Source organism: Chrysemys picta, chromosome 10 (assembly GCF_011386835.1).
Source record: "Chrysemys picta bellii isolate R12L10 chromosome 10, ASM1138683v2, whole genome shotgun sequence".
NCBI lineage: Eukaryota > Metazoa > Chordata > Testudines > Emydidae > Chrysemys > Chrysemys picta.
The window spans coordinates 4,179,860-4,416,071 of NC_088800.1; the positions used below are offsets into that span (position 1 = coordinate 4,179,860).

The following is a 236,212-nucleotide window of genomic DNA, read 5'->3' on the forward strand; positions in this document are numbered from 1 at the left end:
TGAAGGATGTTTGCTCCAAGTGGTTTAATTAAATAAATATTAAAACTCTTGTCTTTTTTAAACAGTCTCAAAATCACTTCCCCTTTCTCTGATGTCAAATCTACTAACTCTCCAGACTTCCACAGGCAGATAAGACCTGCCGCCTTTGCAAGGTTTAACAAAACAAAACCAAGCACATCTTTCAATCCTCCTTTATACACCATAAAAGCAGACAAGACTAATTCTAGTCACCTTTTGAAAAACTGGCCAGTCGGGATATAAACATTAACATCTTTTACAGAGCAAAACCTGTTGCAATTTGCTCATAGAGCGCACAATTCAAAAATTAACTTCCTCGCTTGCCCAGCAGCAAAACCCTATCAAGAGTGAATTATTATAAATAAATACCCCCTTCTGTCCCTTCTAAACAACCTCCTTAGATATTAGTGATTCTGTGGGCTTGTCTCTAAGTGTTGGTATTTAAGCACAGCATGAGGTCCATTGCAATCTATTGGGGATTACCAAGCCTTTTATACTCAACCTGGAGTTGTTTCATTATTGAGTCTGACCTAAGGCTGAAGGCGACCTCCAATTAGACAGAGGAAGAGTCTGCCCCCGGTTTCCTGCTCCTTTATAAACCCTTCTTGTGCGACCGCTCCTTCGAGAATTCTGAAATGGTAAGCTTGTTGCAGGAGAAATCTTTTTATTAGAACTCGTGTGTGTGCCTATCTGATTAACAGCTGTTGCTGGTAGTTGGAATCCAACCCACAGCATGGATCAGGTCTTGTATCCATGGCAGCAGGGTATTTATTGCAGTTCCTACCGCTCTCCACCCAGGATTGGCGGACTTTAGCCCTTCATTAAATAGAAAAGTAGGAGAACACAGGGACTGACTCTCTGACCACCAGATATAAAACAAAGGGGGGCAGATTCCTTAGCAAATGGTGAGTGACAAATGTTTTTGATCTATTTGAAACGGGCCTTATTGTGCTACATTCAGAAATTGAACATTTTTTTCCCTCCCCTCCTTCCTTTTTCCGCTACAGGCAAAATTTCTGTCCCAGGATCAAATTAATGGTATGTACAGTTGCTTTTTAATTAGCAGGATCAGTTTAACAAGTTTACCGCTAACGGCGTTTCTCATTAAAGGGTCTCATTCGGGGGAGTTTACTTCGTTGTTTAACATTCTCGTAATTCTTGAGGTGAACTGTCTCTGCTAGCTAATGTTTCTTAAAAGAGAGCATTAGATGCAGTCAGCCGGAGACGTCCTCTCTGCAGTCGGCTGCTGAGATGGGGTGTGGTTTGGGCTAGCAAAGGAAAGGGAGCAAGAAACTAGAATATCGTACAAAACATTTGTATGTATTGTTCTTAAAACCTAAGAACGCTGGATTTCATGGGGAAAGAGGTTTAACTCCCCGCCCCCAACCGTTTAACATTACATCTCTGGACAAATAAGGGAGAGAGGATATTTAAAGCAATCATTTGAGATACTGACGCAGTACTTAAAGCTTTGGCCCTCAAGCAAACCCCTAGAAAGGCAGGGGAAGGCTGGTTTTGTGAGCAAAGCCCAGGATGGAGTCAGGAGAGCCGAGTTCTAATTCCCACTTCTTCCTGCGTGACCCTTGGCAAGTCACTTACCACCACCTCTCTGTGTTTCCCTCTCTCAGAATGGCCACAGCAGCGATCTGCCTTATTAACCGCTTGGAAAGAGCAGCGGGATTCTTGAATGGGAGGCAAAATAGAACCATTGGTTTGATATTAACCCAGAGGGGAAGCCGGCCCAGGGAATGGAGGGTGCTGGTTTGGAGAGGTGGGCAGACAGCTAAGACAGGGGGCGAATGGCATGCAGCAAACAGCTGCCGCTGGCCCTGCACAATGCTGGCAAGCGAGGGGGATCGAAAGGGACCCATAAGGGTGGGAGAAAGTCAGGTTATGCAGGAGCTGCAGAGCCAGCTCTGAGAAGTGCTGGAAATCTTTCATCTCTGAGCAAGTCCCCCTGCGCCACTTAATTCTTCATCCCGACACACCCGGAAAGCCCTGGGGGCGGGGCGGGGCATGCCAAACTTTGGCCTTTGAGCCGAGTCAGTTGATCCAGACCTGTTTACCGGAAGCGTCTTGTGAAAGGAGAATCAGCTACAACTAGGACAGGCTTCCTTAAACCCCGGGTACAGTCTCCTGCCCTTTGGAGCGTGTCTCTTAGCTGGAGCTGGAAGGAACATGTCTCAGGGAAGGTACCGCCGTGCCATTGTCTGCTCAGCCCCTCACAAAACTCTGCCCTTTAACTCCAGGAAAGAGCTCGTGACAATACAACCCCCAGCACCAGCAGTCGCGGGATAGAAAGAGGTTGGGTTCCACATAGCTCCTTGGGCCCCCAGGGCACTGTACAAATTAATAAGTCTAATGCTGGTGTGAGTCAGGACCGAGTAGCACGGCAAACAGGACAGCCCACAAGCTCCCATTGCCCAGGGTCTGCTGCTAAGGTTATTTTTATTAAAACATCTGGAGTTCAGAATGCAATTCACAAAACACAGCAGAACGAACGTGCACACGCGACAGCAGGTCGGTCAGAGGTGCCCTCTAGGGCCGGCGGCAGCCACTAGTTCTGTCTGCAGACTGGCCTAAGTCCGTAGAGCGCCGGTTCTTATCGCTTAGTCTCAGGGCAAGGCCTCCAAATGCTTGTGAGTGCAGGAAGAAGCACTAAAGAGGACGCGTTTCCACCAGGTCCCCATTGTGTGACGCACCTTGCATTTCTCAGAACAATGGCCCAGCACCAAGCGCATTGGGGTAAAATCCTAGCCCCATGAAGTCAAGGGCAGGTTAGCCATTCGCTCGAAGAGGATTTCACCTCTAGAGACCAGGCGGGGTCTGGGCTCACCTTTGGCCTGGGATTGGGTGGGCTAACCCCCCCACGTGGGATTGGCTAGACCATTGCTGGGGCTTGACTAGCATAGCCCAAGTGTAAAACCTACCTCCGCTCTTCCTTCTCCTGGGGAAAAACGGCATCCGCGCCAATGTTCGAATTCAGAAGGCACATTGGAAAGAGCAGCATGGCCCATCGGCCACAGCAAAGCGCACACACAGCGAGCAAGTTTCACAGTCCCCACGAAGCACGAGAGTCCTCATCTCATCCAAAGGACGGGGGTTGAACACGGCGCATATCCTCCCCGTCCCCACAGGACGGCCCGGCCACATGGGCGCGAGCTCTGTTCCTGGTGAGAGACTCGAACTAAGGACACTCCAACCCAGAGGCTAGAGTGCTACCAATCGAGCCCCACAGACACTAGTTATTGCTGCTGTGAAATTCAGCAGGGGAGATTTTTGACAGGGAGTCTCACACACGCACCCCGTCAGCCCATATTTAAAAGCCCGGTTGCACATACTAAAACTATTCCCCCAAAGCAGCACTTGGGTCCAGGGGGCCCACCCCCCTCAGGTTGCTCTCTCTGACTGCAGCTTCAGCAGAGACGGCTCCCTTCACTTGACCCTAAACAAACCATTCAGTGGGTGCCGAGGAGGTCTATACGCGGTAGGCAAAGGCAATGGGTCCAGTGGTTGGGCGGAGGTCAGGGATTTGAAAGCTGGCTTCTATCCCCAATCTCTGCAATGGACTTGCTGAGGAACAGCTGTTAAGGGAGCCGGATCTCTGTGTGTTTCCATTCCCCTCCGCCTCCCACACCCTGGTGAAGGGGGACAATACCCTCCATTGTGAAGTGCGAGAAGTGTTCTAGCCGCATCTCATGCATTGTACACACTGCACCATGACTGAGCCGTTCACTGCTGGCTCTAGTCCCTTAGCGTCCCCCGCAACACTGCTTTTGTGGGATTAACTCTTAATGGTGGGTGCAACAGACCCACTGGTACCAAGACAGTTAATTTACTTTTGCTCAGTCTTTGCACTTGGCTCAAAATCTGTCCTGCTGCACTCTATAGCCCCAATTCACATGATCCTAATTAACAGCAGAGAGTAACCGGCCTGCAAAAACCCACATACGGGCTCACCTAATTGTGCAACAGAAAGCACCGAGATCGGGCTGCTGGAAAACAATAAGGAAGCTCGCTTATTGCTAAAGCACTGGCCTGCTCCATCAGCCCAACTAGTTAAAATCCAGACTTACTTTATTAGATAAAGGAGTCGACCTTTAGGAATTCAGGATCCATCTTCACCGACAAATTGACTGTTCTTTAGCCTAATCTGCGGAGACAGGTCCATACTGTGTCAGTCATCTCAATGAAATCTGCTACTAGCCAGATCCTCACAGAGCTGTGGCAAGGTTTTAACCATCTTCTCAAACCATCCATCTGTTTCCTACGATTCCGTGGCTGTGAAGTTTCCACCTTTACTCCAGCCTCTGCCACGGAATCTAAACTCTTATTTCTAGCCCTTAAAGCTGTCAGGGTAACCTTCGAATGCAAGCCGATGCAGTGAATGTCTGCCAGTCTCCATACAGCAGAACTGCTCCCATTCATCTCAGGGCAGCGTTAATCTTGAATTCCGTTTCCATCATGAGAAGATTGGGAAGAGGGCGGGGAAAAGGTTAGCGAGACTAGCGCATATATTTGTTTTGCCATAGCCCTGGGTCATGGGCCAGAATCTCATTATGGTAGATGCTCTATGAACAAAAAACACGGACGTTACCACAGAGATCACCCCTACCCCACAGAATTGTATTTTGGCTTGGGAGTAGGTCGCAGCGTCACGACTGATTTCTTTCAGTACAGTTTAAAATGACGACATCACAGCCCTGTGTGTCTAGTTCCCTATTTTCCCTTTGTTCATTTCCTTAGGCTTGTCATCCAGCCATGGGTCCTTTGGGAATCCGAGGGAAAAGGAGTCAGGGAAGTGAGCCGTTTGTCTCTGTAGGTTTCTCTTAGTTGTTCAGAGAATGTCGGTCAATTGTTTCAACACCACAGTCCTCTTTTCATTAGTATTCCACCCAGTAGATCTAGACAGTTAAGTGTTTAAAAAGCTATTTCCCAAGCAGAGATCCTTTGCCGCTCTGATGAATGTTTAGGCGCTCAAGAACTCCATAGCTCATTAGTCTGAATATATTAAAGGAGGCTTGAGTTGCTAGGGCTCATGGAATTCACTGTTCTGTACTCCTACTCCAAACGGGTTTGTTCCCAGCGCCATCTAGAGACTCCCTAACATCTCAGCACTGGTTACAGGATCATAGAATCATAGGACTGGAAGGGACCTCAAGAGGTCATCTAGTCCAATCTGCTGCACTCATGGCAGGACTACGTATTATAGACCATCTGTGACAGGTGTTTATTTAACCTGCTCTTAAAAATCTCCAATGGTGGAGATTCCACAACCTCCCTAGGCAATTTATTCCAGTGCTTAACCACCCTGACAGTTAGGAAGTTTTTCCTAATGTCCAACCTAAACCTCCTTCGCTGCAATTTAAGCCCATTGCTTCTTGTTCTTAACCTCTGAGGATAGGACAATTCTTTTCCCTCCTCCTTGTAACAATCTTTTATGTACTTGAAAACAGTTATGTCCCCACTCAGTCTTCTCTTTTCCAGACTAAACAAACCCAATTTTTTTCCAATCTTCCCTCATAGGTCATGTTTTCTAGACCTTTAATCATCTTGTTGCTCTCCTCTGGACTTTCTTCGATTTGTCCACATCCTTCCTGAAATGTGGCGCCCAGAACTGGACACAATACTCCAGTTGAGGCCTAATCAGCGTGGAGTAGAGCGGAACAATTACTTCTCATGTCTTGCTTACAAGTACTTTGCATTTGTCCTTCTTGAGTTTCATCCTATTTACTTCAGACCATTTCTCCAGTTTGTGCAGATCATTTTGAATTTTAATCCTATCCTCCAAAGCACTTGTAATCCCTCCCAGCTTGGTATTGTACATAAACTTTATAAGTATACTCTCTATGCCATTATCTAAATCATTGATGAAGATATTGAACAGAACCCAGAACCGATCCCTGCGGGACCCCACTCATTATGCCCTTCCAGCATGACTGAGAACCACTGACTGGTCTGTAATTCCCCAGGGTATCCTTATTTCCCTTTTTATAGATGGGCACTATATTTACCCTTTTCCAGTCTTCTGGAATCTCTCCCGTCTTCCATGACTTCTCAAAGATAATCGCTAATGGCTCAGATATCTTCTCAGTCTGCTCCTTGAGTATTCTAGGATGCATTTCATCAGGCCTTGGTGACTTGAAGACATCTAATTTGTCCAAGTAATTTTTAACTTGTTCTTTTCCTATTTTAGCCTCTGATCCTACCTCATTTTCACTGGCATTCACTATGTTAGATGTCCAATCACCACCAACCTTCTTGGTGAAAACCAAAACAAAGAAGTCTTTGCGCATCTCTGCCATTTCCACATTTTCTGTTATTATTTTTTCCCCCTCATTGAGTAACGGGCCTACCCTGTCCTTGGTCTTCCTCTTGCTTCTAATGTATTGTAGAATGTTTTCTTGTTACCCTTTGTGTCTCGAGCTAGTTTCATTTTGTTTTGTGCCTCAGCCTTTCTAATTTTGTCCCTACATACTTGTGTTACCATGCTGTAAGATGGTCCCTGTTGCAAGGGAGAAGCAGCTCCATGGGTGACTTGGCACATTGGTAATTTAGGACAGTCACTTCCCTACACAGCCAACCTTGGGATGGATTGGCACCCCCTACTCTGCTCAAGAATCAACTCACATCATACCCCGGCACTTCTATCATCTCCATTCCCTGGCTGACGTGCTGCTCTGTCCTCCATCTGTTCTCTCCTCCGCCATCTTATTTTCTTGCATTCTCTCCTATTCTTTATTCCTTCTGCTCTATTCCTTTTTTGCCCCCTCCCCCATAGCGATCCTCTTCCCATTCCCCGGAAGGCAACAATGCTACATAGGGGCACATGGCACCCAGGGGCCACTCCACAAACTACTCTCTCCTCTGAGTCAGGTGCCCTGGGAGCAGAGCGGAGAAGATTGGCCAACAGGCTGATATCTGACGCTCTGCATGACGAGCTGGAGAACTGGTCTGAAGACAAGATGAAATTTGGTGATGCCAAGTACACAGTATTTCAAAGGAAAAATCAAATGCACAACTACGCAATGGGGAGTAACTAGCTAGGTAGTAATACTACTGACCTAGGGGTTACAGTGGATCACAAATTGAATATGAGTCAACACTGTGGTGCAGTTTCGAAAAAGGCTAATAGCAGTCTGGGGTGTATTAACAGGAACGTCACATGGAAGACACGGGAGATAACTGTCCCGTTCTACTAGCACTGGTGAGGCCTCGGCTAGAGTACTGTGCGTCCTGGGTGCCACACTGTAGGAAAGCTGTGGACAAACGGGAGAGTCCCAAGGAGAGCAACAAAAATGATACAAGGTTTAGAAAACCTGACCTATGAGGAAAGGTTAAAAAACTGGGTCATGTTTAGTCGTGAGAAAAGAAGACTGAGGGGGGACCTGAGAACAGTCTTCCAATATGGTAAGGGCTGTTATAAAAAAAGAACAGTGATCAATTGTTCTCCCATGTCTACTGAAGGTGGGGCAAGAAGTAACAGACTTAGTCCTCAGCCAGGGAGATTTAGGTTCAACATTAGGCAAATCTTTCTAACTCTCAGGGTACTTAAGCTCTGGACTAGGCTTCCCATGGAAGTTGTGGGATCCTCCTCACTGGAGGTTGGACAAATGCCTGTCAGGGATGGTCTAGGGTTACTTGGTCCTGGCTCAGCGCAAAAGACTGGACTTGATGACTTCTCGAGGTCCCTTCCAGCCCCACATTTCTACTAGAAGGAAAAGGCCATCCACCACTTTGACCACACGTTCAGGAGTTGTATTTAAGGACAAGCCCCAACTGCTCCTTTTCTCTATTCTTCTCCCCTTTGGAGAGGTCTAGTATGTATGTGTACACACGCGCACACACGCACACGCACCCCAACACAGAGTTCAGGTAGTCATTTGATGCTTTAGCTACAAGAGTTGATGAAATGCTGGAAGAGCTTAAAACTTGGACCAAGTCAATCAGTCATTTTGCAGGTTTAAATAGTCTAGCTGCTTTTTCCTCCTGACTAGTAGACTGCGGGGAAATTTCACTTTCAAACGAAGACAATATTGGATGGCAACACACATCGGTTTTTGTTTTTAAACTAGAATTCAAGGAATGCTTTTCTCTATACGATAAGAAACAAAAAGGCAAGATAAATGCCAGCGACCTGATCACAGTGATGCGGTGCCTGGGAACCAGCCCAACTCTGGGAGAGGTAGAGAGACATCTTCAAGTGCATAAAATTGGTAAGTAAACTAGATCCGGACCACAAGGATTATTAAAAGAAGACAGATGACATGTAGAGCTCTCAATCTGACAATAACCAAGTGGAAAGTAGGTCTAAAATGTTCAACAAGGAGGACCCCACGCAAACTAGCAGAAGAGGAAGAAGTTGGACGGGATGGTATTTGTTAAGATTCAACTTTTCTGATGTCAAGACACTATAGTAATAAAAATGAGCAAGGCAGGAATCTAGGTAGATTTGGGTCTAAGATGAGACAGCCCAGACACTACAGGATAACCAGAAATGAGTCATAAGAGAGGTCAGATATGCCGGATGATGGAAAGGAAGGGCACATTTAGAAGACTTCACAGACAAGTCCAGCACAGGTATCAAAATGGTGCCATAAGGACATCAAGAGGAGTGGGGAAAGGAGACATACACTTAAGAAAATTGTGCGGTCACAGTTGTGTTGAGCTGCAGCCCTCCTGAGATCAGAGTCTCCTATCAAACCAGGCTAGGAAGGGAACAAAAAAAGGTCATTTGCAGCTCCAGATGTCTCTAAAAAACACAGAATGGGGGTCAAAGAAGAGTCATGAACTGAGGTGGTCTGCACCAAACCATTGTGGGATAGGGGCTTTGAGTGTCTGACAAGGCTACAGAATTGTTATAGCTAAAGGCTGGGCTCCTCCAACGACCGGGAGAAGCATCCATACACGGATGAGCTGAAATTTGGTTCAGACCCTAGTCCTGGGACAAAGGTTACTCCCCAGAAGTGCCCTACGAGATGGCAGTTGGCAGTGTACTCAGGGGGAGTATTGTACTCAGCATTGCCACCAGTTTTAATTATTCTTTCAATTCATACTGTGCACAAGGGGGGGCGCCCGCCCCGAATTCTGGGTGCCCTTAACACTCGTTTTAAACACCCAACAGTAGATGACCAAACAGCAAGTGTGAAAAATTGGGACAAGGGGTGGGGCGGTAATAGGAGCCTATATAAGAAAAAGACCCACAAATCAGAAGTGTCCCTATAAAATCAGGACATCTGGTCACCCTACCCAACAGACCTGTGAAGAACCAGACTCTCAATTAACCCTACACAGCCCTGATCCTTATCACCACATGGTGGGACCCAAAGGCGTTGCCATTCGCTAGGACGCTGAGAAGTCTCCTAGCTCGGTAGAATGCAGGCAAGCCCTGGCTAACAGCCTGAAGGTAGGCATCTCACCTCACTGGCCTGGCAAAGGCCAATTAACCCTACACAGCCCTGATCCTTATCACCACATGGTGGGACCCAAAGGCGTTGCCATTCGCTAGGACGCTGAGAAGTCTCCTAGCTCGGTAGAATGCAGGCAAGCCCTGGCTAACAGCCTGAAGGTAGGCATCTCACCTCACTGGCCTGGCAAAGGCCTAGCACAGCGTGAGGATCTCACAAGGGAAGCAAGGCAATACCTATTTAGTAAGATGAGGCTTGCCAAGGGGTGAGAGCGCATCAGTCTGTGGAACAGCCCTGCAAGGCAGGGCCTCAGTGAGAGACAAACTGCCTGGATCTGGTGCATACAAACAAGGAGAGACAGCTAATCTAGCTCAGGGAAGTAGGCCGAGCTCTCAGAGGAAAGGGGAAGAGTGAAGGCTGGAGGAGGCTGGGCTGATGGGAAACAGATATGCCAGTAGCTAAACAAGAACATGTGTTGTTTTGTGTCATGTTTCCAGACAGAAAGGCAGAACTGGATTTTTCCACTTTCCTGACCATAATGTACAGGCAAATGCAGCAGGAAGACCCTGAGAAGGAAATCCTGACAGCCCTGGCAATGACGGACAAGCAGAAGAAGGGTTTCATCACCGCTTCCGAGCTGAGAACCAAACTCACCAGGCTGGGAGAAAAGCTCTCGGAGGATGAAGGTACAGTGTCAAATGGCAGCATAAGTTCAACACCTTTCTAACCCCCTTCCTCTCCCTCCACCCAACCCCCACTGGAGTCAGATAGGAGATCACAAACACCTGTGGGTGGGTACCATGTCACCTGCCTCCGCCAGTGATCTTCAATCTAGAAGGGCTGGGGCACACAGTTCATGGTAGAGCAAAGTCACAGGGGGTCACAATCCAATCATAGCGCAGTGTGCTGACATTGCGTCATGAGGCTTGCATTATGACGTGTTGTCACAACTCTAGGTCATCAAACTACTGCCACACATTGTTGCAACATTAGGGTATCACTGAGTTGCTCTTTGGAGCTTCACACAGTATTCTTTGGCTTCTCTTCTTACTGCCTTCTGATCCAGCTAGTCATCCGTACCTTTCCTATGTGAGGCAGAAGAGGAGAGCCAACCCAAATCACAAGGGCCACATATCGCTTCATAGCCCCAAGCTAAGGCTTTGATCTAAATCATAAACAAGATGCTGCCTTATTCTCCATAAATATTTTATTCATCTCAAGTTAAAGTTGGCTGGAGGCAAGGAAGAAGTAGAGAAGAGTTACCTGGCAGCAGATAGTCAGAACAGATCTACACTCTTGGGATACACCTGCAGAAAAGATAAACCCTTTAATTAGGCACATTAATGCTCTTTGAGAAAAAGGAAGGATATTTTATGCCATCATCTGGGCTTTAAATTAACACTAGTGCAAATCGGAAGTAATTCTAGGTGAGTTATTCTCCATTCAAACCAGCGTAACTGGGGGCCCAAATGGGCAGAGGTTGGCACTTTGTAGCAGTAATCAGAAGGTGTGGGTTCAGAGTCACGCTGAAGAAAGAAGAGATCATTTATCATTCTTTTCCTTCAGAGGTGCCCATCGTCTCCTGAAAGTAACGACTATTCTTTGTAAGAAACTGTCCTTGTCCCCACAGGGGTCCGGGGAAAGCTTCATCCAGAGATCCTCCAAGGGTGTCTGGATGCTCTCAGGGAATTCTGTTTGCTCTGAGGAAGGGTCAGACCAGCTTAGAAAGAGGCAAAGAGAGGGCTCATTTTGACTTATTGCTCTCAAGGCTGGAAGGCTGCTCGAGGGTACTCCTATTGGGTGCTGGGAAGCGGGCGGGCATAAGCCCCAGAATGTTAAAGGCCCTCTTCCCTACTAGCTGAGACTGGGTTACCTCAGGTCAATGAAGAACACCTGATTCCAACTAAGGCCTGCCTGAGGCCTTTAAAACCCCTCCTCTGGTGAGAGAAAAGGGGGAAGAGAGAGACAAGCTGCTGCCAGGTTAGTGGCAGTAGGAAAATAACCTTCTCCAGGGTGGGAGGCTGGGCTCCCTCCCATAGGGGAAGTTGCCAAACCTGAGGCCTGCTGGGGGAAGGACTGACACCCCAGGGCAACAACCTGGGTGACACCCTGCACCAGGGCAGAGGCAGCGAAAGGTACGCTTTGTTTATGAGATGGTTTCCTTTTTGTTTGGTGGAGGATCAACCCTTAGGCCAACCTCCAGGCCTACCCTTAAAGCTCAAGCAAGGGAGCACAGAAGGGGGAAGGCAAACCCTGCCGTGAGTGGGGCTGATTATCCCAGGCCTGCCATCGCCAGAGGGGGAAGCACTAAATCTGGCCAGACGAAGGAGGTGCCTTGCCACAGTCCTTAGTCAAAAATCTGCCTCCGGCAATTACAAGAGCTCTCAGGGGGCATCAAAAATGATCTGAAGAATTTTGCCTCAACCTTTTACAATCCTCTGAAAAGCTTTTTCTGCTTCAAATGTCATATGCATTGTCTGTGGACAGAAGCTTTTGGGGGAGGGAGGTCTAAGTTTGAGAGAAATCAGACAAGCCGAAATTTGCCAAATGCCATCACCACCAGATAGTTCAAATGTTCATCACTCAAAAATGGATCCGCTGCACACTTCACATCTGGCTGCTGTTCTCTCAAAACTCCAGCGCATTTTGCCATATTCCCGGAAAGAGGCTCTCTAGCTTTGAAGTTATTCAATCCCTCTCTGTAGTGGTCCCTCACTCTCCAGTGGGGAGGGAGGCCACTCTGCCTCGTTGTCGGGGCAGTAGTCTTCGGGCTCGGGCCGCACCGGCGGGGCTGAGGCCTACGCAGTCTGTGGTTCTGGGCCCATCTAGCAGAGGCAAGCACACCACAGTAGTCTGGGGCTCCTGTCCCTGCCCATGGGCGGGACAGCGCCCGACATCGTCTCTAGCGATACCAATTAACCGTCTGGCCCAGGGCCCTCGGGGCGGGGCCAGGCTGATAGCAGGCTGTGGCCTAAGCCTCCGGCAGGCAGCAAACACAATCAATAGCTCTAGCCCTTTGGGACGGGGCAGAGCAGAGAGCTTGGGGCTCAGGCAGCCAGCAAACGCACATCGCCTCGGGGTCAGGTAAGGATGAGCGCCCACACAGTCTAGGGGGCTCCAAAAAGGGTTGAGCACCCAGCAGGCAGTCTAGGGTGCTGGCAGGGGTGTTGACGGAGCACAGGCCTCCTGGCCTAAGATGGGGAGTTGGCCACCCCGGGGTTGGGGTGCCAGGGGGATGCAGGTCCACCCTACTCCACCGCGTCCCCACCCAGGGCCCTAACACTGGCAGAGGGGTCTGGCATGGGTCGGCGGGGATCCAGCTGCAACACACCAACCCAGATGCAGACAGCCTTGTAGCCAGCCAGTCGGCGGCTGCCCCTGAACAAAAATAGTGAAAAAAATTCTGGAGGCATTAGCCAGAATTAAAAACATCCTAGGTAGTGCTGTGGTTATCTATAGTGAGGGCACTTCACATTCATTTGAGTAAAGAGACAGTTTGCCAGCTACATTACAATGCACTATAGATTTGAATGAAGCAAGCAGCGGAATAAGAAATCCACTCAAGACCTTCTCTTGACACAATGAACTCCAGCTTGTTAAGCTGCAATAAATATTTCATGCTGCAACAGGCTCGATTTCCAAAGCATCCGCTATGTTCAGTAACTACTGGCATGTGGCTTCATTTGTGGGGTTGCTTAAAGTGGGCTTTTAAAGCCTTCGTCTCTCCAGTAAAATATTGTTTTCCATTTTCCAGACAGGAACGAACAAAAGTTACCCTGGTGCAGTATTTAAAATGCTGAGCTGCTTAGACTGGGGTGGGTTTGAAGTTTATCTCTTTTTAAAGGTGTATAGTTACCAGGAGGATAGTCTCTTGTTGGAAAGTAGAAGTATTAGATCTCTTGATCACACAAAGAACACTTACTTACCTTACAGTAACTATGGTTCTGCAAGATGTGTTGTCCAGATGGATTCCACTCTTGCAGTGCTAGGAGATAAGAAGGAGCAGAGGGACAGTTGGACCCACTCTGCTCCTGGGTTGGAGGGTGCAGGTGTGGCCCCAGCACACACTGCTGGACCGAAGAATCTGATCCTAGGCACATGGGGCACATGCACACCAACAGTATGTCTGCCCAGCAACTAGACACCCGCGGCTGGCCCGTGCTAGCTGACTCGGGCTCTTAGGGCTGTTTCACTGCCGGATCCCAGGTTCTAGGACCCTGTGGGGTGGGAGGGTCCCAGGGCTCAGGCTCCAGTCTGAGCCTGGACGTCTACACTGCAGTGAAATAGCCCCAAAGCCAGAGGGTTTTTCTTTGCTGTGTAGACGTCCCCCACGAGTGGAATCCAGGTGGACAATCCCTCCATAATAATAATAATATATGGAGATAGACCTATCTCATAGAGCTGGAAGGGACCTTGAAAGGTCATTGAGTCCAGTCCCCTGCCTTCACTAGCAGGACCAAGTATTGATTTTGCCCCAGATCCCTAAGTGGCCCCCTCAAGGATTGAACTCACAAACCACTGAGCTATCCCTCCCCCTCCATCACACGGCACGGCTCCTCTCCTGCCTTCTTCCCCCAGAAACGACATGGACTCCAGTGGTGGTGCCTTCTCCATACCCTTGTTGTTATTTCCACAACAATCCCTGTGCAGTCTATTTATAGCACCAACACTGCTTTCCGGCCCTCTCCCCAGGACCTGAGGGGAACAGAGGTCTCCCTGCCTCGAGGCCTCTATGTAACTGGGCTCGCCTCCCTCTCCTTGGCACTTCCTTCCATCAGCATTGTCCCTTTCCCCTTAGACATTGGCTTGGCAATTTATCCCTAGCACCCAGTTCATTATTGCATTGCTAGAGCTATATTATAACCAGAATGCTAAAGCCATAATGAAATTCCTCTTGGTTTCAAACACTGAGGGCCTGTCCATAGGACAAAACAGCACTGGCATTTCTAGTGTGAATTTAAACCAATTTTGTTAAACCAGTGCAATCCTCGGCATGGACACTTATTTTGGTTTAAGTCTGGTTTAGTTTAAGTCAATAGGGAATAAGTTTAATTTAAACCCAAATAAGCCACTCATGCTGAAATGGTGAGTCTTGCCCACATGCTCAGGGTTTAGCTGACTGCCATATTTGGGGTCGGGAAGGAATTTTCCTCAAGGGCAGATTGGCAGAAGCCCTGGGTTTTTTTTGCCTTCCTCTGCAGCGTGGGGCACAGGTCACTTGCTGGAAGATTCTCTGCACCTTGAAGTCTTTAAACCATGATTTGAGGACTTCAATGGCTCAGACACAGGTTCGATACAGGAGTGGGTGGGTGAGTTCTGTGGTCTGCATTGTGTAGGAGGTCACGCTAGATGATCATAATGGTCCCTTCTGACCTTAAAGTCTGTGATTCTATATGAGTGTGTCCACACAGGGATTGCACCAATTTAAAAATTGGTTGAAGTTAAACTGGTGGAAGTTTCCTATGTAGGTCAGGCCTGCGGGTCAGATCCTGACTTGGGGCAAGTTGGCTGAACCCCTGGGCTTTAATAGAACTACAATTTAGGTCAGCTGAGGAATGACCCTCTGTGCTTGTGTTTCCCAGTTAGCGTCCACCTGTCTATTCCAAACTCTGAACTCAGTATAGATCAGCCACTAGTACTTGAAGTTAAATCAAAATTTGAATTAGTTACAACAAAAGCCAGATTTTTAACAGTCATATTTAAATAAAGGAAATTGAAGGAAGATGACAATACCTAAAATTAAAATAAGTTGAACTGAGATTGTTACATTTTGTTATTTACAGTGGATGACCTTCTAAGAGAAGCTAAAATCGCACCAAATGGGGTGGTGAAATATGAAGAATTCATCCACACCCTCACCCTTCCTGTTGCAGACTACTGAATTTCAGAATGACAAGACTGCCTCGGGTAGGGAAACAGGCAAGCTTTTCCAGCTGACGTTTTCCTGGGTCACTTTTGGGCTCACTGGAATCAGCACTGCTTGCCTTTAAGGATCAATATTTTGCTTTCTTAGAGTGAAATATTTGTTTGAACAGGTTTTTCCCGTTGCAAGGCCTGGCCACACCTTCCTTGTCAGTTGGAATGGCGTGTTCATGTCAAACACTGGATGTATTATTTTAAATGAATTGAATTCCATGTTACATTGCATAAAGCTTATCGTGCTTACAAACCCACTCATTAGTCATTAGCATTTTTAAAACACGTTATACTTTAAAGGGGACAGTTTTTGCAGAGCAAAATCAGCTACCTACCTTAATGTCACAGGGAGATGGTTCTTCTTGAGAGTAAAAGAAAGAACGAACAGCTATTTGGTCTGACTCTGTGAGCCAGTGGTATCCAACTATTCCCTGTGTATAAGGTATCCTAGGGTGCTTGACTATGCTATCCATAAACTTTGACAAGTTTGGAATGACCATGGAATATCGCTCACACCAGTGCCTGGATACACACAACCCACTGATCAATCTTGCTGTTATGGAGAAGCCAAGCCAACACGCCAGTGGGAAGGGGAGCTCAGAACCCTGTTGACTATCTGGATGAGGACAGTGGTCAGGCAGATTGCTGTGATTCTGTTTGGAAGAACTCACATCTACGGTAGTTACCGGGCTTACAGTGAACTGCGAGAAACATGAGCCCTCCTATTACTCTTCAAGCATGATAAGGGGTTCCCTATGCAGCATAACTTTACTCATCCAGATTCTTGGGGAGTGGAGGACAAAGAGAAGCAAGATCTCCATACTACCATGCATATGACCTTTTATTAATCAGGAAGCTACTTCAACATGCAACGCCGTAGGAGATCTCCATGAAGTTGGTCCAATAAACAATATGTCACCCATGTTGTCTCTCCGTGAAGTTAGATACCCACAGCGACTCCTGAGGCAGGAGAGTATGGGCTTTGCATAAGAAATCTCAATCCTATGCAGAAAAGAGAACCATAGTCCTTGGCTGAGACGCTGTGGGATAGCTGCCCAGAACATACTCCTAAAAACACTTCAGCAGTGTGGACACAACAATACAGTTGTGATGGCAGAAACGTGCAGCCTGGTCAGGGTTGTAAACTAGGGTGATCAAACTTTCAGTGGAGTGGGCTGAATTTCAGCCTTAAGTATGGTCCCTTGACCCGGGTATAAATTTAGGACTACATAAACGCCTTGGTGCCCAGCAGATCTGCTGTCAATGGGAGGTTGGCACAGGCTATGGTCTTTATCTAGTAACTGAACTTGTAATTGTTATCTCTTCAGTACATTAGCAAGATAATATACTCCCTGCTAGGATCACTGCTATTTCTGTCCATTGGTGCTCTTCCTCCCCACTCCTCCTTTCTTCTCTGCAGCAACTCTGCAATTCCCATCCTCCTCTCATTCCCTGTCAGATGATCAGCAGCGAAGTAGTTAATGTAGCCATCCGCGTTAGGCTTTAGAGTTAATTCCCTAATGTATCTAAGATGGGATGGGGGAGATGTCATTGTTTCAGACTGCCTGCAGACTCAGGAAAACTCAGTATATTGATTTATACTGTTTACATTTGAGAAGTTCTTTCTTCAGCTATTAAAGCCAGAAACTTTCATTTTTAAAAAGATTCTGCAGAACGTGAATATTCCATGCAGGCCATCTAAACACATCAAATGGGCTGGATCCATGTTTGACTTGGTTGGAACATTTCAGTTCATGAAAAATTAAAGAGCGCCCACAATGTTTAGGTCTTCTACATACAACTTTTACCCCGGGTTTTGTTAATCAGTCACAGAAACCTTGTTTGTGAATCCCCACCTGCCGTGCGAACCACATTTGTATCAATGCGTTCTAGTAGCTCTCTCAAAGATTCCCCATGACACAGAATGTCCAGAGGACATGGACAATAGCATCAGGGGCCATGCACACTGGGTTATATTACTGCAGAGCTGGGATGAAGGAGGATTACCAATTACGTGAACATCATTATTGGGTCCTGCTCATGTTGCAAAACAGTATGTTGAAGTGGTTATTGGGTGACAACTATGGGTAGGTCTACACTTACCGCCGGTCTGGCGGTAAGCAATCGATCTTCTGGGATCGATTTATCGCGACTTGTCTAGACGCGATAAATCGATCCCGGAAGTGCTCGCTGTCGACGCCAGTACTCCAGCTCGGCGAGAGGAGTACACGGCATCGATGGGGGAGCCTGCCTGCCGCGTCTGGACCCGCAGTAAGTTTGAACTAAGGTACTTAGAATTCAGCTACGTTATTAACGTAGCTGAATTTGCGTACCTTAGTTTGAAATGGGGGGGTAGTGTGGACCAGGCCTATGTGAGAGTCGAGGCCTCAAGCAGGGGCAAGACACAGAGCCAACCAACCATGGTTACTAATCATGACCACAAGGTGACAACTGATGCCAAGCAGGCACATCCTTAAGTCTGCACATAGCCCCATTAAAGGTAGTAGGGATCCACTCACACAGCCAGCTGTGGATTCAGGACTCTAGTTTTGGTCATATTTCATGTGTGGCCACAGTGTTTAGAGCCAACCCTGTCAGTAACTGACCACAAAAACTTGGTTAAAATTTTACTGTGGACAGGCCTGTTGGGTCTTTCAAACAGTAAGTTGGGCCCCAACACTCTTGGAGGTAGGCATTTTCCCCCTATTTTAGATATGGGAAAATGAGACACAAAAGGGTTAAGTGACTTGCCCAAAGTCTTGCAAGAGATGGGAGTGGATCCAAAGATCTGTCATTCACCCCACTGCCATTCCCTGTCCATTTCCTGCTTTCACTTACTCATGAAGACTTGAGTTGCAGATTTTGCCATTCCCAGGCCATAATCAGCCATCATGAGGTAACCATGATGAACTCAAATCCTTGCCTACAAAATACTTGAGAGGTGGTTTTATTTTTTTAAGTCTTTTAAACAGCAAAGGACTGTGTGTTGAGGGGACACTATCCCTTGCCAGGCATAAAACTGATCTACCTACCCTGTCACATATCTGTCTACAATGTCCACTCAATTTATCATCTTTGAGCTTTCCACCATCCAACAAAAATACTCCATGGACTTCTAAAAATTAGACAAAAATCTTACCAGCAGCTTAACATTTAAGCACTCCTCCAATAACGAAGAGGGAGGTCCTGAAGATAGAGGGCGGAGAACTCCAGTAAGGAAATAGTTCTTGCCTTTAAATGTCCAAATTATGCCTTTTCTCCCCTACCATTAAGTTCTACAAATATCTTGACGTTACAAGTGAGGACAGTCTACTTATTACGTTCACTGGTCCCTTTTGAGGAGTGTGCCTGTAGCTTGTTCAGAGCAGTGAAATAGGTTTTCTCATTTGTATTAGCTGCCAACTACCAGTGGCCCAAGATAGCCATTTGACAATCTCTCTCATTGTTCAGCGCATTTGACTACTGGAAACAAATGCTTTTGGACAGAATTGATATAAAAGGCGTTGATGAAGCATGGACATTGCTCAGATCAAACACTTTGTATTAATCTAGAATGTGTTGTAACAGCCTGTTTCTACCAGCCAGGTATAAACACTTCCCAAGTGAAATCTAGACAAGAATGGGGACAGTGCATTTTATACACTTTCACACAAACATGGTGCCACTGATAGAACAGGAGGAGACTGGTGCGCTGAATGCTCTACTTAAATTCAGATACAAAATGACACATCCCATGCTACGAAACATCATTTATCAATGAAGCATGCCTGTGCAAATTACATTCCTGTGAGTTGCCCACTCCACAGGGAGCATCCAGCATTACTTAATTTAGAGAAGACAAGATAACTGATTTTTTTTTTATTACATCTAAAGATTTCTACATAAACAGGTAACATTCAATAGGTAAACAATTTTTTCCAATGCATGTAATAAATATTTTCACTTGGTACTTTTATACAAACTGACATTGGTCTACTATACATTTTTAAAAGCCATTTTACTGGTTTGGCATGCCGTATGGAAACTAAGAGAAATTTTAAGGCAATGAATCACAGATTTAAATTCATGGAATTAATGGTACCTTGTTAATATTCTGCTTATATACATTTCCCCTTTGTTAATTAAAACAATTAACAGCAGCACTTTCTGGGACCACCAGCTATTCTCCCTTGTTAGAAATCTAAGCTCTGTTTAAAAAGAAAAATGAACACTTACATTGATAAAACAAAATCCTTTCTGAATACAGGTTAAAATGTGCTTTAAAACCCTGAAATGACAATGCAATGAAGGATTCTCTAGGATATGCTCTCCCCACAGTTCTTAGCTTTAAATTAGAAGGCAGCTCCAAGCCATTTCAATAAAAATCTACAAGCCACCCCACCCCTGAGAGGCTTTCTGAATCCTTGCTGTGAAGGGGAACGAACAGGCATAGAATTGCTACAATGCCTATATTAATGAAAGCACTACGAAGTATTTTAAACGCTCAGTCTGTTAGATTTTAGCATAGTTCCGATTTTGTTTTGCGTTGTTTTGTTTTTTAAAAGAATGCATTCAATAATGCCCACAAGTGATTGAAAACCACTTCAGCCCTGCTATTGAAATAACAGCTATTTACTCAGATCTGTGTGTACAGACACACACACACATGCAGTAATGTACATAACAGACAGACACGCACTCTAGTGGAGGAATTTGAGGACAAAGGAAAAAATTGGTACCCCACAGCCTAAGGGTTACACAGATTCAGTAATCTACAGTCAGGTTAGCAGTACTGCAAACCAGCCAAAAGCAGGAGTTACTTTACTGCATCGTTAATAAATATGCAAAGAGTGATTTTTTTTTTTTAACTAAATAGTAAGGAATTCCTGGAGAATTCAGACAGACTTCTGCTAAATAATGTTAACTGTAGGCAGATACAAAGTTCCAGCAAGTTATCAATCTTACGAAAGCTCAGAGAATGAAACAAATAGCCACAAAACATACAGAATAAATACCACATAGGAGAATCAAAGGTTTGCTGACCTATGTGGAACAATGGGATTAAAACATGAAGCTGAACTGAAAAGCCTTTTGCTCTGATTTAGCTGGTTTGGGGGATCACCGGCTGACCGTGGCTTTTTGAAGATAAGCTAAGGATGAAAGATTCCCAACTCTTTTACAATATATTTGCCACTTTCAGTTCTCCAGGGTTGCCGAGGTTTAATTAAATGTTTAATTTTGTTTTTAAAAGCAGATTTTCAGCTCACCTTTAACACAGCAGAATCCGTATGAACACTGCCACCACTCAGATGTAAAATAGCCATGAACTCCCCAGAATTTCATTCTTCAATTTTCATTTTCTTACCAGTTTTAGAAGGCGGGGCCACATTTGCTCTCAGTTACACTGGTGCGAGTCTGGAGGAATCAGTCACTTCAGATTTATACTAGGTATTACAGTGAAGCATCTGCTCTCTAATTACCAATTTAATAACCCAATGGATTTGCTAGACTAAAATTTATAAACTAGTTAAATTCCTAATGAAGGTTTAAATACCTCAATCTCAGACTGAATTTAAAAATGAAATATTTCCTGTTTTCTCCTTTTATTTCTTTTTTAAACTGACATTTAATAAATTATAAAACGGGTGTATGGTGAAATATATAGCTACATCAGCCAGATATGTATGGAATACACATGCATGGGAAAAACTATTTAACTCACTTTTGACTCACACACTGATCTATAAATACATATATACACACACATTTACATATAAACACAAACATTTTGTTTTCAAAATTCAAGTCAACTATTCAGTGGCGGAGGGATGCTGTAAAAACTCTAAAAACAATTTTGATGCCACATATTCATGTGAACCTGTCAATTTACCATTCAACTGATCTTATAGCAATGCCTAATTCTACTTGGATTAAAGGGTTTTTTTTTTTTTTTTAAATCAATGCAAAGTTTAAAGAGACAACTTTATAAGTGAAAGGTGGCCCTTGTCAATGCTCAAACTAGCCGATATCAACTGTTTGGGACATAACAATTTGGACAGGAATCTGCTAATTGTGGTATTTCTTCCTAGCCTTCCTGATAAGCTTGTTACCTGCACTTTCAACTAGCTAAAAAAATATTTTTCACACCAGAGGACATATTCACTCTCTCTGGTGAGGACTTTGGGACACAATAGAATCACCTCCCTCTCCCACCCACCCCCAACTCTTATTTTAAAGAATCTTCTGAAAAACTGCTTTCTATCTATTTACACGTTTCTCTATTTAATAAGAAAGGATCAGTCCAAATGATCCATCAGTTCTAAAAAAGACTTTCCTATGTCATGCATGTCTTAAAAAAAAAAAAAAAAAAAAGTAACAGGAATTGGAGAGCAGATATGGCTCTCAGAGTTCAATATAAGCATACTTAAAATAACTCTCAGGGAATCACTCAAAATAACTAGGAGGCCAAAAAGAGAAAAATCCAATTTGGGACCACTAATAGATTTCTACAGACAGACGTTCCGGCCCAGTTACGTGAGTGGGCTATGGTTTGGGTGGTGTTTTTGTTTGGTTTGTTTTTTAAGCTTAATGTCTAACATTCAATATTAACTAAATTTTGATGCATGAGAAGTCAGAAGATGATGGATCACTACCACTGACAGCAGCACAAACCATGCAATAGTGCATTTAAACCCTATTTCCTTCTCTTTGTCTGACAGGTTTGTTTTTTAGCAGAAATTTAATCTATTGTGGCCAAAAGTAGGTATTCACTGACAGAGCCATTTGGCCCCAATTCAGTAAGCTACGTAAGCACACTGCTAACTTTAAAGCAAATGAGTAGTTCCACACCTTAAAGTACCATGTTGATTGGGACCGTAATTATTTCAAGGATTAATACTGGAGGTTAGAAATAAAAATCTAAAGTGAAGGTGTGTCAGAGCTTTTATATGGGGCTAGATTCTATAAAACTGTCCTGTCTCAAAACAATACTTCAGCTTGAGATTGTATCGAGTCTAACCCATAAGAGTAACTGACACACTAATGAGCCTGCAACACGTTTGATGAAAGAGCTGGTACTCCACATGCCAACTGAATATACGGCCATATAGAATCAGAAATGACATTTAAAACACACTCCCATATCCTGCACTACAGAGGGAATGCGGTGGAACAGTACACGTAGGGTATATATCACTTTAAGCATAATAAATCTGTGCTGAAAAGGGGTTAAGAGGAATTCAGTTCTGCCATCAATTGTAAATGGTGTTTCCAAAAGAAAAAACTTCCTGCAACGTAAAACTTCAGAAATTCCTTTTCTTTTTCATTAACATTACTGTGAAGAAAATAATGCCATTTGTGTCCAAACTAAAATAAGTAACTCACAGGACAAATGCATAAGTGTAAAATCTTCAGCGTCCAGAAAAATGAACTGAAGTTTCTTTCTTTTTTTTTTTTTCTTCCTTTTTGTACTTTTTTTCTTTTTGTTTTGTTTTGTTTTACCAGTCAGGCCATCTTAGGTTTATATACAAAAGTAAAACTGAAAATATAGTTTTGTTCTCTGTACATGTCTTAAGTTTTTTTTTTTTTTTCCTAAAAAAGGAAAAAACACCTTGTCTACGTTTCTAAATAGAGTAAGATAAAACCAAGCACAAAGATCTCTTTTTCTGACCAGTTCATTTAGTCCAAGAATTAGTCCAATGAAATAATGTCAGGTATGCCAAAGATAGATGCTGTGTCTGTCCCGCTTCGATTTGCAACTGGATGGCCATGATTCTCTCGCAAGCTGTTGGAGGACACAAGACTGCTGTTACTGCCACTATTGCTACCGTTAGTGGCTGGGAGAGTACTGCTGCCTCCTGCATTCAACTGATCAAGAAACATCTGGGATGAAGCGTATGGGAAAAAACGAGGGTGCAAGAGTTCTGAATCATCTGACGCAGAAACTGCCGCCGCTGCAGCGGCGAGAAGGGAAGTGTTGTAATGCTGTGGGAAAAAGACAACATTGTAAAGTTACACTTCTGATTCCACAGGTTTTCTTCACAGAGGCACAAAGGAAGTAGAAAGTATCTGTGTCTTCTAAGCTTCCTGAATTCTAGAAACTGACAACCATTTGTCTACTCTGTGTTGTCCAAGTGTTACTTTGTAAGACAATTTGTACAAGCAAGTGGACTGAAGACCTTGGTTTCTAAAGCCAGAAGAAAATTGGAAACAAAATGAGTGCGGTTTGCTCCTACTGGATATAAGCAATCTCTCACAATTCCAAACTAGAATGAGGTACTATTGGGATGGTGAGAAGCAGTGTAATTTCCCTTTCTTACCCCTCCCCCACAAAAAACCCCCATCTATTGGAAAGAAACTACTCCTACTTCAATGGAATCTTTGGGCCAAAATTAAGAGAGACAACCACCCACTACCATTAAAGTCAGATACTTATTTTTACAGTAGGAAGACCTCTCGTACTGCACTCAAGAAACAGATATAGGAATAGTGTGCTTAAAATCAGTAGGTGGCTATCACGGTTCCCAGCAGTACTGTTCTTTTTTTTTTTTTTTTAAATGTACAGGCAAGCCCCGAAAGCAGTGAGCTTTCAGCTTTAAAATGACATTAATGAGAAATACTAGTTGCCAATGATCCTTTTTAAATAATTTAAAGGTAATTTGCATTTTGCTCTTTCTGCCAGTGGTTTCCATTTTGCATTTCTCCTCACAATGAAAGCAGACTGCTCAGGTTCACTTCCTGCTACACATATACTAATGCAATGATGCAATATTTGCCATGCAAACTACAGGGCAATGATTATTTCAGCAGAATTTCCATTCCTGTTTATTTTATTATTCCAGAAACATTTCTCTTAGCATTCAAGTTTTGTAAAGCCTTCTTTACAAAAATCTACACACTGGCTCAATTTCTGACTCTCTGGAATCCCTTTAGAAGGGATTTACTTAAAATTAACTTATGCTGCATTACTCATTTTTCTACCACTTACCTGATTGTCTCCTGATAGAAAAGGGAAGAAATCTAATCCTGTGGAAAATGAAAATAAAAAGGTTTTCAGTTTCTCAAGAGAACCTTGCCCTCTTCCTTTCCCGTCCTCCCCCCAAAATCAAATAATTGAACCTAAGTGCGATGTGGATGATCATGAAATTTAACTCTTAATTATACCTTGACAGTGAAGTACAGTTCGTAGGAGAGATTTAGTGTTTTTATTCCTTCAAATAAGAGTTAACCTGAGTTATGCATACAATTATCTTCTATGATCCCCCAAATAATATTGTATATGACTGGACCACTAATCAATTGTATGTTTACACTCCTTCACAACAGCGTGAACTTTTTATGTGCAATTCAAAGCAGTGAGAAGCCGAACCTTGTAAATCATAAGGCATAGGTGTCATGTGGAATGGATGCCTGTAGTCCTGAATAAGTGATGTATTCATGTAACTTGTGTCAACAGCAGGAAGGCTTGGAGTTCTTGAAACGGGAGATGCTTGATGGGGTAGGTTTAAAATGCTGCAAAGGAAAGAATGTTTTTCACACTTTGTAAACATGTTTGGTTTAAATGTTAGAACAGTTTGAAGGCTGCAGATTTCTGCTTGCGGAAAAAAACCAAAACCCAAAATACCAACACATGCATCATACAGACCTTTAAAAACCAAAGTTAGTCTTGAAGACATAATTTAAAATGTGGCATGCATTACAGTAAAAGCACATGTCACTCAGGCAAAAGACATATCCCTGACACCAGAGGGGACAGCCCCCGCCAAACTTCAAAGTCTTGTTCCAAAGCGTAACGGTCTAGAACTATGAAAACAGGTCTTATAATAGAAAGTGTTAAGCAACTTTAACTTTAGTCAGAGGTAGCACTGCCTATCTTAATAAATGTATGAATAGCCATCACGAGTCAGGACAAAAAGACTGAGGATTTAAGAGTTGACTATATATATATATATATATATATATATATATAGATATAGATATAGATATAGATATAGATATAGATATAGATATAGATATAGATATAGATATAGATAGATAGAGAGAGAGAGAGAGAGAGAGAGAGAGAGAGAGAGAGAGAGAGAGAGTTAAAAGTTCACAAATATCCCTACAAATATTTCTATATGCCACACGAGGCATTTCCTATGGAGCAACAGCCAAGGAGATCTTGACAAGACTCACATGATCACTGAGTGGCTTTTATTACTGGGATAATAATCGGTACAATGGCACAATCCCTTTGTATAGGCCCAATGTTTTCATCCATGCATGTTTCGCCAGGGCTGCTCTATTAACAGCATCCCTCTTTATTTATATCTGGTTATTCTGCTATTCTATATAGCTACTTTGTTGGTGGTAGTCTGGCAAAAACAGACAACACACCCACACCACACTATGTAAGTTTCTCATACCGCTGCTGTTCTCAGTTGTGAACTTTGTTTCCACAATTCTCTACTAGCACAGATTAATTTCCAAGCCTCAAAATATTTGTTTCTTAAACTACACACTAGCTCAAGGCCTTTTTCAATGTTTTCCTTTTTTACCACAGGTCAGTTAAAAAAAATGGTTCATCATTGTACTATGTTTTGTAGTAAAACCCTTTGTAGTTCAGCCTGTGAAGTTGCAGCAAGACAAATATTCACTTCTGCTAGCATACCACCATGTTTTTAACTCCCAGTCTTTCTGTGAGTTATGAGCTACTGAGATCAAACCAGAGTTTGTGATATCAAGTTCTGTTGGAATAAACTCAGGACATACTTTGAATAGTGAACTTCCCGGTGCAATTAAATTTCACTTGAAATTTGTTTTCACCATTGCTTGTCGTGAACATATTTTCATCTTAACTAAAAATAGTGTCCACTTTATTCTTACCCCTTATTATTTAGTGGTGATGCAGGAGAAATGGAAGGACAGCTCCTCTTGGCAGACGGTTCCTCCTCCTCTTCATCTGAGGAGCTGTCTATGGTTAGATCAATCACTTCTACTTTCTTATTTTTATTTGATTGATGGTGAGAAGACACCTGATGATCCAAAGAACTACTTATGCATCCTACAAAGATTTAAGAAATAAGGTAGTTATTCAAGTCAGAATTTATATTGTATATGCATTACAAGGAAGACAAGCGTCACTTGGTTAAATTAAAATTATACACGCTTGCCAAAAATAAAGCTTAGAAGCCAAAACAAAAGTGAAAAGAAAACGATTTTAAAAAAGCACTAACAAAGCTTCAGAAATACAGACAGGCTCACGTGGATGTTCCTGTTACTCAAACATCTTACTTCAGATTAATCAATAAAAAGCTACCGCTACACAGAGAGAACTTTCATGTTCCGTTGCTCATAGAATCATAGTACTCTTTTAGAAACAAACCCACATTTTAATATTTTAAACAACGTGGGTTAACAATAAGGAATTTAGTTTGTACCTTCAAAAATTTAAGACTTACCATCAACTCCATTATAAGACGCAGTTACTTCTTGAACTTCCTTTTTTGATCTCATGGGAGCCCATGACCCATCCTCCTTAAACTGAATTTCATCGCAGTCTGTGCAGTACTTCAAGATTTCCATAAACAACCTGTGAAACAAAAACCTTAATATCCATCTTCAAAAAATAAAACGGAACTGGAGAAGCACTTTAAATTAGATTAAATTAAAGTAAATTAGAAAGGATTAGTCCTATCTGAGAATTTTGGGCATTTTTCTCTCCTTAGTATAAGTTCTCAACAAGGAAACTGAAATTTTAAAATATTACTTAAAATAATAACCTGCAGATTCACTTAACGATACAGTAGAATCTCGATTGTTCAAACCTCAATATGTTGAACTCCTTGTTGGCCAAAACAGGTTCGTGCCCCGCTATGCATATTATGACGAAAATTCCCCTATTTATCCAGATTTAGTCAATGACTTCCCTGACATTTAGACAATCAAGGGTATAATGTATTTTCTAGGAATCCAAACATTTGGGTAACTCAAATGGACTCTAGTACTTTGCATCAAGAAATGATGCACAAATTGATAAGTAAGCACATTTATTTCAAGGCAAAACAGTGAGGAACAATCACTGCTCATAACTGCACACCTCAATTTGTCTGGGTAACCATCAGTTGTTGCTTGTTTCCCTGAAGATCCCTTCCACTATGGATGCAGTAATGTTAACAAATAAATTAAACACAAAGCTTCCTTAAACTGGCTGTGAACATAGCTGGCCTAAAAGCTGTCTGAGGCGCAGCCATTTCTGAAGCAGGCTCTCAGAAATTATTTCATGTGTAAAGTGGACAGGGCCACTGCGTAAAATACAAAATCCCTCAAAAGAGGTGGCCAGACAATACTACTTTAAGGAATGAATTTTCTATTGACTGGACAATTAGCTCTTATTTCTGTAAAATAATATTCTATGTTGATCCCTACTGCTGAGGGAGAAAATCTAGAGGAAGGATTAGGAGAGAGGATAGTTAAAATAGCATAATCACCTTGATATATCTTCTTTACCAACAGAGCTATGGATGTTAGCTGTTTGGTGACTCAAGTGTAGCAATCCATAGAGATTTACCATTGGGAAATACGTTTCAACTTGGGAAAGAGTGATCCTTCCCAGTAAAATTAAGCTTTTTCTCCTGAACAGAACCACATGATAATTTCTCCATTCCCCCCAGGACACACACACTGCTTTTGGAGAAGCAAATTCCTGCCCAGGTGGACTGGGATCTGCAGAACGAACGCTGAGCACTGAATCCAAATGTTGCATGTGTGCATAGAACCTGGTGCTTGCTTTCAGTGGGTTTTTTTTTTAATAAGTAGCATCAGGGAAATAAATACATATAACAACTCCAAATGTGGAATGTGCATAAAATTTAAGATAGGAATGTCTGCTTATAAACTATTCCCAGACACGGTACACTGCAATTACAAAGCATGCACTGTATTTTGCTCCAAATGTTACTTACCCATCAATAATGAGATGTTCATAGGGAGCCTTCTTGTCACAAACAGGACAAACCCAAGTAGGTTTCTTCTCATTCATTTGAATGTACAGAGTGGCATCAAAACACTGCAGATGTGAACAAGTCAGGGCCCTACATGGGATAGTTAGCCGCATTTTCCCAAGCTTTAGAAGGAGAAAAAAAAAATAAACTGTTGCCTCTTTTGAAAAACAACTGTTCACCTGTTTTAATCAGGAAGATGCAACTGTTCTAAGCATTAAGTATTTCGAGAAATACAAGTTCTGATTACTATATTCAAGTCGCACACCTTTGCTCTGGCTTTTCTGCATACCTGATAGTATCAATAACAAATCCTACTACAAATAGATTTTTGTTAAACTAAGTTCAGACATGGGAAATGGAAGACCACTTCATTTTTACACTGCTGGCCCAAAATGCAAAGTCAATTTACCTTTTATCACTTACCATAGTGTTTAGATTAATAAATATGAAAAATAATTATTCTCCCTCATTGGTGTACTGGAAGCTACGGCTAATTTGCCATCCACTACCACACCGAGTCTCTTTCAGCACTGCCGAGTATCTACAGACATACTGTGGAAGACTATATAAGAGATGACGACGTTCACTCCCAGCCTTTGAGGCAGGAAGTGTCTTTTTGTTCTGTGTTTGTTCAGCACCTACCACAATGTGGCTCTGCTCCATCACTGGGGATCCTGGCCAACACCACCCTCCAAAAATCAACAACTGCCCACCTGAAGTATGGCCAAAATGGAAACATCTACTCCAAAAGAACAATGTAGATGATCACACTCACACGGCAAACTACAGATAGAGAGAGGGCTCAGCCTAAGATTTAGACAAGAAAAATCTTGATGAAGAAAATACAGTCCAAAACCAATTCAGAGCCTAAAAATATTACAGCTTTCTCCTTTAAGTACAATACCGAATGGAACTGTTTGCAGGATGTTTCAGAAGCTACATGGTCATGTACACTCCTAACAGGCAATACAGGACTAGTGCCACAGGGTGGCACTCGCTCTCAAATCATCAAAGAAGCTAAAAACACCAACAAAAGAGAACAAAGGCTCTGCTGGCAGTGAACTACTTCCTTCCCAAAGCTTCTCTGCAGCAACCTTTAATAGGGTGACCAGAGAGCAAATGTGAAAAATCGGGACAGGGGGTGGAATGGTGGGGATAATAGGAGCCTATATAAGAAAAAAAAAAAATCAGGACTGTCCCTATAAAATCAGGACATCTGGTCACCCTAACCTTTAAGCAGCCTGAAATACCTGCTTCCATTCTCAGCAACATTCATCCATACAGTAGTTTCTAACCCTTATCTTTAGTTAGTTTATTCTTCTTCCCTCTGGCTTTCAATCACTAACACAAGTCAGCTACAGATGGGAGGGGAGTCTCACATCTCCCAGAGGAATATGCAGTGATGGTGCTATGCATGCCATGTGTGTGGCAACCCTTCCCCCAATACCCATGACCAAGCATACGATTTCTTTCACACAGTACTAGTCCCCCTGATCCATGTCTGTTCTAAATTCATATCTCCCAGATGGTAGGTCAATGGCTCATTTGACTTTTGGGCACAATACAAGTTCACCAACTACAATCAGTATCATGATTAAGCCTGTCGGAAACAGAAGAGCTTTTGTTTTCCAGAACTTGGATGCTTAAATATGATGCAAAATAAAAACCAATAGCAGCAGCAGAGCAGTGACACAAAACTCCCCAGGAAAAAACAGGTTAATGAGAATTGTAACAAGATTTGCGGTATAAGACGTTGAACTCAACACCAAATAATGCAATGCCACACCCATCAAGAAATAGAAGTTTGCTTCTCATAATACCATTACCACATTGCACTGAGTACTAGTTAAGACTTAATAGGATACCTAAATACAGTGTGTGCAATGTGGACAAGTAATGATGGTCTCATTTCCCAGCTTTGGCATGAAAACTTATTGGGTTAGATCCTTCAGTTTGGCCAAGCTGTGTTCATGTTACTAAGGTAAAAGATGCTGAGGGGATGGAAAACTTACAGATCCCTCTTTACACACTACATAAAGGAACAATAAAAGGTTCAAATCCAATATTTTTGGCTGCAGTCTCACATCATTTAGCCTAATACATTTAATTAATTAAATTAATGGAGATATCCTACCTCCTAGAACTGGAAAGGACCTTGAAAGGTCATTGAGTCCAGCCCCCTGCCTTCACTAGCAGGACCAAGTACTGATTTTGCCCCAGATCCCTAAATGGCTCCCTCAAGGATTGAACTCACAACCCTGGGTTTAGCGGGCCAATGCTCAAACCACTGAGCTATCCCTCCCCCAATACATTGTCAATGTATATAATAGAGTTATCGTCACAATAAAAAGAGAAAAACTAAAAAAAGGAAGTTAAGAATGTGCAGAAAATTGCAGAACCAAAATAGTTGCCAGATTGGGGGGGGTGGGAGGAATTCATGTCAATTATTCACTCCTGTCCTCAAGGCTGAGGTTATTTTTGGAAACACACACACATGGTCTTTCAAACTTCCTCATGCAGCCCCTTTGCTTGCTGAATCCTGGGTCAGCCTTCCAGGTGCCGGCTTGAATTTCACAAAGTTAGGGTAGGGCTTATTTGCAAAAGCAGCTTACAAGGCAATTCAGAACATATTCAGAGGTGATTTTTCAGCCTCTTAGAACCTTTATATTTTTCTCCTCTCAAATTTAGGGCCCAGTCTTGCAACTACTTTTATAAGCAAGAATTACTCCTGCAAGTAAGGGCTGCAGGATGGGGCTTTTAGCAGCCATTTTTCCTCATGTAGGGCTGAATACATGCCATGCTTTACATTCTTTGGTTCTGGTACTTGAATTACTGGAGATTAAGAACACTTAAGAAAAAAAGATGAGACTTTACTCTCAAAAAGCGGAAGAGATTTTCTTCAAACTTTCCCAAGGAAAATTTACCTTGCGTCTGAGACCAAGCATTGACAGTTTCTGAAAGTTATGTATTAGCAAATGAAAACAAGAGTTGTGTCATAGAATTGTGTTCACAACCATGAATAGTATGTGATTAGTCACCATCCTAGTTTGTTTATATTGCAAAAGCCACTTTACAGGACACGCAGGAAGAGAGGATATCTGTCCTTAAAAACTTCTGCAATGACAGAATAGTGAAAGAGGAACAGTGAAGCACTTTTAAACTAGACTGCACTAAACAATGGGCACACTGAAGGATGACTCCCAAAGTGTGGGCATGTTACATACACATCACCAGGATGATACAGAAAAACATGCCTAAAATATTCTGTTCTAAACCGTTCCGTTTATTGGAAGAGACTAGGCTTAAAGAGAAAGAGGAAGCATAGACTGCAATAAACACTATTCCACAAGAGCTACTTCTCAACAATGCTAGCTTGGGTATTTCATTTATATTTCACATCACTAAAGACTTAATTTTTCATTTCTGCATTAACTTTAATTCAGCTATCTTTAAGCTTGCAGCTATGGAGACTGCCTTGCAGAAGTCCTTCCTGCTCCAATATTAATTCATCTGAACCAAAAAGCAAACACTTAAAAAGCTCTAGCTAAAAGGACAGATTATGAGACCCCAAGTTGCATTAAAAAACTCTTCCTATTTCTATACAAAAAAGAAAATACCTGTAAGCTTGTTTATTCCTAGATCAATTTCTAGGTCTGTTTAAGGCCTGGTCCCCACTAAGTCCCCACTTCGGACTAAGGTACGCAAATTCAGCTACGTTAATAACGTAGCTGAATTTGAAGTACCTTAGTCCGAACTTACCGCGGGTCCAGACGCGGCACGGAGGCTCCCCCGTCGATGCCACGTACTCCTCTCGCCGAGCTGGAGTACCGGCGTCGACGGCGAGCACTTCCGGGATTGATTTATCGCGTCTTAACCAGACGCGATAAATCGATCCCAGAACATCGATTGCCTGCCGCCGGACCCTCCGATAAGTGAAGACGTACCCTAAGAGTAAAACGGATGGACTGTTCTTTCCCTCTATAAACAGGGGTGAGTAGGACAACAAACAGATGTATTGTTTAAGAAAACTGGTGAGCAGGAAACCAAAACCAAAAGGTCGCAAAAACTCTTAATTGCCAAAAGTACCAATGAAAGGCAATCAGCTGCTACTGAAGTAAACATCTGTGACTCCAAAAGATGCACAAGGATTTAAGTGACTGAGCTCCTATATTAGCACTGTTAACGCCTAAAAATTAGACAGTTCCTGGATTTAGTAAATGAATTCCTATTATTGCTTTTCATTGGAACCTAAATAGTCTTTAACTTTAGGAAATAAGAGCATTGTACTTAAAGAATTAAACCATGACAGCACAGTACTACTACTTCCTAAGGTAATGAGGTTCCAACAGTACATAACAAAAATTTAACTATGCAAAGATTCAACAAAATCAAGTTAATAATATTATGTATACAAGAGTGTTCTTGACCTTTAAATTAATGCATTATTTGTATTACATCGCTCAAACCTCTGAAGAGCAGGATTTCACTTTTTATAAAACCAATACTCCTGCACTTAATAAAAAGGGTACTTTTATCAGGTGACATAAGTGTTAAATACTATTCTAGCTAATATGTGCCATACCAAAAAGCCTTATGAATGAGGATTAAATATTAAAATATCCAGCACGGCTATAAACATATAATAATCTGCCTAACAAATATTTTTATGAAAAGAGTCAGCAAAGTGAACTGTGCTCTTTGCAAGGTGGAGCTTTTGTATCCAAAAATATCTTTCCATTGTCAGAATCTAAGAGGCCATTTAATAACCTTACAAATAAGCCCCAATTTTGCTAGGCAACAGAGTAAGTAGCTAAGTCAGCTTTATTCTTGAGAGTCGCATTTCAAAACTGAAAACTTTCAGCGTCAGGCTTGAGTGGATCTAGACAAATCAGGAAACAGATGCATCCTTATTCTTGACACAGTTTACGTTTTAGCTGCAATTAAGATACTCTGTTGACCAATGACAAAGCACACCGTAATGAAGAAGCATGTTACATTTCATGGGAAAACTAAGGGTATACAGGATGCAAAATAAAGTTTATAACAATTATTCACATTGTGTAATTCAGCTGGTGATAAGAACTGTAATATGTACAAACTATTGTTTAATTCCTCTTATTTTCCAGCTCCTTTTACCTCAGTTAACAGTTCCATAAATCTGTTTTGATTAATGTATCTGATCTCATTTCCAAATTCCATGGGACTAATAATTAAAGTCATTTGTGAGTTGCACAGATTGGTATGGGAAGCAAACCATCCTGTCTATTTCAAATTTTTCAGCAACCTTTATTTGCTGAAATGTCCTTTGGACTATTGACTCTTTTTTTAAATTGAAAACAATAAAAGCCTATCATTGAAGTGTACGTATATACCTATCAACTTCAGTTACAGAATTTAACTCTGGCTCCAGGAGCCAGTTGTTGGTGTGCATGTAAACACGGATACATTCATCCTATTGCTAATAATGGTCGTACCATGGCCAAGCACCCAGGAGTTAAGCTATGTTCAATATCTAGATAAACTATCCCCTTTTAGGACCTAACCCGTCAACACTTAAAGGTGATTAACTTAAAGCATTTGCATAGCCCCAGTGAAGTGAATGGAACTATTCACATGCTCAAAGTTACTCACGTGCTTTTGTGCTTTGCTGGATATGGGGCGTAGGCACTGGATCCCAAACTCACAGAGTTAACATATAAGTGAATACAGCTTTTAACTTGCATTAAAAATTGTCCCGTAACAGCCAGTTTAGTTTCATCAGAACCAACTTTGAGGAATTACTTTTACACTTACTGGACAGAGAAGAGATACTCTTAAACTGGTTGTAGCTATTTCACTGTCTGGGTCTGCAGTCAGTTTTTCTTTTACTGCCATTTGAAAGAAGAAAAACAGAGAAAGGTTTGTTATACACCCTTCACCAGGATTATATAGTAATACACATACCTAAAAAACAATCTGCTTTAAACCTGCAGTTTGCTATGTCTATTGGGAACGAGCAACATTGATTATATTGTCCCAAACTCCTGCAGTCTGTAAACCTGAAGTAAAATATTCATGTGTGCACGTGTAGAGTGTAGTTCCTATGCAGTTTCTACTCTCCTAAAACTTCAGTGGAGCACCATGAAAGGAGAAACTTCTTAAACACAATATTTCATTTCTAAAAAAAGAGTTTCTGCATAAAAATACTAGATTTTTTTACGGGTAAGCATTTTAAAGTGATAAGCTCTCTAATAAAGCAATATCAAGTTCTTTGGTCAACTGCTGGATTTAGGCACATTAAAATTTTTTTTTTTTTTGTTAAATCCTGCATGTAGGCTAGCAATGCCCTGCCTCTTTGAAATAGGTAGTCGGGGACTCTAATGATTCAAGGGAAATGCAACAAGGGTTGCAGAATTGATAGGCAAAAGGAGGAGCATGATCAGGCAGGCACTCTTATATAGCATTGTAAGGATTGCAGTCAAATATAGGCCCTGGTTCCTCCCTTGCACCCTCCATTTTTGTCTATAAAAAGAGTTATAAAAAGTAACATAGTTGAGATTTAAATGCACAGAAATCAGGCAATTCCACAGTTGCTACATGACCCTTAGCTGCCCCTTCTTAGTGGGTATTTCATTAATGTGTATCCTTGTAAGTGCGGTGTGGCCAAGCACAAAGTCCTTGAGAGGAGGAGATAAATGGCTCAGGAAACTTTGTTGGATTGCGTGATTTTTGTGCCCTTAAATCTCAAATCATAATGTTACACTGACATAGTTTCATACACATGACTGTTCAATATTATTTTTGTACTTGGCATTTAGTGGTATTCTATTCTATGTAGGTTCTGATACTGTGTTCATCACTGTAGTACCTGGGTACCTTCCAGAAGTAAATGAAGCAACATGACTAAGATCTGTCACATGTTTGCTCCCTCATCCTCTCCCTGGGAAAAAATGTGCACAGCAGCATGTTCTGTTTTTTTGTTCCTTTTATTCAAGTTACCGGTAATTACACACACATTGCTGTATCTTTGTATTTAGAGAAGGCAAGATCAAAGAAACACACCTTGCACTTAGACAAGAAGGTGATGAGGTTTTGGACGGTCCTGTGGAGGAGGTCAGTCCACAGTCTTGGGCCAGCCCCCCCGCCAATCACTGTCTCCTGCACAACTGAGCTTTACCCGTATTGTAGAAACTGCCAGAGGAGCTAAGTTGTCAACCACGGTCAACATATCAGTATGCTGGTATCAGGGAACAACGTCAGGCACTGAGTTCACATTAGGAACTGGGAGCAAAATGCCTGGTGAAATTAGTTTACTGTTTTTTAACAAATTAAAACCGGATTAGTTGAGTGGCCAAAAATTCTCTTGCATTTTTACTCCACTGTGGCAATGGTCTTACTGGGCTGGCTCATAATGCAGGCAAAGGCCTTTGATTATTCAGATTTAGACCAAACTTCAGTGGTAGCCATCAATGGAATGAATGGATTCTAGGATTCTCTCTTCTTATAAAATTTGTGAGTTCACTATATTTTTTTCCTGCGAAGGGTGAGTTAAGCAATGATAAGTCTTTGCGGGGAAAATAAAAGGCTAGAGTTGCAAAGTTACACCATGGGTTGCGTGGAAGCCTGAAAGAGCAGTAACTATCACAGTAGTGCAGTGATACAGAATAAACAACTCTGCTAGTGAAGATTTAATTTCTAAAGGGATCAGGAGGTTTTTCCTTTCCTTCCTTATTCCCATGATTCAAAAATTTAGATTTACAAAAAGTAGCCTTGCGTACAGTAGCAGAGGCCAGTGCTAAAAATCTTTTTACAAAAGCTGTTTCTTTATATTTAGATCAAGAAATTGAACGTATCAGACATACTCAGTGCTTTAGAATGATCAGGATTCCTTATTCCTTTTGCTCGCAACCTCTGTAGTAAAACTGTAGAAGACAGCTGTTTTACAAGATAAACTGCCATAGAGTAATTCTGGAAAACAAACATATAATGAAACAACTCAGCTGATATAATCAAAAACAACAATCAATCTGCACACAGGACCCTCTGTTGCTTAATCAATCTGCACATACACCATATACATTTTATAATATCAGCGATTAGGTGGACCTAGGCTTCAACCATCGCTACAAAATGATGGCATAACATTTTCAGACTAAAGAAAATCCATTGTGTCTATGTTCTTAGTAGGTACTAGGAAGTTCTCAGGATCAGGATTTTAGTCTTTAGTAGAGAAGCAGCAAGACGGATCACAAGTTCCACTGAGATTAGAGCCAGTTGCAAGGGAAGTTATACATTCAGCTATTCTAACAACACAGTTATAACTTTTCTGAAAATTTCAAATCTGCAACTTGGGGCATTTTGTCGACAAGCAATTTATAAAGGATAATTTCATATAAATAGCATTAAGGCAAAGTGCAGTACTGCACACACATTTAAGAGAAACAGTAATGTCAAATTTGGTCTAAAGTTCAAGTTTTGAAAAATAAGCTTTTATAAAACTTAAGACCAGTAGACATGCTTCCATGAACATATTTCATTTATCTGCATTTGAAGCAAATGGTCTTTAAAAAAAACAAAAACAATCCAACCTTTGTATTCTCTGCAGTGTTTACAACCCAATCTCTACAGGCATTGCCCTGACACATGAGAATCTGAGAGGGAAGTTGATTACAGAACTCCACAACTCGTTTTATTGTTGGAGCCGAGAGAACAAACTAAAACTGTACAGTTGTGAAGATTTTTGATTTTTAAAGTTATTTTGGAGTTTTCATATTAACAATATCATATCATAAGAAAGTGCATTGTCTTTTTTAAAATAGGCTATGAAACCACACAGTACAAGCAGAAACCTCAAGGGCAAAAAAAATTGTGTCCTCATGTTGCATGGTAGGACCACATTCAAAACCATTTGGTATGAAATTTACTCTCTCTCTAAACTTGAGCACGATTAACAACTATTTTCTTAAAATAGAGAATAATCAGGTTATTTTAAATAGTTTATCACAGAAAACACATGCTAAGAATATTCTTGTTGAGATGAGTTCCTGTCTGCATCCTGTAAAACTTGCCCATACCGGTATTGCCCTGGCCTCTTCTTTTGTCATTCAGTGTTGCACGCATTCTAAAACAATATGCATTTCCTCACCTTTTGGGGGCGAAGCCAGACTTTGAGACACCTGCTCCCCTACTTGGTGTAAACTTTGCTTGGGCTAATCAGAAACGAACACAAACAGGTTTTGGGCCCCGTCCCCTATGACACTTCTATGATGTCATAGTTGGTACTTTATGGGCTGCCTGCCATGTGCAGGCAGGGAGAGGAGAAAGAAAAACGAATCCTGTGTATCCTGTGTACACCCGTAACCGAGCCTGATCACCTCGAAGCCTCTCTCTCAGCTCACGTGTTTCAAACAGAGTGTCTACGTTTGCCGGTCATTATGCGTTGGTTTGTATTTGTAAGTATCAGTTATTACTAATTGCTGCATCTTTGTTTATAAATATTGTTAGTAGATATTTTAGTCGTGTGTTTTAAGTTTCATTAACTCTATTAGCTAATCAAACGCTGCCCCCTTACCCCTTGTAATTATCCCCAATAAAACTTTAAATTGATTAATTTTAGTTGTATGTGTGTGTGTGTGTGTGTGTGTCTGCAGTTTGCATCGTGACCCATACTCTCCTTGCATCCCTTACCAATATAGTCTATTGCCACGTGCAGCCTGGTAAATAACAGGCCTGCATTTTCTTTTGCCCCTGCGTGCCCGTGGCAATCCACAATTCTTTGAGGGCAATCCCCCACTTCTGGATCCATAAGCCATTCACATTATTTGTTTAGGATAATGATAAATATGAGAAAGGGCTTCAACAATAATTGGCAGGTGGAGAGGGCTAGAGGGGACCCAGTCCCCCAAAAATGTGTTTTCTGAGCCACCCCATGTCTGCACACACATCCAGCTCAGCAGGAAAAACCTCACATCTGACTGAGCCAGGGCCAGAAACAGGCTGGGGAATGGTGTAGGGATGGCCCTGCCTGAGTGCTGGATTCCTGGCAGGTGGAATTAGATGCCCCAGTTGAGAGCGCTGGCTCCCAAATGGCACTTCCCAGGAAGTTTCACTAGGATGGGGTGAGCATCCCTGGGGGATGATCTTGAGGTAACTGGACCCAGCCCCACAGCACAGAAGCAGCCACCTGCATGGTGAGCATGGGATGGCCTAAGTGCCCCCCTAAAAGGATATTTTTACCAGCCACCTATGATTTCAATAATAATATATACCATAAAATTTCACCATTTAAATATCAGAAACACCACATTATTTTAAATATTTTACTCTTGCTAGAGATGCTTCCATCATTAAAAACCTCTACTGCTTTAACGTGTTTGTTTAATGCCTCAATTAGGATAGAAGTTAGGGAAATGCTAATTAACATTGTGAAATTATTTACTGACAGCTTGAATCTACAAAGCTAGGTACTTGCCCAAGGCAACGTTCACAGAAATCTTTGGAAAGCAGATTGTGTAGAAACCACAATTAGGACTTCACTAAAGGTATTCTCTACCAGCTGAGACGTGTAACCCAACATTTAAAAAGAACAAATGCCCAATTTTTATCTACCAGGCACATCCATAAAATAAAACTAATTTCTACTGATTTATTGGCAGGATCTCAAATAATAGAATTAGGAAGATTTATTTCTTGTAGGGAAAAGATCTGACTAATCATTTTTGTTAGATATACTGGAGTTTATTTGCCATTACTCTTCTAGTTTTGATGACTATAAATTCAAAAGCTTTTCCAAGATACAGCTATGCAATTTAAGTTATAGCAAATGTCCATTTACACCCAGAAAGCTTTGTGAAAACAGCTACTTCACTATAAAAAGCAGCATGGTGTTGGATTTTTCAATGGATCTCCAATAGACAGAAATAATTTGCAGTAAACTAAAGCAGGTGCATTTTTTTGGAAACTTGTTTGACATTTTGAGGCTTCATTTGGGTTTTTTTGTTTTTTGTTTTTTCTTCCCTAAAAAGCCAGTAGTTTTAAAAACAGCATTCAGCAAGCACCTGTTCCATAATTTAACTGGAGATCTTGTCGTGCTTCAACTTAAATCCATTTTGATAGGGGGGAAATACAAGAGTGATATTGTATACCTGACTCTTGTGAACAGATAGGCAATAACTATTTTTGTACGCTGTTTCAATGAATCATGAGTTTTAGTCCACACTTGGAATAGATGATACTACATCTCAGGCTAATTCTCAATCTCTAGAGAAATAGAATGGCTGCTGGTAGCAAAGCCACATCTGATCAGCATTTCTCAAGTCCTCATTGATTTTGTTAAGCGTATCTGGCTTTCATCGTGAACATACACACACAAATTCTCAATGCACTGATCACTGATAAAGGATTGAGTCTCATGGACTGACTGACTGACTAACTAACTAAAAAATACTTTCCACAGGCTATTCCAGATGGATAGAATTTCAATGGAACATCAATCATTTAAAAACAGTAATTATACGTCCCCCCCAAAGATGCTACAAGACAAAACAGTACAGTTAATAAAGTATGTGAATAAAATACAGCTGTGAGAATTGAAGCGTTAAATGGCAAGTTTAAATCCCCACATGCACTACTGAGTTTTCATACTTTAAAAGATTTACCTCTGCATTTTCAGAGTTAAGAAACACTCCCCCATGCAACGTGTTATGCACTGGTAGGCTGGCATTACAAATCTCTTTGATCTAAGGTAACATGCTATAGCACACAGGCATAAAGCGGTAGGGTGGGGGAAGAGGAAACAAAAAATCCTTCGTTACCCATTACTATATTCCATAAGTGTTTTTCTCACCAATTAAGCTTTCTTGTTAGCTTTCTAACATATGCTGAAGTACAGATGACTAAAACTTTTCTCTAATACATAGACCTGACCAAATAGTAACTCACTCTTCCAATTTCTGCAGTCCATGAAACGACGATGGTGTTTGGTACCGTTGTAGACAATCTGACAAGTGAGGTAATATTGATTGGTCGGCTAGGTCGCTTTGGTTCAACACCATTTTTGGTTGGTGGAAGATAGCCCTAAAATGAAACAATTATTTTTTCATTTTTCGCTTTACAAGACATATTTTAATCTCATTTTTCCTAACAAAAACGCCACGCACTGTTTGTGAAGGCCTTTTGTCCCCCTACGTATTTAAAAACGCAATCCATAGCCAATATCTAAATCCTGGAATTGCTAACACCATTCCAATTGGAAAACTACATAAAAATCAATCTCATCTTCCCAATGCAAATTTTTAGGTTTAGGGAATTTTATGCTAGCCATTCTACATCAGTTAGTGTTGAAGGGTTGCCATGGTAAATCTCGGAAAACTGTGCAACAGTCATAGTAAAAACTCCTAGAAATCATGATAAAAGTTACAGTCACAGACAGGTATTTAGGGACCAACTCAACACTGCAGAACTAGGCTTATAAATTTAGTTTAAAATATTTATCTTTATGGGGACACTAAGGGTATGTCTACACAGCAATTAAAAACCCACGGCAGGCCCGGGTCAACTGACTCAGGCTCACAGCGGTTGGGCTGCAGGGCTGTAAAATGGAGCCCGAGCTCTGGGACCCAACAAGTGGGAGAATTCCAGAGCCTGAATATCTATACCATAATTTTACAACCCCTGTGAACCTGAGTCAGCTGACATGGGCCCGCCTGTTTAATTGCTGTGTAGACATACCCTTCGACAACTGGGGTTCTTAGGTCTGAGCCCTTTCCCTTACACAGTAGGGTTACACTTTTCAATAACAGTTAGCCTAACTCTTTATTCAGTTCATTCACCCAACCATCAGACTCCCCTCCCACCCCCCGCCATGTCAAAACAAACATTAAAAAACATGAAAGTCACTATTCTTATGATATTTCAGGCAAACATATATCCTTAGCTGAACTACTCACATGATACAAATCAAAAGAATCTCTATTACTTACTGGAAGGCTACATGGTTTCCCATTTACTTTCACACAGAGATTGGGTGGGAAGTGATCTTCTTGTGGACAACTGGTTTCTGATAAACAAAACCTAAATGCAAAGAATTTTGATCACCTTTTATATTTAAAATATCTTAAAGAAGTTTTTAAAGGACTTCATGTTACTAGAAATGTATTTTTGCTATTGAATTATGTGTGTGTGTTTAAAACGATTCAGATGAGGGTCTGAGCAGCATGTAGAATTAGATCTTTAGCTCTGATAGAGAAGTCTGGAATTATTGGGTTGTTCTGTATTGCCATGTGACCAACAGCAGAAAAGCCCCAAGCACGAGCACTTGGCTGGATGAAGAGGGCTCTAGGTTCCTCCAGGTGTGTCTTGCTTCTATGACTCGCTCATTATGAGACAAAGCATGTTCCTGTTACCAAAATCCTTCAGTGTCTGCCCAGTTTCTCTTCCCTGGATCTCTGCCTGATCTCAACTTACTAAAAGCCAAGGTTTTTGCAAAGGAGAGAATACATGCTACCTCGCCAACTATTCCTCCTTTATCGAAGATAAGCAGGCCACGCTGCAGCAGCTAAGGCTTCCAGTGTTAGTCTGATGCTCAAGGTCAGATCTTCTACCTCAGTTCAGACAGTTTCTGATAATGCTAATCTCAGTATTATGAAGGCATGTTTGCTGCTGGAAGACAGACCCTCTTTTGTCCTCTGAGGTGACTGTAGATCCCCAAGACCTCATACTTGCCAGCCTTACTGATCTGCCAGATTTAAAAGTAACCTTTTAGCTCCTCTAGATGTCTGCTAGGGGGACTCTCTCTATCCATTCAGAAATACCACTAAAATAAAGAGGTTAATAGGCCCAAACCAAATTATGCTAAGTCTGTCAGTAAACCCAAAACAGACTGATTATCATTTCCCCACCTCCTGTCTCCCTGGTTGAAGACAGGGCATGGAGCGGCTATGCTTGGCAGTGGCACCAGTTGAACAAAGTGGATAGCACCCCACAGAAATCATGCTGGAAAACCCTCTCTGCTTCCTCTCTAGATCTAGCTGAGGGAGGCCCAGGCACCCATATCCAACAGATCTGAAGTGGGGGCAGGGAGCACAAGCACAACCTACAACAGCAAACAGAGGGAAGTTGTGGTCACAGCTGAGTGCCTCTAGGGCTGCTGACCGACTGGATAGAGAGTCAGGAGGAGCTTCTGGAAAGCTGCACAGAGCAAGGGCAAAGAGCTGTAGTCTGCTCTTTTTGCAGTAGCCCGCTCCCTCCTATGCTTCCTTCTCCCACTGTTAGAATACAGCAGGATTAGACTCATGTCTTCCCTCATAGCCCCTGAAAGAGCAATGACGATTTACTAGGGAGCGTACACATTAGAAAGAGATGTCATAATAAGGTTTATATTCCCAAGTATTTAAAAATCCCCCGGCCCCAGGAGTATACTGTATGAATACTGTACCTTAGCTGGACCTGTACTGTGAAGTCACATTTGGTCCCAGAAATGTCCCTAGCAAAGATAGGACAAATACAAATTAAAAACATGGCACGTATTAAAAACAAAACCTGAAAAGCAAAGCTCTGATGAGCGAGTACACTACCCCAATCTGAGATACTTCATCTCTTGTTTAGGCACGCTCCTCCAAAACTAAGATTTATCAGATCGCTCATCAAATGCTCACCGACTATAAAGGACATTGGATTAAGCCTCTTGCCAGTCGTTGTGGCCCATTATTTCACCACTATCTCTACACTTTGCATCTTCGCCATTATTCATGGACCACCTTCCTTTTCTGGTCTGTCAAACTATCACGCTCTGAACTATTCATCTCTATTATGTGGACCATAATAACTGAATCAATATTCTCAATCTCTGGATCTTCCTTGGTTTTACATATCGGAAGAAAAATGTCCACAAGCATGTTCACATGCTTAAAAGGAGAAATCACAATCATGCTCATCCCCTCCCCCTCCACCCTTTGTCACTCTCGTCACATCACTAAAATTCAGGTTATGAGCTCTTTCGGGCAGGGCCTGTGTCTTTTGTATGTATTCTGTGAAGCGCCTAGTATTATTAAAACAGATTTGGGTTTGTTTTGTTTTGGTCTGGTCTTTTTTGAAGATACTGTAAACTGGTTCAGTTTCAGAGTTCAGAAATACTACCCTGAAGGATTTATAGAAATGCACTTACATTGAACTGCTGATTTGCTGCACTTGTTGCGGTGTCAATGCAAATGCAAAACAGGTTTCTCGAAATCGCTGGCTATTATCTGATGCTAGGGAAAAAAAAAAAAAGACAAGACAGCGTCACTATAAAATACAGCAATATAGAAAGTATATGTAGCATGGTACCTTGCTTTGGAATAAAACTAAAATATCTTAATATATATTTTAACACTATATCATTTGTGATATAAAGTATCTGCTAGTAGTTTGTTTTAGTAACTTATTTCAAAGGCAGCTAGATATACACCTTTATTAAAGCTTTTATAAAAGCTAAAGAAAATAACTGAACATTTTCATGAAAATAATATTAAGGCATTGACAAATCAACTGAAGTCTCAGAGAAATAAAAAAAGGTTAATATGGTCAAGACTATTATTTGGCTTTAAGTACAAAATGAGTGAAAATGCTTTTCAAAGAAGCCTTTATGATCACATTTTTTCTCTTGACTCATTTTCATTATACGTTCCTGAATTAGTCTGTAAAAGTACAGTAATTATATACATGAGAAAAATACAGAATTTACAGTTGAATGAGATGAGCAGCTCCCATCAAAACCACAAAATACATTTAACAATATATGTTATACACTCACGCTTCGTGAGATGTACAACTCAGACATAACAGTTGTGCTTAATTTATTAAAATATAAATCTTTCAACATCGGATCCATCAAAAAACAAACATTATGCATGTATCAACACACCTGTTGGGGAAGAAGGAGTAAACGAAATTCTAAGCTACCCAGGCTCGTGCCTGCAACATCTCCCTTGCATGAGGATACTACAAGGATCACTGTGTTGTCACAGACCGTACAATCCGTGGATAAAGTACTTTCAACTGCAAAGCTATTAAAAATGGTACCTTTCCTGAGCACTAAAAGTTGCTTGCTTAAAAAAAAAAAAAAAAATCCATCTAGGAAATTTTAACATGCTTATCACCATGGTATCAGAGGACAATTTATAACAAAAAAAGAACATTCCGTTTAATTACTTCTAACCATTTGTATCACATGATGATGACTAATTCCTGCTTTGTGTTTTAAACACCTACCAGTTCGATCATTTTCTACTTTGCTACCATGCACTTCCAACTCATTCCTGAGGTACCATGGATGTTTAACAGGAGACCAGAAGGATCAACCCATAGTAAGACAACAATATATCCGCAGCTTGGATCCAATTATCAAATGGATACTATGCAGGTATTTGATGGATTCTAAACATCACAGTGATATACACCTTTAAACTACATTCAGATCTTTATTTTGTATCAATATCACAGCTGTTGGGTATTGTCATAAGTGTGCACCGACAACATGCAGAATAGCTCATGTATAAGATATATTTATTGAGCCGTCACTTTGGTCAATACATACCATGAACGGTACTTATAAGGGATAACAACTGTTGTGCTATTAACATTTGTGTGCAGGAAACCAATAAAGCCATGTGGATATAAGCAGACAACATGCCAGTAACAGCTTTTTTTTTTTTTTTTTTGTGCGGGGAGGGGAAAGAGGAGGACTATTTAAATAGAAAAAACTGTGTGTTTAAAACTGTGTTTATCTACCTTCCTGTCATTTATACTAAATCAATTTCATTAATAGATATCACCCAGGATATATCCTGGCTGGTTAAAGAGATGGAACTTATGTAGGACAATGTTTATTAATAAACATTTATATTATGGTAGTGCCCACAGATCAATCAGGATTAGGGTTCTAGCACATAACATCAAGCTAACATAACTATCCCTGCTAACCATTCCTACCAACCCCAAACTCATGCTGTTTATTCTTTTTAAAAATCAGAATACTATTTCTTCCTCTGACAAACTAGAGACAGCACACTCTGGTTCAAAGACCAAGGTCCAAATCAATCACAACTATGACAATTTATGACTTTTGGAGAAGTATAAATACAATGCACACAATGTACAATATAAACAAAACATTTGTATACTCCATGTATATTACACAAACACCCCACAGCCAGATATAAAAGAACAGTTTAATAATAAGTGATCTATTGTGTTCAACCCAAGATAAACTAGCCAATCATTCTAATATGCTGCCCTGCAAAAGATGCTTTAAAAAAAAAAAAAAAAAAAGCGGGGAAGGGAGTGAGGAATTTGTTCTCTTCTTTGTTTTTGTTTTTGAAGATACGAAAGGTGGCCTGATTGTTTTGATTTTTAAATTTCTTGCTTGTTTTTTACCTTAGAAATTTCAAGTCTGGTTTTGCTAGAGAAGCTCTGGAAGGTCTCAGGGATGTTTGTTGTAAGCTGCAACACCTTAATTGAAGGACAAAGGTGTTGAATGTTTAACAAAGGCTTCCTTTATCCAACATTTAATTATTCAGTGAAGTTAAATAGGTGTTAGCAAAAACAAAGTTCTAGAACAGTCTGGCTAGAAATCTCTTCCTCTCAGTTGCTCAGCTTTCAACTTGATTGGCTCTTGCAGCACCACCAGTCTATGGGAAACCTAGATGTAGAATATGGGTGAAAGAAACTAACAGAAAAAAGCATTTTTAAAAACTCTCTGTCTCTCTCTCTCTCTCTCACACACTCTTTCTGCCCCCCCCCCCCCGTTCTACATAATAAAACAACAACAAAAGACCATAAAGTCAATTTTCCACCCCCTTCTTTGCAAGTCTCTTTTAATCCAACAGCTTGTTTCGTTTTTTACTAAGCAAAAATACACAGGCCCGTGACCTTGAAAAGTAACTTCAAATCCTCTGTGTACAATTTCATGGTGCTTCCCAGTTCCGCCAAATTGTTACCATCTTAAAATGTAGAAGTACATTCTTCTGTGCGGACATGGGAGATTCCATAAGTCGAACTTCTCCATATGCTACAGCCATGGCGCATTTATAAAAGAATGGATGCCTTTTGCTTGAATTGATTTAGTTCCAAAATATGTTATTTTATGGAAACGATCATCCCTCAAATTCATATAACCTTTAAAATATCTGATTAAATCATAAAAAGCTTAAATGATCCTTTTTAAATGTAGGATTAGTTTATTTAATCAAAGAACATTGCCTAGATTTAAACATACACTGAAAGGGATAAGAAAAAAAAATTAGGCTTGTTTTTGCTCTTTTAAACCATCATTGTTAGTTTATATTCCAAGATAACGGCAATGAAAACATGGAATGAGTTTTTTCTACAATTGATAACCAAGAGAATACCCACTCCATCCCAATATCTGAGCAGAAAGCAGCATTGGATAAACCAGTAGTACTCAAAATGCGGGCTTCAGACTCTCAGTGATCTATTCTACAAAGATGTGCTTGATCACAAGCTGCAGGCTTTTCTCCCCATTCCCAGGTGCAAAACAACATTGTCCAAATATTGCTTTTCCCTGTAAGCAATTGCTGTAGTCATCACAGGAATGTTACCCAACTGCAAATGGAAAGGAAGAGTCCTTATGAATTGAAGGAAAGTTGGTCCAGAAGCCATTTCAAATAAGTCTATCCTCCTTAAAAAAAAGATTTCAGAATCCTAGTCAGACAAAGCAGTAAGCAAATGATCATCACTGTCACACCATCTGCAGGAAACTGTGTAGCTCAGTATGTTGGTGAAAGCCAATATTAGTTTGGATGTGACCTACCAAAACTGTGCCTGATACTATTAGTAAGGAGGTTGTCCATCTGAAAAACAGTATTTAAGTGTGAATATGTCAAAGTGTACAATTCAGTGTGCACTCTATTAATTGAATTTAACCTTGTAAAATTAATATATTCTAATAGGTAACAAAGACCACAATTGTATATTTGTTTTTATATTACTTTGCCATATCAAGGTCATAGTCACTTTTTAAATGACATGCGATTGTCTTGAACTCTTAACAACCTAGGAAGTGTATAAGTTCAAATACATGTACACTTAGAATGTCCAACTGGGTGTTTCGTGTATGTATGCATGAGAGAGCGCTTTAAACAAGATGCGACACTCTATACCTCAGGGGGAGCGCCCTATAACCCCCATATTCATCATCTATATATAACTGTGATCTTGCATATAAAGCATGCCATGTGAGGTATCAGGGGAAAGGTAATGATCTGCTGAAAGTCACTGTTCTATCTAAATATGTATATCATTAGTGCACGTGAAGTTATGAGATTGTGTGTACAGCTGTCAGTAACACATGCTGTAAGTTGGGGAATCAGCCAGACATTAGCTCCCCAGAGACACAAGCAAGGGAAATAACCAACGCCCAGGCAGGCATCAAACAATCATCAACAACCATTGTCCAGCAAGGGAGTTACAACTCAATTACTCGCCTGGCATAAGTCCGCACCAAGGGAATTGCTCAACCTTGCCTGGGGACTCAGCAATGCCCACCAGACATGCCTGGACTTGTGTTCTCCAAGCACATGGACTAAGGGTATAAAACAGAACACAGGGGCCCCATGCTGGGCCTCTTCTGTCCCCCCCCCCCCCAACCATGCTGCAAGCAACAAGGACACTGAGAAGACTGAAGACTCCAACAGAGGAGACTGGCCCAGTTTTCAAGGGGTGAAACCCGTGTACTAGGAACTGCAGTATTCAGCGGGGGTGAGAAAAACTGCTTAATCTAGATGTTGCCCAGTCTAATAGGGTTGAGAGTTTAGACTGCGTGCTTATATTTTATTTTGGTAACCACTCTGACTTTCTGCCTATCACTTATAATCAGTTAAAATCTATCTTTTGTAGTCAATAAACTTGTTTTACTGTTTATCTTTACCAGTGGGTTTGCCTGAAATGTTTGGTAAATCTGCTCAGGTTTTGCAAAGGTTGTTGTATATCCACTTTCCATTGATAAAGTGGTGAACCAATTAATAAAGTTGCACTGCTCGTCTTGAGCAGTGGAAGACGGTATATTCCTGAGGTACGAGGCTGGGAGCTGGGGGGATTCGGTTGGTGCCTTTCTCCGTGTGATTCATGAGTGGTTCTGGGAGCATTCATGCAATCTAGCTAGGTGTAGGGCTCCACATGCACTTGTGCTGAGTGATAACAGCGCCTGGAGGGGTTTGCTGCTTCTCACTAGCAAGGCATTGTGAGAGACGGCCCAGGCTGGAGAGTTAAGAGGGCACAGCTGTCCCACCATCCCAGGCTGCACCCTAGAGATCCCGTCACACAAAATATTCATTTAAACCATTTAGATTTACCACATTCACATTTTTCTGAGGAAGGGGAAGTGCAAGATCTGAAGCAGGTCAATCCTGCCTCAAAATATCACTGTGGTTGGCGACTTGAGACTTTGTGCCACCATCTGCACCTGTGTACCCAGGCATTAAGCTCAGCATTAATGTCTGTAGCTGGTTCTTTTCAAACTCTCTTCCTTACATATGAAGAAAAAAACCCCAGGAATTAATTTTATTTTAAATTAATTTTAACTTCTTCCTTCTGAACTATTTCACTGTATCTCAGCTCTTCACATTTCAGACTGCAAAACCTTTGTATAAACTCAAAATGTGGTTATGTGCCATGCCGTGCCTCTGAGTTTCATCAGTAACTGGATCTCCTCATTCTACTTATGCATTTGGTAAGTCTTCATAATATTCTTTTTCTTACTAATTTGTCTTAACTGGTTCTGCTTTTGACATAACATATTTTAAAAAGTGAACCAAGAATAAAAAAAGACCACGTGGAATCAGCGTATAATAGACAAAATATATTAAATACATTGTACAAAAAACACCATGAATAAACAGAGTGATGATATATTAAGGCATCACTTTACAAAAGTAAGAAAGTCAACAGATGATCTAACAAAACTTTTCACTTCTCAGTCAGCTTCCGAACTGGACAACTAGCTGCATGTGGTTATACTCTATTAGTGAAATAACATCCGCCAAATTCTGAAGGAATCCAGTGACAAACATTTTAAATACTCTGTAAATAAACAGTGTATATTTAGTAGTCGCCAACACACTGTGGTTAACTTGTCAGCTTGTACTGTAAGTAATCCATTCTCTAAGGTTCACAACTGTGTTTGACTCAAAGGTGCAGAAGGAAAAGTAAGGTGAAAATTGTGTTTTCTGTTCAGTCTGGTTGCAAGATACTGTCCATAAAATTACTTAACACATTAGGAGATGGGTGGGTACTTAACATTGCATGACAGTGTTTGTTTCGGGGTTACAAAATGTTACAAGGGTTTGAGTAGGTCCTGAAACTCACCCAAAAAAATGTGTTAAGTAATTTTATGGACAGCCCCCATTTTAAGGCGCAAGATTACTGAGACTTTGCCTTTCCTAGTTAGTGAGCTTGGGAAGAATACAAAATAATAACTACTAAGGGACCAAATAGATATCAACTGTGAGACTGATTTGGAGATGCTCTGTAATAACTTATGAATATTATGTTCTGTTTGTCTGACAGACAGTTATAAGGGGAGGATGTAACAGATGACTACAAGGGGTTAATTCAAGAAGGGGTTTGCTGCACTTGGGCAGGAAAGAGGCCAATAGCTTCAGATAACTACCCATTTACCCAGATCTTAGGGATAATCCAGTCCCATTCACTTTGCTGTCCAACCTCTAAACCCCTATCAAGCCCAGTTTATGAACTAGGATCCCCTTACTAGAGAGGGGAGAACCAAAAGCCCTGGAAGCAAAAAAAAAACTGGGGGGAGAAGTGAGATTCTCCAGGGAGGGGAATAGAGGTAGTTGGGAACAGCTGATCAGAAGTGATTCTCACAGACCCCAGAGGCTAGAGGTCTGGAGTAAATAGGGACCTGCCTAGGCACTCTGCCAGGGCATAGCAAGCTTCTAGGTAAAACAGACATGCATGTAGACCTTTTAATGTTTTAAAGTTTTTTCTTTTATGCTTTGTTGTGTTCCTGTTAAGATTCAACAATAGTTTGGTTTAAGAAAGCTGCCTGGTCACTGTATTAACCACCGGTCACAGTTCCTGAAAGTCTGGTCACAGGATTCTCATCACTGTGCGTCTTGATTACTGCAACATCTTTTCCCCAGGCATTGAGAAATGTATTCTTGTGCTGCTCATAGAGATTCAGAATGGTGCAGCAAAGATAATTTTCCTAGCCCAGCGCTTCTACCACGTTACCCCTCTCTGAATCCTAATGCAGTGGTTCTCAACATATTTATCATTGTTGGCTCTCTGTGTTATGTGGGCCACATCCACACAATATATATACACACTACCTGTATGGCCCTGAGGATGTCACATGGGCCACAGCTGTGTGCTGAACGGGCTGCAAGCAGCCCCAGGTTGAGAACCACTGCTATAATGGCTGCCATTTTCCCACTGCATCAAACGTAAGTGGCCTGGCTGCACTTTCAGGCCCATCATGCCTCTCATCTCTCGCATTCAGTACTGGAGACCACTCCTGCCTCCAACTGGCCCATAAGGCCAGCCTCCAACACCCACTTGTTAAGTTTTCAAACAAGAACCTTCCTGCTTTCTCCCACCTCACATCTGAGGGGTCCTCACTGTAAACATCTGCAAAATTACCTCCTTATCCTTCTTTAAATCCCTCCTTAAAACTCCTTTGCCGTGATGCCTACAAAAAACCTAACAACAGTTAGGTCATTGGTGTGCAGAGAGATCAGGCTGACCAATAACGTCTCACTGTTTCCCTGCACTCTCCCATTTGTCTGTATCCATGTGTGGTGCCTCTGCTACTTGGATTACAAACTCTTTGGGGACAGGCTTTTTGGTTTGCGTTTGTACAGTGCCTAGAACAGTGGGGTCCTGGTCCTTGACTGGGGCCCCTAGGTACTATGGCAATATAAAGTATTTTTATTAATAAAGGTTCCAAACTGAGTTGGGCCTGCTGAGGGGTGATATGGCTGAGCTCTATAAAATCATGACTGGTGTGGAGAAAGTAAAGAAGGAAGTGTTATTTACTCCTTCTCATAACACAAGAACTAGGGGTCACCAAATGAAATTAACAGGCAGCAGGTTTTAAACAAACAAAAGGAAATATATCTTCACACAACGCACAGTCAACCTGTGGAACTCTTTGCCAAGGGATGTTGTGAAGGCCAAGACTATAACAGGGTTCAAAAAAGAACTAGATAAATTCATGGAGAATAGGTCCATCAATGGCTATTAGCCAGAAGCTGGGAATGAGCAACAGGCAACGGATCACTTGATGATTACCTGTTCGTTCTCTCTGGGACACCAGACACTGGCCATTGACGGAAGACAGGACACTGGGCTCGACGGACCTTTAGTCTGACCCACTATGTCCATTCTTATGAGTAATCACTGTGTTAGTGCACAAGGTACTCTAGGCTAGGGCCAAGTCTAAGAATGGCAGGATTCCACTGACAGGTAAAAGCAAGAGGCCTAAACAGCTGAGAGGGAGCACTCAATAAGTCCAGAAGACGGGACAGAGCAGAGCTAGCCCTGTACCTGTGTGTCTTATGTCACGTCTCTGGTTGCTTCCAAATCACTGGAAGGTCCTCAGTCCCTTGGTTAGAATGCTCCCATTAGTATAAGTTCATAGTCCAGAGGTTTGAGCAGGAAAGAGGCAAAATGCAGATGTTTGCAGGGCCTTTTATAGCTTCTGCCAAGTGAAGGGAAACCGATTGTTCTCACTGTGGAAAATTACAGGGAACAAGAGGGTGTTTGGTGTCACATGGGCAAGTCACATATCATGTCCATGAATGCTTCGCTTAGTCATAGTAGAAGCCATCATCCATACCCTAGTTAGAACGTTCAAAGGATGTCCATTCAGTGTAGATAGGTGTCTCCCATGGTCCATTGTGAGTTAAAGCGTTCCTTGATAGGCTATTTAACTTGAGTAATCCCTTTAAGATGTGCAGGCTAAATACCCTGTGGATGTTACCACTTGAGCAAACATTTGAAATACAAGTACACAGTTAATATTCATAACTTCAGATACAAAAATGATACATGTATACAAATAGCATAATCATATTCAGCAAATCATAAATTTTCTATTGACACCTTACTTGACATACTTTGTATGAGATTTGTTGCAATTATATAACCGTGGTAGCAACAATGACTTGCATGGTCATATTTTAATCAGATAATGTCACACTGAGACAATCAGTACCACCAGAAATGGAAAATTAGAAGTATTAATGCTTATATAAGTCTAAAGGAAAAAATAAGTCCCCAAATACTTTCAGCTATTAACTGAGACTAATATAAAGACCCTAGCTAATACTGCTAGCTCTAGCTCAGGGATTGAGCTTTCAAAGTCATTTATACTATAAGAGTATCAGTATTACAGAGAATGTTCATTCCTTAGTGAGAAATTATTGGATTTAAGGAAATTAGAAATGGATAAAAAGCTTACCACCTTCGTGAACTGAACCTTTTACGCAATTCCTATACTTCTGCTGGATATGAACAAGTCTTGATACAACTGAAATCATAATCCACCTTTACAGTCCAAGACTACTCTGCTGGGGCATACAGACCCCACACAGGGCCCAAAGGGGTTAAAAGACAATAATGGGCCCAGGTTACCGCACCCCTACAGGCCAGCTGAGCATACTCCAGCAGGAAGAGCAGATGAAAAGGAGCTCAGGAGCCCAGGCAAGGCATGATGGACAGGCTGCAGGAGAGCAGAATCCTTCCCCAAGGAAGCCAGACAGAAGGTTGGTCTTAAGAGGGGACTACACATAGCAGGTAATGCCACCAGTAACCATCACCCACTTCAAGCAGCAGCAGGTCTTGCAAAGCCCTGCTCACTTGGGACTTTGTGAAGTTATTGACTGTTCAGACTATAGGTGCTATGCCCCAAAATGAAGGGGCACATAGGCAAGAAATAGCTCAGGGTGGCAAATTTAGGCTCTCTAAGAGGAGGATCCTGCCACTGTTACTTCCCACAGGGCCCTGGGCTGGGACCTGGTGGAGTGGGAGGGCCCAGGTCCTCCTACCACACCATGCTTAAGGACAAAGACCCCAGACACAGTGGGGAGGCCCAAATACTGCCAGCCTAGAGGCAGGGACCAGGCACTGCTACTGCCCCCCGACAGTAAGACAAGCGGCTGGAGAACAGGTGCACTAACCACCAGGCTACCCAGCCCTCCAAGACTCCCACCACAAAGACCATTCGCTATTATTACATAAAAATATATTTCACATTTGAAGTGAAGTGTGGCAGCTATTCCATGCAAGCAGCGCTATTGTCTAACAAAGGGAAAGCAAAAAAAAAATAAAAAAAATGGTGTTTTAAATTGATACTAAAAGGGAGAATTCAAGTCAGGACACAAGTGAAAGTTGTCACTGTGACGTTGTGCAGTCTATATGGTTTTATAAAAACTAATAAGTCAATATAATGTAACTGAGATAGTTTTAGAGAAAATACGGTAATAAGTGAATGTAACGTAACTGGGATATGCCTCATGCAAAAGGTCTCTTGTAAGGTATCATTACAAAGCTTATAATCTACTGAGTATGATCATCTGATTTGTATAAATGTACCACTCTTGTATCTAAAACTAGAAATATAAAATGTAACTCTGAGGGCCTATTGTAATTGTGTAAAGTGTGGACCATTAATGATGGTTTGGAATCTTGATGACTCCCATTGTCTGCAGATGGCTGTATTTACCTGTGAGTCTTCCTGTATATGTGTGTGTGCTGGCAAGTGAGTAATGAAGTCTTGCAGTGACATGTGATCATGTCACCTGAACTGGAATCCATCTTTAACCTGGTGCTTTTCCAGTGAGGGGGGGTGGAAACCCAGAGAGACAAAGAGTTCCCGCCTTATGCAAAAGATATATAAAGGGGGGGAAGAGAACAGAGAGGGAGAAGAAGCCATCATGAAGAATCCCCTAGCTACCACCTGAGCTGCAACAAGAGCTGTACCAGGGGAAAGAATTGTGCCCAGGCCTGGAAGGTGTCCAGTCTGAGAAAAACTTACTGAAACATCTCTGAGGGTGAGATTATCTGTATTTAGTTTGATTAGGCATAGATTTGCGCATTTTATTTTATTTTGCTTGGTGACTTACTTTGTTCTGTCTGTTACTACTTTGAACCACTTAAATCCTACTGTCTGTATTTAATAAAATCACTTTCTATTTAGTAATTCACTCAGAGTATGTATTAATACCTGGGGGAGCAAACAACTGTGCATATCTCTCTATCAGTGTTATAGAGGGCGAACAATTTATGAGTTTGCCCTGCATAAACTTTATGCAGGGTAAAACGGATTTATCTGGGTTTAGACCCCATTGGGAGTTGGGCATCTGAGTGCTAAAGACAAGCACACTACTGCGAGCTGTTTTCAGGTAAACTTGCAGCTTTGGGACAGGAGATTCAGACCCTGGATCTGTGTCTGGAGCCAGACGGGAGTGTCTGGCTCAGCAAGACAGGGTGCTGGAGTCCTGAGCTGGCAGGGAACACAGAAGCAGGGGTAGTCTTTGCACATCGGGTGGCAGCTCCCAAGGGGGTTTCTGTGATCCAACCCGTCACAGTCACATGGTCTTTGCTTGACTCTGAGCAGGGGCGGCGCCAGGCACCAGCACAGCAAACGTGTGCCTGGGGCGGCAAGCCGCAGGGGGCGGCCTGCCGGTCGCTGTGAAGGCAGCAGTCAGGCTGTCTTCGGTGGAGTGCCTGTGGGAGGTCTGCCGGTCCTGCGGCTTCAGCGGCAATTCGGCGGCGGGTAGGCCGAAGGCGCGGGACCGGCAGACCTCCCGCAGGCATGCTGCCGAAGGCTGCTTCACTGCCGTGCTTGGGGCAGCAAAATACATAGAGCCGCCCCTGATTCTGAGTGATTAAGACCTTTGTTTTTACATCTCACCATTAGCACAGTGTACTATGCTGGGGCATTGGCTCAATGGTGTACAGCTTGATTATTTTAAAAGTGCCTGTAGAGGGGGGAAATGATTTAAAATGTCAGAAGCTAAATAAAAAAAAAAATGTATATAAAGCATGTGTGTAAGTATAATGCATATACACCCACACAGCCAGCTCTGAAGCACAGCTAGGTCAGAAGGAGGGGTGAGAGGAGTTGACGCTCTTAACTTACATAGCTAAGCCAGCAACCACCCCCAGGTACACCAGCAAAAGAAGAGTCCATTTGCCAGTGTAAGCTTCGTCTCTGCAAGGGGTTTTGCTGGTACAACTATACCAGCAATGCCTTTGTAGTGCAAACTAGTCCTTAGAAATATCAGGAACCGCAAGTCTCATCTTCCCCATGTTGCTGAATGACTTACTGGATGATTTAGATATGGATTAGGAACTCTCCTTGCCCTTATCAGAAAGGGCAGAGGTTTGAATCTTTAACAGAGAGCTTTTTTTCCTCCTATGGTCTTAAATAAATAGGTGTCAACAACAAAAATTGCAGAGAGTCTGCATAAAAATATATTTCTCATTGCAAATCGGTTTTTCTTGCAGGGTTTCTCTATTGCAGGGATTCTCAAACTTCATTGCCCCGTGATGCCCTTCTGATAAAGTTACTACATGACCCCAGGAGGAGCGGAGTCCGAGTGCCAGCACCCTGGGTGTGGGGAAGAGGGGACTACAGCCTGAGCCCACCGCCCCGGGTGTGGTGGAGAGGGGTCCACAGCCCGAGCCCTGCCATCTCAGGTGGGGCTGGACCTAGGGCTTCAGCTTCAGCCCTGGGTCCCAACAACTTTAATGCTGGCCCTGGCCACCCCATTAAAATTGGGTCACGACCCACAGTTTGAGAACCGCTGCTCTATTGTCATAAACCTGCTACTTTGGTCATCCACTGCATCTGGTCTGGGTTAAGTATGCAAGACACAAATTTCTATTCTGTGTATGATACATACATACATACATACACACACACACGCACAAATGACATATTGTTAAGTATATAGATCAAGAAAAATTGGCAGAAAATGTTATCCCTCTGCAGGTTGCTCTAATTTTTCTACAGTACTCTGAAAAATATAAAATGCGAAGTATTATTAGTAGTCTTCTTTGGGGTTCAGGAATGTATCCCATAAAATCTTTAATGAACTCTATACTATCACATCCATAGAAAGGGTATATTCATTAAGATTGTGTGATACTTCCTGATGTAACCAGTTGGACATCAGATTGTCAATTAATTTATTTAGTCAAAAAATGCTTTCCATCTTACTAAATAATTAAGAGCTAACATTTATACACTACTGTATTTTGACTAAATTATTAGTCTTACAAGTGTTATACTAGAACAACCGCAGAAATTTAGAATGTAAGAAAAGTCATTACTGAACTGGCTCATAAACCGTTATTAGAAGTCACTGGTATTTTCTGAATACAGAAATATAGTATTACATAAAACAACCATATCAAGAGAGCACAACATTTTAGCAAAGTTTTGCCAAGGTCAATGAATGACCTTTGATTGTTCACTCTTTCAGCCATAGTGATGAGCAATTCTGATCAACTATAGACGATTATTCAAAATATTATCTAGAAAATCCAAATGGTGGAAGTTCACAGGGCAAGTGGTGAATTGTTTCTGCTTAGCTAGTTCCTCCCAAAAATTAAAATATCTAGTTTGCTACCAAGCAATTTTGTAAGGATTGGGGGGGGGGGGGGGGGAGAGAGAGAGAGAATACATTCACACTATAAAGCCTTTTTATAGGCAGATGCAAAGAGTACTATTGAAAAAAAATGACACACTGGCTCCAAATTAACGCATGCATCATTGGATCCAGAAGCAAGCACAAAAAAAGCTCATTTATAAGAAATTAACATTCTTTAGAAAGTATTTGGTACAGGATTAAAGATGCAACATAAATCAACAGAAATTCACAGTGAAGGCTAATATGAGTTGCTTCTCTCTTAATTTGATTTCACCAAATTCTCTTGTACCAGTCCAGTGTACCAGAGAAAGGCTGTCACATGCAATCATTCTAGGGGAGGGGTAGGAAAAGAATGAATCCTAACCAGGACCAACAAACAACAAGATATCCCTAACCAGCTTCACTACCGCAATCCTCGACATCCTGCATACAATATACACTTCCCTCTTGCTAACCCACCACTATCACCAAACCCCTCTCTTAGCACTAAACTTCTTCCTTCCTCTCTAATCAGAGAAACAAGTATTAGAGGCAGCACCTTTTGAATGTTCTATCCTTTGCTCCACTTAATTCTCCATAACCATTTAAATGCATACATATAATACAGAACATAGGAGAGAGTCAATTGGAATCTGACCACTGCCATAGAAGAGTTTCAGCGGGGTAGCCTGTTTCAGCAAAAACAACAAGGAGTCTTGTGGCATCTTAAAGACTAACAAATTTATTAGAGCATAAGCTTTCGTGGGCTATGACCCACTTCTTCAGATGTATGGAGCCTGCCTACTGTAATTTTCACTCCATACATCTAAAGAAGTGGGTCATAGCGCACGAAAGCTTATGCTCTAATAAATTTGTTAGTCTTTAAGGTGCCACAAGACTCCTCGTTGTTTTTGCCATAGAAGAATGCAACCACTTATAGGGAAAGGATGCCACTAATCGCTATGGTGTCTATCACAAGGGTCCACAGAGCAAACTGGACACCTGAACAGATGAATACTTGGCTTCTAGGAACAGAAACAATGGAGCATTCTATGCAGCCATATACATTGCACAGACATAAAAAAGGCAAGAACACATGATAGCTTGGCTCTAAGAATTGGAACAGAACAGTCTAGCACTTAATAAGCAACTGGCAATCAAAACTCACATTCCTTTCTTTGTTCTGCCACAGACTCGCTGTAACACCATGGCCAAATCATTTAATCTGAGTGCCTCATTTTACCCAGAGTCCTGTTTGTCTGGGCTGCTATGAAACGGAACTAGATAATCTTTCGTGGGCTATAACCCACTTCAGATGCATGGAGTGGAAAATACAGTACCTGCCTATTGTATTTTCCACTCCGTGCATCTGATGAAGTGGGTTTTAGCCCACGAAAGCTTATGACCAAATAAATTTGATAGTCTCTAAGGTGCCACAAGGACTCCTCATTGTTATGGTGATACAGACTAACACGGCTACCGCTCTGAGAACTGTGTTATTGTCCGCCATTGTCATTGTGCAGTTACAAAGCATTTACCTAACTATAACTGCAAGACATACATTGTCACTGAAGTTCAATATTTCAAGATTTGGTCAGTTTGTTGCAATCTCAAATTCATTTATATATACACTGAGCTTTTAGCAATCAATTTTTAAAAGTTTAAAGTAAAAAACCCTAACATTAACAACAGAGAAAACAACTTTTTGAACAAATGCCTAAATGTATATGATACTGACAGACAGGAAAGACTAAGGGCTACAATTAACTTGTGTAAACATTATACATTTGACAACTTTCCATAACTTATTTTATATAAAGTAACAGAGGGTCCTGTGGCACCTTTAAGACTAACAGAAGTATTGGGAGCATAAGCTTTCGTGGGTAAGAACCTCACTTCTTCAGATGCAGATGAAAGCTATGGAAATTCCATGCAACTGGATAAACAGTTATTTACACTATCTTTTTAAAGCATGAATTACAGTATTTCTGAGTAATGAATACAACCTCTGCAAACTTCCCCAAGGTCAAGAATGAACATCACCATTGATACTTGTTACCTCATCCTCCTCTCCTCACTCCCCAACACTCCATTTGTTTCTTCCACCAGCTAGATCTGGTCTTTTACACGGTACGCTCGTAGCACAATGCTAGTGCAATGGAGCCTCAACTTGACTGATGCCCCTTGGCATTACCGCTAAATAATTGTGAAACGCAGGCTCTTCACTGAACACCCTTTCTAAGAGGCCAACTAAAGCAGGGATCCCTTAAACTCTGTCCAAAGTTTTCAAACCTGGGTGCCTAAAGTTAGATTCCAAAACCTATATTTAGGCACCTAAACATGAGTAGCTTGGTTTTTCCAGAAGTGATGAGCATTCACAAATCCCACCGAAATTAGTGGGATCTGCAGATGTTCAGCATCTGGGGGGGGGGGGGGGGGGAGTGAGGGGGAATTGAGCCACTTGATTTATTTAGGACTTAAATCTGGATTGAAATTTTTGGTCTCTATCCCCTACAGCACTGATACCCTTAAGGATTACTTAGCTGCTATTAAGGGCTTGGCTACACTTACATTTTATAGCGCTCTGACTTGCTGGCTCAGGGGGTGAAAGATCACCCCCCTGAGCGGAGCAAGTCAGAGCGCTTTAAAGCGCTAGCGTAAACAGGCTCTGAGCGCTGGGAGCCACGCTCCCAGTGCTCGGAGCTAATCCCCTCGTGGATTACCAAGAGCGACCACACTTGCACTTCACACACACGATGACACTTGCACGCGCATGACCGCACTTGCAGTGCAAAGCACTGCCACAGCGCTTTGAAGTTTCCAGTGTAGCCATGCCCTAAATGACTACTTTTATCAAGGCACCCTTTCCAGGAATATCACAATGCTGGTTAAAGGAGCCTCCTGAAGGGAAGTATATTTCCAGCCTATAAGGACATGAAAGTGGCTGAAATTCTATAACAAGCATGAGAGTTTGGGGCATCCAAAAGGCTCCACCATTTCGCTTGGGAATCTGCCTCTTAAGACATGCAAACAAAGCCTCAGGGCTAGGTCATTCAGGGTAATACCAAGCCCTATAATGTGTTTAGATGTGTACACAACCTAAACCGAATACACACACACACACACACTTTAGCAAAGCACTTCTGCATATGCTTTACTTTGACAATGGGACGGGACTAACTCATATGCTTTGAGTTAACCATGTGCTTAAGTGCTTGTTAAACTGGGGCCATAGCTCCTTCTGGCACAAGCTTTCACTCTTAAATATAAAAATCCCACCCTGATCTTGGACAGGCAACATCTAACAATCAGCCACTGCTGGACCCATTCAGAGGGAGCAGCAGAGATGCCTTTGAAGACATGCATACTCCATACTGAAGTGCCTTGTAAGAGGTGAGATTTCAGTTCTGAAGATTGCTCAATCTCTCTGCCTTGCTATCTGCTATACTGTAAACTGAAAAACTAAATCCCATCTCCTGCAGCTGAAAAACTAACCGGTTGGTTAGAAACTACACTAGACTTGAAAATATGGAGACCCAGACTACAGAATGCTTGATTTTTTGTATTTAAGGGATACCAAGTGCAAATTAAAGTTGAAACCAAAAAATACAAGAAATTAATGTATTGTGTTTCTAGTTTAGTCAAACCACAAGAAAGAAAAATTAGCAGTTCACTCTTGCATTACTAAAAGAGTTGCAAAACCGGAAATCAGAAAGCTCACAGCAGAGCTGAAAGAACTTGGTGTTTTGTTGAACTTCCTCCCACAAAGCACATCAACATATGTGCCTTTTCTTTCTCTCACTTGTTAAAAGAGATGGTAAAAGTTTAACTTCCCTAATAAGCCTCACCCTGGTTATGCATAGCAATGTGTCTGCCTACCAATATATGAAAGGCAGCAATCGCTACTAAGTCAAGTATTTGCAGCTTCAAAATTAGATTTCTAAGTGTACAAATTTGTCTAGTGAAGAGTCTTGACTGCAGCCAGTCTTACCAAAAAAACTTCACTAGGACTGTAGTTCAGTGGTATGATCTACTCTCAAACGCACTGAATGCCCATGGTCAGCTGAATTCTTAACAGTGATTAACCACACCCTTTAATGGCTACTTTATAGGTAAATGTAAACAAAAGATGTGCCACTCTCCCAACTGCTTCCAGAAAGCAGACATAAGGGAGGCAGGATTTCACCCAGGGAAATTCAACCAAAGAAAAGAACTGGGTCTGACTGAGAGCCAGGGCATCCAGCAGAAGTCCCTTCCACTTGCTGGAGACAGGAATCGTTGGAGCCAGGCAGCCAAGAAACACCATGTGTAGGGTTGCCAACTCGGACAGAAGCTATTCTGGGAGATTCTCCCCCTTCCCCCTCCCCAACATGACAATGTCATTTTCTTAAAATATCCTATTAAAATCTCCTGTATTGCTTTCAATAGTCACCGGGAGATTGATGCCGATTCTGGGAGACTCCAGGCCAAACCTGGAGGATTGGCAACCCTAGTTACATAGGTACAGGGACATCACTAAAAGCTCTGTTCTTCGGTCTTCCCCCGTTGTAAGGCTAGGACAGGTAGACAAAATCATAACCTTCCAGCAGAGGAAGACAGAAGAACAGAGCATTTGATGATGTCCCTGTACCTATGTAAAGGATTTCAAAATCAAAATGTACATGGCTTATATCTAGAGTATCTTTTACATCAGGATACAGTAAGTGCCAGTTTATAGCAGAACATAATTATTAGCTATATGATAGGTAACCCACTTTATTTAGCAAGGTTCTAGAAGAGTAAAACCTCCCACAGTACTTGTTACCTTTTAACGTAAAAAGCAAGTTCAAAATTCACAGTTACAAACACACAGATACCATCTTCTTCTTGTAAGAAATGGACGTGGGTATTTCTAATGCGGCCTTCATCATGGTATCTGAGCACCAACAAAGTTATGGAAGATCAATCATCTCCCACTGCTAAACACCAGAAAGAGCTAGTTTGTAAGCCTTAGCATAGGGAATAAATTCTAAAATGTAACATGAAACCAGGCAACTAGAATCCCAGAAACTGCCTTTCAAATAGGATAGACACACACAATCACTCTAGAGAGAAATATCTAGGTCGCTCATAGTTCAAATACTTTAAATACTCAAACATAATTGCTAACGTAATTGCAAAAAGGCTAACTATTGTTTCCATTATAACTTGTTGCTGAGTGAATTCAAATTTGGTTATCCTGATTTGAGGGCACTCAGTACTTGAATGATCATGCTAAAAGTATGTTCACTGAAACATACGCTCTTTAACCTTGGGGTAAAAACAAAAAGTATATACAGTATTTACCCATTTGATAGCTTATTGGGTAGTTATACTGGGGAAAATCCTGCTTCTACTCAAGTCAATAATTCCTACTAACTTCAATAGGGTCAAGATTTTACCCCCATAGTTTAATCAATGGCATCACACACACACACACACACACACACACACACACTTTTTAAACTTTTCAAAATACAGGCGTACACTCCTGAGCACCAGAGCTATTGTAACACCGACAGATCCGCGTAGTCAGCAGGGCGGATGGAACCTGGGATCTCTGGAGCTTAGTGCATGAGCCTCTACTGCACGAGCTAAAAGCCATATGGCTGTTAGCTAAGGCTGTAGAACAGACTCATTAATATGTCTCTCTCTCTAAGTGGTCTCAGTGCCACTAGATGGGACAGAACACCCCCCCCCCCCCAGGAGGTGTGTGAGTTACACTATGCTGACCTAACCCCTAGTATAGATACAGTTGGGTCCATGAAAGAATGCTTCCATTGGCCTAGCTACTGAGTGTCGTTTCTACAGCGATGGAAAAATCCCTCCCATCGCAGTAATCTGCATCTACACTACAGGGTTACAGCAGCACAGATACAGTGCGACAGCTATGCCTCACTAGCACAGATCTGGCTGCATTTGCTGACTTAACAACAACATTCTAGTTCGATACAATTTTGTTTTAGTCTTCAGTTGTTCTTGCATTTTATTCTCCACTTCTAATCCTGATCTTGAATGATGTGGATTTTATTAAACAAGCACAGTTTGAGGTTTTGAACTCTCAAAACTACTAAACTTGAAAAGTGAATATATTTTAAAGATTGGTGAGGATTATGTCAATCCTAGTGTACCAGAAATCAGCTTATATTTAAATTTAAGATCTAATTAGAAAAACCCTGAAAAATCACTTTTAATGCAACCATCACATTCTACATTAAGTCCTGTGATCATCAGTTCAAATTAAAATAAATTTCTTTAATTCAGGACTAATTAAATAACGTTTGGTCAACCACATAGCCCTGCTATATGCAGGGAGATCTCCAGCAGGCAAATTTGAGCCACTACTACTAATATACGGCTTCAGCATTAGTCCTTTCATGTTACAGTTAGATTTTGACAGCTTATTATATACTAAAATCACTACCCCAAAAACCTAGGTTTTTTTTTTAATTGAGTAAATGGCTTAAAGTTTAGCTTTTACATCACAAACTACAGCTGTTTTGCACACTAACAGCATATAGCTAATGGACTAGTCGCCTAATGTGTTTGATAAGAGTTTGACATTTGTAACTGACATCACATCAACTTCTCCATTTTCTCAGTTTCATGTGTGTCAGTTTTAAGCCGCTAAGCAAAGATTAGTTTGTCATATGCATGTTCTCTTATTTTCAGATCTACCAAATCAATTGTGAAAATGGGATGACCACCAATTACCTGCCTATCTGCATAAAAAGAGTTTTATTCCGAAGTGTTTCTTCGGTATTCATTGTAGTAACAAACTAAAATTTTGCAAGATTTGTGCACACACACATCTGACTAGTCTGACGGACATCCACTTTTCCGTGTTATAAAGTTACGAAGATCAGTTCCTCATAACCTTTCCTAACTGCTTCTTTCACATGACCCGATACGATTCCTTTTGAAGCTAAAAAGCCTTTGATACAGTTTTCAAATATATTCAGGTATTTTAGAGTTATTCTGACAGACCAAAAACAGGCTAGCAGCCTAACAATTCCCACATAGTTAGGTGTGCCAATATAACACAAACACTGTGCACTCTTTAAACGTTTCAGAGTAGCAGACATGTTAGTCTGTATCCGCAAAAAGAGCTGGAGTACTTGTGGCACATTAGAGACTAACACATTTATTAGAGCATAAGCTTTCGTGGGCTACAGCCCACTTCTTCGGATGCATATAGAATGGAACATGTATTGAGGAGATTATATATATACACACACACACACACACACACACACAGCATGAACAGGTGGGAGTTGTCTTACCAACTCTGAGAGGCCAATTAAGTAAGAGAAAAAAGTTTTTTTCCTCTTACTTAATTGGCCTCTCAGAGTTGGTAAGACAACTCCCACCTGTTCATGCTCTCTGTATGTGTATGTGTGTGTGTATATATATATATATGTTCCATTCTATGCATCCGAAGAAGTGGGCTGTAGCCCACGAAAGCTTATACTCAAATAAATGTATTAGTCTCTAAGGTGCCACAAGTACTCCGGTTCTTTTTGCGGATACAGACTATCACGGCTGCTACTCTGAAACTTCTAATAATGTTTGTACAAGTTATGCCTTGCAAGGTATTATTCAAAAACTCAACTTGCTGATCAATAATACCATGGCAAAATACACTTAGCAATATTATATGCAAAGTTATGAATACAAGCTGAAAGGCGGACTCAAGCATGCTTCTCAGGCCTTGGCTACACTCGGGACTTCACAGCGCTGCCGTAGTCGCGCCGCCAGCGCGTTTTCACACCCCTGAGCGCAGCAAGTTGCAGCGCTGTACAGCGCCAGGGTATCCAAGGCCTCAGAGAAGTCTAGGGAGTGGCTAAACCAGTTCCTCAGAGACAAAGGGCAAGCAACAAAGCTGATGGACCATTACCTGCTAAGTGGCCATTCTTTGGCAAGGAAGGGGCAGGGACAAAAATCTACATCCGAGCAAAGAAACAGCATAAAGTTCTTTCTTCACCAGGCTGCCTGTGACCTTGCTCCCAGCTGTAAATGCTTCTCAAAGGGGGGACAGGACTATAAAAAGAAGGGGCAGACACCCCAAAACACTCCCCGCCCATCGCATTCTCTGCACCAGAGAGAACAAAAGGAAACAGCCACTGGGCTTTGGGGGAGGGGTCCTGACCTGAAGAGTTTTGTCAGTAATCTTGTTGGAAGTATGTGGTGAGAATTGCTTGAATCTAATATAATTTAAGTTAGACACTAGTAAGGACTTTATATTTTTCTTGTATGCCGCATTACTTGTACTCACTTAAAATCTCTCTTTGTTACAGTTAGAAACTTGTTCAATTGTTTTCACTAATCCAGTGCACAACCTGAAGTGTTCAAGTAACTCCATTTGGGGTAATAAGGAGTGTGTATATTATTCCCTTAAAGGAATAACAGATTTAATATATTTGTACTGTCCAGGAGAGGGCTGGGCAGAACAGGACATACATTTCTAGGGGGAAATCTGGGACTGGGAGTGGTGAGGTCAACCTGTGCTAATCTTTCTGGCTGGTAAGAGGAGAGACGTGGCTGGCTGGCCGCAGCACACACACAGTCATAGCTGGGAGCAACTTACATGCTGGAGGCTGTCAGCCGTCCAGGTTGGTGGCTACAGCAGCAAGGCATTGTAAAGGGCACCCCATGTTACAGGACAGGGGTGACATGGCCCCCATTAGTCTAGATTGTGCCACGGTATGTCACAAGGACATAAGAATTGGGATTTATTACAGAACAATGCTTTTGAGGGTTTGGTGTAAAGCCTTATCACTAGGCTTGACAGAATTAAGTTTGTATTTTTTTTAAATAATTTCAACAGGTAATATTGATTATTTTTAAGCTTTTTTAAAAAATTATTGATTTAAATGTTCAGTTATGAGAAATTATTAATAGGAGGTCAGACAATTATTTAATGTCAGGAGACATTGAGATTCAAAGTCAACGCTTTACATACAAATTGCCCTCATCACATGTCAAAATACAGAAAGTAAATTGTGACGTTGTGCAGTCTATATGGTTTTATAAAAACTTGATAATAAGTCAATATAATGTAACTAAGATAGTTTTAGAGAAAATACGGTAATAAGTGAATGTAAGTAACTGGGATATGCCTCATGCAAAAGGTCTCTTGTAAGGTATCATTACAAAGCTTATAATCTACTGAGTGTGATCATCTGATTTGTATAAATGTACCACTCTTGTATCTAAAACTAGAAATATAAAATGTAACTCTGAGGGCCTATTGTAATTGTGTAAAGTGTGGACCATTAATGATGGTTTGGAATCTTGATGACTCCCATTGTCTGCAGATGGCTGTATTTACCTGTGAGTCTTCCTGTATATGTGTGTGCTGGCAAGTGAGTAATGAAGTCTTGCAGTGACATGTGATCATGTCACCTGAACTGGAATCCATCTTTAACCTGGTGCTTTTCCAGTGAGGGGGGGTGGAAACCCAGAGAGACAAAGAGTTCCCGCCTTATGCAAAAGATATATAAAGGGGGGAAGAGAACAGAGAGAGAGAGAAGCCATCATGAAGAATCCCCTAGCTACCACCTGAGCTGCAACAAGAGCTGTACCAGGGGAAAGAATTGTGCCCAGGCCTGGAAGGTGTCCAGTCTGAGAAAGACTTACTGAAACATCTCTGAGGGGGAGATTATCTGTATTTAGTTTGATTAGGCATAGATTTGCGCATTTTATTTTATTTTGCTTGGTGACTTACTTTGTTCTGTCTGTTACTACTTGGAACCACTTAAATCCTACTGTCTGTATTTAATAAAATCACTTTTTATTTAGTAATTTACTCAGAGTATGTATTAATACCTGGGGGAGCAAACAACTGTGCATATCTCTCTATCAGTGTTATAGAGGGCGAACAATTTATGAGTTTGCCCTGCATAAGCTTTATACAGGGTAAAACGGATTTATCTGGGTTTAGACCCCATTGGGAGTTGGGCATCTGAGTGCTAAAGACAAGCACGCTACTGCGAGCTGTTTTCAGGTAAACTTGCAGCTTTGGGACAAGTGATTCAGACCCTGGGTCTGTGTCTGGAGCCAGACGGGAGTGTCTGGCTCAGCAAGACAGGGTGCTGGAGTCCTGAGCTGGCAGGGAAAGCAGAAGCAGGGGTAGTCTTTGCACATCGGGTGGCAGCTCCCAAGGGGGTTTCTGTGATCCAACCCGTCACATAAATATCCTTAAATCATCAAATCATCCCCGTTTTTGCTATTCATTCACTAGTCCATTTGTAACGAGCCTAATTCAAACATTTTTAAATGACTGGATTTTGACTCAAGTTATCAAGCAGCATTTTTCTTTCTTTGCCTAGCTGTAACTTTGATTATCATTAATAGAAATATATTTTTGTTGGTTTGTGTATGTGCAGTGAAACTGATGCTTACTGACATTCACCAAAAATCGAATCCTTCTAAGCCTACTCACGACCAATATGCATTGCTAGAAAACATTTAATTATAGATTATACTAATCGGCTTACATCAGGTGCATCGTCCAATACAGATGCTTTCCTGACTTTACAACACCTAACATCGTTAAAAATCAACTGTGTTCCATATACTGCTGAGCTGGGACCAGACATCTCCTCTTCTCATTTAAAAACAAAAAAAAAACCCTCCACAAGCCTATAGGCAGCCCTCTTGGGGCCAGAAGGGATGTTGTAAATCCCTTCAAGTCTCAATGCAACAGACAATATAACCATAATCTTTTTTTATTAACTGCAGGGCTGTGGAAAAGCTAAACAAGAGTTGTGCACTGGAAATGCTCTGAAGGGAAAATGAGAGAATCTGCAATTGAATAGAGCAATGGCAGGAAATGATAATTCCACTACTCTGTGCTGTGGAGTCTGCTATTTTGAGTTCTCAAAAAGAGCACAGCTAGTGTAAAACACTAGCCATGTAGATTGAGGTTTACAAGTCCAATGTTGCTTTGTGAATATACTGTCCCAGCTCACTACTGCAAGCTATATGGTATATTACAAGCCCAGAGAAGGTAAACAGTGATTGAACAGCTTCTGTATAGCCCTCTATCCTTGGCTGTCTGTCACAGAGAACATAGCACCAGGAGTTGCTGCAGCTACTCTAAATGGAAGGTCTTCAATTGTGGGGGAAGTAATTATCATTCCCGTTTCTAATCAATGCTGCCCATTTTACAGGCATAAAAACTTGTATTAAAGCTAATGTTTAAAATCAAGTCTACACAAGTTAAGAAGGAAGGTACTGTATGTACATCTGGGGTCAGGCTTGAGTGATGAGAGATTACAAGTATCGCTTACAAGGTTCACAAGATACATACATAGTAGATAACCAGCATAGATCCAGATTGGGGTGTGGGAGTTTTCAAAGCGTCAATGAATAAGTGATCTCAGGTATGCCACCCATAGAATGAATTTAGCGTCCAAGTCAGTATTGGTGTAGCGAATAGGTGCATGGGTGGGTTTATCAGGAAAGGGAGTGGGTTATTTCCCTGACCCGCGGTCTCGTTTACTCTACATTAGAAGATATTTTAACAGTCTGGAGCTACATTCTGAGGAAACAAGTGACAAGAGACTTACATCCATTGCCTTCTTTTGTTCTTGACAATAGAAAAAATGGCTGGTAAATTCCATTTGCCTACCTGGTAATCACATTGGCTACCTACAATATTTGAGTACAAAGAGTATAATATTATTTTGGGAACGATAAACGAAAGATCTGAGCCTTTTCTAGAATGTATGTAACCAAGTAACTACTCTGAAAAGGATTAAGTGAAACCTAAATAAATTAGGGTGCACAGAACTCAAGAAAAGTCTTTGACCAGTACTAGAGACTGACAACAGGTTCCATTTGTGAGAAGCAGGGAGCTAGTCATTCTGAATCCCAATTAAAGTCTCCAGGCTGGTCTCATCATGGGAAAAGGCGGATGAAATAAAAAAATTCCCTTTCACCTATAAAAGGTTCAAGGAATAAAAGAAACCAAAAGACAACAGTGCAGGCTGTATTTCAAACAGGAGAAATCACTACGGCCTGGAATGTGCATCAGCCATTTGGAGACAAAGCAAGTGGTAGACGACTGACACACTTTGAGGGGGACGGAGGACTTCCTTGCAACAATGAAGGGGATAGCTGAATCATTTGGGGCAAACATCCATTAAATAACCTAAGACATTAACGAAAACAACCATGTACCCAATAGCATAAAACAAATATTTTACTTTAATAAAGTAGAGAAATTAATACACAGCCTTTTTCTATACCGTAGTTAGTGGCACAGTGATTGTTAAGGAAGGCAGGTCCTCAATTGTATTTACATTTAGAACAGGGGTCGGCAACCTTTCAGAAGTGGTGTGCAGAATCTTCATTTATTCACTCTAATTTAAGGTTTCGTCTACCAGTAATACATTTTAACATTTTTAGAAGGTCTCTTTCTGTAAGTCTACAGTATATAACTAAACTATTGTTGTATGTAAGGTAAATAAGGTTTTTAAAATGTTTAAGAAGCTTCATTTAAAATTAAATTAAAATGCAGAGCCCCCCGGACCGGTGCCCAGGACCCGGGCAGTGTGATTGCCACTGAAAATTAGCACGTGTGCCATAGGTTGCCTACCCCTGATTTAGAACTACCTATTTGTAACCCAGTTACTTAAAGTCTTTTCAAATTTTTAACGTGTTTTTTTTTTTAAGCTGAATCAAGTGTTTACATCTACCAATTGCTAAACCAGTGGGTTTTTCCTCACTGACATAAAAAAGCATTAGTATGCATTCCTCTTGTATTTGTGGCTTTTTTTCAAAATGCCCCCATACCGCCTGTAGTCAGTTCTGCTAAAGACTAGACAATTACTATTTACCCTGCACTATAAGAAGAAACCAAAAGGACTGGTTCTCACATGCATGCCAGGAGTCCTACTGAAATTAATGGGACCACGTAAGCACATAAAGTTAAGAAAGTGCTTTGTTGAACCAGGGACCAGAACAGGAACACAAATTGCTATGTGCTGCTCTGTAAGACTCCAAATTATCCTAGTCGGCTACTCAAATGTTATAGATTATAACCACAAGACAGTTTAAATACAAAAGTTTGCAGATCTTTCATAGGTTAGTAAATTTAAGTCCAGAAGGGACCATTATGATTATTTAATCTGATTTCCTCCATAACACAGACCATAGAATTTTTTTTGTTTTTGCTGGGCCCAAGTTTTTGTGCAACTTTCTGGTTTAACCACCTGCTCTTACTTGTTCAGACTTCCTTATTTTTAAGTTCCATTTTCTAAAGCTTAGAGCCACCGTGCTGGTTTTTTTGCCCATTCCTTCCAATGAGGATGTTGAATTTATTTATCCTGGAGGCAGCAGTACTTAGTGTCTTAACTATAGTTACTATTTGAACCAACTTATGGGTGTTACTTAAGATGATGTGTCTGTTCTTGTGAACTACAGAACAAGCTGTCCCAAGAGGCAATCATTTCTTGTATCTAGAAATATTGGTTCTCTAAATCCTGCCTTGATTTAACAATTAAGCCAGTTTATATGCTAGAAGCTGAAGCCTCCCCCCACCCCCATATTATTATTGAAGAGATATGCTAAATATAGAATTAACATTATAGCCTTACCTAGACTAGTTGGTTTTATCAGTTCATCCAGTAAGTCGTAAAAAGGTAATTTCTGAAGCTTTATGTCTGGATGGACAGGGTGGAGCGCGGATGTTAGGTGGGGAAGTTCCAGTTCATGTTTAGGTCCCAGAAGAGAAACAGGAAGCAATGGTGACGTTGCAGGGTGGCCATCGTAAGTGAGCTGTGGAATGGTAGATGGAGACAAAGTTGCTGGCATGGAAGTTGAGTGTACGCTGGGGAGAGACAAGTCTGCAGGTGTCATGATTTTCTGAGGGAACCTCCGCCTATAGAGTTCTTTAATTTTCATTTGGACAGCAGGGCTGCAGCCGGCTTTTAACAAATGCAGTGCTTTTGTGAGAAGTTCGTGTTTGCGTCCGTGCTTGTTCCTCCCCGCGTATCCCAGAAGTACTTGCAGCTCAGAAACTCTAAGGCTCATAACCATTTGCTTGAAGACAAACAAAATTCATAAATATTAGTATTACAGTTACCAGCTCAGCAGCGTTAATACTTTTCTGTTAATCTTTTTCATCATAGCTTATTTAGAAGCTGACATTTCTATCCCATCCTTGACTATCTAAAACACAACTTCAAATGTGCTCGTGTTTATTGAGTACTAGCAGCAATCTAGATCTAGAAAGTCTGCAACAGCCTTTTTACTTTAAAGGTACTGAACTTTCATTTGCTAAGTATGATCCAAGACCATCCTGGCAGGAGTGAAAATTTTAGGAAAAAGCAGACCAGCTTCAGAAAAAGACCCGGGGGGTGCGAGGGAGAGAAGGGGGAAGATTTGTAATGCGAGATACCGGTATATTATTCAGAAGTTTAATATTTTTCTTTCAATTGTACATTTCAGTAAATGCAGTTATGGTCTAATAATTTTGGTTCCACTAATGTGACCAAAATGTTAGGGAGTGCTTGGAATGCAGGACACAAGTTTTAAAACACCATTTTGAATTAGCTTGTGCTACATGGAAAATTAGAGTAGTGTTTACAACAAAAAGAAACCGCAGAGCATAAATCCGTTAATTAAAAAAAGAGAGAGAGAGAGAGAGAAACCATCTCTAAAATTCAGAGCCCGTTAACTGACAAGTACCAACTATCACAATGGACTATACTAATAAAAGAACTTCAGCATAAAGCGTGCACTGTATTCAAGACAGGTATTTGGAAGGATATTTTGTTATCCACAATCTTACTTGATTCCCAGTCTTAGGGCTGTACACTGCTGCCTATCACCATAATACTTGAGCATAGTCAAAATATGTTAAAGTTAGAAGAAGAAATTACTAAAGTAGTCAGTGCATTGCTTTTAACCATGAGTTTCTTTTGTCGTCACTGTTTTTCACCCCTCTTTCTCCACTTCTGCTAGTCAATTTTCAACCGCCATGTCAGTCATACCTCTCCCCCACATCCCTACTAAAAAGACAGAGAACTTAAGTGAAGGCAAAATAAGTTGCAGCTATCTTAGCCACCATAGCTAGCAGCTATCAAGGACTAGTATACACCAAACTTGAAAAAATTCTTACATTTCATCGAGGTAACTTCAAATACTATGTTTTTTAAAATGCATTCTGTTTACGCTGTTTACCTTAAGTGGCTCCTCTAAACAGGAATGAATAATAAAATGTATATTATTTTTTAAAGTTAACAAGAACATGTGTTTATGGTCTAGGCCGTTTAAGTGTTCTGAAGGACATATCACCTTGGTTTGCCTCAAGATCCATTTTCTCTTAGCCACTTACATCAAAAGCATTACCTGGTGCTGGACTTCGTTTTTTGGGGTGGGAGTTTTTACATGTAAAGAAAACCTCCCGCAAGGTGGATAAAGAGAGAGCCCTGAGAGCCAAATCATTTGACCGTGTTTAAGTTTGGTGATACTGTCATTTTAAAAAGGCGTGACAGAACTTACATCAAACGGCAAAGAGGAACTAGAGTGTGCATTTGGGGCAGGGGGGGGAGGGAAAAAAGCTGCGGGTTTCAAAAATACTTAGAGGAGGTTTTATTTCATTTGGCATCGATAGGATCCTACCAAATTCACAGCTGTGAAAAACAAGTCATGGACCATGAAATCTGATCTCCCCTGTGAAATCTGGCTATTGTAGGGGAGGGGGAGGGCTCAAGGGGCCCCAGCCGGGAGCTCAGACCATGGGCCGGGCTCCAGCTGCTAGTCCCAGCCCAGGGTGAGGAGGGACAGGACCTCCTTTTCCCCTGCAGGGGCCGCTCTCAATCCTGGGTCAGACTCACCTCCAGAAACCTCCCCAACCTACAGGAAGCTCCAAGGCCCCAACTGTCAGCCCCCGACCTGGGCAGAGGCTGCAGGGAAAACCCCAGATATATAGTAACCCATCCCCCCATACCCGCACTTCTGCTCTGTTGCTAGCACTGGCATTGACTTTAGAGCTTGGCACCTGGCCAGCAGACACTGCTCTGAAGGTGGCACCCCTGCCAGCAGCAGCGCAGAAGTAAGGATGGCAATCCCACAAGCCCTCTACAATAGCCTTACAACCTCCCACCCCACAACTCCCTTTTGGGTGAGGTTACAACCCAAGTTCCCTCTAAGCTGCACAGCTGCCTATTAAACCCCAGGCACGGGCCCAGGGCTGCAGCCGGGGGAGAGGCACCCCTCCCCGCCGGCCGCAGTGTGGAGCTGCCAGGCAAAGGAGCCCCTCCCTCGGCCCAGCCCAGCCCCACCGGAGCTGCCGCGGCCGGGAAGAGGTGTCTCTCCCCAGCCCCGAGCTGCTGCAGCAAGAGGGCTGGGGAGAGTCCTCTCTCCTGACCACAACACCGGGGCAGCCTGCACCCCAAACCCCCAGCCACACCCCAGGGCCCACCCGCTCCGCACCCCACCCCTCTGCCCCAGCCCTGAACCCCCTCCCACACTCCGAACCCCTCGGCCCCACCCCCTCTATATGAATTTTGTTATGTGCACCAATATGAAGGTGATGTGTGTCACGTCACCTCCATATTGGTGCACATAACAAAATACATTCCATACATGGGCGTAAAAAATTAGAGGGAACACTAGTTACAACACCATGAAATTTCATATGTAAAACATTTGAAACTGTGAAATTGACTATTTTTAAAATCCTATGACCATGAAATTGACCAAAATGAACCATGAATTTGGTAGGGCCATAGGCATTGACCATCACTGTTAGCTGAATTACTATGAATTTTTCAGATGCCATTTCCAATCTAAAACTAGCAATTCACGTCTATTTTCCTTTTCAAACACTCAAAACATTATATATAGGCTTCTCCTTTCCATTTATGATTGTATCCTCTGGTCTCTTTACTCTTGCATAGTCTCTCCTTCTATTTCCCAAGATGGCCTGCTGAATGAAACCAATGACAAGTCTAGATTGCTTCATTTCTCTTAGGGAACCGAGAGGACTTGTGTGTACTACATGAAACTGAGAATCCTCTGTGCATACAGTACTTCCCTACAACCCCAATAGAAACAAAGTCCTAAACAAGGCTCTGGTCAGTTTCTCTTTGGAATCTCTGCCAATGGGGAAGAGTTCTGTTCAGAATAGCAACAGACCAATGTGACCCCACTCTGAAGGATTTTCCTGCAGGGGAATTTTGGAAATGCAAGGGGTCATGGGAAATTAAAAGCCCATGGTCATTTTGGGACTACCTGTTTTTTTCTTGTATGGGATTTTCTAAAACCCTACCTTTATTATTCAGTATTTCTGATGTCAATTTACAATGATAAATTTCAAGATAATATTCATTGGGTTTGAGAAGTAATTAGTATAAGTTGAGGCCTAAAATAACTGCTATATTTTGTAGGCAGGTAGCATCAGGCTTCTGAGTTTCCACAAACATGGAAAGTGCTGCGGAGTCCACTCCTTACCACCGTTTGCTGCCTTAGTATAATGAAAAATCTAAGGTTCCATTAAAAAAAAAAAAAAGATGTTGCCACCTGTGGCTATGAAGATAACTTGAGATGCAAAAGGAGTATAAGATGATGCTTTGCTGTATTCCCAAACTCTTCAAACCACCAAAACAATAGTTCTGATATGTATACTGCCTCACTCACTTAATGAATTAACTTTGAAACCTACAATATGACCATATTATAGAGAGCGCTCACTAGTTGTTGTTTTAGCATAAACCTGCTTATCCCACAAACCCAACCAATCTTCCCCAACTCCCTAGAGGTCAAAAGTCTGAAATGTTCTCTACCCAGCTCCTAAAACCTCCAGCTTTCTGCATGAAATCTTCTACAGTGTGGGTAGGTATTGTCAATATAAGAGTCTGTGGTGGACTAAAAACCGAAGGAACACAATATAAAAAAAATTAGCCACTGTATTGATTATATAATTCATTTTAATATTTAAATACCTTCATTTTAATTTAAATAAAGTTGTCACAGAATTTCTGTATTTCTGTTAACATAAGAATGGCCAGACTGGGTCAGACTAAACATCTATCTAGCCCAGTATCCCGGCTGACAGTGGCCGGAGCCAAATGCTTCAGCCGGAATGAACAGAACCCGGCAATTATCAAGTGATCCATCCCCTGTCGTCCAGTCCCAGCTTCTGGCAGTCAGAGGTTTAGGGATGCCCAGACCATGGGGTTGCAACAGACAAATACGAACCAAGGACCATGCTGCAGAAATTAGGGCCAGCTCGGTGCAGAGTACACATGGTTTAGGCTCAGCTGAGAGATCTATTAGCATCTTTTACACGTGCAGCTACTCTATACTCCTCTTCTAGCTACAGGGTATTTCTTTATATGGATTTACTTAAGTAGAGCAGATGAGCTAGTTCATAAAAAGAGAGGGTGTCTTAGAACATTTCAGTCACTCACAATATAGTGTTGACAAGTGAGAGAGAAAGTGACATTTAAATACATCTGAGACACTGAAATACAACATGTAAATCTTCCTTGTGTTTAAAGAGATCCATTTGTTAAGCTGAAGGGTTTAAACAACTACTATAACCATTTCCTCAGTGGCTAGAATCCCTCATAATTCTGCAGTTTTCTTGCTTTGGTAAGAACATACAGATTCAGTTCTTGGAAACATTGGGGAAACCCAGACTGGATAAGGAAGTTTTCCAACTAGAGACACACCCCATGAATAGGCATTTTCCCCTTAAAGGTTAAGCACCCAAAATCTGTAGTAAGTACTGATATGATGAAAGCATGATCCATAGCATAAATAAACTTCATTAACCAAAATAAACAACATTCTTCACTGGATTATACTTGCAACATTAAGAAGCTAAAAGTGCCATGGTGTTCCCTTAAACAGGTGTACTCAATCAACTTGAAACTATTTTAAAGTTGATTTTTGAAACAAACTAGATTTCAGGTATTTTCTTATTGATTTTTGTAGTTTTATGATGTTTTCCCATTTTATTGATTTTATCCCTCCTTCCCTGTTGTAGCATAAGAGCTACAGGAAAAATATGGGAACTCACTAAGGCCACATCTACACTAGCATTCCGCCAAGCTAGCTGAAGAGGTTTGAGCCCTGACTGACACAACTGTGCTGGCAGAATCTCCTAGTATAGATGGAGTTACACCTCCAAAACCGTGCTTTTACTAGAACAGGTTGTTTTGCTTGGGAGGTGAGGGGGTGGAATAAGCTATGCAAGAAAACCCCAGCTTTGCCAGTATAAGCTGCATCCACACTAGGAGTCCTTTGCCAGAAAAGCATTCCTACTGTAGATCTAGTCAAACTATAGTGAGGAAACACTGACTATACACCAAGTGCTGTCAAGCAAAGTAAACAATCAGAAAAAATAATTCTCTGATTTTTTCCAGCCTCATCTACACTTCAATGGTTTGCTGATATGGCTATACAGGCAAAACTCCTTTAGCACAGACACATTTTAATATAGTGCATGTCATAAAGCAGCGAAGTCAAAAAACACAAAGGGCCTAGGACCGCTTAAGGGCCGTTCAAAGTGAATATCAGGGTAAGATGATAAACAAGCATTGTAAGGAAAGTATCTGTAGTTTGACTCATTAGTCATGACCTTGTAACTCTAGAGGCTAGATCTAACCTGAAAATATAAATCTGATATTTCTTGTTTGGCTACATAACACACAAATATATGCTCCTGTGTAATAGTGTGGAGCATTAGTCATGAAGGAGAATTATCTTACGTGTAAAAATCTCACCCTGATCTTCCGGTGCTGTATCTCATGGTTCATTTTTCACTTTAAGACACAGATGCACTGATGGCCTTGAGAGAGTCATTTAATTTCTGTATCTCAGTGAGAGTGATGTGCAGACTAAAACACTTCGAAAAGAGCACTCTATAAGTATTATTCAAAATTTGCCCTCTTGGCTTTATGACTCTCATGGACTTGTTCCACCCCAACTCCAACATGGTTGCACATATCTATTTCCCTCCTAACAGGAAAGGATGTTCTTCCATTTGTGCTGCCTCCAGGTCTCTGTCTTCCCCAATTCTTTCCAAACAAATGACTACTTTTAAATTAAGCCAGAGTTTTAGCAAACACTGAAAGTAAAGATTGTACAAGCACCAAAGGCAAAAAGATAACATCTAGGTGCATTTAAGGGCAGAAACAAGGAAGGAGATTTTTGCCTAAAGCTGCCACGTTGGCCAACACTCTCGCATGTCAGTATGTGAAAGACACAACCCAGCAAATGAGTATTTCTACATCACAGTAGTTGGTCAAGTGGCATACTTAGAGAAGTCAGGAAGGACAAATTAGTCCAGGATGCTGACTAAAAAGTTGTGACCCTTCTCTGGAATGTTACTGCATTGGCAGACACTTTTAAATATGTATTTGGATGGGCACCAAACCACACTTTTTGCCTAAAGCCACACAAAGACCTTTATGACACTCCACCCATTATTCTAAAAGGTCTTACTCAGTACCAAGGAAGCTGAATACCTTATTCATCTTTTAAAGACAGTAAATATATATTTTTAAATAAAACAGAAAGGAGGGGGAAGGTAGATAAAGACAAAGGGTAGAGTGGAAGTGGGGGAAAACTATAACCTTAAAGATTAGCTGGAAGTGACAGGGAAGTAGCAGAAAAAACAATAGAATGGAAAAAAATGGAAGAGGGAAAAGGTACCACCACTAGGAGAACTTGCCCACCTAAAATCAAAGATTAAAATCCCAAAGAATTTGTTTTAAGTTGCCAGGAATGTAACAAGTGGCAATAGTTATAAAATGTCACCAAAACAAGGACAGGTGGGGAGGGGGAGAAAGAGAACACAAGTTTGTTTCCTGAGGTGGTTCTTCCTTCCCGTTCAGAGTTAATTTTTTTTAAATGTTAACTTATTCTCTCTCTCTCACACACACACCCCCAACAAAAGCCTCTCCAAAACCATAGTCGCTGCAGAATTTCTATTGAGTTTCCAACAGGAAATACACAGTTAATTATCAGAGCTAACAGCCCTGGTGCTGATTCCAAGGAAATGCAAAGTTTTCTTTTAGATATATAACTGATGGAAGTCAAACAAAGTCCCAATGGCATATAAATGGATTTTAGAAGGCTCAGAATAGCTTTTAGTTCTTATTAGTGGCATGAGAAACAAGACATCAAAAATGTGGGGTATCTGTATAGATACAAAGATAATACAATAAAAGTCTTCATTACCTGATCCTGCAAACACTTATGCACATATATAATTTTACTCACTTGGGTAGCTCCACTGACTTACCTGGGACTACTTACATGCTTAAATGTTGGAGGACCTGAGCCTGATTTATACAAGTCCAAGTTATGCTAGCTGTAAGCAGGAACCTCTGACATTATCTGTATATTCATTTAAATAATGATTTACAAAAACAAAAATTAAAAAGGAAAGCTGTCTTTGCTCTACTCTGCGCAGAGTGGAAGGCAAGGGCCAGTCTACACTAAGATTTTGTAAGGGCTTCTGTCACAGAGGTACTGAGGGTAAGTCTACACTACAATCCTTACAGCTGCAGTGCTGCATGCAACTACTGTTGCTGTAGAATAAGCACTTGCTTCAGCAATGGAAGGGGCTTTTCTGTGTAGAGTAAATCAACCTCCTTGAGAGGCAGTAGACAGATTATAGGAAGAATTCTTCCATCGCCCTACCGATACCAACACCGGAGCTCAGGTCGGCTTAACTATGTCTCACAGCAGTGTACATTTTTCACACTCCAGTAGCTAGATCGATCTAAGTTTTAGATGTAGACTAGACCTGAATAGATCAGGAGAACTGGCAGCAGTTGTAGTTTAGATTAGCCTTAAGAATTCAGACACATTTAGTGTTAGCAGAGTTCTACAACCGTTTCCCAGACAAATACAGACAGACATTTTTTCTTCTTCTGTGATTCAAGCTATAAACTACTACTCTAAGAAGTTTATAGCATGGTTCTAAAATATGGTTCTAACTGAGGTCCTCAAAAATTAATCCTTGTTCACAATGAAAACCATATTAAAGGATTAAGTCATAGTACAGAAAGGGTCTCCATTAATCTCACTATACCTACAGCATCCAGCAGTATTAACACATTGTTTCACTGCCAGATAGCTCTTTGACACTAGAAACAAGTCTCTCTCTCTGGATGTTCTGGTAAAATCTACAATTCCTGGTGATGAGGCTTTGTGAAGTTCCCCTCTGGTGTTATCTGGACTGGTGATCTGCTAGGTCACTACAATCCTTGACTCTGGGAGCCAGCCTTACCCCCCTCTGCTGTGAGAACCCCCACTCGTGGGCTGTTCACGCACAGCCTCTGGCATGTAAGCTGCTCCCAGCTACTTGCAACCAAAGGACTTATCCCAAGGGGAGCCTCTGACACACTTCAAACCAAACGCACTGCTTCAGGTAGAATAAACAAACAAATTTATTAACTATAAATATAGATTTTAAGTGATTATAAGTCAAAGCACAGCAAGTCAGATTTGGTCAAATGAAATAAAAGCAAAATGCATTCTAAGCTGATCTTAACACTTTCAATGCCCTTACAAACTTAGATGCTTCTCACCACAGGCTGGCTGGTTGCCCTTCAGCCAGGCTCTCCCCTTTGATCAGCGCTTCAGTCGCTTAGTGCGGTGTCTGAAGATGTAGGTGGGAGAGAGAGAAAGAGCATGGCAAACGTCTCTCCCTTTTATCATGGCCTTTCCTTGCCCCCACCCCTTCAGAGTAAGTTGAGCATTAAGGAGTCTCTTCAAGCAAGGTTGAGCAATTCCTCTGGTGTGGCCTCATGCAGGTGAGTCATTGCATTGTAGCTCCCTTGCTGGACAATGGTTGTTGATGGATTGTTTGACACCACGCCCAAGCGTTGGTTACTTTCCTTGCTGTTGCCTCTGGGGAGCTAATATCTGGCTGATTCCCCCAACTTACAGCATGTTTTAGTGACAACCATACTACATAATTCTCATAACTTTATATGCATTAATGATATACAGTATGGACAGAGAAATGACTTTCAGCAGATCACAACCTTTCCCGATACCTTACAAGGCATGCTTTATACGCAAGATCAAGATTATATGAAAATGAGGGTTACAGCATGCTCCCCCAAGGTATAGAACTACTCTAAGAAGTTTATAGCATGGTTCTAAAATATGGTTCTAACTGAGGTCCTCAAAAATTAATCCTTGTTCACAATGAAAACCATACTAAAGGATTAAATCATAGTAGAGAAAGAGTCTCCATTAATCTCACTATACCTACAGCATCCAGCAGTATTAACACATTGTTTCACTGCCAGATAGCTCTTTGACACTAGGAACAAGAGTCTCTCTGGGTGTTCTGGTAAAAATCTTACTATTGCAGGTGATGAGGTTTTACATCACGTATGGCTAAGATTTGTTCATCCCTTCAGGGATTTTACAAACTAAACAACTGGAATTCCAGGATCACAGTAAGATTTATGAAAATATTAGCAAGGATGTCAGGAAAAACAACATATTCCTTCTCTGTATGAAGCCACATTCCCTAATCTTAAATCCCATTTGTAAGACTAGCATGCTGTTAAGATAGAACTATAAAAATTGTAATCAGCCAATTGAAAAATTGCAAGAGAGAGTAAGACCAAAAAAATTCATGGAAACCTCAAGCCCCTCCATGACAGGTTGTAACTTCCTGCATCTGTCTAATGCATACAGAACACTAAAAGGCTGAAGTTACAGTAATTCAATATGGAAGGGAGGCAAAAGCAGAAAAGTACAGTAATAAATATACAACACACTATAACTTTATGCAGGATATTGCTATTCATAATGAAAAACTCAGCTCCTTTCTGGTGTTACCCAAGCAATGTTTTCCCAAAGTGATGTAAAAAAAATGTACAAAATAATTAGGGCTGTTGATTAATCCCAGTTAACTCAGGTGACTAACTCAAAAAAATTAATCACGATTAATCGCACTGTTAAACAATAGAATACCAATTGAAATTTATTAAATATTTTGGATGTTTTTCTACATTTTCAAATATATCGATTTCAATTACAACACAGAATAGAAAGTATACAGTGCTCACTTTATATTATTTTTATTACAAATACATGCACTGTAAAAATTATAAAAGAAATTGTATTTTTCAATTCACCTCATATTAATTAATTAATGGAGATATCCCATCTCCTAGAACTGGAAGGGACCTTGAAAGGTCATTGAGTCCAGCCCCCTGCCTTCACTAGCAGGACCAAGTACTGATTTTGCCCCAGATCCCCCAAGTGGCCCCCTCAAGGATTGAACTCACAACCCTGGGTTTAGCAGGCCAATGCTCAAACCACTGAGCTATCCCTCCCCCCCTCATACAAGTACCGTAATGCAATCTCTTTATCATCAAAGTGCAACTTACAAATGTCGTTTATTTGTTACATAACTGCACTCAAAAACAAAACAATGTAAAACTTTAGAGCCTACAAGTCCACTCAGTCCCACTTCTTGTTCAGCCAAGAGAAAACAAGTTTGTTTACATTTGCAGGAGATAATGCTGCCCACGTCTTGAGAACAGGCATTCACATGGCACTGGGGTCACAAGATATTTACGTGCCAGATGCGCTAAAGATTCATGCACCTCTTCATGCTTCGGCCATCATTCCAGAGGACATACGCATGTCCATGCTGATGACGCTTGTTAAAAAAAATAATGCGTTAATTAAATTTGTGACTGAACTCCTTGGTGGAGAATTATATGTCTCCTGCTCTGTTTTACCCGCATTCTGCTATAATTTCGTGTTATAGCAGTCTTGGATGATGACCCAGCACATGTTGTTCGTTTTAAGAACACTTTCACTGCAAATTTGACAAAATGCAAAGAAGATACCAACGTGAAATTTCTAAAGATAGCTACAGCACTCAACCCAAGGTTTAAGAATTTGAAGTGCCTTCCAAGATCTGAGAGGGACGAGATGCGGAGCATGCTTTCAGAAGTCTTAAAAGAGCAACACTCTGATGTGGAAACTACAGAACCCCAACCACCAAAAAAGAAAATCAACCTTCTGCTGGTGGCATCTGACTCATGATGAAAATGAACATGCATCAGTCCGCACTGCTTTGGATTGTTATCGAGCAGAACTCATCACCAGCATGGATGCATGTCCTCTGGAATGGCGTTGAAGCATCATGGGACATATGAATCTTTATCACATCTGGCACGTAAATATTCTATTATTGTTTACCAGCACGATTAATCGCATGATTAATTGTGATTACATTTTTTAATCGATTGACAGCCCTAAAATTAATAAGTAGGTGCCAATTAAATGTTCCTGTAATACACAGGTGATGATGTAGCATCCTTACCTGAGGAAAACCTTATTTTATGTATTTATGCCCTGAGAAGAACAGTTCATAATCATTCGTTTTGAACAAACCCATTCATTCACTGGTCCAATTTGCAAATAAAAAGTTTCAAGTAACTTTATTTTATTGTTAAAAATAATTTGCTATCTAAGTGATTTCAACATACTGCAACTGCAAGGAAAAAATTAAACTAGGATTGATTCAGTGTGCTAGTTCCCTCTCTTCTGAATCAGTCACCTTAAGCAGCTCACATGTACCACCACCTAGTTCATGGATCTGATTTGCTAATACTGTACTAAGCTTCTCACTGCAGTGGCAAATGTATGACATACAGCTTCAAAAGTCCAATACCATTTACTGTATAATGTTCTCACACACCTGTCAGTTTTCTTGCTAATAATACCACTGAAAACCTTTTAATATATCAGTTCAAAAAACAGTTTTAGCACTTCAGCGTTATTAAAAATTCTGTTTGGACATCTAAGAATAGAAAAAACATCTTTCTTGCACAGTGGCTTACTGATTTATTATAGATTAACTCCCATCATTTTGTTTCAAGGTCTCAGAAATGAGCTGTATTTGATGTCTAGAACCTGTGGTCTTGTTTATAAAGGACCCAGCAGCTAATGAAAATTCCAAGATGTCATGGGAGTACATCATTGTCAATATATTACTGGAGTGTGGATAGTAACGGAATAGTCTCTAAATCTCTTTTTTTTTTTTTTTTTTTTTGGCGCAGTTTGGCCAACAAACTTAACAAAATAAATCAAAATAAACAAATGAAAGTACCCAACTTTTTGTGTAGGTGGTGGTTTAAGGCCAAGATTTTTCAAGTGTCACTAGCAATTTCGACAAAAAACAACAAGGAGTCCGGTGGCACCTTAAAGACTAACAGATTTATTTGGGCATAAGCTTATGTTAGTCTTTAAGGTGCCACGGGACTCCTTGTTGTTTTTGTGGATACAGACTAACATGGCTACCCCCTGATACTTGATAGCAATTTCTAGTTATCCAAATGCCCAATTTAAGAAACCTGAGACAGGGGCACTCACTCCTGAGTCCTGCTAGTGGCTGGGTGTGGTACTGCAATCGTTTTCCTGCTCCTGGCACCCTCTGCAAGGCGGGTCTTCAGTAGCTCAGCCCTCCAGTTAAAAATCACACAGTGAGCAATGGACCACTTCCGGCGTAGCAAATAGTTCAACACAGTATCAACCCTCACCAGAGTCTTTAGCCTCACCGCTGGGTCCTTAACATCCAGCTAACCTGCTATGGCCCTGCAGTTCCTTTTATCTAAGCCTGCTGGGCTCTAGTTAGCCGCTTCCTCGAGGCCTCTCTCCTCCACTGCTCTTTTCTGGGACAGGGTTTAGTAGCACCACAGGGCCTCCAGCAGGGGGCCACAAAGGCCTGGTACACCCCGTCACACCACCATAAAAGGGCTTGATTTCCAGAAAGCACCAAGCATCTATATTTTGAAAACCAGGCCCCTTTAGAGTGCCTCAAGTAGGTCACACACAAATCACTAGTCACTTTTGAAAATCTTGGCCTCAACGCTGTTTGGACTAAGGTAGGACACACTCACCTGTACCTAAATGATCTTCAGTATAGGGGCAAATAGGCATCTAGATGGATATATGGGAATGACTGTTTCTATTTCCATCTGAACTGTGCTGTAAGTAAAAGGTGCTCTGACATTCTGTCTGGACTCTCTTCTCACTGATAGATATGCTCGATGTTATTCAAAGATCATCTCTGTGCGGTCAGTTGTTTGAAGCCAGAACATTTTTAAAAGCTTCCTTTATTGAAGAAAACAATTTCTAAGATGTTATGATCCTTGAATCAACCTACCCAAAAGTGAGGAAATAAGTTGATGACTGGTTTCTAACCATACTTAACAGGCGGCCTTGGACACTGAAAGGGAACTTCTAAGCAGCAGCATTTTACTTCAAAAGTGAGTTCGCACAGGAGGCCCTAAAACTTGCCATTAATACTATCATGCTTCTGTATCTAATTCATTTGATGCCTTCACAGAATACACCATAACCAGGAAGTAGCAAGTTCCATCAGCTCTCAATTGACATCTGTGGAACAACTAGCGCCAACATACAAGGATATAAATATGCTCTGCTTGGAAACAGGCAAAAGTCTATATATTGCATTGGATTCAGAGAAAAATAATTCAGATCAAGCTTAGAGTAATCAGTACTCACACGTAGTAGTAGTACTAGTCTCAGCCTAAAGCAATTCCAGTTTTTCCAAGTTCACAGAAGGGAGAATTTTGAAGAGACTAGCAGCACTTAGGATCACACAGGGCTGTTTTCCTGGGCCCAGGAGACCATATCTAATCTTATATCAATAACTTGACTTGCAGATCTTTAGGTACATCTACCACCTGCTGGAGACAAAACTAGTGGCAAGCCCTGGCCAGAAAAGACCACTCTGAGAACAAATATCAACATTCACTTGATAGCAGGGAAGACATATGATGATGTGATAAAATACATTTTCTTTCCAGTGAATGACTATCTGCCATTGCTATCTGCCAAAAGTTTAGGACTCTGAAGGCCACCCTCCCAACAGCTTTAAAGGTGTTCCATGATTTTCAGAGATATCTGTGGAATTTGCTATGCCATACAACCACAAAATCGCCACTTAGCCATATTTAAGCTGCACTTCAGTTAATACAAGTCACGTTTGATTTTAATCCACTCCAGAAGCTTTATCTTCAAGAGGTTTTATTCACTAGGTGTACTAAGTTATTACTACCGGCATTAAAGGTTGTACCATATGGTGGTAACCTTTATTTTATTTGTAGGAAACTCAAATTTTCTTCCCAGGGCATTTGAGCTTAATTTTCCCCAGTGTATTTAGTCTTGCAGATGGGACTTGTTTTACAGTGGTATTCATTAATATAATGTTAAAGACAAGTAATTACAAAAAACTAATTTAACAGTTTTTTTATATGCAATGGTGTGTCTGTGACAAGAATAAAATAGCTTTTACGGGTAAAGACAAATGAGGCAGGTAATAAATAAGACACGCTTTCAAGGATTTGGGATAGGGTTATTGTCAGACAAATTTGTTTTTTATTAAAAATGCTCTTACTTTTGACTAAGTCCTCCAGCTGGTTGATGGGACGGTTTTAATTCATGTGTAACAAGCCTCACTAGAATCCACCTAGGGCTACAAACACAACTGGTTGGACCTTGACCGAATTACTGTATATCGAAGGATAACATGGGGAAACTATTCCATGGCATCTGTGAAATCAAGCCGCCTAGTAGTCCGGTCATCTATGGAGCATTCAAAATTCAAACTTTTGTCTATCCCATTTTCCCTTCTAGTATAACCAGCAAAAAGTATCAAAAAGTGTTATCTTTTACAAATCACAATGCAGCAAAAAAGACAAGCATCCATTTTTCCACCTTTTGATGTCCAGATTTAAGCTTCTGCACACTTGAAAAATTAATACCCAAATACACGGCTATATTGTGATTTGCAGAACAAGAAATCCCATATATGAAACAAGAGGTGCCACTTTAGCCAGAACTCTTGACTACAGCATTGACTAGAGATGGAAGCAGTGTTTTTATTTTGTAAGTATCATCTAGTGCAGAAGATATATACCCAAGTAGCTCTTAGAAGTCAATTTTTAAAAGAAAAGATGGACTAAGATTTCTTATACTGAAATAGAATGCAAGTGGAATTCAATTAATGTACTCATACTGTGTTGGGGGAAGAGGGGGAAGGAAAGAGAGGACCGCCGGAAGTTGTTTGTGGAATATGTTAAGTGCAAGAATTAAAGCAATTCAAGGTAAAGACGATTTTTGCACTCAGTTTTGTTGCTACTTGATTTTGGTAGCAGTCATTTAAACCTCTTCAAACTCCAATAGACATGTCCCTCTCTTCAGCCTTGTCGGCCAAATTAAGTGTTTGTTTTGAGTAAAGAAGTTTGTTTCTGTAGCACAGATGTTTATGCCCCTTCGTGTTAAAGAAAAATTCAACATCTTTTTTAATATTTTCTTTTACTTTAGAGAGTTGCAAAGCCATCAGTTCTTCATCCCCTGAAGAGTATACACTTTTCTATCCTTTACAAATCAGAGCAGGATATTGAATTTTTTACTGCTTACTGTTTAACATGAAATGGAATGAAACAGTAATTTTAATAAAAGTGTAAATTGTGCAAACAGCTAGAAAGAGGGTAAGACACACCAAAAGGCACCTAAAGTTTGCAACAGTAGACTTTGCACTCCATGGTCACAAATTCCCAGGAAACGCCATAGGAGATAGTGCAGTCTGCTGCTATCATTCATTACTTGAGATATCTATACAAGTTTCTGCTTCCAGCTCAGTATCTAAAGTTCATGTCAATGCTAGATACTGAACTGCGTTCTGAAGCCACACCCCCACAATGTAACCATGCCTATATCCTGGTGGCTGACAGACACGAGCAAACAGATGTTCATTTCCTTCGCTGCTATCAGCCCAAGAAGAAAATAAGTGACAAAATTGTTTTCTGGCATTGTGGCATCCCTGTTCACAAGATCTCCTCCCTCTGAAATATGAATTCCCTCCCCCTGTGATTTCACCAATAGGGAGAGTTTCTAATTTGTCAAAGGCTTGTCTACACATGGAGTTCTCTGATTAACTATTCCAGAATAAGAGTGCCCACATATGGAATTAATTGGGATAGCACCAAGTATGGACATACCCAAGTGCTTTGTTAAGGCAGAACCAAGTACTATGGGATACAAATACACAATTGATCTTACAAGAACGTTCACCCACCCTGCCAGATGTAGGAGATTGTCTGACACAGTGCTCATAGCACTGACAAAGCCAACTTAGAAAGTACCATTACTACAGTAGCCACACAGTATTAGAGTCAATTAAGCTTTTTGCGGGGGGAGGGGGAAGTGCATTGCCCATGCATGTATATCTTGTATGAGACAGAGAAGCATTTTTCTTTAATATTACAGCCCCATAGTACAGTACTGCTTATACCATTCTCAGTGTTTCCATTGCATGAATGTGGAGCCTCCAGTAGGCAAAATACTCCCTAGGGACAACCTCACCCTTAGCTTAAAAATAAATAACTTTTGTCACAAGGAAGATTACTATAATTAGTCATTTGACAGCACTGTCTAGTGTTAGTTTCTGTTGCATCTGTATAGTCAATTTCCCTTGTGTTTTTCACACAACGGAGGAGAGGGGGGAAAAAAATCAATTTAAGAATTTTTTTTAAATGTATAAAAATTGGCAAGGAGACTCGGGGGCAGAACAAGTGTAGTACCAGTAACCACTTTTAAACGTATTAAAATGGACTATATTTTAAGCTGTCAGTATTCCTTTAAATCAAAGATTATCCAAAGAGTCATTTCAAAAAAGATAAATGCAAGACCTATTGGAAGTCTTAAATATCTATTGGTTTTATTCATCAATAGGACCTGTTCTTGCAAAGCAGAAAACTACACAAATAAAAACAGTGATTTCTAAATATTTTAAATGACAAGAAGCCAGTTCCACCATACAAAGATGTAATACACACAAAAACAGCCACACTAGTAAAGGCATAGCTATGCAAATGAGATAATCCGAGGGGGAGGGGGGGTGAAGAGGGGAGGGACCAAGTCACCACTAATTCTGATCTCCAAGAAGCATGATAAATTACCTCTAATTAAGCCATTTAATCAGCTATCCCTTTTCAAACATGTAACATTTTTTAAAATACCCATCTTTATAAGGTGGAACAGATTTTTCTAATGTATCTTTTTTAAAAAAAAAGATGTGAGCAGTGTTTTAGTTTGGGTTCAATATACAGCATGATGAAAATATTTTTTGACATTCACTTCCTTGCGATGACTCAAAATTACATTTGTGGTTCCACGACTGAGGCCAAGGTAGGGAACAAGAGAGATTTCAGACAAGGAGCTGGGGCAACGGAGGGCACGGATTTGGGACTGGCTGGGCAAGGAGACTGGGACAGTGAGTGGGAAGAGGAGGCGGGACTGTGATGAGAAGCCTGAGGAGTGGAGACTGGGACTGGCTAGGTAAGGAAGAGCAAGGACTGGGACAGGTTGAAGGAGACAGGGCAGAGTGGGAACATAGAAGAATCTGTGCGCACTAGAGCATAGTCCCTAAAGAGCCTAGAACAGAACTCAAGAATTCTGAGTCTCACTGTCTCTCTGCTATTAGCATATATCTGTGAAACCCATTGTCAAAGTTTTCCATATCCCGCTAGTGCTGGTCCACATAGCAGTAACATGCTATCCTCCTCCATTAGCTCACGTGGCAGAAGTTTGCATTGTGGATCTAAAGGTTCCAACCAAGCTGATGAATCATATTAGTGTCAATAGGATGCCACACAATGGAATTTCTGTTTTTTTCAGTTTTTTTTTAAAACAAAGAAAAAAAACACCCAGGATGTTAGGCACCCAAGACAAACCCTCCATTAAAAAGACATTACAATTGCAAAATCAAGCACTCAAAAGTTAAGAAAGGACAGAATTAAGGTTGTAGGTTCCCACCCCCCTCTTGCATTATGATACAGTCTTTAATTACAGGAGCACATACTTTTTTTTTTTTTTTTTTTTTTAAACAGAACCCATCCTGGACAGTGCTTACTTAGTGAGTAGGTAAGCAATATTTTGTTTTTCAACATGTGGACCCATGCCTTATTTACTGCTATGAAGATCCAATTAATTTTCTCATACAGTTTTCAGTACAGTATCAATGCTTCATAGTTTTCATACCAGCCCTGAGAGATGCAGAAGTATTGTTACCCCCACTTTACAGAGAGGTTCAGAGAAGGGAGACAAGAACTATTAGATTGGCAGATTATCCCATATCTGCCTACTGCAGGGTTTCTTGCTGACTACCATCAGAGAGAGGATACTGGAGCAGATGGATTATGGGTCTGATCCAGTTTAGCTATTCCCTTGCTCCTAAATACAACAATTAGACTTACTGTTGGAAAGAGAACCGGTGGGGGGGGGGGGGGGCGGGAGAGGGGGAGGAAACCCTAATGAACTATGTACTATTACCAATGTTTTAAATAAAATATGGAATTTTATAATTGATCCTTTGAAAACATAACTTTCAGGAAACAAACCTAAAACAAAAACCTTTTTACTGACTTTGTAATGACGGTTACCAGGATGTACATGGATCCAGACACGCATAGGCAGGAGTCTCATTCAGAGGTATTCTTATTTGGAAAGATCACAGTTCTAAAAAGAGCGAAAGTGCCAGTATATAAGCACATAATAAGACTAACCCCAGGGATGTTGATAAATGTCAATTTCCACTGTTTGTCTCAAAGCTGATTTCAGGTTTTAGCCCAGAGATGATTGGGGACAGCGGGAGGACAGGACACCAGCATGGTCCTGATTCAGTAACATACTGTTGGGGTTTCTACCCTCTCTCAACACCACTCCCTCCCTAACTGCTAGAAAAAAAAGTGTCCAGGCACCAAGACCAAGTTGTTTCCCAGTCATCTATTACACTTTCAGAGTGAAAGTAACAGCGATTCACACCTCCTTGTCGTTCCATGTCCTCCAACCTCGCTGCCATCATCACCCAGCCCTTTCAATGTTGTTTAACATTATTCATATCTACACACTTCCATGTTGTTAGCATAATACACTGTATCTTACCAATATCCATAATATTAAGGTCCCAAATATCATAGCCATGCCATCCAGTTTTCCAAATGCTCATGTTTTTACTATATCAACATGTAACACAATTTTCAAAAATAAAAAAAATCACAACTTCTCATGGCTGATTTTGAGCCAAACAACAAAATGTATTTAAATATTCCAGTATTAAACATTAGCATAAAATAGATTTGATTAGTGGATGCAAGCCCCTTTTGCTTCTAGGTCACTTGTTCAAATCTAGTTCAAAATGATAGGCACTGGGCACTATCAGCCATTTCAGTGTTTATAAGATCTGTTGGTAATCAGTACAATTCCCAGTGGGCTTTAGGTGGGGGGGGGGAGGGGAGGAGCACCACCTACCTGTGACATTATCTGATTAAAATATATGACCATATAGATCATTGTTGCAACCACTTTTATAGATTTGCAACAAAACTTGTACAAACTGTGGCATGTAAGATGTCTATGATTGGCTGGTTATGATTATGCTGTCTGTATGCATATATCATTTTTGGTATTTGAAGTTATGAATATTGAAATCTATACCTGGATTTCAAATGTTTGCTCCTGGGGTAACGCCCACAAGGTAGTTAGCCAGCACATCTTGGAGGGACTATTCAAATTAAACAACAAGGAAGTAAAATGGCTCATTAAGAAACACTTAACGGACAATGGACCATGGGAGACGCCCATCTACACTGAATGGACTGTCCTGCAAACGTGCTGTGTGAAGTATAGGTAATGGCTTCTACTGTGTCCACACCTTCATGCCTGATATGTGACTTGCCCATGGGACTCTAATCACTATCTTATCACCTATAATTTTCCACTAACTGTGCTGAGGGCTTTGTTTGAAATAATGGGTTCCCTCCACATGGCAGAAGATCTAAAAGGCCCTGGAAACCCTCCATTTTGCCTCTTTTCTGCTCCAGCCTCTGGACTATGAACTTATATTCCTGGAAGCATTCTAACCAAGGAATTGAGGACCTTCCAATGATTTGGAAGCAGCCAGAGACTTGACTTAAGCCAGCAATTTATTCCATCACTGCTACAAGCCTGAACCAAGAACTTTGCAATTATTGTGTGTATTTAATTACTTTAACCAATTTTAATTCTCAACTTTCTTTCTTTATATGAATAAACCTTTAGATTTTAGATACTAAAGGACTGGCATCAGCGTGATTTTTGGGGAAGATCTAAGTTATATAGAAGAACAGGAGGACTTGTGGCACCTTAGAGACTAACAAGTTAGTCTCTAAGGTGCCACAAGTCCTCCTGTTCTTCTTTTTGCGGATACAGACTAACACGGCTGCTACTCTGAAACCTAAGTTATATATTGACTTGGATCCAGTTCTTTGGGATCAGAAGAACCTTTTATTTGAAAAGATTGGTTTTAAAGAACCACTCATCTCTAAGTCTAGTGTTTTCGGTGATAATACAAGGACTGGAATGCCTAAGGAAACTGCTTTTAGGACTTCTTTTTAGCTAGTGTGGTGAAGCAGAAGTTTACACTTTTGTTGCTGGTTTGGTATATCCTATGGGGGATTAGCCAGGAGTCTTAGGGTGTATCTGCCCTATTTCTCAACAGTTTGTCCTGAATTTGGCATCCTCAGTTGTGGCCCAGTTACACTACCCACAACTGTTGGGAGGAAAACATGTTCTTGGTGAAAGAGAGAAAAAGGACTAAGCCATCAATTTATGCAGAGTTTATGCTCTTCCTTCAATGACAATTTTAAGCCAAAATTTTAAAAAGTGATTTTGAATGACCAACTTGATATACCTTAAAAGGCCTTGATTTTCACAAAGTACTAAGCACCAATCCTCTAAAATTCAGGCACTCAAAAATCACTAGTCATAAGTCTTGGCTTCACCCTTAGTTGCAAAAAAACCTTCAAACCGAAAGTAAATCAAGACAGTGAAATGAAAGTCTGCAGACAACTCCAGTGCTTTGGGCACTGTGCACAGATTTCCCATTTACTAAAATTAGCAAGTCACTGGTCACTTCTATGATTGCTATTAAACTATTTAAGGCAGCAGTGAAACTGTCCAGAATCATGCCCATTTCATTCTGTTGATACTTGAAAACAGGATGGGCAGCAATAAAGCAATTAGATCTGTATACCAGGCAAGAGAGAGGTTAACAAATGAAACCGAGGGGTAGGAAGCGTAGTGGTGACCCAACACTTTCACAGTAGCCAGCAAAGTATTAGCTTCTCCCCCCTTCCTTTCTCCAAAAAGAGAGGAGACTTTGGGTTGAAGGGAGTATAAGGGGTGAGGAGCCTAGAGATCCTTCTCCTTTCCAGTATCCAAAGGTAGGGGGAGGAAGGAAGGAAGGAAGGAAGGAAGGAAGGAAGGAAGGAAGGAAAGCAGGCTTCAAATTGATCAGAAACTAATCAGCCATTGAATGGAACAGAAGCTGTATTCCCTTCCCGGAGTAAGGTCCAAAGGATCTCAGCTCGGGGTGAGGGGCTTCTGACCGAAGAGCATTTCCCCCTCCCTGGACCGTGTGGATGCCTTTGACATCTTATGTCTCAGCCTCTCTGAGTAGCAAGTGTCTAGTATATTTTTCAAGTACTTACTGCCTAAAAGGACTTGAAAAATATACCAGACATTTATTTCATGTTTTCACATTGTCTCTGGTCTCATTCGCTGGCTGCCTCAGTAGGCGCAAGGACTGAATCATCCTCTCATCGTTAGGCCTTGTCTATACTAGGAAAGTGCAGTATATTAACCCATAAATAGAAAAATCTTAACTAATGTAACAGCTTTAAACATGATTTTGCCTTAGAGTGGACAAAGACAGTCGTGTTGTATTAAAAATCACATGTAATGTTGTTTACGTGTTCATGCATTCATTCCCTACCCCACCCCCACTACAGACAATGCCCATAAAGATGGTTGTTCTAAGTTAGGGTTAACTGTTCTGCAGGAAGAGGGAGTATTTCACTTCTCAGCACCATTAATCTGGCACTCCCTCATTCCCTCCTTCAAACACTACATTTATTTCATAATAAAAAGAAAAGATTACCTTAATTTAACTTATTTTCTACCCAATGGAAATAAACTCTGCATTCTAGCTAAAAAATTATATGCCAAATTTAAAATACACAAGTTAAAAATCACTAAAAACAGACTACAGAATAGATCAGGGATGGGCAAACTTTTTGGCTTGAGGGCCACAACTGGGAATAGAAATTGTATGGCGGGCCATGAATGCTCACAAAATTGGGGTGGGGTTGAGGGCTCTGGTTGGGGGTGCGGGCTCTGGGGTGGGGCCAGAAATGAGGAGTTATGGCTGCGGGAGGGGGCTCTGGGGAGGGTGAGGACTGCAGCTGGGGGTGCAGGCTCTTGGGTGGGGATGAAGGGTTTGGGGTACAGGAGGGTGCTCTGGGCTGGGACCAGGGGTTTGGAAGGCAGGAGGAAGATCAGGGCTGGGGCAGGGAGTTGGGGTGTGGAAAAGGGTGCAGGCTCCGGGCAGCGCTTGAGTTACAAGGCGTATCTGCCTTCTCTCAATGGGTCAATTGTATAGCTGATGGTCCTTAATGGGCCATCAAGCAGGCTAGGCAGAGATAACACCAACTTGTCTGGAAGGTCTCCCAGAAGCATAGCATAAGTTTAAAATACAGACAGTATAGAGCCAATATTCATAACTTCAACTACAAAATTGATACACACACATAGACCGCATAATCATAACCATCAAACCATAACCTTGTCTTAGACACCTCATTTGACCCCCTTTATACAAGATGTGGTGCCACCATAGGACTTTGGTTGCAACCATGTTCTATATGGTCCCAGTTCAAATCAATAACGTGACATCCCCAATGCAAAATTGATGCAGGAAGGAATGAGACAAACATCACTGACTGCATCCCAAGAGCTCCCCATCCTTGGGTCTGTTTCACTACAGCTAGTATTGGGTTAGAAGCCATACCAGTGTATAACAGAAATGGTTTATCAAAGTCATGTTCAACAAAATGATTGAATCTCTTTACAAACTTAAGGTAAAACTTGGTTAGAACAACAGTGGATTGGATCTGCTCTTGCAGCACGGTTCCTGTAGGTCTCATGTGATCTTGCCAAGAGCTAAAGAAAACAGCTACTTTATCCATACAAGCTCTGACAAATGTTTGGAACCCAATTGTGAGATTCTTATCCACGAAAGCTTATGCTCCCTATACTTCTGTTAGTCTTAAAGGTGCCACAGGACCCTCTGTTGCTTTTTACAGATTCAGACTAAACACGGCTACCCCTCTGATACTAGATATTAATGTTGTTCATAGTACAGGAATCTTGGCATTTAGCCATGAAAGCAACATGGTAGTGTGCCTCGGTTTCCCATTTCATACAACACATTAGGTCTGGAATGTCTTTTCCCCTGTGAAAAGTTTCAATGTTCCTTCTCTGGCTCCTACACATAGGGGCAGCCAAGGGACTCCACTCTGCACACTGCCCCGCCCACAGGAACCACCCCTGCAGCTCCCGTTGGCTGCAGGATTCCCAGCCAATGGTAGCTGCAGGGGCAGCGCTTGGGGCAGGGGCAGCGTGCAGAGCGGAGGCCCTTGGCTGCCCCTACGCGTAGGAGCCAGGGGGTGGGGAGGAGGTGACCTTCTGTACCTCATGGGAACACCCTACACCCCCATGTTCATCCTTATAATATGATTGTGTGCTATCTAATGCAAAGTTTGTCATGTCAGGTGTCTTCGGCGGGCTCATGATGTACTGAGCATTGTTATAGTAATGTTAGTTAGGTTAGTTATAGTAATGTTAGTTATGTGTCCTCATGGCTTAAAGCAAGCCCAGGCAAAAACTCTGCAAGAGCAGAAGGGCAGTTCACACCTCATCAGGGCATGTATTGAACAAACCCCGCCCAGCCTCACAGGAACAAAGGACACTGGCCTAGGCAACAAAGGATCTGTTGGACTCTCCAGTGAGTCACCCCCCTTCCTTTGGTCAGTTTGGGACTGCGATGAGGTAATGCTCACCTGACATTGAAGGGGGGTGGGGGGGGGGGGCATGGCAAAGCCAAGAGGGAAGAAAGAACATGATAAAAGGGAGAGACGTTTGCCATGCTCTTCCTCTCTCTTCCACCTCCATCTACAGACATTACCACCAAGTGTCTGAAGTGCTGATCAAAGGGGAACAGCCTGGCTGAAGAGCAACCAGTCAGCCTGTGGTGAGAAGCATCTAAGTTTGTACGGGAACTGAAAGTGATAAGTTCAGCTTAGAATGTGTTTTGCTTTTATTTCATTTGACCAAATCCGACTTATTGTGCTTTGACTTATAATCACTTAAAATCTATCTTTGTAATTAATAAATGTGTTTGTTTATTCTACCTGAAGCAGTGCATTTGGTTTGAAGTGGGTCAGAGACTCGCTTTGTTAAATTTATTTGTTAAATTGATGAACTCATATAAGCTCGCAGCGTCCAGGGGGCATAACTGGACACTGCAAGACGGAGGTTCCTAGGGTTGTGTCTGGGATCGGAGATTTTGGCTAGTGTCATTCGGTTGCACAATCCAAGGAGCAGCTCACATGCCAGAGGCTGTGCGTGAACAGCCCAGGAGTAGGGGTTCTCACAGCAGAGCAGGGTAAGGCTGGCTCCCAGAGTCGAGGATTGGAGTGACCTAGCAGATCACCAGTCCAGATAACACCAGAGGGGAACATCACAGGAGGCCGTGGTGTGGCCCCCAACCCAGCTTCCTGGAGCTACATGGAGTGGCTCCCAACCCTGCTCCCCGGCTGGAGCACCGGAGTGGGGCCATATGGCCGCTTCTGGGAGCTGCGTGGAGCGCCCTCCAACCCTGCTCCCTGGCTGGAGTGCCAGAGCGGGGCCATGTGGCTGCTTCTGGGAGCTGCGTGGAGCACCCTCCAACCCTGCTCCCTGGCTGGAGCACCGGAGCAGGGCAAGCCCCAGGCCCCGCTGCCCAGCGCGAGCTCAAGGGCCGGATTAAAATGGCTGGTGGGCTGGATCCTGCTCACAGGCCATAGTTTTCCCACCCCTGGAACAGATATTGCATTTAGCTCAGCTGTAGCCACACTAATGACTGCTACAAAAATAGCAGTCTAGGAAGGTCATAGTTCAACATCAAAGCTATTTGGTCAAGCTTTCCATAGAAAAGAGAAAGTACAAAAACTACATTACAAAAATGGGAAGGGTGCAAAGTAAGGCACTCGGGAAATTAGAAAGTTATGATGGCTAGTGCAACTTTAACTCGGCCCCTTGTAAGTAAGCCTTTTTCTACTATCACATGCTATTTTTAACATCCCAGATCCCTGCCTCATTCAGAGCACAAGATGGATGGTGCTCAGTGAATGAAACAGCTGTGCAGTATTTCTTCTCATATTTATTGTTAAGCGTATGGCCCCTACTTCATTTGTCGTACACATCCAAATCCTGCACTGAATAAGGATTTCTCATTTAATAAATCTTTCCAGAGTGATCATCAACGTATTAGCTGAGTGACTCAGACACATTAATTAATTTATCCCCACAACATCCCTATTACACATATGCAGAACTGAGGCACAGAGAAATGAAGTGACTAGCGCAAGATCACACAGGGAGACTGTGGCAGAGAGAGGAACAGAACTCAAACCTCCTGGGTTTCTGTTGCCACAAGCCCATTCATCCTCTTATAGTAAGCTCCTGTCACATTCACCTTTCACTGTGATTAAGACAATGACGCTCTGGACTTAAACCAATTCACCACACAACACTACTCAGGTGCAAACAGAAAGTGACAGTCCTGAAGGAGATAAAAAACATATCATCATAGGCACAAGGGGACAAATAAAGATAGCACAAGCAATCTTCACTTTGTCACTTTCTGCTCAAATCCTTCACTTTGTGACTTGAGCATTTTTATAATGCATTTCTGTACTAAATAAATACTATGAACTTTTTAATATTCAATTAGTTCCTTTTGAGTCCTGCCTCTTTCCCAAACACCTTCACTAACCAGTAAGACACAGTACTGCCTATTAAACTTTCCGAAGCTACACATGTAGGTGCAAAAATAGAAAGTTCGCATGCCACTAAAAGATTACAAAAGCCAGTGTGCATGCATGAAGTATATATGCTTATAGTTTTGATAAATCACTGGCTTTAACCAGAGCACCAGAAGTCCCCAAATCATATATGCCTAACTCTGCCAAATTTCAAGTTGCTACCATCTATTACCAATGTGCTTGAGCTGTTTAAAATAAAAAGTATTTTTTCTTTCACCATTTCTCCAAAACTGCTGAACAATTGACTCAAGTGTTCATAAAAATTTTACTCTAAACTGAGAAAAGTATCTCAAATTTCAGCCACAAAACGATTTAAAAAAAAAAAAAAAGACTGAAGTTACAAGCAATTGAAAATAACCTTTTAGAATGAAAAAAAACTTATTCAATCTCAACTATAGGGGTCCCTATTCGAAATGCCTGCAACAAAACTGAAATTGTAGCATCTTCTGATAGCTTTTTGTGAACTATCAGCAAGATGCTTCAGCAGATTAATTGAAGAGATGCTGCCAGGTCAACCTAGGTTCCAAGGTTTCACAAAATCTAGGATAAAGAGTGTTTTGTTTTTCTTACAATGAAAAGTTCTAGAATTAAACTTTCCTCGGCAGTACTTGCAAAAAAAATGACAATCATGGAGTGCTAGCAACGCACAGTTAGAGGGCGAGCAGAGATTCCGGTTCAGCCAATTTTTCAAAATGCTCAAGAATCTACGTGCATACTCAAGTAGTCCTGCAAACTGCTATTTCTCATCAGAGGCTGGGATAGAGCTGCTGGTACAAATTTGAGATCATTTCATCAAGGGATTCCTGAGATACAGCACATAGGGAGGGCCGGCCAGTACATTTTTCCCATCCATATAACATTTTTGCACATTTCTGTGGCACAGACTATGGCACTGATCTGGACAAAATTGAGATTACCCAATTGAATTTGGCCTCGGTACATCGTGTGACAGAGTGGGATGTGTGTGAAAGGAACAGGTCTCCATCAAACTGGGAACTCCATTTTGTTTTGTGATTTCCACTTTTGTACGATCTCTCATTTTGTGTGCTAACTGCCATTTGGCATTCAGTGTTGAAAAGTCAAGGTCAGCCTATTCCAGACACTGCCCTCCCACAGAAGAGTGTGGGACACCCCAGTGAGGATCACCAATGAGAGTATCCTCAAGGGCCATCAACTAATTCTCCACTGGCCCACTTCGGGGAACAATGTATTTCTTGACATGGGGACTCTCTTGGCTGGGATTGGAAATACCCAGTGTAGGTACATGACCAAAGGGGGTAAGAGACTGTTTTTAAGGAAGGGTATGCTTTTTGAGAAGAGGGCCCATCCACCACCTCAGAAGATGGGGCTGGAGGAAAAGAGAGCAGGAAGGGACCCGCAATGCTGACCAGACCTTGGACTCTCAGGGTGAGAGATCAGATTAAGGGGTGGGGTGAAGACAGACATGTCTCAGGACTACGGTGCTCTGTCCCACTCTAATGGTGGCTGGGCCTGCTGCGGCCTTGGCTAACAAACTTGGGTCTTTACCTCCGGCAGCAGAGTCACATGGTTTTAGATCCAGAGGTTCTAGCTTTGCTCCCCACTGCTGACAATTCACCCAGGGCATCCCATCACAAACGTACTGTGAGACTGGGGCATCTTGAACCAGGTGCAGTGCACTGTGTCAACCATGTAAAGGAGCTCAATTCATAACACAGGTATGTGGGCCAGGTCTAGATTAGGTAAATACACCCCCGTCTTCAATGGGATAGCTAACACATTAACACCCTAGCAGTGACAGAACAGACTGCAGTTTTACCTCAATAATACTGGTTGAGTTGAAGTACCACCTCGATTAGCTACAGTGAGGTAAAACTACAACTTGCCCAACCTACACTAGGATTTTAATGTGTTGGCTAGCTCACTGTAAAAAAAAAAAAAACCTACCCGCCAGGAAGCAAACAGTAGCCCTTGTACCTGAGCACTACCCAAAGGGTATGTCTACACTTACTTCCGGGTCTGGCAGCAGGCAATCTATGTTCTGGGATCGATTTATCGCGTCTGGTTTAGACGCGATAAATCGATCCCAGAAGTGCTCGCCGTCGACGCCGGTACTCCAGCTCGGCGAGAGGAGTACGCGGCATCGACGGGGGAGCCTCCCTGCCGCATCTGGACCCACGGTAAGTTCGGACTAAGGTACTTCGAATTCAGTTACGTTAATAACTTACCTTTGCGTACCTGAGTCCGAAGTGGGGGGTTAGTGTGGACCAGGCCAAAGACTGAATACAAATCCTGCCCTCAGCTGATTTCTGAGAATGTCTGGTATGCACAGTACTACTCAGACTGAAGAGAAGTTCTTCAGGAATATTGCCCGAAGTGCAGGCTATGTTATGGAGCAGCACTTGTAAATCCCCAAATTAAGACTGAAAAACTGTCTCAAACAAAAAGGTTTGCTCAAAGTGCTCTATAATCTACATGTGTAAGACGACTGTTTTGAAAACTGGCATGCCACAACAAGGATAGATTCTGTGTTATAAAATTTGGAGTCACGTGGTCAAGAAATTCCTGACATACAAGTATCAGAGGGGTAGCCCTGTTAGTCTGTATCCACAAAAACGAGGAGTCCAGTGGCACCTTAAAGACTAAGATTTATTTGGGCATAAACTTTCATGGGTAAAAACTTCACACCATCAATTTGGGCCTGAATAGGGACTGGGAGTGGCTGGCTCACTACAAAAGCAATTTTCCCTCTCTTGGTATTGACACCTCCTCATCAGTTATTGGGAGTGGACCACATCCACCCTGACTGAATTGGCCTTGTTAACACTGATTCTCCACTTGTAAGGTAACTCCCTCCTCTTCATTTGCCAGTATATTTATGCCTGTATCTGTAATTTTCACTCCATGCATCTGAAAAAGTGGCAGAGTCCTGTGGCACCTTTAAGACTAACAGATGTATTGGAGCATAAGCTTTCATGGGTGAATACCCACCTCGTCAGACGCATGACCCTGAGTTCAGCGCTTCAATGGTACCAGTTTTGAAATATTTCTATATTGCACTACAAAACTCTTACTATCCCTGCTTACCATGTTTGCCCCTCTACGAGCTACTGTTTCTTCAAGAACTCTTTATGCATGATGCACAGTGTTTTAGGTGAAAACAGGTACAGCCCCTTGAACTGAAGGTCCTTTGAGTTCAAATCCTCATCAGGAGAGTTGCACGTTTTGCACATTAGTGCTCTCCACCCACCTTTTTTCGGTGTCTGGGGCCACAACTGGACTCCGTTTGCAAGCCTGAGTAGTGTGTGCAACTCAGAGGCAGTTCAGCATCCCACAACTGTATGCCCAATGCATCTGCCCAAGTCTCACCCTTGGAGTTTGGTGGCTAGTATGGCATGTGACATGGTGGTGTGGGGCAGCATCCTGAGTATGACTAGCTACCACATTGAAAATGACACCAGAGAAGCCAACACAGAGGACCCAGCAAGGACAAATCAGTTCTGTGACAGGAGAGGCTCACTGAACTCCTGCTATGCATGGATCAATTCTCCTGCTAGGCATGAGGGATCAGGTCTGTGTTGGGAGCTGGGAACAGGCATTCAGTGATGAGATCAGGGGAGGAAGGAGAACCCCTACTGAGATGAATGAAATACTTCATACCTCTGTGAGCCTCCCGTTCTGCAGAAAGATGTACTGCAGCCCTTCCCACACCCCAGCCAAAAATGGAGTGAGGACTAGGAGTAGGCTCAGAAAGATTAGATTTTTAATCTGTAAAAGTGCTGATAAACATCAATTTCAACACACACACACACACCCCAAAAGGATATTTCCATCAATAACTGAAATTCACAGCTAGGGAAAGTAAGAAAGATATCGCCTGATAACTAAACGCTTGAGTCAAGGATATTTACTTTGTATATTTTAGCATGATGTTGATACTTTGTGTGTTAAGTTTTAAAGCTAACTTTTTGAATCTAAACATCAACAGTCATTAAATAATTGTCTGCCCCCCCCCAATTCCCTGCAACTGTGAAAATTTAAAGATAAAAATAGAAAAATTATTAAAAATAAAATTGATATTATCCAGCAAAATTATTTTAAAAAAATATAAAAATCAAGTTCTGCCATGCCTAGCTATGAGTCATCTCCCCTCTCCCTCGCTGTCTCCTCCTGGCAGATAAACTCCTCACAGCCCATCGGTATCACCTTCCTTCCCATTAGTGGCCCCTGCAGCCTTAGTTAGGGGCATGGTGGGGCCAGGAGGAAGGCATACCTGACAGATAAGTGATGTGTCCAGAAATTCCCCTTGTGTCCCTCAGTCATGCTCCCGTCAGTACCGCTACTGCCTCAGAAAAAGAGGGAAATTCACCGCAAAAAAAAAAATCTTCATTAATGCAGAGTTAAGGTTGTCTAGCCTTGCCTCATATGTGTTAAGAACATGGAAGGTGGCTAAACTTAAACCTCTGAAAACCAGGAAGGAAAATTAAGGTAATATCTCCCACACCACACCCGCACACAATCTTTACACTGCCCCAACTCATCTGTCAGAGAAAACAAAACTGTGTCCTTTCAGAGCACGTAGATAAAAATCACATTTAGGATGGGCCAAGTGAACACAAGCTAGCTACGCCCAACCTCCACTCGATCACTTCACTTACTCCAAACAAATCCCCAAAGACTTGCCAGATGTTAATGCCTGTTCATCCTTGGCCTAAGGGTTCCCTGAGGCATCACCTTTGGTTCCCTGAGCCCTGTGGTACCCTCTGATGTGTGCAAGCAGACTGATAGAACCTCCCCCCGATAAACAATTACTCCTGAGGGCATTCTACGCAAAAATATTAAAAATTCTACACCAAAAACTTAAAAAGTTCTGCACACAGTCCCATCCTCTCCTGCCACCAGCCCAGCCAGGACTAGCAGCTGATCCCGGCTCAGGGTAGGAGCCAGTGTCTAGGGTGTCCCCAGCCCTGAGGTGATTTACCTCTCCACTGGCTGCTCCAAGTGCCTGAAACGATGTACCTGCGCTGCTAGCGAATGGTGCGTGACTGCTCTTACAGCTTCCCTTTGATTCCCTGTCAGAAAGGCATTTTTCTGCAGGGAAGCAAAGAAATCTGCAGGGGACATGAATTCTGCGTACGTGCAGTAGTGCAAAATTCCTGCAGGAGTAAACAATGCAGAACAGAGGATGCACAGCAGTACATGAATGGCTCTGTTGATTGTTTCCTTTATTTCCTCGTACAGGTATCATAGTTTTGAGAATGCTTGAAGATCTTGTAGGTGTTGGTCTCTGTCTGAGGGGTTGGAGCAAATGTGGTCCCTGCACGGGGAAATAAGGAAACAAATCAACAGAGCCAGACATGTACCCAGAAGCCTCCTGCTGCAAGACAAGCCCAAGAAAGAAACCAACAGAACTCTACTGGCCATCACCTACAGTCCTCAGCTAAAACCTCTCCAACGCATCATCAGTGATCTACAACCCATCCTGGACAACGATCCCTCTCTTTCACAGGCCTTGGGAGGCAGGCCAGTCCTCGCCCACAGACAACCCGCCAACCTTAAGCATATTCTCACCAGCAACCACACACACCGCACCATAGTAACTCTAACTCAGGAACCAATCCATGCAACAAACCTCGATGCCAACTGCCACATATTTACACCAGCGACACCATCACAGGACCTAACCAGATCAGCCACATCATCACCGGTTCATTCACCTGCACGTCCACCAATGTTATATATGCCATCATGTGCCAGCAATGCCCCTCTGCTATGTACATCGGCCAAACTGGACACTCCCTACATAAAAGGATAAACGGACACAGGTCAGATATTAGGAATGGCAATATACAAAAACCTGTAGGAGAACACTTCAACCTCCCTGGACATACAATAGCAGATGTAAAGGTAGCCATCCTGCAGCAAAAAAACTTCAGCAGTTTCTCTTTGGAGTTTGGTCCTGAACTTCAGTTCATTTGCAAATTTGACATCAGCAGCTCAGGATTAAACAAAGACTGAATGGCTAGCCAACTACAAAAGCAGTTTCTCCTCCCTTGGTGTTCACACCTCAACTGCTAGAAGAGGGCCTCATCCTCCCTGATTGAACTAACCTCATTATCTCTAGACTGATTCTTGCCTGCATATTTATACCTGCCTCTAGAAATTTCCACCACATGCGTCTGACAAAGTGGGTATTCACCCACGAAAGCTTATGCTCCAATACGTCTGTTTTGGTGCCACAGGACTCCTTGTCGCTTTTTACAGATCCAGACTAACACGGCTACCCCTTTGAGAGTGAAAGTTGTGTGGAGATATGCCATGGGAGACATTGCTTTAAACTGTATTTTTTTTGTTTTCAAAGGTTTAAGTTTAGCATCCTGTGTGTTCTGAGACAGCATTAGACAACCTCAACTCTGCATTAATCAAGTTTTTTGGCAGTCATTATATTTAAGCATGAGAGCCAAAAAAGACTAATTTATGTCGACTGATGAAGACGACTGAAATTCCAAAAGTAGACAACTGTTGAGAGTTGTAACGGTTGAGAGTCAGAGGCAAATTCTGAGTTTTATCAAGAGGATTCTTTAGGGTTCCACTGTGCAAGTACGTGTCAAAGTAGCCAGCCAAACCATGCACTTTCCCAAAAGGAAAGCTTCTCTTTGGTTAAAATTCAGATGTGTTTACAAAAATCGGAATCCAGGTTCCTACTCGCAATGAACAGCAGTAGGTCAAAAGAAGAACAGGAGTACTTGTGGCACCTTAGAGACTAACAAATTTATTAGAGCATAAGCTTTCGTGGACTACAGCCCACTTCTTCGGATGCATATAGTGTGCACATACTATATGCACAGCAGTAGGTCAGGCATTTGAAGTGCGAAAGGTATAGCAGGTACTCAGTGGCACCCTTATGAGACAAAACCACATTTACACTCTACGTCAGCCTTGTAGTTCTCATAAGGCCTTGATCCCCTTCTATACACCCAGATACAGAGGAGCCTTCAAATCAGAACGGCACCTCCAGGTCTTGCATTGGAGCCACAGCACCCAAAGCGCAGCAGTAACATCCAGAAGAGAGAGACAGGCATTTCTGATACAAGTTTAAGTGCAGAAAAAAATTCTGCCTCTAAACAGAGCCAAAGGGCTGAATACCAGTATTCTGAGGTGAAAGGAAAGTAGAGCGCTGAACCCGCTTCGGTCACAAACGCTCTGGGATCTTGGGTGATCTCAACTTCCAGAGTGCTTTCGCCTCCCCCACAAAATAACCCTTTTGAAGTCCTTGGTTCACAGCATGAAAAGTAGTTTCTGCTATGGACTCATAAGTATTATTGCAATCAACAGGGATTACAAGAGATACTTAAGGAAATGGAGAGGCCAACAACTCAGAGGGAATGGAAGGGATGAGGGTATTTCAAAATAATTACACAAAATACTTAAACCTCAATTGTTGAAAAGTTTGGGGGTTTGGTGCTAAGGAAAATATTAATCAAAATGTTGGGCTCTATAAGAACAGGTTACAGGGACTAAAACAACCGTGCTAAACACAGTTGTGACAAGTTTGCACTTATCTTCACGCTTCACATAAAGGCAGGTCAGAGTTCATGTCACACAAATCAAATTAAAAGACTAACAAATGCCTGTTTTTTGCTAAGAATGAAGAAGCATAGTATCTATCTGTTGTGCATACATCCTGCTTTATGGGATACCCTTTAAAAAGATTCCCTGACATGTCTGTCCCACAACCTTTTTCACAAAAGGCCAAATAAGCTGGAACCTCTCTCTGTCCTCTAAAAATGTCAGGGAAGAGGGAAATCAACCTAGAGCAGGGGTAGTCAATAGGCAGACCATGGGCCAGACCCGGACCTCCAGACACTTTTGAACAGACTGCGACATCTTTTTATTTATTTATTATTGTTAGTTGTTTTGTATGGACCTTGACAATACCTTGACCAAGAAATTTGGACCTTGACAAAAAATAACTGCAAAAAGAACAGGAGTGCTTGTGGCACCTTAGAGACTAACAAATTTATTAGAGCATAAGCTTTCGTGGACTACAGCCCACTTCTTCGGATGCATATAGTGTGCACATACTATATGCACAGCAGTAGGTCAGGCATTTGAAGTGCGAAAGGTATAGCAGGTACTCAGTGGCACCCTTATGAGACAAAACCACATTTACACTCTACGTCAGCCTTGTAGTTCTCATAAGGCCTTGATCCCCTTCTATACACCCAGATACAGAGGAGCCTTCAAATCAGAACGGCACCTCCAGGTCTTGCATTGGAGCCACAGCACCCAAAGCGCAGCAGTAACATCCAGAAGAGAGAGACAGGCATTTCTGATACAAGTTTAAGTGCAGAAAAAAATTCTGCCTCTAAACAGAGCCAAAGGGCTGAATACCAGTATTCTGAGGTGAAAGGAAAGTAGAGCGCTGAACCCGCTTCGGTCACAAACGCTCTGGGATCTTGGGTGATCTCAACTTCCAGAGTGCTTTCGCCTCCCCCACAAAATAACCCTTTTGAAGTCCTTGGTTCACAGCATGAAAAGTAGTTTCTGCTATGGACTCATAAGTATTATTGCAATCAACAGGGATTACAAGAGATACTTAAGGAAATGGAGAGGCCAACAACTCAGAGGGAATGGAAGGGATGAGGGTATTTCAAAATAATTACACAAAATACTTAAACCTCAATTGTTGAAAAGTTTGGGGGTTTGGTGCTAAGGAAAATATTAATCAAAATGTTGGGCTCTATAAGAACAGGTTACAGGGACTAAAACAACCGTGCTAAACACAGTTGTGACAAGTTTGCACTTATCTTCACGCTTCACATAAAGGCAGGTCAGAGTTCATGTCACACAAATCAAATTAAAAGACTAACAAATGCCTGTTTTTTGCTAAGAATGAAGAAGCATAGTATCTATCTGTTGTGCATACATCCTGCTTTATGGGATACCCTTTAAAAAGATTCCCTGACATGTCTGTCCCACAACCTTTTTCACAAAAGGCCAAATAAGCTGGAACCTCTCTCTGTCCTCTAAAAATGTCAGGGAAGAGGGAAATCAACCTAGAGCAGGGGTAGTCAATAGGCAGACCATGGGCCAGACCCGGACCTCCAGACACTTTTGAACAGACTGCGACATCTTTTTATTTATTTATTATTGTTAGTTGTTTTGTATGGACCTTGACAATACCTTGACCAAGAAATTTGGACCTTGACAAAAAATAACTGCAAAAAGAACAGGAGTGCTTGTGGCACCTTAGAGACTAACAAATTTATTAGAGCATAAGCTTTCGTGGGCTACAGCCCACTTCTTCGGATGAGATCTCTTTTATCTGTACTCTAAAAAAAAAAAAAAACACAAACACCTTTTAATCTTTTAATAATCATATGCTTTGTATTACCATAGCACCTGATATCTTGATTGTACAATCAAAAGAGAAATAAACTAGAAGTTTCATGCAAAAAAATAACTCATCAGCATTTATTAAACTACTATAAATAATTACTGGCTCCTACACCTTTCTCCTCCTTCCCCCAAAAGTCCATGAATAAAAATTCTGTTTCTAACCCCTTGAACAATTTACGAAGGGTTGTGGTGGATTCTCCATCACAGGGAATTTTTTTTTTTTTAAAGGAATGCATTAAGAATTAGTTTGGGCAGCTTCTTTGGCCTCTTTTATACAGGAGGTGAGGCTATATGATCACAACAGTCCCTTCTGCCCTTGGAATCTAATAATATACCTCTCTGCAAATACTTTAGGATGGCCTCTACTGAAGTATGAGCCCTTCACAAGTATGTGCACACTATATGTATGCAATATAATGAAATGCTGTGGGTGAACTTTTACAGTGGAACAACAATGCACAGCCGCCCATTGTATTCATTCAATCTTTGCAGTTCCAGCGTGAGTAAAACCTTTAAGAAAGATACCCAGTTCAAAATACATTACTGACGCTGGCAAAATTAAGTACAGTATGAAAATAATGTGATCTATTGATTCACAAGTGAGAAAGACAAACAAAAGCACAGAAGCGTGCAAGCCAAAATATAAAAGGATAAAGTAAAGATGCTGGTCATAAAAACATTCTGTACATAAAATTCTAATCTAACATTGAAATAGGTAGCTTATGTTTATTAGCACTGACAATGCAATTTAACTTAACTTCCAGACAGTACTTCCACTACTAGGAAACCCGTATATCATTATTATTACTACCTGAAAGCTATGCTACTAATGTGTCCCCATTATAACATTCCCTACATGTAGCAAAAGAGTATTTCCTATTTGGATTTTTTTAAATCAGTTTGTACCCACTCAATTTTTTGTGTTAATGCTATTATGTATTTTATTCTAACTCTCGGTTCACTTTTTTTAAAAACAGAAATCGTATCCAACAAGAAACACACCAGGGATCTGTTCAATACCCAAAGGCACTTTTTAAAAATGAGAGAGAACAAAGGAGGAAACCTCCCAGCATGCGCTTTCCAAACCAGCTTCTTAGGACAACATCAAGACAGACAATACTAAAGTACAAGCTTTTCTTTTTTATTCTTTGATCCCTGTATAACAATTGATTATCCAAAACTGTGTAATGGTTACCAAAAGACTCGAGTACCAGGCAAAGATCAGAACAATCTAATAACCAATCTAAAGAGATGGAAGAAATACTGAAAGAAAGGTTTAATCACCTAAGTATACATCCTCCAATTAGAAAGAGCTTTAAATAGCGTACCTTGAGATAAATTAGAGTCTGCATGCAGTTGTATGGGAGATGGGGGGGGGGGGGGGGTAATTAAGAATAGGAAAATTCACACACATCTCTTCTTAGAGTTAGGGAAGAGAAACAGACTAGAATAGACTTTCAAAAGCTACCATGTTTCATAGAGAAGGGATTAAAACAAAATACTGGTTCAATTTATTCAGAACTTTTAATACACCAAGAAATATGGTAATCCTATGCCTAAAATCTGCAAAAGACATTTGATGTTATATGAATGTTTTTCCTAACACCACACAAATGGTCAAGTCATGTAGAATATTTCAGTCCTTTACATCTTAGTTAGGAAATAGGACATCAATGTATGCTTTACACTTTTGTCTAAAAATTGTACCTATTACAAGTAAAAGTGACTGAGAAAAATAATTCTAATTTTTTTCCAATTATACTTTATAGATATAGTGCTGCCAAATATTTAATCGAGGTCACTGTTTTCTCTGTATAATTCTGTAGATCCTTCACACAAACAAGACAGGAAAATGTTATCTCAAGACAAAAATTGGTACGAGACACTCAGAGGCAGGTACCTTGCAACTACTTAAGTTGGTGTTTTGTTTAAGTTTACTAGATTTCAAGTTGACGGTAGTCCTTTAATTGGTCTGTGGATGAAAGAAAAGGATAAAAATTTTGCCTGAGGAAAAAAAAATGCTAAAGGAACTCATTGTTCACTTCACAAACAGAAATTTTAATTTGTGTCTAAAATTCTGGTTGAGAGTTTTCACTTAAGTAAATCCCCTTTTAACTTCAAATATAGAATGAGGAAAACTGTTTTCTTGGGGTATATTCTTACTTAATACATTTATTTCACCTAACTTCAAACATAATATATGACACCTTACTGTTAACACACTTCCTGTAAAGATTTGCTCCATCTATTATTTTAAATAATAAGATTTCTCAGGAGGGTTACAACCCAAGGTGTAATCTACCCATAACTCAGTAAACAGATCTGATATCACCTGATGTTTCTTGTTTCACAACATTCAAAGAAAAAGATGAACAGGGGAGAATAGAGCCTGAAAAAAATGTATTTGACTTGGCAGGTGGAAAGCTTTCCATGGCAAATAGGGAGCCCCTAGTCCTTCAATTTGTAAAGACTATAAGATGGTGTTGTTTATAAATTACAACATTAACCCTTATGGCTACAAATATAATCTTGCAAATGTACACCAATGCAGTGTTGCCCTCTCAGGTCTGGCCTTCCTAAGCAGCAGCAGAGTGAAATTAACAAGCCACTAGTCAGTTTCATAGTTATCATTCAGAACCCTTAAGGCAGCAGTGAAACTGAAAAGAATCTTCTCAATTTCTTTCTGCTGCTGGTTGGGAAAGCAATGAACTGCAGCAGAAGAGGCTGGCATGGGAAAAGGCCAACAAACAGGAGAGAGAGAGGAAGGCAAAAATAGACACAGAAGACAGGAGATGGGAAAGAATAATGGATACAAATACAGCCCTATGCTGACAGCAACTGGGAAGCTAGGAAAGAAAGAGTAGGAAAGTCCTCCTACCCTTTCTTTCAGCAGCTAAAACAACACCCCTTTCATCTCTCCAAAAACACAGTCTCAGGAGGCTCCGAGATGGCAAAGGATGGGAGTGTCAAATGTATCAGACCTTTGAGGTATCCTAGTCCTCCTCCCCCCTTCCCTGCCACCTCTCACCCATTCAAAAAAAATCATGGGTATCAGTTTCTGGCTGGCTAGCAAATTTTTCAGTCCATCCAAATCAACCAACCTAAAAAACATTCACATTCCCTACTAAACATATCAGCCAAGCCCACTTTTGTTAGAGTCAGTCAGCAACATGCACTCCTGTATTTTCTACACTAAGATGAATTAAGTAGTTAAGCAGGGAAAACAAACTTCAACCTTTTGTCTTTAATAAAGTAGATGGCATAATTTGTAGAAGGTTGGGGGGGAGGGCTTCCTAAGGTCTCATGCAATATCACCAGCAAGATCCCCCTGAAAACAAGAAGCAGTGGAGGATATTAACAGGATTCATTCATCTTCAACAGGCACAGAGAATCGCCATCACTGCATACACAGATCCCAAAGGAGCTAATCGCCTTCCTAAACAGGCACGGAACATTAAAAAAACAAAAACTCTTGACAACCTGACAATGCATACAATTACTATATACATATAGTATATGTATTTGGGTCAGACACCCAAAAACAAGTGACATAAACCTTAGATGTACACTAAGAGGGAAAAGACAGACATTTTAAGGAAAGGGAATTCCCTCGGACACATAATAAGTATTACATGTTATATACTCTAAAACCTCCTACTGCGGACCTCATGATGCTTCATGCTGATCAGAAATACATAGGGGTTGGAGGAAAGAAAAGGGGAAAACAAATACATATACATTCCACAACACATAAGATTTCCATTTCAATCCTCAAAGTTATTCGCACTTTACTTTTATTTTAAAGAGTCAGAGTGAACAGCAGCTTTTGAGAGAACTTGATAGAATACGAAAAAATGGACTAAGTTTGTGAGCAAGGTGTTTGGTTTCTCTCTTTTGTTACTACTACAAATATCAGGTTGGATGTGTTGTACAAATAAAGTTATACTGTCTCCTCAAACCTATGATGATCTCTGACTGACCACAGCACTGGGGTTGAGAGAGGATCCATCCATACCAACAGAGAGTCCTGTGGCACCTTTAAGACTAACAGATGTATTGGAGCATAAGCTTTTGTGGGTGAATGCCCACTTCATCAGACACATGATGTCTGTTAGTCTTAAAGGTGCCATAGGACGCTCTGTTGCTTTTTACAGATCCAGACTAACACGGCTACCCCTCTGATACTTGAACCCATACCAAGTACCTCATTTTAGGATTCATTTTGAAGCGGATTTTTCAGAAATCTCTCAAAGGATTGGTTGCAAATATGCATTCTAATGAGACTTTAAAACTCTCATTTAAATAATCTCTCTAATTCAAGTTATCAAACTCAGAGACAGGCACATCTAAGTGAGGGGAGAGAGGAAAGGTTCTCTCATAAGAACGGCCACACTGGATCAGACCAATGGTCCATCTAGTCAAATGTTCCGACACTGGCCAATGCCAGGTGCTCCAGAGAGAATGAACAGAACAGGTAATCATCAAGTGATCCATCCCCTGTCGCCCATTCCCAGCTTCTGGCAAACAAAGGCTAGGGACACTTCAGAGCATGGTTTTGCATCCCTGTCCATCCTGGCTAATAGCCATGGATGGACATATCCCTCCATGAATTTACCTAGTTCTTTTTTAAACCCTGTTATGGGCTTGGCCTTCACAACATTCTCTGGCAAAGAATTCCACAGGTTGACTGTGCTTTGTGTGAAGAAAAACTTCCTTTTATTCATTTGAAACCTGCTGCCTATTAATTTCATTTGGTGACCCCTATTCTTGGGTTATGAGAAGGAGTAAACAACACCTTATTTACTTTCTCCAAGTTCTTTCCTCTCGTGAAGAGAGGGAACACCCACTACCTTGGTTTCCTTCTATCCCCCCTTTTCTGAGAGCAATTGGTGACTTTAATTCTAAAGCAAGAGAGGCTGCCAATTCAGGGATATTAAAGGACAGTTCCTTTTCCAGCCTCATCATAACATACGTAGCAATCCAATCCCCCAGATTCCCTCCCCCTCTTGTACTAACTAAAGCATCTCTCCATAGGGGTCCATTTAAAAACTTTTCTAAGTGCTCAGCGATGGGGGAAGGGTGAGCATGGAGAGGAGGATCTGTGGCACTGGCAAGCCTCCTCCCTCCCCAGTGAGACGCTGAAAGAGTATTTCTGCCTGTATCTGTAATTTGCACTCCATGCATCGGAAGAAGTGGGATTTTACCCACCCGAGCTTATGCCCAAATAAATCTGTTAGTCTTTAAGGTGCCACCCGACTCCTCATCGTTTTTGTGGCTACAGACTAACGGGGCTACCCCTCTGATACTTGAAAGAGCGAGAGGCACCCTGCTGTAATCACCACTAAATCACTCACTTGGTTCTCTTTAGCCTTTTTATTTGCATTCTAGCTGAGCAAAGCCTCCAGGAAAATACAACCAACGTTACTACACGCCGCCACCACCACTTGTGTTTACTTCCTGAGGCAGAGCCCCTCTACCCCATGTCTAGAGCCCTTCAAACAGCACTAAAGGGTCTCCCTCTCCTCCCCATTGGGAGCTGGATATTTGGGGTGCAGGGATAAGCTACCTCCTTCAGACACTGCATCTATTTGGGGGAGGAGGAAAGTCGCAGCAGGGGCATGGAACCAATGTGATTACAACACCACAATCCGCCCCCGGCCCCCCACGATGGGAGTGGGGACCCTGGGGGCTGTGGCTGAGGGGACGGACACACTAATCCTTGGGGAGGGGAGCCCCAGCTTCCTCCTCATCCCAGCCCTTCGAGACCCCCCCCCCCAGGGAAGGCTTAGGGGTCAGAACTGGCTGTGCAGCAGCGCAGGGGGCACGGTCTCTGGGGCTCGGGTCTGCCCCCACCCCGGCCGCTGAGAGGGAGGGCAGTAGCTGAGAGGGCTGGGGGTCAAAGACAGCCCCCCCCCCCATCTGGCCTAGCCCCCTCGGCCCCTGCTGCTATGCTGAGGGGAGGATCAGGGCAGCTTCCCGCCACCCCTCCCGGCCGATGAGAAGAGGGGGGCCTGGGGAGGCTGAGGGCAGCTGGGGGGGGAGGCTCTGACCGGGCCAGGGGCAAAGGACAGATTTACCCCCCCCCCGGGCAGCTCCCCACCCTGAGAGGAGCGGGCTGTGGGGACAGGCGGGGGAGGCCGAAGGCAGCTACTGAGGGGGGGGGGGGGGGAAGGGAAGGGCAGCCCCCTCCCCCGATGCTGGGAGGGGAGCAGCTCTAGCCAGGCGGGGGCGAAGGACCGGTCCCCCCAGCAGACTTGGCCCCTCAAGTCCCTGCTGCTGGGGGGGGGGGGGTGCGGTGGTGGCAGCTTCCCCAGGAGCAGGCAGGGCCCGGGGGCCGCTCGCCCCCCGCCGAGCCCGGCGCTGCAGAGGGGCCCGGCCCCGGCGGCGCGGGCGACCCGAGCGGGGCGGGGAGGGGGGATCGCGCAGGGAATTGAAGCTGCGCTGTACCTTTAGTTCCGCACTGTCCGCCATCTTGTAACTCCGGGCGCAGGCGCAATGAACCCCGCCGGGACCCCGCCCCGCACGCCCCGCGCTGCGTTTGAATCACACGGCGCCATTTTGTCCCCGCCCCCCCCTCCTCCCCCGGCTCGGGCGGGCGGGGGGCGCCGCGTGTCTGTCCCGCAGCTGGACCCCCTCCCCTCCCCCCGCGGCCGGGCCGGAGTCGGGGCTCTGCGCCTCTTCCCGCCCGCGGGGGCAGGGCCCGGCCCCGTACCCCGCAGTGCAACAGCCCCGCAGCCCGAGCCAGCGGGGGGGGGACGGACACTGGGGGGGGCAGGGGGGGATGGTCTAGGTGATGGGGGAGGGGTACAGGGGTGGGATGGTCTAGGTGATGGGGGAGGGGTACAGGGAGGGAAGGGTCTAGGTGATGGGGGAGGGGTATTGGGGGGACAGGGGGGTGGAGACCGGGCAAGGGGGTGGGGGGGATGGAGGAGGAAGGGGTTAAATCCTGAACAGTCCTCAGGAGGGAAGACCCGCGGGGGGTCCGTGCCTGCAGACGGTCCATGTCTCGCCGCCCGCCAGTGCATGACCCCGATGGGCCGCGTGCCAAAGGTTGCCGACGTCTGCCTTAGACGCTCCAGTCAGTCTAGCTTAGGACGAGGCCCCTACCAAATTCACGGTCCATTGTGGTCCATTTCACGGTCAGAGGATTTTAAAAACTGTAAATTTCATGATTTTGGCTTCTTAAATCAGAAATTTCACGGTGTTGTAATTGTAGGGGTCCTGACCCCCAGAAAGTTGTAGGGGAGGGTGACAAGGTTATTGTAGGGCGGGTTGCGGTACTGCTACCCTTACTCCTGCACTGCTGCTGGTGGCAGTGCTGCCTTCAGAGCTGGGCAGCTGGAGAGCGGCAGCTGCTGGTCGGGAGCCCAGCTCTGAAGGCAGAACCGCCGCCAGCAGCAGCACAGAATTAAGGAGGGCCTGGTATATGGTATTGTGACCCTTACTTCTGCGCTGCTGCCTGCAAAGCTGGGCCCTCAGTCAGCAGCCAGTACGATCCAGCTCAGAAAGCAGTACTGCAAAAGTAAGGGTGTCATGGTATGGTATTGCCACTCTTACTTCAGTGCTGCTGCTGGCGGGGCGCTGCTTTCAGAGCTGGGTGCCCAGCCAACACCAGCTGCTCTCCAGCTGCCCAGCTCTGAAGTCAGCGGAGAAGTAAGCGTGGCAATACTGTGATCCCGCCCCTAAAATAACCTTGTGACTCCCCTGCAATTCCCTTTGGAGTCAGGATCCCCAATTTGAGAAACACTGGGCTCCCCCCCTGAAAGCTGTATAGTATATGGTAAAAGCATGCAAAAAAACAGATTTCATGGTCCGTGACACATTTTTCATAGCCGGGAATTTGGTAGGGCCCTACTTATGACCCAGACCAACTGGACTTTATGATAAAAGGACACATACCAAAAATCACAGCACATCAGGTTGTTTCTAGTCCCAAGATCAATTGGTACTCTAGATCTTACATCAAAGACAACACTGGTAGCCAGCGAAGTGGGAGCTATTGAGAGATTAAAGCAGGTAAAATATATGCAGGCATAAATCACAGTTTGTAATTCCAAATGGTGGCAGTGATAGAATAAACTGCCAATTTCCCATGCCCCAACCCTGATCGCCCTCCTGCCCTCCAAACCCCTCAGTCCCAGCCCAGAGCCTGCACTCCCAGCTGGAGCCTGCACCCCTTCCCACACCCCAGCCCCCTGCCCCAGCCCTGATCCCCCTCCTGCCCTCCAGACTCCTCAATCCCAGCCCAGAGCCCACACCCCTTCCCACACCCCAAGCCCCTATCCCAGCCCTGATCCCCCTCCCACCCTCTGAATCACTCGGTCCCAGCCCAGAGTACCCTCCTACACTCCAAACTCCTCATCTCCAGCCCCACCCTGGAGCCTACAACCCCAACCAGAGCCCTCACCCCCTCCCACACCCCAACCCGAATTTTGTGAGCATTCATGGCCCGCCATACCATTTATATTCCCAGATGCGGCCCTCGGGCCAAAAACTTTGTCCACCCCTGATCTATACCAATACTCAAGTGAATTGTCCTGGGCCTTTGACATGAGCTGTCATCTGGCCGGCGGAAGTTGTCACAGATACTACAAACTTTGCCTGTGAATGCTGAAACAGGAGCCCTGACACCCATGGGAGACTCTTGCATAAACCCAAATGGGGGACTCCGAGTTTCAATGTGAAAGTAAAAGCTAATCCCATTTTAAGTCCTGCTACTATTGAGGAGTTGTGATGATTTTCAGGGTTACCCAAGGTGTCTGTGGTAAATCACTACAATCTGCGTATAATATGACGGAGCCTTGTATACACCCACCAGGGGAAACCTCATTACAATTACCGGTTATTGGGCAACACGAGCTCTCCGCTCTGGGCTTCACAAGCCTCGCCCTTTTCCAGTGCAGGCTAGCAATTTCCGTCCCACTTAGGGTGACCAGATGTCCCGATTTTATCGGGAGGGACTGTCCCAATATTTTCTTGTTTGTCCCGCGTCCCGACCAGTGTTAGGTCGGGACACTGGACAAACAAGGAAATGCTCCGGAGCCCGGAAGTGCTCCCCCCCTCCCCCCGCAATTCCGCCCCCTCCTCCCCACATTGGCTCCCTCCCCGAATCTCCACCTCTTCCCCAGGCTCGCCATTCCTCCTCCCTCCACAAGCGCTGGAGGGAGGCTCCGGAGACGCAGGGGGAGCGCGGGGCCAGGGTGAGTGAGAGTCCGGCCTGGCCCCAAGCGCAGGCAGGACTCAGTCAGGCGGTACCTGGAGGGAGAGGAGGGGGGCGGCCCGCGGGGCCAGGGGGTGGCTGTTCACCCCCCCGGGCAGCAGGACTCGGGAGCAGCCACTGCTGCAGCTCCCACTGCCGCGGGGGGAGGAAGCGGCCGATGGCCAAGCTCAGCGGCTGCAGCTCTGGCGCCCCCGAGCCCGGGCCTGCTGCAGGGACCTAGCAGCGCGCACGCTGCGCCCAGCCCCTGGCCAGTCACGTCTGGGCTGGCTGGTGCAATCCCGCGGGCGGCCCCGGAGTGGGGGCAGCAGGCTCCAGCCCTCCCCGTCCCGCTTGGGTCCCACAGGGGAACGAACTGGGCTGGGCTGCCGATGCCTCCGCCCCGGAGCCGCCGCGGGATTGCACAAGCTGGGCAGCCAGCCCAGACGCAACCTACTCTCCCTCCAGGTACCGCCCAACTGAGTCCTGCCTGCGCTCGGGGCCAGGCCGGACTCTCACTCACCCCGGCCCTGCGCTCCCCCTGCGTCTCCGGGGCCTCCCTCCAGCGCTTGTGTGTGTGTGTGGGGGGGGGGGGGGTTGTTTGTTTTTTGCTCTGCCACCTTTTTTTTTTGCCCTCCCCAGCGTGTCCCGATATTTGACCTGGGTGATCTGGTCACCCTAGTCCCACTATGCACATCAATCCACTGCGTCCAAGAAAGCAGTGCACCCCCATTCAACACCCTTCTCAGCACAGTGCGCTTAAAGAGGCTTCTGCTAAAATCAAACTGACGTTTATTTAACAGCTTGAGATAAAGATTCAAAATAAAGCCAAGTAAAATGATTTGGAAACATACGGTTACTAGTAAAACAAAACATGTAATCTATAGCCTCTACTTAAGTTACCTTATTAGACAGGAGTGTCTCTCTCACCGAAAGGTCATTCCTTGCAGCACATGTCCAGTCCCAAAAGCTGGGATTCAATTTTCATGAGCCAACCCCTTGCCACTCCTCTGTAATGGATAATCAGTCATTTTTCTCTTAGGTAGTAAACAGGCTATTGGCTCATTGCCTTATGGGCCATCTCTTCCAAGAACTCTCCTGGGGTTCCTGTGTCTTTAAACATGCTTAAGGGTAAGGCTGCCTCTTCCCCAGACAGTAAATACAAACTGGCCCCAGTCCATTGTTCTCATGTTGACTGGGCTCCCAGACTCCCCCTCTTCAGGTGATGTTTCACTCCAAACAGATCTGGAACACAACATCCTAAAATTGGTTCGTTTACAAACACCTGGCAATAACCATGACAATGAGCTAGTTCTTAGCTTTTAGTAGAGACCACATATGGCCCCCTTCTATGTGATATCGAGAAAATGATCACACATGGATGTGATCTACCTCCTCTCATAGGAGTCTCTGGGAAGTGGAGGCCCCTCTCATGCATGGAGGTCACAGGGAGGAGCTCATGGTAACTGGAGGTGCTTTTTCACTGCAGGGCCCTCCAAAGAAGGATTTTAATTGTGAATGGAAAATATGGGTATAAATTACCCATTTCCCTCTCTTGATCTTCTGGAAAATCTGGCTTTATGAAAACAAAACATCCTGCACCCATAATCCCTGATACTTTAGAAATTATTGGAAGCTGTAGTGTTTCAGACTATTACTGTACAATACTATACTACCAATTGTACAGTTCATAACTTGGTGTTAGAGAATGGCCCCCTCCCCAGCCAGAGCTTAATATACTGCTCTTGGGAAAAGAATCACCTCCTTTCTGCCTCCTGGAGTCTGTGTGGACGAGACTGCTTCTGAGTGCCACCATCCGGGGCAAGAATCGAGTTTGGAATGCTCAGCCAGTGGGGCCGGCTCTAGGATTTTTGCTGCCCCAACCAAAAAAAATTTTTGACCGCCCCCCCGCTTTTTTTCGTGCCCCTCATCCCCCAGCCCTGCCCCAACTCCGCCCCTTCCGAACCCCTTTCCCAAATCTCTGGCCCTGCCTCCTCCCCTGGGGGTGCTGCATTTCTCCCCCCCATTGCTTCCTGCAGCCCCTCTCCCCCCCCCGCAACCTCCCGCCCTAGCTCACCTCCGCCTGCTCCCCCGGGCGCGCCGCCGCTCCTCTTCTCCCCACTCCCTCTCAGGTGAGGGACGGGGGAGCAGCGGCGCATTCAGGGGAGCAGATGGAGCGGAGGTGAACTAGGGTGGGGGGGCGCAGGAAGTAACCGGGGGGCCCAGGAAGTAACGGGGGGGGTAGAGGAACTGCTCCCTGCTCCAGCTCACCTCCGCTCCACCACCGCCGCCTCCCCCGAGTGCCCCGCCGCTCGGCTTCTCCTCCCTCCCAGCCTTGCTACGCGAAACAGCTGTTTTGTGCCCGGCAAGCCTGGGAGGGAGGGGGGAGAAGCGGAGCCGCAGCAGCGCGCTCAGGGGAGCAGGTGGAGGCGAAGCGGAGGTGAGCTGGGGCAGCGGGGGCACTTTTTCTCCATGCCACGGAGTCGGTGCCTATGATGGCCCACTCCAGAATGCTGCCTCTAGAAATGTGCCGCCCCAAGCACCTGCTTGTTTTGCTGGTGCGTAGAGCCGGCCCTGTCAGCCAGTGCCAGGCTATTACCACAACTGCAGCATCAGCAAGCAGGCTGCCACCACAGGGCTCTCTCCCATAGAAATTGCTGTCCATGCAGTGAAATACATACAATGTGCACTTACACAAGGAAAACTTTTGTAAGTTCTTTTTGCACCAGTGCAAGAAAAGGGAGAGTGGGGAAAGCCCTGCGTTTTCCTAGCATATACAAGACCAATGACTGCTGTTTGTTTCCTCTCTACAAAAAGCAAGGAGAATAATGGGAGATGCCTTTTCATAGATGTTAAGGCCAGAAGGGACCATTGCATCATTTCGTCTGATGATCCCTTCCAGAGATGAAAGGATGGCTGTTGGATTCAGGAGGATCCAGAATTTTCCATAGCACTTTTGAATGAGCTGGGTTCCTGTAACAGGAGGCATGATAACATAATGGCTTTTAGAGGGCAAATAAGTTATAACATTACTTATGAAAAAAATTAAGAACTTTACATAGGTGGTTGCAAAAATCAAGCAACTTAAGTGCTGACTGTAGGTTGCATGTGCAACCTCAGCTTGGCTCCCTTGTGCCTATGCATTATGATAAAGTTTGGTTACATGATCACATACAATTTTTTTCCACATGACCTCTGCCTCATTCAGTGCACAGGATGGACATGCTCATGGAAGGGAATAAGGCAGCTGTTTGAGATTTTATTTTTTAAATTCAATTAGTGCCCCCTGCCTACTTCAAAGCCTGCAATTAATACGGACTACTAATTTCTTCATGGTCTTGTCTAGTATGTCACCATAGTATGAGTACTTCACAAACATTCATGAATTTATCTCCACTGCAAGATAAAAGAGCATTAATATCCCCATTCTGTATATGCGGAAACTCGTATGAGGCCATACAAGGAATCAGGGGCAGAGCCAGGTTTATTATTCAGTACCTCCTGGATCCCACTCCTGTATTAACCCATTTCATCTGTGCCATTAGCCAAAATTTGGGGTCTAGCAGTTTGTTTACATTAGAAGGAGAAATTGATGACGGAGTCAGGTATATCTTTAATGCAATCCCATTAATTTACCAACAATGTACATAAAAAGCCCTGTTTTCCTGAATGCAGTAGGAATCAAACTGCAAGAGACAGTTTCTTTGCTCACAGTCCCAAGCCTCTTTCCAGCCAGCACTTTACCCAAAAGCGCTCTCTCAGGTTTTTCTTAGGCTCTGACACTTCTTTGCTCCTTCTCTGTGTGTTCCTCTTATTTCTCTCTCTCTCTCTGACACACAACTGCATGCAATCAAAATCAATTCCCAGCCTACAGTGAAGTCACTTTGCCCAAATAGTTCAGATTCCTCAGTGGCCTTACACATGGCCTGTGTTTGGGGTGGTGACTCCTATTGTTCCAGACATCTCTAACAACGGGGCCTTAATTTTTCCCCTCATTTAGACTGAATGGAAGGCAGTTATTACACTCTCCAGCTTCAAAGAGGTTTTTCCCAACATAATGTGCATTTCTCCAGACCGCACTGTCTTATTGCAGAGGTTCTGAGCATCCACAGCTCCCATTGTCTTCAGTTGCAGTTCGGATTGTTTGGCTTTTCTCCACATCAAGCACCCAGGTGTCTTGGGTCAGGCTCCCAGAAAAATAAGGAACAATTAGTGGTCATTTGACAACGTTTTGGGATAAATTACTTGCTCAGCGTCACCTTGGAAGGCTGTCATAGAGGCCGAGATAGAACTGAATCCTGTGTGCCAGCCACAAAAGCATCTGTTCTCTTCCTGCTGCAGCTCCTGCCTTGTTCTCGGCACACCTTATGACTTCTAGAGCAAATGAGGCACAAAACAGTTGAGGCTCCTGTAGGCTATGCTATTTTGGTCTTATTTCAGTTGTTGGGTTTAGTGGGCGGGTGCTGACTGGTGGCCTGTGGTATAGAGGAGGTCAGGCTACATGATCTGGTGGGCCCTTCTGGACTTACACTTTAGGTCTCCATGGGTATATCTACACAGAAAAAAAAAACCCCCACCCCGCGGCAGTGAGTCACAGAGCCCAGGACAGCTGACTCAGGCTGGTGCAGCAGGACTAAAAATAGCATGTAGATGCTGGAGCCCAGGCTCCAGACCATGCCCTAAACCAGAGGTTCCCAAACTTATTTGGCCTACCGCCCCCTTTTCAGAAAAAAAATTACTCAGCGCCCCCCTGGAAATCTACCTTCTTTAAGCCAACAAACAGAAAGATGCAGTGACAAATTTGCGTTCTTTTATGTATCTATATTTCTACCTACGTCCTACAATATAGTAAAGAAAGATGTGTTATTAGAATATCGCCCACGACATCAGGTATACAGTGGTTTTTACGTAAGACGGCAAAAGACAACCAAACTAAAATACTAATGAAACCAATAAACTGGGTTTTGTTCTCTGCTCAGCATTAGATATATGTATTTGATATTCAATTGTCAAATATCAAACTAAATTTATCAAGAAATAATTAATGTAAAAAATAATCAATATGCAATTAAAAATCAGTTAATAGTTTTAATTTAGTTTGCCCTTATTTAAATAATTGTTCCTTATTAACACATGTCTTATTTACCAATTAACACAGATGATTCGATAGATATAAATAAATGTTAATAGTTAACAGTTTTTTTACGATTTCCTTCCCCTGTTTTCGTTAATATTGTAATAAAAAATATGACAAATATATTGACTGTACACTTCAAATAGTACTGTACCGACACAAGCCTGCTACGATTTTATTATTAGTAAGCACTAGAGACACAGAAATGTACGGTAGATATGTAAGAAAATTTATAAAAATACTCATGTGTAAATTGCTGTTTTATTGAAACAACAATAATACAATTTGCTTTGTATGTGATCCGTAATCCGTCAAGATCGAAGGTATCGAATATGAATAAAAAATTTTAAATACTTATTGCACTATTGTTAACTGCTTTTTACACAATTCAGAAACAATATAAATTAGATTTCATACATGTCGCCTATTTATAGTATCGTATTGTAAACAAGTCATTACACGCACATATTCCTGCCGATGCATGCTGGACTTCCCGACAATGCGCGACACGCTCGCCTGCCAACACTTGCTTGTTAAGAGCTGTTGGCAGACTTGACACCTGATCGGTTATAATTTGTGAATTTATTTGGAAAATAAAGTAATCACTGCAACTTTAACTCTATGTTACACAACACATGAAACATGTACGAACGGTTTTTCAAAATTTTCTTATATTCTCTTCCTTCTTTATGCTTCCACCGCCCCCTTATTTTTATTCAACGCCCCCCAATCGCACCCGAGGCTACTACTGCCCCCCTGGATCATTCCAGCACCCCCCAGGGGGCGGTATCGCCCACTTTGGGAACCTCTGCCCTAAACCACGCTGCCCTCGCCAGGTTTCGGAGCCCAGGCTCCAGCCCGAGCCTGTATAACTAACCTGCTATTTTTAGCTCAGCAGTGTGAGTGCCACAATACATGAGTCAGTTGATCTAGGCTCTGAGTGAGACTCACTCCCATGAGTTTTTTTTGGGGGGGGGTTGCTGTGTAGACAGACCCTAAGGCAGCCTATCTAGCCAAATACAGCATGCGCTGCTCAGTTAGAAATCACTCAACAGTGGTTCCCTGAAGAAAATGGGAAGACAAGGCCCTAAAACAAATTCAGGAGACGGCCTGTCCATCCAGATGTACCATTGTCCCCTCTCCATAGTTAGCTATTTCAGTGGACTAAACCAGCCCCATTTGCAGTCCCTTATTTTAAGGGTTATTATATAATTAAATCATTAAACATAGGAATTATATATAATCCAGTCACTTGTTTCTTTCAAAAGACATTTGCCGAGTCCAACAGCAACATGCAAATCCCCCTTTCAAGGCTTGTGTCTTTAGAGGCTTGTCCCTCGCTCACCCACACACACACTTAGCTTCCCACTGAACTCCCTGGATTTTAAGCAGGTGCTTTAAGTGCTTTGCTGAATCGGGGCATAATGCCCTCAAGCCTGAGATGGAGCCAAAATCTGCCTACTGTCCTCTCTTAAGACATGCAACCTTGCTTTTAATATTAGTGTATTGTCTATAGCCTGTATGAGGAGCTTCTGCAATTGTAGGAAAGAAAGGAAGCCAGTATAAATGGAAGAGTGAAGAAAGTTCAAATGCCAAAACACGGGATTATCCTTGAATACAGTATATTCATGTGTACTTTGTACCTTTTTCTATCCATGCGTTGATCTCATCAATGAAAAGGCAATTGACTTTAAAAAAAAATCACCTTTATAAGCCAGAGCTTCTTGTAATACCCAGTAAAAGAATTTGCAACAATCACTTCATCCTGACCGATGGGAGTGGGGGGTTATTGTGTTATACACAGTATTAAATGAAAGCACAACCCTTTCTGAAATGACAAGCAGCTGAACCATTAACATAACAAATTGCTACTTACACCAAAGTATTTAGCTTTTCCGACACCTTTTGTATCTCTGAGTTCTCCTGCAGACAAAGCTGATACAGATCTATTATTTCTCAGTTTGGCCTTAATATTACTACATTTTAGTATTACAGATACCATATATACTGGAGTATAAATGAAAAACGTTTCTTTTTTTAATATATGGGTAAGGGATGTTTATATACAACTAATCTGGGCTCCTCTTTCCCCCTCAGACTTAGGAGTTGGGATTCGTGGGCAAGAAAAGGCTTTGTCTACACATTGAGGATTTTCAGAGATTCTTGCATGGTTGTTCTAACAAGGCTGAAGCTCCACTGGTAGTATTAATGGTGGAGCACTAGTGTAGACTAGCCATTGGTGTTTTTACCTCCATGTCCTTAGACCTGCACTTTTGATATTGCAAGTGGCTCGTAAACCGAGCTGGTCAAAATAAATAGAAAAAAATGTTGTTCATTTTGAAATGGTTTCCATTTTTCAGGGTTCAGAAATGGAACAATTTTTCTTCTGTTTTTCTTTTTTTTAAATTCCAAAAAAAAAAAAATCAGGTTTTAGAAATGTCAAACACTCAAAATCTTGAATGTTCATTCCCCTCCTTTTCTTATTGCCATAGTGCAATAAAATTATATCCAGAGTCCACCCTTACCCATCCCCCGCAACATTTTGCCACTCCGAAACTTTTCTTTTCTGAACTTTCTCAGCTTTGTAAAAGTTACAGAGTAGCAGAGTTAGTTTCATTTTTTCTTTTCTACTCTATTTTGCCCCCAACATTGAGCAAGTTTTGAAAAGTTAGGTTTAGTTTCAATGAACTGGGAAATTAAAAAAAATCAACAGCTTCTCATGAAAATTAAGGTGTGGAGGTTTTTTTAATATAAAGACTTTTTTCATCCGAATGTTTCAGACAACAAAAACTCCAAGCAGCTCTACTTGTAAGCATTTTTGAGAGTAAAAAAGGTGGATCCTTGAAAACCAATTATGCTGTTTTTTAGGATCAATACAATTTCAGTGCACGCCATCATAAACTGACTCATCATAAATATATCCGGGGTTTAATCAGCTGACACACTGCAGAAAATGTGTGCTGGTCTACACTGACCGCTAAGGTGGAGTCAGCAGGGTATCATCTGACTCATTTGTTGAAAATCACATTCAGACGCAACATTTTGTAATATAGATAAGCTCTGTGAGTATATATGGTAGGTCAATAGGGCTAGCTGAGTGACATAGGTAACTTACCCCTGTGCTCTGCTCTGGGAGATGGGAGCACTGCAGAGATATATATAACAGATCCACTGTGGCTAGCATAGGTGACCTCTGGGCTTTCCCCAGTGAGCATCAGGTTTGTTCTATGCTGGAGGCCTGATTCTCCTCCCACTCATGCCAGTGTAAATCAGTAGTGACTCCAGTGAAGTTAACAGACTTACACTGTTGTAAAACCATTGAGAGGGGAAAATCAGGCTCCCCCACACTAGTGAGAGATGGGAATATTACGCAGACAGTTAACACACCAGGTCACATTCTAGGCTAGCCCACCAACAGCAGCAAGTCAAGTCACAGGCAACGCTCCTGCACTTCCTTTTACTCACCCTATATTAAGCCTTGGGATTGCAGCATATTGTAGTAGGAATGACCATTATAAATAAGGTTGCCTCCCAGTCTCCGTTCTAACACTCTGTTTTGACCAATTTAGGAGTTCCTGACACTGTCCCCTTTCTCATTTTCCAGGCTTGGTTTCTGCCCAAAGATGAAGTAAAACCAGTTAGTCCATTTTTGAGAATTTTTTGTTTTACTCAATCTGGTTCCCATTAGAAACAAACAATTGCAACTTATTTTTTTAACAGCTGGAATGGGTGGGCATATAAACATTAACATTTGGCATTGAAATAGGTGTTATTGAGAAGTATGTAGAAGAGCATTCTGGTGAAAATTGCTTTGATACACGAGCAGATCTGTGAACCAGTCACTGTGTCAGATAAACCAAGTCCATTCAAGTCTTTATATACAAAGTACATGTGGAATTCCACAATATGCTACAGCTTAGATTTAACCACATAGGACTAATAGTGAAGTTTCGCTGGCATATACAAACCACCTAAATTCACTACTAAATGAGTGAATTGCCTCATCCCCTGCACGGGGGCTAAGGAAAGGTACGTTCCTAGTTGAAAAAGAGAACATTCAATCCATGGCTGCTGGCTAAATTATTAAAGCATGACAGAGAGAATTTACCATATAAAAAACCTAAGTCAACTAAGATATATTGGACCATGTTGCCAATGAAAATAATGTAAATATACAAGAGTGAAAAATATTACAAGGCACTGCATATGTGTATGTAAGGTTGTAGAAAAAGTTTTATATTGCATTACTTGAGAAGGGTGTAGTGTCCGAGCATGTAATTAAAGACTATTGTAATTCTGGTCCCTTGTGAGAATGTACTACAAGGTCATATGTGCAACCTTCATTTTGGGCCTTCCTCCTTCAACTTAATGTTCTTTTCACATCTTTTTTTGCGTAGCTATATTTTGTGAAGCCAGACTCCAAACCGAGCTCCATCAAGGAGACTCCAAACCGAGCTCCATCAAGGTGCAATGGGAAAAGAAAAAGCTTTCAGCTCTGTTTTTGTTTTTGTCACTTTTGCATATTTTAATCACACTGTTGATGTTACTTGAATGCTCTGTGTGTGTGTTAATATTTTCTCTGCCTGAATTACAGGCATTCCGATTCCCCTCAACCAGCTCCTGGAGTACTTTGTTGCTGCACAAGTTATTACTGCTTCAGGACAAGAGTTACATGAAGCGCAATTAGCCCATTTTGTATTATTTGTTTAGCCTCTTTTTCCTCTTACTATCACAGGGGTGAATTTAGTGCTTATGAAAGTGACTATTAGCACTGATTTGACCTGGTCAGTGCCTTGCAAGCTCACTCACATGGCTCTGCCAGTGTCCCTCAGGCCTGACCTGCCATAATCGTTTTATTTTACACCTGTCTTGAACAAAATAGACCAGGATAAGGCCCCCAAATTCATTGTCAGTAAGGACCAAAAGCAGGTTTTGAAGACAGGTCTTCCCAAAAAAGCCAGTATACTTGTCAACTACACCTCCTCCTTCCCCAGCGATTATCTTCATGTTTGGCTTCTGAATGATTGATTCCTTGGAAGTTCTTGCACACCTCTGCTCCACGTAAAAGAAAGGTTCCCATGTACAAGAGGAAAGAGATTGGAGGGTTATTTGTAGACAAGTAACTGGGGTTCCATGCAAAGGAAAACAAGTCTTGACTAATTATTTAATGTATAGGGTCCATAATCTGTGCAATTCATCAAAGACTATTTGTACTAGATGGACGTCAGGCTACAGGGTAACTGCCTTCTCCATTGACAAGGAAGATGAATAAATCACTTCCTTCCAGCACTAGCTGAGAAAACAATGGGCTGTATCCTGCAGGCTGATAGGTTTTACTCAGATTTTATTCCAGAAAATTCCCATTGGTGAGTGGATATAATAAGGATTTAGCGCTCTACAGGGTTCATAACTCAGGCTTTTATTAGTCCCGACAAGGAAAGAGTTACTTTTTAGGAAGAATTTTAGGAACGTTTTCTTCAGGAAGGACGAGCAGTGATTCTTGAGATATTTGGTTATACATGTAAGAGCATTTCCTGCTCTGGCTGGATTGAATCCAGCTTTTGTCAACAACATGCAGCTTCACTGGGCTGCAAATGTCTAGATGTGATTTTTATCATTGTTTTATTATCGAGTCTCATACCATCAATGTAACGCAAGAAAAAAAGGGGAAGGATAAATGTGAAACAATTGCAATGGGCCATAACCAATTTACAATGAGGTTTAAGATGAACACTGGAGTATGAGTCTCAAAGCTCAATACAAACTAGGTGACCGGATGGCTCAGAAGACTGGAATTGTCCTGGAACAAGCAAGAAGTTGAAAGGAAAAAAATGTGGAAAACTGCAGGACGTTTCCTCTGATTTTAGCTGAAACATTGAGGGAATTGTCTTAGTTTGGGAAGTATGATGTAATGCTTTCCAGAGGTACCCAGGGCTGTGAGGCACCTTGCTACCACCTGCCCTTAGTGTGAGGAAGCCTTATCTGTGCCTGCCAGACATCTGCTCTCAAACTCCACCGGCCAAGGGAAACGTAAGTGCTCCCCATTATGTCTACACAGGCCCTGTTTCTTCTCTTCAGGTTAGCAACAGGCCCACTCCAATCCTCTCCCTGTTGCATCCAACCTCTGGTCCACTGGACTCTCACACTATTCCCAAATTCACTTCTTCCAAAGAAACAGCACACTCCAACTTATCAGTTCCACTTCAAATCACCGCTCCGCCTAGCACACACAGCACTTAGATATGTTTATAGTGAAATCAAGTATAACCCTATTTATCAAAGTGCAGAGATTCAAGTAACAGTAAGTAGAAGTATTGGAAACAAACGGTTACACATAAAACAAAATCAAAACATATTCTATAGCCTAGACTTAATTACCTCGATATTCTCATGGTTTGTAGGGTATTGCTCACCCAAAGTCCTTGCAGGGTTTTGCAGCTAGACTTGAGACAGACATGCTGTCAGCTTATCCAGGTGAAGGACACAGTGCATTCCTTTACCTCCCAAGATATACAAGTCTCATCCATTGTCTTTATTCATAAATAGGACACTCCCCCTATTCTGTTTTGTTTCTTTCTGTAGATATTTCAGCCTTTTGACTGGCATTGGACTCAGTCTGCAAATAGCTCTCCAGGGGGAGGCAGACAATATACATTTGACCAGACATGGAGGTAAATGTCTGTTGGCTCCTGCCTGAAAGGAACCTGCCCCGGACATGTCACTTCCTGGTGACCTGCCTTAACTCCAAGACCTTAAGAACACAGTTTTCATTATAGATAGAGAACTTCTTAAATATTATCCATTTTGCAATGATTATGATGACCAGTGGGCTACTGGCTCTCCCTAGAGACCTCACATGCCACCCTTTGGTGAACTACTATATACATATGTATTAAGTACTATGAACTACTCTATCTGACCAAGGGGATCCCTGGTAAAACCCCTATACAACCTCTGTGTCTTCTGCCTGCTGGCACCCAGAGATCCCTGGGTCATATGATGGTCCTGATTCATCATTTCTCAGCACCTTGTGCTGTCATTTAAACCAGTGCAAACTCAGTACTATTCTGCCAGGAGAGCATTTTATACCCACTTTGCACAGGGAAAAACAACAGTACAAGATGATGCAGGGTCAGGTCCTGTAACAACAAGTCTTTTCTTCTTCTAAGAGTCTATATTAGCCTTTTCCCCTACCGTTCCCCACTGTTGCTATTATCCATACAGATCCACTGAAAACAGTGTTGGGAGCATGAGGGTAGATACAGCGCTGTCAGCCCCCGGTATTTTAACCACCCTGTTGTCTAGACCTGCTCATAGCAGAGTTAGATGACACTCTGGCGTGAGTGCCAGCAGCCGGGCAGTGGACGATATCTGATGCAGCTACAGAACGATCTTTAAAAGCACTGACATGTTCAATTGTTAGGTAATTCCTGTTTTAAAAGAATTGCTTTCCCCTAACGAGCACTGCAAACGAAGCTGATTTACAATAGCAAGTAGAGACATGCGTCTGACGACGTGGGTATTCACCCACAAAAACTCAAGCTCCAAAATGTCTGTTAGTCTATAAGGTGCCACAGGACTCTTTGGTGCTTTTTACAGTAGCAGATTTCAGTAGGGTTGATTTCAACCAGCTTATATAAAAACAATAGAGCTAATTATACTGTAGTAATTACCTGAAAATTATATGTATGTTGTTTTTCCACCAGTCAATACTACTATTTTTGAACTTGGCTTTGTTCTCATGGATTGTTCTCATGCTGTCTCCAAATGTTCTTCCAATCTCATCGTTCACATGCAGCGTCCCAAACACAGCCATTTCCTGAAAAAGTTGCGTTGCAGATTGTGCTGGTTTATTCAAAATCTTTTGTGCTTAATTTCATTTCCCTCTTCAGCATATCCTCAGCACCTCGTGTTTGGAAAATGTTTTTGCAAATAAAATATTTCTAACAAACATTTTAGTATGGACTGTATAAGATGGTAACTTTGCTACTAGATTCTAGAAATAGCATCCAATGGGGATTTACTCCTGTCTGCCAGAAGATATATTTGTATACCCTTCAATTATGTTCTTCTGTTAATTGCCCCTTTCCTGCTAGCATTTTTTTGGATAATAGAGAAGTCTCACCAACCTATTGTAATTTCACTGAGAAAAGAATTTTAAACAAGATCATTAAACAACATGGAATATCTGATCATAAGCATCTTGATCAAACTTGCTTGGTATGACCCTGATCCTACCTCCAATAAAATTATTGCCTCCATCAAGAGCAGGAATAATTGTGATTTAGAAGAATTTTGTTTTGTCTCTCTCATTTTAGGTGTGTGTTATTGATGTCTTTATGATTTTTCAGTAGCAGCCAGTAAAAGCGACCAACCAATGAAAGCGAGCACTGCAAACACGGTCATCACAACACTCCCAAGAGGGGAATGTTGTCCAATGGCAAGAACAGGGACGTGGGAGTCAAATCTTTGAATCTTTCCTAATTCTCCCACTGACTCGCTATCCAACTTTGAGCAAGGCATGGCCTCTCTATGCCTCACATTACTCTTTTGTAAAATGGGGATAATCATGTTTAATCTCATTGAGATGTTGAGATCAGTAATTAATTAACATCTGGAAAATGCTTTGAGGTTCTCGGATGAAAAGTGTTCGAGTTGGAATGCCTGCAACATTAAAATAAATAGCAATAATATTAACATGTATTGCATCGAGTGCCTTCATCTTCAAAGCTCTTTACAAATGTTAATGAATTAACAAAAAGAAAAATATCAGTAAAGATCATATTTACCCATTAAAATTATTCTCCCAAAGCATAAATAACTACATCTGCCTCCCAGGCAAAAATAATTATTTAAAGAAAACCTAAATGCCAACTCCAGTATCAAAGCGTAAATCCCCAGTGGCACCATCCATGGAAAATCTACTTTGAACTAAGGATTATTAGTTTATACTTTTAATTAAGATAATTGGACACTGGGCCCAATCCTGCAACCACTGAGATCAGTGGGAGTTTTTATAATTGACTTCAAGGGGAGCAAGATTAGGCTGTCAGTGAGGAAAACAAAGAACATCGGGCTGGTCCAGTGGTCTGGTATGTTAGTGCCCTAAACTATAGAGTTTCACTGCATTGAAGTGCGCGGGAATAAGGCGGCTTGCCTGCTAGCCCTCTCCATCAGGGAGATAGCTATTCTCAGGAGCTTGACACAGTGAGCAAAATTGTAAATAAACACATATGCTTGTTGTGTCTATAGAATGATGAATCACAGAGAGCAGAGGAAACACTGCATGAGAAACATTCTAGAGCCAACATTCAGATGCAGTATTCTTAAAAATTCCCCAGTCTAAGTGTAGAACGAAAGAGGTAAGAAATCATAACGCACAAGACTAATATTAAAACAGTTCTTGTAAGGAGCTGCACATTGGGATTTTTTTTCTGAAATTCCATATTCCCGCTGGCACTAAATGAAATATGCTATCATTGCAGGATAACAAAATCTGTCAATTTACTGAAGCGCTCATAGGAAACTAGACAGTCAAAATGTATTTTCAGCAATTTTAAACTAATACTTAAAGAATGATATAAGGTGTTTCCTTATATTTTCCCTGTTATATCGTTCATCTCTATCTGAGCCTCTGTACTCATAGATTTCAATTGCCACATGTAAATAAAACCAGAAAAATACTCTGTGGTCATTATTTTCTTTGCTCAGAATTTCACACATTTCTATAGATCTCCTTTACTATACAGATTACAGCGTGTCAATGACATTCCCTATGACCGAACTCCCTAACATACATTCCAGAATGTAATGGACTATAATAGATTTTATAAAAATCTATGACTCACTCCATATACTGCGCAAGTCATTTTAGGCAGCACATGGGTGTTCAATAGAAATATTTCCTTTTAGCATATTCTCAATGATTGGTGATATGAACTTGCCAGAAGTGTCCCCCACATAACCTAAGCTGTTCTCTAGCCTCTCCTGCTTTTCTGTGAAGAAAAGTCATCTGAAAATGCATTTTGTTAATTTCATATGGTTGTTTCTCCAGAATGGGCTGAAGGCTCTACAAAGAGACTCATGGATTAAAATGTCCCAGTTAATCTATTGCATAATGGCATGCAGGCAAAGCTTCAAGTATGTTTGTTTGGTTTTTGGATAGAAATCACATATTACCTCTGGGAAATACTCCTGTTGCTTCTGTTAACCATAGTTTTTGTCTCCTTCCAGCAATTTTGTTGAATTGGGAGAGAGGAATGAGGTTTTTTTTGGTTGTTTTTGTTTTTTACATCACACACTCATGTGTCACTGTTGCACTAACTTTGCAGTTACTATATATATAATGCTACATATTATTATTGAAAGTATTTTACAAACTTTAATTAATCCTCAACATCCCTAGAAGGAAGGCAAGGACCCAATTAATTGTAGATCATATTATTGTCATGGCCCCAAAAGGCTGGCACATTTAAACTTGGGTAATTCCTTGTAGGACAGACATTGTGTGGACTGAAGACAAATCTTTTGTTAATAAATATGCCATTGCTACAGAATGTTTCAGATCGGAATACGTTTTAACAGCACAAACCAGACTTAGACCTCAGTACAAACAGCCAAGAGATCTCTCTCTCACCATGTGCTCTTAGAATAATCTTCTGCTTCTCTTCTAGCTCCACAGTTCCTCTGTTTGCAATCCTCAGCTCCTAACACAAAGAGCTCTTTGTCTGCAACTCTGCCCCAAACACATAAGTAGTGTCTATTCTTGGCCACATGCTTTCAAATGGACTGATGGGATTCCAAGTTATAAACAGGACAATCTGGGCCAACGTTACATGACTAGGATCACTGGCAAATGCTGAAGCGGCCAAAATTTACCACTGGCACGGTTCCGCTGGCAGAAGGAATGCTGGAAGCTGTGTAGCGAACAGGGCAACATTACGAATGCCTGAGCCTTGTCTACACTAAACCGGCACTATTGCTACCGCTGCTGGTGCTGTATCAGCTCTAAAGCTTAATAGAGGAGACAAAGCCGAGAGGCGCTAATAGAAGAGAGAAGCTATAACTGGTTTGATGACACCTATTTTCTCCCAAACTGACCCATCTTAAAAACTGTAGTTCCTCAAACTGACTCAATCGTGCCAGTGCACACTACAGTTAAAACCATGCTAGCAACATCCCAGGAAACTGGGAGAGCGGCTAACTCACAACCCCAGCACGGTTTCCTTGATCTACATAATTATGGTAAAAATAATAATACTCTCGTATATTGCACTTTCCATTGGTAGATATCAAAGCACTTGAACAATGGAAATCACAGTGTCATTGTCCCCATTTCACAGATGGGGAAACTGAGGCACAGATAGGGGAAGTGTTTTGCCCAAGGTCACCCGGCAGGCCAGGGGCAGAGCCAGTTAGTTGAGCCCTGGCTTCCTGAATCCCAGTCCAGTGCTCCAGCCACCAGGCAATATTGCCTATCATGTCTCAAACTACCTAGCTGGGTAGATTATAGCGCAATATTCACAATGGTCAGGGAAGCCCTGTTTGAACCCTACTAGCCGTTGAAGTGTTTGAACCCAGCATCCTACTAGCATGGTGGACAGAGCTTAAATTCGTAAAATTTGTGCTCCACCGAAGTCAAGCTTGTTCCTCACTCTTGTCAGCGTGCCCTTTGTTTTCCAGCAGAAATGGACTCTGGGCCTGGAGCCATTCTAGAATCCAAACTCTTCCCTCTCTCTTTCAAGATGCATCGTTGATTATTTCTTTCCCCGTTTTACCACATCATATTGCACAACGCAGCTTGGCTCAAAGTAAAGCCTGGGATTGGTTTAACCAGTATAGATCTCCTGCTGGTGTCTTCCAACCTACCAAAATCGAAGGGAGGGGAAAAATACAATCAGCTAATAGCTTTTGATAAATGTTCACATTGCTACTGGATGCTTTCTTTCCGTAAACGTTTGTATGCGTGTTTTAAAACACGGCAGATGTTTGTGAATGGTTTCTTTTCACCAGCACTGCCCTAACCGTTTGACACGGAGTTGCTGTGGGATTTTGCAAGTTGAGCCTGAGCATTTACTGGTGCTCCAGATGGGGGACGCGAGGGGAAAGAGTTTCTTATCTGCCACGCAGCATATTATCTAAGTCAGCCAGCTGTGCTGGCAGACAGAGAGCTGGGGGATGGACAATGTAAGTGTAAGTGAAGACACAGCATTCCAGGAGGAGAATGTGCAGAAAAGGGACTTTTCCAAACAGTTCGTTGCTGTTATCTGTGTCTACGAGCTGCACGGATCATGGGCGTGGGGGCAAGAGGGTCTATGCTGAGCATTGTCTCTCCATCCAAAGTCACCGCCCACTCCTGATACTCCAACAATCCATCATCTTATTTTTAAATGACACGGTCAAAGCAAACCCGATCCTGCAGTCTCACGTAAGCCTTCCAATTAAAGTCAATGGGATTGCTCATAGAATCGTAGGACTGGAAGGGACCTCGAGAGGCCATCTAGTCCGGTCCCCTGCACTCATGGCAGGACTAAGCATTATCTAGACCATTCCTGATGGAGATTTTTAAGAGCAGGTTAGACAAACCCCTAATGATGGAGAGTCCACAACCTAAGTTCCCTCTAAGCTGCAAGGCCACACAGCTGCCTATTAAGCCCTGCACAGGGGCTCAAGGCTGCGGCCGGGAGAGGAGCTCCTCCCCGCCGGCCCTAGCACTGACCTGCCCCAGACTTGTCGCAGCCGGGGGAGAGGAGCCCCTCCCTCAGCCAGACTCGGCCCAGGCCCAGCCGGAGCTGCCAGGGAGAGGAGCCCCTCCCTTGGCCCAGCCCAGCCCCACCGGAGCTGCTGTCGCTGGGATGAGGCTTCTCTTCCCAGGCCCCGAGCTGCTGCGGTGAGAGAGGGCTGGGGGGAGTCCTCTCTCCTGACCGCAACCCCGGAGCAGCCTGCACCCCAAACCCCTCATCCCTGGCCCCATCCCAGAGCCCCCCCGCCCCACCCCCCCCAACCCTCTGCCCCAGCCCTGAGCTCCTTCCCACACTCCGAACCCCTCGGCCCCACCGCCACCACATGAATTTTGTTACGGGCACCAATATGAAGGTGATGTGTCGCACGTCACCTCCATATTGGTGCACATAACAAAATACATTCCGCACATAGGCGTAAAAAATTAGAGGGAACACTGTCCACAACCTCCCTGGGCAATTTATTCCAGCACTTAACCACCCTGACAGGAAGTTTTTCCTACTGTCCAATCTAAACCGCCCTTGCTGCAATTTAAGCCCATTGCTTCTTGCCCTATCCTCAGCGGTTAAGGCAGTGTGAGACCAGACCCATGTAAACAACTCTGGAACAAACTCAAGCATTGGCATGCTTGAAAACCAACACGGGAAGGACCACGTTCAGGTTTCTTTGACAAGGCAGAAATAGGCGTGCCCCTCACGGTGCAGTGACTCTACGGGTATATCCACTGTTGTATGGGGAAGAACCTTCTGCACCTGCCCAGTCACAGGCTTCCATCAGAAAGGATCCTGTCCACCATTTCCTTAGTGATTCCACCAACTTAGTCCTTAATGCGCGGCTTCAGTTCCTGAGGAAGGCAGTTCTTCAACAAATGCCAAACTAGCTCCACAGGGTTTGAGTTCTGGAGACCTAGAGAAGGCTATAGGATGGCAAGTTGATTAAAATCCCCCATGTCTGTGTTCTAACACACTACTTTGGAAGAGGGGTCTTTTAGCCTCCGTGAATGCTGATGAATTAACAAGCCTGTTTGCAAGTGGGGAAATTTCCCCCCAAAATTCTATCCCGGAGGCTGGTTGGAGCTATAGTGTAGATCAGCCTAACGGCAGCTTGAATCCAATTTTTGTAGAACCAATTTTGAAGCCAGTATTATATACGAGCCACCTTCTTTCAGCTGTTACCATAACCCTGGCGTGTTGCTTCTAACTGTGGTAGATACCGTTTTCAAAAAGAAGTGTGATGACAGTGGATTTTTTCAATCCTGATCCTTTAAGTGACTTCCCTGTGGCAAAGCAAGGGAGCCAGTGGAAGAGTTAGGATTAGATCTCAAGAGCAGAGTTGGGTGAATTCCTCCCTCTTTCCCTCCCCCCGAAAACGTCTCTTCAACCAAAAGAAAAATTGTTACTTTTGTTTGAAATGTTCCGGTTTGAAAAAAAAATCAGAAACATTTTAAAATGAAAATTGAATATTTTTTCAATCATGAATGGATTTCAAAAGCCCCAAATGTCTCCATTTTTCAGAGGAAACTATTTGCAGCACATTTAGAAAGGAAAAAAGCCACCATTTAAAAAAATTCCTGCAATGAACAGTTGGCATCTTTTGGCTGGTTGTACTCTGGAATTCCTGAACATCCCCTCCCCTGTTCCCACCTGAGCTTCCTCTAACAATGGGGGGAGGGATAGCTCAGTGGTTTGAGCATTGGCCTGCTAAACCCAGGGTTGTGAGTTCAATCCTTGAGAGGGCCACTTGGGGATCTGGGGCAAAATCAGTACTTGGTCCTGCTAGTGAAGGCAGGGGGCTGGACTCGATGACCTTTCAAGGTCCCTTCCAGTTCTAGGAGATGGGATATCTCCATTTATAAATAAATATATATATAAAAAAAACAACTACAAATATTCTTGTGGCAATGGTGACACTATGGAGAACACGATCGACCAGATTTTGCCCTCACAAGTATAGATATTACATATCTGTTAATATAAATAGGAGCCTGGTATATGAATTTGAGGACAGAATTTGGGCCTTCGCCTACTGAACCCCTCTGTGGGAAGAAGACAATTAGGTAAAATTGATACTGTGAAAAGCTAAGGACCAGGAAACAGAAACAAAAAGCAGGAGTAAAAGATTTCTTCTTTCATGTTCAACAGTAATGTAGTAGCGTCTCATGATATAATGCTTTAGGTCTTGATTTAAGTACCCCGTGCTCAACCTCACACAGTGTTCAGCACACAATGTTCCACAACAAACGGAAGTGAATTGTTATTGGTTAATTAGAGTCTGTTCTTTATCAATTCGGTGCAGTTACAGAACGTACATTTATGTACAGATTCTACTTTTATTCGAGCCAGTCAACAGTGAAAGTCTGTTACCAGCACCACAGCTGTACTACGGCACAGTAAAAGCCATAATCCCCGAAGCCTGAAACTCATGCACGGTGCAGGGCATATTAACAAATCTCCCTGCATATCATGTACCCCAGAAGAACCTGTGGAGGATGAAATGATGGAGATTATGGCCACATGACCAAGCTTCTCTTTGACACTCAGTTCTCAAGCTTCAATTTTTGCCACCACACATCATTTGACTGAGTCCTTTCCTTCTAGTGTTGAAGGAAGATGATGGAGGTTCCCCCGTCAGTGAGGTAGAACCATCCATAAAGTTAGAAATGGAAAAGGCCTACACAGTTATCCAGTCCATATCCCCACCTACATTTTCAATAATTATGGTCCAGATTCCAGAACCCCTCCTCACACGGAGTAGGATTTACTCACGCAAGCAGTCCGACTGCAGGATCATGTAAACACAGCCACCAAACTGAAATTTGATCTTTTTATAGTCCCTTTAACCTTATGCTGCAACCGCGATTTCACCCCTTTGAAGCTGTAACTCTTCGCATATCTAATCTTATAGGAGGTCTTCCAGGAACCCAGTGTAACTGATTCAAAAGGCATCCATTGAGCTCAGGCAGGCCATGCTGTCATTTTCTTGCAGTACCAAGGCCATTACCTGGGCTCACAACACAATCGCAGACACATTCTGAGATTTGGGGTGAAATCGCATGGACTTCAGGGGGGCCAAGATTTCACACATCATTCACAATCACAATCCTTCATGCCTTTTCTGTAGCATGCCCTTCAGATTTTATTACATTTTGGGGGGCCACATTCTACTTGTCCAATAGTCCCATTAACTTCCTTGGGACTATCAGTATGAGTAACATGAGACATGTCTAGCCCAACATTCCTTTTCATGCACTTTGTTCTGCTGCTCTTGAGTTAATAGCTGCTCACAGAGTTCTTTATGAGGCTCTGGGCTTTTAGCCATTCTCGGTGCTCAGAGCGGTCTTTGCCTATGGACATTATTTTAGTCAGCTCCACTGGTTTTTCTAAAACTGAACTCCAGAAATATCTCGGAATGTGGTTCTGATTTGCCACATCTGTTATTTTTATGTATTGTTTCAGTCCACACAGATTTATAAGAGGTGTTACATAACTTTGCATTGTATCACATCGTTCAACATGTTTCCACAATTAGAAGCCCACATGTACATTCAAGCATGAGCCTGTCCCACGTTTGTATATCTTTTAGCCCAGCCAGCCTGGGACACAAAGATGAGCTGTGACTGTGGTTTTCTTGGTTTTCCCAGGAACTAGACTGTCATTTACTAATGGCCAAGTACAACTGTGACATGTGCCTCATGGATCATTTGTGCATTTGCATTTAAAACCCCCCCACGTATTGCTTGAATCATGCACACTGTTGAACAAGAACCATCTTGCGATGTAGGCACAAGCAGACAATTATCCATGGGATTGAGCCAACTCTTTTATGTACACTAATGAGCTTACGTTACAGAAATATTTTAACATTATAAATATGACTCTTATGAGAAAAACTATATTTGCACTCAAAATCTATTTAAGGGACGATATAAATAATGAACAAGTCCTGTTTTACAAAAATGAAATACAACATTCTTGTTGGCATTCACTATGTTGCATTCAGCATGTTGTATGGTCGTTCTCATAATAAGTGTTTTTCATCTTCAGAACGCTGCGCAAACATTAACTAATCAATCCGCACAGCCCTCCTGTGAGGTAGCTGCAGATATCTAAAGTTTTGCTTATAAATGCAATAATACACTCACAATCTGGGAAACAAGCTTTGGGGAGTCGGAGGCAGTCCAGAGAGCAAGACAGTCTGATCTGTGTGGGAGTTTGGTGCCAAATCATCTGATGAATGATATAGCGACTGGCAGAAGAAGTTGATAAATACAGATCCTTCTCAAAGCCTAGCAGTGAAGGGGCTGTGGCAAACAGGAATGATCTCTGAGTAGCGGAGCGCCTGGGCCAAGGAGGGATCCTGAAACATCAGTAGCAGCTTCTACAAAGAATCCCATGTAGAATGAGTGTGGAGTTCTGCATGTTCTAGTTTATGAATGAAGACAAAGAGAGCTATATTTGCATGTGGTCCATTCAGCCTTCATGACCCAAATTAGGCATTCTGCCTTTTGCAAGAGAGTGGAGGGCCAGACTTGGAGCTCAAAGATGGCGATCAATAACCCAGCCACTGATCAAGGGGACAAACTCTGAAAGGAAGCCAAAAACAAACAGACAATAAGTGGGCCTAATCTGCGACTACATTAGGAAACCTGGACTGAGAGCTCTATAGCCCAAATCAAGAAGACAGGATGGCGCACGGCCTCCAGGGCACTAGGTGAAAGGGTATGTTGGGCATTCTCACTCATTGTACTACTGTAGGAACCAATGACATGAGTGAAGGAAGAGTCTGTATGATAAATGGACCTGAATGGAGAGCTCAGAACAGAAGCATGGAGAGGTCTCCTCAGTGAAGCTTCCAGTGCAAAGCATGAGTGTAGTAAAGCAAAGAATGGTATAGGAGACCAGCCAATGGATACACCCATGCTGTAGAATAGAGGGTTTGGGATTTATAGTATGTTGCCTTTGGCAATGAAAGTTCACTATTTAGATTAGATGGAATCGATTTAAACAGATTGGGGCATTCTGGTCTATCTTGCCACCCAGGCAAGGTGGACTATGTGATAGAGGGTCACGTTACACCAAAAATCACAACAATATTCAGGTTACTCCCAGTCCCCAAGGATAGTCACTTACACCAGGTCAATTATACTCAGAGCTCAAACCAAAGACAACAGTTGTAGCCAACCCTGTAATCAGCTAACTAAAGAAAAGAAATGAAAGTTGTTTACAAGGTTAAAAACAGGAAACACACAGAAATGAGTTACAGTCTTAGATTTAAAAAGATAATATAAGCTTCTATAATAAGCAACTCTATGTGTCATTTAGAGCTGACCCAGGCCAGGCAACATGAGGATCTCTTTATTATGTTTAGGAATCTTTGCCCCTCAGAGTCCAGACAACAAAAAGATCCTAGTTTCTCCTTGTCATGGATTTTAACCCACCCCACCACCCCAGAATTCAAGATGATGGGATGAGATCATGTGCAGATCGCCCCTTCCTGGAGGGAGTGAGGAATGCAATCAACAAAGGTCTCTGTCCTTTGATGCTACACAATGCCTCGTTTGCCTTCAATGAGCCATCTTGTGTGAAGGACGAGCACTTTATCTGAATTAATGCTTCTTTTCCTGTTTGGTGACATACACAATTACAGAGGTTTACAATGCAAACACCGAATATAACTTTATACCATGGTTACAGAAGTTATAGGTGAGATCAGTATATGCAGCATCCTACACTATTCATAAGATCTAGACACCAAACACATTCTTACAACTCTAATATTTATCTTACCTGTGGGTTAGTGTTGTTAAGCCAGACTGGTTTCCAGCTAGGCACTTGTCAGTGTTCGGTGAGGCCCTGGCATGAGCTGGCACCTGGTCTGCCCGCATCACAGGAACAAACAGCTGAGCTGCTAACCGCAGTCTCTCATTAAAAACCAGCTGTCCTACCAGAGGAGAGAAGGTTAGTAAAGGTCATACCTATATTTGTGAACAGGGCACTTGAGTGATCTGGGGAATGTAAGACTATTGAGCTTTGCTTCTGTACCCAGCAAGCTCATTGAAAAGACCACTCAAAACAGAATTATAAAATACCAAGATAACCATAATATGAGATATGATCTAACCGAGATCATGGCTTCTGTGAAAAAAAAAATCGTGCCTCACTAATCTACTCAAATTCTTTGAACAGGTCATCAAAATAGTGGGTAAAAACTGGTTGATTTGGATTGTCAAAAAGCCTTTGACAAAGTCCCTCATGAGAAGCTACTTAGGAAACTAAGTAGTCATGGGGTGAGAGAAAGTACTGTCACAGATCAGAAACTGGCTAAGAGACAGAAAACAGAAAGTAGGAATAAGCAATACATTTTTCCATGGCAAAAACTTAACAGCAAAGTGCCACAAGGCTCCATTCCAAAAACTGTGTTGATTAATATATTTTTAATTACTGTATCTACAAAAGGAGTCAGTTATTTTAGAGAGGATGCAAATAAGAATGGATAAGATAAAGATACACTAAATAATGAAGGTAGATTTTCACTCCCTTATAATGCAAAAACAAAGGGACATTAAATGAAATTGAAAGGTGGCAAACTTAAAACTGATAAGAGGAAACTTTTTCACACAGAACACAATTAACCTGTGGAACTCATTGCCATGTGATGTAATTGAGGCCAAGAGCTTAACAGACTTGAAGAAAGGATTGGACATTTCTATGGATAATAAAAATATCCAGAATTATAATAGTAAGGATTAAAAGTAGCCAAGAGTTTGCTTCAGGCATCAGCCAGCCACTAACTAATAGAGGTCAGGAAGAAACCTTCCTTGTAGGCAAGCTATGCCACAGCTGCCTTCTGCATATATTCTTGCGCCTCCAAAGCAGGTACTGGACACTGTCAGAGACAGGATAACTGACTAGATGGACCGCTGGTCTGGTGCGCTCTGGCAATCCCTTCTTTGAGAAGTGCTAACGTGGGCACAGGCTTTATTGTGGTCCAGGCCTGTCTTATAAATAACAAGTAGCTCTTGTTAGCTGAGAAGGTGGTTTCATTGCTTAGAACGCATCTCTTCTTTCCCCACTCATTTGCTCTTTTTTTCCCCTTCCAGACCCAGTTAAACTAGAGACCTGTCAAAGGACTTTTCTTTACAAGTCTGTGGGTAATTTTTTTTTAAAGTAACTCCCACCACCACCACCACCACCACCCTCTGTTGCTGAAAAAGAATTCCCAGAGGAGACCATGTTGCTTTGCAAGAGGAGAGACTAAGAGTTTGAATTTAACTACATCTTAATAAGTACTTGTGGCACCTTAGAGACTAAGATGCCACAAGGACTCCTGTTCTTTTTGCGGATACAGACTAACACGGCTGCTACTCTGAAACCTGTCTTAATAAGTGTGAGTCTTCTACTGTAAAGCTTAATCTGACTTTTTCCTATAGGTGAACCACTGAGATCCCTGGAAATTTCCAGCCGGGCACTTCTCTAATGAAAAACTCAGGCTTGATCTCTGAGGTCAAATATTCTGAATGCAGTTTCTAATTTGGACCACTGTTCTGGAAAACTTGATTAGCGCTGTGAAAATGAGTTTTTATTAGGGAGGACTGAGTTAGTGCCAAGGTTTATTTTTCAAGGGAGTAGAGCTAGTCCCAGCAACAGTTCCAGGATTGTGCTATTCTGAATGCCCTGGCTATGGCAAATATGCAACCAAAGTCTGGCTTGGCTCGTAATGTTTGCTTTGGAGGAGTTGCCATGGGATTACAAACAAAGTGCTTGCTAACTTGGTGCAGGTATCATTCCGCCTGGATTTTCTTTAATATTTTGTGCACAGTTTTACACATTCATGTATTACAGTTCCCGAGCTCTGTTCCAAAAAAAGTCTCAGTACTAAGACACACAGAGACAACCACTAACCAGCTCAAATAGGAGCCTGTTGGATCTGCTCGCAGACACAGAGAACTCACCCATGGGCGCCAGGTTTGTATAATTTTTGGTGGTGCCCAGAATGGATCCAAGTAGAGCTGTCCTGTTCATAGGACAGACCAGGGCAACTGCCCCGGGCCCCACGTTTTGGGGGGGCCCTGCGCTTCAGGGGGACGCAGGGTCCAGGCCAACCTGAAGGGTTAGCGGGGCCATGACGCCAGCAGCAGTGAGCGACCCGGTTCAAGCCCACCACTATTCCACCCCTTCCCCCACCCCACCACTTTCTGGCTTCCACCCACTCCCCTGAGCAACACCAGGAGCTGGTGGGGTAGGGTGGGCTGGGCTGGGCTGGGGCCGGGTCATTCACTGCTGCTAGGGCTAGGCCCCCCTGGACCCCACATTGCCCTGAAGCGTGGGGCCCCCCCAAAGCATGGTAAGCGCAAACATTGGTGGAGTGGGGCCCACGTTCCTAAATATTGGTGGAGCACAGGCACTATGGGCCCATATAACTCACCAGCTATGTACACATCCACTCTTAAAAGTCAAAATAAAACATGAAACTCACTCCTAAATAGATGCTTTTCATGGAACTAGTGGTCAGCTCTCTCAGGGGAGTCTAGGAGTTTATGCTGTTTAGTGACCCTCCCAAGAGGGTGTGATGGGGTGTCCACCCCCACACAAGGCAGAGCTAGTTAAATTAGGTCAATTAACCTTATAGGCTGCACCTGGAGGAGAACCAGGGCTCAATAAAGCCTGCTGGAAGATGACATTCAGCTGGGAAGGAGCATGTTAGGTCTGTATAAAGGGGTGAAGCTGAGAGCAGAAGGGAGCCACAGGGGAAGGAGTATGTGGTTATTTCCTGGGCTGGGGGGTGGGCAAGTAGAGAGTTGGCCAAGAAGTGAGAGAGGGGCTGTTAGTCTACAGTTATTCCCTGGGAGAAGGGAGTATGGGGTGCAGAAGATAGGGAAGGAGTCTAGGGAAATAGCATGGGGTCTGGAAGCAAGCAGATCATAGCCGCTGCGCATAAGGCCCTTGGGCTGAAACCCAGAGTAATGGGCAGGCCTAGGTTCCCCTACCAGCCGCTAGAAAAGTGGCCCAGGACCTGGCCTTGGAATGACATGTGGGCAGCTGATCCCATGGGATTTTAACACCCCAAAGGTGGAGGACTGTACAGGGCCCTGGCCGGAGGGCTGAGTCCCAGGGAGCAAGGGGGGATGTGGTGTGAGTGACTGTCAGAGGGGGTGTCAGAGTGGAATGGTGCTAATCCCAAGATGTGGCCACAAGGAGGCACCCCACTGGTGAGCAAACCCCCTGACAGGGGCTTTATGTCTATATAGCAAGTAGTCAGCGATGAAAATAAACCAGGAAGGCTTGGGGGAAGAACCTATTGAAATGTGCTATGCTTGTCAGTAACTGGAGTGCTCAGCAAAGGGGATGGATTGACGGTCCTAGGGACTGAAGGCTTCCATTTATCCCAGAGCATAGGCAGGGGTGGTGCAAGCTTTCCCACGCTCCCCTATCACTGTACCTCAGCCCTATCCTAGAGAGACCACCCCTAGGGTCATGATCTGCTGACACATCCCGCTGGGGGCCAGCTAGTGCCAAATTTGGGCAGGTGTCCATGGGGAACAAAAACCCACTTTCCCCATCTACCGCCTCAGCCTAACGAGACACCCACCAGAGCGGAGTTACCAGGGATAGACCCGTGGGAAACTGTCAAAGCCTCAGAATGTGCAAGGTGCTGGCTACAGAAGCGCTCTTCTTGGTGCCACCAAGTGAACAAACAACGTTAACCATACTCAGATCAGAGAGACAGCCACCCCTGGAAGAAAGTCACAGCCGAGAGCTGGACTGCAAGTAACAACGCGCCAATTAACCTCTTCCAGCAATCTCCTATCATCACCCCCTGAGATCTGGGCAAGCGCCTGTTTGAAGCGGCAGCCCCTAGAAGATGCGATGACTGGGAGCAGGTCCTATTCAAAAAATAAATGGACTCCACAGGTTTCTCTGGGGCAGGGGAGCACCGAGTCTGGAGTCTGCTTGTATTTTAGCAGGGATAGACCAAAGCAGGGGGCGTTAGATCCAGGTTAGGGTCCAAGGCTGATTCAGGGTTTGGATTGAAAACTGGCAGTGCGGGGCCTTCTCCAGGCTCCCCACTCTGACAAGCTGCTTGGGTGATAGCTCCCAGCTGGAAGGAACCACCTCCTGCCTGCAAGCTGTGATCCCTCCAGGCCTCTCCCATCCCAGCAGCACCCTCCTGCAGCAAAGTCACATTATTCCCCACCTGCTCCTCTGCCCTGTCATGCAGTCGATTACTGCCTGTCCCTGATTCCCCTCTCATCCTGCCACTCTCACGCCTACCTAATCCCTTTTCAGCCTCCCTCTCAAAACCTGTTGACCCTGCTCTCCCTCCCCCACACCGAGCCAGGTCTGTCTGAAAATATCAGGGAACCAGACGTTGCCATTTTATTGGTTTCATGCACACAGCAGATCCGAGGAGGGGAGTGACAATCCGCCCATCGTTCAGTCCATACACAGCTGCAGGCTCACTTGATTGGGGAGAAATAGGTTTACCGACAATGAGCAAACCCTGTTAGATGAAGGACTGCTTCATAGGGTGTAAACAGAAATACGTTCCACATGGCCCTCAGCCTTTCGAGACTGCCTGAGCACAAGCCTGCCCGGGTTTTGACAAGCAGAAAAGCGATGCTGATGTGTTCCTCCATTGGTTTCGGAAGGAAAGCCATCTAGTGGCTGATCTGAAAGATAAAATACAGCCTTCCATGATGGGCACAGCTGCAGTGCCTTTTTTTAAAGGCCACAAATTTATTTTCCACGGCCATAAATTTGCTGAGGGGAGGCTGAACTTGTAAATGAATTTGTTCACTTAGCTTTTCTTTATGCCCAGTGTTACTACGAGCACTGGGACTGTCAGGCTTCTCTTCATAGCTGTATTGTAAAGCCCTGAGGCATGGTTATTTCACATCCTAGCTCAGGGGTTCGCAAGCTGGGGGCCGCAAGGTTATTACATGGGGGGGGGGGGGGGCACGAGCGGTCAGCCTCCACCCCAAACCCTGCTTTGCCTCCAGCATTTATAATGGTGTTAAATATATAAACAAGTGTTTTTAAATGTATAAGGGGGTCGCACTCAGAGGCTTGCTATGTGAAAGGGGGCAGCAGTACAGTAGGTTGAGAACCACTGTCCTATCTGGCTATGGCTTTTTTCCCCAATATTGGTCATTAATACGTGTCCATCCATTTGCAATACAGGATCAAGGTGGCTGTTCAGGGGGGAGGGTGGCCTAGCAGTTAGAGCAAGTCAACCCCTTGCCATAGCTTTTAAAAACAAAAGCTATTTTTAAAGAGTGATTTGCTTGAGTACAGCAATGTAACCGCTTCCACACGCTGTGCAGTTACAGGCACTGACGTAGCCAGTTGCACAATCAAGTCCTCAGATGCTGTGAGCCTAGCCCCACACAAACTTGCACCAATTTTACTAAACCGATGCAAACAGCTGTATGGGCGCTCTTGTTTCAGTTTAAGTGCAGGTTTAGCTGAAACCTATTCCACATCAGTTTAAGCTAAACAGAAGCAAGGGCGGCCATGCAGCCTTCTGCACAGATTTACCTCAACTGGTTTAAAGTGACAACTTAATTAAGCCAGTGTAACTCTGCATATAGAAAGGTTTCAGAGTAGCAGCCGTGTTAGTCTGTATCCGCAAAAAGAAGAACAGGAGGTGCCACAAGTCCTCCTGTTCTTCTTTCTGCATATAGATTAGCCCTACATATACTAATTCTTCTACGACCCCCAGCTGGGTGCAATCATAGGAAGGGCCAAATACTGAGGGACTAGTCACTGGCATTTCTGCCTGAGTAAGGACCCCCAAACTTGACACAATGTGATCAATTAACAAAAGATGCTTGTACGTCAGTCAGAGCTGGAAGCTATGGTCAAATTGCCAATTGCGGTTCTCTACACCCCTTGGATTTATTCCTTTACGCGTCAGGTTTGTTTGAACCCACTGAAGCAAAGGTGAATCTCAAAATAAAGCTAGCCAGTCTAGAGGTTTTTGGATGACAGTAGTTTTACCCAAGAGTGTGGGACCGGAAGATCCCGTCTGGGACCAGCTGTTACAAGTTTCATTAGGAAACCAAACCAAAGCCACACAACTCCAGCTGGTCAGAGACAGCAAGTAGTTATGCTGCACAGAAAGTTCCGCAAAACTACTCTGCTGATCTCATTTCTAGGTTGAAACCCAAAGCTGGCTAAGTTGCATAAAATATTTTCATTTGCAAAAGTTGGCACAGCTAGTTGGAAACTTTTAAGGGAGGGGAGAAGTGTAGTGGTCGCCATTTTGGTTCCAGGATATTAGAGAGACAAGGTGGGTGAGGTAATCTTTTATTAGACCAACTTCTGTTGGGGAGAGAGAAATTTGAGCCAAGAAGAGCTCTGTGAGGCTCGAAAACTTGTCTCTTTCATCAACAGAAGTTAGTCCAATAAAAGATATTACCTCACCCTGTGTGTGGGGCGGTTCTGTACACAACAGACTGGGCCCACAATTCAAGACATGCAAATCCAAATAGACATAGTTCCAGCTAAACTGGCTTCCAACATCTACTTCGGCTGTAAGCTCCTTGGGGCCAGGTCCATCCTTTTGTTCTGTTTGTACAACACCTAGTACAATGGGACCCTGGTGACATCTGGGGTTTCCAGCTGCTACCGTCATACAAATAAATAATAAACCCACCACCACAATGTGACTGCCATACTTAGGAACATGGTCTCTTTCCTTCTGGTCTTCTGTGAACAGGGTCAAAGCGTTCTACAGTTTGGCCTGCATGTGAAAATACAAGATTGCTCTTGCTGCACAGAATATGGGACAGGGCATAGGACTGCTGGATAAGATAGGGAATCCCTGCGCAACATCCCTGTTCTACTGCAAACTGAACAAACGGTCACACAACCCACAGCACTTCCTTTTCATGAGCTGGCTTCCTTTGTTTCTAGTATTAGTCTTGGTTTACACAGAGTGCGAGAGATTCAGTGGAGGGAACATGGCTCGGTTTGTAAAGCACCGTATGAAAAGAACAATGATCAATCACCTGCAGCGGTCAGTGCCACTCAAGGAAACTGGGGCCCTTTGTCCTGTAGACTGGGGAGAGTGAAGCTGGATTATTCTCTGATGGAAAATGCAGCCCTTCAGTCCCAGTAGCCTAGTTCATGGTCAGGCTGAGGCCTTTAGCCTCCAGGGGACTGTTGCCGAGGCCTTTAGCCTCCAGGGGACTGTTGCCGAGATCACATGCCCCTGCCTGGACACTTGTAGTTCAAGAGTCAGAGCACTGTTGGAATCTATTTTAAAACAAAACCCCCAAATATCTAGTCTAGCATTTACTGTATTTGTGACTGTCCAGGCTCCATGTCCTAACCCATCCTTGTTACAGCTCTAGGCCCTTTGCAAACAAATGAGGAGAAAGTCTTCTTTCTGGCTACCACCACTGTGTAATTATGGCTGAGTGAATTTTGCTCTTTCCACTGCCACCAAAATCCCATTCTAAGGGTCACATTTTCAAGAGTTCCTGTGTGACTTAGAAACCCAATATCCACTTTCAAGGTGACTTAGGTGCCTAATTTCCATTGACTTTCACTGAGGCTCTTATGTGCCTAAATCCTGTTTTCAAAATGGATGTAGGAGCCTAAGTGACTTTGGGACTCTTGAGCTAGTGTAAAGTGATTGCCAAGTGCTGACTCAGTGATCTGTATCCAAATGGGACAGATTTATTCAATGACTCAACAAAAGCAAAAACAAAAACTTAAAAAAAAAAATTAATTAAGTAAATAAATAAATAAAAAGGTTTTCTTGGGATACTTGTGTCTTTAATCTCTTGGACTTTCCAAAGAATGTTTCTTGACACAGCAGGTGGGATCTGAAGAATTCCTATAACAGAAAAGGAGGCTGTTAAAAATGAATAAAATATCACTTTAACTTAACCTCCCTAACATGCACCTAATACTCAAAGTCACTAGAGCACTATTTATTTGCTACATTTGTATAACAATGGTAGATGCTCTTTGGTTTCTTTAGCAAACTTGTCAGGCTTCTTCAGTTACTGAGATTTTATTGGAGAAAGTTTAAATTAATTGATTAACAAGCCAAAAAACGCTTGAGATCCCTCTCTCGCTAGTGCAAGACCCAAAACTGAGCTACATATGTCAGGGCAACCTCCCCCAGCCCATGGAGCAACTGGTCTACCAGCCCTGGAAGCTAGCTGGAGCCCCCTTGAGGCCAAAAGGCAGAGCCAAGAACTCTAAACTGCTTACTGGGAAGGTAAATACTGATGTGAGCCAAGCCTCTGAGGCCATGTCCACACTACAGCACCGCTACGGTGTTGCTGCTGTGCCACCGTGTAGATGCTTCCAACATTGATGGAAAGGGTTTTTCCTGTCAACATAGTTAATCCACCTCTCAAAGGAGATGGGTAAGTGGATGGAAGACTCCCTCCACCAACCTAACTCCATCACAGTGTGGGTTAGGATTGACCTACTAGGTTGCATAGGGCATGAAATTTTCACAGCCCTGACTGATAGAGCTAGATCGAGCTAATTTACATGTACCAGACCTGAGTCCAAAGTTACCTACCAATAATCCTTAGTGAGGTCAGCTGTGGGTAGTAATTGCCACCCCACCCCAACACATCCAGTATCTCGTCCATTCTAAACATCGGGGTATACAACTAACACGGAGAGAGTACTGAGCTTTCTGTAATCCACACGGACTCTAACTGACCCATCCTCCTCAGGTACCAGTACTACAGGGAATGCTCATGGGCCATTGGGCTGTTGGACCACCCTTAATTTCAGCATCTCAGCAATTTCTTACTCTGGGCTGTTTTCCTGGGAACCCTGATGGGTGCTTTAGGTCCCATCTCCACCTGGTGGACTGCAACTGAGGTGCATCCAGCCCTACTGGAAAATACATATATGGCAGCCTCTGCTTACTGCATGGGGATTGTGATCAGCATCCAGGGAGGGTCGGCTGGGCCATTTCTGCTATCAGATCTATCCGAGGATCCTCTCCATCCTCCTCCCAGTGCCCACACCAGCCGGGGTCATTCACAGGATATGCTCAGTACCTGTAGAGCGATTAGACAGCTGCACCACCTAGTTCACCTCATCAAGCGGTCTGATGATGTTAAAGGACTTGTCCCAGGCATTTGGGAGTTTATTCCTCTGCACTGGAATGAGCACCAGCACTTGGTCCCCCGTACCATATGTCAGGGTGATCAGACCACTTTGTTTCTCCTGAACTCTAGCTAGATTCTCTCAGGCAAACCCAGGAGTTTCCCAGAAGACCAACACTCTCCCCCATGGATTCTCCTTTGGGAGAGGCCATCTCTTCCTGCGTTAGGTCCAGGGGAGCCCTGTACGCTCCACCCCTGGAGCAGTTCAAAAGGGGAGACCTTGTGGATTCCGGAGCAATCTTCCAATTGGCAAACAGCAGGTCTGGTAAACATTTATCGCACTCACTGGGGTGTTGGTCCCCAAAAGCTTTGAACATTGTCTCTCTACCACCACCCCCACTAATGGGCTGGTTGAGTGATTTTAATGGAACCCTTAAAACAGTCAGAAGTGTTGAACCCCCACATTTCTCTTATAGTCCCTCATGCAGAGCAGACAGCGTTTGAGCCCTCATCAATCAAAACCTCACGGGGAAACCCCACCCGTCTGACTACGGCTAGCAAGGTGCTGGCCACCTTGTATGCCTCTATAAAAGAGAGAGCTACTGCTTCTGGGCATCGTGTGTTGTAGTCTACCACCACCAGAAGATACTTTTCCCTGTCTGGGAAACTTTGCTAAAGGACCCCACAATGTTCACAGTGACCCTCTGAAAGGCTTCCTCGGTAATGGGAAGGGGGATTGGGGCAGCCCTTTCCCACCCTCTGACTGGGATCACAGGATTTTCACAAAATCCTGGAGTAAGCGCTGTGTTCCATGGGCCCTGAGAAGGGTAGAGCAGGGGTCATGTTTAGTAGCCTAAGACAGTACGTTTGTGGTACGCACCACTTGTCTCCATATGCCCAATGGCTCAATGTTCCCAGAGAAATCTCTCCAAGCCCCCTCTTATCAGGGGGCTGCCAGGGGGCCCACTGCAGCCCCAGGTTTCTCCAGAGAGGGGTCAGCCAGTTGCTCAAGTCTGAAGTCCAAAAAAGGAGCTGGGAGGGGGGTCTCTGCTGAGCCTGGTCACTGGGGCCCACTCCCCCTGCAGATATCAGCAGAGATCTCTACGCAGCCCAAGGGAGCAAGCCACCTCGAGTGTGTTGACAGACTCGGGTGCACGCTAGCACCCTAAAAAGAGCTGTGCAGGCATCACGTTGAAGTTCTGGCTGAGGTTGGAGCTTGGGCTCTGAACAAAGAATGGGGAGTTAATATAGCCATTAGCCAGTGCTTTTATTGCCACAAGGCAACACACTGCCCAGTGCTAGAAGGTCAGGTCTGAGAGGGTGGAAAGGGGGAGGACATGCAGGTCACTGCCACAAACACCAGAACCAGCCCTGATGGTCCAATCAATAACCCTGACCATGTCAGATCCCACAGGGGAATCAGTTAAACACTGTTCCCCAACAGAGGTGAATGGGGAAAAGGATGGAGGGACACTGAGGCCCAAGTAATACTGTGTGCCCAAGTTAAGTGGACCCCTCAAGGATCATCCCTGACCGACTGACCCATTCAGAGAATAATGGGGCCCCCTTTCTAAGTCCCACTGCCATGGGGTGACAATCTGGGGTCTGTGGGTTTGGGGAGTGCACCCCAATGACTTCCCCCGGTCTTGCTGTGACATGACCTAGTATCCTGCACTCAGGAAACTTACTCGGAACAAAAAATACAAAACAGCTTCAGCGCTTGGCTCTGACCCTAAGTTGCAAGCAGCCAGGATGCACAGCAGCTGGGAGCCGCTGCCTGACAGCGAGAGCGCACAGCCTGGGGCCACGTGGAGTCCAGCTGATTCCGGATCCATCTAGACAGGCCACAGGCACCGAGCCTCCCAGCCTGGAGCTTTCAGACCTCACCCCAGCACACACAGCTGGTGCGCTATTTTTAGAAACAAAAACAAAACCTGATTTTTTTCCATTCAAAGTTTCCTTTCGTTGTATTTAAAAAAATATCAATGTTTTTAAATGGACTAAACCAAAATAAAATGTTTCTATTTTATCAAAAACAAAATGTTTCGTTTCTCTCTTTTTGAAAAGAGGACCTTTAGTTCTCCAAACAAATTCCAAAAAAAGTGTTGGTTTGACCTGAAATTGATTCTCCTCCCACCCACTCCCATTTTTCAGACTAACCAGTGAACCCCTCCACCCCCAAAAAAATCCATTAATATCACAGCTCTAGTTCCAGGGATGTTGTCTGATCACCAGCAGCTGAGGATAGTTCATGTGACCGCAAATGAGCGGGGAGGTGAAGCCATGAGACATTTGCTATTAAGCTGTGAAAGAAAGAAAGTTTGGGAACTCCTGACCTCTGAGCATTAAACTGATAAGTTCCCAAGTCAAAAGCTCTTTCAAAACACACCATAGAAAGTTGAAAAGAAATCTAGGAACCCTCCAAAAGCAGTGTCCAGGAGGGAATATTGGTGATGCTTCTCTGGCTACCCAAGACTGAGTAACCTTGTTCCCCCCGCCTCCAGTGTGAGGCAGTTTTGCTCATGATAACTGGTTGTAGGTCCCCAACACCAGCAGCCTTTCAGGTACTCAAGCAGTCTCCTCCAGGCTATGCCAGCCTTTTCTTTGCCTTGCTGATTCAGAAGAGGTGCAACCCCAGTCCCCTTGAAACAGTCCTCTATAATAACCTGCCCCTGACACTGGCTACTCACAGAAATCCCAGATCCCCTGCCCCAGAGGAGCAGTGCACCCTAGTTTCACCTTAAATCGCCACCCATGTAACATACAGAATTTGTAATAAAACAAGGGAAGGGTTATTTAAAATAGAGCAGAAATTCACCTAAAAATAAGAGTGGTGGAAACAAAGTTACACTACAAAAGAAAAAAACAAAATGTGCATTAGGACCTACACTTTCCTATCTGATCAAGTAGGTTTCCCCACAAAAAAATTCAGTCTGTTGCAAAGTTGGCTGGATTCACAGGAAACAGAATCTAAACTTCCATGAAACCACCACAAGACGTTTCCTCAGCCAATGGATCTAGAGTGCATCTCCCCACTCTGTGCTATACTGAAACGGTGTTTTTCCTTATTCATAGGAAAGGTGACTCCCTGTCTATTGTAATGTTTCAAGGAGGTTTGACTGTTTGCAGTTGTCTCTGCTGATTTTCCATTGCTAGGTCTTGGGATGTAGCAAAGCTGGACAATTGAGTCGTGCATTACATCAGCAGCTAATTAGGGAGGGGTAACAACTCCTTCCTGCTGGAATGGGCCATCACAGATGTTATCCCCTGGTTACTAACTTTTACTCCAAGACCATAAAACATACCTTCAATATAATTTCATTATTCCTTAAATATCACCCATACACACACACACACACACACACACACCGCAATGCTGCTCACCTTAGAGGGCTAGCCAGCCTGTGCCATGTTCTGGGGAAGGATGGCCTTTCTCCCCCAAGAGGGCACAGTGAGACTGATGAGAGCAGAGAACACAGCCTTAGCACAAGGACACCCAAGTTACCTGGCAATTTGCCAGGAACCTGAGGGTTACATGATCTAACAGATCAGGTCGCCGCTGGCTTTATCCTTAATCTGGAGCGGCTGCCTACAGACCCCTCTAGCATGCAGAGCTAGAGGGAGATCAGTCCAGCTCCGCAAAGGCATTTAGGCCCCTGACTTCCATTGAGAGCAATGAAAGTCTGGAGCCTAAATAGTTTTGGGGATCTGGGCCATAGTCCCTTTTCTTCTCTTCATTTCATTCATTCCAAATAGACAACACTGGGTGAAGTGGTGTGCTGCCCCCTCCATGGGCCACCCGCACCCTGTGTGACACAAGAGGACCCACTGGGTGCCCCCACATTCAGCCCAGATTAGGCCACCCCGACCGTAACCAAACTATTTCCTCCCTTTCACCAGCCACTGAAGTGCTGTGGTTGAGCCCCCAGCATTACACTCCCAAAGGTCCTAGGGTGTGGAACTCCCCGCCACTGGAAATCAGGACAGGGCCCAGCTGTGCAGATACACAATGGCCTGGAATCACCGGAGCGATCAGAGGGTGCAGAAGAGAGCCACAAAAATGATTCAAGGGCAGGAGGAAATGCCTTAGAGTGAAAGACTTAAGAGATCTCAATCCATTTAGCACATCCAAAAGAAAACAGAGAGGTGACTTGATTGCAGTGTGTCCATTGACCTTCATGGGGAGACATGGTACTAAAGGGCTCTTCAGTCTAGCAGAGAAAGGCACCACCACCACCTACGCAAAGGTAAAGCCAGACCAAGTCAAATGAGAAATTAGGGCAGAAATTGTTCACAGCAAGGGTGATTATTGGAGCCAGCTACCAGCAGTGCAAGTAAGCCGGTCTGGTCAGGTATGCCGTACCATTCAGATATTTATTGCCGGTGCACCGTACAGAAAGACCTTTTCAAGAATGCATTGTAAAGTCCTGCACAGATACAAGTTTATGCCCAGGGCTGTGGATATCCACATATAGAAATTGGTATCCAGTGAACCGCAGGGCTCTCCCAGGAACCGCAGCGGCAAAAGGAGCAGAACATGGGGCTGCCGCTCCCAGGAGCCAATGCCCCGCACCAGCAGCTCCTCCAGCACGGCTGTACAGACCCCAGACAGGAGATGCAGAGGGGCTGTACAGCTGTGCCAGAGGAGTGGATGCTGGCCCTGGGAGCGGCAGCCCCACGTTCTGCTCCTTTCACCGCTCCGGTTCCCGGGAGAGCCCTGCAGTGCAGCAGATACCAATTTTTATCTGTGGATATCCTCATCCACGGGTATACAGTTGTATCCGGGCAGGGCTCTCACAGAACTTGTGTGTGATGGGGTGGAGTCAGAGGGTTGGTACCATACGGGTAAGAGTTAAAATCCACTTGCTCCACTGCCAGCTGCCCAGGGAGGTGGTGGAGTCTCCAGCTCTTGGATGCCTTCATGGAAGAGATGCTTTAGCCAAGCACAAGTTTCAGGAATTTAGACTAGATGATCTAATAGTCCCTTCTGGCATTAACACGATGCCTCCACTCAGCCCACCTGGCACAGCAGCTAGAACAAGAGACGAGGAGGTGTTTAAATCCTAATCTCATCAGAACTCAGTGTGATCCTCACGTGTATTAGTGCTGAAATGCTGTGGGTACAGGCAACTTAGAAAGACTGAGGGGTGGGTCCTGGTTTTTTAAAGGGCATACACCTGGCCTCTGATCTTGCTGGTACCTTGGTGCCTGTGAATAATTGCAGGCATAATTCAAAGTATTTAAATATCCATCAACCTGACTGCACCCACAACAAGCAGTTCAGATGAGGGTGTCTATTTGATGTTGTCATCCACTCTACTTCTACTGCTGACAAAGCCCTTCATCTAAAAAAGTAACAGAGGGTCCTCTGGCACCTTTGAGACTAACAGAAGTATTGGGAGCATAAGCTTTCGTGGGTAAGAACCTCACTTCTTCAGATGCAAGACTTTTTAATCTAAAAAGTCATTTTACAGTTAAGTCCAAAGCAGTCACCGCCCTGTCACTGGAAACAATCACATATGCCTGGCTGTTGGTTTGTGGGAAACATACTATAGAGAAATGGCACTCGGGAAGAAGTCTGGGCGAGACCAGAGGTGTGATGTTCAGCTCCCTGAAACGGTCCACCATTGGCCCCAAAGAACAACTCCATCACTAAAGCTAACAGGCCTTCTGCTTTCCAGAATCTAGACTTCACCACCAAGTCCAATTCAGACACTCCAGGCTGTTTCTGTTTTAATTATTTCAAAATCCTAACTGGCTGTTTATTTTCCAGGACTGTTATCTGCATTCAACTATTTTAAGACTCAAAAACATTGAAACCTTTCCTTCATTCTGCTGCTAAAGTTTAATTCACTCTAATTATTTCATATTACATAGACTATAATAGTTTCATAATTTCTAGTATATTAAGCACTTAATATGTTGTGTCATTTGAAGTCGCATATTAAATTCAGCAAAGTACATTTTAATGAGAGTTAAGTGGTGTGAAAGTATTAATACCACATAATAGTTCATTTTTGAGCTCATATTTGTTAAATCTTACCACTATATACAACTACAGTTTAAACAGGTGACAGTGTTTATTCTCCTGTCATTTCACTCTCATGGGTACCTGTTGTGGCGAACGTAGAACAGTGGTGCGAAAGAGGTGCGTGAAGGATTCATTGCGGATGGCTGAAAGGTGGAGTTGCTTGAGAAAGCTTAGTTCCAACCAAGACAGTTGCGGTGTTTTAGCCTTTTCATTTCTTTCACTCGTGGCCTACTGAGACCAAAAAGCTTCAGGCAACAAGATCTTAATAAAATAACATGAGTAGTTAGAACTCTTCATCCACTGATCTCAACACACTGTGCAAAGGTGGTGAAGGAGACCCATCCACGTTTGGTTTTGCAGAGGAGATAAGTGAGGCTTGGAGAGGTCGGCTGACTTGCCTTAGGCCTGTGGTAGGAACAGACCCCGTTAAATCAGTTAGACCTCAGCTTACATATGACCTCAAGTGGCAGCTGCCTCCCTATAGCATTAGAGCTCACATCTCCCCAGGATCAGAGTAGGCTGGTATCTGGGTGGAAGACCCCATCCAAGGACACTTCCGTGCTACAGGAAGTGGTGTTGGTGACTCAGTGACAGATTTTCCCAGCACAACGCTGCTGAGCAAGCATGGTGCTAAGGGGCAGTGTGCCAATGCAGGTGCTCTCTGCCACCAGATACATAAAAAGCCAGGGCTTTCGGCATTCAGCATCCCAGAGCACTTTTCACACCGGAGTACGGGTGATGGCCCCAGTCTTCTGGCCAAGTTCCAATTCAGTTAATTACATTCTGCCTAGTGGAGGGCCAGTCCAGAGGACGATAGCCAATGGCTTCCAGGCAAAGCAAGCCCCAGAAGGTCTGAGACACTGGCTGACCAGCAAGCTGATCTATCCAGAGGCTATGGGGGGGAAGGGGGGGGAGGAGAAAGAGAGGAGATGAAACTCCAGTTGCTCCATCTCTGCCCTCAGGATGAGAGTTCACCTGACTGAGCGCCCTGTCCCCGCGCCCTGCCTTTCCCAGCACCAGATTCAGCCCAATTGCTCACCGCTCCACTGGAGAGGCAAAGCTCACAGGAATTTCTACAGGCCCAAGGCTGGAGTGACGACCCTGCACAGTCCCCAGTGCAAAGCGTCCCCGTGCATAGGGACTGATGGGTTGGAGCACAGAAGCTGCCAACTGATGTGCCAAGACTACTTCTGCGCCTGCTTTCCCTGCCCTCACAGTTTGGGACTTCAGTGCCCTGCCTGGTTTGAGCCAGGCCGCTAGCCTGCTGCAAACCCAGACCCAGGTCTGAACCACGTCCCCTAACAGCTGTAGGCTTAACTGAAAGCAACTTACAGAAGTGTTCCTGTCTTTAACACTCAGATGGTCAACTCCCAATGGGGTCCAAACCCCAAATAAATCCATTTTACCATAAATCCATAAATTGTTCCCCCTTTATAACACTGATAGAGACGTATGCACAGCTGTTTCCACCTTCCCCCCTCCCGTATTAATACATACTCTGGGTTAAAGTGATTGTATTAAATACAGAAAGTAGGATTTACGTGGTTCCAAGTAATAGACAGAACAAAGTGAATTACCAAGTAAAATAAAATAAAACCTGCAAGTCTATGCCTAATACAGTAAGAAAACTGAATACAGATAAAAACCTCACCCTCAGAGGAATTCCAGTAAGCTTCCTTTTACAGACTAGTCTCCTTCTAGTCTGGGTCCAGCAATCACTCACACCCCTCTCTTTAGCCAGCTGAAGACAAAATGGAGGGGTCTCCCACAGGCTTAAATAGACTGTCTTGTGGGTGGAGACCCCCTCCTCTCTCCTATGCAAAGTTCAGCTCCAAGTTTTGGAGTCACATGGGCAAGTCTCATGTCCATGCATGACTCAGAACTTACAGGTAGCAGCCATGGTTCACATGCTGCCTTGAACATCCTCAAGTAGACATCTTATGGGGATTGGAGCCTTTCAAGATCCGTTGCCCGTTAAGTGCATCTTGATTGGGCACTTAACTTACAAATTCCTTTCTAAAGAAGCTGCCCAAAGGCCTTACTAAGGCTATTTAAAATCAGATCAGTACACAGCCAATATTCATAACTTTTAATACAATAATGACACATGCATACAAATAGGATGAATAGATTCGGTAGATCATAACCTTTACAGAGATATGTTACATGGCATGTGTCATATATTCATTCATAAGCCTATTTCCATGAAGCCTTATGGGGTGCACCATCACAGGGACACACCTTGACGATACAGTGCCCAGTCCCCCTCCCCACACCGTTCCTGCTCACAGGCAGAGAAATGCTGGCAGGGAAGTGAGGGAGGGAGTCCCTGGGAGTCACAGGCTGCAACACCTCCCTTCAGCACTTAGGCCCTGGAGAGAGGCTCCTTCCAGCATGTGGGGGTCAGAGAAACTTCACACAGACCCACAGCTTCTAGAAGGCCAGGGAATTGGGGAGGGCCACTGTCACAGAGGGGGCTGCATGTCAAGTGGGGCCACCTCCATTGGTCTAGTGTGGAGTTAGTACATCCCATCACACACTCAGCAGGACTCCGTGTTGGATCAAGCAATTGCGGTTAGGGGGATCAGGGCTCCTGGCAGGGCCCAACAAACAGTCTGTCTATGCCTCTGAAGCCTCCTGGCTGGAGCAAACAATCGCAGCTGGGCTTTGAGCCTCTGGGCAGGGCAAAGCCAACAAATAGTCTGCAATACCTGGGCAGGGCAGAGCAGGTAAACAGACATGGCCCCTGAGCCTCCTGGCTAGGGCATGCTCTAGGGCACACTCTAGGCAGGACAGGACAAACAGTCAGTCTATGGCTGTAGCCCCCCCAATAGCCACATCTAGTGGTAAGTTCCAGGGGGGGCAGGGAGGGGAACCCTAGCCCACCCTACTCCACCAGGTTCCAACCCAGGGTCCTATGACGCCAGGAAATTCCCAGTTGAGTGTTCAAGCATCAGCTTCTAATACATTCCCTGGGTCTCTTCCTACCACACATCTCATCTCAGGCATCTCCTCAGCTGGCCAGAGCTCAGCATCCCACTAGTGACTCCATAATCACCTGGTCATCCCCAGGATAGTCCATGTCCACTGGTGCCTCCACAACACGTCCTTCCTCCCCCTCCACCAGCCCAGACTGAGCTGGGCGGCTTCCTTTTATCTGTCCCTTCCACCTGGAGCATGTGCAGCTGGGGTGAGGGGGCGTGGTCTCCTGGGCCCACAGTGATTGGTCAGGCCCCATTGGCCCAGTACGGGGTTAATATACCCTATAACAGGCACCAATAACTACCTGCAGTTTCATCTCACACTCACAGCAGCATTAATGGGGTCACTGCCCAAAGAGCCTGGATTACGGGCAAGACAGGAGCTGCCACCACTGTGTGCCAGCCAGGAATGAGCCAACCTCACTGCATTTCACCATCCTGGTGACTTCACTGGTGCAAGAGATCTGGCCACCAATTCCTGCCGCTGCACTGCCCGCTCCCCCACCCAAAACACAGCTGTTTACGCTGCTGGGTTCTCCCCCGACCCCCCATGGAAGCAGAAACAGCCTCCTCTGTGGGGAAATGTAGGTTCACCAACAGCTTCTGAGCAAATGGCTTAGATAATGGCAGTGTCAGAAGGCCTAACAAAACTATCTGTAGCAAACCAGCAGCATCAGGTCTGGTAAGTACGTGGATGGGAAACCAGTCAGAGAGGCGCTGGCGAGGGGGTAGTTAGCTGGAAGTGGTGGCATTTCCCTGCAGGTCACTAAAGCACAATATTACCAACCCCAGCATTCAGAAATAATGACCCAGCCCCTGCCCCCCCCCAAACATCAGTACTTTAAAATAAGAAGTTTGGGGTTCTTTTTCTTTCCCTTCTGGTTTTTGCGCTTTTCAGCCTCACTCCAGTTACATTTGCAAGTTTCTCTCCACAACCACAAGGGCTAGAAACTTTCTGTTTGTTTGTTTTAATGAAAGCTGAGATTCTTATCCAGTCACTGGACTCCTGGAACTGGAGCTATAAGTAAAACATCAATATTGCGTTTTTAGTGTGAGTATCACAAGAGCTGGCAACGCTGCTGATGGAGAACACCTGGAAAAGGAGAAGTGTTGGTGCACTAAAGAAAGCATTTAATTTTTTTTAAATTATATTTTGCCGGATATTACAACATCTTACAAACGCGAAATCCATTTTGAAGGATTCCAAAGGGCTTTGCAAATCAGGAGGTATTTTAAAAGCCACTGAAATGCTGCCACCTCTCAGGTGCTTGTTAAGAGCAAGCACCCGGTAACATTGCAAACCATTTAAATCAGGGAGACGAAGCATGCATGCCAGATGGTATTAAGCTAAAATTTCAAGGGCAATCTAAGGGGGCAGGACATCATTTCCAAGCTGAAATTGCATCAGGAGTCTTGAGCTAACACCTCTACTCCTGTGAAAACCGGCATGGGATAATCAGAAGTGATCAAGATCTCTGGTTTGCAGCACATATGAAAGATGATGCCGCTAACAGCGCATTGTTCCCAATGCCAGGCTGAGGAAATGGTTCAAGGCTAACTAAGAAGAAAGAGTGCCACCTGCCGTGCACACAAAGAAATCTACGTATTTGGGGCTGATGCTCCAGCGTCTTTTACTTGGTGTGCTCATCTCCAGCTCTGCACAGTGTATATCAAATACTACCTAGTCACTATTTCAAGCCCCTCAGAAGAGCAGTGATATAAAAGCTGTTGGTGCATTTTATTCCCAGAGCAATGTCTATCTGTCCCCCTTCTTACCAGGGCAGAGAATCCCTTCAAACACTTAGGGCCTGGTTCTCTGTTGCCCTCACCTTGAGCCTGGCGTCACCTACCCTGTGACAAATGAGCGTAAAAGGCGTCCAGGTAAGATCAAGTGTTTGCACAGAGATAAATGAATACACAGGGTACAAGACAATGGAGAATCTGGTCGCGACACTGCAGTTTACCTGGATGAAGCAGTTCCCCTTGGTATACTGCGCCTTCTTTTGCTGACCCAAGAAATTTTGAAACAGCAACTGCATCTCCTTCCACTTACATACTCTCCCATATAGAACAGAGACATTGGCTTTTACCTGGCTATTCCGGAGCCAATGAGAAAGCACAGCCTAGAGGTCACAACTATGTATTTCCTTGGACGGGCACTTAATTTAGGATTGCATCCCTGCAGCATTATTGCGGTGCTTCCAGTTCATGTGTACCTCTACTTGAAGGTGAAGTAAAGGGAAATAGGCCTATGGAGGCTGGAATAGAAGTCCACTTGGCCATCTGCTGCTCAACCTCATGGCAACTCAGCGGCAACTCCAAAGCTGCCAAACATTAACTGCCAGTTGTGTCTGCCAAGGAGCAAGGTGCCATGATGGGGGGGGGGGGCGCGGTGATCACCTGGGGCCTATGAAAAGAGAGACAATGAGCTGGAGGAATATAGGTTGGCAGAAATGACGCCTATGAGCCAGACAATTGCTTTTAAAACTGTCATTTAATTGTAGGGCTATGGGAATATTGATGGCCCCAAAAGTCAAAACTAAGACATGTTTATAGCATAACACATCACTCTTTATCATATAAAATAACCCATTACATAGAAAGAAGAGAGTGGTCAGTATATAAAAATGCTACGTATATGATTTTAAATGGATGGTATCACATGTCATTTGGGTTGAAATGTGCCTCTGTTATGTGCTCTGATGTCGTCACACCAGTAGTGGGACGTACCTGAAAACTCTGGGGTTGGAATTAAAGTGTTTTTGGCTTATAGTGCAATTTAATTTGAAATGCAAATCATCATTGAAGGCAAATCTGGCACTTTGTTCAGTTCAAACAAAACTCTGCTCTTTGGAAATGTTGTAGGGCTGGTAACGGCTCATTAAAAACCCCTTCTCCAGAAGAAACATTCTGGCACCTGCATTTTGAGATGCCAAAGTTATTTTCTTCCACAGTACAAAGAAGATGGCAATAGTTGTAAGGTACAGTGTTGAAATGATTCTGAGCTTCTTTTGCACTCAAGCCTTTCTCACAAAGAAGAGGTCAGGATAAGTGCTCTTGTATATAATAAAAATGGACTACAGAACTCCTATGCAACTGGTTTTCCCAGCAACTTTGAATGCCTTGAAATTTTGCGTCTAGGGTGATAGGCCTTTACCTGCAGTTCCTATTTAAATTCGCAAGGTGGCAGCCTTAGGATAAGAAATATATTTATTAGCGCCAGTAGGCTCCGGTTGTTGTTGTTAATAACACCATATTTCCCCTATTAATGTTTCATTTAATTTAATTAGCATCTGAGAAACTAATTACAATAGACACCAGCTCCCCACAATCAGCCATAAATTGTATAATTATCAATAATTGTGCACAGCCCAATAATTCTGCTATTAATGTTATTTTTTTAAAAATAATGGCATTTCCTAAGACAGTGTTAGCTCCAGAAGTCATGTGATCGCTCTTCCATGGCCAGGCCTCTCCGATGGGCCTGTGGTTCTGATCACACGCCTCATGTTACCGGCAGGTGCACGATACTTGCTGAAAGTAAACGTGCACATGCAAGAAATACCAAATCTGGGGTCAGGGGCTTTCCACCGCTCTGCACTTCAACAGCTCCACGGTTTTGCTGAATGGATGAAACCTCAGTTGCCCCCCATGGAGCCGTGAGTCTGTGTGGCAGACGCCCAGGTCAGCGCCTACCCCCTGGGGGGGCAGAGGCTAGGGTGACCAGATGTCCCGATTTTATAGGGACAGCCACGATTTTTGGGTCTTTTTCTTATATAGACTCCTATTACCCCCCCACCCAGTCCCAATTTTTCACATTTGCTGTCTGGTCACCCTAGCAGAGGCACTTTGAAGTGTTTTGTTTGGGTCGCGCTGCTTATTTCACTCGGCCCAACAGCAGCGATCGGTTGCTGCTTGCCAGGGCCGGCTCCAGGGTTTTGGCCGCCCCAAGCAGCCAAAAAAAAAAAAAAAAAAAAAAGCTGCGAACGATCGCGATCTGCGGGGGCAATTCGGCGGGAGGTCCTACGCTCCGAGCAACAATGAGGGACTGTCCACCAAATTACCGCCGAATAGCTGGACGTGCCGCCCCTCTCCGGAGTGGCTGCCCCAAGCACCTGCTTGCCAAGCTGGTGCCTGGAGCCGGCCCTGGTGCTTGCTTAGCGTTAGGGGACTCAGTGTGGTGAAATCCCACGCCCAGGATTTTTGGAGGGGGGAGGTTAACGGAAGCTTATGTCTAGGCTGCCTGAGCAAGGTGAGCTAGGCAGACCTGGGGAGCGGATGTTTTAGACGAGAAACATGGGGGAAACGGAGAGCTCTCATTTGGAACAAGAACTAGCCCAAACCAATGCTGCGTATGGCTCCCAGGGTAGCAGCCTGGACCTCTTCGTGGAGCAATTTCAGAGCGAATTCAGCATTTATTTACCGATTCGATACATCGTATATACCAGGGGTAGGCAACCTATGGCACGTGAGCTGATTTTCAATGGCATTCACACTGCCCGGATCCTGGCCACCGGTCCGGGGGGCTCTGCATTTTAATTTAATTTTAAATGAAGCTTCTTAAACATTTTAAAAACCTTATTTACTTTCCATACAACAATAGTTTAGTTCTATATTATAGACTTATAGAAAGGGACCGTCTAAAAACGTTCAAATGTATGACTGGCAAAACCTTCCATCAGAGTGAATCAATGAAGGCTCGGCAGGTTGCCGACCCCTGGTCTATACCAACCAGTTAGTAAATAACCTACAGCCCCGTTGTTCAGGGCAGGGGAGGGGGACCTGCACCCAGTAAGATCCCACCAGCTGATGAAAGGATGCTGGGGTGTCTCCCTCCTTCCCTGGGAGCCCGGCCACGGGCAGCGGTATGTGGGGCCTCGACAAAAGCTCACCAGCTTGGCCTACAAGATCAGCTAATCCGCGGACCCCCTGCCTGTGATGTTAGCCCTTATTTAATGGGATGCCGCTGACTCACGGGCAGGGCAGTGACTGCCCGATGGGCTCAGCCGGGAGAGCCTCCCCACGCTTCCTGGGGCGGGCCAGCCAGGCAACCCCCCTCCTTCGCGGGGTCCGCCGTTCCCCCTGCTTCGGCAGCTGTTTCTGGCTAGGTGCATCCCGGGCTGGACGCAGGTGTTCAGGGCGAAGGGGTGCGCCGGCCCCTCAGCGCTCAGTACCGGACTCCCCTGGGTGACCCCAGCCTAGGAAGGCGCCTTAGGGAGCTCCCAGGGCGGCCCCACAGCGGAGGAAACTTTGCAAAGAAAAGCTCCCCCGCCCCATGCCCCTTGCAGCAGAGCGCTCGGGCCAGGCGAAGCCCGCTACACCCCAGCAGGCCCATGCAGAGTGAAACCGGTTCTGTCTCTTCTCTGGGTCTCACTCCGATTCGGGGAGGGGGGGCTGGGAAGGGGCGAGCAGGTGGCAAAGCACCGGGCGTTGTTTGGGCCTTTGCACCAAGGGAGGGAAATGCCCCAACTCCGGGCTGGGATCTGGGGAAGGAGCGGGCCAAGGAGCCAGTCAGCTCCCAGGGCAGGGGCCGGGGGGCTCTAGGAAGCCCGCTGTCTTCTCTCCTAGGCGCTGCGGAGCCGGTCCGGTCCCAGCGAGCAGCGAGGGCCGGCTCCTGCCCCCCTGGCAGCAGCAGCGGGTCCCGGCCAGAGGAAATGGGGCCTGAACAGCTGATCTCGCCTCCAGCCTCGGCTTTGCGCCGGGCGCGGCTGGCTCTGGGGAGGGGAGAACGGCGGCAATGAACCAAAACCAGGGCGCGCCAGAGGCCGCCCCGCTGACGGCCGGGGAGATGGCCCCGGGCCCCTAAGCTGCTGCCGGGACTCCAGCGTGTCCCTCCCCCGTCCGCAGCCGGCTGGGGTGGAGACCGCGCCTCGGCTCCTCTGGCTGGAGCTGGGGGGTCAGGTCGGAGGTGGGGGTCAGGTGGGGGGGGCTAATTGATTAAGAGCCTCCTGGGCCCCTGGGGGGGGGTGAGAACCAGAGGTGGGGGAGGCGGCAGAGGGAGGGGCTGGGTATTACCCTGGGGCGCAGGTAGGACGGGTCCCTTCCCAGTCCTGGCTAGCCGGGGGGAGGGGGGGGTCTAGGATTCTGCTCGGAAATGAATTGTAGACACCTTGCTCCAGGTATTGCCCTGGACCTCCCCGCGTTTTAGCCAGGAAGAGCGGCTACCCCGTGCTTAGACCCCGGCCTGAGCCAATTCGGAGCCAGTCCCTGTTACAAGTGGATTGAGTCGAATCACTTCGAACAGAGTTCGGTCCCCGACTTCCCCTCGTCTCCCGCCGGGGCAACAACTCAGCAGCCACCCCACCGTGCTTAAAGGTTGTTTTTATTAAAGAACAAAAATGGCGTACAGAGGTGTCTCCCCCCACAACAGGGGCAGGGTTGTTTTTATTTATTTCTCCTTTCCTTGGGTGTACCGTGAGTCGCAAACCGCCCGATAAAGTGCTGTCACATCCATCATTTACAAGGGAGCGTGGAGGGGAAATAAATATACATCATAAATAAATAAATAAAAAGTCAACAAATACTGGACCAAGAGAAATCACAGTACATTTATATCCATTGCACATAGCCACTTTTTCCAGTCTAGACAAGGGTTTCAAGAAGTGAACAGACAGGTAGGCATGAAGGGGGCAGACAGTGAGCAAGGAGAAAGTTGCTTGCAGGATTCCTTGGATAGAACCGATTCACAGCGGACCGTGTCTGGGGGCGTTTTGTTTTGTTAATTCGCTTTTGGTCCGTTTACACCTTGGCGGTCAGCTGCCCGGATTCGCAGACTGGAGGAGCTGTATTTACACTTCTAGAAACGCTGAGCCCGAGAGCTCCACGCAGTCCTGTATTTACACGTGTCTCCTTAGAAATGGCTTGTGGCTGGGTTTTCCCTTTCGCGGCGCAAGGGGCTGCCGGCTATTCACACTCCGAAGTCGCATGGCTTTGGCGGGAAGGGGGGGGGGGCTCATTGGGGTAGCAGGGGCGGTTTGAAGGAGCAGTTCCCCGTGCAGTGGCGAGGCGTGAGCATTTTGCAGGAGAAGTGGTGGAGCGCGTCGTGGGCCTCTGCAAAGAGAGACAGACACAAAGCAAACCTCGTTACTCCTGGTCCCCCGCATGCGTTCACACCGGGCCCGGTTCCGATCCCCACCGCCCGGGGCTTCCCCTGACAGCGGTACAATCTCAGGTGCATCCCTCTTCAAGGACTATTGATTGAGGCGATTTACAGATCTGCCCCCCTCTCCCCGCACACCTGGTTCAACATTTCCCCGTCGTATCGACACCGGTTTGGTTACAAACCCAAGTGGCCCGCGTTTTATTTCGCATCCGTGTATTCCTCCCCCACCCCCCCAAGACAATGATTTTCCAGGTGGGCATTTCCCCATCTCCGTCCATGCTTTGGAGAGATACCTTTCAACTTCTGCTGGATGGCGTAGCGAGCTTTCCTCTCCTGGTCCAGTTCGTTACACAGGGTATCTGGGAAGAGGGGGACGGATCAGAGTGAAGGGCATAAATCACCACCCCACACACAGCCCCTTCGAGCTTTAATGAAACCCGGCCTTGGAGTTTGGGGTTTAAAAACAAACCAAGGAGCGCGCTGGCTTCTGATCGCAGCCTGGGATTGGAAAGTAACGGCTGAGAATTGCGCTTGAAGGCAGACGGATACAGTCAACATTCAAGCCAACTTAGGCATTACTTCCCAGGTAATTTTACGCCTCGGTTTTTAATTTAGAAGCCCTGGAAATTGCTTCGATAAGAAGTTCAATCACTCCTATGTAATGATGCCTCCGAGCCGTATGCTGGGCTGGCTTGCGATTCCGAGGCTAATCAGACTATACAAAAGGATATTCAATAAAAAAAATAATTGTTAAATTACCTCCCATTTACATGTAAATGACAGAGCTCACATGGCAAGCTCCCTACCAGGGCGGCTCACCTGAGTCGAGCCTTACCTCTGACAATTTGTAGCTGTTGGACCATTTCTTCCCTATACGCCAGCTCCCTCTTCATCTGATCCTGAAAATTATCTGTGCGGATGGCAGGCGGCAGGAAGTGAGAACGGTAAAGCAGCCGCCTTCCCCCTCGGCCCAAGCATGCATGTAGTGGGGAGGTGTAAAACAGCCCTGCGGCTGGGGGACGTGTCCCACTTTTCCGTTGGAGGGTTGCTCAAAACAGTGCGAAACTACAAGACCCCAGTGGGACGGGTTCAAGTGGATTTTAAGTCGTTATAAAAACCGGAGTCGTTGATACGTGACCCATCAAGGCGGCTCGGCAGAGGAGACGCTCTTAGGGGGTTGGTTGGGGTGGGGGGGGGGGAGGTTGGTACCTTTCAGACTTTGGAATTCCCGTTCTAATTTCTTCCTAAGATCCACTTGCTCCAGGAGCAATTTTTGCAATTCGTCTGTGGAAAAATAAAGCCTCACATGAGAAAACACACTTTCCAGCTGGAGAAGGAGCCGCGTTTGCTTGAATCGCATTATATTACATTAATCACAGGAGTTAATCGCTCCCGGAAAAAAATACCTACGGCCTAAATAAAAACGATAAACGGGGCACTCGGCGTGGGAACGAAAGGCACCTGAAATCGACGGGGTCCATCCGAAGGGATGGGGCTGGGGGCTGCTTTCGTTTTCGGGGCGCACCCAAGCGTCCTGGGAAGCCAGGAGGCTCCAACCCTTACACTAGGGTGAGGCGTTTTTAATAGGAGAGAGGCTGCAATCACCGCGGGTCGGTGGTTTTAAGCCCAATCTGTGTCGTGAATCATTCCCGGGGATTTCTGATCACCCACGTTTGGCAGATTTCAGCTCTTCGGGCTGAATCACGGGGCCGCTTCAAATCCCTGCCCATTAAGGACAATGCGAATCACCCCCCAGCCTTCAGCTTCTTAACGGGTTTATGGAAAGTGACAACAGAAGGTGGAGGTGAATTAACCATCCCACGCAGCAGCCCGGCCCCCTTGCACGGCGTCTGTAAACGCTGACGGGGTTCGTTACAGTTTGGGATCCCTGGCCAGGCCTCGATAGCTTTTCTGTAAGACACCAAGCCAGCGAGAAACGAGCCCTTCTCGGCCAGTTTCTGCCCCTTTATTGGCAGCCAGGTCATCACCACCGCGCGTCGTCTACCCGGCCTGTTTTACTAGCGCCCAGCATCTCTGCTAGGTGCGCGATTCGAGCCCACTTCCACTCCTTTTACTATTCGGATCCGGTCCTTTGGACAGGACGGAGAAGTAGATCCCATTCACCCAAATCTCTCTCGCTCACCCTCCATCTATTTCATTTGTTCAAAACCCAAAAGGGAGAGGAACGGGCGTATAAAGCCAGCCACGCACTGGGATTGCTCTATCCCCTGCGTAAGGAGTTTCTCACACGCTTCTGGTGTTCGAGTCACTCCGGTGTAGAGATGGCATTATTTCTCCTGGCCAGAAAGCAATAGAGCCCACGCTTTCCAACCCCTGCTGGTTTGATTCCGCCTCCCAAGGTCTTTGTGTAAGACCTGAAAATCGGTTTATTTATCCGCATCCAGTTCATTGGATTGCTGAGCCCGATTCACACCAAGAACTGAAACCTATCGATTCCTCCCCCGCCACACACGCACCCGGTCGGGACCTGAGGTTACTGAGTTGATCAATCAGCTTGTGGGAGGATACAGCTGAGAAGCTAATGGAAAAATCCCCCTGCCAGAGGGTCACCGGAGCCCCGGAGCCTCACCTCTTGCCAGATTTTCAATGTCTTTTTCAACTAGTTGGGTCCCCATAAAGTCAATGCTGAGACCTTCCTCACCTGCAGTGCAGAACATGCATAGGGTTAGATAGTTGCGTCTATAGGAGCCCTGAAGCACTGGGTTGAGTTCAGCTCTGTTACTGGGGCGAGGGACTGTGGGACACGTGCAAGAACCTGACTGTCCATAAACAGTGCCCCGACCCGTGCCAGAAAGTTTAACTAACTAAGTTGTGAAAAACACAACCGACAACTCTTCAAATAGTTGCGGGTGGAGATCAGCGAGTCCTGTTCCGCATTTAATCAAAGTTTGTCTGTAAGCTCCTCAGACCGGTGGGGTATTAAATAATGAAAGTGGGGTGGGGGGGTTACAGCTAAAACCGGATCCTACTTCTCATCTGTGTAAATGACAAAACCCGGAGTGGGGGGAGAAGGGGGGGGAGGAAACAAGGCCATAGCAACCTAGGAAAAGTGACTTGTAATTCACCACGTTATTTAAATATTTATTTGCCTAAAGCTGTAGGGGACAGCTTCTTACTGGTGATTTAAATGAGCTCCTTTCAGGGGAGAAAAAGTGCTGTCAAAAATATCTATTATTTAGGCGGAAGATAAGGAGCGCAGGAGTTGTGATTATTGTCCCTTGGCCCGCACTCCGGTTTCCACCGCAGTTCTGCGTCTGGACGTTCACAGGCCGGGTTACAACACAAAAAACCTCCTTTGGAACAGACTGGAAATCCTGGACCTCCTGCTTACCTCTGTCGGTATTTACAGGGCTTGGATGCGAGACATTCCTTTGGTCTTGATAGGATTTGCTGGTCTCTAAATCCTCTGCTGTCGAGTGATTGTCGTCCTTATCTTGCTCTTAAAGTTAATAAACCGATTTTCAACCATAAGCAACGAAAGTATGATCCTAATATATCCTTAATTACATAATTAAGGACAAAGTCCTTATTAAAGCCTTCTAATCCTAATCGCCTTGCAAGTGGAAAGTCGCTTGCTCTCCTGGAGGTTTATGCATTCAGCGCGCACGCTCTCCTAAACAGGAGACACCGAATCGAGTTGAAAACAGTCAAAAATCACAGGCTTCTCCATTAAAAATTCAGCAGCGGTTTTGAAGTTTTCGCTGCCAGACCTTTAGCAAGAGAGAACGCCACCAGATACAGGGAGCGTAAAATACTTGCCCTTTAAGGACAAGTGACACGCAGCAAATATTTGCACCTAAATAAATCCCAGTAAAAAAAAAAAGCAGTCTATCAACATGACACCCGGTTTGGCTTATTTAATGAAAGACCTTCCCTTAACACAGCTAAGTTTGTTTGAAGGTCCTGCCAAAAATGGAAATGACATGGAAAGATTCATATAGTCTATTAGCAGGCTTGGAATAAGAATTATTCCAAAAGGGGGGGGGGTTGCCACTATTTTCTCTGCCCCTCCCCCGTTTACATTTCAAGCCATCGGAGACAATTGCTAGCAAAGAGGTCAATTTTACCATTTGCCTCGGGGTTGCAAAGATAAGTGGTTACAGGCCCCAGTGAAGCAGCGTTCTTCAGAGCCTGCAGATGGTCTTCTCTTTCCTGGGTGTAGACCTTCAAAAGAAACGGAACAATTACACGGAATGAGCTGGGGGAAGCGGGGGGTCACCCCAGCGAGGACCCGGAGCCAGCCCCAGACGGGTTTCGTGCATTCGGGGTGGAGAAGACCCCAGAGTTAGGACCAGTTACTGCTGCTGGGGGTTACTGGAGAGTTACAGCCCCGCGGTAGAAGGCGACTATCGTTTTATTAAGCGTAATTATTATCGCTCCGGAGAAAATTACCCCCATTAAAATTCAACCGCGGAGTACAAGAGCTTTTCAAAGCCTGCAGCCCCCACAGACCCAGCAGCCGCCTAATTTTAGGCAATTTTCCCCCTAAGCATGAAAGCAATCCTTCTAATCAGGTTAATTAGCTGTGGTTTAATGCGGCTGCATGTAAATTTACAGGTGCGCCGAATAACCCCTTTTAAAATAATAGAAAGGTGGGGGCGGGGGTGAATCAAAGCCACCTCTGACGTGCCTGGGAGTTCACACCGTGCGGGGTTGAACGTCCGGGGGGCTGCGGCCAGTGACGCTCCCCTGCCTGCTTCACCCGGAGCCAGACACAGCTCCTGGGGCTTAGAGCTGTGTCCACTTCCTCCCATGTCCGCCACCTCCCCAGGGCCTGGTCTCTAGCACCTGCCCGGACCCTGCCTGCGCCTCCCTGGCCTCTCCCGGGGGCTGAGACCTTGCACCCAGGCCCGGCGCTACCGTCTCTGCGCGCCCGTGAGCGCAGCGCCCTAGGTAGGGAAGGGCCCAGCTTGGAGCGGGGTCCCCGGCGGAGCCCCCCACCTCGTAGCCGCCTCTGCTGCTGCTCCTCTGCGGGCTCCCCTCGGGCGGCGGCCGGTTCCCTTCCTCCGGCCCCTGCTCCCCGGCTTTCTCCTCGGCCAGAGGCGGCGGCTCCTCTGTCTCCTCGACGGCCGCCGCCTCCTCCTCCTCGTCCTCGGGGAAACGGTTGGACTCCACGTCCACCTCGGGCTCGTCGGCCGTGTCGGCGCCGGGCGAGAGGGAGCGGTAGCTGGAGCTGCCCTCGCTGAGGAAGTCCGGGGACAGGTAGCCGGCCGCGCTCCGGCCCGCCCCACCGTAGGCCTCCCGGGTGCCGTAGAGCTTGGCGATGCTCTCCGCGTCCTTCACCACGGGGCGGAAGGCGGACAGGTAACTGCCCTTCCTGGGCAGGGGCAGCGGGGGCAGCAGCGCCTCGTCCCCGGACCGCTCCTCCTCGGCGGCCGCCCTGGAGAGGGCGCTGGAGCAGCGCTCGCCGTCCGCCCCGGAGCCCTCCTGCGGGGTGGCGCTGCTGCGCCCGCTCCCCGACGGCTCCGAGCCCTCCAGCTCGCTGTGGCGGCCGCCCAGGCCCGGCGGGTCGGCGGCGGCCGCGGCGGCGGCTGCAGCGGCCGCCACCACCACGGCGGTGGCGGCCGCTTTGGCCTGGCTCTGGGCCGGGTAGGGCGGCACGGGCAGGCTGCCGGCGGCCGGCCAGAACATGGGGAAGGGCGGGTAGACGCCGCTGTCCTTGCCGGCGCCGGCCTGGTGCGGCGGCTGCTGGGGTTGGTGTGGGTGGGGGTGCGGGTGGCCCCAGAACATGCCCGGCGGCAGGGCGCCCCCTTTGCCGGGCTCGCCCCCGCCGGCTCCGCCCAAAGAGTCGTCCTGCTTCTTGGGGCAGAGCCCGAAGGCGGCGGCCGGGAAGCCGTAGGGGTGCGGGAAGAGCGGCGGCGGCAGCTTCTGCAGCATACCGAAGCCTTTGCTGGGCACCGGGATGACCGGGTAGCTGCGTACCGCGCCGGCCCCGCCGTGCGCCCCGGCCGCCCCGCCGTGCGCCCCGGCCAAGCTCAGCGCGCCGCGCTCCCCGGGCGCCTCCTCGCCGCTGCAGCGTAGACTCTTGTGCACCGGGGCCAGCTCGGTTCCGCCGGGCGGCGGCGGGTGCAGGGCGGCCTTGGCGGCCGAGGAGGCGGCGGCCGCCCCGTGCAGGGAGAAGGTCCGCTTGCGGGTGCCGCCGTTGAACATGGCCTTGACATCCTCCCAGGCGTGGCTCAGCTCGTCCGTGGCCGTCTTGTCGCTCAGCTTGAGGTGGCGGCGCCAGGAGTTGAAGTTGGCGGCGTCGGGCTGCGTGTACTTGGAGTCCGGCGTGCGGTGGGAGTGGAAGATGAACTTGTTGGGCGAGAAGTACATGCTGCAGTAGCCGCACTTGATGCACTTGGCCCGGGAGCTGTTGTAGCGGGCCGGGATGAAGCTGCCCCGCGAGCCCCAGGCGCACTCGTGGACCACGTCGAAGGCGAAGTTCTCCGGCAGCTTGGGCGGCTTGTGCTCGCCCAGGAAGGACTTGCAGAGCCGCTCCGCCTCCCGCTTGGTGATCATGCCGCAGCGCCGGGACGAGATGGGCATGGCCCCGGCCCGCCGCAGGATCTCCAGCTGCACCGGGGTGCACTGCACGCAGGTGATGCCCAGCGCCACCCGCCGGTTGTGGATCTCATTGTAGCTGTAGTTCTTGAGCAGGGTGTTGGAGATCTGCGCCAAGCACAGGCGCTCCTGCCCGTCGATGACCAGGGACACTATGGGCACGCCGTACAGGGAGGTCTCACCCACTTGGTTGGGCTTGAGGGGATTGGAGCCCGAGTAGGGCTGCAGCTCTTGCTTTGAATTCGGGGAGGAGCTTGAGTCTCTCCCCGTTCCCATCTGACTGGCAATCGCCTCCATCCCCCCCAAAACAAGCCTGCAAAACAAAAACACAACAAAAGGCAGAGATTAGCCACGCACCCGCGGCCCTGGCGTGCCCGTTGCGCCTGGGGGAAAGCGGCCAGCCAGGAGGCCAGGCAAACTGGGCATCGTTGGGCCTTTTGTGTCGCAGCAGATCTCCCCTACCTGGTAAAATTCAGTCTTAGCAGCAGCCCTGCATCCGTCTCTAGACCGCGACAGGGGCATCGCACAGGCAGAAAATTCCCTGGGCGCTGGCTGGTACAAGGAGACATTTTTAGAGGCTGCCGCTATTCAGAAAGGTTTTGCTGTGTGTTAAGTAAGATCTCTCTTCCCCCTTCCCCCCGTCACCTATTATACCAGGATCTGTCTGCGGCTCCAGACCCAGGCAGACCTGAGAATAAGGGCCAACATGTCATTTTAAATCTACCACAATTACTGTATTACGTGGGCACCGAGAGAGGAAGAGAATCTCGAATATAAAATATTAACGAGCGACACAATGCGCTTCTGTAGGTCGCAAAGGAATCTCTCGGTGTCTTTAGACACAAATCGACCCTGTTTGTTCTCAGATTTCTCCTTGGCCATTTCGGAGCAAAAGTGGAGGGCATTAAACACAACAGCCCGACATCCTTTCATAAAGTGTTGGGGATTTTTTTTGTCCACCCCTCCCCCCGTTTTCCTCTATTTTTAATCTCTCACATTTCAGACGCTCGATTTCTCGCTCTAAACTAGTCCCAGTCTATTTGTGTTCAATAGCACCTCGGCTAGGTAAGTGCTGCATTTGTCCAGATTTGGAGGAAAGGGAAATAGACTTTAATTAGCGCTGCGTGGAGTTGTATTTACACATTAGAGGAGCGACTCAGTAAATAACTGGCTAACCTGACTGCTCCACTTTAGCTAACCGTGAGAGGACTTACCCGAACCGTGGTTTTAAATAAACTCACTGTCTCTTAGCCTGGCAGTAATCCTGCGGTGACACGGGGCCACATGTATTTAATCAAAACCGCTGCGCTCGTGTTTGAAAGGGTTCCCAGGCGCCAGCCCGAACGAGCGAAGGGTTAGGAAATGCACCGGCAGCCGAAAGTTGGCGGGTCTGTGCCGAGACTTTGGGCCCCGTGTTATTTTGAAATGCGCTGGATCGACCACTATACTCGAACCAGGCAGGCTTGGACCTTCTCCCTTGTCTAATGCCATTGCAGGGGATTAGGAGCGAGGGCGATTACTGACCTGCCCCATAAGGCTCGCCCCGAGAGCAGAAGGAAACGTGAGCCAAGCAGATGAGCTTATCGAAAAGGGATCACCGCGTTAAGCAGCTTTCATGGTAATTACACAGAATAGCTGAAGTGTCCTCCTCGAAAATGTGAATAAAACTTCACCCCAGCTCTGTCTAAACGCGGCCCGGATCCAGACACAGGGGCTTCGTTGTCTTGGCTGCAGCCAAAACGTTGGGATCCAATACTAAGAAAACGTATTTATTTAGATTGAGGAGGAGGGAGATTTTGTTTGTTTTTAAGTGATTAATTCAAGGCAGCAAGTCACTCATCCCCCCACACCAGCAGTCCCATCCCAACGCCTAATTGGACGTGAAACCGGCAGAAGGGGGCCGAATGTTATTGTATTAAAACGAATTACTTCGATATAAACCGAAACGAGAAAGGCGCCATCCAGAGAAGGAGCAGAGAGGCATGCGGCAGAAGGGAAAGCCCGAAATGTCGCTGCAAACACCGACCCACATATTGTTGTCAACGCCTCCCAAGCTCTGCTTGGATTTGTGTGTGTTGGGTTCGAAGCAGGGTTGCAAAATAAATTCAAGGCCAGCCGTGGAGCGTGGGTGCAGGCTGGCAGGGCGGGGAAGGGCTTACCTTGTGCGGTGCAATCCCAGGAGTGGCGGCAAGGTCGGGAGCACTTGTCAAAATAGTCCAGCAGCAGCCCCCCAAAACCAAGCCACCCCCAGCTCGCTAGGTTCCGTTCGTGCCAGGCGGCAGCGGCATCCAAACCCCAAGCAAGGTGCGGAGTTTCATGGGAGCGCCCGGGCGCCTGCCCTCCGCCCGTGTCCTCCCGCGCGGAGATGCAACAAGAAAAGTGACCACATGGCAAGTCCAAGGGAGGATGCTGATCCTTAGCTGAAGACGTTGCACATTGATCCAGTGACAGCTAAAATAATAGGAAGGCACACCCACTTAGCACCCGCGTCTTTACATTAACTGCCTTCGGGACCCGGGCGAGCGTCAATCATGGTTGCGCTCCAGTCAATCAAAACGCAGCCGGGGCTGCTTTAAGGGGGGGACAAAAATTGCTGGGGGGGAGGGGAAGTGGGGGGGGGGAGGAAAGGAAAAGCGATTAGAAAAATCCACGCGATCTGGCAAAGGTAAGCGCTTGGATTTGTCCACCTTTCACCTGGGCCGTCTCCCCGCACTGCAAGCAGAGGGAAACTCGTGCTGGGGGAGGAAGGGGCCGAGGGAAAGGGGAGCGGGGGGTGAGGGGAGCCGGCAAAGCAGCCCGTCCTCACACACTTCTTTATTTCTCCTGCCTTCGAGCGATGCGGGTTGGTAGACGAGAGGCGTCAGTCCAGCGGGATCACCGAGCGGCTCCTGTCTGGGAGTGCGTCTTCCCCCCGGGGAAGGACAGGAACCAAACCGCTGTGGTGGGAGAGGGTTGGGATTTTTGTTTTTTAGCCAAGCTGGGTCAAAAGTTGGTGCGCTGGGAGAGCGGCTGGGGCTGCAAACACGGAACACAAAACCGGCTCAGGGAAGTTTGCAGCGGAGGGTGCATTCGGGGGCACACTTCGGCTTCCCCCCGCCGCCCCCCCCGGGCTCCGGAGTTCGCCTTACCTCGGTTAGCCGGAGCGAGAAGGGCAGGCCTGAATGTGGCACTCAGCTACCCGGCAGAGGAGCCGCTGGCAGAGGGAGAGAAGCGGCGAAAACCTGGAGCCAGGTGTTTTCTCTGCCTTCAAATTGCCCCGAAAAGCCCGAGCCGGGGCTGGTTGGGGGGCCTGGCGGTGCCCAACTGGAGCAAAAGCAGAGGGGGGAATCGATGGCCGGAGAAATTAAGGAATTTATTATTTATCACGTTAAGGGGCCATCCAAAGAGGCCTCCGAGAGAGCCCAATCAATTCTTGTTGGAAAGTAAAGACGCCATGAAATGCGACAGAAAGTCATCCCGGCCTCTGGCTAACGATGTCTTCGGCGGGGTAATTAGAAGGCGCAGTAAAAGGGGAAGGCGCTGATTGTTTTTTAAACTTTGCATTCGAGCCCCCAGGCGAGCCGCCTGCCTCGGCTGCAGCCCCCTCCCCGCGAACCCGCTGATCTATTGGTGCAATACTCGCCGGGAACGAAATCCTGGGGAGATTAACTATTTATAAGCTGATCAATAACCATCCTTCAGGTCTTCGGGGACTCTGACAGCTCCTAGTCCCGCTCGGTCACTGTGGGGAATCTCTCTCTAAATCCCTGCAGCAGCTCGGCGAGCCCCCGGGACCATCAGCCCCAAACTCCCCGACAGAACCATTCCTGCTCGCTCAGGACTAACCCGCTCATTCGCCTGCGTCGGGGGGCTCCACGGGCCAGGCCCGAAGCCGGGCTGGTGGGGGGACTCGAGTGGGAAAAGTTGACCCGTTGTATTCGTTAGTTAAACTCCCTACCACGGGGCTGCGGGGTATTTGGCCAGTCGGAGATTGTGATGAATTAGGCAGAGGGATTTTGGGGGGGGGGGAGGCCACTAGCTTTCAAAAGGAAAAGCCCCCGCCTGTGTGTACAAAACTCCCCCGTCAATCTCGGCTCTCTGCAGCCCCTGCAGAAATGGGAACGGCTTCCGATCAAATCATCGCAACGAAAGGACCCGAGTCTCTCGAACTGGCGGCGGATCGCTGGTCCGTTGCGCGGGCAGCTCGCTTGGACGCGGGAGGGGAGCGATTTTTAAAAGCCTCAATTGTCATTTACCAAAAATAGCCATCCTCAAAAGGCATTTCTCCACCCAAACAAACGCGGCGTTTTCCTGCAGCTCCGCTCCTCCGGCTGTTTCTAAAGCATTGTGGCATTAAGTGCTCTTAATGGACACGTTAATTAAACTGTAATTAATCATACTGTCCGGACCAAATTTGAGCAATTACACTAATCAAACAGAAGTTAATAACGGCCAGCGAATCGCCCCTAGCTATTACTTTTGTTAAACAGCCTCCCATTCAACTAGAACAGCGTTTGCCCTCCACCAACATATGTGTTCCATATTAAAGCGAGTATTGTTATGAAAATTCGATTGCCTGCTTGGGATTTAATGTATCATTAAACGTATTTGTCCTTGAAAGCAGATTTAGGGCCATAAATCTCTTCCTAGGAATATGATCAAGTCTCGCCGTTGAGGGCTGGGGCCGGACCAGTCCTTTTCAAACACCCCAGAATTAATCACAGCGAGGACGGGGGTGGAGGGAGCTGGGGAGCGGCGGGTGCCCCACCTTGGAGTTTGGGGCGCGGGCTCCCGCCCGCATAAAAGTGCTGTTAAATGCAGCCAGTTTAAGTCCCTGTCCCCAGCGCTTCCCGCCGCCAGATTGAAATTTCCCTGGGCTCCAGGAGCCCGTCTTCTCCTCGCTAGGGTTACCGAGCCCGGCTGGGAGGGGGGTTGGATGCAACATTTATGCGGCCTCTAGGTAACCCTGCCCCAGCCGCTTTCAGATGCTGGGAGGGCACGGCCGCCTTCCCCGCAATAATTACACTCGGGTTCGGTAATTATTCCTCGCCTTTTAATTATTTAAAGCAACCACTGAAGGCTGCGCTGTGCCCAATGAGTGCGCCGCGCTGGCTGGTCCGAGGAGCTCGCCGACCCGCGGAAGGGATGGGCACCAGGCCGCTTGCGAGGGGCCCACCCTGTCTGCTGCCTGTAATTAGACATTTCAGGAGTCAATTTAGCGGGGTCCCTTTGCTCACTTCACCCCGGCGAGGAGCCCGCTAAACAAATGCGTAGTTAAATATTTATTAGGCATTATTACGGCACGAACCAAGCAGGCAGTGCCACCCGGCCCGGCTGCGGCGGATCTGCATGGACGTTAACAAGATAAACCCTTTTCATAAGCCCGAGCGAAGTGTGGTTATGGAGGCAGATTCACCCCCCCAGCGCGCCAGCCTTTAGACGTTATTTTAATAGCGTTTGTAAATGACAAAAGTTACAGGTTCGAGATTCATGAGGCGGGACGTTTATTTTTGTAATTTGTTCCCCTCCGAAGCAGTCCCGGTTCGGGCTGGGTTGGGGGTGGTGGTGGTGGCGCTGAGTGGTGCCTTTGCCGAGCGCCGTGTAAACGCGCAGCGAGGACGCGAGGCAGCCCGGTAACTGCTCCGAGTTACGCGGATTGCACCGTATTTAACAGCGCGTTTGGACGGAGCAAACTCCGCGCTAGGAGGCAGGAGGGGAGGGGGAGTCGTGTCCCACCGGGCCATAAACCCCCAGGGCGTGAGCGCGGCCGGGGCTGGGCCGAGTTTCTAGGGGCACCGGAATATCCGCGCCCCACCGCGCGGCCCTGCTGTCAAACTCCGCGGCTGCGGGGGGAACGCGCAGCTTCGCCCCTTGATCCCGGCCCCACAGGCCCAGGGGACTGGAGGCTTTGCGGTTGGGTGGTGAGAAGGGGCAGTTTGCACTGCTGGGCGAGCCACACACACAGCGGTGTGTGTACACACACTCACACAGGGTGGTGCATCTAGCTACACAGAGGCTAGTGAATCTCTATTACACACACGCACAATGGGCAGTGTAGATACAGTTACACACTCTCACTCGCTCTCTCTCGGGAGGCTTTTCCCACCCAGCCCCAGGTAAAACCGACCTGCGCCCGAGAGCCAGAGCCGGGAGGGGGCAGCTTGGACTGTGCCCCCCCCCGGCTCCGGCCTGGCCGCCCTGCGCAGCGCTGGGCGCGGTCCCCGGCCGCCCACGGGCCATGGCCCCTACGTTTGCCGGCCCGTGCCCCCAGCTGGGGGAGCAGGCCTGGGCCCGTGCCCCCAGCTGGGGGAAACTCTCCGCGGGGATCAGGCTGGCATGGCCCGCGGCTGCCCCCAGACACTCAGCCCCGCCATGGCGAGAGAGGGAGGCCGAATCCGCCTGCCCAGGGCCACCGCTGCCTCCAGGCCTTCGGGTCTTCCTTGTGCCCCAGCGCTGGGCTGGGGGTCGAGCTGCAGGCGCAGAGATCGCCAGCCACACGCCCTGCCCGGCTGGGGAATTCCGGCAAGGGACCCTCCCCTGGAGCCACCCCCTGCCCAAACTCCGGGGGAGCCGCCGGGGAATTCGGGGCTCCCGGAGGCCGCGGCAGGCTCGAACCTGTGACTGTCCGAGAGGAGCCCGACCCGGTCCCGCTGCCCTGGCTGGTTCGATGAGAGGGCCCGACCCGGTCCATTCCGCCCTGGGGTGGCTCCCTCTGCCCCCAGCCGTGCCCGGGCCCCGGGCGTGCAGGGGTCGCTTTTGGGAGGAAACGGTTCATCCCAGCACTGGGGAAAAGGGTTCGCGGCCCGCTCAGGCCCCACGGGCCTTGGCCCTGACCCCGAGGAGCCAGGACAGGTCCCGGGAGGCCAGGGAAAGGTGCCCGCACTCCCAACCCGTCCCCGGTTCCTTCCTTCGCAGGAGCGCCTCGCAAGCCCATATCTTTTAACAGTTGAATTAACTGCAGTTTTTGTCAGTTAATTAGGTTTAATTTACATAATTAGTACAGTATAAAGAGTATTGGGGATAATCAGGAGGTACGTCTCGCTTACTGTGTAAACACGGATTCGGAATTAAAAATCAGATGTAATTAAGGCGTGTGCGCGCTGGTTTTAATTGTAATGAATTTCTAATTAACGCTCAATGATCACCCAGTGCAAAGAGCTGGAACATTTGAGGGGACTTTTTAAAAACCCCATTTGTACTTTACTGAATCTTTGACTATTGAGGTGCTGGGCCCGGCAGGCAAACCCCACCGCCTGCAGCGCCGAGCTCCTGTCAGACAGTCACCTGCAGGGGACCAATGGCCGAGCCCGGCTCCTCTGCGCACCGGGCCCTGCTAATGGGAGTGGGACCATTACAACCTTCTCTTTGCTCTGATTTAGCGAGTCTGTCACAGCCTGGGCCTGCAAAAGCCAGACTAAACTGGATTGTTTTATGAGCTGAAAAAGGGGGTAATCAGCGAGGTGGCAAATTGTGCAGACAATACAAAATTACTCAGGATAGTTAAATCCAAAGGAGACTGGGAAAAGCTACAAAAGGATCTCACAACATTGGGTGACTGGGCAACAAAATGGCAGATGTCATTCAATGTTGAGAAATGCAAAGTAATGCACAGTGGAAAACAATCCCAGCTATGCATACAAAATGATGGGGTCTAAATTAGTTGTTACCACTCCAGACAGAGACCTTGGAGTCACTGTGGCTAGTTCTCTGAAAACGTCCACTCAATGTGCAGCGGCAGTCAAAACAAAAAAGCGAACAGAGTGTGGGGAATCATTAGGAAAAGGACAGAAAAGATCATAAGGCCTCTATATAAATCCATGATATGCCCACACCTTGAATATTGCCTACAGATCTGGTTGCCACATCTCAAATATATCTATCTCTATCTCTGTCTATCTATCTATATACTAGAATTGAAAAAGGTACGGAGAAGGGCAACAAAAATGATTAGGGAACAGCTCCCATATGAACAGAGATTAAAAAGACTGGGAGTTTTCATCTTGGAAAAGAGAGGACTAAGGGGGGATCTATGCTAGAGGTCTATACAATTGTGAATGGTGTGGAGAAAGCGAATAAGTCATTTACCCCTTCACATAACACAACAACCAGGAGTCACCCAATGAAATGAATAGTCAGCAGGTTTAAACCAAACAAAGGAAGGATTGCTTCACACGCCGCACAGTCAACCCGTGGAACTCCTTGCCAGCGGATGTTGGGAAGGGCAAAACTGTAACAGGGTTCAGAAAAGAACTAGATAAGTTCCTGGCGGATGGGTCCATCAATGGCTATTAGCCAATCTGGTCAGAGACACAGCCCCATGCTCTGGGAGTCTCTAAAGAGAAGCTGGGACTGGACAACAGGGGCACCTGGCATTGGCCACTGTCAGAGGCAGGATACTGGCTAGATGGACCTTCGGTCTGGCCCAGTACGGCCCTTCTTATGAATTAGCTTCCTGACGCAGGCCCTCTGAGCCAGGCCCAGGGACCATCAGAAGCAGGGGATACGGGTTTGTACAGGGAGAAGAGGGCTACACCATGCCCCAGCGTGGCTGCAGGTCCCTGGGGCATGGTGGTCGCAATGGTGCCAGGGGAGCGGACAGGCCCGCAGAACTTTTCTCGGGGTACTGGGAAAGCGGCTGCAAGCCCCCGGGTACCCGCGACAAGGCAGCGCCCGGCTGTAACTGCCCTTCCGGGCGGCGGCAGAGACCCCCAGGCACTGGCTTGGCCTTTCACCGGACAGCGACAGGCGGGCACTGGATGATTGGCCCTGAGGCCTGTTCAATCCAGGCGAGAATCTCGGGGGGGGGGTGTCCCTACCCTGCGCCCCTATCTCCGCCCCCCGGCCACCCCCCACTCCAGAGTCCTAGCAGGAGAAGCAGCTCAGGATGGCCCCCAACTCCCAGTGTCCCATCGGGTGCGAAGCGGGCGACTCTGACCCCCTCTTTCGCCCCAGTCCCTTCTGCGCGCCCAGAGGGGCCAGGGAGGGAACGCAACAGCTGCGCGCCCACGGGAAAGCAAAGCCCGGGCGCTAAACGCACCAGACGACGCCAGTGTCCATATGCTGCGAGCTTCCCTCTGCTCCGGCGTGGGGACGGCAGCCCGGCTGCAGGGGGGGCAGGGATAGCGCCGGGCTAGGGAGTCACCGAGACAAACGAGTGGGATGTGGGCGGGCGCCGGGCGGGCTCCTTTCGCCTTCACGGCGGCGGTGGCGCGGACAGTCCCGGCCCAGCCCCCGGGCTGTCACCAGCCCCCCTGTGACAAATGTCTCGGTTACTGCGGGGGGGGGGGGGGGAAGGATGCCAATCAGCTGGGAGGGGCTCGTGGCCCCGCCTGGGCCGGCGGAGCGGATGAAATAAAGATGCCGCTTGGGAATCAGGAAGTGGGGGGGCTTAAAACAGTTTTTTTTTTTTGGGGGGGGGGGAATCTTCCAAGTGACGGGTTTTGGAATATCCCCCCATCTTCCAACCCCCCCTCCCCATCGCAGGCCGGCCAGCCCCCCCACTCCCCAAGCACAGCTCTGCCATGGCCAGTCAAACCGAGGTTCGCTTGCTGGCTTTTCCCCCCAGCTGAAACCGACATAACCGAGCCCAGCAGAGAGCCGGGGCCGGTCCCAGGCTCGTGGGGCTGGCTTCTCTCGCTACCCCACCGCAGGGTCAACCCCAGAGAGATGCAGGACCCAGGATCGCTGGCCTAGAACAAGCCAAAGCGGGAACTTTCCTTAGTGGACCTAACCGTGCGGGGCGGTAAGTAGAGGGCTGGGTTTGGGTGGCGGCCTCCATCAGGGAGGGCCTCTACCTGGGTGTGTCTGTTTTGGGGGAGGGATAGCTCAGTGGTTTGAGCATTGGCCTGCTAAACCCAGGGTTGTGAGTTCAATCCTTGAGGGGGCCACCTAGGGATCTGGGGCAAAATCAGTACTTGGTCCTGCTAGTGAAGGCAGGGGGCTGGACTCAATGACCTTTCAAGGTCCCTTCCAGTTCTAGGAGATGGGATATCTCCATTTATTTAACCTCCCCCCAACCCCCACAGGCTTATTTCTGGCTGGTGCAAAGCGGCGGGTGAATCCCCGCTCACCTTTACTTCTGAAGCAGGCTGGCGAATAATTTTGTAGGTTAAAACTTACAGAGCCGTGTCCTGCGAGGAGAGGAGAGAAGGCATCACAGGCCCGTCTCTCCTGGAGGGGCTGCGGGCCAGATTGCCCCATAAATCAAGGCGGTCTAATTCAGTGGAAGTTTAATAAACGCCTCCTATTGGAAATGAATGTTCCCCATTTAACAGTTGTATCAGCACCATATAAAACCGTGACCCCCATAAATTTAATTTTAGAGGCAGATCAATCCGGGCTTCTCTCCATCGATCCGCGCCGGCTCGCTACACTGCGGCCATTTTCCGGGGGAAAATAGCATTTCGATTAGACTCTTTATTAGGAAAAGATTGCTCGGAGAGGCCCGAAAATTAAACGGTGACATTTTAATTACTGGACATTGATAACAGAATCCAGGTAATGGCTGTTTACAGGCTTGGCACCCTGTGTCTGACCTGATGTGCTAATCAACTTGGATAGGGTTGGCAAAGGTCAGCGGCTCAGGCAAATGGACTGGAGAGACTCCCCGGGCCTGGGCGACCCGGGGTCAGGCGTTTTCCGGAGGGGCTCAGAGAGGAGCCGCGGACTCACCTGGCCCGCTCCAGACCCCTACAACCCAGGCGAGCTCTGGCTTCTGGATCTTACAGCCGGGTGAAGCGCATCCCCCCCCCCTCATTAACTCCCCTGCTCATTAGTCATCTCCAGGTAATAAACCATCCTCCCCCAAGCCAGCCAGCGCCGGCCTGGATTTCCCCAAAGCCAGCGATGCCTGGAGAATTGGCCGCCGCACTAAGGCCCTGGAATTATTCGATTCCCGTGGCCCAGATGTATTTACAGCCCTCGCCGAGCCCAGAAACACTGAACACATCAAAGCACTCCGCCGGCCCCGGGAACTTCCTTCCCAGAGAAACTTCAGCCCCGGCAGCAGGGAACGGGGCTGCGGCTCCCCGAGCACTTGGCTACACGCAGGGGCGCCCCACCGCCTCTAAATCTGCCTAATTTCTCTCCATGGAAGACGCTGGTTGGTGGTAAGTGATGTAGCAAAATGAAATTTACACGATCAATAGACAAGCCTTTATTGATTAGGTTAAAACAGCGCCTTCCAGACCTCACCCGCCAGACTGAGCGAAAAGAAGCTAAGAGGAGCAATTAACTCTTGGTTATCTCCCTGTCTGCGCCGGGGCAGGGAGATGCTGGGCGAACAGACTGAAAGGGAAAGGAGGGGAAAGAGCTATTCAACGCAGCGGCGGCGAGCAGGGAAACAAACCTTCAGCCAGACCCCTGAACTGCGGCTGAAAGGCAGGTTTGAACGGTTGGCGTCTGCAGCTTGAAAGAGACGCCTGCGATTTCTCTCCCCCCCCCCAGTAAAAGGACTCTGGATTTCCAGAAAAATTCACTCACCTGCCCTTGGAACTGGCCCAGCTGGTCTCTGTCAGCTCAGCCTGGAGTTTTTGTCTCAACTGCTGAGAAGTTTTTCCTCCTTACAGCTTTTAAAAGCCCTTGAACATCCATTTTCCATTAAAAATCTCTTGGGCTGACCAGGTACTTATAAACCTTGAACTTTCGCTGCAGGATTCCACAGCCAGCTCGTCTGCACCAGGAAGTGGCTGGGGTAAGACAGAAGCGCCTTTCCTAGCCAGTAAGGCTCAATCTATAAATCTTGTCCTCAGTGCACACTTGTAGTTTATGGCTAGACCCTTTACTGAAGGTAACCCCCCCCCCCAGTCAGCACAAATCTTCAGCAACTGTACAGCCAGGGTCCAGCTGCATTTTCTAGGAATAAAGATGGGGATTGCTCACCCTGGGTGGTTCGTCTTTTCTAAAGCCACCACCATATTCTGACCCATCCAAAGACTTCCTTCAAAAATAATGGTCATTACTAAAGATCTGTCACTGACTTGTACTTCCTTAGCACCAGAGGCCAACAGGCTGAGCTAATGACATTTGGAAGAAGAGGCCCCTGTCTGAATGAACTCCTAGTTTCACGTTCTTATGGGGCAGGGGTAATTGGTCCACAGTTAAGGTTGTAACTGAGTTCTCATTACAGGCCTGATTTGGGCTCCCACTCTGCTGCCTGCAGAGACATCTCTGGGTGCCGGTAGAATTACCCTACAATCGCTGAAGTGAGTCCAAGAAAGGGTTCCGATTTCCCTACAAATTCAACTTGGAAACAGTCTCCCTATTTTTGTTGTTGGTTCTGGTGCCACTTTCCAGCAAACCCACGTCAGCCTCCACCCCTGGACTCCCCTAACAGAGCTCTAAAGCCCCCCCTCTCTGCTACTGGCCCCATTTACTACTGGCCCCAAGGAAGGCCAGTGTGGGCCATGTACTCTCATAGGGACGGAATACTAGGCGGGTGTGGGGAGCAGTGGCTCAGGCAAGGATGTGTTGAGATTTGCACTTAAGGGAGGCCTAAAAATCCCTTTGTTTCATTCTTTTCCAACGGTGTGTATCCTGGGGTGGCAGAAGGACCACAGACAAACAGAATGCATGGGGTTTGAGGAACTGGGGTAGAAGTTAGGATGGGTGGGGGTGGAAAAGGAGAAGGTTGGTATGCAGGAGGAATGGGGCACAGAGGGATCTCTGCACCTAGGCCTCGATGCACCATTAGCTTTCCAAGGCACTTAACTTTCTATGGGAGGGGCCTTAACTTCAGCCCAGTGTTTGTGCTGGTATTTTAGCGGTGAAAGGTCACTCACCAGGGAACCTCGTACAATCCTCCGAGACTCCCTCCCTCCCTTGCCGGTGGTCCGAGTCTGGTTGTGATGGAGAAAGGCCTGGCATGGTGTGCTTCGGTTGGAATTTCCCCTCCACGTTTATTTTAAACTGTAGGAAAATCAAGTCTGGTCTCCCTTGGTTCTGCTGGAGAACCTGTTGGAGGTCTTGGATTGCACCTATGGGGATCTCACACACTTCCATGGAAGGGGCAAGGATGCTGAGTCATTAACAAAACCCCACCCCTCCTCCAAAATGTTCATTATTCACTGAAGGGAATAGGTGTTAACAAAAAAAAAAAAAAAAACCTATGAAATACTCTCCAACGCTCCACTTCCACTCTTCTGCCTCTCAATGCTCTCATTTCATAAGTACTGCAGCCAGGGGGCGTGTCTACACTAGCAACTACTGGGTCTGTACAGTGCAGCTTCCCCCGTGGTAGTAACAGTGAAAGCGGTCATGTAGACAGAGCTCCGGCATTTCAGTCACTATGTTTTCTAACCGTGCTCTGACACTATCTGAACCCTGACTACATTAGTGCTTCCACCACTGCCTACTATCAATGGAGAATTATGGCTCCAATTTTTGCTGAGTGTAGACAAGGCCATTGCATTTTTCAGGGCAGCCAAGACCCGAATCCCTAATGTATCAAGCCAAGCAGATTTTGTTTCAAACATTGCAGCTCTCCTTTCTCCATCATAAAGCAGCAAAAGGTTCCAAGACCAATTTCTTTTCCTTTGTGGGTTTACAGGTAACCTCTCCCTGGAGGAAGGCTATGCGACATCATTCAAAAAATAGATACGCTTTAATACCAGACTCAGTTTTCCAGTTTGTTTAAACCTCTTAATGTCAGAGAGTGCATGCTAAGCTGAAAAGCTCTGCAGTGACTTTTTTTAGTGACTGCTCAGTTATCAATGCTAGCACATTATTGGTCATTACTTGTCACTTAAGAAAAAGTGAGCATAGGAAGTAAAAGGGGGCATTTCCCTGGCAGGTGGCGTTCCTGCATTTGTGAAACAACTGCTTGGTGTATTTCCCCAATTCTGTTTTCTTTGCCAATAAACGCACGCACAAAGAGCCTTGCAAGCTATTAGTGAGCAAACAAAGAATGACACTTTGCCTTTGGAAAACTGACAGCAGGACAGAGTTTGTTAAGGAATACAAGAAACTCAAGTATTTTCTAATTCTGTACTGCAAATATCAATGCATTTAAGATAAAACTAATGCTAGTTTCCCTCAGAGGATTAGCTTTGGCTGGTAATGACTACAGCTGGTATGAAAAACATAACATCTGAAAATCTGATTAAAAAAAGAGTAAACATTTCTACTATCATCTTCTTTTCTGGATTTGGTTTTTTTTTTTTTTTTTTTTGGGTGGAATTTTTTCTCTCACTTTCAACTGGTTCTAACAGTGACCAGCTATGGATGGAATGACAAATTTGGGTTATTACAGCGATTTGAGACAGATATACCTGAATAAAAGTGTTGCACGTTTTGTGTTGAAATCCTGATTTAGTCGTTTTGTGGGATAAGCACCTAGATGCCGTTTCCTTCCTTCCTATGGTTGTGCAAGAAACCGGTGCACACATTCCATAGGTTTTCTTTTAATTCTTTAGATTACTTCTGATGGACTCTTTTGGTATCTTCTGAGGAGAGGGATGAACTGCTGGAGGTTGTGATGGTGCTGAACTTGTTCCAAACATTTCTGCTTTCACATGACAGATCTCTTATAATTTGGAACTTGGGTCACAATCCAGGTTTCATAAAGTCATGGCAGGAATGAAAGGGTGCAGAACTGGAGTCTGAATGGCGTTAAGCCTGACCCCTTAGAACATTCAACATTTCCAGCCCACCTGACAGGGAGGAGAGCAGGGGAAGCTAACTGCATGTTCGTCATCTCCTTTTCGTTAGAGTGGAGGGAGAGATGAAGTTAAATTGAAGTTTTGAAGGCGTTGCTGCTTTGGGCTAATTTGCTTAGCAGCAGGAATATCAAAGTAATTTCTAATTATGTATGTGTGAGAAGTGCCAGAGACTGGATTTCATTCTCAGTTTAATAGAACAAATATAGCAGCAGCACAAATTTCCCTCAGTGCTGAGAACGTGCCTCGTTCCTTCTGTCGAGGCGACTTACATGGTGCTGTCGTACCTGAGTGCCTCACAATCATTAATGGCTTTATCAAACTTTAATGGATGTATCTTCACAACAGGAACAGGGAAGGACTGTTCTCCCCATTTTTATCAATGGGGAACCGAGGCAGAGAGACACTCAGGCCTGGTCTACACCTAAAGACTTAGATCAGCCTAGCTACATTGCTCAATGTTGCATCCTGCGCGCCGTAGTTAGACTGACCTAACACCCGGCATAGACGCTGCTCAGTTGATGGAAGGATTCTTCTGGCGATCTAGCTACTGCCTCTCACAGAGCTGGATTAACTGCATCAATAGAAACCCCCCACTCTATCGATGTAGGAAGCATCTACATTAGGGCGCTACAGCTGCAGAGGCTGTAGTGTAGACATGGCTTAAGTACTTGCCCAATGTCAAAAAGTCTGAGGTACAGCAGGGAAAAGAACTCAAGTCATTGGAGTGCTAGCTAAGGTCATAACCACTACACCATACTTCCTCTGTCGTAATCTAGAAGGCCCATCATTAAGGTGAGAGGGGAATCAAGTCCCTATGCCTATTCAATCCTGGGTATCTCTGCAGAGATCAGTTGTGGTGGTGCTTTGTGAAATAGACATGCGTCTCTGAGGACTTTACTCCTTTCCTATAGGCCATTCCACAGCCACCGGGATGGGAACAGCTTTCAGCAACTCCCCATAGTGGGTCAGACAGGAAGGAGTGTCTCATAAGTGAGTAGTTCCATATACTATTACCAATTCTTTGTATCTACTCCAGTCCCCCATGTTATTTGGGGAAACACTGAATTCAAGGATCTGGAGAGGGAAAGAGGACAATGATCCAAGACTTCCACAATTATTGTCAGGTTGCTTAAGTATAACCAGAAAGACTGCAAGGTTAATGACAAATCTCAAAGAAACATAACACTATCTGTCAGTGTTGACAACGAGACTTTTCAAAGTTACATCAGTTAATATCAGAAGTATGAATGTGCAGGTTGAAATCCTCCCCACTGCCCCAGATGAAAGCAAGAGAAAAAGCCTTGTTTTTACTGACTTTTTAACTAAATCTGAGAGAGACTTTTTATCCAGAGCAAGCTAATGTAAACTGTTGGGAGATAAATAAACGAAAGAGCTGCCTATAGGCTGGTTGGCTCAAAGGAAAGAAATTTGTCTCACTTTAGAAAAAGGACCTGAAGGTATTGGTCACATTGACTCATTCATTGTACTGTTATCTGCCAGGAAGGTTGTGACACCGGAGCAATTAAGACAAACTTTAGTCTATAAGTTCATGCCTGCAATCTCTATACTTCAAAACAAGATAAATGATACCTCCAAGGAAGGAAACAAAGTATTTTCCAGACTACCTCCAAAGTAACATTTAGGATTTGCAATTGTTCAGCAGAAATTTTTCACTACAAGGGGCTTCATCTATTATTATCCACTTCAGTTCTTCTAGTGACATTTTAGTTTTAGCACAAGAAAACACCAGCATACATGCTTAATTTATTATAATAAAACACTCTGCGTCCTTCTTTTAAGAGCCTTCTCTATGCATTAATGTGAACGGAGTGAGTGTGTTTTTAGAACTAGCATTTTAATATAAAGATTGATTAAAGATGAGCCAATCTGTTGTGAAAATGTAAACTGGAACCATAGTCATAAGAAGCACACACTATATCTACGGTAATTATTCAGCTTTCCTTTGAGGTAACAGTCAACGTGATCGCTCTTGTTCTTTAAATAGTAGTAATGAAAAAGTAGGGCATAATATACCATATTTGTACTAGGTCTATAAAGAGACTGACTGCTGCGTGATGCCTACAGAACATTTCATGTAACAATGAGCTTTACCATTCGACGAGGGACAGGCATGTGGCAGTCTGGGGATACTGCTTATTATCGGGGTTGGGAGGATTAGATCGTCATCGGTAAATGTTGATAAACATCCAATTCACTGTACACACACAGCCCAACGACAATACATTCCCATCGATAATAGAAATTTACAGCTAGGCAAAGTAAGAAAAATGCAGCTGGAGAATTCAGTGGAGTGTGATTTCAGGCTATTTCCTTTGTATATTTTGACATGTGATGTTGACAATTTGTGATTTAATGGTTATAAAGCTTTAACAATGTTTGGAATCTCAGCATCTACTGTCATTTAGTAACTACTGTCAGCCCCCCCCCCCATAGTCTGACAACTCATAATATATTGCAACTGTGAAGATTTAAATAGATCAAAATAGAAAAAAATGCTTAAAAACATCAATATCAGTCAAAATTATAACAACTGAAATCTGCCAAGCCTACTTCTTATGATGCAAAACTCCGAGGTGCTACTTTTAATACCTTGTCCACCCAACCCCCACAGTGCTGTTGGATCTTGTCAAAAACCTAGGTTGTCAGCTCGCTGGGGCAGGGCCTGTGTTTTCATCACTTTTTTGTATAGCGCCTAACACAACAGGGTTCAGCTTGGGTCTGCTAGGAGCTACTAGGATACAAAGAATAACAATATTCAAATGTTGCACTATGGGAAAGGGATGACTAAAGGAACAGAGGAGTTAATTACCATTTCTACATTTTCAGGAATGCCAAGAAATGCTTTTAAAGCAAAATGGCAGGATGGGAGGCATCTGAATGGTGCGGAATGCCCCAAGTTTACATCTATCAGCGAGCAGCGTGTGTGTTTTCAATTACACAACGAGTTTATGCAGGATTCTCAGCTTATCCTCCGCTTTACAGGATTTCTACACACCACCAACACTCATGAAACAGTCTATTTGCTTATATTATTTATTCAAAAGGTCTCCCAGGAACCTTATAATACGTTAAAATGGACTAAAGGCAATTTTTTTTTGATTTTCCAATTTTTAACCTGTTAGAATAATGCCAATCTAGCCATGACCAGTTTAATACAAACAACACTTCATGTTCGTATGTTCGGTAAGGTGGCGATAGAAGGCTCTTAGAACTCCTTGGTTTTTCTCCAGCCCACTGGGGCCCTGTGCGGGATTGTTCAGGACATTTCCCAGTGGTTTGATCAGCCTCCTGTCAAATGTCCCAAGTGACGAGGTGTCCATTACTGGGAGACAATTCTGCAAGGGGACTTCACCTCCCTCAGCACAACACTTCTTCAAACGCCCACTCCTCTGAAACCACTTATCCCGCCGTCCCAGGCTCTGCCCTACCTTCCCAGACCACAACACTGATCTTTCTTCCAGCCACTGCAAACTCCCTTCTCAACTTCTGGAGAGACTGCAGCTGCTGGGTCTGGGGACACTGTTCTGGTGGGGGATGGGGTAGAGCAGGCTGGGGTATCGGGAAATTGGGAAGGAGCTGACCAGGGGTGTGGAGAAGACAGTGTTTGGATTACAGTGTGCACAGGAGCTATGTCCAGGAATAGACTTTAGGTTGGGATAGAATTGCCCACTGGAGGTGACTGAAGCCCTATGACTTGGGACATTTAAGATGATACAGGGCAGATTATTGGAAACTATACCGTAGAGAGATAGCATGTTAATCAAGCTAACAGCTCAATTTGCCCAGGGATACAAGTATGGTTCCCAGTGCCTTCAAAGGCAGGATTTGATCCCATGTTGGAGTTTTACCCTGCAATAGCCACAAATAAAATCCATGACATTTGCACAGCAGGACTGTTGATACACTTGAGGCATTTTTATTCTTCCAAGCTGACACCTTCACCTCTCATAAGGATGGTGAATGCCAGCGTCGTGTTTTATTCAACAAATACAATTAAAAAAACCCCCGAACACATCCTTGATGTCTGCGGCCAAAGACAGTCTATACTTGCGTAGAAACTTCGTTGTACAGTCAACGTGTCATTTTTACAAGAGCAAAAGACTAAGGGTTAAAAAATAGTCTGGAGCCAAGAAATATACAGTACACTCAATAACAAAATATATATATACTATAGATGCTTTAAGGCTGTGTACACTTTGATTGAAGACAATTTGAGGACATTAAATCAGTCAGCAACAAAGGAAATGTGTGGAGAAAATGCCCTAAAGTCAGAAAAAGAAGCAGCAAATATCCTGAAAGGTTTTGTTGATGCTTCTAAAAATATTTTTTCAGTGAAATATGCCATCTCTCTTGACAGTGCGACGTGGGGCTGGTTTTCCTTTTGCTAGTCCCGGGTTCTTTTTCACCTCACCCCTGCTGTGCTTCCTTGCTGCTCACTGAGGGCCCTGGTGAGACCGTCTCTCCTCCAGCATCCTGCACACCCACATGGAGACCACTTCAGCATTCCCATCATTGTACTGCATGATGAATGGGTGGCCCTGGGAAATGGGAGAGAAACAGATTTAGCCACGATAGTCGAGTCTCTCTGCTTTTCAGAGTCAACTTTTTTTCTTTTAAATTTCCCGAAAAATAAATCAGAATCTCGTTAGCTTCTTAGTTTTGGAAATGTTCCTAGAACAATATAAACACACCATGGGAACTAACAGCTTTTTCCAGTCAAATCTAATAACGAGACACTGCTAATGAATGTCCCATCTCTTCTCCCAATGTCTGAGTACGTCTGGATGTAACCACTGCCTGATTATTTTTCTTTGACTCTTACAGCCTCTTGTCTTGCTGTGGTACAGGATAAACACTCTGGTAGTAGGGAGAGAGATTTTCAGTTTATTATTTTTTTTAACATTTATACTGTGGGAGTGCCTAGCGGCCTCAGGCAGGTTGGGCCCCATTGTGCTAGGCATGAGTTAAATGAGTCTCTGCCCCAAAGAGCTTACAATCTAAAAGACAAGCCTGCCTAGGAAGGAGCACTGCGGAAAGGGATCCGGGGGTCATAGTGGATCACATGCTAAATATGAGTCAGCAGTGTAACACTGTTACCAAAAAAGGGAACATCATTCTGGGATGCATTAGCAGGAGTGTTGTAAGCAAGATATGAGAAGTAATTCTTCCGCTCTACTCCGCACTGATTAGGCCTCAACTGGAGTAGTGTGTCCAGTTCTGGGTGCCACATTTCAGGAAAGGTGTGGACAAATTGGAGAGAGTCCAGAGAAGAGCAACAAAAATAATTACAGGTCTAGAAAACATGACCTATGAGGGAAGATTGAAAACACTGGGTTTGTTTAGTCTGGAGAAGAGAAGACAGAGGGGAAATAACAGTTTTTGGGTACATAAAAAAGTTGTTACAAGGAGGAGGGAGAAAAATTGTTCTTCTTAACCTCGGAGGACAGGACAAGAAGCAATGGACTTAAATTGCAGCAAGGGCAGTTTAGGTTGGACATTAGGAAAAACTTCCTGTCAGAGTGGTTAAGCACTGGAATAAATGACCTAGGGAGGTTGTAGAATCTCCATCATTGGGGATTTTTAAGAGCAGATTGGACAAACACGTCAGGGATGGTCTAGATAATACTTGGTCCTGCCTTGAGTGCAGGGGACTGGACTAGATGACCTCTCGAGGTCCCTTCCAGTTCTATGATTCTGTGATTTACACATGTGTCCTTGCTCTATAGACATAGAACGCTGGTGCCTTAACTCACTGTGTGACCTAGCCCCTGGAACATGTATTAGCTCCGGGTGCTGTGCAAATTTCCAATAAAATCTAAATATAAAATAGTGAGTTTTCTTCTGACTTGGTCCTTGAGTCCCAAGTTCTAACACACAAGAGAACAAAGGCCACTGGCACACACAGGAAGACAGTTTGCAGAATAAGATGTAGAAGCTGAGGTTCGAACACACACACACACACACACACACACACACACACACACACACTGGATTCAAGTCATGTGGAGGTTGAATGAAGTCATTTGGAGGTTGAGGTGAGCTGTTGCCAAAGGAATGAAAAGCTCATATAAGTATAACTAAGAAAACCCTAAAATATCAACTCCCAGCTTTATCAGAAGCTACTGAAGGGGGCGATGGAAGAACTTACATCCCTAGTGCATTCTAGCCTGTGAATTCGGTAGCAGCTGCAGACACTGAAGAATTGTATCTAGGGGAGCTGCAAATAAACTGCAAGAGCACTTCAGGGTGAAAGAAAGACCCGGAGTAAGGGTTCAGCAGCCAGCCTAGGCTGCTCATGTCTCAATCTGGTGACAGTTCTGGAGGTGGCAGCAAAGTATCTTACTGCGCACCTCAAACAAATAAAAATCCACAGACACCCGGTATCCCACGTGCACAAATGAAAGCGAGAGAATAGCTGCCAGACAAAACCACCACCAGGAAAACCTCTGCACTGAATCAATCAGAAGCAGCTCAGTTTTCACCATATTAATCCAAGAAACCAACAACGGTCTAATCCAGAGATTCCCTGCAGATTTCACGAGAGGTCTGAAGTACTTGTGGAAATCATCAGTGTACACAGGACAGTGTCAAGCAGAGGCACAAACAGTTTTGCTTAATGGCAGCAGGCATGCTGAGAACAAGAAAGGGTCTAATAGGGTGTTTTGGGAAAACGGGGAGTAACTTGGGCTACGATGGATCATGAGGAAGCCCTGGGATAAACAGAATGCTGCTAATGCTAACAGCACCAGGTAAAAGCAATAAAACACTCCAAAGGTCAGGGCCAGCAACATCAAAAGCTACAAGAATAAAATATGCCCAGTCTCGACAGAAAATATGGAGGATAAGCAATACGCTGCTGCTCATCAGAGCAGTTTCAAGGCTAGGAGCTGATCGGAAGCTGGGCTAAACGTCCTAAAAGAATGAAATGTGCAGAGAGCCCTTCTGGAAGTCCCTGGGGACCAGCCACTCCTCTCTCAACCACCTTCCCAGTGCAACCATTTCGGATGGGATGGAAGCAGCCTCTTTGCTCAAGGAATTGGACACTTCAGGAGAGTGATGAGACTGAACACGACAGAACCTGGCATTGGGGACGGGGACACGGACTGAGTGGTCAACAACTAATCCCAGAACTACAGTGAGTTTGTTTCCCTGAAGTGAATTTTTAGTGCTGAGGAGAGGTGCCCGACTGACAGCCTTGGAGACGGAGCTTCTTTGATCCTACACAGCAAGGGCCAAACTCAGATTCAGGACAGAAGCAAAAGGGAAAGAAAACACAGCAGCTCCAGTTAGACACACCAGCAGTCTGGACACGGCAGCCAATACGGCATGTTCCAGCAGCTTCACATGTTTTCTGGAAACTCAGAAACTTTCTGGAAAAAGGGGGCAGAACAACGGCTGGCATGACCCAAACTCTGAACGTGAAGAGCAGCTCTCCCTACACGGAGTGTGTTATTCCAGTTCACAGATGGTACCAGTCCCCTGGGGATGGTCGGAAAGAGGCAGGAGATACACCAGGAGGAAGGCAGCATGGCTCACCTTGGGCATGCTGTCACTTTGCAGTCAGGATCAGATCAGGTTCTGCTGAACTAAGGGACCTTTGAACCAGCTTCACATGCTGGCTGAGGAAAATATATCAGGAGCACAGAGGCCATGGCTGGTGGTGGGGAACAGAGTTCGCAGCTCAATCTCTCGTGAGTTCTGCACATGGCCAGATACAGGCTTCTAAAAGGTAGGAAGCCGGCACCCTGCTGGGCCTGCATTTCTGAAGAGAACGCTCGCAGTTTGAGCTTTGCTATACACTTCTGTGGGAAAGTGTGAAACAACAGGGCAAGAGGTAACACAAAGACACTGAATAATCAAGCTAACCTCATCAATAGTCAGTGGGAGCCAGCTCTCATTTCCTTCATTCTCAGAGGGCCAATTCCCACAATTAAAATGGTGAGGGTTGAAGTAACATGGTCCACAAACTCCTCAAGAGAAGATGGAGATGTAATAGATAAAGGGGAAAGGACATGAAGAGCAGGTGGATACAAAAGTGGGACAAGCAGGTGGGGGCCAGGAGAGAGCAAGTGTGCCCACCATCTAATAATGATCAGATGAGGAGGTAGAGGAACATTAACAAAAGGGAGATTTAAAGACAATCTCCCACCGGCATGAAAATGCAGCACACTTTGGAACTAGATAAGAGATACTTTTACGGGTCCACTTAACAGCATCAACATCAGTTTCTGCAGACTGATGCTCTATACCTTCTTGTCTATATCCCTGTACCTAGTGAGACCAGACCTAGCAGGTAGTTTTATCATTGACCACCCACCCAGGTCACTTTTCATGCCCAAGCTGCTACTGAATCGCAAATAGCTTTATGAATGGTTTCAACAAAGTTATCTCCCATACACACCAGCTGGCCTAATTTTGCTAGCAAAAACCAGTAGTTAGGAAGGTCTTAGACACAGCCTCCTAGCACAAAGACTATGTTGCATAGGTCGAGCATAGTACTGCTTACAAGGCAATGAACGCCTCTTCTAGGTTATACAGCCAGGTGCACCCTTCTAAGGCATTCGTCCCATGATTTAACTGCATTTCACAGCAACTATCCCAGGAAAGAATTTTGTCCTTTAGTTCGAATAGACTAGAAGTTGCACTCCTAACGCGAATCACCATTGTAAACCTAATTGTTCATGGAAGTAGTTTCCACACCTTGTTCTTGTATTTCTCTATTTATCAGGTGCCTACAACCTGGGGAAACGCCCAGAGGTTCCAGAGCTGCCAGGAAGCTGGCCATTGACTTTGGGGACATGTGAACACTGGTGGTCCTGATGGGAATGTTGATGTTCTCGGTGGGTGGCCCTGGACTGCTGGTAGATCTTCCTTCTCACTCTCTGAGCCTGAGGAGGGAGAGACAGGTCTGGGAGACCAGGACAATGCCAATGCCGCCCGTCTACCCTGATCCTGTCGGCCCTCTCCGTGGGTCTCTACCGGTGACCTGTACCAGGAAGACAGATCCTAGTGCCATGCCTCCAGTGACCTGGCGATCGACGCCTCACGCTTTGAGAGCTGTGCCACTCCGTGAATCTGGAGCAAGAGGATTGACGTCCTGGTACAGGGGATCAACACTTTGCCCGTGGGGATCCGTACCGGTGAACTGGTGACAGGACTCTGGGGACCGGCATCTGGACTCTCTGGAGCGGTGCTGTGAGCTTGGAGATCGATCCCGCCGCTCCAGGGACCGGTGCCAGGACTCTGGGGACTGGCGATGCGCCTCCATAGGTCTGTGCCGGGCAGCCGGCGAACGACACCAGGATCCCGGGGAACGCTGTCTAGAATCCAGGGAACGACACAGGCAACACTTAATTCCCATTTCCCCTGCAGTGAAACAGAGGTGAAACAGAACCCAGGTATCCTGGTCTATCCCCTTCTCTACTTACTAGTCAATGTTCTCCTTTACACAGAGACTTTAGAATGAGAGTGCCTTCAACTACAACTGTGGAACTGCTGTAACGGTCTGAAACTGAAGGCCGGATCCCCAGCTGGGGTAATTCCACAGCTCAGTTGAGGATCTGCTCCTTAATGACCAGAGTGGCTTCAAACCAGAGACTTAAACATGACTCTTGTGTGAATTCAGGTTTCAGATTTAAATTCATCAGTTCAAATAACTTGCTTTCCGCTCCTCAGATGTTCAGTGCTTTTCACAAGGGTTCATACTGCAAGCCCTTAATTTAAGGCCTTGGAAATGGTGCGCAGCTGCTATCTGCCCTTTCAATCACTCTTCCTGAGTTTATTCTTCACAAATGCTGCAGAAATAGATGTTCTCCCCAAATATTCAATTATTGCCACTACACTGCTTAACCTCTAGCCATTCTAGACTGTACACAGCAACCTACACTGGTCAAGGAGCTCTCAACCTTTCATCTGTGCAGATGCATGTGTTCTTCTGTACAGTAATTGGTCAGAAAATGGCCCACTGAGAGAAGAGAATGTGACTAGATTTTTTCGGTGATTGATTCTAGATCTTTCAGTTACATCTTTTGGTCATGGTGGCTCACAGTTCAAAGCTACGGGAAGTCTAGAGAAAGAGGGGACAACATTTAAGCACACAACTGTAAAGGCACCGTTCATATGGATTTCTTTTTCCTTTCACCCCCCCCCCCCCCAGCTGTTAGAAATACATTTGTTCTGGTCTTGACTATATAAGATCGGAATGGAGCTAAAGGGAGTGTGCATCCTCTCCCTGTGTGACATGCTGCTTCCAAACAGTGAACACGTCTTGTATACTTGGGCTTTGAACTTTGACCTGAACATTTTCAGAACGATTTAAAAACACTTTGAGATCCTTGGATGGAAGGTGCGAGAAAAGGGTGAAGTCTCATTATACACAATTTAACCTAAATCTACCTATCCTGCCTTTTAAACAAATCAACCACAAACAAAGTAACAAAACACAGGTCAAGGACACAAGTGAGACCGGGGGGGGGAGGGGGAGGGAGGGAGGGGACGACACACACCAAGAACCCATAGCCAAGGAAGAGCACACACACTGGTCCAATAAAAAAAGAAGCTATTAAGCAAAGACTCAGCTTCTCCCATGAATCTCTTTTATGAGAGACAGGCTCCCCGCAGAGGAAGACATCTCGAATCCAGGATACCTTTGCCGTTAAGCTCCTTATACTGTGCAGTGGGAGTCAGCACCGTCGGCGGGGTTTAAAATATCAGCTGTGATGTGTCCCAGACACATGGAGGCTGTTCCACGTTGCGGGATCTCAACGTGTTTCGACTGCAGTAGATCAAAGCGCTCTATGGAACTTTCAGTGCACCGCAGTAGGGTCCACGCAGACACTTGGCGACACGTGTGGTTGGCTAGCTAGAACACAGGAAATTGACACCCTCCTTGCCGCACACTACATCACCGTATAGACCAGCCCTCAAACCCTGTATTTTCATACTCCTTTCCGCCCCAAGAGTAACCTTAATTTGAAATTACCGAGCTTTCAGCGTTTAGGTTTGTTTTAAACTACAACATTCTATCAGGGATTTTCTGTAAACTGTGGGGATGATTTTGCCATTAGCTCCCTCTGAATTGTATCAGGTGTGGGAATTCCTTCTATTTTGGGCTTTGATTTGCTTTTTAATGTCACTCGCTGACACTGTTATTTACAGCATAGCCTTGGAAACTCTGCACTGGTGGGTCCAGAGCCTGGAAACTCTATGCTGGTCAGTCTCAGCTGTGCCACCTTCCAGTGAGACAAAACTTGAAGTGCCAGCAAGCCGTGCCGACTTGATCAGACCCACTTTGGCTGGGCTGGGCTGGGGAGAAAGGGAGGGATGGATTTGAGACATTGTGAGAGATACAACTATATATAAACAGTAACACACAGTGCAATAATCCATCCGAGACAGCGTCTGCCTACTCAGGATCATGCATGGAGTGCAGGTGAAATACAGACGATGTAAAGGTACCTGAATTTAACTAATCAGCTAAAGACACACCAGGGAAAACATTTAAAAGTTCCTAAAACCCCCGGAGGTTACAGAGGTAACATTCTAATATACGATTAACAATAACCTTTTCATAAAACCACCCTGGCACATCATCATTTTGCTGCTACTCAGGTATCTAACCTTCTGTTTAGGTATCCAGGGTCCGAAGGTGACTAATTCTCATAATCCAAAATGGGTGGCCCAGGGATTATTGGGTGAGTCAATTAGGCCCTGATTCAGGAAAGCACTTAAGCATGTACTGATGTCCTACCGGTGCACTGTCCTGAACTGGGGCCTTCACCGGGACACCTTGTTTTTTTAAATTGGGGGTAGAAACTAGGAATGGGTTGAATAAAGTTAAACTCAAAACTACTAGCTCAGAAATGTAGCTATGGTGCTGGCAGTCTATGTAGTTCTGATAGCACTCCAGGTTGGTAGAAAGAGAGGGGTTTCCTTTGTTCCTGTTCACTAGTATTTCAAGAAAAACTAAAAACCACCACAGACAGGATGCCAACTATTAAAGAATTCTGGTCACTGTGCATTTCAGCAACAAATAAAAACCACCCGCATCAACAGAAACCACTATAGCATTGAGCAGTATGTTCCAAAACAAACACACGCACCCTGCTGCACTTAACTATTCTGTTATTGATTTACTTTGTTTTGCAAGGTAACGAAGACAATTATTGTACAGAAGCTTGAAATGTATTTTCAGTTGCCGTGAACAGTTTTGCAGTCACAGGGCGACCCGGAGTTATCTGCTTGGGGGCGTTTGGTAACTCTTTTGCCACAACTTGTCTGTTTATGACACCAGGAAGTCAGCCTTGGTACACGAGTTACAAGGCCTCCATTCTGCAATTGGATTCACATAGACAGACCGTTGCACCTGCAAGGTCATGGTCTAAAACGGTCTCAGAATCTAGGCTATAATTCTCCAGCAACATGATAATATGGGCACAGAACAGAACCTGGTTCATTTGCACTAATGTCTGAGACCACCCACCCATTGGGAATCAGCAAATAAGGGACCAATATAAGGAGAATGCTTTATAAGCATACTTTGTTCATGTATGGCCAATGGTAGATTAGCTAACATTTGTGACACTAGTCATTGTCCAGAGGAATCCTTTTTTAAAGGAAAAAAGGGGGTGGGAAGTCTTGTACCATGAGCTCTTCCTGTAACATTGAAGGAACTAATCAAGAGATATGTCCAGTAGGAGGTGCTTGGAGGATGGGGCCCTAAGATATCATGATACCGTTTCATAATGGGTTTGAGCCTGTTCTCACTTCATTATGTTTAGGTTTCTATACATATCCATTAAAAATGAGAACTATCTCCTTGCCAATTCTTAAATATGCAACTATAAAATAGACCACTCCTGTAAGTCCCTGTCAACCAGGGATCAATACATCCACAACAGACAAGCCGCAAAAAATGTACTTAAGAAGATGTCCCATCAGAACCCTCCCATTTGCCCCCAGCTAAGGAAAATAATTGGACCTTGCATTTGCCAGGGAGTTTTTGCCACTGATTTAAATTGGGATCAGACTGGCCCAATATGATATAATCTGCAGCAAAGCAACGTAAACATTCAATGGGAAGTTGGATGCTTTAGAGCGCACAGCACTCTGTACTGGAAAAGGTCAGGCAGGGCTGGCCGGAGAGTGAGTGTCAGCCAGCCTAATTTTCTGTGTCAACTCTGAAAATTAGATAAACAATGACAAACCAGGATTTTTAAATGAACTTGTCACATCTTATTTTCTTGATAAAGGGTTCATTTTTCTCTGTCCCACCAGATAGGTTAACTCTTTAAGAGGTAAGTATCTATTAGACGGTGCCGTAAATGGTTTACACATCTGAAATGAAAACAAAAGGGCAGGGAGAGTCCAAATGCAGAACCTTGACAATTAGAGATAATTGTCCTTGAAACATCAATAATTTAGCCTGACCAATTAAACAGCTATTATTCAAGGGGAACAGTTCCATAACTGGATTCATCTTTAAAATGACAGATTTGCTTTCACATGGCTGTCCTCATGTCTGAAAATATCCTTCCTAACACTAATTCCCTTCCCCCCGCCCATTGCAAGAGATTTTAAATGATATTCCTCAGCAGGTTTACAAACAGACTGGTTCTTTCCACACATGCAGCACTTTTCCATGAGGTGTTTACATGCTTCATTGGTAAAGGCACGCAGCACACAGGATGGACACTGGCAAGACCACTACTCCGTGTGGATAAAATTCACCCTTTGGAGAGGTCTAGCAAAATAGGGCTCAAGCACGTCTCAAATGGTGCATAGGCTTTGCACTGGCCTTCTGCACAAGGGTGAATTTCACCACCTCCAAGCACGTAATCTGAGACATCGCTGCTGTTGTTATATGCATTGAAGTAGCTCCTAGCAGCCCCAGTCAAGGATCAGAGCTCCACTGTGCTATGTGCTATACACACATACAACGCAAGGATGGCTGTTGTGTAAACAATTTGTCTTGGCCAACCAGACACTGTCCCTTTAACTGCCACTCATTGGGGCAGAGACTGCCTTTTTGTTCGTCGTTCGCACACACTTAGCACAAAGGGGGCCTGGGCCGTGGCTTGGTACAAATCTATAGCACATAATACGGATATGAACAGTTTGGTGAAATGTCTTTAATTCCAGAGAACTTAAGCCATATAATAGAGAGTATTTACTGTATTACCTTGAACGGTCAAATTATTACAGGGAAGTATTGCACGGATCAAGACATTTGCGTTTGCTGCTTTGGGTGGAGAAACTAAAAGATGGCTAATTATCAACAAATGCGAGTTACATTTCCTTGCACATCCTGACATCTTGTGCTAACATCTTTAAAATAGTCTTCCATTCAGAGCGGTACCAGGCACAGACAGATGGAAAGTAAGACATTAATAAATAAAAAAAGAATACCTGTTATTAGGGGGATTATGGTTTTATGTTAATGACTGGCTGATATGAAGCAGTAACAGGAATAGTTGGAGAAATCAGAAATGGCAATCAAAGGAGCTGTGCACTTATGCCAGGCATTTGTTGGCAAATAACCACGGCTGCTGTTATTTACAACAGTGTCACTTCTCTAAAACCCTCTGTATAAATATCTTGACGGACTGGGCTGGGCTCCATTTCTTATAAACACACACTGTCAAATTATGTATTTTCATTTAAAAGTCTGAATTCAGCATAACAAAAAATATCATAAAAAGATCCCAACTGTTGCACTGGTACACAGACTACGAAGATGATAGCAGTGCCTTTAGACAGCATTTCAAATACAGTTTATTAGTGTGTGATATGAAAAGGGTATTTTTATTGCATGATATAATGCAATGGGACCTTGGGCGCTCTGCAGAAAGACCTTGCACTCAGAAGTGTAATGAACCCCTAGTCCAAAAAACATTATACTGTACATTAACCTATCATTAATGGCACATTAGGGCTAGGGGCATTGCACGCTTGCTGGTCAGGGCTCCATCAGGACAGTATAGAGAAAACCACACTGTCTTCACAGGCTTAAAACAAATAGAGAAAATAAATATTACTGATAGCTACAGGCTGCTTTAAAGGAAGTTCACTCCCCACTTAACATGCAATTTTGATACCACATTCTTTTTTTTTAAAAAGGGGAAGAAAACAATGCAGCAGTTTATTAAGCAGTATTAGAAATTGCATTTAAACGCTTTCAAATGATAAGTGAAATTCTCCGTGAGGCTTTGATATGGAGATTTCCATGTACAGAACACATAAAAAGCCATAGCATCTTTAAAAAAAAAAAAATCCTGAAACCTTCTACTCTTCAGCTCATCCTTTATTCACTTTATAAACTTTCATGCCAACCCACCCCACCTGGTATGTCTGGGGATTCAGTCAGTAGCACCTTTTTCTCCATGTATCAGTAAGTGCACTTTGATTTAAACCTTATAAAACCACTATGACGCCTGTTATATTCTTCAACACTTGGGATATTTCAGTCCTTTCTCCAACCTCTGAAGCCCATCCTACCCCAATGGCGCCCACCCTCAGGCAAAGGCAGACGATATCAGCCACCCCACAACCCTTTGGCCATATGCCAAGACAGCCTGGACAATCCTTCCTTAATTGGCTAGAAGAGTGAGACAGACACTCCTCCAGCAACACACTATAGCTTAAGGAAACATGCACTGAGCTAAAAGACCATGAGTTCTAGGCTCCAGCTCTTCCTCTGACTGCTGTTAGTATTTCTGTGCCCTTTTGCAACCCTCATTATTAATCAACGCCTCAGACCATAGGGGAGGTAACTGTCATTCAGGCCTTTTGCAGGTAGAACACCAGGCTGGGAACAGAAATCAGATCTCTAATATAAGAGATGCAAGTCAACTATCCGGTCACATGGCTTTTCAGAAGGTACATGCAAAATCAGGTGCTTGTGTAACACATATTATCACAGGCTGGCTGTGTCACCCTCTAGTGGCAAGACCACATACAGAATTTTTGAGTTTGCTACCACCTCCAGTAGTAAAGGCTGTTACATCCTGAGACCCCAGATTCAGTTCCTATGGACAAGCCAAACAGGGGAATTGTTCAACTCAGTTGTGACCATATTCTGCTCTCGCAGCCAGGAATAGCCACCAGGCATCTTGATGTCTAACATTCTCTTGCTGTGTTATAAACAGCTGTGTAATTCACTGGCAAAGTGTGTATTTTGTCTATAGGCTGGTCCTCAAAGATGTTAACAGCATGTTTCCCGCCATCAATGACTTCTATGGCTGAAGTGGTGTAAAAGTTATGGGTTCAAACGCTGCTGACGACCCATATGGACCAGGGAGTGTATAAATTAGTGCAAAAACCTTGGAGTAATTGTTGGAATTATTTTATTTGCAAAAATTTGTACTTAGAAGTGAATTTAGATGTTGTGTCCATATCTAATGCGTATGCCTACCCATATTACAATCACACATTCACTTGCAGTGTAGACATATCCTGTGTATCTAGATCAGTGGTTTTCAAAGTGCGGGTTGCGATCCAGTACTGGGTCGCGGCATGTCAGGCACTGGGTCATGGCAGCTCTAGTCAGCACTGCTGACCGGGCTGTTAAAAGTTGCGTCGGCGATGCTACCCTGCTAAGGCAGGCTTATCCCTACCTGTTCTGACACCGCGCTGTGCCCCAGAAGTAGCCAGCAGCAGGTCCGGCTCCTAGGCGGGGGGGCCACGGGGCTCCATGCGCTGCCCCCACCCCAAGCACTGGCTCCACAATCCCATTGGCTGGTTCCCTGCAGGCGAGAACTGCGTGGAACTGCCTGCGTGCCTCCGTCTAGGAGCCGGACCCGCTACTGGCTGCTTCCGGGGCGCACCGCGGTCCGTGGTGCCAGGACAGACAGAAAGCCTGCCTTAACACCCCCACTGCGCTGCTGACTGGGAGCCACCTGAGGTAAGCCCGCGCCCCAATCCTCTGCCCCAGCCCTGAGCCCCCCCAAACCTGGAGCCCCTTCCTGTACCCCCAAATCCTCATCCGCAGCCCAGAGCCTGCCTCCCCGGCCCAGAGCCCTGACCCCCTCCCACACCCCAATCCCCTGCCCCAGCCCAGAGCCCCCTCCTACACCCTGAACCTCTCATTCCCAGCCCCACCCCGCAGCCCTCACCCCCGCACCCCAACCCTCTGCCCCAGCCCTGAGCCCCTCCCACACCCCAAATCCCTCATCCCCAGCTCCGTTGGGTAGCGGGCATCAAACATTTTCTTCAAGTGCGTCGCCAGAAAAAAAGTTTGAAAACCACTGCACTAGATGAACCCCCATTTGTGTAAGCCTCAAAAAGATCAGCACTTGATTTAACAGACACCCCTTTCCATCAAGGAAACCTCATTCTCTAAAAAACATTAGCTCTGATGACACAAAATGTTAGGGCCTTGCTAATGAGCTACGGAGCCTTTCATCTATAGGTCACCAGTTTGAATCCAGCCAAGCTTAATACAGATTAAAAGTGGTTCCTGTGTAATGGCTGTTTGGTGGGTCCTATACGAGATCAGTTTGGTGTGCCCCAGTTCTTAGGTCCTGCCTCAGAACCTCAGCACCATGCTGTGCACTAGATTTGGAGCAGGGACTGCGTGTTCATACAGTATTTAGCACAATGGCGCTCCAATCTCAATTGGGCGCTCTAGCAAAAGCCAAAGTTACGTTATGATAAATGTGCGAGAGTTGCCACACTATAATTGTCACACACTAATTAAGGGGAATGGGAGAGTCCACAAATCAGGAGAAACCCCCCCACCCCACCTACCATCAACCAAAAAATAATAATCTTTTACAAAACAAACAAACAAAACCTAAGACTTCTTGCCCCATAGCACCTGTAACCTGTGCTGGCTTGGAGGGTAAATAAGGACTTATTTTATTCAGAGACTGGTAAGTACAGGGGGAGTTATAAAGTGGCACAGATCAGTGGCATTTCCTGGACACGTGATAAAGCAAATATGTGGGGGGAGGGATAGCTCAGTGGTTTGAGCATTGGCCTGCTAAACCCAGGGTTGTGAGTTCAATCCTTGAGGGGGCCACTTAGGGATCTGGGACAAAATCAGTACTTGGTCCTGCTAGTGAAGGCAGGGGGCTGGACTCGATGATGTTTCAAGGTCCCTTCCAGTTCTAGGAGATAGAATATCTCCATTAATTTTTAGGGGCGGAGGGATAACTCAGTGGTTTGAGCATTGGCCTGCTAAACCAAGGGTTGCAAGTTCAATCCTTGAGGGGGCCATTTAGGGAACTGGGGTAAAAATCTGTCTGGGGATTGGTCCTGCTTTGAGCAGGGGGTTGGACTAGATACCTCCTGAGGTCCCTTCCAACCCTGAGATTCTTTAAAAAAAAAAAAATCATCTATGAGCAAAATCACATGTTAAAGTTTCCATTCTGCTTCTGCATCAGCTTATTTTGAACAGTTAAAAGAACAGCCCCACTGTGCGGATACACTTCCAGGTGTCTGTTAAAATGCTGAATTTGTTTGTCGCATGGCCTCCCTAACATACACTGTAATTAAAATGTTGATTACTAAATGGTTTAAATATATGACAGACAATGCAGTTAAAGCCTACAGTTAGGTCAATATGTGATTTAGATTTGCCATTTATAAACCCTCATTTAAATTTTGCATACATTAATCACTACCATACTTCAATGTTCTGATATCCACCTGACTACACTATTCAAATAAAACTTGCTGCCCCAGGGAAATCCTACTTATTCTTAATTGTTTCGAGGCTTTGATGGGCTTTTAATCTAAGATTAATTTATGCAATTTTAAATAACTCTTCTTATGATTAATAAGCTTGAAAATTAAAAAGAGTCTAAAGCAATTATAATGAGCATTTGGTCATAACCTCATTAGGAGAAGGAGTGAAGGATACAGCTCTGAAATTCGTACAAGACTACAATTTAAGGTTACTTTCAGAGAAGTCAAACATAGTTCTTGAAATTGCAAAGGCAGATTAGCCTAGGTCAGTGTCAGAACTATGGTCATCTAGATTACCATACTAATGATTTTATCTCAATGGTGACAGATAAGATGTTGAAAAGAGGTACAAAAAATACTGGCAAATGAACAATGCTGCAAAGTACTTAAGCCCCTGGAGCTGTTTTCCATTATCCCTGTTTAGGTATCACACGGGCTTTCAGAAGTGCCCTGGACATTTTTTGGAATTTGTATCTTTATCTATGAATCAACTTCTTGCAAAGCCGTTTCACTTTTCATATGGTATAATTAAGGTGTCACTAATTTTCCGCTGGCCTACTCTTGTCCACGCTCCAAACCAGAGAGAGTGCTCCAGTTCAGAGAGTTCGTCTTTAGACAATGGAACTGCATCAGCGCAATGGATGGTCCTAGGAGGGAAAACTTCTTACCTTGTAATTCTGCTTTTCTGAAGATCATCATCATGCAGGACACTCCTCAGTCTCATGCCTCCAGTGCAAATCATATGAAAACCTCCCCTGGTTCCTAACATTTTTGATCCTCATCTATACTGCAAAACCGACCCCCGCGGTAGCAAGTCTCAGAGCCTGGGTCAGCTGACTAGATTCACCCTGCGGGGCTAAAAATAGCAGCAGAGATGTTCCCACAGGGGCTGGAGCCTCAGCTCTGAAACCCGGCGATGGGGGGTGGGGAGCCCTCGGAGTCTGGCTCCTGTCCGAGTGGGAATGTTCACACTGCTATTTTTAGCCCCCTAGCGTAAACCCCATGAGCCCAAGTCAATTGACCCAAGCTCTGAGACGTGCTGCCGCATGCTGCCTTTTGGCAGTGTCTATGAACCGAGACAGGATTAGGTCACTGCAGAGGCCTCTGAGATTGAGGCAGGCCTAAAAACACATTGCTCTCCAGCTGACCTGTCTCATCCTGCATCCGAAGAAGTGGGCTGTAGCCCACGAAAGCTTATGCTCTAATAAATGTGTTAGTCTCTAAGGTGCCACAAGTACTCCTGTTCTTTTTGCGGATAGAGACTAGCATGGCTGCTACTCTGAAACCTGTCTCAAGGGTCAACAATAGCGAGTTAAAGGAGTTTCTTGCATGACTCTTTCTCGAGACACAAAATCCAGCAGCAACATCTGTGTATTGATGGGACCTTTGAAGAATGAGTTCATCACCTATTTTGATGGGTGAAAATCTGGTTACTTTCACAAAGGAGAAAAACTTTTATAGTAATGTCCATCTTCTGTTATGATTTTTAATATACATTATTTACACGTGGTTGACACCTTATTTAAGAATGGATTTAGGCAGCCATTTCTGATACTGCAACAGTATAGATTAGAGAGACCTGACGTTTATTTGGCAACCTGCAGATCATGCTTTCCACAGCAATTTCACTTTGATAATTTGTTGAAACATCAACCGCCTTCAGCATCCCCTTTGGTGCTTAACTAACAAGCCAGGTGTTAATAGCAGGTAATGACATTTTCCCAGGTTTATTGCTTCTTAAAAGACCAATGCAACAGAACTACAAGGAGATTAATATGCCTACAGTTGATCTGAGCCTTTGCAGCCAGTGCTGAGGCTATAAAGAGTAGTATATAGGAAAAAGAAGAGTGGCATGTAATCCCATGTAAGGCCCTGATTCAGGAAGGTACTTCAGCATGCATCGTACTTCAAGCATCTGTCTAGTCCCAGTGGAATTACTTAGGTAAGTAAAGTTAGGCATGTGCTTTAGTACCATCTTGAACTGGGCCTATATTTTACTACTGATTTCAGTGAACTTTGGATCAGGTCTTAGAAAGAAAGAAAGAAAGAAAGAAAGAAAGAAAGAAAGAAAGAAAGAAAGAAAGAAAGAAAGAAAGAAAGAAAGAAAGAAAGAAAGAAAGTCAAAGTCTACTGTTAATAGATATATTTTCATGAAAAAGAGAAAAACCAACACTCCCCTCACCTTTATAATTAGAACAGTTTGACTGGATTTAAAAATTCCTCCTGCAGTCTTTGCCATCCAAACACTGCGGTAGCAAATGCTACATGAGAATCAGAAAACTGACTGGAAACAAAAGTTAAATGAGTCTATTTTCATCTTCCACAGTGAGTGTAATGCAAGTAGTAAATAAATCAGGCTTTTGTAGAGCTGGCCTTCCATTACAGAGTTAGGTCAATGAAGTCAGTTTACATCGACCTAACTCTGTAAGCATGGGTGGTGGGTATCATAGGCAGGGGTAGGCTGTGCCTCCCCAAACAGCCTAGCCTGGTCCAATCCATGCTCTGCCCCGAAGCCAGGCCCCCTCCTGTGGTTTCCAGCACTCTGCCCTGGCTGGCCTAGGCTGGCTGGCCTGCCTCCCGCAGGGACTCAGAGCGGCTGCTGCTGGGGTCGTGCTGCCCGGCACACTGGGGCCGAGGCCTGTCTGGGCTCCTTCGGGAGAGGGGGGCAGAAGAGGAGGAGGAAAGGGGGGCAGAACGGGAGGGGTGGGGCCGGGGGCTAGCCTCCCCCAATGGCAGAGTCACCAGCTGCCCATGTCTAAGTGTCTACACTACAGCACTGCTCCCGCTGAGGTAAGTGCCCCACTACACCGACCTAATATCTCTACCTCCACGAGAGGCGTAGCGCTTAGGTCAATGTAGTTGGGGTGACGCAGTGTAGACGCTGCGTTACTTACGTCGCCTGTCAGCACCACGCAGAGCTAGCAGTTCGGAGCCCAAGTTCTCAGCGCCGCGCAGCCGGGCTCCCAGCATGGAGTTCCACGCGGCGCTGACAGCCCGGGCTCTCAGCCCCCGACACTGCCCCGCTTACGTCGGCACAAGCGCAACTGGTGAGGACGCGCACTGCCAGCAGAAAGACGATAGTGTGGACATGAAACACCACAGTAACACCGCAGTGACTGTAGGTCGACTTAATTGTGTACTTTCAACCAGGCCAAAATCTTTCCATTCTAATAATATAGAATAAAATTAATAATAAGAAAGAATGTTTTTAAAAACAGACACACTCTTTAATGTGACACTGTCTCTGTAATGTATATACGTATTTGTGAGAGGTATACAATAATACAAAAGTATTAAATGACCCAAAGTGAAAACAATGACAAATCATATCCATCTTGTACAGGCAACATATGCAGAATGTCTAACTCAAATGAATTGAGGTAAAACGGCATATAAATGTGTGTAGTCTTAGAAGACACAGACACAGACAGCAATGCTACAGAGAAAATATCACCACTAGCTACACAAAATATAAATTTTCCTTTAAAACCACACAAGGCCATTGAAATGACCATTCAGATACTCCTGCGATAACAAATGATCAAGGTCATCAGAATGACTTCCGTTCTCCGCCCTGCATTTTCACAGCATGCTTTTCAAACAAGGCTGGTTACACAAGAAGAAACTCACTCTTTAAAGTTAGTGGGCCAGATCCTCAGTTGGTGTAAGCAGACGTCAGCGGAGCTCTGCTGATTTACAAGAGCCGAGGATTTATCTGCACGGCTCCAATTAAATTGTAAATAGGCAGATGCACATTTATGAGACAATGAACTTTTCCATACAAGTACTTTGCTATTACTGCCTCGATAAACCTGCACATTCCAGTGCTGAAGCATCTGCCTTCATTGGGAGTTAAAGCAGAGAGTTCCAGAGGAGAGGCACACAGCTTAAAAAATCATGTTTAATTTAAAAATTAGAAACTGGAGCAGGCTGTGAGCACAGAGGTTGATTGAAACAAAATTTAAATTCCTGTCAAGCCCATTTAAACACAGGGGCCCTTCATAGACAATTAGCTGCTCCCTGTGAATGCTGAATAAACTCGGGCCTGGTCACTGTTAGAAGAGAGTAGGCCTACTGTGAGGACTGGGAAAAAAATTAACTAAAATCAGACTGTATGAAATATTTAGCCTCCCAGTTTATCACAGGGGTTTGAAAGTGTAAACAAGACAAAAATCGATTCCTCGGTGCCCTCAAATCAATCCCCCAAAATGGTTAGGGCATCTGTTTCTTCTAAATTTTGTTTACTCTGGCAGATTTGCCTTAATTGCAGTTGTTTATCTCCCATTGTCCCCGGGGCCCTAATCTCCCGATTACTAATACTTAACACTCATTTCACATCTAAAGCTACTTCTAATCCTCAACAGGTTTCTGGGGCTCTTAAAATTATTGAAACCGTGGAGACAGGAGACACAGCCTCTTTGTGAAAGGAACATTTTCTTATCTACTACCAGCTGGGTCCAATCATCACCAGGGATGGCTACAACAAAGGTGCTAAAAGGCTCTTTCACAATCACTGCTACTCTACAGGGAATTCAGCGGATAAAAAAGAGCTTTGATGGAAAAAATCTGAACAAGAGGGCTGTAACAGTCCAGCCAAATAAAGTTACTGTCATAATCAAATGCTGTCAATCACAATGAAAATCCAATTAAAAATGTTTCAGAGCAGCCCTCTTAAGTAGAAAAATATCCCCTATTTATACGCATTTTTGCACAAATTAAAAAAGTAGTATTAACTGATTTTTTTTTAAAACAACTTCAGGTCCTGATCCTGCAACTGGATTTGTGCACAAGAATCTGCTGGCATGCGTCCAATTGCAAGATTGGAGTCATAAAGTGTACGGGTCACCAGAAAGTCTTCGGAGGCACAGCCCTTTCTTTTGCTTTGTGTATATTGCACTGATAGGCAGTTGTTGTTATTATTTAAAATTTACACGGAAGCTGTACCTACGTGCTCCAATCACGATTCAGGCAAGTACTGCGCAGAGATACAAAGATCCATTCTTTATCCCAAAGAGTTTAAAATCTATGCAGCGACCGAGTCCATTTGCAATTCCATTTTTATTTGGATTAAATAAATGATCAGATTAACAAATCAGTGTTATATGCCAGCCTGCTGTAGGACTGGTATAAATGACATGATTTTTAACAGACAAGGTGGGGGAAGTAATATCTTTTAGTGGACCAACTTCTATTGGTGAGTGAGACAAGCTTTCGAGCTTACACAGAGACCTGAAGAAGAGACCGGGGTAGCCTGAAAGCTTCTCTCATATCAACAAAAATTGGTCCAATAAAAATATTACCTCACCACTGTCTCTCTCTGATATCCTGGGACCAACACAGCTACGACAACACCGCATACATGATTTTGAATAGATATACAGAAAAGACAAAGCATGGGAAACAACAGACATGACTGTTATTGTAAACTGTGAACTGAAATTCTCCTAAACACAGGGAAAAATAAAAAGCAGTTGACATGAAAAAAAAAAAAAAAAAACCCCCACACACCACTACAAATAAACAAACCTTTAATGAAGCAGAATTGATATATTTGCAATTTCAGTACCAAAATATGAGGCTTCAAATCATTTTGATGGGACTAGAAAAACCGCAGAAAAACTTAGTAAGAATCGCAATTAGGCCTGGCCTACTTTGAAAATTTAGATCAATCTAGCCATGTTGCTCAGAGGTCTGAAAAATTTCACCCCCCCTGAACACCGCTGTTAAGATGCCATAATCCTGGGAACAACTGCGGCTATGTCAATAGAAGGATTCTTCCGCAGACCTAGCTATCGCCGCTCAGGGAAGTGGATTACCTACATGGATGGAAAACACTCTTCTGTCAACGTAGGAAGCATCTATAGTACAGCACTGCAGCTGTGGTGCTGTAGTGTTTGTAGCGTAGACGTAGCCTTATTCTTAAGTACCTATACAAGACACTTGCCCCTCAAATTAAACAAACTCTCAAGTCCAATAGATTCTTGGTTGGGAGTTGTCAGATTCATTTGACCAGAAATAGTTAAGGTGTCTTTCTTGCTTATTGCCAATTCATTTCTCTTGGTTTCTTAGATTTTTATACATCTGAAAGTCTCATCCAAGCTATTTCTTTTCACATTCCATCAAAAAGTACTAGGACATTCTGAAGCTTTAGGGCATGTTAGAAAGAGATGGTTAGATTCTCACATTTTCTGCAAAAAGTGACTGGTTATACAAACAATGGGACTGTGGAAGCTACCAAACAAATCTAATGCAGTCATGCTAATAATGCTGGCAAGTTAACCTTCCCACAAGCTTAGCTCTTCTAGAATTGCTGGATTCACTGACGTTCATGGAATACATTTCTGGATTTTGACAGGTGATTTCTCAAGTGATTAGAAATAAACTATATCCCATGCATAGCGACAGATTTATTTATTTATTTATTGAAGTGGACTAGGGAATTGGTTGGGCTATACAACTACCTGCAATAATACACAGTCCCCCCACAACTATGAGCTACACTGATCAATGAAAATGACGACTAATGTACAATGAACGGTAAAAAAAAAAAAAGACACTAAACACAGAGGATGAAATCCTGAAGTTTTGCCATTGACTTCATTGGAGCCAGGATTTCATCCAGAACCTCTTGTCCACAAAAGATGAAGCCTGATAGCTTGAAAGTTTCTCATATTTGTGTCAGCTACAATGCCTGGGTCTGTCCCATTTCCTTAGGAAACCTGCAGACAGACCGATCACATCTCAAATATGCTTGGGGTCTGCCAGAGTTTCTCCTTGTCATGGTCTGAACTAGGATCATTGCGACAGAGGACAGACTAAACGCCTGCAAACAAAACCATTCATCATGAGTTCAAGCATCGACAATTTTACACGGGACAAATCATCCCTGATAGAAGATTCCTGTACTGACTGATTTCCCAGTAAAATAAGTTGCATGTAAGTGGTTAAGAATTGAAAACTCTTGGCTCACTGTGATCAGGGAATGGCAGGTAAATTTTATCTATCTGTAATACTCTCTTCAAAAGATTTACTAGACATGTTTGTGGAAAACAACGCTTGTTTGCCAAGGTTAGACAGCCCTCTGTTCTTTCACAAGTGTTAATGTCATCAAAAAAGAAATTACAACTGTCTCAAGCCTTCAGCCAATGCTTCCATTGTTGTATTGCTGTGCAAATAAAGAGCTCAAATAAAATTACTTGCTGGTGGATTCCCTATTTATAAATACACACAATTGGTTCCTGTTTTAGCTTTTACTCGGAGATGTTTTAACAGGAAAGCCATATACGATTATATTATTTCCTCCCTCAATTTTTAAGGTGCAGTTAAAATCTTCACCGTATGTCACATGTAACAGTCAAATTCAGTGAGCAAAAACCAAGTTCATAATAATTTATTATTATTACTATTTTATACGGTCCATGGTTCATATACTTACATTTTTCAATCTACTGTATTTGGGGAAATATAAGCAAAGCAGCATCTGTTCCAGAGAGTTCACATTTCAATGACCTTAAGAAAACTTAATAAAATATAAAAGCAAATTATCAATCTGAAAAATATTAACTGCACCTCAGGAGACCAGACAGCCAGTTCTGGTTATTACCCTGAAATTGTGAGAGAGGGACTGTTTGTTAAACTTAAGACTGCGATAGGCTTCCAAAATTTCAGGAAAGACTTGATTTTCAGTAGTTAATATTTTTATTTATACAAAATATATAATTTACCATTAATCCCTACTAATCAAAGTACCAGCACAAAAAATAAATGGAAATGATCCTACAATCTATATTGCTTGGACTGGTTTAAAAAAAAAAAGGGGAGAAAAAAGCCGCAAGTGAGCATTTTAACTAAAAGACCTAAACAAAAATTAACATATTTATGTAAAGTGAATTCAATGTAAAAGTTTAAATTGATTTTGCTGCAACAGCGGATTGTTTCCTAGCCAAAAACTCTGCACCTATCTACCAGAGCCGCCTTTGAGAAATCTGAACTCCATCATCATGGATATACCCTTTTATGCACCCCAAGTAAAATGCGAAGAAATAACTGCTACCTACATGGCTTTTGGTATCTCAAATCTCATTCTATTCAGTAAAATCACTTACATTCAAAAATAATCATCTGAGGCATAGCATAATTCCATAGTGCATTAGTGGTAAACCCGACAAGAAAATTCTACAGTTCTGCTTGCATGCTCTGAAAAGTGCATGGAATCTGCAAAACATAAGGCCACCCTCACAGCCAAAGAAGAGAAGGATTTTAAACAATCACTAAGGCAGAATAGTGATATCATAAAGACAATTTCTGCGCTAGCTTGTTTTCTGAAACTCTCTTTGCCACTGAGCAGCTAGAACAGATAATAACTATTAGTAAATCAAACTCCTGCAATATCCAGCTGTGTCTCACACATTTACATACAGATAGAATGGGTATATGTTTTTAATATGTATGCGATACGTACTTTTACCACAGCTGAAGTGCATGCTACAAAGGAGGAGGAGAATGGGAATGGAATCAGCATGAGATAATAAAGTGGCCTAGATAAAGTATTAGCCAGCGATTGATCTCAAACAGGGGATGCTGCTTCTCTCTGACCTGATTACTTACTATGCATAGATTCCATTAAATAGAGCTTAGAAATGGAAAGCTTCTGAAAAATACCGTAAATGCACCGACAGCATCCTGAGTCAAATCAGTGAGTGAATACATACCCACATGTACAGCACATGTATGCGGTTCAAACTGTACCTGCATAACCTCACCCGACTATCTTATAAACGTGTACCCATTCCAGGCAGCGTCAGCCTTGAAACCCTAGATAGATTTATATTTTAAATGAAAAAAAGCAAGCCAATCTACCATTTTATTAAAACGAGGCTCTCTTTTTCTCCCTTGCACAGAATAATTGTTTGTCAGGGGTATTTCAATATCTTGCACAGACTTCTGCTATGTTGAAGCAGCATGTGTGTTTTGTTTAATCTGACTCCATGTCTGTATCTGTATATGGACTCACACGCACTCAAAGAAAGAGCATGTTAGAGATAAAAGAACAGACATAGTAAGAATGCAGCTGAGAGTATCCACTGGTGAATTATAAAGATCATTCCTCTCCTAGGAAGGAAGACCTTTCTCATAGCTCACTGAAATGACTTTTTTTTCCCCTCCATGAGAAGTTTGTTAATTTGAAATACTTTAAAATAATTAAATTACTGCATATGTTCCTATATACACTAAGAAAATGATGCCATAAATTCAAGGCAAAAAATTGTTTTTGCTTGGTGGGTGGGCTAAAGAAAAGGCACACTGGCTGAGCTTAACCACAGGTAGGGCCCTATCAAATTCACAGTCCATTTTGGTCAATTTCACAGTCATAGGACTTTAAAAATCGTAAATTTAATGATTTCAGCTATTTAACTCTGAAATTTCATGGTGTTGTAATTGAAGGGGTCCTGACCCATAAAGGAGTTGTTGGGGGATTGCAACATTATTGTAGGGGGGGTTGCTACCCTTACTTCTGCGCTGCTGCTGGCAGCGGCGCTGCCTTCCAAGCTGGGCAGCTGAAGAGTGGCTGCTGCTGGCCAGGAGCCCAGCTCTGAAGGCAGAACCGCTGCCAGCAGCAGCGCAGAAGGAAGGAAGGATGGCCTGGTATGGTATTGCCACCCTTACTTCTGCATTGTTGTCTGCAGAGCTGGGCCCTCAGTCAGCAGCCACCACTCTCCGGCCGCCCAGCTCCGAAGGCAGCAGCACAGAAGTAAGGGTGGCATGGTATGGTATTGCCACCCTCACTTCTGTGCTGCTGCTGGCGGGGCGCCGCCTTCAGAGCTGGGCGCCCGGCCAACAGCCACCACTCTCCAGCCCCCCAGCTCTGAAGGCAGCGCAGAATCAAAGGTGGCAATACTGCAACCCCCCTAAAATAACCTTGTGACCCTCCCTGCAACTCCCATTTGGGTCAGGACCCCCAATTTGAGAAACCCTGGTCTCCCCCGTGAAATCTGTATAGTATAGGGTAAAAGCACACAAAAGACCAGATTTCACAGTCTGTGACGCGTTTTTCATAGCTGTGAATTTGGTAGGGCCCTAACCATAGGGCATTAATTTATGTTAGTTGTTTGTGAGGGAACTTCAGTGTTCGCTTATACAAGAGAATACGTGGTACTGAAGAGTCTGACTTTGTATAGGAATTTCATGCAGCCTCTACTTTGGCCTGACGTTTTCCAAGAAATCTGAAAAATAAAGTGCTCCAGCAACCTGACAAGATAGGTCAAATCCATCCTTGGTGTAAGTCCACTGATTTCAACGGAATTACACTGGGTTGGATCTGATATACCTTGTTAGTTGGCTTTTGAAATGCATTTTAACAATTTAGGGATCAGAAGAGGATCTCATTTTGCATTCAGCCTTAAATTATATGAAATTGGCTGCAAAATGCTGACATTCAGCACAGCTTATGTGTATATAGTACAAAATATCAACTCATATTTTGTTTGGTGCTAAGGATGATTACATGTTACTGCTTTCATCCTGGTGAGTACATTTCACTCAAAACATTTTTTAAGGTTTAAATCTGGCCCCATTGATGTCAATTGGGTGAAAATTCACCCATGCCCTCTGTATCACTTACCCCACCACTGTGGTGTAACACAAAAACTGTATTAACAGTGCAAACCACCACTGCAGATTAGGTGAGGAAGTGAAGATTACCAACAGACCCTACAATGGGAATTTCAGGTAGGCAAAATAATGGGAATTTGGAGAGGCTATGAGGAACCAACACCTCTTCAACTCTAGTGAAAAGTGTCACGGGATATTTAATGAGCATACGTTGTCAGAACTTTACAATTTAGGTTTCATATAAAAAGGGTTCACTTTAAAATCATAACTGAATTAACAGCAGCTTTATGAACCATGATTATTAAGTACAGTTATGACAGAACAATTTTGTTCTAGTGCTAAACTCATCTTCTCCTATGAGAGCACCCACTGAATTGCCAGAATTAAGCCACCCATCTGGAGTTCTAGACTATTGGACTGGGTTGGCCCACAATAGGCGGTGAAGCAGCTGCTCTGGTAAGTTCTTGACTGGCACCAAGATATCTCAAGAGGAGCTATTTTAACCACATAACTTTCCAAGCTCCCAAAGTCTAAGTGCATCCGCTCTGTAAATCACAATGCACACAGAACAAGAAAGCAAGAAAGGGAATGGAGTCTTCAGCCTGTTGGTACATTCTTAGGAGATGGCCAAGTTACAGGTAGGGAAAAAAGTGCCCATTCTCCAGTGGAGAACATCCAGCAATCTGCAGTCCTAAGAGGAGAACAACGGTAGTAGAAAGAGAAAGAAAACAGAATATTGTGTTCAAGAAAAGATCCAAAATTTGAAGGTTGTTTTGGTAAAAGATTGTATACATGGTATATAAAGGTGGGAGGATCCCAGGGGCCTGCCAAATGTCTACATTGTAGTTAAGGAGCCCCGCAGCCCAAGTCCTGCAAGCCTGAGTCAACTGACATGGGAGAGCAGTGGATGTTTAATTGCCAGGTAGATATACCCATAAGCCATTATTGCTTGATAGGAGATCTTTGGGATGGTGGTTCTTTCCTCAGTCTTCTTCTGTCAGCACCAAGGAGTTAAAAGCATGCTGGAGCTGGGGGGATGCTACAGTGATGATGTCTATTGATGTACTTAAATAGATAGATAGTATATTATAGGACACACTTGATTCCTCTGGCTGGTAAGAAACATAATGGGACAGCCATACAGCACCCCCAACTGGCAGATCTCTGGTTGCTATGGTGACATGGGTTCCTACATGCAATAATAACGAGTCAACCTGATTTTGAGGATGGGACATGCAAAATAAGACAGAAGAGAACATTATTACAACAACAACAAAATTGGTCCCAGTGCCCCTAATCCGAGAAAAATTGAGGAAAAAGGCAGAGAGATCATGCAAAATTTCTTCCAATTGTGCTTGGTAGAGGCCATTAAATGGAATTATATGGCTTCTTTTGGGATATCCATGCCAAGGCGATGGAAGGTCCCTAAAAGGGGGGACCCTGGTGCCTGGACTTTGGCCGCACCCTCACACTGTCCTCTTCCCTGAGGCCCTGTGCCATCCCCCCCCCAAGGCCTCGCCCCTGCTCACTCCTCTCTGCCCCCTACTCCTCATCACTCATCCTTATGGCTGGTAAAAAGCGATGGGGACATGGCCCCCTGGCTTGCCCTGTTTCGGCACCCCTGGTCCGTGCATTACTTGAGAACTTTCGAGAGTCACTGCTATATATTCAGTTGTGCAGAGAGGGAACCCTCTAGTGCGTCACTCTGGACTTGCAGAGGCTCTACCTTGGAAAATTTCTTTGCACATGGATTATGGTTTAAAGAAACAATCTGACTCAAGACCAGCAGTTCCAAGCAGGGCCAGCACTAGCTTTTTTGCCGCCCCAAGCAAAAAAAAAAAAAAAAAAAAAAGGGTGGCAGCTCGCAGGGGGGTGAAGGGCGGCACCTTGCAGCCGGGCGAGAGGGGCTCCCCCCTCCGGCCTTGGGGTGCCTTTCCTGGCCGGGCAGGCAGAGCCCCCGGGGGCTGCAAGAGGTGCTGGCTCAGCCGCTTCTTTAAAGGTGGCTCGGCTGGGCTGGGTTCAGAGCAGCATGGGAGGCGGAAGCCGGTGCAGGCGGTGGGGAGTGGTGCGTCCCAGGGAGCCCGGCGACACAGTGAGCGGCGGGGATCGCTAGTTCCTGCCCCCCCGGGCCAGGGTCCATGCCCCTGCAGGGCGGGGCTGGGACTGGCGGAGCATGGGGAGCTGGAGCTGCGGACCGGGCTGCCAAAGCAAAAAAAAAAAAAAAAAAAGAACCACGGCAGGGCGGCCGGAATGTGCCGCCCCAAAATTGGCCAGAATGCCGCCCCTTAAAATGTGCCGCCCCAGGCATATGCTTTCTCGTCTGGTGCCTGGAGCCGGCCCTGGTTCCAAGCCACATGTATAAAACCTTATGATTACAACATCCAGAATTACTTATCTCCATGAGCTTGATTTTCAGAAGCAGTTTTTGGTTTGCCCCCATAAATCATTACAGGCACAACTTCGGCTTTGTTGATGAAATCAGTTGTTAGTTAAACATCTACATGTTACACAAGGTTCCCACAACTACTTGCAAGTTTAGAAAAGCAGATGGCAAGATTGTAGGCCAAGCTGAAGGCCAGATCAGAGCCATTAACTTCCCTGGTATCAGTGTGTCCATAAAAGATTAGTATTTTCCTCAAAACGAACTTCTGTTTTATTTTACTTAAAATTAACGTACTACAGGATTCACACGATCAGCTGTGCTACCGTTTGAACCCAACACTCTTTGGGTACATCTACACCACAGGAAGGTGTGATTGTAGCCTGGGTAGTTATACCCATGCTGGCTTTAATTTAGCTGGTGCGGGTAACCGTGGTAGTGAGGACATGGCAGTGTGGGCTAGCCACCCCGGTACAATCCCAGTGGGGATCCTGGGAACATAGTATGATTGCAGACCTGTGCTAGAGGCTGCCAGTGCTATGCACGTAGCTAGATGAAAGGTAGGTCACCTACCCACGCAGCAATCGCATCTCCATCTGCGGTAGAGATGGACCCTTTTTGTCTACACCAATAGGCTGCAGTATGTTACTCCGCCCCAGAGAGATGTGACTTTTTTGGTGAAACCTTAACAAAAAAAACCACACCTGAAAACGGATGCCTTTCTTACAAAGCCCACCTTCTCACCAACCCAACCCAAGAAACTTCACAGTATGCAGGGAGTTTGTATACTTCAGGACCAGTGGAAAGAGCCATTATGCTGAAAGCAATCTGAAGATTTAGGGTCAAATGCTGCTCACTTTACTCAAGCAAACAGTCCTAATGACTTCACTTCTTTAATCTTAATGGGATTATTCTCTTGTGTAGGGCAAGAAGGACTCTGATTCTCTCTCCTCTGTACCCCTACATCCTTCCTATTTCTCTTTTCCCATCAACAGCCCTCCAAAACTTTGCACTAGGCTAGACTGTCTTTCAGCCCAAAGGCTGGCTGTGACTTGCTCTGGAGAGCGGTCCCCAAGCTGGTGTCAGAACTTGCTGCAGAACAGCATGGGGCGGCTCTCAGCCCTGTCAGGCTAGGAGTGGGGAATCAAGCTGAGTCACAAATACCATTTTCCATGTTGGGGGGCAGGGAGGGGGGGCTGCTCTTTCATTTAACCATCAGGCCAGCTCTGTGTGTAGTGTATTTAACGGCTATATGTCCATTTCTAATTAAACAGAGAGCAGTATGAGGGGGAAATGTTGAGTACTAAAAGATGGTTTTTTTTAAAGTAGTAAGTTATTTTCCCCAATAGCTACTCTTCTAAAATTATTTTAAAAATACCATTTTAAAAGAGGAACAACATACTCCAGGGCATGTAGTTGTAAAGATATATATATATGCACTTCCCCAGTACGATAGGCACTCACCCTTTGGCCTCATTTTTATGACTCTACACCCTGGAGTGGTGTTATTGCTTACAAATACATACATATATACTTATGGGTGTACGTGAGATCTGCAGATGTTTTATTTATAAGTGGCAGGCCTTATTGCATCATTGAAACATGCATTTACAAACAGATATAGGTTTTATGAAACCCTATTCCGTTGTTTTAATAGCTAAGCTATCCAGCCATAGCATAATAATGCACAAGGTAAATGTGTCTCCATCTCTAGAACCTGTTCCAAGTTTTCTCAGATGTGACTAACTGCAAGAATTTTCCAACCATCAAAAGTTAATAAAAAAAAAAAAAGACAAAATAAGGCTGTCTAAATCCTTGATAACAAACACATACTGATGCAAAGTGGAGGGGGTTTTGGTGAATTTTAAGGCCCTAATTGAGCAAGGTATTTAAGTGTGTGCCTAACTTAAGCATGTGAGTAGATCCATTGACGTTAATATGGTTAAAAATTAGGTACACAGTTAAATGCTTTGTTGAGCAGGGCCTACACTATGACAAGACTGAATTCTGAGCTATCTGCCTCAAAGGGTAATTTTAGAGGTAAGTCTCTAACTGGAGAACAGCTGCAATGCCCCCCGTTCACAGCATGTAAGAAAGAAAGGAGGTAAGTTACACGTATATTTTGTTATCTTGTTACTGTCGCTTAAAGTTATCCTTAAGTATGCAATGCAAAGAATGAAAAAACATCATCATTTATATAAATCTACAAAGTACATCTGGCAGTGATAAGCAACATAATAACACTTTAAAGACAGGGAATGGTGTGTGAAACATTAGTAGGAGTGGACTATAATTATTGTTTACTAATGCTAGATACTACCATTATTCTAACAGCTTGTGCATTGTCAAATCAACATTCTGCATTAAACAAATGACCACTTGGGAATTGTTTGGGAACAGCTCTCCTCCTATTACTGCTTGACTAAAAAATGCCATTTACAAGCAAAGAAAGCTGCCTCTGAGCTGAAAACAAGACACTGGAAGCCTTTCTGAGGAAAGATATATATGAACTTGATCCTCTACAGCCATTCTAATTTCATTCTAGAATATAAACGAAAACAGTGACAACAGGAATTTCCTGTAGGATTTCATTAACGCTGTAATACATTGAACATATCCTCTGTTTTCAATCTTCAGATTTTGAAAGGTTCTGAGTGGTAAAATTATGACAAAGAATGACTGACATTAAATTGTAATCCCCGAACAGGCAAACTGAAAGACCTTTGCATTTAGCTTCAAAATGGTTTTGACTGAAATTGATACCTGCATGGAAGTCCCAAGAAAAGATCAGGTGAATTCCTGATTGCACTGAAGTCAATGGGAGTTTTGCCACTGATGTCAACGGAGCCAAGATTCCACCCACCAAATGCAGTAAACTTGCTAACCTTGGGGTGAAATCCGGGCCCCACTCAAGTCAATGGCAAAACTCAGCGGGTAGTGATCGATCTAGTGTAGATGGGATAAAATCGATCCCTGATCGCTCTGCCGTCGACTCCGGAACTCCACCGTGGCGAGAGGCAGAAGCGGAGTTGACGGGGGAGTGGCAACGGTCGACTTGCCGCCGTCCTCACGGCCAGGTAAATCGACCTAAGATACGCCAATTTCAGCTACGCTATTCGCGTAGCTGAAGTTGCGTATCTTAGGTCGACCCCTCGGTTTCTGTGTGCGCTTTGCAAATATATTGTTGCTGCACAATGTAGAGACAAAGTTTATATTTAACTTTGCAAGTACTGGTGAGAAAAACAGATATACCTCAATATACATTACAGAGTTCCACTTACCATTAAGTCTTCAGGTGCTGGCCTTTCCTTTGGTTGCTTTCTCATGCTATGTATCATAAAAGTGAAATGGTTATATATAAACAACTGTTCATTTATTTCACATGCTTAAATACTGAAGACTTCTTCCTTTAAACACAGGCAGATCATGTCTAGAATTTCAATGTACTTCTTAACTTTATCAAGTACAAACTGAAGACACGGCTCCTAAGAGCACCCAAAATGTTAATCAATTTCTCTCTTCTTTTTTCAGCTTTTGATTCCGTACAGTGTTACTGCATCCTTAATAAAACTGTTATGTATTCAATTGCTGATGAGAAGATTCTGTAGAAGATGGACCAATTTTCTACTTGTCTTGTTATAGTGTCTGAGCATTTCAAGATATCAAGATTGTAATGTGATGGGTCACTTTTATCACTTCTGAAAGCTGGTCAGATCTACCACAAACTTCCAAAGAACGTTCTCTTACCATGTCTGGAGCCAATTATTTTCTAAATTAATTTGGGGGTCCTTGTTACTGGGGATTCCTTTAAATATAGTGATCAGTATAAACGAATCATGGTAAATTTTTTCTCATTCTGACATTATGATGTAGCTGGACAGAAGAAGAATACACACAGGTGGGAAATTTAATTTTTAACACTAAACAGCTATAGGGTTGCATGATGTCGTCCTGGAGTGTCCCCCTTAATTTTTTTACACTTATTTCCACGGCTTTGCAGGCTGATAGTTCGTTATGGAGCATTAAGCGGTTTATTAGATCAAGTTTCTCATCCAAATAGTCCTAGTTTTGTATGCAACAGGTGCAATTAGCTTTTGTAGGCTGAGTTTAGCCGCAGGAAGGAGCACTACAACATGGCACTGAGATGACCATCAGAAGCTGCCTACTGACTAATTGGATTACATCCAAACAGCCAGAGTTTATGGTGTAACTGGCATAAAGTCCAAGTCTGATGTGCTCCTCACTTGATGTGTCTAATACTTATAGAAGTCAATTGCTAAAATGGTATACAACGTAATTTTTTGAACAATTATACCTCGTGCTATAAGCTGCATACGGTACAGGTGAATATTCAACTATATCTAAAAAAATGTAAATATTCTTGTAGTAAATAGGGGCCATAGTACCATTAATGATTCAAAGGACAATTTGCCTTCCTTATAACCACATGCACCTCAGATAATGCACACATTAGCAAGTAATGCAAGCTGTCTGAATCGTGGGTGGGTAACAGTCCTAATCTGATATTCCAAAGTAGCTGTATCTCTTGGGAAAACCAGGCTATTATCCACCATCATTCATGTTTCTTGACATCTGTGGAAATTTTAACACAGGTTAGCCCTCCTTCTTTCTCAATAATATTTTTTATGCAACATCTAATTAATTTTTTTGGAAGGGATAGAAAGGTGCAGCCTCCTGCACATCAGTTAGTTATGCTGTAAAATCACTGAACATTGTGGTCTGCCGTAAATTGTATCCATCAAAAATGGGGCCTGTATTAGATAAACACAAACTGTGTATTTATTATTTTAATTAACTGATAAATCATACTGTATATTCTTCATTTTCAATGCCACTTGCCACACACTATGGGAATCTTGAGAGAGAGTTTCTTGGAATTGTTTCATACATAATGTATTAAATTATCTGAATATTCATTTTATTTGCATAGTTTTTGGCTCATTTGCCCTAAGATGTGCTAGAGAACTTGAAATGTTTTAAAGCACAATCTACTACATCGCAGACAGCCATGGGCCTGATCCTGTGTGGGGCTCCGTGCCTGTAACCTCACTGGCTTCACTGGGAAAGATTCCTAAATCATTCCTTTCCTAAACACGGCTGCAGGGCCAAATTCTCGGCTGGCAGAAACTGGCATAGCTCCATTGATTACACTGACTCCATTGGTGCTGCTAATTTACACCAGCTGGCCAGCTGGCCCAGACAGTGCATTTTAATAAACGGGAACATCTTAGTCAAAAGCATCACATTTATGCAAAGTTCAATGTCAGTTATTCTGCCTTCATTTTATTACTTAAATAGCTGCTTCCTCTGTAAATGAGACATTAAAAAAAAAAAAAAACAATAAGCATTTCCTCTCTCCTGTTTGTTACAATGAATTGTACTTAGAGCTTTAACCTTTTGTTGCTTAGGAAATTTATTCTTTCAACAATATTTTCTCCCCTCTCTCTGAAATTTAAAGTGCCTTCCGCTGAACTATTCAGCCCTATGGTGTACTTTAAAATATGACTCCGCATAAAAATTACTTACTGGAAAGCCAATGAATTAATCAAGGACATTGTTTACCTTTCTAAACATTGAGGCAGTTTTATGAGTAATAATACAAGCAGCTCTGAATAATGAAGTTATAAATATGATTCTCTCTTTCCCCCAACCCTCCCAATTGAATTCTTAAAATAGTCTCTGTGCACAAGAATGCACCCAGATTCATAGCAGTTTATTAAAACAGGAAAAGCCCTCTTAAGTACCGTACTTTTACGACCCTTCGTGTAAATAACGTTTACATAATTTAAACAGTTTGCTCAGCTTTGCTGCCCCGTCTGCCCAAGGCCCCCGAGTCCCTCTCGCCTCAGAAAGGATGCAGGGGAAGCCATAAGGTCTCATGGAGCTGCAGAGTTAATGGCATGTATCATTTACATTGAGGGCATGGCATGTTTGCCAACTGAGCTTACCATTGAGTGATGAAGTGTACAAATGGCTCAGAGAACTCCCCAACCGGAAGGACTGGCGATTCCTGGGATTGGTTTGATATTTGGGGGGAGGGAGGGAGAAGGGAAGGAAGAAAGAGTCAGAAGAAGTGAGGACAATTTTTAAAAAGGGAAGCAATATACCATTAAAAACGGAGTAAGCAACAATGCCCCATCTCACACAGAGAAAAAGGTACAAATTCTTCTGAACATGTGTTGTAAAACACGGAATTTAAAGTAATGAGTATTACCCAATGGGTAGAAACATGGGGAAAAACACCGAGGAGAGGTGAAAAAAGGACAATGATAGCCACAGGGTAGAAAGGAAGGTAGGGAAAGTGTAAATGAGAAATTAATGATTATTTAAGTAACACACAAATGGCCTTGTAATTAACGAAGAGCTGTGAAATTATTCTTGTGTTGACCTTTGTTTCTTTCACCGAATTCACTTTTTATTTACACTCATGTTTACTTACACTTATTCATTTCAGAGCTGTCCGACTATGCAGAGCTCTTGCTAGGTTTAAAAGAAAAATTCTTACAAGAAATAAAGGAAATTATAACGGAAGATTTGCCAGCCTCGCTAAATTAACTACCAAGTATTTATGAAAGCAAATAAATTAAGAGCACAAGAAAAAAACGACACCGAGAGCAAATAACATTACCATTTGCAAAGGAGGGCTTTACGAATTTAGGAGTTTTTCCAAGAATGACAGAGCGCTCCACTGTGTTTATAGTGTAACAGCTCAGGATGTAATGAAATTACACTGCAGAGTACTTTAACAGTGTCATCTCATTAGACCTACAGTTGGAACAAGAGAGCCACATAAAACAGGCAGCTGCAAATGACTCCATTCTCATCTATTCTCATTTGCTATTAAAAATACCTTTCGGCGGCTTTTTTCCTTCCTGACATCCCTACACAAAGTACCCTGCAAAGTATGATACATGCACCTATTTAAATTAACAAAGGAATGACTTATTTTAATCTCACTGTGCTTTGGAGTGCTTTGGCCATTTGGATGAGCAATATATCATTACATACAACCTTCCAGCGCTGCAGGCAAGAAACTCAGAGCGTGCAGCATTTGGTGGGAGCCAAACAATTTCTCTAGCACACAACTGTGTCAAATGCATGCATGTATTCATTATTGAGAATGCGAGGAAATAGCTTTGATGTAGTGGAAAAAAGATGATGATAAAAGCACCTCTGCAATGTGTGTGTCATTATCAATGGTGGCAGATAGATACAACTGCAGAGCCTCCTATGTGATTAGTAAATATACATATAATTGCTGTGGCCAATTATCAGAAAAATGAGATAGGTAATTACAAGACAGAAAATTAACCAGAACTCTTATTAAGGTTTCGTTTCCAATCCAAACAATTGGAAACTGCTGGAAAATACAATTAAATCAAAAGTAAATGAAGAGTAAAAGGAGAAGCCAACATTGCTTTACAATTTTCAGAGAGTTCTATTAAATGTAGAGAATGTTTGACATCATGCACCTTAGTTCTTGTTGGATTTGTCCTAGAAGAGGGAAAGGTTAGTATTTCTAAACTTAAAAAAAAAAGACATAAATATAGGAAGGTTTCCACTGGAGAGTACATAAGGGAACACAGTATCTTTAAACTTTCCTACATGTGATTCTCTAAACTAGGAAGTTACTCAGATGTAAGATGAAAAATTCAGGGCAAAATTTCAGGTGCACTTGTGCTGAGTGGAGACAGGCTGGTGTACATATTTCCAGGGTTTTCTGCTGTCCAGTAGAAGCTTACTTATACTCATGTCTGAGTTTAGAAACGGTAATTGCCCCCTCTCCCAAGTGGGATGGGTGGATTAAAACAGAACAAACCCACATAACGCGCGAAACGCTCACCGGATATATTTCACACAACTCTTTGACACCTGGAAGCTGGAGCTACCCCCCGCAGAGCACTCTGGGGAGCTAGTTCTGTGCAGGGACCACCCCGCCATCAGAAGAGAGCACTGCCAATCCCACCTGGGGCACAAGTGAGGAGGAGTCTAAAATGCTCATCTTCTGAGAACTGCAAACGTGGATCAATTTATGCCAGAGTGGAGGAGGAGGGGCAGGCAACACTTAACACCTATTTGGTAGGTGATAATTTCTGCAATCACAAAGAGGGTAGCACCACAGGATCTGCCTATACCAGAGTGAAACTACATTATGGAAAGTGGAGTGAAAATCCACTGAATTGTATGAAGCAATTGGAGACTCTCTCTACTTCACTGGAACTAGAGTTCCCGGGTTCCCTGGTACAGGAATCAACAGAACTATAAGAAACACCACACTGAAAAACTGCAAGGCACTCAATAACGCGACATCATTAATACCTTTGTCCTGCAACTCCTCATACAGAGCACGACAAGTAGCACAAGGTTGCTGTGCTCCAGCCAAGCGAGAAAGGAGGCTTCACCTGGGTGCAAGCGAGGCTACAGGCTAGGCACAGCCATCCACAATGAGTGGAAATTTCTAACTCACTGCACGCCAGCTCCCTTCTATCTTAGGCACTTATAAGCTAGGCTGTGAGGACATCAATCACAGCAGTTTCCAGGTGGTACTCTACTCTCAGAAGTTTAGAATAAAAAGAAGTCTGGGGAGTAGGTGATTCTCAGCATGTAAATTGGGTGCTTAACTCTAGTCTTTCCACTGAGTTCCAGGGGCTTCGGATGCAGTCCTTAAGGCTCACTTCTGCTAATGGGCACAGATAACTTGGCGACCATATGGTAGTACACCTATTAACACTGACCTCTGTCCAGCTCATCACTTTTTATCTCATATGAGCAACACTCCACACCCACAACGTGCAAGAGCAGGCCCTAACTAAAGTCACTAGGCGACACCCACCCCTAGGCAGACGGCCAGCAAATTTCATTATGAAAGAATAATATTCCGAGTACATACTGTAATTTAAACCATACTGGTAAAGTGAAGTAGTAGTAATGTTCTGTGAACCATTCTGAAAATGTGTGCCCTAGGTATTGAAAACTTAACAACCTGGAGTCCAGGGAAGAAAGATGCTGAGTTGTCCAGTTTGCAATGGGGCCAAACAGGAAGGGACATTTGGAAATTATTATTTTAGGCAAGTCAGAGATCACTTTTTTGAGACGAGGTTTATTAAGAATATTCAAATTCTGCTATGGGATTCAATACAGATTCCCACATAAAACTTACTATGAGCTAAGGCCTCATTACAAAGTATGATATAAAATAGTTTAATGAATTGCCAACTAGCCAACTTGATTAAAGCTGTCATTTTTTCTTCCCTGGGACACCAAACAAGCCAAAGTGATACATATGCATGGAGAATGAATTGAATTTAAGACATGAAATTCTATTCTGTTAAACTGCACATACATAATTGCACCAAAGTCAGCTAAGTGCATCAAATTAACACCTTCATTTCACTTCTGAAAATACCTGCTGAAATCAACAAGCATGCAAGAGATAGGCCAGGAGGAAACACATCTTAGCCTCCACCGGAAAGAGCTGAAAGAGCAGACAATCAACCTAACTTCTTTCATAGTAAAACATTAAAAATCGGCCACTGAGCTTGCTGACATGCACAGAATTTTTGAAATCATAGTAGCTGGAGATTGAACACACACATTAGATTATCATATCCATCCCATGCACTAATATTAACATTAATATTTTTATTTAGAGAGTGAGTTTGTTCTATGTGCTTAGTTACAAATTTAAAAATACTCTGTACATGAAACTACTCCCGATATGTAAAATGTTGCTGTTGCTACCTGCTGAAATTTGAGCAACCACTGTGTTGTTACATATGAAACAAAAAGTCAAACAAAATCTAAGCAAAAAAATACATATTACGTTGTGTCCTGAAGTTCACTAGACTGGAGCACTGGTGGACTCTCAAGGGGATGAAAATATGATAAAATAAAACAGTCTCACAAATCCCCGCCAAGTCTTCATGCACAAATTTTTTTGCACATTCTGCGTAAGACAATATTGTCACACATGTGGAGTAATGTTAGTGAATTGCCCACATGAGATCTAATGACCAACCTTATTTCATTCTACCAAAGAACAGAGTCTTATTCTATACAAGGCTAAAAGAATGCAGTGTGAAATTTTGATGAGGATGGGGAAGAGGTACGTACTTTTTAAACTAAAAAAACCCAACAAAATGGACTCTACAATTTTCAGTAAAAATTGGCATCCTTTGGTCAATATGTCAGAGCTTCAATCCAGGGGTTCTTCTGTATTTCTATTTCTAAATTACCAACTTCTAAACAGAACGGCTTATTCATGGGAAGGTTGATACAAGCTTAACAACAGAGCCATAAATACATTCCTGGGAGGCTGATGCCAATCAGCTTTAGAACTTTACAAGCCATTTTCTCCTCTGCATCTTGTTACCAAAAACACCTCACTGGCCCACATATCAAAACAACATTTCTGTAAGCGAGACCTAACACAGAAAAGGACAACGTTTAAGTCTCGGCAGCTTTTGAAGCGCGTGGTCAGCCTGATTCTCAAAAACAACTGAAATGAGCATGTACAGTGAGTACAGAGAAGGGCAGTGGGGGAAAAAAAAAAGTTTGAGTGATGCCTTTGCCTTGTGAATAATGAACAGTTCAGGAAGGTCAACCCATTACAACTGAAACCGTTTAATTATTAATTATGCACAATCTATGAGCGAAAGGACAAGTTCAGAATGTTTAATGGGTGGTAACTCCAACTGGACCCATTCTTGGCATCTTGTTATTAGCACTTGTCAGCAAGGTGCTCAGGCATAAAGAAAAAAGCACAGCAGCAGAAAATCTGAGCTAGAGTGAGGCGGGAGGGCTTTAAACTTCAAACACTGCTCCTGATATTTAATTTATAAAGTGACAACTCTCTGCTATAGAGCTTATCGACTTTCACGGCATTTAGGTAAGCTGCATTATCTAAATGAAGACATGGGAATATTTACACTTAGAGAATCTCTTTTGAATCCCTCTTCTTTAAAGAAAGAGGGACTGGCTTTGGAGGAATGAACATAGTCTCCAGAATTCAAATGCTCATTTTCAATCTGTGCATATAGGTTACAAGGTCTGGGTTCTATCCTCATTCACTACACCGGGGATCGGCAACCTTTGGCCTGTGGCCCGCCAGGGTAAGCACCCTGGCGGGCCGGGCTGATTTGTTTACCTGCCACGTCCACATTTCGGCTGATCACAGCTCCCACTGGCTGCGGTTCACCGTCCCAGGCCAATGGGGGCTGTGGGAAGTGGCGGCCAGCACATCCCTCGGCCCGCACAGCTTCGCGCAGCCCCTATTGGCCTGGAGCAGCGAACCGCGGCCAGTGGAACCCGCGATCGACTGAACCTGCGGACGCGGCAGGTAAACAAACCAGCCCGGCCCGCCAGGGTCCTTACCCTGGCGGGCCGCAGGCCAAAGGTTGCCGATCCTTGCACTACACAAACCTAGAGCATTCCTTCTGGTCTGAGAAGCACTGAGCAACCAGAACTCCCTTACCTTCACCAGGTATAGAAACACTACTGAGGATCAGGCCGTAGTCATACAAACCAGCCCCAAAAGTTAAAGAAAGAGGGGAGCAAAAATGTATTTGGCATAGTCACCTGGAAAGGAACAAATTCAGGGAGCTGCTGCTCTAGGTGGCATGATCTTCTTGGAAACATTCTCAAGTTAATGACACTCAAGACCAACTTCCAACCTACAACCTCTACTCACCTTCAGGGCTGTGCCATAGACCAGCTATGGCAGCATGGCTATCAAGATGGTTCCAGGAAGGAGGCCAACTGTATAGCAGTGCAGAGACAAGCTCAAGTGTCCTGCTACCTGAAAGGCAGAGGCCAGATTTGTAGCAAGTCCATTGGCTCTATGCTATTAGGAGGCTTTGCTCAGCTGCTAAACCTTCCACTCTGTGACATTTTCCACAGCTCCAGAGCTACTGCTATTTTATATAAGATTTTCCTCTGTGCATGTGTTTGTGCAGAAGGAGATGGCATGGCCCTCTGGCCACGAGAGGAGAGTTAACGTAAGAGAACAAACAAAACCCAGGTTACTCCCTTCTCGGAGTTTCCCCAATATACCCTGGCTCTGAGATTGCAGTCTCCTCTGGACAGAGACCTTGTTTCTTGTAGTTAATGGGCACATCTGCAGTGCTTAATAAATCACTCTGATGAGCAGAGTTTTGGGATACCAGACCAACCTGAACAGGGTTATAGAATTTTTAGGCACTATTACTGTGTCTTGCTTCTCTTTTACTACTTAGCAACTTTAAAGTGAATTTTCAAAGAACACATTTATTTTTACACATTAGCCAACATTTAATTATGAGAAAGACAGCTGTGGGTAAATACTCAGCCTGATTTTCAGAAGTGCTACATTTTACACTAAGCAGAAACAAACTCTGTGCAATTGTGTGTTATAAATCCACTGTAGTTACAAAGCTACTTAAATGTGACCAATGGATTGAAATATTGACCACATTCAGCTGTATTTCTAAAAAGACAATATTCCTAAAAATATGCTGACTTCTTACTAAATCTGTTTTAAGATTCATCCAGAAATCTGACTACAGGTGAATTCTTAAGGGTAACAAGGTTTGCAGAATACAACGGAGGCTGGAGGAGACTCAGATAGCCAGATTTAGAGCATTTCTAGACTGTCCCAATTTTACTGCCAACCCTGAGCTGGAAGGTGAAAGATGACTACATTTGTACGCTGGGCCAGTCCTTGCTCTTTTCTTAGTGGTAGGTGCCAATTGTGACAAATTATATGTGGGGGCATTTTGGTGTGAAATTCTGTCTGCTGGGACTAGAGGGTCAGCAGTAAACTCATTTATTTCAGGATCGCCAGCTGGACTAGAAACAAGGTTGAAAGGCCATTGTTTTATCCACCCAAACACTGAGACTACCCTCAACACCTCAAATCAAGTGAGAACTGGCTGTTCAGCAGGATAGCCTTGTCTACTACCCAAGTTCTTGCAGGGGCAGGGTGGAGGAATTATATATATACTTGTGTGCATAAATATATATATCATCTCACATATAATCATACTCTAGATATTTCAAGTATTCAGTCATTTTTCTCCTGAGGCATTTGCTACTGTAAAATGTTTTCCAGAATTTGGCATAGGCAAGAAAGGTGAACAGAGTAACTAACCTTAGGAATAACCTACAATGTATATTATGTCATTTTCTACCTTTTGCCAAGCTTTGTACTTGTTAATATGGCTCTCTGAAGGTTTTTTTTTATCCCTTGCAGATAAGTGTATAGGTAGCTGGAAAACAGGTTAATCTTTTAACCGTAACTGTAATTGCTTTCTCTCTAAAAACAAACATAAGAATTTTTTCTTCTCATTGCTGGTCTCTTGTCGATCATAAGCTACCAGAGCACAGCAATGTTTTGGGTAGATACACGTATACACACACCCCTTTCAAATAGCTAAGGCACAGCAGCATGAAACACAGCCTCTTCCTGTTCACACCAAAGGGACTTCACTTGGAAAACTAAAACCATTTATTGTTGCCTTTTTCCTCTGTATACTCCCACTGCATTTTTATTGCTTTTTCATAAAACACTGCTGCAAATAATCAAGCATGACCATTGACATCCACAAGATTGAGTTTTAGGAACCATTAAATGAGCTCACCCTCTTGGGAAGGTTCTTGCTCAGGTTGGTCTAAAGGTAATTATTCAGCAATTCCTACCTGTGGTTTTACCTTGTTCCTATATAAGTCTTTGAATCTCATACACTGGTAAGGTCACAGTTTCTGTCTCAATACAAGTACAATTGGTCTAGGACATAAATTATGATGGACCGTATTATTTATGGATTTTGTATATGTATATATAGGTCATAATTTATACACATATATTCTGATACTTGACTTTCTTCTCTCTTCAGAAACATAACATAAAAGTTTTCAGGATTAAAACATAGAAATCTATGCACAGTCTGTATATTACCTTCTGATGGCAACATAGATAGAAAAATTCTATAAAAAGATTCATAAAGGAAAACTCAAGCTGTGCTTAATATTGATCCTATGCAGGCTGCTATTCTATATTATATAATGGAGATTGAAGAATCCAAAAATGAGCATTGGTGCAACATTAAGTGTGAGAAATTAAGCTCTCGAAAGGTTCCTGTTTCTCTTGTAACATTAATTTGGTCATGTTGCACATACTGTATAGTTTTAAAGCTATTCTGCAGCAATAAATAAAAGGTTGCATTTGACCAGGAAACCAGGAATAGAAACTACAACATGGAGTATGTGCTTTATGGGCAAGTTAATTTTGCAGAGGAAGCGTTAACATTTGAATGCATGAGGTTTGAACACTATCATTGCATTAATGCTCATTTTTGCTTTTAAATTTCCCAGCACGATGAATGGAAAAAAGAAGACATTCAGAGCTCTTCAGTTTGTGGCGCTTGTAAACTCCTTGAACCTGAGCCAAATTGCAGTCCCGTGAAGCTTAGTTTCTCTGCAGGGGTGGGGTGAATTAACAAAGAGATTTAAAAAACAGAAGAGAACATATATCCAAAAATAATAGAAAAGTTCTCACATGTGAACTTCCAAATTTAAGCTTTCATGACTAAAACTAATAAAACTATTTTCTTCAAACCGGACTGTTTTAGAAGTCCTAATAGCTGCAAAACATGCAGCGATCCCAATGCTGCAATCCCTTACTCACAAAAGCAATCCGTGCTCATGCGAATAGTCTAATTCAAAACGATATAGCAAGTCTGAAGTTTCTAATGTTTCTGGTTCTACATTATGCAAACATAAAAAATCTGATTAGAACAAAGGAAAAATAATTTGCTTCCTCCCCTGCCCTGACCGTAACTCAGAAGAGCGGAATTTTTTAAAAACAAACTAACAAAATCACCTATGTGCTGAGACCAGCTATGGAAACTTTCAGCCAAAAAAGAATCGCTTTGAGGAGGCTATTGAAAAAGAAGGGGTTAGAAGCTAGAACTCAAGCTTAACTACAGCACTTGCTACCACAAATGGTACAGTACAGTGAAATCTGGTTTAAGCAACCACTCATGGGACCAACAACAATTGGTTTCCTAATAGAGATACTTTAACTAAATAAGAGCCAAACCAAATAGCCCTGGAAAGGTTGGGGATAATTCCAAGCAGTTGTTTAAGACAGGGGATTGCCTATTGGATGTGGTCCATAGCACAAGTTTCATCCATCTATCCATCCATCTCTGGACATATAACAGACACCCCTAAAGTCAACAGACATATGGTTGGAAAGCTGACATGCCGCAAAGCCAAGAGCTGTCAGGTTTGGCCTCCTGGGATTTGCCACATGGATCCCAAAACATCTATATGTGTTCCTAAAATTCATTTGGCTGGCTGGAGCATCGCAAGCATTTTAACATTGTAAAAATATTTCATTTAGAATATGTTTGAGGAACTAACTAGACAGTGAAGTCTCATGTAGAATTCAAGGTGTGCTGCACAACACAGAAGAGTGTAGCTATAGGTTTGAAGCGTAAGAACAATGGCATTTCTTGTTTTGATAAAACAAGGAGGACACAAGAATGCACTAGGACTTCGGCCCCAGGCACTTTATGACCAACTGAACCTAAATTCTAGATCCCAACGCACACTGGGTAGTAGACTGGAAATTCAAGGCAGTCCCATTTAAATATTAAACTGAAGATTTTTAATAAATTAAATATGAAAACGCATAATTTACAATCAGTGCAGTGACCCTTGTTATTTATTTTGATACTAAATTATTGAATTCAATTTATTTTACACTGTCCACAGTTTTCAATGTGCTACACACTTCTGTACAGCCAATGCACAGCCACATCACAAAAGTTGTTAGGAGGGATGCTGGAGGTTTTGGCAGCTGGGCAGGGAACAGCTGGGATTTTGACATCTGGGGAATTTGGGAGGCAGACTGGTATTGAAAGCACTGAAATAGTTAAAACTGTAGCTTTTAAATTGTAATCTTTAGGTTTAAGAGTCAACCTGCTGAGATGAATTGGGGCAGAATACACTTCTAAGAGCTATGGCTTCAGGAGTCTGCAGGCAACGCTGCACTGATTCACACTCATGCTGTGTATGTCTCCAAGTTATCTTCACCGCCATGAGTAGGCATGATTTTTTGAAAAAAAATGAAACCAGAGATTCGGAAGCGTGATTTTGTGGCTGGAGTGGACTGTACATCAAATTCTGTGGCTGTGCAATTGTGGAACACAGAGCCACAACCAGGACACCTCTCGAGCCAAGCACTGAGCTTCTGTTTTCAGCAGAACTCCATGCTCATTCATGTTGGAAGGCTGCTGGAAAGGTTGCAGTCACAGCAAGTGACGCGTATCCTTCCCAGTAGGGATTAACCCACACTGCCCCGTGTTCCCATTCAACATTTCTGAGAGTTGCAGATGAACAAAGTTGATTGTTAGAATATCAAATCATACACAGCACTCAAATGGCACCAGTCTGCCTATATTACTGGCTGTGCCGTTGGATGAACTGATGTTAACACTATTATATACTCATTTTTGGACCATCAAGCATAAGTTCTATCATGGAAGGGAGAAGATGCTATGACAAGAATTGTGCTTAAATTAGAATGTCCTATTTATAGCTGCAATACAAAGGCCCTATCAGACAAGTGTCCCATTCATACAATACACCTCACTAAGCTGCAGCACCAAATAATCATTAATAATTTGGCCTATCTAGAAAACAAGAACTCGGTTTCATAAAAAAATCTCAAGGTTTCCAAATGTGTTTTCCTTCTGAGAGTCTGTCTCTCTCAATCTCTTCTATTGGAGCTGTTCCACTTTGTATAGATAGTTAAATATTAACTGGGACAGAGACAGATTGCCTCTCTAGGCAGCTGGCTAGGGTCCTCACTTGAGATATGGGAGATCCAGGTTCAAGTCCCTGCTCCAAATCAGGTAGAGCAGAGATTTGAACTTGCATCTCCTACACTGACCTGATTCTGAGTAGGAACTGAACCTGGCTCTCCCACATCTCAAGTGATTGGCTACTGGTTATTCTGGGGGGCTCTGTGCATGTATGCACATGTTTCTTTCTTCCCCACACCCCCTTCCTGGGTCCTCAGAAACCTTTGTTAAGAGTGTTTTGTTGAAACTGATATATTTGCACAAAAAGGTGAAAAATTCCTGACCACATCTATTAATAATAAAGACCTTACAAAAAGAATTGACATAAGAGTTTACAACTACCTCTCAAATCATTTACTCAACATGTGGAATTTCTGCAGAAAAATGTCAGTCCTTATTCATAGAAAGAAATAGAAACCACTTCTCTTGATCTGCTATAGTTAAGGAGTCTTATAACTGATTTGTGCTAGGTTAAAAACATTTCAGTTAAAAAGTCAACTTTACAATAACTTTTCCAGAATTAGCCACGATCCTGCATTTTTCACCATGGATTAAAAAACAAACATCATCAAAGTTTACATTTTCATGACAACCACAAATATTTTTAAAGAAGGGTTTTTCTTATGTCAGGTGCCACTGCACATACAGTGTTTGTTAAGAATCCAGAATACCTATGTAACACAAGAATGAGCTCTTAACAAGTTTGCTCATCAATACATCATATATGAATTAAACATAATTATAAATGAACAGAACATTAACTTTTGGATTACTTTCTATTTTGATGGAATGGATAATAATATTTCTAGAGAAATAATGATTGCCAACAGAACAAATGATTGTTAGGAAGAATCAAGATCTTAATGCTAATTCTGCATTACCATTGTTAAAAACAATCAAACTGCATTAATTTCAACATACTGAACTTTGAAAGGAGATAACCAGATCTCTTAGGATTTACCTTGCATTAAAAATAGACCATGATCAGTTTTCTGTCTCCCCAGGATACATTTCAAAAACTGTAATACTCTTCTCACTGACCACAACCTGAGACACCACCACGACTGTTTCTAACCTATCTGTATAATGAACAGGAGTACTTGAGGCATCTTAGAGACTAACACATTTATTTGAGCATAAGCTTTCATGGGCTACAGCCCACTTCTTCTATGCATCCGAAGAAGTGGGCTGTAGTTCACGAAAGCTTATGCTCAAATAAATGTGTTAGTCTCTAAGGTGCCACAAGTACTCCTGTTCTTTTTGCGGATACAGACTAACACGGCTGCTACTCTGAAACCTATCTGTATAATCTCATCAAGACTCAACTCTATCAATCTGCAGTTTACAAAACATGTTACGGTCATAGTAAAACACGGCACTGTCAAAAGCATGTAGGCCTCTACTCTGCAAAGCACTTATGTATGTGCTTAAAGTGAAAACACATGCTTAAGTCCCACTGCTTAAGTGCTTTGATAAATAAAGATGGACTCAAGCACTTGCTGAAATTGCTTTGGTGAATGCGGGCCTTGTATAGTGGAGGGAATTACAAATAAAAACATCTCTGCCAGGAAGAACTATTGATCTACTCAAAGGCTTTTGATAAAATATCCTGGTCCCTGAATGGCATCAGCCCCACCAGCCAGCAGCAATGCCAGCCAGCTCTTCTCCCCACTCAATCAGCCTGGAGCCAACTTGGGATACCTGGTTTGAGACTCCCTCAGGAGCCCAGCTACGTGACTGAGTCACATGGAGATGTCAGACTGCAGTTCCATCCCAAGTTAGGTGCAAGGTCACTGAACAGAAGCTCCAAGGCCCTGCGCTTTGACCACCCT

At 44.2% G+C, this 236,212-nt stretch overlaps 4 protein-coding genes and 1 long non-coding RNA gene across 30 annotated transcripts in view; 1 reads left to right on the forward strand and 4 right to left on the reverse strand.

The window, feature by feature from the left end:
• The first annotated feature begins 548 nt into the window (after nt 1-548).
• CALML4 (calmodulin like 4) lies at nt 549-15,598 on the forward strand. Of its 4 annotated transcripts, none has more exons than XM_042856552.2 (5): nt 549-656; nt 1,026-1,056; nt 8,094-8,234; nt 9,923-10,111; nt 15,209-15,598. In XM_042856552.2, exons 1-5 carry the CDS (start codon nt 654-656, stop codon nt 15,304-15,306), a joined length of 462 nt encoding a protein of 153 aa, XP_042712486.1. In that variant the 5' UTR covers nt 549-653; the 3' UTR covers nt 15,307-15,598. The 4 variants fall into 4 exon arrangements, with proteins under 4 accessions (XP_042712486.1, XP_042712487.1, XP_005300774.1 ...); XM_005300717.4 differs by lacking the exon at nt 549-656 and adding an exon at nt 786-923; XM_042856553.2 differs by lacking the exon at nt 8,094-8,234 and having other exon boundaries at nt 639-656; nt 15,209-15,451.
• A 3,586-nt stretch (nt 15,599-19,184) lies between these two features.
• On the reverse strand, nt 19,185-112,893 carry PIAS1 (protein inhibitor of activated STAT 1). Of its 8 annotated transcripts, XM_065559149.1 has the most exons (16): nt 112,788-112,828; nt 102,656-102,737; nt 101,920-102,255; nt 70,560-71,004; nt 43,446-43,530; nt 42,717-42,764; nt 41,263-41,353; nt 40,223-40,357; nt 36,145-36,250; nt 34,097-34,170; nt 28,265-28,425; nt 26,762-26,892; nt 26,187-26,364; nt 24,688-24,830; nt 24,307-24,344; nt 19,185-23,303 (listed from the first exon to the last, which is right to left on the reverse strand). In XM_065559149.1, exons 2-16 carry the CDS (start codon nt 102,716-102,718, stop codon nt 23,010-23,012), a joined length of 2,328 nt encoding a protein of 775 aa, XP_065415221.1. In that variant the 5' UTR covers nt 102,719-102,737; nt 112,788-112,828; the 3' UTR covers nt 19,185-23,009. The 8 variants fall into 8 exon arrangements, with proteins under 8 accessions (XP_065415221.1, XP_065415225.1, XP_065415227.1 ...); XM_065559153.1 differs by lacking the exon at nt 101,920-102,255 and having other exon boundaries at nt 112,788-112,837; XM_065559155.1 differs by lacking the exon at nt 101,920-102,255 and having other exon boundaries at nt 102,571-102,737; nt 112,788-112,811.
• A 34,183-nt stretch (nt 112,894-147,076) lies between these two features.
• Nucleotides 147,077-157,693, reverse strand: LOC135973834 (uncharacterized). The gene is made up of 3 exons (XR_010590873.1): nt 157,589-157,693; nt 154,612-154,935; nt 147,077-147,256 (listed from the first exon to the last, which is right to left on the reverse strand). It is a non-coding gene; the product is annotated as an uncharacterized LOC135973834 (long non-coding RNA).
• A 6,085-nt stretch (nt 157,694-163,778) lies between these two features.
• Nucleotides 163,779-176,305, reverse strand: SKOR1 (SKI family transcriptional corepressor 1). 4 transcript variants are annotated; one of them, XM_065559157.1, is made up of 10 exons: nt 174,306-175,164; nt 173,337-173,628; nt 169,576-171,490; nt 168,702-168,798; nt 167,966-168,073; nt 167,204-167,275; nt 165,823-165,897; nt 165,449-165,523; nt 164,907-164,972; nt 163,779-164,561 (listed from the first exon to the last, which is right to left on the reverse strand). In XM_065559157.1, the coding sequence occupies exons 3-10, from the start codon at nt 171,472-171,474 to the stop codon at nt 164,464-164,466; spliced, it is 2,490 nt and encodes an 829-aa protein (XP_065415229.1). In that variant the 5' UTR covers nt 171,475-171,490; nt 173,337-173,628; nt 174,306-175,164; the 3' UTR covers nt 163,779-164,463. The 4 variants fall into 4 exon arrangements, 3 of the variants coding, with proteins under 3 accessions (XP_065415229.1, XP_065415230.1, XP_065415231.1); XM_065559158.1 differs by lacking the exon at nt 167,204-167,275 and having other exon boundaries at nt 174,306-176,133; XM_065559159.1 differs by lacking the exons at nt 173,337-173,628; nt 174,306-175,164 and having other exon boundaries at nt 168,702-168,832; nt 169,433-171,487.
• Nucleotides 176,306-189,725: 13,420 nt separating this feature from the next.
• MAP2K5 (mitogen-activated protein kinase kinase 5) overlaps nt 189,726-236,212 on the reverse strand; it is a 186,522-nt gene continuing 140,035 nt past the window's right edge. For 10 of the 13 annotated variants that reach the window (XR_010590925.1, XM_065559171.1, XM_065559162.1 and 7 more), the window contains 3 exons: nt 223,482-223,543; nt 220,794-220,839; nt 189,726-190,372 (listed from right to left, as the gene is read on the reverse strand). Coding sequence is in view for 11 of the 13 variants with exons in the window: in XM_065559171.1 (XP_065415243.1) it covers nt 190,268-190,372; nt 220,794-220,839; nt 223,482-223,543 (213 nt within the window). In the remaining 2 variants the exon portion in view is untranslated. Of the gene's footprint in view, nt 190,373-220,793; nt 220,840-223,481; nt 223,544-236,212 lie in introns of those variants that run through there. The other 3 variants (XM_065559163.1, XM_065559161.1, XR_010590926.1) reach the window with 2 other exon arrangements.

Coding starts and splice junctions, on each gene's coding strand:
- CALML4 (XM_042856552.2), top strand. Junction 1,057..8,093: donor GTCCCAGGATCAAATTAATG/GTATGTACAGTT, acceptor TTTTTAAACTAG/AATTCAAGGAATGCTTTTCT. Junction 10,112..15,208: donor AAAGCTCTCGGAGGATGAAG/GTACAGTGTCAA, acceptor TGTTATTTACAG/TGGATGACCTTCTAAGAGAA.
- PIAS1 (XM_065559149.1), bottom strand. CDS start 102,718: ATGTACATAGCAGAGGGGCATTGCTGGCACATGATGGCATATATAACA. Junction 41,354..42,716: donor ACAGTACAGGTCCAGCTAAG/GTACAGTATTCA, acceptor CTTTGCATTTAG/GTTTTGTTTATCAGAAACCA. Junction 34,171..36,144: donor TGATCATTCTAAAGCACTGA/GTATGTCTGATA, acceptor TTCAAATGGCAG/TAAAAGAAAAACTGACTGCA.
- SKOR1 (XM_065559159.1), bottom strand. CDS start 171,474: ATGGAGGCGATTGCCAGTCAGATGGGAACGGGGAGAGACTCAAGCTCC. Junction 165,898..167,203: donor CATTGAAAATCTGGCAAGAG/GTGAGGCTCCGG, acceptor ATTTTTCCACAG/ACGAATTGCAAAAATTGCTC. Junction 164,562..164,906: donor CATCCAGCAGAAGTTGAAAG/GTATCTCTCCAA, acceptor CTCTCTTTGCAG/AGGCCCACGACGCGCTCCAC.